Below are 288,358 nucleotides of genomic sequence, written 5' to 3' on the forward strand. Positions count from 1 at the left end.
CGCTCATCAACCACCAGCGGATTTATCGAGAGAGCAGCTTGTTTCTCTTCACGGAGACGTGGCTAACCTGCTGCATACCAGATACTAACGTGGACTTGCCGGGTTTCAGCTCAGTGAGAGCCGACAGAGACACGAAAGCCTGCGGAAAAAGCAAAGGTGGGGGTCTCATTTTATACATTAACTCTCAGGGGTCTAAGGGTAAAATGAGGCAAACTGGTGATTCTGCGATGCTCTGGCATTTGTGTAAATTTCATCAACTTCATATACAGTGATTCCAAAGTTTTTCATATCTTTGTTTTCAGCACAAACTCAGCTACAAGAATATGGCAGTAGTAAGTAGGTCATAATCATGTGTGGATTGTAAACAGCTCTAAAATCACACAAATTGTAAACAGTAGTTTTGAACATGCACAGGAATGTTGTAATAAAACACACTAAACAATTGTGACGAAGACTTTTGGTCACTGAAATGTGTTCATCAAGGTCTTGGGTATCAAAAGATGACAAAATATTTTTGCAAATCCAATGAGAAATATAAAATAAATTGCTAAAAGTAAGTGTTGTGACTATTATTTTTGAAAATGGGAGGGCTAATGGCCTTTCTGTAATGAATATTTATTGAGAAGGAGGACCTGCCTGCTAAGTAGGCTATTCACACCTGGCCGCATGCCTCCCCACCTCTAAGACAAAGACTTTTCACAAAGCAATACACAGTGAGCCATTTAGAAGACAGAAACGCAGACATCATTTGATTTTGGTACATTCATTGAAGTAAATTATATGAATGGGAGATGCAATTCACACACACTTCCAGGTTATTTCAGAATCAGAATCAACTTTATTAGGCAAAGTGCATAATATAAAAGAGCATTTACACAATATAAACCCAATATTTCTGCTTCACACACACAATTTGACTCCAGAATGGTTGCCACAAGTGCCTTACAAAACAACAAACACAAAAGCCAATGAATATAAAAAGTGCTTAATGTAAAAAGAGCACCTACACAATATACACCACTATTTTATATATTTTGTGTATAATCTTTCAAAGTTGCAAGTGCCATTTTGCAAAACAGTTCCTGTCTGGCTGTAAACACAGGGGGACATCACATTCCTTGCACTTCCATGGAGTGTTCTGTTTTTTCCCGAAGTCCATCCTGCAGAGTTTACATGTCTTGCGACCAATCGAAGCCACCTTGCTGGCATCCAGAGTCTGTGAGGCTGTAGGCACAGGCACATGATCATAACATTCCCGTCTTGTTACATTGGGTGCCTTCTGTGAGACGCCACACAGCTGCGCAGTGAGCTCCTCCATGAAGGCCTTGTGAGGCATTGCTTCCTGTTGTCCCAGTGATGACAGTTCTTTATGTAGGATATACGCATTTGTGGCAGCAATGTCCAAGAAATGTAAAAACAATTTCCGGTACCATCTCATTGTTTTGTGCTGTGTTGTGTAATACTGTATCAGTTGGTCAGACAGATCAACACCCCCCATGTGTGCATTGTACTGGATGATAGGTGATGGGCATGGAAAGTTCTTTGAAATCCAGACACCATCTTGCTTCACCCTCCGCTGTATTGTGTCCCCAGTGAATGCTGCATGGATGGTGGAACAGACAGACACCTCTCGTGTGTCCATCCACTTCACAAAAACCAGAGGACCATCCCTTATCCACCGTAAAGCTCCTCTTCCTGACTTCTTAGTCAGAGCATTACAAGCAGTGCGTGGACATTCCTTCCTGTTCTCCCTATATGTCCCACAAGCACCAAAGTTTTGTCCATACAAGTCCCTGAAGAGCTTTGGGCTCGTATAGAAATTGTCCATGTACACAACCAGATGCAGAGAGGTAGCCTATAATTTTGAGATGCAACGGTTAGTGTGGAAATTTACAAACGCGCATATTACTCGATATTCCTACAAACACACACATAAATTGCAATACAGTACACATATTTACAAATAATAAAAGCTATCAACGAAACAACATTAGCTAAACTCACGCAACTCATAAATAATGCCTCAATCTGAAGTAGGTCTTTTTAGCTAAGTGGTTAGTTTATTTCCCGAACTTACATGCAATATGCTAACATCGATTGTGCGAGGACACCCGGTTTTAGAATCCTAGCCACGCCAATACACGCCACGCATAGGTTATTTACGTACAGTGATCAAGTAAAATAGTTACAGTGCAATTTTTTGAGATGCAGTATTTGAATCGTTCGTAGTGTGGCAATTTACAAACGCGCATATTACTGGATATTCTTACAAACACACAGATAAGTTGCAATACAGTACACACTACCAATATTATCGTAAGAAATACACTTACTCATGAAGTTGATCCTCAGCTGGATCAGTTCGCAGTTCGAAATGACACCGTTCTTCATCAGTGTCAGCTTCAGTGTCCGGACCTGATGAGTTCGCGTCTTCATGGTCGCTCTCCCACAAAGCATGAAGAACATCCAGTCCAGTCATTCGTGCCATTTTCCGAAATGAAATGTAAGGATTGCCCGAGAAGACGTGGGCTATGCTTCTGTGTGACATTTTATCCTTGTTTACAGTAGGCGCTCTCGCACATCAAACGCATCGCCCCTCCCCTGCCATCGATAGCAATTAGCATGTCATTATCTTGTGAATGTGGTCTGGGCGTACTTACTGCCGAGCGAACATCACATATTAATGAGAAAGACTTAGCACATGGCAATGGTCTGTTTGATCTCATTTTAAATAGCTTAAAACAATTCATATATTTTGTCAATGGGTACATTGGAATGCCACGATTCTAAGGTTTATGTCAATGTCTTTGTTGTGTCCGTATGATAAAAGCTCGCGAAGTTATTCATCCAAATAGCAACGAAATCTTGTCGAGCTCCGCCGGCGGAGCTCTCGACCCCAGAGAGTTAACAACCGATGGTGTAACCCAGGACATGTTAATACGAAGGTGATCTTATGTTGCCGGGATCTAGAGCTGCTAGCCGTTAGCCTGCGGCCATACTATCTACCGAGGGAGTTCAGTCACGTGATTGCCGTCTGTGTTTACATTCCTCCGAGAGCTGACGCAGCCACTGCCTGTGAGAAGATACATTCAATCACAGCTAGGCTGCAGACACAACATCCAGAGGCGTTTATCGCCATTTCAGGTGACTTTAATCATGTCACCCTGGAATCCACACTGACTGCATTCCACCAGTTTGTGGATTGTCCCACAAGGAACAACAGGACAATAGACCTACTTTATGCTAATGTGAGAGAGGCATACAGGGCCACCCCCCTCCCCCCACTGGGGAAATCTGACCACAACCTGGTTTACCTGCAGCCACAGTACACCCCCCTGGTGAAAAGACAACCAGCCACAAAACACACTTTTAGGAGATGGTCTCCACGGACTGGAGTGTGCTACAGAGTTCGCATGGAGAGGACATAGAGGGACTGACACACTGCCTGGCGGATTACCTTAATTTTTGTATGGATGTGGTTGCCCCTGCTAAAGCTGTGCGCTGTTTCCCTAATAATAAACCTTGGGTAATACGTGAGGTGAAAGCGGTCCTCAACAAGAAGAAGGTGGCCTTCAAAAATGGGGACAAGGAGGCAATAAAGTCAGCACAACGCGAACTGAAGCTGTGCCTGAGGGAGGCGAAAGAGAGCTACAGAGGGAAGGTGGAGCAGAGACTGCAGGCAAACAACATGAGGGTTATCCTGAGGAATTGCTCTTCTTCCAATCCCACAGTGACCCCTCTGCACCAGTCTGACCACCACTTCATTTCCTTCTCCCTCCCTCTTACTCCCCTCCCTCCCTCCCCTCCATCCACTCCTACTGTCATGGTCCGCCGTAATCTCCGCTCCCTCTCTCCCTCCTCTCTCGCTTCCAGTGTCACTGCTTCACTCCCCACTCTTGAATCCTTCTCCAACCTTCCCACTGACTCTGCATCCTCCACTCTGTCTTCCTCGCTCTCCTCAGCACTTGACTCTCTCTGTCCTCTAGTCTCCAGGCAGGCACGCTCGTCCCCTCCCAGTCCGTGGATGTCTGACCCCCTCCGAACCAACCGGGCCAGCCTACGTGCAGCGGAGAGGAAGTGGAGGAAATCCATGGCTCAATCCGACCTGTCTGCCTACCAATCTATGCTAGCTACATTTTCTACCGCTATAACCTCTGCCAAAATTAATTATTATCAAACAAAAATTCATAAATCTGCCTCTAACCCTCATCAGCTGTTCTCCATTTTCTCCTCTCTCCTCAGCACTCCTTCCCCACCTCAGTCCTCCCTCGCTGCAGATGACTTTGCAGTTTTCTTCGATGAGAAAATTGCAGACATCCGCAGCTCCTTCACGTCCACCACCACCCTTCCCCACTCCCCCAGCTCTGTTCCCTCCCCTTGTTTCTCCACTTTCTCTCCCCTCACTGACTCTGATGTTTCCCAGCTCCTACTCTCCCACCGCCCTACCACCTGTGCTCTTGACCCCATCCCTTCCTCTCTCCTCCAGACCATCACACCTGACATCCTCCCATATGTCACCTCCCTCGTGAACTCCTCCTTGTCTTCTGGATGTTTCCCCTCTTCTTTCAAGCTGGCCCACGTCACCCCACTGCTGAAAAAGCCCACTCTGGATCCCTCTGTCATCCAGAACTACCGTCCTGTCTCCCTTCTCCCTTTCCTATCCAAAACAATTGAACGAGCTGCTTCTAATCAACTCTCCTCTTTTCTCTCCCTGAACAACCTCCTAGACCCCTACCAGTCTGGCTTCAGACCTGGCCACTCGACAGAGACCGCACTCCTCTCGGTCAATGAGTCGCTTCACGCCGCACAAGCAGCCTCCCATTCATCTGTCCTGATCCTCCTAGACCTTTCTGCTGCCTTTGACACCGTCAACCATCCCATCCTCCTGTCCTCCCTGGCAGCTATGGGGATCTGTGGCACAGCACTTGACTGGATTGAGTCCTACCTCTCCGGTCGCTCCTTCCAAGTCGCCTGGGCTGGTGCAGTATCAGCACCTCGCCCCCTTGCCACAGGAGTTCCCCAGGGCTCTGTCCTTGGTCCCCTCCTATTCTCCCTGTACACCCAATCTCTTGGTCCTGTAATCTCTGCCCATGGGTTGTCCTATCATTGTTATGCCGATGACACCCAACTCTTTCTCTCCTTCCCGCCCTCTGACACTCGGGTCTCTGCTCGCATCTCTGCTTGCCTGAGGGACATCCAGAGCTGGATGGATAACCACCATCTTAAGCTGAACCCAGGCAAGACGGAGATGATCTTCATCCCTGCTCCATCCTCTAACCTTCTCGACTTTTCTATTTCCCTGGGGGACACTGTGGTGTCATCATCACCCACCGCAAAAAACCTTGGAGTGGTGATGGACAACAGACTGTCCCTCTCCCAGAACATCACGGCGGTGAGTCGAACGTGCAGGTTCTTCCTGTACAACATCCGGAGAATCCGCCCCTTCCTCACCACCTACGCAACCCAGCTCCTGGTTCAAGCGATGGTCCTGTCCCGCTTGGACTACTGCAACTCGCTACTGGCTGGTCTGCCAGCATCCGCCATCAGACCCCTGCAGCTCATCCAGAATGCTGCAGCGCGTCTGGTCTACAACCTCCCCAGACATTCCCATGTCACCCCCCTGCTCACTGACCTCCACTGGCTGCCTGTTATGGCTCGCATCAAATTTAAGTCCTTGGTGCTTGCATACCAGGCAGCTAAGGGGTCAGCACCAGGGTACATTCAGAGGATCATCAGACCCTACACGCCAGCCAGACCTCTCCGTTCGGCCACCTCTGGACGCTTGGCACCTCCCCCTCTTCGCGTCTGCACTTCCCGCTCCCGTCTGCTGTCTGTCCTGGCCCCTCGCTGGTGGAATGACCTCCCCGTGACGGTCAGAACAGCAGAGATTCTCACCACTTTCAAACGCAGACTGAAGACTCATCTCTTCAGGCTGCACCTCTCCCCACCCCTCTCTAGCCTATAGTTCAGCTCACTGTATCTAGCTAGGATAATTTGATTATGTTAGTGTATCTGGCAGGATTGTTTTTGTATGATTAGGTGTGATTCAAGTCTTAGTTTGTACTTGGTAGGATTCTTGCTTGCTGAACAAGCTTACTCTACAGGGTTGGAGTCCTGATCAATGTGGTCACTTCTGGCACTACGATCCTTACTTCACTCTAGTGTTTCTTTTGCGCCTCTACATCATGAAACCTATGCACTTGTTGTACGTCGCTCTGGATAAGAGCGTCTGCTAAATGCCTATAATGTAATGTAATGTAATGTAATGAGGGAGGTCTGGGATGGTGTGAGAACCCTCACAGGCTACAAAGCGAAGAGCAGTGTAGAGGGGGGGACAGTGGAGAAGGCGAACGAGCTCAACAATTTTTTCAAACGGTTCGACCGGTCCCCTCCACCCATCCCCCACCCCCCTCTAACCAACTCCAGAGCTGACCCCTCTTCCCTGCCCCCCTCCCATCCCCCTCCCTGCATCACTGCGGACCAGGTCAGGAGTGAACTGAGGAAGGTTCGCCCCAGGAAAGCAGCTGGCCCGGACAAGGTGTGTCCCAGGCTGTTAAAGACCTGCGCCGCTGAACTGGGGTAGCCTCTACAGTACGTCTTCAACCTCAGTTTACAACTAGGGAGAGTGCCCACCCTGTGGAAGACATCCTGCATCGTTCCGGTTCCGAAAAAGAACCGGCTAAGTGAGATGAATGACTACAGACCGGTGGCACTCACATCACACATCATGAAGACACTGGAGAGGCTCTTCCTCAACCTCCTCAGGCCTCAGGTGCAGCATGCTCAGGACCCGCTACAGTTTGCATATCGGACAGAAGTTGGGGTGGAGGATGCTATCCTCTACCTCCTGCATCGGGCCCACTCGCATCTGGTGCCACACTAATCACCTGCAGCTCAACACCTCAAAAACAAAAGAACTGGTCATAGACTTTGGAAAGTCCAGACCACGCCCCTAACCAGTCCAAATTGAGGGGGTTGAAGTTGAGGCTGTGGGCAGCTACAGGTACCTAGGGCTGGTGCTGGATGACAAGTTGGACTGGTCCAACAACACTGACAATCTCTATAAGAAGGGCCAAAGCAGACTGTACTTCCTGAGGAGGCTGCGATCATTTAACATCTGCAGGAAACTCCTGTGGATGTTTTACCAGTCGGTAATAGCCAGCGTTTTTTAATAGCCAAATTTTCTGACATCCATACATTTATGTCAGAAATACACTTCACTAAGGTGTCAATGGGGTTAAAATCATCTGGGGATACAGAGATATATAATTGGGTGTCATCAGCATAACTATGAAAATCAATTTTGTGCTTTCTGATGACATAGCCGAGTGGTAACATGTACAGGCTGAAGAAAATAGGGTCCAAGATGGAGCCTTGGGGAACACCACATGCTATGTCTCCTTTTCCTGAGGAATGATCACCCAATGCCACAAAGAAATCTCAACCAAATAGGATCTGAACCATTGGAGAACTCTGCCTGACAGGCCAACACAGTTCTGTCCAGAAGGACATTATGATCAACTGTATCAAAGGCGGCGCTGAGGTCTAAGAGAACAAGGACAGAGAGCTTTTTGGCATCGGTGTTCATTCTAAGATCATTTACTACCTTGACTCTGTGCTGTGGTTTGCCCTAAAACCAGACTGTAACATCTCAAGCACATTGTTAGTGCAAAGGAATTCATTTAACTGTAAATAAAGTAGATACCCTAATTGACTTAACACAGGAAATGTACGGTAAAATGAAATTTGTGGAGCTGTGAAAAATTTTGTTTGAATGTCTTTAGCGTAGTTGTATGTAAACTTTTGGCCTGTAAAATTGGTATGTAAAAATGGTAAACGATGAATTATCAAACTCCGAGGGACCTGAAAACCTTTAAATTATTTGGAGAATTATTAATATTTATGTTGGAAATGTAACAATGTGAAAAATAATATATATATTTTTAAACTTCAGGCCAGGTTCCCATTCTTCAAAAAAAAAAAAAAAAAAAAAAAAAAACTGGTCTGTAATATGAATACTAAATTTCAACATAGATGCCTTTAATGCAAAGCACAATACCTTTTTTTATAGAATGATCATTCATATTTACTGTAATGTAAGACAAGTAATTTGACCTCTGATTTAAAAATAAAAACACATTGATGTTATATTCTCCCAATACAACACCACACAGCTGCATACACAGGTATTTAGCATCCACTCAACACTTTTGACAGTATTTTAATAACAGGGGTACTGCAAACACGACAGTGTGTGATTATGTTGAACCTCACCTCCACTATGTACAATTGCAAGAAAAAGTTTGTGAACCTTTTGGAATTATCTGGATTTCTGCAATAATTACTCATTAAACGTGGTCTGACCTTCATTTTATTCACAATAATAGACAAAAACATTCTGCTTAAACTAATAACACACAATCAGTTGCTCTTATCATATCTTTATTGTCTAAACATTCACAGTTCAGGCTGGAAAAAGTGTGTGAACCCTTATATCTAATAACTGGTAGGACCTCTTTAGCAGCAATAACCTCCACCAAATGTTTCCTATAACTGCTGATCAGACTTGCACAATGGCTAGGATGAGTTTTATGCCATTACACCATACAAAACTGCTTCAGTTCATTGCTATTCCTTGTATTCCTTGCACGAATAGCCCTCTTCTCATGCCACAACATCTCAATTGGGTTAAGGCTGGACTCTTACTTGGCCATTCCAAAACATGAATTTTCTTCCATTTAAACCATTCTGTTGTTGATTTACTCATGTGATTTGAGTCATTGTCTTGTGGCATCACCCAACTTCTATTAAACTTCAGGTGACAGACTGCTACCCTGACATTCTCCAGTAAAATGTATTGATACAATTTTGAATTTTTTGTTCCCTAAATGATTACATGTATTTCAGGTCCTGAGGCAGCAAAGCAGCCCCAAACCATGATGCTCCCTCCACCATGGTTCACACATGAGATTTTGGTGATGGTGAGCCGTACTTTTTCTCCCCAAACATACTTGCCATTTCTGTAAAGAAGTTCAACTTTTTTCTCATCCATCCATTGAACATTGTCCCAGAAGCATTGTGAAACATCCAGGTGGCCTTTTGCAAACTTGAAACATGCAGCAATGTTTTTTTGGAGAGCAGTGGTTTCTTCCATGGTGTCCTCCCATGAATACCATCCTTGTTTAGTGTTTTTCTTGTAGGGGACACGTGAACCGAGACTTTAGCAAGTTGAAGAGATTTCTGCAGGTCCTTCGCTGTTCTTTTTGACCATCTTCAGCATTGCAGGCTGCATTCTTGCCACAATCTTTGTAGGATGCCCACTACTAGGGAGAGTACCAACAGTGCATTTGTAGACAATTTGTCTTATTATGGATTGATTAACCCCCAGACCCTCAGAAATACTTCTGTAGACTTTTCCAGCTTAAAGTCCTCTGAAAATTGTTCTGATCAGCGCATGGTTCACATGAAGAGATGTTTTTGAGAAGAGACCTTGTCAGGAACCAAACTCATGTCATTGATTGGAACACCTGACTCTAATTAGCTTTTGGAGAACTCATTACTTTATAGGACATACATACTGTAAATGTCTAAATGGTGCATTGAGTGTTGACAAGAATAAGTACAATTATTTGTTTGTCATTAGTTTAAGCAGACTGTGTTTGTCTGAGGAGGGGATGGGAGGGAGTGGGGTTTGAGAGTGGAGTTAAGTCTTCCTTAACCCCACCCTTTCTTCATTTTACTGTATCCCTGATGTAAAATCAGTACAAACTGAAACTAAATAAAAAACCCTCAAGGTTGTGTTATTAGGTCAGTGAGTTATTGGAACAGAGAGAAAGAATGGGAGAAAAAGAAGTGCATTGTGCATTATGCATATCCATTCAGGTTTTCATTTGAATCTACCATGAAAGCAAAGCATATTAGCACTCATGAGAGATCTGAATTCAAAAGTGAGGATGTGATCAGAAAGGGTAAAGCAGGGTTCATTTGTGACAAAACTAAATGGGGCTGAGGTAAAAAGGGTTATTCAGTGGAAGGAATAGTTTATGTAATGGTCACTGACTGCCTGTAAAGGCCACAGTTAAACATTACAGTACAACTTCACTGACCTTCCACAGCATGGCTGACTGGAAATATAAAGTGAAGATTATCATAATGTCCAAACTTTGCATTGAATTCACTTTGGTAGTGAATGACAGTACTTTGCTTTTAAAATGTACTGTCAGTTCATTACTAGAGTTAATTACTTTTGTAAGGTGAATAGACAACTGTAGGGACCCTAAGAAAGAGATTCAAAAAGTATTTACCTGCAGGTTCCCAGAAGTCACGGGTTGTGTTTGAGCTGAATTTAATAACTGGTTGCCACTTTTTTCACAGGAAAAAATCTTTATTATAGAAAATACATTCTGGTCTTTCAGAAGATATTCATCAGATAATTTTTTAGAAAGCTAGCATTTTGTTGCAATATTGGCCCAGTTTAGGATGCAATAAACAACCAACACATACTTTACAAACTGGTTTCTATATCTATAAAAAATACACTTTATGTATAATTTAAAAATAAAAGCTTTGGTTTATTTAATTTCAGCCTCTTTCTTTCTATTTTCAATCATCCCCCGCCACACCCCCATTACATTTAGATAATACAGTACCATTTAACACTTCCCCCAATTCTTAATTACTGTATCTGTATATGTACTTAATTACGACCACATGTAAGCTTATTGGCAAGAACAGACTACTCAACCCATCAAAGCTAGCAAATTTCCCTCTTGTCTAGATAGAATTCAGCACTGGTCATCCATCGAGCCTGGTCTTGAACTCTCCAAAGCTGCCGGCATTCTGAGTTCTAATAAGTCATGCTCTGCTTTACTAACTTTAAAAACCTCCAGATTTTTACATTTCCATCACTGCCCTCTTGGTCTTCTGACAGAGCAATGTTAGTGCATTCATTACAAAACTAAACACCATATTTATATTTCCGAAGTCTCATTCTGATTAAATTCAAGACTGATTGATTTGTAGCTTATAAGTTTGTTATCCTTCGCTGCTTGTTAATGCTCTTGTTAATACAATATTAAAGGGGATCTGCATTAGAGCTGGCTGAAATACCAGCATGTCATGGCTACAGCACCTCTTCCAAAACAAAAATGAAAGAGAGCTGCTTTGGGAGAAATTTGATCTAGATGGATTTCACTTGTCAGTTTGGCCAGGCTCATGGTCGTGTCCTGTACTAGCCCAGGTACATGTGGTGGTGGCATTTGGTCCAGGCAGGTACAGAGAGGCAGACATTGTAAACATGTGTTTCTGGTTGGGTACAAATAGTTTGTGGGATCTTGAGCTGGCCACTTTTAATCATTTTTTTGGGGGCAAGGGTGAGGGGGGAGGTCCAGTCTTCTAATGTAAGTCACTAATCTTGGATAATGACTATTGGAGTGCTGTTTGTCAACATTGATCTCAAGTGTTTTTAGAATTCAAATCTGACAATAACATCACACCGATTAATCAGCAAAATTTAAAAAAGGAGAAAAGCCATTTTCATCCAACTTTGAAATGAAAATGAAAAACATTTAAAAAAATGGTACTGAGGTGACAAATGCAACCAATACTACAGTATATAGAACAAATTCTAATGAGGAGAACATGGAGGGTGGGCTCTGCTTTTTTTAACCAACCAAAGTACTGTTTTTAAGTGACTGACTGGCTAGCTGCCTCCGATCACACATGCCTCATTGAGGAGACAGCAAGAACTTGGCTTTCATAATTGTAGGTTAACTAGATCTTAAAAATGCACCACAGATCTGTTGACTCTACTGTCACCACACTTGGTTTTCACAAACTAGGAGGCTGTCCCAATATGCACACTTGATCACACTTGCACGCTTGGGTACTTGGCGTTCACGTTCATTTGCTTCGCATACTGTAAGTGTGCAAGTGTGTACCATTTTTCGAATAATCAAAAGGGCAGTGCGCTTGACGTGCAGGTAGACTTATGCTATGGTTGCTCCAGATAAATATTTGGCCAAGTACGCAATCCCACAATTCACTAAGTTGGTGACATTTTTTTTTGATGCAAGTCACAAGGTTGCAGGTTGGGATGGCAGGTATGCCATCCCGCCAAGTTACGCCTTGGCGGGGGCATGCCCCATACCTATACAGCACAGAGAGTTTGGCACTTTTCGGGGTTCCCCACAGAAATAACCACAACAGCCACAGACACTCAGCCCTTAAAAACATTAAATTCTGTACATTCTGACCCCATTTCAACAAACAGATTTCATAAACAACTTCACATGTCCACACAATAAAGCCGCAAACTAAGGGGATTTTGCGTTTTCTCCTTCTCCTTCTTCTTCTTCTTCTTCTTCTCATTCTTATTTTTCCTGCCGCCTATCCCACTAATAACATGTATCCCCATTGGACATTTTACCGACACCCGCCAAAATGGTGATTTTCACACTTTCTCGGTTTTATGTGCTATTTGCACAAGAGCCATTGAAGAAACACAATGAGTAAAGTATTAAATATGTCCATTCTGCATTTTCGGAGAAATATACGTTTTAAATTTATCGTCCTATTTTAAACCGGTTGAGAAAGTTGTCAACTTGGTGCTTCACGAACACAGTAACCACTCCCCTTTCCACGCCCCGTAAACCCATGGATAACTCCAGACCCATAGTTTACGCCGCTAGCTTACAGGCAAGACAATGAAAATATTTGACTAACGTTAGGTTCACTTAAATTAGAGTGCCTTTTAAGGACTATTAGATTATTTCTGGTTATATTCATTTAGCTAGCTAACGTTCGTTTGCTTTCATAAGGCAATGTTATCGATAATGTTAGCTAGCTAGTTTGCTTTTATGAGGATGTTATAGTTGTGCTTTTATCTTAACTTGGCTAGCTAGATAGCAAAAATTATGATTGGATATAAGTCAACGTCTTTACCTTAGCTATCTATTGGTACTTCATATACTACTAAGCTAGCTAGCTTGTGAAAAGTCTCCCAAAAACAGCACGTATCATGGGGGTAGCTATGGTAACGGGGCACGGTCTGTCAATCATAGCTAACTGACAGTTCTCATTACCACGCCCAGACGGTTCGGGTGAACTTTTATAGTGGGAAATTTCGGCTTAGAAAAATATGTTTTAAAGTACATTGAAATGACTGAATAATACAAAAATTATGCACATTTGTTTTGTTGTTGTCTAAAGACAACTGGGAAGTGTCACGTTCAACCACCATGTTACTCCTTTAACCTGCTTTTACCCTCACTAATAATTGTCTACTACTTCTCAATTATTGCTTTTGCACCATATCTACCAGCCGTTCCCCGAACGTATACACTGTATTATGATGTACCGTCTGCACGTTCAATTGTTAACCGGCTACAATATTGCAAAGCCATATGGATTCAACGGGAGCTCTTCTGAGCTTACTCGCTTGTGTTCTTCTTTAAAACCCCGGACAGGTTTGCTAATGATATTTCACGCATTGCATAGCTATGTCATGGTGCTGCCCCTAACAAAGTGACAGACTGGTAAACCTCCGGTTGAACGATTGAATCCCGCCTCGTCCTCAGGCAGATAATTTCCTCTTTTACACTGACGTTCTCTTACGCTCATATTTGCTTTACCAAAACTCACTCATGGCCACCCATATGCATTTCATGACGGCAAATGTATTCCTTTTATTAAAAAGTTACACCAGTTCACCGCTGTGCCATTTCTACTAACTACATTTCTTCACTTGGCTACCGTACAAAACCTTCTTATCAGCAAACGCCACGTTTCTACATTCATGTTACCTCGCCCTGTTCTCTATCTAGCCACATACAAACAATTACTACGTATGTACGTTCTGCAACTCCCCATTAAAACATTACATTTAAAATCATGATTCACTCATAATTATAACTACTAGTACTGAACATGAAAAAAACACAGCAGTGCAATAGATTTCACACGTTACTTAACCCTCCACTTTAACAGTTAACACTATATAGCGACTGTTATATATACCGTTCGATAAGGAATATAAGCTCGCTCATGGTCACTCCATTTACTTCGCACTATACTCCGTGATCATGTTAACCTTCACCTACATGCCCATTCTGCTAAAAACATATTGTTTCAACTACGGAATTTCGTAATTTCATCCTAATTTCTCTCACACTGTTGTTATTTTCTCATATGCAAAGCCTGCTGGGACATATGCGTCTGCTCCTATTCTCCACTATCATGTTTTCCGGTTCTAGTTTAGCAAAACAGCGAAGAGGATTCCTACCTGCAGATAAGCCTATCAAAATGCCTTATAAACCTTACAAACACTAAAAATGCATCTCCACGAAATAACAGACAACGGAGCAGAACAGAAGGATAAACCTTACAAACACTAAAAGTGCATCTCCACGAAATAACAGACAACGGAGCAGGACAGAAGGCTACACAAGTTGCAACCTAGGGAGTTATAATTCTACGGGCTTGCTGATTCTTTTGTCAGTCAAGGCTCATTGGATGGACGTCAAATCCGTGAGTACATACACTGGCCATATTTCATCTGCGTTTCTGATCCGTTTACGCTTACGCCACTGCATCCTTTCTCACAGCCACTGTTTTACATATATAGCAAACCGAAACTGCTGAACGGTACACGCTCATCAGACTGTACAAATTCACACAACGATAGCCATAATCCACAACTGTTTCTTACAGGGTCGCATTTCTCTCACTCATAATAAAACGCTTTGCAAAAAGAAATGATATCTCATAAAAAACACGTTTTCAACTTACAAAAATGCCAAGTTACTCAAAAGTATTGATATCAAAATGACGCCAAGTTACGGTACTACAAACAATATAGGCTATCTTGCCTCACCGAAATGACATAAGATGTATTTCAAAGCAATGCTACCCAATATTTCCTCAGTTCTTTCAAGTCACTTGGCCCTGTGTTTTGTAATCTTACCATTTTACAATGTCATGCAAACTTTGTGTCACATCAGAGTCAAATATTTCGAATTGCCTCATGGAACACATTGAAATTAATGTACAAAACTGCTGCCGAGTAACTACAGGAAGCATATTTCTCCAGAAAACATGTTTATACTTGCTTCTGAACTGAATTTGAGTACATGTGCAAGTTATTGTATATTTGCTACGTACAATAAATACTGCATGTAAAATACATATTGTACATACATACATTGAGAACTTCTTTATCCCCATGGGGACATTTCCCTCGCAGCATGTTACATTCACATTTACGAACACACACTTATACCAAGAAACATACTATCATTCACGCAACAGAAAGGCTGAGCAGTGAAATACATACATACCAATACAAATTGGACATATACACGCCTATTCAATCGATCTTGACTGTGAGAGAGCCATCCACACATATGTTTGGCCTGTCCATGTAGTTAGCATGCTTATACACAGGGCCAAGTGACTTGAAAGAACTGAGGAAATATTGGGTAGCATTGCTTTGAAATACATCTTATGTCATTTCGGTGAGGCAAGATAGCCTATATTGTTTGTAGTACCGTAACTTGGCGTCATTTTGATATCAATACTTTTGAGTAACTTGACATTTTTGTACGTTGAAATCGTGTTTTTTATGAGATTTCTGTTTACTGGAGGAAAATGCCACCGAAGCAACAGCAAAGATGCAAATGTTGTAACTTGTTCATATGGTAGCATCATGATGATATTGTTAACATGAATATAATATTAGCAAGCTTGGTTAATTGGTCTGTAGTTAGCAAGCTCACATTACTTGCTATTAATGCGTGAGATTACAATAAATAATTTAAAATAGGAACCATGGATTTAAAAGTGTATCCAAATTGTTTTAATCCCCTTGGGGAAGCACTTGGGCACTTAATACATACTTGCACACTATATGTAAATTTACCCAAGTACCTAAGCGTAAGTACCCAAATGAACTTAGCCAAGTATGGAGAAATGGGACAGCCCATTCGTTTGCATAAACCCTTTAATGGCTGGACAGAATTACCATTTCTTTTACCCTTTGCCACAGATACACCAAGAAATGCATGAAGATGAAAAAAGATGAAAAAAAATTTTTTTTGATACAAAATGTATGGTGTGCAAAGTATACATATTTATGCTCAACACACATCAAAAAGAATTTAGAATCCAAAACATAAAATTTCTTTAATGTGTTATTGCTTGAGCCTCAGACCAATTTAACAGTATGGAAAAACAACAACAGAAAACCCCAGTATTATCACCCTGCACAACAAAATCTTCAGCAATGTGAACACAGTTTATTAGTCTACTGTGAACAACATGTGCCATGTTAGACAAAAGTACTTTGGCAGAGTTTGGCAGTGCACTTTTTGCACTGAACGTTTTGCTGTGTGGAAACCCCAAAGATAAAAAAATGCACAATCCAGATACAGATAGCTATGACACAACATATGGTGAAGTCATCACAAACAATCAAGCACGGTCAAGCTTTGCTATTGCAAGCATTAAGCTGGTCTATCAGGCTCCATGAAAGCAGATATTTACTATAAAAAAGAAGGGTATTAGAGGTCTGCTACATTAAGAACAGAGATATACTTGTTGAGCGCTGGCATTGACCACCTTCCCAAACATACACACATAAAATGCAAGACAGAAATGGAAAGCAAGAACAGTTGTCCTGATCATTGGCATATTTCTTGTGAGATTACAATTTGCACAATTTCAACAATTCTCCACCCCTCCAAAGTACCAAGGATTTATATACTGTATGTAGCTACATTGCAACCTACACTACATGGCCAAAAGTATGTGGACACCTGATATCCAACATCTTATCCAAAATGATGGGCATTAATATGGAGTTGGTCCATCCTTTGCTGCTATAAAAACCTCCACTCTTCAGAGAGGAAGTGCCAGTGCTAATACCAAAGGAGCATTAGTGTGGTCAGGCACTGATTGGGCGATTAGGCCTGGATCGCAGTTAGCTTTCCAACTGATCCCAAAGGTGTTGGATGGGGTTGAGGTCAGGGATCTTCCTTCACTGGAACTAAGGGGCTTAGCCCAAACAGTTAAATACAGCCCCAGACCAACGGGTGTCCAGATACTTTAGGTCCCATAGTCTATAAAACCCAACTGTCTGAATTCAGTTAGATAATTATCATTTCATTTATTTTTGTTTTATTTTTTGATTTAATTAAATGGCTGACCCTGTTTGGATAGTGATAATTTTTGGTTCCTGATGTAACTCATCAAATGTTTGACACAAAGGAAAAACTGCTTCATGAAAAATAATCCAAGAAAAAAAAGTAATCAACATTCATAGCTGATTATCTAGAGGAAAAAAGAAAAAATATTAGCAGTATGAACACAAAAAGACATGTGAGAAAAGGGTCCTTTCTATACAATATGATAAAATGAACGGCAGTGTATTATAATGGCTAAGGAGTTGGTCTTGTAACCTAAAGGTCACAGGTTCGATTCCCCGGTAGGACACCACTGTTGAGCAAGGTATTTAACCTGCATTGCTCCAATATATATACAGCTGTATATCTGGATACAATGTAAGTCGCTCTGGATAAGAACATCTGCTAAATGCCTGTAATGTAATACGAATGCAGCATGAGTTAGATTCAGATCAATAATGGATAATTGCAGGGCAATTGAGAACGTTTGACCCTAGGCCAGTGCATGAAAGAAACATCTTTAAGTGGAAACATCCTTACGTTCCTACTGGCATGCTGTTTATGCATGTCTTTAAGGGATTTCCCTCTGTCTTATAGGCTATGCTTTCAGAGAACTGTCACTTATTTTTTTTATACGTTTTTTTACTCTTAGATGGCACTGGTTGCCCTGGAGTCATTTTTCATAAGAACTTACTATGGTAAAATATATATATTTAAATATTAATACTATTATCATATATTAGCAATCAAGAATAGACCCTTGATATAAGGTGAGGTGGTGACTAAAAAAATATAAAATTCTCTCTGCTTTATACTGCTTGAAGAATCACTCCACACTGACAAATAATATATTCCGACCAGTGGATTTTCTTAAAATAGGTCTTACATTGACACATATATTTTCTCTGTGGTGCCAGTGTGGAAGAAAAATAGTATAATATAAATATTATATTTGTGTGAATAGTCAATCAATTAAGAGTTATAAAAATCTATTAAACATTTTATTGTCAGTACTCCATCATGGACTTTGTGTTTTTGTTCTCCCCCTACCTGTCAGTGTTTGTTGTCACATGTGGGTTGGCTTTTGTTTTCATCACTATGTGCTCTGGACTCTGCCCCTCACCTGTTACCCCTTATCCCACTCACCTGTTCCTTGTTCCCTCATTGTCCTCTGCCTATTTAAGACTGCCTGTCTTACCTTAGTTTGTCAGTTCGTCCCAGATTGCTCCTGTGTGTAGTTCCAGCCTGTTTTCTATGATAGTTTTTGTGTGTATGACCTCTGCCTGATTATTCTGACCTTGTTTTTGCCTTGCTGATTTTTGATTGTTTGCCGGCCTGCTTTGTCTGTACCCGTGCTTGATCTCTGCCTGTCCCTGGATCTTGTCTCTGCCTGCTGTCTGGATTATCTGCCTGCCTCTGACTGTTTTTGGTTATGACCTCTGCCTGTACCCGGATTATTCACTTTGCCTGCTGTCTTGGACTGATCTTTAATAAACTGATTTGAACTGAGAATTCTGCCGTGGTCTGCGGTTGAGTCCCTACCCGTGTCGTGACATTTATGACAAAATTAATATTCATTTTAAGCACCCTTAAATTAGAAGAATAAAATGGCCTTTCTAAATAACCCTCAATAAAACTACGTTCCAACAAAACATGTAACTACTTTTCTAGTTACAGAAAATACGAAGAAAGTTGCAATGACAGAAACAGGTTCTCAAGTATTACACTTAAAATGATTTAAAAAAAATACACACACACAAAATGACTGATGCTTACAGTATAAAACAGTAGACAGAACTGATTTCACTGAATCTTGTGCAACATATGCTGATATATTGTGAGCATTGGGTGTTTGGCCATTAAAACTAGACACCGACACCTCATAGCCCACCTCCCTTAACCTAAAACACTCATGCTCCTATAGTGAAACCAGTAGTCCATGCAGATTTAAAGACCCCACACAATAAACATCATTGTCCTGCCAGCTCTACTATGGGGCCAGCTCAGAAGTCCAATTAAGTTGCTGTGCAATCAAAATGATCTTATTTAATAGTTATTTGATACACAAAGAACCAAAGATAATAAATACTATGATATTAAGCTGATTTCCCTTAGTTGAACTTAGTTCAGTTTTTGTTTTTTTGTCCAGAAAGCAACAAAGTACTTACAATGACCACAGCAACAGCAACATGGCATTTTACATTTAAACCAGTCAGCGGTACATCTGTGTAGTGGGCTGCCGATCAGAAGTGATTTGTGTCAGACATCCAGCCACTATCCTCCTCCTTCTAAATGAGGAAACATTTGGGTAAATAAAATCTGTGAAAAACTAAGAATAAATCTTTATCTTCTGGCTTTATGAACACTTTAAATGTAAGAAAAATGTTATTGCATGGAGTATTTAAACAGCAAAATGAAAACAGAAAATAGCATGGGTGAAGGATGAATAAAAACAAAATCCTGACCTGAAAGAAAAAACACTAAAGGCCAGTTGTTTTGGATCCATATCTGGCGTGAGCTGCAACAGGGCGTGATGGGCAGGGAGCAAATGACAGAAACAGCCCCACAATAGGCTGAAAGCACAGCTAAAAATAACCCACCCCTACAGCATACAGGTCATCTTGTGTTTGGAGAAAAGAGCAGCAAGTCTTTTGGGTAGGGGGGCAGCAGGGGAATTCTTGTCTGAATAGAAATTTTCTGATGGACAATCTTTTATTTAAAGTAAAAAAGGTTTCTTTACTTTACTTTTCTTTACTTTAGAAATAATAAAAATTTTTAAGAAAAACAAAAGAAATATTCTTCAAGAGAATAAAATGAATGTCGAGCCAGAGGGGACTGCTTCTGCTGCGCTGAATCACTATAGAACAGACTCCATGTTCTCGCACCACTCATGATCCTCCAGGTTGTATATAAACTTTGTCCTGTGAGCAGGGTTCTGGTCCAGGTCCTTCCCCACGTTGTCTAAAGTGAGGTTGGAGGAAAAGAGTTCGGTGGGGGTCATATATCCCTCGTTGTTTTTTATATATTTCTTGTAGTTCTTGCGCAAGCACTGCCAAGTGGTGGCATAGAGCAGGAAGGCCACGGCCTTCAGGACAATAGCGATGCTGACATACAGGTGGCGGTAGGCCACATTGTCATACAGCATACAGGCCCCCCTGTCTCCACAAACTGTGCTCCAGAATAAGCATGTTGAGTCGATCCCTGCACCAAAGATCAGTGGGGGCGGTATGAAACCTGCCAATACAGAAGTAGGGAACCAATCAGATTACAGCACAAAGGGTTATGTAATGTAATGGCAAAGCTGAGCACCGATTATAAATTTAACAAAGGGATCCATTCTTCCTTCTTTTGGGTAGCAGACACATTTGGTGAGGAAGCCAACTTCGAACTTCAAAAGTTGAGCTTACTTCATCTATTTACTGTACCTTGTTCCTATGTTGAGTACTTTCTTCTGGAGTTCCAAAATGAACAAAGCTGACTGTAAATGATTTTGCACTCAACAAAATGTACTAGATTAAAACTAAATTGAAATGTTAATAATGACAAAAATATACTATATTAAAGAAATCTACTATGTAGAACAAGTCGACATAAATTTGGCTTGCTTCACAGATAGACATGCACAGTACACAGAGTTTGTTGACAGTCCCTTACCTAACAGTCGCAACAGCAGGAATAGGACTCCCAGGGCATAAGACTTCAGCTCCGGGCTGACCGTCCTGCAGAGGGGCACAGAGAAACTGAGCTAGAACAAAAAGTTTTTTGCTACATTTTAAAAACATTGCTGTGTGGTTGTGGTGAATAATGTTTTCTGTTTTTAATAAATAGGTCAAAATATGGATGGCTGTGAGGGATGCTCTTTGAATGCCTACTGCAAGAAAGCACAAGACCCCTGGACACATTTGAAGTCCTGACTATTGCTAATCAGGTGTAAATGGGACAACTGTCAGTCCTCAGGTCATAGACATCATTTACACAGTGTGGCAAGAGCACTGTGGATATGGTAAGGAGGTTTATTCCCTCACAAAGAAGCCGACCCTTTAAGTATCACGTGACACATGCTAATGTATTTGAAACCTGTCAGTGGCATGTTCGTCAGCACAGTGCTCATATTTTACATGTTTCTCACAGTCAGAAATCCTTTAAGGGCATTTCTAAACATGGTGTCCAGGCCTAGACATCTCACTGCTATGTGAGAAAGCTTAGAATGTATTCACAGTCTGCAGAATTATGATGTCAGCTGTGTTAAAGCCTTGACTGGCTCTGAGAGAAGGAAAGCTGGTGCCTATATCACGAAGCAGGAGTACTGACTTACTGATTAACTGGTTATATTGTTATATTGTGAGTCATCTGGATAATTGTACTGAGTAAGACCCAGAACTCCCAAATCTGGAACATGGACTAAAGTAAAAAGAGCTGCTCTGGGTTTTACTCAGGGCAGTTATCCAGATAACTCATATTATAACAATATAACCATGTGTGCATTGTTTGTTTACAAATCAAAAACAAGATGTCTTTGTCCCAAACATTATGGAGCTCACTATATATCCAGCTTCGTGATACAGGCCTCTGATTGTTAAAGCCCTGACTCGCTGAGAGCTGATGATGTTGCTGTATTAAAGCCCTGATTGGCTCTAGCAGAGGGGAGCTGATTTGCAGACCCTGGTTTGAGAGAGCGAGAAGAGATCTCCACAGAGAGGCCCTGGGTAATGGATGACTAGGGTAGAGCCCTGCAATGGGATTCATGGCACAAGACATGTTTACTCTGATGCATGGGGTCAGAATCAAGTTTGCGAGATGATAAATGGCATTTAAAATATTACATAAACAATATAAATTACTACATTGCTCAATGATGCACGTAAAGATGTAATCATCTAGTTTGCGAATAGAATTTATAATTCACCGAATCTGATCAAAAACCTAGTTAGTTTCATTTCCGCCCGTTAACTATGATGTATATATTTAATTTGAGGACTGTTAAATCATATAGGCCTGTTTGATTTCAAACTCTTGGGTTCAGAATTCTCATGTTCATTGCATTAACTAATTAATTAATTAATTAATTAATTAATTAATTAATTAATTAATTAATTAATTCATTTGTGGGATGGGAATGAGTGAAATATCAGTACAAAGCAGTGATACAGATGGGCGTGGCAACAGTCTGTAATGTTGCGGGTGGGAATTGGATTTGCAGTAGGGATGTAGACTAGGGTGTATAAGTGCACATTTCTGTGTGTGACTTGGTTAGTCTGTGTGTGTATACAAGTGTGTGTGCAACTGTGCATGTATATGTGTGTGTACCTGATAAGTAAGATGACAACGATTATGTGTGACTATGTACGTGCTTATGAGCATATACGTCTACCTGATGAGTATAATGACAGAGGGTGTCTGTGCCATGGCTCCTATCATGCTGCAGACACAGATGATGCAGAGGAAGATGAGGAAGGCCTCCTGGCAGCCCGGGCTGGGGCACTTCCCTGGCACAGCCGCAGCGTTACTGATGTCACTGGAGATGCATGTGCACCCTGTCAGATTCTGGGACAGGAGAGAAAGAGATGGTATGCCAAATCTTACTGAACCATCTGTACTGGCCCCTCTGCCTCACCTCCTCACCCCTCAGACCTCTCCCATTGCTCCTCTGCCCCACGCCTCACACTTCCCCTCTATCACGCCCCATCGCCCGTTGGACGACAGTGTGCACAGACAGGATTGGCTTTGGTGTTGTCAGTTTCTGCATACAGTGCCTTCGGAAAGTATTCAGACCCCTTCACTTTTTCCACATTTTGTTGTGTTACAGCCTTATTATAAAATTGATTACATTTTTAAAAATTCTCATCAATCTACACACAATACCCCATAATGTCAAAGTGAAAACAGGTTTTTAGAAATTTTTGCAAATTTATTAAAATGAAATGAAAGCTCTGGATGGGGAGCGTTACTGCACAGCTATTTTCAAGTCTCTCCAGAAATGTTAGATTGGGTTCAAATCCAACTCTGTCTGGGCCACTCAAGCAAATACACAGACTTGTCCCGAAGCCACTCCTGCGTTGTCTTAGTGTGTGCTTAGGGTCGTTGTCCTGATGGAAGGTGAACCTTCGCCCCATTCTGAGGTCGTGAGCTCTCTGGAGCAAGTTTTTAACAAGGATCTCTCTGTACTTTGCTTTGTTCATCTTTCCCTTGATCCTGACTAGTCTCCCAGTTCCTGCTGCTGAAAAACATCCCCACAGCATGATGCTGCCACCACCATGCTTCACTGTAGGGATGGTATTGGCCAGGTGATGAGCGGTGCCTGGTTTCTTCCAGACGTGACGCTTGTCATTGCGGCCAAAGAATTTAATCTTGGTTTCATCAGACCAGAGAATCTTGTTTCTCATGGTCTGAGAGTCCTTTAGGTGCCATTTGGCAAACTCCAAACAGGCTGTCATGTGTCTTTTACTGAAGAGTGGCTACCATCTGGCCAGTCTACCATAATGGCCTGATTAGTGGAGTGCTGCAGAGATGGTTGTCCTTCTGGAAGGTTCTCCCATCTCCACAGAGGAACTCTGGCGCTCTGTCAGAGTGGCTATTGGGTTCTTTGTCACCTCCCTGACCAAGACCCTTCTCCCCCGATTGCTCAGTTTGGCCGGGCAGCCAGCTCTTGGACGAGTCCTAGTGGTTCCAAACTTCTTCCATTTAAGAATGATGGAGGCTACTGTGTTCTTCAGGACCTTCAATGCTGCAGAAATTTTTTTGTACCCTTCCCCAGATCTGTACCTCGACACAATCATGTCTCGGGGGTCTACGATAAATTCCTTCGACTTTATGGCTTGGTTTTTACTCTGACATGCACTGTCAACTGTGCAACCTTATATAGACAGGTGTGTGCCTTTCCAAATCATGTCCAATTAATTGAATTTATCACAGGTGGACTCCAATCAAGTTGTAGAAGCATCTCAAGTATGATCAATGGAAACAGGATGCACCTGAGGATGCACTTTGAGTGTCATAGCAAAGTGTATGAATACTTATGTAAATGTGATATTTCAGTTTTATACTTTTAATAAATGTGCTAAAAAGTCATTATGGGGTATTGTGTGTAGATTGATGAGAATAAAAATGAATGTAGTAAATTTCAGGCTGTAATGTAACAAAATGTGGAAAAAGTGAAGGGGTCTGAATACTTTCCGAAAGCACTGTATGTATGTGTACATAAACATAATATACGTGTGTATATATATATATATATATATATATGAGGTATGGTACTCACAGCTCTAGTGCAACCAGCGAAGCAGGCAGACAGGTAGGTCACATCGTTGGAGCCGCAAACGGGCCTTACTGAGGCTGTGTAGCAGTTGCAGTTCCTCATGCAAACCACCTCTGGCTTCTGCCCTACCCGCAGGGTCCTGGGAACAGAGACATGAGTTCAAACGGCAAATCTCAGTCTATACCCACACCTTCCTGCATAACATTGGCCCAGCCCAGTCTATGCAACAATCTTCTGAGCTAGGTAAATGCTTAGAGAAAAACTGTGATAAAATTCAAAGTGCATTTCTGATTCAGGCTCAAATGTATTTGAAGTCGAATCTGTGTCTGGGATCAACAAATCAGCACACTACAGAAAGTACTGGAATAATGTAGGGCCTCTTAATGAATGCAATTACTTTCAAATGACACTTGAAATTATACAAAAATACATGCTAACATATAAACTCTGAAGCACACACATACATACACAAATGCACGCACGCACCAATGCACGCACACACACACACATACACAAACACACATACAGTAAACACACACAAATACATACATATATACAAACAAACATAAGAAAACAGCATCAGAAAGCAGGTCCTTACTCATCACCGTAGGTAACAGTCACCCCTGCAACAGGTCCGGTGTCACAGCCCAGGAAGAGGAAGGTGACGTAGCAGGCGGTGGACACCAGGTTAACCAGCATGGCCATGCGCACAGCCCCCAGGGCTGATAAGTTGAGCTTTTTCACCAGAAGACCCCCCAGGAAAATGCCCAGACACGCGCACGGGATTGCCGTCATTCCTAGAGAGCCACAGCGAGTCCAGCCACTGTGTTTATCTCCACTATGCTTTTGGTTTCATCCCATTACATTCATTTATCACTCATGTAAATGGGAGCAGGTATCTGTGTTCATTTGCACATACAGATAAAACTGACATACATTTAATATATATTTAGCCATTTAGCAGACCCTCCTATCAAGAACAACTTACCCAACTAACATTTTTTAGATAACCCATGAATACAGCTGGATATCTTAATGGAAATTGAGGTTAAATACTTTGCTAATGGATACAACACACAGTAAAATGTTTAGTGTCAGTTACAGAGTTTATGAGTCCACTATGGCTAGACATTTTACTGTGCAGCAGTGCTCCACCTGGAAAACCACCCAGCAATCTCTGAATTACAGACTCAGTTCCCTAACCACACATGCAGTGATGTCATATTTCACAGCAACTACACAGTACTATGCTGACCAATACATACTATGCTTTATTTCCCAGAAGTCATAATCCACACACAGATCATGCATATAATTATTCATAAAGTCAAGAGAATTAGACATATAAATCTGCAGTATGTCATAATTACATATAGTCCCAATGCAAAAATACTCAAGTTAAATCCTTTAAAATGTGAAACACATGAGCATGACTTGGCCCTTATTTGCCCATATAACTAATTATGCATATTGGTTATTTTCCTTTGTAAGCCTGCTTTACTACATGCAGCTTTTTTGTTGCTCTGAAGCTTATTGGTTGAAAAGATAAGCCCATCTCATCATTTATCATTGTGAAAGCATGACAAATATTTATAAGATTTTGGGAGATGTTGGACTGAAGGTGGCTTCTCAAGTGACTAGTGAGTGACTCACCCAGGAGCTGATTGGCTGAGGAAGTGGTGAGATTGAACTGCTGCTCCAGGTACTTCCCTAGGAACGCGGCGAAGCCGGCCACAACGGCAATCTCCATACAGGCTGCCAGGATTATGCAGGTGAAGACGGGATTCGAGAGCAAGTGCTTGGTCACCTCGGGAATCACTGGAAGACAAGGTGGGCAGGGCAGTTTATGACTCCACATCAGACCACTTAAAACCATATCAGACCACCTGACACACTGTGTGAGGGTTGGGGAGAGCACATACATATAAATATGCTCTAATTTACATTTAAGCATTTGGCATACACTTACTGAGTTAAACAGCTTACGTTTTTTTGATTTTATGTGTTCATTTTAACATGCAACCCATATTTACCAAAGATATTAAGGTTGCATACTTCAACGGTACAAAAGCAGTGCCACTCCTGGGAATCAAAGCTGCAAACGCAGTTATAACAGTCACTGACTTTACATTTATTCACTATTATACTTCACTCCAGCTCCACTCCTGTTAATTTCAGGAAAATAGCAGCATTAAAGAAACAAAGTGCATGATTTACAGCCTGAAGGCCTAATTATCCATAGCAGGAGCCAGTTCGGACCAACTGCACTGATTTTACCTAACTGCTGTATGAAAATGAGGTAACTCGTGGCACTGTAGAGTCGGGAATAACAACGTGAATAGAGGTGTTCATACTCTGACCAGCATTATCCAAACTCAGCTAGTCAAATCTAGTTTGTTTTTGTCACAATGAATTTGGCTCAATCTTTGATCAAGGTATCTGATTAGTTATGATTATTGCAGAGCCTGCTGAACCTTTCTGAATGTTCAGTTATGGGTGAAGGTGGGGATAGCTGGCTAATTCGAGAACTGTTGTTCTGCTGCCATTCAGGACCATGACTGACCAACTTCAGAAAGTTTGAGGGGCTTGTGAAATCCAAACCTCAATATAATACTTAGGTTTTCCATGTGCTAATCCTGTGCCACCACAGTCCATTGCAAGGCTAGAAATTACAGTGGTGGGCCGTCAGGGCCAGCAAGGCCTTCTCTGCTGGCCTAGAGATTGTCAGAATCAGAAAATTATATTTTTGGAATTTAATATATATTTTCATTAATGCAATGTCTTTCATTGCTACTCTCTCCCTCAGTTGTGCTGCTTCCAGTGCAGCTCATATAAATTAGAGCTTTTATCCAATCAGATTTTCTGCCTGTGCTGTCTCCGGGTGAAAAATCTACCCTGAACCTTCAGAATTTTGAGTGAATCCCCTCTGCTGTTGAAGCAAATGGGGACAATGTTGTTGATTTTCATATTCTTTAACCAATCATATTTTGAGTTTGCCATGTTGGGTGTATTCTTTGACATGCCAGAGCCTTCTAGCTGGCCTTCCAATAAGGTTGCCTAGCCGCCTACGTCAGCATTTTCGTGTGGTGTGATCGGAGGGCCAGTTAGAGGGTATGCGCTGACATCACTTTCCCACTAGAATACGAACCCCTCAATTGGACTGAGTTGCAAAACATGCTGCGGCAACATGGCTAGGGAAAACTGTGAAACCGGAAGTAAAACAAACGATTATTGAAACAAAATTAAAGGCAGTTGGACTCGACAGTTGATCCTTACAATTTAGCGGCGACTGGTGAGCTGAAAATTGGTGGGGTGCAAAACGTTCCTTTAAACTAATCATTGATCTCAACCTGTTTTCATTAATTTTCCCTTATTATCAAGTGTGCCAACGATCAAACTAATCAAATGGCAAGTAACCTAACACTCAGTGTCTTCATACCGTGCTAGAGGGATTGAATCATAAATTCAATTCATCCGTTAAAAATTCGTTTTAATCACCAAGTAGTCTACACTTAGCAAACAAGATACACCAGTCTGTTATCTACCGTGTGGATTCATTGTATTGATACTCAAGGAAAATCAGGGGAAGTTTCCACCACTGCTTAGTGATTAAAACATATTTTTCTAAATTGCATTAATCATTTAATCTCCCTAACACAAAGCGAAGAAGCTGTGAGTCAATTGATTAGTCAGATTGTTTGCATGCTTGTTAATAACTCAAAATTAATTAAAACAGTTTGAGATCAATGATTAGTTTAAAGGAAAGTTTTGCACACCACCTGTTTCTTTGGTATGCGATGTTTATTTGTGATGCAGCATCCTGTCATACTGCATAATAGTCACGTTGTATTCATGTCTCTGCAATTAGTGTATTGTAAGTCTCATAAGTTTTGAGCCTCGTGTTAAATCACTTTATTCCACTCGATAAAGGTTACTGTCAATGTGACTATGGGGTGGTTCCGTCGAATGACAATAGTCTATAGCCCTAATGTCATGGTGAGGTTATTCGAAGGCGGTTTAATTGCGGGAGGATAGCACTGAAGGCCTAGGTGTAAAATACACAGCCCGCCACTGTGAAAGAAAATGAAAATAACAATTTCCTTCCACAGTTCAGTATGTCTCCATTGTTAATCCACTCCTCGGGTTGAGGTACTTTTTCAAAATACTCTTTTTTGCTAGCTCCTTTTTGTTGCAGTTGTCTGTTAGCCTGCTTTAAGATGAATATGTACACATAACGTTTTAACCAATGTCCTGTTTCTTGTTTCTCCTGTGCACAGGCTGGGTGTTGGTTTTTTAAAAGAGCACTTTGTGGGAAAAAGTTATCATGTTGCTTTTCCTTTCGTAGGAAGGAAAAGCAACATGATATTGGCTATTGTAGCCAACATGTGCATGTGTAGCTGTATGTGTACTTAGAAGACCAAGACAAAAGTTACAAATAACTTTAATTCCTCAAACTACTACAACAAAGCAGCTATGAAGACTAGCAAAACACTTTTAATGTCATGGTGGCTTTATTACATAAAGTGTTGAGTAATAAGATACAGTACAACCGATATGCATTATGTTCTGGTGAAAATGTCTGCCCTCCATCCCTCAGGAGGGTGCCTCACATTGGTGGTGGCTGTGGTTAGTTTTCACCTCCTTCACTGTGAAAAACTTTGAGGTCAGAAAATGAAAGGTGCTATACAAGCAAGATCCACCATGGTTATAATTATTATTGTTATTACCTCTGAGCTGCTGGCAGCAGGACAGACTTGGCCCAGGATCGGTGTGGCACAGAACCCCATTGCTGGGTTTGGAACCCTCATAGTCCTGTGGCAGGCCGCTGTTGGTGGGGAGCATGGGCTGCTGGTTCTTGGCCCCACCCTTGGCCCCGCCCTCAGACAGCGACTGCGGGAAGCCGAACATGAAGAGTGCGGAGAAGAACAGCAAGACGCCACACAGCAGGAACCCGCCCCACCAAGCGCCAATCCAGCGTGGATCCTCTGGAGTGATGTCCAACTTACCTAAGACAGACACCAGAGATATAAATGCAAACATAGATGCAGACACACACAAAAACACACAAAACACACACACGCACATGCATGCACTCACACACACAAACACCCACAGATACATGCACACATGCAGGCACAGATACACACAACACACACATACCCACACCACACATGTATGCAGAAAAACACACACATACACTCAGGCAAAAAATCAGAGTAAATATATTTGCCTCATAATATAAAACTAGCACATATGTAATGTATACATGCATTTGTGTATATATGTAAATATGAATAATTTATAAGAATGATTTTATATGAATAATTAAAAGAGATACAGTGGTGAGAAGACACAGTAGTGAGCTGGTGCATTTATAATTCTGAATGTATAGTCACTCACTGGTGTCAATGAAGATAGCATCCACATAGATTTTGGTACACAGCGACCCTAGGATGAACCCACAGGCTGGCCCAAACACCAGAGTAGAGAATAAGATACCTGAAAATACACAATACAAGGAACAATGTGAGGATATGACACCACAATACACAAACAAACAAATAAAATAAAAACAGGGTATGACATCATAATGTACATAAATAACATTTCACCCAAAATTATGGGCATTAATATGGAGTTGGTCCACCCTTTGCTGCTATGACAACCTCCAGTCTTCTGGGAAGGCTTTTTACTAGATGTCGGAGCATTGCTGCAGGGATTTGCATCCATTCAGCCAGAAGAACATTAGTGAGGCCTGGCATTGATTAGGCCTGGCTCACAGTTGACTTTCCAATTGATCCAAAAGGTGTTGGATGGGGTTGAGGTCAGGGCTCTGTGCAGGCCAGTCAAGCTCTTCCACACTGATCTTGAAAGACCATTTCTATATGAACCTTGCTGTGTGTCCCAGGGTATTGTCAAGCTGAAACAGGAAAGGGCCTTCCCCAAACTTGGGGAAGCACAAAATTGTCTAGAATGTTATTGCATGCTGTAGCATTAAGATTGGCCTTAACTGGATCTAAGGGGCCGGGTCCAAACCATGAAAAACAGCCCCAGACCAAGGGGTGTCCAGATACTTTTGGTCATGTAGTGTACCATTGACAAAATTCCATACTTTTAGCCATATTTTTAGCTAAATAACCTAGCATCTACAAAATTAAATCAGACCAGGTGATCAGGAATTACTGTATACCTTTTTAAACCCTGCATGCAGGGCTTGACATGAACACCCGCCAAATATGGGTAGAATTTGGCAGTGGCGTGTAACTCCCACTCTTACCAGCCACTGGTCGGGTGACTTTTTGGGAGCATTTTCTATGGAAGACAATTTGAGCTGATACTACAGGACACTACAACTCCCTTGAGCATTGGGTGCTCATCCCATTGGCCCATTCACTTTGCTCTGTCGTGTCTTTCCTCCTTTGTCGAGCTGGGAGTATAATTGATAAGAAGGAGAACTGGACCGATATCTAACCACTGCCAAACAACCATATACCCGTTGCGGCTTTAAACTTTCCGTTAAGTGACATTTCACACTAGTGGAGAGCGCAGATTCAGATTTTGTGATTGTGATCTGAAAACACAGAATTGATAACGATTAACATCAAACACAGAAAACAACAACTTTGATTTCAGAGTCGCTTTTGTTAATTTAGCCCTACAAAAAAGAAAGTAGGCTTGTGGCAGTGTTCGGTTTAACCCTGTGGCACACAATGCATAAGCTTACATGGTTGTAGTTATTTTCTCACCAGTATTAGGGAGGTCAAACCTGTTTTGGCGATTTTTCAGAAAACATATTTTACAGTTTATTGTTCATGCATAATGCCATAAATGCATAATCAATTAACAACATATAAATTGCTAACTTGCCAGAATATAATGGTTGTTTGCTATAATATGATTTAAAAAAATGAACCACTTGCCTCCGCATGTTATCAGTCATTGGAGGGAGACGCATCATCACCTGTGTGACTTTTTGGGTTGGGTTATCAGTTTTCTTTCAATAACATGAACCAATATTTTGTGGTATTTTTACAGTAAAACTAATATACTGTACGTATTTACTGGTATGTATTGTTATGGGATCCGACGTTTAATGAAAAATGTACTCTCAAAACACAATACGTGCCAAAATGTCTCTGTTTCAAACAGCGCCCGTGGCTTCAAAATTCCATTGCAGTTGGGGCCTGGAATCGACCAGGCTCATGTCTCCGTTTTATGTCCCTAAAAAAAAAAAAAACACCCATTCATAAAACTAAAATCCTTTACACCATACTGACATGATCTTGGCAAAAATATATATGTAAAACTTTGTTGTTCAAACGAGTTTTCCCAGTGACCTAGCCACCAGAAAACATGTACACTGGCAGCAGGTCATAGCTAGCTGTGGCAATTTGAGCTGCTGGGGATTCATGTCTCCTTTTCATCCTAATTACAAAAAACACCAATTTGTAAAACTAAAATACTTCATACCATACTGTAGACAATATCTTAGCGAAGAAGTACCTGTAAGGATCTTGTTGTTCAAACGAGTTTTGCTGGTGACTTAGCCACCAGAAAACATGTACAGTGGCAGCAGGTCACAGCTAGCTGTGGGATTCAGATTCCAGAAGGTCGGGCATGTCTCCTTTTTACCGTAATTACAAAAAACACCCATTCATAAAACTAAAACCTTTTATACCACACTGTAGATAAGACCTTGGCGAAGAAATAAATGTAAGGGACTTGTTCAAACGAGTCTTCCTAGCGACTTAGCCACCAGAAATAATACATTAGCAGCAGGTTATAGCTGGCTATGGGATACTATTATATCTGCAGGGGATTCGGATTCCATAGGGTGGTATGTCCTTTTAACCGTAATTATAAAAAAACATGCAGTTGTAAAACTAAAATGCTTTATACCACACTGTAGATACAATTATGGTGAAGAAATACAAGTAAGGATCTTGTTGTTCAAACAAGTTTTCCTGGTGACTTAGCCACCAGAACACATGTATCGTCACCTTACCCATAGTCACTTGGCCAAACCTAGACACACTCCCTTGTGTCCCGTCCTTTTCATTGAAAATGTTGAAAGGACATGGGCAAAAAAGTAGTTGACCTGTATTTAGTGTAATTAAACTACCTTTGTGTCAAATTTCATGTCCATCCAAACATATATGGGAATATTACCAAATGTTTAATAAACATCACCCTGTCCGAGTGCAAAAAATGGGCCAATTCGGCACTGGGCGATGATATTGGTATACTTGACAGCCTACTTTCGCAGGCTTTGAATGTGGGTGTCTGTCTATGACCCTGCTTACACTTGGTTTTAAAATGCGTCTTGGGCAATCGGATCACAAGTGGACAACGCTAAATACAAATGTAAACGACCACCAAGATGCATTGTGATCCGATCACTCGAACCACTTGCTGACGTGGTCTGGGACGCATTTGACCACATATCTTTTATAGTGTAAACGCTAATGCGTCCTGATGCGTCCCCGACAAGGACGTAACAGGAAAATACGTCATCAATGCAGGATGTGGTGGTTGTTTTGCAAGTCGCAAATGACTTTGTCTTGCCAATCTCAACAGCTGGAATAGCCCGTACATGTATATTAGTTCTTGAAACATTTTTGTTTTCTTAGCTAGCCCGTGCGAAACAAATCTGGTGCTTGTCTGGCGACCTTCTAGCGGAAGTGACGAAGGCAGTAGCGAAATCTGAACACAAGTGGTCAGCTGAACACCTTGGAAACGCATGATAGACACAGATGTGAACGGCGATGTGTCTCGGCTGTCCACATGTGTTCGGTTCACGAAACGCATTTTAAAACAAAGTGTAAACAGGGTCTATGTGTAGGCTAGCTGTGCGGCTAGGCTAACCATCAAAGGTCTTATAGTTTTCCCACTAGGAGGAAAATAAGGTTAGCTGACCTTACAATTCATATATGTATGTTTCGTGACAAGCGGTGCTTTGTTTCAAGCTGTTTATTTATCAGGTAAATGGACATGGAACAATGCAGGCCAGGCATACATTATTATACAAAAATAGCAAAAAAAAAACACATTTGTCTATGGGTAACCTGACAATACACTGGCAGCAGGTCATAACTAGCTGCGGCTATTCGAGCTGCTGGGGATTCGGATTCCAGAAGGTGGCGTATGTCTCCTTTTCACCGTAATTACAAAAAATACCCATTTGTAAAACTGAAATGCTGTATACCACATTGTAGATAAGATCGTAGCAAAGATATGCATATAATATTTAATTATTCAATTGAGGTTTAGCTGTCTAGATATGTCAGAAAACATTTTATAGGGCCTTTTCCCTGACGTAACTTGGACTAATCAGAATTGACCAATCAATTGAACAAATGCACGCAAACAGAGTCAAGTTCGATTAAAAACTTCTAAAGTACAAAAAGTAACATTGCTGAATTGTCAGTGCACTTTTGAAATGATTTAATAGCTCTATCTATTCAATTTTTATTTAATTCAATTCAATTCAATACTTTATTGCCATGTCAACACAGTTGATAGGAATTTGCCTCTTAAAAACAGACAAAAACACAGACATTAGTAGATAAAGTACATAAAACAAGAACAGTTATCACATGTATACATTCAAACATACATAATATCATAATTCCCTGCATAGTATCATATTGTGGGAAAAAAGTGCTTCGTGGTGCTACATTCATTTTAAAGTGCTTGTTGCTTTGTGCTGCTACCTACTTTTTAAAGTGCTTGTTGGCTAATGCTTACTCTACTACTACAAGTGCTTGCGCATCAGAGTTCAAGTATCGAACAGCCTCAGGATATGTGCTGTTTCTGAGGCCAGATGTCCTACACTTAAGACTCTGGAATCTCCTTCCCACTTTTGCAAATTTCCTTGCATGCTTCCTGTTTCCTGTCTGTGGTTGAAAGAGCGAGGAGTTCGAAAAACTTTGTTACAGGCTAATATTGTGCTTTCAAGTGTGTATCGACACTATTTTGGGATTTTGTATTTAAAGAAAACCTAAGTAAGCATCATAAACACCTTACTACTTTCTCCGGATTACTCGCCAAAGTAAATTGTAAACCAAACGACGCGAACAACTGAAGAAAATACGGTAAGAGCGCATCATGACTTCCATTCCCTGCATTGTTTGCTGCATGGTTAGTCTTAGCTCTGCTGCCAATTTTACTAGTAATGGTACCTGTTCTAAGTGTCTGCTTAATTTAGAATTGGCACAGAAAATAGCTGAGTTAGAGACGCGCATCCGGACTTTGTATCAGATCCAGGAGAGTGAGACTTTCTTAGACTCCCTTTTACCCGAGCCGGATGCTAGTTTAGATGCGAGTGTCCGATTCAAAGCCCTGACCCTTGCCTACACTGCCGCCAACAGGACAGCCCCCATCTACTTGCAGGACATGACTCAATTCTATGTGCCTGCTCGACCACTCCGCTCTGCGGCAGCAGGGCGTCTTGCAACCCCTCCCACCCGCCCAAAGGGATCACAGAGCTTCTCCACCCTAGCTCCCCAGTGGTGGAACGAACTCCCCGTCCCTCTCCGAACCTCCCCCTCACTATCCATCTTCCGCCGTGGCCTGAAGACTCATCTCTTCAGACTATACCTAGAATAACCACCACCACGCTGTGTATATATATATTAAAAAAAAAAAAATAAAAAAAAAAAAACCCTTTTTCCTGTCACTTGTTACATGTTGCCCCATCCCTGCACTTCTTGGTAAATTGTATTTGTCCTAATACTCTAGCTTATTCTTCTGCCTAGTTTGGCTTTGCAGATGTTAGACCAGGATAGTGTTCTTTGTTCTCGGCTAGAAATAGCTTTACAAAATAAGTAATTGTACCTTACTGAACCCGTGTTCAGCAGTTGTCTACGATCATGAAAATGCACTTTTTGTACGTCGCTTTGGATAAAAGCGTCTGCTAAATGAATGTAATGTAATGTGTTTCTCCGCCGCCAGTGTCCTCGCTGCAGGACGATTTTATCACGGTACCAAAGAAACATAGTTGCCGGCCCAGGGCCGCCGAGCACCACCCAACTCGCGTTTCCAACAGATATTCCCCACTCAGTAACACACCTACTGAGAAAGCCCTGATCATAGGGGATAGTATTTTGAGAAACGTGAGATTAGAGACACCAGGGACCATAGTACAGTGTATTCCTGGGGCCAGAGCCACCGACATTGAGGCAAATTTAAAAGTGCTGGCTAAAAGTAAACGTAAATACTCTAGGATTGTTATCCACGTCGGCACAAACGACATCCGATTGAGGCAATCGGAGGTAACCAAAAACAATATTATATCGGTGTGTGCAGTGGCAAAAAAGATGTGTCGGGAAGTAATTTGCTCTGGCCCGCTTCCAGCTCGTAGGAGCGATGAGGTCTACAGTAGGCTATCTTCGCTAAATCTCTGGCTGTCGGAGTGGTGCTCATCTAGTGACATAGGCTTTATTAACAATTGGCCTGATTTCTGGGGAAGGCCTGGCCTATTAAAGAGAGACGGACTCCACCCGAGCTGGAGAGGTTCTCGTGTCCTATCCAACAACATAGCTGCTAGTCTTAATAAGGCCAGATCCTGACACTCCATCAGGGCACCGGCCAGGCCGCAGGCTTCTAACCTTATGTTTTTGCCTGCTCGTTTCTTTATACCTGTGTCCCAGACTTATGGCCCTACGCCTCTGTCTGCAAGGTGCGTTTCAGAGTTAGTTCATAGAAATAGTATTTCAAAAGCCCCTTTAATTAATACTCTTAAACTAGAATCTGATATCTGTTATATTGAGACTGTGTCTGTTCCACGCATCTATGCCAAACATAAAGCTAACCGTGGAATTGATGTGGATAACTTAATTGTCATTAAAACACGGCACGCTGCTATTATTCATAGTGAACCATCCTTAAAAATTGGACTATTAAATATTAGATCACTCACTCCAAAAGCAGATCTTGTCAACGAATTGATAATAGACCATAATCTGAGTGTATTATGTCTGACTGAAACTTGGCTAAGACCTGATGAATATGTTGCGATTAATGAAGCGTCTCCTGTGGGTTTCATAGGTACTCAGGTGTCACGTCCATCAGGCAGAGGGGGAGGTGTTGCAGTTATTTACCAGTCCTTATTGAGTCTAGCGCCTAAGCATGGCTATATGTTCTCCTCTTTTGAAGCTCTTATTACTAACTGTGTACAGCCCGATCTAGCTAATGAAAGTGCTAGCCGGCAGTCCTTTTTTCTTGTGTCTGTTTACAGGCCACCTGAGCCTTATTCTGATTTCTTAAGGGAATTCGCTGAGTTTTTATCACACCTTGCAATTTCAGCAGATAAGGTCATAATTGTTGGTGACTTCAACATACATGTGGATAAAAATGGTGACCCCCTAGGAACAGCTTTTGCCTCTATTATTGATTCCATTGGTTTTGTACAGAATGTTTGTGAGCCTACTCACTACCATGGCCATACCTTAGACTTAGTTCTGTCACATGGTATTAGTGTGGTAAATCTTACCATCGCACCTCATAACCCTATACTGTCAGATCATTTCCTTATTACGTTCAATATTAAGGCATAAAATCCTCCTGTATCACAGCCTAGATATTACTACAGCCGCTCAATAAACCCTGAGGTTATTCCAAAGTTTTTAAATATGCTTCCGGAGTCATTCCTCTCCATAGAAGAAAAGACTGATGAAAATGCTGATGAAGCCGATCTGGACCAATTGACCAACCAGCTAACCTTTACCCTCAGGAACACTCTTGATGCCGTTGCCCCCCTTAAAAGAAGAAACCCTAGTCAGAAAAAGCACACTCCGTGGCCCTGAAGCAGTCTACTAGAAAATTAGAGCGAAAATGGCGATCAACAAAGCTAGAAGTATTTCATCTTGCATGGAAAAACAGCTTTCTTCAGTATAAGCAAGCTCTTGCTTCTGCTAGATCTGCCTTTTTCTCAAAACTTATTGAACAAAATAGACATAACCCAAAATTCCTATTTAGCACTGTGGATAAATTAACTAAAAAACAATCATCAGAGTTTTCATCCTATCCTTCCAACCTTAGCAGCAATGCCTTCATGAACTTCTTCGATCAGAAAATTGAGGCTATTAGAGATTTCCAAACTGTCTCCATCATGCACTATTCCTGTTCTTGCTAATAAACAGCCCCGCACCTGGTTACAACAGGAAGATTTACAGACAGCAGTACTGAGCTGTTTTACGCCCATTAGCATGATTGAGTTATCTGAATTAGTTATGTCTTCAAAACCGACGACTTGTGTACTCGATCCTATTCCTTCAAACTGGATTAAAGAACTATTTCCAGTACTAGGCCAGCATATCCTAAAAATCGTTAATACATCCCTAGTCACAGGATACGTACCTGAGTCACTAAAAGTGGCAGTCATTAAGCCATTATTGAAGAAACCAAACTTAGAACCCGATAAATTGGAAAATTATAGACCTATTTCAAACCTTCCATTTCTTTCAAAATTATTGGAGAAAATTGTTGCTAAGCAACTAAGTGCATACCTTAGCTCTAACGGTATCCATGAGGTATTCCAATCTGGGTTTAGACCCCACCACAGCACAGAAACCGCACTTATCAAGGTTACAAATGATTTACTACTGTCAGCCGACCGTAACTCTGTGTCGGTTCTTGTGCTCCTCGACCTGAGTGCAGCTTTTGATACAATTGACCATGGAATACTCCTGGACAGACTCCAGGCCTGTGTTGGACTTCATGGACAGGCACTTGCATGGTTTGGATCATACTTCTGTGACAGGAAACAGTTTGTCAAATTAAAAGAAGATGAGTCCAGCTCCTCAATAATGAAATACGGTATTCCACAAGGATCAGTACTAGGACCAGTACTCTTCTCGCTATATATGCTACCACTTGGCAATATTATCCGGGGACATGGCGTAGAGTTCCACTGTTATGCGGACGATACCCAGATTTATATTTCAATGAAACCTGGCGAAGCACTGCCGCTTTCACGGTTAGAGGCCTGTATTGTAGATATCAAGGTTTGGATGCTTTCAAATTTTCTGCTCCTAAATTCAGACAAGACTGAAATGTTGGTTTTAGGTCCAAAATATTAAGGGAGAAATTGTCTACTCTCACCTTAAACTGTGATGGTTGTTTGGCTGAACCTAATATGGTCGTTAAAGACCTTGGTGTCACCATTGATCCTGATCTATCTTTTGACACCCATATAAAAAACACATCCAGAATTGCCTTCTTTCAGCTGCGCAACATAGCTAAAATTAGACATTTCCTGTCAGTCGAGGATGCTGAAAAATTGATCCATGCATTTGTTACGTCTAGGTTAGACTACTGTAACGCCCTGCTTTCTGGCTGCCCTAATAACTCGTTAAAGAGTCTCCAGCTTGTGCAGAATGCAGCTGCTCGTATCCTGAGCAGAACTAAGAAGTATGAGCACATTACACCAGTACTAGCGTCGCTTCACTGGCTACCCATTAAGTATAGGATAGACTTCAAGGTTTTGCTCCTGACTTTAAAGCTCTGCATGGACGTGCACCTGTGTACATATCGAACCTGCTCCTACCTTATAAGCCCACAAGGTCACTCCGATCTCAAGACGCAGGCTACTTGGTAGTCCCAAGAATTTCCAAGAACCTAAAAGGTGGTAGGGCTTTCTCCTACAGGGCCCCACTACTGTGGAACCAGCTTCCATTATTTATAAAGGAGTCAGACACAGTCTCAATATTTAAATCTAGATTAAAAACGCACCTCTATGCTCAAGCTTACAATCAGTTATAGTCTGGAGACAGGGTGCGAGAAGCCTGTAGTCATAGAGCTTTCTAGGTGGCAATCCTTTCCTTACTGTCACCTGTCAATCAGCTGTGACCCGACTTTACATGGGCTGGCTCTTGATAGGCGGGTATGGTTGTCTACCCCTCATGACTGCATGGGCTCTCCATCCCTGTCCTAGTAGATATGCAGCCATATTCTACTCCTGGCGGCGTCCCACAATACATAGCACTGGCACTTACTCACTGTCTGGTATATTGCAAATCCCTTAACTGCTGTTTCCACCCTCTTCCCCACGCTGCCGGCGGGGCTCTTGCCCCAACCCTCGAGAGTGCTTCGAGAGTCGTCTGGTCTCCCCCACCTCTACGGTCCAGCCCCTCCTTCGTCATTGCCTCCACCCTGCCCACATCTGCCGCCACCTGCTGTTCCCCATCACCGCCACCTGGCCCCACCCATCATCTGAGCCACATCACTTATCATATCTTCTGCATAAACTGGCTGACATGCTGGTCACCAGTCGGCACCCTGAGCCGACCAGAGGAGGATGGGTTTCCCCCTTGAGCCTGGTTCCTTCCAAGGTTTCTCCCCATCTGCCACAGGGAGTTTTTCCTTGCCACTGTTGCCTTAGGCTTGCTCCTGTGGGGGTTTAGGCTAGGGTTGTCTGTAAAGCGTATTGTGACAACTGTTGTAAAATACGCTATATAAATAAAATTTGATTGATTGATTGAATAACCTGTTAAAGCGAGCCCAGATGCCAGTTTTGTTTTATGTTTGTGTGTGGAAACAAAAAGTGTTTCGTCCAAACAAGTGCATGCAGTTACATTCTAATATATTTATCCATTATCCATTAACCTATCCCAGTGTGTACTGGGTGAGAGGCAGGAATACATCATGGATAGGTCGCCAATCTATCACAGGGCACACATAGCTTTCACTCCCCATTCACTCACACACTCATACCTATGGCAAATTAGTCTCCAATTACTTGTACTTACTATTTGGCCTGGTGTTTGCTCTGTTTGTTTCCTGTCTTGCTACTCTGTAAAGCATCTTTGTGACTGTTCTCTGTAAAAAGCACTATACAGATAAAACTGAATTGAATTTTCCTACCTGCATGTCTTTGGACTGAGGGAGGAAACCAGAGTACCCGGAGGAAACCCACATGGGCACGGGGAGAACATGCAAACTCCACACAGAAAGGCCCAGGTTCAGGACCTTCTTGCTGTCACATGACAGCACCACTGTGCCGCCCTTAAGAAATCTAATAAAAAACATGTTTTCAACACACAAAAATGCCAAGTTATTCACACATACAAAGCACATATGAATGCACATATGAATGAATGAATGAGTCTATAACTCATTCATTCAAACTGGCTAAATCTAGGGCTGCCATTAAAAGTATTGATATCAAAATGACGCCAAGTCACTGTACTACAAACAATATAGGCTATCTTGCCTCACCAAAATTAAAGAAGCTGTATTCCAAAGCAATGCTACCCAATGTTTTTTAAATTCAACTCACTTGGCCCTGTGTTTTTTAATCTTAACGTCTAATCTTGTGCTTCCTAGTCCATGACATTGGCTGTGCACCACCGTCAAGTAGCTGTCCAAAGGTATGAATTTACTGACTAATAAGCACAGCTGAGCTCCGTTTGTATCCATATGGCCTGGCGATATTGTAGGCGGTTAACTGAACGTGTAGATGGTACAGTATGTCATAATGTAGTCTATACGTTTGGTAAATGCCGAGTGGATGTGGTGCAAAAGCAATAGTTGAGAAGTAATGGACAATTATTTGTGAGCAACTGAGCATGTATAAGAAATTTGCTTCAGGTGGGATTTGACCCTGTGACTCAACAATCCATAGCCCACAACATTAGTAAGTAAACTTTATTCATAAAGCATTTTTCAAGGACAAGGACCACAAAGCGCTTCACAAAGTGCAAATAAAAACAGCAAATGTATACACACACACACACACACACATCCATTAAACAACAACATAAAACAAACAATTTGAACGTCAATTGAAAGCCTGTCTGAACAAATGAGTCTTTAGACACCGCTTAAAAGTGTCCACAGTATTCGCATATCTAAATACCAATTATGGTATTTAGATATGCGAGGCTGTTCCATAACCTAGGCGCCACGGTGGCAAAAGCACAATCACCCTTCATCTTCCATGTAGACCGAGGGATAGCCAGCAGTCCTTTGTCCGAAGACCTAAGAGACCTACTGGTGGAATATGGAGACAGCAGTTCACCAATGTATACAGGAGCCTGACCATGCAATGCCTTGTAAGTAGTCAACATGATTTTAAAACCGATCCTGAATTTAATTGGTAGCCAATGAAGCATGGCCAACATGGGGGTAATATGAGCCCTTCGGCAGGATCTAGTCAGCAGCCTAGCAGCGGCATTCTGGACCAACTGGAGTCTATCCAATGCTGACATGCTAAGGCAAGTAAAAAGGGCATTGCAATGGTCTAGGCGGAACGAAATAAAAGAATTGTATCCAGCTGAGAAGTAGACACCACAGATCTTAATTTTGCAATATTTCTCAGCTGGAAAAAACATGACCTGGTCAGCATATTGACATGTTGTTCAAAGTTCATGTGCTGGTTAAAAATAACACCCAGATTTTTTGAATTGGTCTTAATATTTGATATTTGACCATGGACCGATACACTGCTGCACCTCGGACACTACGCTGTCGGGGCCAATAACAAAAACCTCAGTTTTATCTGAGTTCAGTTGAAGGAAGTTGTTTGACGTCCAGTCCTTGATAGCAGCTAAACAGTCCTGTATGACAGCCAGCTTATCCATTTGATCAGGTTTAAAGGAAAGGCACAGCTGTATATCATCTGCATAACAGTGGTAGGAGATTGATTTAAAACAACTAATGATTTGCCCCAGGGGAAGCATTATATAAAGAGAATAAAATAGGAGCCAGGATTGAGCCTTGGGGCACTCCACAAGACAGTGACGCAGAAGAAGACACAAAATCACCAACAGAGACAGAGAAAATTTTCCTTCAGAAAGATCCAGGGCTGTCCCAGCTATACCCACCCACTACCTAAGCCTCTCAATAAGGATATTGTGATTGATAGTATCGAACGCTGCACTAAGGTCCAACAGTATCAAAATAGAGCATTCACCAACATCTGCATGCATCAGGAGGCCATTAGAGACTCTGAAGAGAACCGATTCAGTGCAATGCTTCTGCCGAAAACCCGACTGGAATTTGTCAAAAATATTGTGGATTTCCACAACATTCGTGAATTGTTTAGCAACTACGTTCTCCAGTATTTTGGAGATAAAATTCTTGGGCAGTGATGAATCAAGATTTGACTTTTTAAGGAGAGGCTGAATAATTGTCTGTTTAAAATAATCGGGGACACAACCTGATGTGAGAGAGCTATTTATAATAGAGACTATACTCGGACCAATGGACCCCAATACATCTTTGAACATCGAAGTAGGGATGATATCTAATGGACTAGGCGATGGCCTGATTTGACAGACCACATCAGTAAGGTCCTGGAGATAGATGGGTGAGAAGTGATCGAAAATTATTGGCCTGGCTGGGCAGTCAGTTAGCGGGGCAGGGGAAGGAAGAATCATAGTCCTTATATCTTTAATCTTATCCACAAAAAAGGAAAGGAAGTTTTCACAATCGGTGTTTGAAAAGACAAGTACCACAGGAGGAACAAGGTTCACAATTTTATTGGTGTCAAACCAAACTCTGGGATTACGTTTGCTCAAAGAGATTAGCTGATAGAAGTAAGCAGCCCTTGCATCCTTAACTTTGAGATTAAAAGTGGACAGGAGTTCCTTCAAATATAGATAGTGAACTTGTAATTTTTAAGATTTCCACAAACGCTCCACTTTCCTACATTCACGCTTAAAACAGTTGAATATCGTCATTCATCCAAGGGGATGACTTGACAGTGGTAACCAATCTGGTTTTCAGAGGGGCAACAGCATCCAACGCAGACTGGCAGAGCTCATTAAAAGACTTCACTAAGCCATTTGTAAGAGCATGGAGTGCCACATCATTATTCATAATTAAATTATCAAAAGCCACTGAAAACCTATCCGAGGAGCGACTATTAAGGACACATGAGCGAATGACGCGTTTGCAGGACTGAAAGTCTACGTTTAACGTCAAATCAAACGTAATACATTTGTGGTCAGATACATAATTATCCTCAATACAGAGGGCATTAATATTCCACCCTAGAGTAAAGACCAAATCAAGAGTATGGCCTCTATTATGCATGGAACCAGACACATGTTGAATCAAATTAAAAGACTCAGTAACACTTAAGAACTCTGCAGCGAAACGGTTTGTGGCATCGTCCATATGGATATTAAAATCACCAACAATAATAACTTTATCAAGCTTAAAGATAGAAGATAAAAATTCAGGAAGTTCAGACATAAAGAAACCATTTGGGCCAGGAGGGTGATAAATTATAATACAACAGAACGGATTTGATAATCTGATTTTAATCATTTGCGCCTCAAAGGATGAGAAGGGAGTGGTGCTCACTGATCGACAGATGAAGCCACTTAGCATTTCCACTGGCCAAAGCTGCCAGATTCACTCAGCTTGCAAAAACAACCCTGCTGTGAGTGTGAGTGAAGAGCTAGTCTGGGAACATAGATGATCAGATCATGAGTGATCTCAAAACACTTTCACTTTACCCTCTGGTAACAGCGTTCAATGTAGCAGTGATAGGCAGGCCAGGGACATACCAGACACTGGCCAGATTCTCTGGGGGGTACTTTGCAGAAGTGCTTTCCTGTTTGAATAGCTGTTATCACCTTGGATTCACCATCTTAGTTGACATTATCAATTAGGTAATGAAAAGTGGGCAGGTTTAATAGTTCAAAAGTGTACTAATTTCACTAGGCGTATAGCACAGAAGGCTGCAGAGGACCTAACATTTAAGGCTGGGGGATGGGTGAAGGGACGCTTCTCTTTCATCACAAACACAAGCCCCCTTATCTACAATCAGAAGCACAAGATATTCCTGGGTTATTATGAAGAGCCGTTAATACGATAGTGGTGGGATGAGATGGGGGACCAGAGCACTGGACCCTGTTAATTTCCAACAAGCTAGTACAGTGGATTACAAAAGTATTCACCTCCTTGTACATATTGTAGCGTTATAATCTGGAATTAAAATGGATTACATTGGGATTCTGTCCCTCTGATTAACAACATATACACAATACCTTGAATGTGCAAAATATAGATTTTTTTTACTATGAAACAAAAATTTAACATAAAAAAGTCATGCTGCGGATGCTGGCTGTTAGCCTGGCAGCGCTTGGAAAACAGGTTATTCAGTCTGTTTTAAAAGCCAATCTTTATCTAGACTGTCTCAGCTGTCTGGTACTGGGCCACTGTTGTGCCGATTTTCAAAACATTAGTGGACACTGTACGCTTACCTTTTGAATGGTATCACAGGAATGACTTTTCTTTCAGGTGCTTAGCAATCTCTATAGACTATATGTAATGGACTGATGTTTATTCAATTCAATTTTATTTGTACTATTTTTAAAATAGTGTTTATATGGTGTTACATATACGTATTACAGAGGAGATCAGAAATGCTGAAAAAATGGCTTAATGACTGCTTTATTATGTGTACTGTACAACTGACTGAGTTGTGCCTTGCAAATTGTTTGAACTGCTCAGCACCCTGGGACAGCTTGGTATGAACAGTGCTATATACAATAGACTTGAAATTATGTGTGTATTGGTAAAGGTGGACTGGAAACTTTTCTAAATATCAGTAATAATGCCTTCATTTCTATTTCCCTTGTTTGTTGCATTGCAGTGTTTTCTCAGTCGTTTTCTACACTGCCTTCCCCGGGGTCTCTCGTGTCAGTTCTGTATCTGTTTGTTTCTGTTTTTATCAAGTCTGGATTCCATAAAGAAAATACATGCAATGGTCAGTGCTCTGCTCAAACCAATTTTGATGTGATTTGACTGATTGGGGAATGATACATTCTGCAGTAATTAATTAGTAACAAGATCACAACCTGCATGCTGTCTCATCAATTCTTTTGCTACCATCTGCTGGTCATAAACTGTGCTTGCATTACATGGCAATCCAGTGGTTGGGCAGCCAATTGAATGCTGCATCTTTGGAACGCGGGGATTTAAAAAAGAGAAATCAGCATTTTACACTAATTAGCTTGCATTCTGATAAAAGATAAACTACTTTTGCCACAACATGTCACCTCACAATACTGGCGAAATTATTGTATGTTGTTCATAATTTTATTATGACACTTGTAACAGAAGTGTGATGAAACAAGGTTTTGGCGTTCTGATCAAAACAAATTTTTGCCTCACAAGCAAACCCAAGAAGCATTCATGTTTTATTTACTTATGTTGCGCAAGCTACAGTGGTGTAGGCAGAAATACATTTTTGATTTTTGGGCCGGCCTACGAAAAAGGGATTGGCCGACTATTCATCGATAGGTTTTTTCGGAATACATTTTACACACTCGCCATGCCCCGCTCCAGCGCTCATGGCAGCTAATACTATGACACTACTGTATTCATAACGGCAATACGGACATCGTCCTAACTATTCCAACTCAACCGTCTTATGGTTGTACAAAAACCACAATTACATGTTTTTCTTTTTTAAACCAACATTACAGCAAGGAGAACACAGGCTTCACTAAAACCCAAACCAACAATTCCATGCCTTCTATATAAAGCGTACGTCTGCTCATAACTGGCACAACTTATTAGCCCTAATTAAGGGGAAATAACTGAATTAAAATTGGCTGACATACAGGCTACACAATGAAGTCGAGGGCAAAACAGCATCAACAAACTTTAAAATGACCATTAAGCATCCTACAATATTGGCATGCACTCACACAGGCAGAAAATAATCATCGATACAACTTTAAAAGTCCAATAATTCTTGCAGAATAAGCTTGATTTTTACTTAGGACATCTTTAGTGAAAAAAAAGACAGCACCCTTAGTGATCACATCAGAGTAACATTGCTACATTGGGCAAGAAATGTGTATAACTCTATCGTACCCCCGACGCTTGTTGCGGAGGAGGTAACATACCACAAACTAATTCGGAACATAAAGAAGTACATTCCGAATTAGTTTGTGTTATGAGTCACTAAGGGTGCCTTATCTCATGAAAAACACATTTTCAACATACAAAAACGCCAAGTTCCACACACATACAGGCAAGGCAAGAAGTTTACATACACCTAGGCTTAAGATATTAAAACCTAGTTTTTCACAACTCCGCACATTTCATGTTACCATACATTTCTTTTGGCAAGTCAAATAGGGCATCTACTTTGTTCACATCAAAGGTAATTTTAAAACAATCGATTACAGACAGATTTATTTCAGCTTTAATTAACTATATCAGAATTTCAGTAGGTCAAAAGTTTACATACACTAAGTTGACTGTCTCTTTAAACAGTCTGGATGATTCCAGAAATTGATTACATGATTTTTTAGGAGCTTCTGATAGGCCAATTGTCATAATTAGGAGTTAATTGGGAGTTAATTGGCACCTGTGGCTGTATTTAAGGACCTACCTTTAGAGCAGTGGCGTAGCCAGAAATGAAATTGCAGCTGGGCCTAAATAAAAGTGGGTGGGCCGCAAAATTAATTCCATAAATAGCTCAATAGCATTTACAGTACATTACAAGCACAAACGTGTTCTGCTATGCGTTGGCCTGCTGTGTTACACTGCTGTTGTTTATCTATTTAGTTTTGCCTACTTATGTGGATGTTTTTTCGCCAGGTTTATTTGCAGTAATACTGATTTGTCATTACTATTAAACTTAAAGATTGTATTAAACAACTAACATTACAGGTGACGTAAACAAATTGATGTCCTCAAAACATATCGGCTTGAGAAAGTCTCATAAATCAGCTGCTGAAAATGAATGAAAATTTGAGTCAAAATATAAAAGTACATGTTGCTATTTGATAGGCTATATAGGCAACTGAAATTGTCTTTCGGCTTCATTCCCTAGTACTGTATTCATGGAATCCATGCACTGAATTTGGATGAGCTCGATTGAATAGATGTTGAATAGATGAAAATGCTTTCACTAGGCTAAGTAGGGGGAGGGGTATTGCATCAGCAGGGAAATTACGCTCTCAAAGTAACGACGGTGACAAGTCCGCATGTCTTTTTTTTTTTTTTGCTGTTATCACTAAAAGACGAAATGCGAGTTGCACCCTAGGATGGGCCTTGGCAAGAAGTGGATGGCCACGCCCCTGCTTTAGAGCCGCTGGCTTTTTGCCCTTGATATCATGGGAAAGTCCAAGCAACTCAGCCAAGACCTCAGAAAAAAACCGTGGACCTCCACAATTTCCAACTGAAGGTACCACAAGCATCTGTACAAACAATTGTATGCAAATATAAAAATCTCGGGACCACACAGACACTGCATCGTTCAGGAAGGAGACACAAATTAACTCCCAGGGCTGAACGAACTTTGGTCCAAAAGGTTCAACTGAAACCCAAGACAACAACAAAGGAACTAGTGAACCAGCTGGAGGCATCAGGTACCTACATCCACCATTAAGAGAATCCTACATCGCCATGGCCTGAAATGCTGATGCACAAGGAAGAAGCCCCTACTCCAAGACCGGCATAAAAAAGCCAGAATGAAGTTTGCAGGTTATCACCAGGATGAAGACCTAACATTTTGGAGGAGTGTTCTATGGTCAGATGAAGCAAAAATTCCACTGTTTGGCTATAATGATCAGCGCTATGTATGGAGGAAAAAGGGCGAGGCTTTCAATCCAAAGAACACCATCCCAGCTGTGAAGCATGGGGGTGGCAGCATCATGTTGTGGGCGTGTTTTGCTGGAAAAGGGACTGGTGCACTTCAGAAAATTTTCAACGAAGATTTTGCTTCCTGAACACTTTTGGGTGTATTTTGTGGATTTTGGGCTGCTTTAAAATCCTACCTTAAAATCCTCCTATCGCGTACCGTTGGTCAGTCCAAGCATGCCTGGGCATGCACTCAGTGCAGGTGCTATGCAAATGCAAATGCCTGGGCATGCTTAGTCAGGATAGATGCAGACAGGCTATGAAAGCAGCTCACATATACAGATGCTGTGCATTACATTAATATAGATTGAACATCTATGTGCATGTTGATGCACATGTTCTTTAGGCAATAGCATAGTGAGTGTACTTAACAATAGCATTTATTGTCTTCAGGAAGATTCAATACAGCAGAAATGTCTCGTCAGTGTTGCAACAGCTGCGATACATTCTGTTACATTCGTGGCGAGTATACGCTTAAGGCTCAAAGACGCAACATGACTGCACTTATTAAGAAAGCCGATGATCTCTACTTCGGTTGTAAAATTGGTGACCAAGACAAACCCTGGGCTCTTCACATTTGTTGTGCAACATGTGCAGTCAACCTGAGAGCTTGGCTCAGAGGTACTCGGTAGTCAATGCCATTTGCAGTCCTAATGATATGGCGAGAACAGAAGTATCACGTGACGGACTGTTACTTCTGTCTGGCCGATGTATCTGGCTTCTCTGCTAAAAATAAGAAATCTATTGAATACCCCAATATGCCTTCAGCCGTGAGACCAGTGCCACATGACGACAGTTTGCCAGTTCCGAAGCCATCTGAGCCATGGAGCCTAGATGAGGCAGATGAAGATGCCACAATGCACAAACCGGATGCGGAAAACGACACTGATCCAGATGTTGAACTGTATATGCCTGGTTATCGTCATCTGAAAACACAGCCAGAATTAAATGACCTGGTCAGGGACTTAGGTTTGTCAAAAGCAAAAGCAGAACTACTTGGTTCAAGACTGCAAGGTTGGGGTTTGCTGTCACCAGGTACGAAAAGTTCTGTCTTTCGGAGCAGTCAAGAACATTTGACAAACTTCTTTACGCAGGTTGACAACCTCTGTTTCTGCACTGGCATTGATGGGTTGTTCCCGGCTTTGGTTTGTGTGCATGACCCACAACAATGGCGTATTTTTATAGATTCATCAAAGTTAAGCCTAAAAGCTGTCCTGTTGCACAATGGCAATGTCCACCCTTCAGTACCCATTGGCTATGCAGTACACATGAAAGAAACCTACGATAACATGGAACTGTTGTTGAAACACATATAGTACAACAGGTACAACTGGCACTGCTACTAGGAATGCAGCTCGGATATACCAAGTACTGTTGTTTCATTTGTGAATGGGATAGCCATGCTAAAGAGTCACATTACATTAAAAATAACTGGCCGCTCCGTAAGCATTTGGTTCCAGGTCATAAAAGTGTGGCACATAAACCACTTGTCGACCCAACAAAGATATTTCTGCCTCCTCTTCATATAAAACTCGAATTGATTAAAAATTTTGTGAAAGCAATGAACAACGAAGGTGATGGATTTCGCTATTTGAGACAGATGTTTCCAAGAATAACTGATGCCAAGATTAAGGAAGTCATTTTTTGGTCCACGAATCAGACACGTTATCAATGACAGGCGGTTCAAAAATCTGCTTGTGAGGCCAGAAAAAATAGCATGGAAGGAATTTAAAGATGTTGAGAATTTTCTTAGCAACTACAGAGCACCAAACTACATACAGCTGATTGACAACATGCTTCAAGCATACAAAACCATGAAGTGCAACATGTCATTAAAAATTCATTTTCACTTGGACTTCTTCCCTGCTGATCTTGGTGCAGTCGTGACGAACATGGTGAAAGGTTTAACCAGGACATTGCGACCATGAAAAAGCAGTATCAGGGCAACTGGAATCCATCAATGCTGGCTGACTATTGTTGGACACTGATACGAGAGGCATCAGATGCTGAGTACAAATGAAAATCAGCGGCAAAACATTTTTAGGTCAGTTGAACTAATGCAATGTGTCAGCATCATTATACGATTAAACATGCTAAATTCAATAAAAGTTAATTTAATGTTTCTCCAACTTCCTACGTGATACAGCAAATCTGAAATTATCTTTGTGTTCAGCTTGAAGTTGTCTATCACAATTCCCCTTTTTTTCAGGAAGCAGACCTTTTGAAAAAATTTGTCCAGGAAGGAGGATTATCTAGAAATACTGAAGCAACACCTCAAGACATCAGCTAGAAAGTTAAAACTTGGTCGGAACTGGGTCTTCCAGCAGGACAATGATCCTAAGCATACCTCAAAAGTTGTAACAAAATGGCTTAAAGACAACAAAGTGAAAGTACTGGAGGCCCTGACCTGAATCCCATAGAAAATTTGTGGACTGAACTGAAAAAGCGTGTCCGAGCAAGGCCGACAAACCTGACTGAGTTACACCAGTTCTGTCAGGAGGAATGGATAAAAATTATGAAAAAGTATTTTGAGACGCTTGTGGAAGGTGTTTGACTCAAGTTAAGCAATTAAAAGGCAATGCCACCAAATACTAACAAAGTGTATGTAAACTTTTTACCCACTGAAAATCTGATATAGTACATACAAGCTGAAATAAATCTGTCTCTTAGCTATTGTTTTGAAATTACCTCTTATGGAAATAAAGTAGATACTGTAATTGACTTAACACAGGAAATGTATGGTAACATGAAATATGTGGAGTTGTGAAAAATTGAGTTTGAATGTCTTTAGCCTAGGTGTATGTAAACTTTTGGCCTCAACTGTACAAAGAACTGTCTAACTTAGTTGTTGTAGAGATACATTTTGACATCAATATAGAGTTTATTATTTCATTTTAATAGTCTTTTGTGTGTCTGTGGTGGTTTAGTTAGTCTTTTGCCTTTTTGATATTAGCGTTAATAACAGGCACCCCTCTTGGTTTTCAATCAGGAATGCAGGAGTTTTACCTGGTTGGGTAATTGAACAATATTAAACTCCATGTGTGCTGAAGGCTGAGTAATTGTATTAGTTCAAATGTATGACTAATTTATTGAACTCAGATTAGATTTCATTCACATGAGTCAACATGAGCAAGAGGAGAGGAGATACTTTTTTGGTGTAAGTTGAAGAGTAAGTTAAAACTTGTAAGAATGATAGTGATAGTGTCTTTGGTTCTGGTACAGCATTTTGTGGGTCTGTTTGAGTGGAAATGATTCTCTGCAGTTGTTGTGTGTGTGTGGGTCACTCTGACTTGCTGGCAGTTTTGCTCTGGAATACTTTGTTGGTGACCCCTGACTACAAAATGTGTTGTGTGTTATGTGCCCCATGAGCTGGTGTAATGGATTTAATTTATCATCATCTACAGACTGCAGACATTACGTTAAACAAGCAAGATACTGTAAGAATTGTAAGACTTCAGTTCACTGAAGCACGCGCCTGCGCTGTACTGGGTTCCCTTTACGCCCTGGAGAAAAAGTTGACCCCCCCGATTGTCATTGTATAATTTGCACTCTGTGTCCAAGTCATTCATTAAAACTGTCTATATTGTTTGTAGTACAGTAACTTGGCGTCATTTTGATATCAATACTTTTAACGGGAAGCCTAGATTTTGCCAGTTTGAATGAATGACTTATAGACAATGCTTTGTATGTGTGAGTAACTTGGCTTTTTTGTACATTGAAAATGTGTTTTTTATGAGATCATTTCTTTTTGCACTGTTTGTAATGAATAAGTGATAATAAAAATTAATATATAAATGTATGCTATGACAGACATGCATATGTTAAAGTTGCAGAATGATGACAAGTTTTTTGGTGCCACATATTTTCATGAAAACAAGCAGTTCTTTTTCACTGCAAACCAAACATAAAAGCTTTTAGCTGACCGCATACGCAGAAAGTAAAAGCTTGGTACCAAGCACGTTACAACACTGTTCTTTACTGCACTGTTTTTCTCTAACAGAAATGATTAATGTCATTAAAAAGCTGCTGTGGTCCGTCCAAATCTATAAACTGCATAAATGTCAGACACCGAAGACGATTGTGTCAAAGAATCAGGACTAATTTTGTTGTTGTGGTTCAAGTAATTTTGTTATTGTGACCATTGCCCATTGTAATCTTTAAAAAAAACAGAGAATATTTTAAAATAATAAATATTCATAAACAGACATTTTGAGCAGCATAAGGAACCACAGGGTAAAACTTGTCTCTCTGTATTTGCAGTTTCAAGTTGTAACCACATGAGGGCACCACGTTCTCATTTACACAATATGCAGGATACATTACATTACATTACATTCATTTGGCAGACGCTTTTATCCAAAGCGACATACAAAAAAAGTGCATTTCATGGTTGTAGACAACTGCTGAACACGGGTTCAGTAAGGTACAATACTTATTTTGTACAGCTATTTCTAGCCGAGAACAATGAACACTATTCTGGCCTAACATCTGCAAAGCCAACTAGGCAGAAGAATAAGCTACAGTATTAGGACAAATACAAATTACCAAGAAGTGCAGGGATGGGGCAACATGTAACAAGTGACAGGAAAAAGGGTTTTTTTATTTTTTTATTTAAAAAAAAAAATTATTATAAAAGAGTGAAATATACAGCGTGGTGGTGGTTAGTCTAGGTATAGTCTGAAGAGATGAGTCTTCAGGCCACGGCGGAAGATGGGTAGTGAGGGGGAGGTTTGGAGAGGGACGGGGAGTTCGTTCCACCACTGGGGAGCTAGGGTGGAGAAGCTCTGTGATCCCTTTGGGCGGGTGGGAGGGGTTACAAGGCGCCCTGCTGCAGCAGAGCGGAGTGGTCGAGCAGGCACATAGAATTGAGTCATGCCCTGCAAGTAGATGGGGGCTGTCCTGTTGGCAGCAGTGTAGGCAAGGGTCAGGGCTTTGAACCGGATCCTGGCAGCGACCGGTAGCCAGTGAAGTGATCGCAGCAGAGGAGTGACGTGGGAGAATTTGGGGAGGTTGTAGATGAGTCGGGCAGCAGCATTCTGAATCATCTGTAGTGGCTGTATGGCACAAGCTGGCAGGCTTGCAAGGAGAGAGTTGCAGTAATCAAGGCGCGAGGTCACCGTAGCCTGGACGAGCAGCTGGGTGGAGTGCGTCGTCAGGTATGGTCGAATCCTCCTGATGTTGTACAGGAGGAATCTGCAGGACCGTGATGTTGCCTTGATGTGCTCCTTGATACAGGATACATGTAAACTGTTTAATGCCTTGTGTACACTACATGACTATCATAATCATAACGATGGAGAGCATCTCACATTTAATGATGCCTCATAAAAATCGTTGGTATTTCCATCTTAGCTCCACACCCCATGCTCACACTACACACATAGTTCATTGATTCTAAAACACCAGAGAATCCAAAACAAATACATATTTGACCCAGGTCTAACTAAAAACCTGTAGTGTACACGAGGCATCAGGCTCACCAGGAATGTACAGGCAACAGCAAATTAAAGAAAAAGTATTACTACATTAAAAAAAGGTTTAACCTTTATGTGCATGTAACACAGTGAGAAATGAATACATTAACAGTCATTATGAATTGAGAAAAGGTAATTACTATAATATTTGAACATTTAAGCCAGACAAACAACTGACTCAGGGTCAAAGCCACCCCCTGAAATCTGTGGGGCCCAATGTGAAATCTTGAAGATGGGCCCCAAAATAATAAATATTAAGACGATAAATAAATAAATTTTAAAAACACATGGGGGCCCCTTTACCACTCCAGGGCCCAAGAAGGAGAGAGAGAGAGAAATAACTCAAAACAAACCGGAATGCTACTGGGCCATAAACATAAAATATAAATTGGCAGAATATCTAGTCACCATTAAAAATGCAAAATAGCAGGAGATCCTGATAAAATATTACGTTAGTGACCACAGCCTGGCCATTGAAAAGGGCGAACACAAAAGAACATACACATTTTTTTCCCTCAACATAAACACATTTTTTTCCCTCAACATAAACATATAAACATTTTTTTTCCTCAACATCCAAAATATGTATATGACAACAAATAATTATCAGCAATATTAGGAGAGGGCCAACAGCCTACAGCTGTAGGGCCTACAGCCCCACAAGCAGCCAAATATGTAGCCACATGCCACAGGATGAGGGACATAAAGAGAACTCTCTCTACAACAAACATATACGACACTGTAACAAGTTCTGCAGTCCTTCTCCCCACAAACCACACAATCCGTCGTTCTTAGACGCACACAGGCTTTATTGTGCGCTCGATACAAAAACACAAACAAACCAAAACACACACGATAAGGAAGGGGAGTAAGCGGCACATCACTACATCAATCGTGCGTCTCTCATTCCAGCACCTCGGTCTGCCTGCAGGCAGAACATATAAACAATTAGCAATTAATCGTGATCACAAACAGCTGTGGTTGTAGGCCAGCTAAACCGCTCCCTCTCCGCCTGCAGATGGCGCCCTAACCACACCACCCTTCCACAGATACATTTATTTACAATAGTTATTTTGTTGATCTGTTTTTAATAAAAGGTAATTTGCCATAATTAGTCTTTTTTTAAAAACCTATACAATACATATAATAATAATAGTAATATAATATAACTTCTGTTGTTCTTCACACCTTAATTAATGTTATTTATTTCTTTTTGTTTTTTAACACGTGATTATCCATCCATCCATCCATCCATCCATTATCTATACCCGCTTATCCTGGACAGGGTCGTGGAGGGTGCTGGAGCGTATCCCAGTCTGCATTGGGCGAGAGGCAGGAATACACCCTGGACAGGCCGCCAATTTATCACAGGGTACACACACCATTCACTCACACTCACACCTATGGGCAATTTGGAATCGCCAATTGATGTACCTGCATGTCTTTGAACTGTGGGAGGAAACCAGAGTACCCGGAGGAAACGCATGCAGACATGGGGAGAACATGCAAACTCCACACCGAAAGGCCCAGGCTGGATTTGAACCCAGAACCTTCTTGCTGTGAGGCGATAGTGTTACATGTTGTATACAGTATGTGGTTTCCATGTTTCTGTGTATTAAGTATATAATATGTACAGTATGTACATGTTGCCTTGGCAATATGACTGTAATTGTCATGCCAATGAAGCAAACTGAAATTGAAACAGAGAGAGAGAGAGAGAGAGAACACCCCACTGGAAAAAAGATAGCCTGTATTAAGCTAGGTTAGTCCTGTCAGTGCGAGTGAGCACGAGGAAAAGAAATTGCCCCACTGCTTTAGGTTGCGAACCTTATTAATAACAGTCATTACTGAGAAGACCCTTGCCAACACCGCAAGTGCTGTCAATGGCATAGAAACTTGCTTCACCACAGGACGACTCATTTCACTTTTGGTTCAAAATAAGGAAATCGCAACCGTATGGTTTCATCATTCTCAGCAATGATTTGTTTCAGGGACTGCAAGGAGAATGAACACCCACCCCCTACAACACACTCCATACTTAAGGAGTGAGTCAATAAATTCCAGTTTACTTAAAATGCCAACACAGGCCATGTTGTTGTCATAAACTCTGTCATCTAACATTTACATAAATCGGATGATATCATAGGCATATCACAATAAAACCAATTCCATGCTTTGGCTTACAAGGTTAGGGTCATGTCACCAATCCTTAAATAGTCCTTTAAATCCTTAAAGTTTGACGTCACTGCATGCAGAGATGTTCGCCGAAACCTTAAGGCCAAAGAATTATAGACTGCTGGCACATTTATCTGTCCACTGTTGTGCCCAGAGACTGTAAAAAATATGGACAAAGCTATTGTGACGTCACCCATTGGCTCTCCGTGGGTCTCTAAAACACGTTTTGAAGCTCAATGGCGGGCGCGGCCATGTTCTCGATTTGGAGCCAAAACCATAGAGTTAAGCGGTCTTGTGATTTTTACAATGTGATTGACAGTCCGGTGCGGAAAAGCCCATCAACCTGAACGAACGATTGCAGAACGAACTTGAGGCTAGCTGACAGTCTGCCGTTATGTTTTAAAATATATGATCAAATGTTTACGGAGTTTAATTTCCATCCGTGACTGTACTGTGTCATGTAATCACGTTATGACATTAATAATACAATTATGTTCAGTTATCTTCAATTTATGTTTCTCGGCAAAACGAATATGCTTAGCTAGCCTATCAGCTTGCCAGTGAGCTAGGTAAGCTATCCGTGGTTAGCTCACGCATTAGCAATATGAACTACAGGGGAAGAACATCGACTGCACTGATGGTCAATCAATCAGAGATGTGTAGACTACTGGTGATTTGACTAGGCTAATTTTCATATAACTGTCTGGTAGACCTGCTGTTAGCAGTCAGTTAATGAGCCATTACCTGCTATTACTCCATCGCCGTTTGTGGTGTTTACTTGCTGGGTGACACTAGCTGACCGATCGTTCGCAAGTCACTTTTTGCCGAATAAAAATCAACACTGTCAGCGGTGATTAACAAATCTACCAAGTATTTTAATAACTGATCTACAGGCGTGTAAATATGACAACGCACTTTGAAGAGCAAGTTTTCCACCTGTTGCATAAAGACAAAAATAATGTACATTGAATTTCTAATTATTATTATTTTCTTGCTAGCTTCTAGCTTTGTCACATTCGTGCAGCATAGCCCAGGTAGACATTTACGGAATGTACATGACTGACAAGCCGTCAAACACGTTTGACAGATGGAATATTTGCCGGATAGGGTTAGCTAGCTAGTCAAATGGCTTGGTAGCCGAAGTTGCGAACTGTTTTAGCATAGGCTACTGGACTACCACATATAGCAAATAAGCGTTAGCTGATTACGCTTTCTGCCAACTAATTATTTGGTTAAGTGGTTTAAAGGAAATAGTGAAAATGACTCGGCTACCGCAAAACTTCAGAGGAAGATTATTTTATGGTCGTCTAGTGCAGCTGTAAATAGCACACGCTATAATGAAACCACTACAAAATGTGATGCCTGCATTTTCTGACTTCGCACAGGTGGACCGTGGTCGGAGCCGCAATATCAAGGGCAAGAGACGCCATCTCCCACCCCAGTGACCACAGATTGTAGCCCCTACTGTAGCTCAGTCCTCCGCAGTAATCCGGAAGTGACGCAAGCTGTACCTCATTGGTCCAGAACAAATATTGGCACTGTGCCCAAATGAAATCGAATAAATCATGAAATCGACCCATGGACAGTCATAAGACGAATAAAATACACCTATTATGACTATTTGTTCTTGTGAGAAAAAATTATTGACTTTGTATTTTGATCGCATTTGTACCGTAGACTTACATGGAAACCGGATATGAAAACACCTATACTGGAGCCATCCGTAGTGGCGCTAGTGAGCAACCAGGAACTACAACACCAGGAAATGAGCTTCAAAAACAAAGTCTGGTTTTGGCCGCTTGGTTGTGCCTCAGAGGTGCCACTGTAGATAATTCTCATGAAAAAATGTCCTTGATTTTAATGTCACACTCCCATTTAAAAAACCAATAACTTCTCTATTTTGATAATGAATACAGTACATGATAGCATGTCCTTGATCATGACAGCACCCATTTTACCATTTTACCATTTTTACATTGGCTTGGTCAGGACAAAGGGGATTAGAGGGACCAAAAGAGCCAGGAACCAAGTGGAAGAGAAATGGGAGGTACAACAGTTGGTGCTGCAGATGTTACCAAATGCAGCAGCTAATTAACTAAGGAGCCTGGAAAAAAATTACTCACTTTACCATCTGCCAAATTACTGACTGATCAAATGCTACACTGGGTTAAAAAAGGCTACAGATCATCGCTCTCAGATGAGCATCCCCAAATCATGCACATTTCTCCCCAAGAATCGCTGGTTTACAGTCGTCACCTTAATGCCTTCATGATTTTGTAAAACCCAGAATGGGTGGAACTGCCATATACTTACTGATATGACCCAATCATTGTACTTTACTGTGAGTTCACGTATGCCTTTTATTGGTTCAAACAAATTTGGTGATTGGCAGTTTATTGGAAACTCCACTGATTATGAGGTTTATGAGAAGCATCATGAAAGTGCTTTTCATTTCTCCACACTGCAAAAGACAGCATGGAAACAATTAAGCTGGTAAGCATACCACTGAGTGATTAAAATAGGGGCCAACAATCCAAACTGGGAAACCGGTATGTAGCCTATGTAGGAACAAAAAAATAAATAAAATTAATGTAAATTTTCTGATATGATACAATTATCTTGACAAAAACATGATGCAGTGAAAAATCTTTCAAAATATTATTTATTTTATTTTTATTGAATGTCACTTGTTGTGTAGGTTTCAGCACAGTATAATATATTTCTAGATAAGACTAGAGAATCATTGCTGGGTCTTAGTAGATAGGACTAGAGATTCATTGCTGGGTCTTAGTAGGTTCTCATCCCACTATGGTGATTAAGACAAATGTTTAAAGTTTTACTGAAGGAAATAAAAAATGACAGAATGAATTTCAAAAGCAAACAGGTTCTCTCTGAGGTCTGGTCTCTTTACTTTTGCAGAGGCCAGTAACCTAATTAATCACACAAAGCCAGCGATGATCAGTGTTGGCCCTGATGTTGCCATAACCTGCAAAGGATACTCAGTCTGCACCAAGAGACTGCACCAGCTGGAATGTGGCACCGTAATTTTGTTGACAACAGCGACAATATAGCGAAAATACAGCCTCAAGAAGCATTAAAAAACATTAGTGAAACAATCTTTTGATAACTATTTTCCTACCTATCTTCCCCAAGTCTATTCATTTTTGTCTCATGTTGCTTACGCACATAATTAGCAAATGCCCTAATGGAAATTAACTTAAAATTACATGTAAAGATTAATTTTTTAGTGGGTAGGTTCATTTCACATTCTTCTTATATGATTGCAGTAACTGTCTAATCTTGAGGACTAAAAAGGAATGATAATGTTTAGCAACTGATCACTTATAAGTCTGTATGATCTAAAAATATACATTGCATAGTTATCGCATTATAGTGAATGTATTTATAGCTATTAGCCAGACTTTGGTCACACTACATATAAAGGAATACGATTTGCTCATTTTTATGAAATATGTTTTACTAATGTACTTAACATCATGCTAGCAATCTAGTTAGCAAAAACATAAATGTCATTACATTTGTCATGCAATTTATATCTCATGTAGTGGGTCTTCATACAAAAGAATGTAAGCTAATGGATAGCTAGCTAACAATAATCGGTCAGATACAAACTTAGATACAACACAGCATTGACAGATAAAAATAAGTCTAATATATTAGCTGGACACCAAACATTATTGGTACTTCCTATTTCTGCTTTCCTTATTTGATATTTCAGGAAGATACTATAATGTTGCTGTGCATGTATCAGTCACTCTCTCTCTACCAGCACCAGCAGGGATGTTACAAAATAATATTGGCATTTTCAACTATGGCAAACAAGCCTGCCACAGGCCACCGAAGTGGCTTTCCAAGGGGCCCTCCAGCACAGAGACACAGGGAGACGATATTAAAACCAATCCACATTTATTCACAAGGGTGGCAAGATGTTACAGCCAAGGAGCAGATGTTAAGCACTGTCATGACAAGGAGGCTCTCCTTTGTGTGGGTGGGGATGGCAGATTTAACCTGTGCGCACTGATTGCCTCACTACGCACAGGTGCAGCCACCCCTGTTCCCGTGTCCAATTAGCCTGGCCAATTATCTAATTCTTAACCAATTATCTAATTAGCCAGGTCTAATTAGCTTGACCCAGGGCAGGTGTGGCTGCTTAAACCATCCATCCCCACACCACATCAACGTTTTAGCTAATATGCCAGTTGTATTTTAATCATTTGAAAATTGAAATATTAATACAATTTGCATCTGTTGCCACCAGGGTAAAAACATACTGTACATTTAAAGAAGGTTTAGAAAAATTATGATTAGCCTATAGCACAAGCGGTTAGCGAGCCACCGCCAATACATTTGTTTGTGTAGCCTGACTGGAGTTTAGTTGGCCAAAAGACACAGCTGCACAGCTCCATATTGGGCATTTATTATCCTGACCAGTCCGTGCCAAATTTGTACAGAACTGTCATTGTGGCATGGCTATTTCCTTACTGATGGCACTGTTGAGCATAGCACTAGTGCTACAATAGTCGCACCCACAGGAAAAAGCTCAGAAAGGAAAAGTATCTCATCTGATCAACTGTCACAGGGGAAAGGGGATGGGCCAGAAAGCCACAGACAGCCAAGAAAGGGAAACTTTCCATTGACTGGGTTGGAGGTTTCATATGGTTGAGGCCAAAAGTTTACATACACCTAGGCTGAACACATTCAAACTCCACACATTTCATGTTACCATGTTTTCCTGTGTTAAATCAATTAGGGTATCTACTTTATTTCCATGAGGTCATTTAAAAATAACAGCTATATTTCAGCTTTTATGTACTATATCAGATTTTCAGTGGATTAAAAGTTTACATACACTTTGTTAGTATGTGGTGGCATTGTCTTTTAATTGCTTAACTTTAAACAAACGCTTGGGTTAGCCTTCCACAAGCTTCTCACAATACTTTACCGAAATTTTTGCCCATTCCTCCTTACAGAACTGATGTAAGTCAGTAGGGTTTATGGGCTTCCTTGCTCGGACATGCTTTTTCAGTTCAGTCCACAAATATTTTATGGGAATCAGGTCAGGGCTTTTTTATGGCCACTCCAATACCTTCACTTTTTTGTTTTTAAGCCATTTTGTTACAACTTTGGAGGTCTGCTTAGGATCATTGTCCTGCTGGAAGACCCAGTTGAGACCACGTTTTAAGCTGACATCTTGAGGTGTTGCTTCAGTGTTTCTAGATAATCCTCCTTCCTCATGATGCCATCTATTTTCTTAAGTGCACCAGTCCCTTTCCTAGAAAAACACCACCACAACATGATGCTGGCATCCCCATGCTTCACGTTGAAATGGTGTTCTTCGGATTAAAAGCCTCACCCTTTTTCCTCCATACATAACGCTGATCATAATGGCCAAACAGTCAAATTTTTTTCATCTGACCAGAGAACACTCCTCCAAAAGGCTAGGTCTTTGTCATGGTGATCACCTGGCTTTTTTTTATACCGTTCTTGGAGTAGGGGCTTCTTGCTTGCCCGACTGTAGGATTCTCTTAATGGTGGATGTATACACTTTGGTACCTGATGACTCCAACTCCTTCACCAGTTCCTTTGTTGTTGTCTAGGGGTTCAGTTGAACCTTTTGGAATAAAGTTCGTTCAGCCCTGCGAGTTAATTTGTTCCTGCTTCCTCAACAATGCAGTGTTTGCGTGGTACCAATATTTTTATATTTGCATACAGTTGTTTGTACAGATGCTTGTAGTATCTTCAGTTGTTTAGAAATTGCTCTTAAGGAGGAACCGGACTTGTGGAGGTCCACAATTCTTTTTCTGAGGTCTTGGCTGAGTTGCTTGGATTTTCCCACGGTATCAACGATAAAAAAGGCAGTGGTTCTAAAGGTAGGCCCTTAAATACAGCCGCAAGTATCAATTAACTCCCAATTAACTCCTAATTATGACAATTGGCCAATCAGAAGCTTCTAAAAATCATTACATAAATGAATGAATAATAATGAATAAAGTTTAAAGAGACAGGCAACTTGGTGTATGTAAACTTTTGACCCACTGGAATTCTAATATAGTGAATTAAAGCTTAAATTAAAAATGACCTCTGATGTGAACAAAGTAGATGCCCTAAGTGACTTGCCAAAATAAATGTATGGTAACATGAAATGTGTGGAGTTGTGAAATATCTTTAGCTTAGGTGTATGTAAACTTTTGGCCTCAACTGTCGCTCCTGTGTGCCCCAGAGAATAGGATATAATAGGAAACTTTACTGTCCATTAAAAATAATGGACATTTGCTGGAAGCACATGGCATACAATATAAAAATAACACTCATTCATATATCAAGAAAGAATACATAAATATGACAATCGGTGTACAATGCAGTGCATGTTCCAGCTGGTGTCATGCTCATTTTTCATCTACATAAATTTTAAATAGCAGAGGGGATAAATTATTTCTTTTAGCAGTTTTTTCCTGGCTTGTGGCAACCCCTGGTGTGAAGAGTACAGTGGGTGTGTACAAGCTTCACAGGCAGCCACTGTTCTGAAAACCAGAGTTCTTGCAACAAACGTGTCATTACATTCAAAAACATGAAAAAGCGGGACAGTTCATATTAATATTTTTCTGTGTACATTAGTAAATCTTCAGGTTTTCTGGTTTTACTTTATTTTCTCAAGGGAAATTTGATAAAATTGTTTTGAGTCATTGCTAACTTAAAAAGAACCAAGATGACCAATTAAGTGCATTCAAAACTGTGCTCAATTGTGCATGCGTAATGCCAGTGGCAATTTTAGCATGTCATTTCTGGTAGGGCAGTTTTGTATGACGTCACCATCACAAAAAATAAAGGCAGCCAATTAGTCTACGGTAGACCTATTCTATTATATGGGCTGCGCTGTATGTGCCAGGGAGCAGAAAGATTTACAAACTAAATAATAAAATAAAGACTCGTACAAACTTGAACTTAAGAAACTTCAAAAATTAAAATAAAATCACACTTGACTTGAAATTGAAAACTTTAGCTAACTTGAGTGAGAGCACCTATTATCAACCACCCGGGGGAGGGGGAGGGGGAGGGGGGGGGGGGTGTACCGACCACCCTAACCGCTGGTGTATTTAATTCATATTTATTAGAGAGAACTGGACATTGTTGCCTATTAAAATATAAGTCCTGTAAAAGTACACACAATAAACAGCCTTATTTACAATGTCAACTTTAAGATAAGCAACATGCTCGGAATTATCTCATCGCGACCCATTAAATGCAATGGCGCAGAGGTTGCTTCAAAGAACTTCTTTCCTAACGGTCATTTTGCGTCCTGCGACTTGGGTTACAACAGTGAATATGCACGGATTCCTAGACGTGCTGATACTAGCCACCACCCTTTCTCATATTAACCTCAAATACACAAGATAGGACACCTATACAGTATGCTAGCAAATTTATGTCAAGTTCCATTCATTTATATGGGGTAGTCGATACACGTCCCCATAGCTAGCGATGGGCCACCTCTGGGCCATATAAATCTTCATATGGTTGTGATGATTGCTTGTAGGTTAAACTACAGTAAACATTTCATATAGGACACATGAAATGAGCTTATCAAGAAACTTAGCTAAAATGTGAATGATTGGTGCCAATTAAATAATTAAGAGCAGAAGCTGGTATGAAATCCAGAAACAGGTAGTGGCCCTCCTTGCCCACCCCTGTTCCACATCCATCACCTGTAGTGTCACAGCTAGAGCTTCTCTCCATATACGATGCCCTTGGTTCTCTGTGACCCCAGTCTATTGCCTCCAGCCCATCATGACCTGACTGGTGATCCAAGATAGAGGCCAGGACTCTGGTGCTCAGGTTGAAGGTGTGGGCAGCAGGCATGGTGTCATGCTTGACCCCAGATGTCCTTGCATCACCCACTTTCTCATTAGTCAACCCAAAATTTTGAAATTATAAGCAGAAAACAAAAAAAAAAACAAATCACAGCAACACACTACATATTGCCATGGTTATGAAATAAATAAGGTCATAAAATAAAACCATTAACGAATAATGTTTCTCAGATTTTGTTGCATCGCTCCCATAAACCAACGACACTAAGCTGTGGACTTGATAGGTGGCTGTGACTGTAGGATATCTTGCATGATTAACACTAGTTCACTAGTGTCAGCTATCTATCTGCACCTGCTGTGATCACCAGAAACTACTAGACAAGCTAGTTCGACATCTAACAGTCTAACTGGTCTAAAAAGTCCTTACTAATTCAAGGTCATGGTAAGAATTTAAATGGAGGAACCACCATCCCTGCCTAAGTCAGATGAGGGTGGTTCAGACTAGGGACAGTCTGCTGAGCCTGCACCCAGGCCACACCCTCCAGACATAACATACCCCAGCAGTACATCAACCAGTCACAGTCATGCCAGCATCAACCACAACCACATTAGTAGCCCCTCCCCACATACCTCCTTCAGCAGCCTCAGGGGATTTACCCACTCAGGACTTGCCACCCACCCAACCAGTCATTTAGCACTTCCTTACCACCAGGAATGCAGGAGGGAAATCCCACAGCTTTAGCTCTCACTGGTACAGGAAATTTAAACGTACTGAATATTGTATCTCTAACCATGCTCTCTGGAGATGGTGAAGAAAAGCTCTATAGCAGGTTTAACAATTAGAAATATTTAGAAAAATCAAGTTTACAAAACAAAACATTGGTACTTCTTGCTATGAGCATGAAAATAGCATATTCTGCTTACTAGCACACCATACAATCACAGTTAGCTATGATAAATGAACAATTGCAGATATTTAGACTATGCTTGTTTTGAATTAAGAGTATTTGATTATGATTGTTGTTGTCCAAATAGTAGCATCTTTGCTCTCAATACTCCCTTACTGCTAACTGTTTTTAAGACTCAATTGTACAAATAAGCATATCAATCTTCCAGATTTTTTTGTTCCATTTGACTGCTGGTATTTATTACCCTCAAATACAGGCCTTTATAGTAATATATGCCATCTGTGATATGCTTAATTGTTTGTCTGCTGCAAAGAATTTCAGAAACTTTTGGTCCACCCCATAATTGGTACATGCATTTATGACATCCTGGTGCTGCTACTAGTGGACAGGCTTTTTACATAGAAGCCTTAGTCAAATTGTTATTTGAAGTACTTTCAACCTTTAAATACCAGGCAAACTTGCTTGTTACTTGCAATGCCATTCATGTTGAGGCATTGAGGCAAGGTTTGTGCAGTGGGGGAGTGTGACTGGCCATGCTGAACATGCTTGTGTTCATAGAAGATCTTAAAAATAAAACAACATAAAAAACTCTTGGTTAGTAACTTTTTTGATGAAAATCTCAGGGGCCAGCAGGAGTTCTTTAAAATCTTATGAAACAAAATTCATGCATGTACAAATATATAAAGCAGGTGCAGGACAAAGGTAAGACATGAAAATGGGAATAAGGTCTGCACACTGCAATGCATGCTTCCAGAAACGATTAACAAAATTTTTTGCTGGGAGCAATAATGGTAGTGTGCAGAATTTATTCCAATTTTCCAAAGTTGTAAAATGTTACCAGGACAATATATAAAAAGTATACAAAATATTCCGGTGTCTCTGGTCTGGTATGAATGGCAAGTTTCCCTGAGGAGACAGTCCTACCTACACTTCTCAGAGAATGAGCCACTTGCCTCTGCTTGAGACTCGTATCCAAACTGCTGTGCAACCTCACTCGCTTCAGAAAAAATGCGAGGCCTCAAAAACTATTACAAAGCGGTACATGAATACCCACCCCGTGTACCACTTTGTAAACTGCCCAGGTATTTGAAAGATTCCACGATTGCAAGTGGTTTGTCGGAGATGGTGAAGGTTGGTAAATGAGATGGGGGAGTAGATGCCCACTGGCATATTACTTCGGTCTTTGTCACATTTACAGAGAGACCCAGCCTACCATACGCCCTTGCAGCAGCTGCAAGGGTAGCTTGCAGTGCTTCTGGTGTGTGGGTCACAACTGCACAGTCATCTGCGTACTGTAGCTCGATGACATGCTCAGATGTTATTTTTGTGACCGCTTGAAGCCTTCGGATGTTAAACAGATTTCCATCAAGTCTGAAGTCGACAGTAACCCCACTGTCCTTCTTGATCTTCTCGTGGAGCAGCAATGTCCCACACAGGAGGAAGATGTTAAAAAGAACTGGAGCAAGGATGCACCCCTGAAGGGCTCGGATTCCTGGCCTCCAATAGTCACCCGTGCCCTCATCCCCACATGGAATTGCTGAAGGATGTTGACAAACCTTTGTGGGCAGCCAAACTTCAGGAGGATACTCCATAGAAGCTCCCTGTTGACTGTGTCGAAAGTCTTCGACAGGTCGATGAAAGCTCTGATGAGGTCCTGGTGTTGCTCCCTACACTTCTCCTGGAACTGTCGTGCTGTGAACACCATGTCCACAATGCTCCTGTTCCTCTTGAACCCACATTGTGACTCAGGCAACAGCTCCTCTGTGATTTTTTGCACCAGCCTGCATAGCATGACTTTTGGCCAGGACTTTGCCAGCAACAGCCAGTAGTGAAATGCCACGACTGTTGCCACAGAGGGACTTGTCTCCCTTGCCTTTATATATGGAGATGATGTTAGCATCCCTCCACTGCTGAGGGACAGTTTCATTCTTCCAGACATGTGTGATAAACAGGAAAATTGCACGGGTGCAGAGTTAGCCTCCCTGTTTAAAGATCACTGCAGGGATGCTGTCAGGGCCAGGGGTCAGGTAGTTCATCCAAGACTGAGGGGTCTCTTGGGTAGGGCTGGTTCAGAAGGGTTTCAAAATGTTATGCCCATCTTTTTGTGATGAGTTTCTGGTCCTTTATGAGGGTTGTACCGTCATCAGACTTCAGGGGGGAGACAGAGCAGTTTCTTGGGCCGTAAATGGTTTTCACTGCATCATAAAAGTTGTGCATATCATTTTTATCGGCATGGGATTGTATTTCATTTGCCTTCGATATCCACCACTCATTCTGCAGGGCACACAATTTTGACTGCACCTCTCTCCTGGATGCTTTCCATTGTTGCCGGAGTACAGCTGATGTAGGGTTGTTGAGTACTGCACTGTGTGCTGTGTGCATGCCTTTGAGTGTGGCAGTTATTGTGCCTGTGTTGTCATTAAACCAGTCCTGGTGCTTTCTGCTCTTGTGGCCGATGGATTGGGATGCTGCCTCATAAAGCCTGGAGCTGACAGAAGACCATTTTCCATCAATGGAATCATCTGTGCTCAGGAGAGGGTCAAAGTCTTCCAGGTTTTCAGCCAGAGAGCGGCGGAGATTGTTCCGGACCATAGGCTTTTCTAGCTGGGTACAGTCAAGCCTCGTCTTTCCTGACCTCTGGAGACAGATGGCAGGGCGTACTTTCACCTGGAGCCTGGTCATGATAAGCAGGTGGTCTGTCCAGCACTCAGCACCTCTCATTGCACGAGTGAGTAAGACGTCTTTTATATCAGAGCGCCTCACAATTATGTAGTCTAACAAGTGCACGAGTGAGTAAGACGTCTTTTATATCACAGCGCCTCACAATTATGTAGTCTAACAAGTGCCAATGTTTGGAGCGTGGGTGCGTCCAGGATGTTTTGTGTTTGTTTTTTAATTGGAAGAGGGTGTTTGTAATGGTCAAGCCATGTTCCGCACAGAGGCTTAGCAGCTGCAGACCATTGGCGTTGACTTTCCCAATGCCATGCCCACCAATAACACCACTCCACACCTTGTTGTCTTTCCCCACTCTGGCATTGAAATCGCCCAGCAAAAAGATCTTATCCTCCTTGGGTATGCGACAGAGGGCCTCATCTAGTGCCTGGTAAAAGCAGTCCTTTACGTCATCCTTTGATGGTAGAGTCGATGCATAGGCACTTATAGAGTGGCATAGCGTTTCTTGGCCAGAGGGATCCTGAGTGACATGAGCCTTTCATGTATGCCAATCGGTGTTTCAGTGAGTTTTGGTAGGAGACTGTTTTTTATTGCCACATAAATTGTTTATTTATCCCACACCATGCTGATGTTGTCCTCCTGGAGGGTATCCCTTCCAGAAGAAGGTGTAACCCTGTCCTTCCTCCTTCAGGGAGCCTTCATCCAAGAACCTGGGATTGCTAAGTGCAGCGATGTCAACATTGTAGCGGTTAAGTTCCGCTGCAATGAGTGCAGTTCTTCGCTGAGGCCTTTCAGTGTCGGTGTTAGTGTCCAGCAGAGTTCTTATGTTCCATGATGCCAGTTTAAGAGGGATAATTTTCTTTTGTTTATTTCGACCGCTGAGTGGAATGTCCCGATAGGTGCGGTTCCCTATCCAGGATGTTTTGAGTGGGCAATGTTTAGGCCACCTTTTCTTGGCCCCTCCCCGGTTGGGATGAGCAGTGTGGCTCCTAAATAGCGCTGCTCAGTCACACAAGGGTCTGCCGAGAGCAGCTGCCACTCAAACCCAGCTGCTGGCAATCATGAATAGCCCTGTGCTGCTGGTGTGCAGGGGTCTGATTAGGAGAAAAATTTCCGAAACGTATTGTAAGAAGCTTGTGGAAGGCTACCCCAAGTGTTTGATTCAAGTTAAGCTATTAAAAGGCAATGCCACCAAATACTAACAAGGTCTATGTAAACTTTTGACCCACTGAAAATCTGATCTCATAAAAAACGTTTTCAAAAATGCCAAGTTACTCACACATACAAGACATACACTGTCTATAACTCAGTCATTCAAACTGGCAAAATCTAGGCCTGCCATTAAAAGTATTAATATCAAAATGATGCCAAGTTACTGTACTACAAACCATACAGGCTATCTTGCCTCACCGAAATTAAATAAACTGTATTCCAAAGAAATGCAACCCAATGTTTCCTCAATTGTTTCAACTCACTTGGCCCTGTGTTTTTTTAATCTTACCATTTTACAATGTCATTCAAACTTTGTGTCACATCAAAGTGTCAAATATTTCTAATTGCCTCGTGCAACACATTTAAATTCATGTACAAAACTGCTGGTGAATAACTACAGGAAGCATATTCCTCCAGAAAATATATGTTTATACTTGCATGGCAACTTCATTTTTACTAAATGTACAAGTTCTTGTATATTTGCTACTTACAATAAATACTGCATATAAAATACATATTGTACGTACATACATACATAGAAAACTTCTTTATCCCCATGGGGACATTTCCCTTGCAGCATGTTACATTCACATTTACGAACAAACATTTATACCAAGAAACATACAATCATTCACACAACAGAAAGGCTGGGTAGCTAAATACATATATACCAATACAAGTTGGACATATAGATGCCTATTTAATCATTCTTGACTCTCACAAACCCATCCACACATGTTTGGCTTGTCCATGTACTGTATGCTTATACACACAGGGCCAAGTGACTTGAAACAATTGAGGAAACATTGGGTAGCAGTGCTTTGCAATACAGCTTATTTAATTTTGGTGAGGCCTATTTTGTTTGTAGTATAGTAACTTGGTGTTATTTTGAAATCAATACTTTTAATGACAGGTCTAGATTTTGCCAGTTTGAATGAATGAGTTATAGACAGTAATTGTCTTGTATTTATGAGAGAGTGAGAAATGCGAAGTTACCCTTTAAGAAACGGTTGTAGATTATGGCTATCCTTGTGTGAATTTGTACAGTCTGATGAGCGTGTACCATTTAGCACTTTTGCTTTGCTATATATGTAAAACAGTGGCTGTGAAAAAGGGTGCAGTGGCATAACGCATGAGAAATGCAGCTGAAATATACCCAGTGTATGTACATGGGGTGTGCATTAACTGTATCTGTATCTGTTCAACCAACAAAATGATCTGCATCTGTATTCGGATAGAAGACCGGACGTGGGCGTGGTTTATACCAGAAGTCATGTTAAATCAGGCAAATGTTGTATTTTTTAACCTAATATTCATTGGCAATGAAATTGTTATGCCTTCAAAGCATCAAATTGATTTAATATTGGCATATAATTAATTATAAAATATATTTCCACATCCTCATACTGTATTTTTCATCTCTCTCTCTTTTTTCATTTTTACCTAAACTAAGTTTTATGAACTGTCTGAATCCCACCACCACAACCACCCCCCCCCCCCCACCCTTTAACTGGGGTACATTGAACAATCAGAAACAAAAAAAAAAGTGTTTTATAAACTGAAAGATTCTGTTTTGCATTGGAAATAGAAACTATTTACAGTAAAGATATATAGAGACATATCCTTCAGTTGAAGGGAATAATCTTAAATTCCAATGATGCTGCATTCGCGTTTCTGGATGTGGTAACGTTACTGCAGTTCGCTAGGGAAACGTGAATTACTACTTTACAGCAGTAATTACATAACAGTAATAGCCTACGTTAACTTTTTTACGCCTGTTTTTATTTTTATTTATTTATTTATTTCCCCTACTGAATTAAGTTTGGATAGATTGCAAACCATCAGATGTCCTCATATTTTCCCTTGGTGGCAACTGTTACCATGAATGGATTTCGTGTTCATTATAGCCAAGACCTATGACTGATACATATATCATGTTACAGCTTAAACTGATTAATATTGACTGAAATAGGGTAAAAAGGTAAAACGTCGGTTTTTTCAATATTTTGACTTTTTTTTAAATGGAGGAAATTAACACATACAGCTAAAAACTACAGGTTCTAAGCTTCATTTTCATGCATAGGATGCGGGGGTTTGAAAGAAATCCAGCTGCCACACCAGGCTTGTGTCTTGCTAGCTCCCGCACCTCCTCCTCGATGCGAGAGTTTCCCTCAGTGATAGCCGGGAACGGTCAGCTCTCAGCCCGCTGCCTGCTGTGCGCTGACTCGGTGGGGGCGACTACAGAATATACCGATCACTTTTCAATAATGTGTAGTAAATGAAATGACTAGTTAGTTCTGTTGCAAACAGAATGGGCATTTTTATCTAGTGGCCATCCACAATGATATGAATCTACTTGAAGAAACATAATGGCTGAGGCACAGAACTTATTTATTAAACGTTTTGCAGTGCAATGGCTCAAAGTTTGTTGGTGTGTGTAAGTGGTGCTGCCGAAGGAGAAAATGCAAAATCACCTTGTTTGGGGCTTTATTGTGTGGACATGGGAACTTGTTTTCTGTCTGTTGAAATGGGGTCAGAATGTACTGAAATTAATGTTTTTAAGGGCTGAATGTCTGTGGCTGTTGTGCTTATTTCTGTGGGGAACCCTGAAAAGTGCCAAACACTCGGTGCTGTATACGTATGGGGCATGCCACCTCGCCAAGGCGTAACTTGGCGGAATGGCATACCTGCCATCCCAATATAGTACCGTGGTGAAGATGGGGATAACCAGAAACACAGGAGCAAAATAGAAAGATAACTCAAATCAAAACCCCACAGTACCCATCTGATGCTTCAAGATTGATGGAACTTTCCCCTGAGAGTAAAACAGTCCCCTGCCAGTCCTTACGCAGAATGCCTTATTGCTACTTTCAAAATGCCAAGAGGCAGATTTTAATCTCTTCACAATCATCCACACCCTATGTCATCTGAGGCTTCAATAATTCTGTTTCTTATGTGGCTGGAAGAGGACATTTTTTGATAATTATTTTCTTTGGGAAAGTGTGTGTTGCTTGAAAATCACTTGTGTGAAGGTAATCTTGAACAAGGCCACCGCAGAGCTTGGCATATGCCCCCGACCGTATGTTGTGAACCACATAATGTACCACATTGGACTTGACCACACGAAGGCTGGTTTCACCACCTCATTCAAGATGGTGGCCGTAGCAGCCATATGGAATGAGCGGTGGTGTCACCGATAAAAACCAGCCTTTGTGTGGTCAAGTCCAATTCAACACCAAAAAATCAGCCCGATCAACTAAGGCGTTTTCTGTTAAATGAGCGGAAACCAAATTCAAGATGGCGGCCGCGGTGGCCATATTAAATGAGCAGTGGCGTCACTGATGGAAACCAGCCTTCATGTGGTCAAGTCCAATTCACCATCAAAAAATCAGCCCAATCGACAAAGGAGTTTTCTGTTAAATGAGCGAAAACCAAATAAAAGATGGCGGCCCTGGTGGCCATATTGAATGAGCAGTGGCGTCACCGATCAAAACCAGCCTTCGTGTGGTCAAGTCCAATTCATCACCAAAAAATCAGTCCGACCGACTAAGGCGTTTTCTGCTAAATGAGCGGAAACCAAATTGTTGACGGACGACGGACGGGACCTCGACATAATGCCCCTCCTGCCTCCTATGGAGGCCGGGGGCATAAAAACAAAAATGGCAACCACCATCATCAATGGCAAAATACCTAAGAACATATTGCCTAATAGCTTTGAGATACAGCCTCAGGCAACACTTCAATGCTTTTCATACAAAAGAAACACCTGTGTTGAAAATATTCCTGAGTTTACCAAATTAAAGAGAAACTTATATATAATGCACAATTGCAATCTATAATAATAATGTTTTTCAAACCCAGTAGTATAGCCAAATTAAAATGAAAACAGACTTTAAACTCTCAGAAATATACTGGAAACATATTAAATACTTCCATCTAGTCGCAATTCAGTAATAATAAAAAATAATAACTATGCTGAACAAATGCAGCTGCTAATGCTTTTTATTTTATGACTTTTACCTTTAATCTTCATTAATACAGAAGTTTAGCAAAGTGGACTTGCTATTCACAGGCCACATTTTCCTTAATTTCCCCAGAAACCACCTCCTCTTTCTCTTTTCCTCCATCTTCTTCCTGCTGTCCACAATTCTTCCATTCCCTTCCTGAAGTCCACAGTAAGAGTACAAAACAGACTCACTTATTTCTGGCATGTTCTGCTAGAGCATTTAAGCTTCCCATAAATAATATTGTCTGCAGAGATCCTCAGACATAACTTGATAACACAGCCGCATCCCAGTTGTCTTTGTCTGCCTGTAATTTGCTTAGAGACGGACACAATGAGATCCCTCTTGGCAGTTATCAATAACTCACTTCCTTATTAATTAAACCTCAGGTCCCACACTGCCCCATTCATGATGTGGACAAGAAAACAGCCCTGCCCTTTAGTGCCATGTTCCTTTTTTTAGTTATGCTCAGTCCATTCTGGGTATGCTAAAAGAAATAGAGGTATATTTTACATTTACAAATACTGACATAATCAAGGGGCTTTAGTGCCCTGCTGTTGTGTGTCTAATTAGCCAATCACTTGTAATGCTAGTGTTTTCATTTATTTTAGCTAGCTACAGCACAGACATATGAAAATCCTTTAGAGCTACGGTATGACTGTCAGCATCTATGCCAAATTACTGGTACCACAAATCTACCATATCAAAACGATGTATATGTTCTTTGGCAGTACTTCAAAGGCACTAGCCTGCCTTCAACAGGTGCTTCCAAGTCTCTGGTTCTGCTGTCTATCCTATCTGGATTCAAACTCTGAACTCTGTGCTGAATGGGGAATATTGAGGGACAGAAGGCCCTACATTTCTAGTACAATGTGTTGTGGGTTTGTTGAAACCTTGAAATAGCAGCTTGTCCCCAACAACACTGTATGTGGCCATCAGGACTCTATACTTAGCAGACAGACATGAAAAAAAACACTGAGAGGTTTTGTATCAGTGATGGTCAAGTTTCTTGACTGTTGAGTAGGTACTTTTGGAGTTGTCATGTTGTTGAACTGAAAATTAATGTCCATGGAAATGGAATAAAGCTGTGATATCGTATAATACTGTACCAAACCTCTCTAGAGAGTTTTGTTTTGGGGAACCAAACAGAATGTTTCTGACAGTGGTGAGAAAATGGAAGAGGGATATATCAGTATCATTCTAGGGACCAGAGTGCTCATTAGGGGGGAGAAAGAGCACCCTGGTCTCCAGGATTGCAAACTTATATTCAATCTATTACATTCAACTTCATTTCATGCAGCTCTCTGTAAGACTGTTCTCCTACAGTGAAAACACAAGATTAGAGGTCTTTAAATGATGGTAAGCCTGGGATTTGAATGACATTGTGCACTTCCATGCATGTTAAAACAGAACCATGCCACAAGCTGTGCTACCCTTCAACAGCTAAAAGGCAACTCAATACAAAACATTTTGTGTTGCAGTGGTTATGCCTTGTACCCCACTGAGAAAAACAGCCAACAGGTTTTCTCTATTGGTATCCATAAGACCTTTGAAACAACTCTGTAGTTTTTATTGTCCTGGACGTATCCCTCAACATGGCTTCAAAATAAGTAGACACCACTTGGAATTGTAAATTCAACTGCAACACAGGATGAAAGTCTGAATGCAGGCATTGTAACTTCCCAGTCAACAATCATGATGCTTACGGCTGGACAGCAATGTTTTTTACTCTTCTTTGGCATGTTGTTTGACATAAGCTCTACATAAAAACTGGAAATATATTTAGGAAAATAAAAGCTGAATGAACATTGATATAATTCAACAAAATATTGACTGTCAAATGTCCAGCGTGGGTATGTCCCAATGTCACTCCATAATAGTGTTCAGCATTATATTAAAAGAACAAGTTTTTTTTTTTCCAAATACAGACTCCGGAGATATGTGGTCAAAACAACCTAGATATGCTAAAGCACATGGAGATCAGAAATTGTGTTACCCAAACGGGAATGACATGGGGACAGTTTGGGTGTGAACAGAGGAGCAAGAGGGTAGTAAAGATAGTATCTTCTGCTGTATGCAACCTGTTCAGCAGTGCATTACTCCAAATTGTATTAGAAGAAGCTATGGACAAAGCCACAGTGAGTTGATTTAGGTTAAAAGAGCTGAGCTTTGGGGCTGCTGGGTGGCTAATTCGGTTAAGGAGCCATGCTGCTAGACCGTGTCAGTTCCGGTGCAAGTACACTTGATCTTCCTGGACTTCCTGTTAACATCACTGCCCATCAGCTGGACCCTCCTGAGTGTGTACTGAACACTGCATCTGGAAACTCAAGCTTCTTTGCAATTTCTCACAAGGAATAACATTACCACAATGTTTACTTGGCCCTGCACATCTAAGCCTAATGCCTTCTTCTCTGCCCCATTTCTTGCAGCTTTAGTGCCAGTGGTACTAGGCTACCTGTGGTTTAAAAAACTTAAGGTAGATATGATCTTAGTCAATTTATCTACTTCTCTACCTCCCTCCCACCCTCCATTTGGAAAATGATTGCTGTAGGTAGACTCAGTCAGTCTGTGTCAACCGAATGGAAATGACTTTCTTTAAAAAAGTGCGTGCAGCATTCTCAATCTTTGTCACACACCAACCTATGTGAAGATTCCCCCTCCCCCCCCACCATACTGTGGAACTCCTATGGGCCTAACTCGAGTTCTCACAACTCTGTAGAACACTAATTCAAAGGCCTGCAGAATGCCTAAGATCGCTGTTGTCCCCGACTTATCTAAAAGCACAGATAAAGTCACTGTAGCAGTAACCAGGCTCTGGTGACTTAGCTCGCCTGCTGCGACTAAGACTATCCCATCCCGCGTGGAAACCAGTGCATGCCTGGTGCTGCGACGACTAACCACGATGAGCTCCAGGAAGAAGACCATTTCCGATGACCGACCGGGGGGAAGAACATCACCACCTTTGCTACAGAACAAGGACTCGGCATACGCGCCTCACATCTGGAAGCCTCCCCAATTTCACAACGCCAAGACTGTTCTATCCAGGACTCCACAGCGACCACCGGAGGCTGCTACCTGCGTGAATGGACGAACCGTAAGACTGAGCAAACTTTCCAGGCAATAGCAGTTTAGCTTAGTCTGTACTGGGTTTAATGTGATATTATGTGTTTCCATTTTGTCTTTTAAAATAATTTGCGCTGGCGATAGAATTGATAGAACACAACCACACACGTGGTCGCTCTCTATCTTTCTCCCTGATTAACTTTCCACCTTAACAACACCACACTTATAGTATAGTCTGTAGTGGAAGAATAGCTAGCTTGGTTGCATGTATCGCTCAAGAGCTGAAGTTACACTTTACTCTACGGCACTACTGGGAGCAATACTCCTTCGTGAGCTAAGTTATTCAGCAATGCCGGTTACACTGCAACCCACACATATGCGACCAACCCGCCGTTTGCCCTTCCCCCTTTCATCCACAGACAAAGGGACAGGTCCGCACAAGCAACCGCACACATGGACACCTACCTTCCTGTATTTAGCAGTTTCCCCATTCAGATTAGTTGTGTATGTTTGTTTAATACATAATTGTATTAAACCTGTGTCTGTTTTGATGTTGCTAGAACGTGGGAATCTGAATGAAAATAGCCTATCCAGAACTATATCTTTGATTAAATTATTTGATCCTTAATATTAGTAATTTTGATTACTAATTGAAGGTCAAAATTTATGGTTGAATAATCTATATAACTATAATTTTATGATACTGTAAACACCTCACAGCTAGACCAATGAGGGTTTGTAGCTGGAGGGGAAGGCACCGCGTGTTCTCCCTTGGCTGGTGTGATTCAAAACCGGAGATGTTAGTTATTTTTCCTCTGTTCGGAAGAACAGGGCACAATTATAATTAAGAATGCACTGGTTCCGTTGCCATGGGTTAGATATGAAGGCGCTGCTTCATATCCCGCTTAAAACTGGCCTGTAACGGATCAGTAGCATTCAGGTTACTCTCCGTTCGCAAACGGGGCTATGCTGTCATCAGAGATATATCCGATCTGTCGCCGGACTGTCAATATCCCAATGGGAGCATCAGAATATTCACAAATGCGCGGAACAACACATCAAATATATCCATGACCACAGCACGAAAGCATAACAGTTAATAGGTTTTACCCTCGTGATAATCTGACTCCATATTAATTAATAAGTTATGTTCCAAATTAGAATTTAGGCTTGATTTAGAATGGAACTCAGTTCGTCTGAAGTTCTACACCGAGGGTCAACGCAGTTTCACCCGGTACGCACCGCGGATACGCCCGTAACGACAATTTAACTAGCTGTTTGCAGACGACACAGCGGTTGTGAGATTTCCCTCATGGGGAGTATAACCTAATTAGGGTTCAGGGACTCCGAAAGGGCCAATATTGGTCATCCCAGGATCAACTTGGTTCTGCTGACGGTCCCGCCTTAACTGAAAACTTGGTGATCAAACAAGTCCAACGGGCAGTTCCCTAGTCATAATTGGGGGAAACCGACTTAGAGGGCTGTTACAAGAACGAAACATTGACCAAGACCACACAAATCAAGTCATTAACAGTTTTAATGTCAGGTAGGTTGTACACTTAAAATAGTCAATTTGTAGTTACAGAATTTAGAAAATAGTCTAACAATCAAAGATAAAGATGAGCATACCTGACAGCAGTCTACACACAGAAAGAGTCTTGTGTGGGAAGTCTGATTGCAGACTCCCAGAGGGCCCTGTTCCTCTCCTATAAGAACCCAGCGCAGGCAGGTGGATGTCGCCACAAAAGGCTCATAAAACCATAAATTTACTTGGAGGGGGGAAGATTGGAATTTGGTTCAGACAGGATCAGACAGATGGATTTACCAGGAGGAGTGTCCAAAAAATACAGTTGACTTCCAAATTTATTAAAATAGATTTTCTCTAGGTTTGCTGGTTTTAAAACCTAAACCAGAGCATCACTCGCACAGAGACCATAAAAACCATACCAAATATGAATATTTGTTCTCGTGATTGTCATGAAAACTCTGAAAAACATGAAATAACTGTACAATCTTTTACATGAACCAACTGTCAACTCTCAATGTCTTTCCACAGTGTATCAAGATTGCATAGTGTAGTGTATCAATGTATTCGACCCAAATCGGGATTTATTTCCTAACAAAAAGTGTGCGTGAGTAAATTTCTCTCCTTATGAAGGTTGGGAGACAAGTTACCCAGTGACACCAGGTGAGGGCACTGTGACTGTCCCTCAACTGTCCTGAGCAATTTGCCCCATTTCCATCATGTGATTTTATTACTTGCCATGAAACCTCCAGGACGTTGGGATAATTTTAGAATTGCTTTCCCATAGAAAAGAGGTGTCACCTGTTAACTGTCGCAAAACCAGATGCCAAGGTCTTACGGGTCACTCTGTCCCGACAATATCAGACTCTGCACCTGGCGAATTGCTTTACGACAGTCAGAGAGGAAATTCCACTCTATGTCTGTTCCCGTGGGCCTTACAGATTCCCCTCTCTGGCCCCGTGGGACAAACAGAACGCTGTCCCAGGGGTCACTGAAAATGCCCAACTTTGACAGCAGTCCAGGTCCGGTGTTTATGGTCTCAAGCCCGGCCTCGCTGGCAACTGGAGGGGGCTGAGAACCAATGCAGCATGAGTGGAGGTGCGCAGAGAGTGTATCAGGTGTCGAAAATAACAGCATTGAACCAGGGTGATGGTAAAGATGACTGCGCTAGCGATGACGCACCCTCGGAACACCCAATCCCACCAGGTGTACGCGTCCTGGGCGGACCGGGTAGAGGAGCTGGCCAGGATCTCCGCTGTTCTTTTGGCCAGATTCACCTCCACCTGAGCCTGGTTGATGTGGTAATTGGTGTCACGGATGATCTGTTCTACCAAACTCATTAGGTCAGTCAGGGCCCGCGTTCCTTGTTCGTAGAATGTGTCCTCCCACTACGGGGAGACGTCTACCTCCAGTGGAACTCGGCCTAGAATGTTGATCTGACTCATGGCCAAATCTTCCGTCACTTCCAAGCAGAAAGTGTGGTTTGCTGGACAGGTCAGCCCTCCATACGAGAAAGAGTTCATCTCGCTGATGACGCACCATTGTGTGTGGGAAACCTGGATAGCGTCAGCGTGGCCATGCAAAGACTGCACACTAATGAATTTGGTATCATTGGGAGAAAAAGGTTGTAAGGTGTTACAGGTACAGATGATATAGCTGGAGCTTTCATGACAACACATGCGAGTGGTGAATATGGTCTCTGTGCCCCTCATAGTGATATACCCGGTAAGGTGATCTAATTTTAGAACCTGATTCTTCACTACTACGCCGATAGAGCGTATGGTAGTGGAATTTGGGTACACCTGTTCTGGGTGAATTAAAGGAAAAGAAACAAAGAACTCAATACATTTTGTGTGGATGGTTATTGAAAATGATAGTATAAAAATAAAGAACAAAAAATAAAGAAAAACACCAAAATCATAAATTAAGACATATAAGGCAAGTAGTGTTCAGAAACATACAATGCCTACATACATACATTTATTAAAAAGTTGAAAATTACTGGAATGGTAATTACTGTAAAATAGTTTAATTGAAGCAGACTGAAGAAATGTTGTCTAATACTATGTGTTAATGGTATAAGAGAAATTCATTATTGCACCAAGAAATTCATAGAATCACACAGGATAGTGTTTCTATTGTGTCCTATATGTGCGCTATTTGGAATTGGATGTGTGCTGGTTTGTGTGCTCTTGTTAGATTAGATGACTGTGAAGTTCTTAATGGGATGGGTGGATCCCCTAATGTAACAAATTGGGTGTTGTAAAATTTGCTCTGGTGCTACACCAGGGGGCCTGTTTAAAGTTAGGAGTTGGCTAAATGAGCTGCTGACATGTTTATGACCCCTTCAGAGATTTCCACCCAACTGGTCTGTCACCGATGCTTGAGGTGCTAACTTCTTGCCTGTATTTGTGCAAAGAAGAGAAAATCTATGTAGGGTTACTGTCTGCATAATTTGGGGGTTAAACCACAACTGACAAAAAATAAAAAGATGAAAAAACAAAAAGAAAATCAGTCTTGGGAGTGTAAGTTTACTGCTCCTTAAATATTCAACAACTGACAGAGAAGGGGGGGAAACAGAACAAGACAGACAGATGGGGAGAAGGGAGAAAGGAGGAGGAGGAACAGTAAATGAAAAGGAAGGAGGGAATTTAAGGAGAGGAAACTGTGAAAAACTAGAATAAAAGAGAGACCAGTAAGCCAGTCCTTGCCAAAAGATGACCCCTCTTTCAACATTTTAATGCTAAAAGACAAACTTTATGTAAACTTAGGAGTAATTGCTTCTTCTCCTTATTTATTTATTTATTTATTTGAGATATGTAGTTTGGAAGACTTCTTCCTTAAATAATTTTCATTGCAGGCACAGATGATACTGACCCTTATTAGTTGAGTTAAAGTTTGATGACATTATATTCATTTATGGCATTGACTGGCTTATCAATGGTTTGACAAAGATTCTAATATGTATATGTTGTGCTATGGTGAAATTCACACAAAAATACCATTAGATCTCTAGTATCTAACATGCCTTAGCTAATTTAATTGGCACCCAAATAAGTACCGACTTATTTGGGTGCCAATTAAATTAGCTAAGGCATGTTAGATACTAGAGATCTAATGGTATTTTTGTGTGAATTTCACCATAGCACAACATATACATATTAGAATCTTTGTCAAACCATTGATAAGCCAGTCAATGCCATAAATGAATATAATGTCATCAAACTTTAACTCAACTAATAAGGGTCAGTATCATCTGTGCCTGCAATGAAAATTATTTAAGGAAGAAGTCTTCCAAACTACATATCTCAAATAAATAAATAAATAAATAAGGAGAAGAAGCAATTACTCCTAAGTTTACATAAAGTTTGTCTTTTAGCATTAAAATGTTGAAAGAGGGGTCATCTTTTGGCAAGGACTGGCTTACTGGTCTCTCTTTTATTCTAGTTTTTCACAGTTTCCTCTCCTTAAATTCCCTCCTTCCTTTTCATTTACTGTTCCTCCTCCTCCTTTCTCCCTTCTCCCCATCTGTCTGTCTTGTTCTGTTTCCCCCCCTTCTCTGTCAGTTGTTGAATATTTAAGGAGCAGTAAACTTACACTCCCAAGACTGATTTTCTTTTTGTTTTTTCATCTTTTTATTTTTTGTCAGTTGTGGTTTAACCCCCAAATTATGCAGACAGTAACCCTACATAGATTTTCTCTTCTTTGCACAAATACAGGCAAGAAGTTAGCACCTCAAGCATCGGTGACAGACCAGTTGGGTGGAAATCTCTGAAGGGGTCATAAACATGTCAGCAGCTCATTTAGCCAACTCCTAACTTTAAACAGGCCCCCTGGTGTAGCACCAGAGCAAATTTTACAACACCCAATTTGTTACATTAGGGGATCCACCCATCCCATTAAGAACTTCACAGTCATCTAATCTAACAAGAGCACACAAACCAGCACACATCCAATTCCAAATAGCGCACATATAGGACACAATAGAAATTGTGAATTCTAACAGTTTCTAAATGGCGTGCACAGGCATGCGTTAATAATTAATATATTATTAGTTAATATTATTAATTAAAATCCTCTGGTTTCATCCTTGTGCTGCTAAGACACAGAACAAAAACTCAGATGAAAACAATAGGGTACACCAGAATTCACTACACTTTTTTGAAAATGAGCTTTCTAACGAAAGGTGAATGGTGGTACACCTATGCCTATATAGCTTAATTTAGCTCTAGGCTAATGGTTATTTTATTTATAATAGGCCAAAGTCTATTTTTTGGTTGGTTATAAGCCATGTTGGAATTTTACCTTCTACACTGGCTTATCTCAACTGTTTTATAAACCCTAACCTATTTATTTAATTAATAGTATACCACTGGTTACTGAGACAGATAACACAGGCCAAGGACCTTGGTTCCAGCTCCTCAGAAATTCAGTTCTGTGTCCTGATACCTTTTCACCAGTCTCAGAAGTCTTTAGACATGAGTCCCACATGTGGCAAATTCCAGACGGTCGCCACCCTTGTTGTAGCCTGCGGCTACACTTTCAGAGGGATGGAGACTTGCATTTGCCGTGGCACTCAGCGGTCCTGTGACATTACATCGGGCGTGGTACCCAGAGGTTCAGTGACTACACTGGTACCGGCCTCGATCTCTGAGACTTAAAGTATGGTTTTCTCCGGACAGATACGAACAGTTTCAAAACTTGGTGCAGCTGCAGTCTGCACTGTCAGAGGTCTTGAGATGCGTGTACTGCCGCAGGGCCATACCTGGGTTTAAGGATCAGCACAGACTCTGCTTTCAGGGCTGGAACTTCGTAGCCGAGGTTATGCACCTGATTCACCATTCAGCAGTATTTTAATATTATTTAATTTAATTATAATAAGAAGCTTGCCACTTTTCCTGGGTTAGCCCCCTAGCAAAGTTCAAACTTCTTCGCGTGTGTATTCTGCGATAGCACACGCTTACTGGCAGCTATAAACTTTCTCACTGTTCACAATCTAAATTCACTGGCTTTTCACCAGTGCCTCATTTTCTCCTAAGTTTGAGCAAGGTTTTCTGCGCCTCTGCACAGAAACAGTAGTAAGCCTTGCACCAAAACTCCCTTCCTTTCTACAAACGTTTACATTTCCTTACACATACGTAACCATCTACTGCTATAGGCTAGTTTGTTCTAGAACGCATTCCGCCGTATTATCACAACACATTTCATAAAAACATGCCAGCCTAAGCTTCTCTCTTTCCCTGTTCATGAATTCCCCAAAGGGTAGCAGTATGGAAAATGCCTGGTTTCTACGGTCCCAGGCCTGTCTGGGATATGTCGATCCCCTGCACAGTGGCTAGAAACTCTCCCTAGGACAGGCTAATATACAAGAGGATTTTGTCACTCACCACACCAAGGATCGGGAAACCAGAGAAGAAAATGCGAGATACCCACAGTGAAGGGTATCACGCCGGGATGAAAAACACCAGCAGAAACTTCAGGGAACACTCCAGATACTTCCTATCACGTCAGGGTCACCACTTGTAAACACCTCACAGCTAGACCAATGAGGGTTTGTAGCTGGAGGGGAAGGCACCACGTGTTCTCCTTTGGCTGGTGTGATTCAAAACCGGAGATGTTAGTTATTTTTCCTCTGTTCGGAAGAACAGGGCACAATTATAATTAAGAATGCACTGGTTCCGTTGCCATGGGTTAGATATGAAGGCGCTGCTTCATATCCCGCTTAAAACTGGCCTGTAACGGATCAGTAGCATTCAGGTTACTCTCCGTTCGCAAACGGGGCTATGCTGTCATCAGAGATATATCCGATCTGTCGCCGGACTGTCAATATCCCAATGGGAGCATCAGAATATTCACAAATGCGCGGAACAACACATCAAATATATCCATGACCACAGCAAGAAAGCATAACAGTTAATAGGTTTTACCCTCGTGATAATCTGACTCCATATTAATTAATAAGTTAAGTTCCAAATTAGAATTTAGGCTTGATTTAGAATGGAACTCAGTTCGTCTGAAGTTCTACACCGAGGGTCAACGCAGTTTCACCCGGTACGCACCGCGGATACGCCCGTAACGACAATTTAACTAGCTGTTTGCAGACGACACAGCGGTTGTGAGATTTCCCTCATGGGGAGTATAACCTAATTAGGGTTCAGGGACTCCGAAAGGGCCAATATTGGTCATCCCAGGATCAACTTGGTTCTGCTGACGGTCCCGCCTTAACTGAAAACTTGGTGATCAAACAAGTCCAACGGGCAGTTCCCTAGTCATAATTGGGGGAAACCGACTTAGAGGGCTGTTACAAGAACGAAACATTGACCAAGACCACACAAATCAAGTCATTAACAGTTTAATGTCAGGTAGGTTATACACTTAAAATAGTCAATTTGTAGTTACAGAATTTAGAAAATAGTCTAACAATCAAAGATAAAGATGAGCATACCTGACAGCAGTCTACACACAGAAAGAGTCTTGTGTGGGAAGTCTGATTGCAGACTCCCAGAGGGCCCTGTTCCTCTCCTATAAGAACCCAGCGCAGGCAGGTGGATGTCGCCACAAAAGGCTCATAAAACCATAAATTTACTTGGAGGGGGGAAGATTGGAATTTGGTTCAGACAGGATCAGACAGATGGATTTACCAGGAGGAGTGTCCAAAAAATACAGTTGACTTCCAAATTTATTAAAATAGATTTTCTCTAGGTTTGCTGGTTTTAAAACCTAAACCAGAGCATCACTCGCACAGAGACCATAAAAACCATACCAAATATGAATATTTGTTCTCGTGATTGTCATGAAAACTCTGAAAAACATGAAATAACTGTACAATCTTTTACATGAACCAACTGTCAACTCTCAATGTCTTTCCACAGTGTATCAAGATTGCATAGTGTAGTGTATCAATGTATTCGACCCAAATCGGGATTTATTTCCTAACAAAAAGTGTGTGTGAGTAAATTTCTCTCCTTATGAAGGTTGGGAGACAAGTTACCCAGTGACACCAGGTGAGGGCACTGTGACTGTCCCTCAACTGTCCTGAGCAATTTGCCCCATTTCCATCATGTGATTTTATTACTTGCCATCTGAAACCTCCAGGACGTTGGGATAATTTTAGAATTGCTTTCCCATAGAAAAGAGGTGTCACCTGTTAACTGTCGCAAAACCAGATGCCAAGGTCTTACGGGTCACTCTGTCCCGACAATATCAGACTCTGCACCTGGCGAATTGCTTTACGACAGTCAGAGAGGAAATTCCACTCTATGTCTGTTCCCGTGGGCCTTACAATACTGATTTTTAATTGTGCGGTTATACCGCTTTGACTACATAAGTGGTGCCCAATGTGAGAACATAGAAATATAATCCCGACATAAATGGTGCCCCGTGTAAGGCTATTGTCATTTCTCCGACATTAGATAGACTGTTTAATTATAATTAAGGCCAAAGGAGGCTATTTTGAGGAATGTCATGTCAAGATAATTTTAAAGTAAAACTCATTTTTTGTGTAGGTGGAAATAAATTTAAAAAGTTTATACTTTGGTTTGTTATTCAATACATGTGCATATATTATAAGTATATGTAAGTGAATTCTTCTCTACCTAAGGTTTTTTTTTTTTTAAACACAGATGGCCTAATGCTTTGGGCATGTACTGTACATCCATGCAAACACACATACATTCCAGCTCAAAGAAACACATAGGCATGGATTCAGTCATTTTTCCTTTGGATGACAAAAAAATGAAAGTGTTTTTCATTTTCTTAAATGGAAGCATATTGTATGGGGTATTGTATATACGACAGACCTGCTTTTTCATTTTTTTTATGTTAGGTCAAGGATCTATATGCCTAGCTAACATTAATTTAGAAATGTGGGGCTTTGCAAGGTAGTTACAGTAACCCAGTTAAAAAGTAGTTAACAGTAGAAATACCACATTGGTAAATTTTACTGTGGACACGGTGAAGCCTGCAACAGTAGTTTGAGGTTTTAGGGCCTACCTTGTAGTCATGTAGCTGTCTAAGTCATGAATAGGGTTCAGACCTGGTTCAAATACAAATACGTATTTGTATTTGAAAATGTAGTTAAATACATATTTGATGTATTTCCAAATACATTTACAAATGAAATACTATGTATTTGATTTATTTAAATCATTTAATGGAAAACCGAATACTTTCCTGTAAGGTAAAATTTTGGCTGTCCTAGCTTTCCATCAGTATAGTGGCCTAAATTAGGGGTCCAGAAACATATATACAATCTCTCCAAAAATGAATAAAATGCTTATAATCCATCCATTATACAACATATAAATGTACCCCTTATGGAGGTTTAAGATGAAACATTGATATCAGAAAAAAAGCAATGCAAAAACATTGTCCAAAAAAAAAAAACACACCAACAAGCGCTTACGTTAGTGTGAAATATCCTCATTATAAAATATCACTACCCTATTTAAAAACACTCAATTTCAAAAATAACGAATATAACCGAAATATTTTGAGCAGTAATACTTACATAGCGATGATGAAATGTCATTGTGGAGGGGTGGTGTGGTTAGGGCGCCATCAGCAGCCGGAGATGGAGCGGTTTAGCTGGTTTGCAATCACAGCTGTTGATAATGGTCATGATTTCTAACTCTTTATCTGCTTCTGTCAGCAGCGAGACCAGGGGCTGGAATGAAACACAACGAGGGAGCTATATCGCCTATTCCTTCTCCTATCATGTGTAGTTTGTTGTTTGTTTGTATGTACGTAAATATTGAATGCACAATAAAGCCTGTGTGCGTCTAAACCAAGAACTGGAGGTTTGTGGGGACAGGAACAACCGGACCATGCTACAGTGGTGGAACATACGGGGAGAGAGGAGACAGTACAAGCTATGGAAGGACAAGCAGGAGCGAGGGTGATGGAATCGCCGCTTGGGGCAAGCCCTGAAACATCTAGCGCCATTGCAGGAGAGGCAGACCACCGGTCTTTTGGAGCTGGCTCAGGGGCAGGCGGAGCCCGACAGGACAGCCGCCGCCAACAACCCCAACTGGCAGGTACGACGGACTGCAGATTCCACGAATGGCCAACACAGAAGATGTGGAGGCGTACCTGGCCATGTTTGAGGGTACAGCGGCTGCCTGTGGGTGGCCCACAGAGGAGTGAGCTGTGTGTTTGCTCCCCCTTCTTGCCAGGGAGGCTCAACAAGCAGCGCAAAGCCTGCCGGCCTCCTCGAGAACAATCTACGAAGTCCTGAAGTGGGCGATTTTAGACTAAGTATGTCAAACGACCGAGGACCATTATCACCGTTTCTGGTCTCTTCAATATGAGGACACCGGCTGCCCCTTTGCTCTGGCTCAGCAGCTCCAAGATGCTGCCAACCGGTGGCTCCAGCCCGCAGTGCACTCGGCGGCGTGGGTTTCTGAGAAGGTGACGCTTGATCGGTTTGTGCTAAGCCTGCCGACAGCCACTGCCATTGACTAACCTCATTGAGCTCTCGCGAGAGCTCCTCCAACTTTCCGGCATACAGCTCCAGAAGAACTTTCCGCTAGAGCAGTCTCGGGATGATACTTAACGCTTTGCCTTCGACTAAGTGATTGACACCATACTAGTTCATCCTTATTTTGCAATTATTAAAGACAAACTGACACTCAAACTAGAGAGGAAATCACCCAATTGTTGGTACCGAAGAGCCGTCTGGAAATGCTTTTCCAGGTGGTTCACCATAATCCAATGGCTGGTCATGTGAGTGTTGATAAAACACTGAGTAGAATAATTGCCTAATTCTATTAGCCGGGCATTCGGGGTGAAGTGCAGAGGTAGTGTGCATCTTGTCCTATGTGTCAGTTAGTCAATCCCGCGCCACTCCAAAAGCACCGTTGCGCCCATTACCATTAATGGAGGTCCCGTTTGAACGGGTGGGAATAGACCTCATCGAGTCATTAGACCGAAGTGCACGCAGGCATTTCTTTGTGTTAGTTTTAGTAGACTATGCAACGCGATACCCAGAAGCAGTACCACTGTGTAGCATGTTAGCTAAGAATGTTGCACAAGCATTGTTTCAAATAGTCTCCCGGGTTGGGATCCCGAAAGAGATCCTAACCGATCAAAGCACTTTGTTCATGTCACACACATTAGGCGAACTATAGGAATTCTTGGGTATTAAATCAATCAGAACACTGGTCTACCATCCCCAAACTGACAGTTTGGTAGAAAGATTTAATAAAACATTAAAAACTATTATTTGCAAGTTCGTTCACAAAGATTCTTGTAATTAGGATAAGTGGCTGAACCTTTCATTGTTTGCAGTGCATGATGTTCTCTAGGCCTCCACAGGATTTTTCCTTTTGTATTACTTTTTGGCAGGCGGTCACGCGGTGTGTTGGATCTAATTAAGGAAAACTGGGAGGAAGGCCCAAGCACAAGTAAAAATGAAATTCAGTACGTTTTGGATCTGAGAGCAAAGCTCCACACTCTAGGGCAATTGTCACAGGACCATTTGTTACAGGCACAAGAACAACAACAGCGCTAATAAAGCCTGTGTGCTTCTAAACTGAGAACTGTATGGTTTGTGGGGAGAGGAACAACCGGACCTTGCTACAGTCATCAGTGCTGTCAATCTCTTTCTTCTGACTTACTCAGGGCCAGCTCTAGCCTATTTGCTGCCCTGGGCAAAGTTGTGTGAGGCGCCCACCCCCTACCCCCAAAAAGTTGTTTAAATTTGTTGTCATCAGCTCTTCAGTGGACAGAAACATAGCCAGGGGACTCAGGTTTGAAGAGGACATGCATTCACTCAGGATTACGAGACCCTCACCCTCTGCAATTGGAATTTTGAGGCTTCTCCACTGATAGCACACTTAATAATTCTGTAATCTTAAGTTTTATGCTTTGCTTTCAATTGATAAATCACCATGAACCCAATTTCTCTGTCCTTAAATGCATCAGTGATAACGAAAATGATGTGCGAGATGGAGCAGTAAATCGTCTAACCAGGAAGTGTATTTGAAATTAGGCTCTATGAAACTAAGTGTGAAATGTTCCAATTTAAATTAAGGTGGCACAGTAATTACGGCAACTTGTTTTTAATAATGTGTGGTGCTATATTTTCAGAAACACAAGCTTGGTGGTTCAAAACAGTTTCAACTGCAAGAAAAAAGTAATGCAGCAAGCTCGTGCTCGGCACTGCATGGTGCATTCTCTGCATGCCCAGAAGGCCAGACTGACAGCAAACAACATTCAGGCAGACAGTTTGTGAGAGAAATATAAATGAACAGCAGAGTGGTTGGAAAGCATGTACGAGTGGGTCAGAGACGTGTTATCATTTCAGTAAAGAGAGAGAGAGCGAGAGAGGCTTTTTCCCCCCCAAATGTCACAAACAATGAGCTTTGAGCTCCTCCATTCTCTTCCCACCACAGGTTCCACCAGCTCAGTGGAGGTCACTCCATACAAAAATAGCTTTCTTGGTATGCAGCAGTCCTGCAAGGTAAACTTTTTTTGTGTGGGCTACTGAAGCGAAGAGGAGCGGGCATCATCAAAACAATTATTTCTCTTTAAAAAAAACATTATTGCATCTACTGTGGCAAATCAAGATGACAAAATGAAAACGCTGGGAAGGACAGGTCACATGCAAGAGCGCAACGGTGCAGCGGAGATCACTCAAATTCAAGCAGTGTGATGTCATGTATTATCAGACAGCAATGAGCCTCTTACTACTGACTACTACTACTAGTGTCATTCATCCTAACAGTAAAAAATAAGAATTTTCAGTGAAAAATGGAAATCTCAGTTTTCTGATACACATCAGGACGTCAGGAATTTATATATATATATATATATATATATATATATATATATATATATATATACTGTGTACCATAACAAACCGGTGCCTGCCCGCGGCAGATGGGTTCCCCCTTCTGAGTCCGGTTCTGCTCAAGGTTTCTTCCTGCTATCAGTCAGGGAGTTTTTCCTTGATTTCCTTGATTGATTGATATGTTGGTACCATGGACTACAAAAGAACACTCCAAAAACTACAGTGCAACACAAGGGTGACACAGTTAACTCCCCCCCCAAACCGCAAATTTCAGATATACAGTAAGCCAATACTGTTAAGCTGGAAGGACGTAATCCCCGATATAAAAGCAAGGATTCGCCATTGTCTCTCCCTCTCTGACGGCAGCTAAAGAGAAGTCTGCAGCTTTTATTTTATTTTATTTCTTTGTGTTTATGGAACATTAACCCTTTTTGCAACTGCAACAAGGCTACTGATCACAGTTGTAGCATTAGGTGTTAGTTATCCATACTTTTGCGCTAACTCACAAATTCCCGACATTACGTTGGTGACACTTGGAGTGGCGTGCTGAGAACGACCGGTTCTTCTCAGTGCAAAAAGGTACCGACAAGATTTCCCATGGGCAAGTCCAGAGACGCGGATCCCGGACCCGGCTACCCTGCCTGGACCACGCGTTGTTGCTTCCTGCACCATCAACTGGACTGCGGACAATCCCTTAAAAGAGACGGCATGCAGTGAAAACTACGGTGTTGAGTATCTCATGATATTCAACTACAAGTAAGACTGTAACATCTGGGCACAGATTAGTCTTTCTCTGTTAGTCTTAAATCTGAGTAATGTAACTTCGTTTGTGACTGTTTTATATTTTCTGTGTTTGTAGGTTAGTGACTATAGTGAGTTCAGAGCTCTTAATAGAGGCTACGCGCAAGTGCTGTACACTATTTTCATTGCATGTGTGTTTTGATACTAACAAAGTAGTGTCTCCGTGGCGTCTGAGAAATCGCTTGGCTTCTTCTTCCCCTGTAAAGAAGCCAGGCGCCATTTCCCCAACCCCTATACGTAACCTCCTTTGTTCTCTCTCTCTCTCCCCACGTGTGTGTACACCCGCGCCTACTCCGGCGCACCCCCATGGTTTTTCCCTCATTCAACCTCATGGAGACAATAATCATTAGTAGTAGATAATTGTGTTTGATCGTAGATGGTACTATAGTGATGTTTCGTGATTCTGCTCACTGCGTTTATTAAACATTGTTTAATTTTACACAGTTGTCTGTTTCATGTTTCTTGGATATCGATTGAAGCCACAACATTCTATTAATAGAACCATTGCCTTCAGAACCTAGATTGTCAGATTGAAATATTCCATTAATAATTGAATTGCTAATATTTGACCAATCTAATAGTAACCATTGGTATTTGAAATTTTAACCGCTAATTAAAATTCCAAATTATATGGTAATAATAATTTTATGAGACTGAGTAATACTGTAAATTCTACCCGCGGCACCTACAACTGGTGCCCCGTGTGAGGAGAGAGCAGTTGGCTTCAATTGACATTTAAGGAACATTGATCCTGTAAAGCTAAATTAAATAATTAGAATTAAAGCTTTCCATGAGTTGCCACCAGATAGCGCCATACTTGCTGAGGCCTGCCTCAAGACAAATGCCATTTGTACTTGCAATAGGTTGTGCTGTAACAGTGGTAGCGGCTAACTATAATTTACGTACATCATTGTCTGACTATTAACGATTCAAACAAATTTAACCATACAAAATAGTTGTGCCCTGACCCCTGTATTTAAGTTAGTATATTCGTGCCACTTCATTTTGAATCCACATGGTGGCGATGTTATTTTTATATGGTCTATGTTTGTGATTGGTTGTGGTAGCGATTGCCCTCTGACCTTTGGGGAGGCCATTTTGGCTCTTTGTCTACACTAGCTAAGAAGCACATGGTTGAGCCGCAGATAATCTACTGGACTCCATGCTTGTAGTCACTTATGCTTGAATTTGTGCTGATATTCTGGGTAAAATAGAAGTGTTATAGCCTATCCGCATATTAATCCCTGATAGCTGCCTAGCTAACGGCCCATGTATGTAGTCATTGTTAGCCATTGCTAACCAACTCCATTCAGTACCCTAACCCTGCGGTATTCTATAAGCTGTCTATATATGTATTGCCACAGTATTCCTGTTATAACAGAGTAGTTACACTATACATGCTGAGGTTAATGGTAATTATTGGTACTTTCCTGAAATAATTACATTTTATTCCCCCCTTTTTTTTCCTTAGAAAAAAAAAGGTTAAAATGGTTAAAATAAAATTTTAAAGAGATTTTTTTTTAGTGACTCATTTCCTTTTGTGTTGTACTTAACGAAGTGAATAATAAATCCACCCATCCTTCATGTGCTACAGTGTTTCGGAATAGTTCATATGTTTCCCTAGCTCAAGAGGGAGACTCTTCAGCGAGGACAGAATAAGCTGGTTCATCAATAACAAACCTACTTTAATATTGAGCAGTTACTAGGTTATTAAGCATTATTACATCCGTGTATTAACTTAATTAGTAATTACCAATTTCCAGCACATAGCTTTAATTAGTTAGTTCACGCCTGGCATTGCAGAGTCATCAAGATAGTGTTGCTATTTAGTGCTGTTGTATAACTGTGTTGTATAAGTGACTAGTGTGCGTATGACCCCTGCTGTGACGCTGGTTTCTTGCGTAGCTCTGGCTGGTACATTGTAGACGGCCCCGTAGCTGTTGTATCTTTTCACGCTTTGGGTTAGATAGACCCTACCTGCTACAGGTTGTAGCTAGCTTGGCCATTGCTGGCCCGCTTTCTTCTCTGCCTCTTCCTGTTTGTCAATAGGTCTAAAAATGAGTCACAGCTGCTCCCAAGCTTCTCAGGTGGAGGCAGGACTCCCTGAATTGGAGTAGATTCCCATTCAGGACTTTGTTGCTCAGCTTCTCCAATTTCCCCAGGAGCAGAAGGAACAATTTGAGCGACACTCTTCGGAAGAGTGTGAAAGTGAAATCAATCATTTGGTGCAGTCCATCCAAGACTCCTCTCACGCCTGCTGTATGAGCGGCTAAGAGGTAGTGGGCAGGCTGTTCTTACTCCACCATCGACAGACAAGCAAAGAGCTGGGAACCCTGAGCAGGGAGAACCGGCAATTGAGTCAGAGTAGAGAACGGCTACAAGCGGAGTTGAGAGATATACGCCGCAATCAACTCTCTGCTTTCTTCTCTCAGAATAACCTGCTTGACCCCCACCAGTCCGGCTTCAGGCCTGGCCACTCAACAGAGACTGCACTCCTCTCGGTCAGTGAGTCACTCCATGCCGCACGAGCAGCCTCCCTCTCCTCTGTCCTGATTCTGCTAGACCTCTCTGCTGCTTTCGACACTGTGGAGCACTCCATCCTCCTGTCCTCCCTGGCAGCAACAGGGATCTGCGGCACAGTCCTCCTGGGGAACTCCGTCCCCTCGCCGCTGGAGTTCCCCAGGGCTCAGTCCTCGGTCCCCTTCTCTTCTCCTTATACACCAGATCTCTTGGCCCTGTAATCTCTGCCTATGGCTTGTCCTATCACTGTTACGCCGACGACACACAACTCTTTCACACAGGTCCCTGCCCACATCTCCGCTTGCCTGAGGGACATCCAGAGCTGGATGGCCAATCACCACCTGAAGCTTAACCCGGGAAAGACGGAGCTAATCATTATTCCTACTCTAACCTCTCCCCTCCTTGATTATTCCATTTCCCTAGGGGACGCCTTAGTGTGCCAAGAATCTCGGAGTGGTGATGGACAACAGGTTGTCCCTCTCCAAGAACATCGCAGAGGTAAGCCCGGCGTGCAGATTTTTCCTGTATAACATCCAGAGAATCCGCCCCTTTCTCACCACCTACTCAACCCAGCTCCTGGTCCAAGCAATGGTACTATCCCACCTGGACTACTGCAACTCTCTTCTGGCTGGACTACCGGCATCTGCCATCAGACCCCTGCAACTCATTCAGAATGCTGCAGCTCGTCTGGTCTTCAACCTCCCCAGACATTCCCATGTCACCCCCCTGCTCACTACCCTCCACTGGTTGCTTGTTATGGCTCACATCAAATTTAAAACATTGGTCCTAGCATACCAGGCAGTCAAGGGATCAGTCCCAGCATACCTCCACAAGATCTTCAAACCCTACATGCCAGCTAGACCCCTCCATTCTGCTACCTCAGGACGCCTCGCACCTCCCCCTCTTCGCACCTGCGCTTCCCGATCCCGATCACGTCTCCTGTCTGTTCTGGCCCCACGATGGTGGAATGACCTCCCCGTGGAGGTCAGAACAGCTGAGACCCTGACCCACTTCAAGCGACAACTGAAGACTCACCTCTTCAGGCTGCACCACTCCCCATCCCTCCCTGCCTCCCTGTAATCTCTAAATTTTACTGTAAGCTTAGGGTTGTAAATAGGTAGCTGTTTCGTAGTTGACTTAATGCAATTAAGGATGTTAATGCAATTAATGGAGTTAATGCACTCGTCTCAACTACTGCTTGTATTTTTGCATAGACTGCTTTGTTGCTGTTCTTGTTTGTATTAGTGTTAATCAGTTTAACCTACAGGGTCCACGTTGAACTATGCGGTTGTTCCCTGCACTTGGAACGGTACTTCTCTCTAGGGTTTTCGACACACTTGTTCCTGGTTATGGTTATACACTTCGTTGTACGTCGCTCTGGATAAGAGCGTCTGCCAAATGCCTGTAATGTAATGTAATGTAATCTCACTACGACTACTGAGGTGCTGGAAGAGTGTGTCGCTAGACTCACAGACAGTGAGTGTCACCACAGTACCATGCAGACCTCACTCACCTCACTCAGAGAGACAGTGATTCGACATGAGGTCCCTGTTCACCCCATCACCTCTCTCTCTCCCCACCAGAAGGAGAAACAGAGGCACAAATCTCCCTCACTCTCACCTCCCCGAAGGGAGAAACAGATACACAGATCTCCTTCACTCTCACCTCCCCGAAGGGAGAAACAGAGACACAGATCTCCTTCACTCTCACCGCCTCGGAAGGAGAGACAGAGGCACAGATCTCCCTCACTCTCACCGCCTCAGAAAGAGAGACAGAGGCACAGATCTCCCTCACTCTCACCGCCTCGGAAAGAGACAGAGGCACAGATCTCCGTCACTTTCACTGCCTCGGAAGGAGAGACAGAGGCACAGATCTCCCTCACTCTCGCCTGCCCACCAAGCATGGGGAGTCCGTTTCGCGCACACACCCTCAGACAGGGAATCAGACTGCTCCCCACGGCGACCTCGTGCAGAACATCGCTCTTCTCGCCCTCAGTGGGGCGATGAATCTGACAGCTATTCTTCTCCATCTTGGGGAAAATCCGTAGTCTCATACAGCCAGCCTCGCACGGATGACTCACTTTCGCCCCCTAGACGGCACCGGTATAGATCACGATCCTGAGCCTCTCGAAGAAGAAACTACTCCGGCTACAGTCCCTCTGACTCGGACCATTCCCCCTCATATCGCTCCTCGAGAGGGTCTTACAAGTCTCCAGACAGTCCACATTGGAAACACCTTGATGTGCTAGCTAAGGACATTGAATGTTTTGATCCCGAGAAGGTCGACCACAATGTGGGAGACTACCTGCGGGAGATTGAACATAGTCTGTCCGAGCTGCCAAGAGCGATCGACAAAGAGAAGGTCAAACTCATTTGGAAGACGACCTCTCGCCCTGTTCGAGCATTCATACAAGCACAGCCGTTTTCTGTCTATGACAGCTATCGCCGGCTGTGTAAAGTGCTCTCAGAAGAATAAGCGCCCTTTGCTGATGAGACATCAGCCACACTTTCTGCAATTCAGATCAAACATAGCCAATCTAAGCACCTTTGTGATTTTTATAACCGCTTGAGATATGCTTTCTTCCAAGGAAGAAATGGGCCTGGTCTTCAGGAGGACCGAGCCTTCAAGTCCTTGTTCCGCCACAACCTGCACCCATTCATTCGTGCTCACGTCACCGTCATGGCCCGTGGCGACGATCACTCAAGGCCCTCAATGCAGGGCATCAGAAAGATAGCGCAAATGGTCTGGGAGGCCATCTTCCGTCCGAGTGACAAGAATGAGAGGAAGGAAGAACCTAGAGTTCTGGAACTGAAAGGCTCCAGAAACCCGCTCGGGCTTGAGGGTTCAGAAGTCCCAACCCCCAAGACTGTGATCCAGAAGGACCGTCAGGACCCCCACTCTCGTCACAACACAGCCACCGACAGGTGGAAGGAACGACAGAGGTCCAAGAGTCATGATGGTCAGCAGGGAGACTCTGGAAACCGACGTCATAGCCATGGATAAAGGCATATGGACAGGAGGGGAGAGTCACAGCAGGACAGCGGGCACAGGAAGCAGGATAAGAAACCAGATGCAGAGCTTAGGGCTGAACTGAACTCCATTAAGGACTCCTTAGCCGGCCTCACTCAAGGCCTAGCCTCTCTTGCGAAGCTTTCAAAGGGGGTAATAGTGACACCCCCACTGCATGACTAGGCCACGTTTCCCCCCCCCCTCCCCCCTCTATCTTGTGGGGTGGGAAAGAGATGACATGAACATGAATCATTCCTATGTGCCTTGGACGAGCCCAAGTCACAACTATACAGTCCGTTAATCACTGGTGGGGCGCGGGTGGATGGGGTCGATGTGCAGGATGCCCTTGTTGCAATCTGGTTTGAGAAGTCTGCTATCCGCTAAGACTTATATGACCGTCTTTACCATAAGGAAGCTTGCCCGCTCTTTGTGCATAAGAGCCAACAGGCTACTCTCGGCTGAATGCCCGCAGACCACAATGAAGAGCATTGGGATCTGAGCATTGCCTCTCCAGATTGAAAAGAAGCAACTGACTCACTACTTTAGTGTGGTGCCCCAGCTATCCCACTCCATCTACGTCGGAGCTGATGCACTAGTTCGGTTGGGTGCTCAGCTTGACACCATTAAGGGTCTCAAGTGCGTAATAGGACAAACTCCTGTCCACAGACCCAGAACATATGTGCTCTGGTCAAACGATTCCCCAGGCCTGTCAAGTGGCGAATGAGTTTGACATAGCTATTCCCGCCAAGACCGCCAGTGTTCCTGCTAGACTCATGATTCTGAAGGGACAAGCATTTTATGGCTCGGGAGCTTTCTTCCAACCCGTTCCATATTTCTAAACCTGACCATTTGTGGCACCCCTCTTCTAGAAGTCCACAACCACTCTACTTATCCCTTGGTACAGAATCTTACCAATACGACCGCAAGAAAACCCCTAGGCTACCTCATTAATAGCTCTTTCCACAATTTTGAGCTCACCATCCCTGTGATTGGTGAACTCCCTCACTCCTTGATACGGGAAAGCTGCAGTGAGGTATACTTCACCCATCCTTTGAAAATGATATCAGTCACCCCCAACAAAGTGTTCCCCAGCGACACCATTCGCCGTATTGACTTAAGTCAAGAAAATGAGTTGGTGGTCTATGCTGTTACCCAGGGTGCTGAGCAACCTCCTTACGGTTACGAAGGAAGCAGGTCCTCCCAGGAGGAACCTTACCCAGGTTTTGAAGCCGAGGTCCAACAACAACTTGCTAAACCTGATGCGTTGGAAACCGAAGCTCAACGACAGCAGCTTAAACAATTATATTACAACTTTGAGCATGTTTTCTCCAGGGATGCCCGTCACATGGTACGCATCCCCACAGACCCGAACGCCCTGCCGACGTTCGTGCATCAATATAAGATCCCCCTTGCTGCTTTTGAGTCCATTGAAGAGATTCTGGACTCACTACTGGATAAGCAGATCATTCGTGAATGCAACTCCACTTAAAATTCCCCGCTGTGGCCTGTGTTGAAACCGTCGGGAAAATGGCGTCTGACTATTGACTACCGACAGCTGAACAAACAGGTTCCACTGTCCTGTTAGCCCATGATCCATTTGGACCAAGAACTGGCAAAGGTTTCTAATGCTCGGTACTTTTCAACAGTGGATGTGTCCAATGGCTTTTGGACTCTGAAGGTGGACCCAGTCGATCAGTACAATCCAGGGGCGTATCTACGGGTGGGCCTGGCTGGGCCTAAGCCCACCCACTGCTTGCCTAGGCCCATCCTAGGATGCAACTCGCATCTCGTCTTTTAATACATAAAATAATAATAAACAAAATATCCACAATATTCAAAAGTCTGACGCTGCCTTGCACGGAATATGTGCAGAAATTCCGGTTTGGCGTAAACAAACGTTATGTTAACAAAGACAACATTAAAACTCTGTACTCATATGTTTTCTTGTATGGGGATGGGTCGACATGAAAACAATTTTCAACGTCCACCACGTTTTCGCAATGTTCCAGCTCTCACTCATCACTGTTGCATGCTTCACAAAAATTATTACACTACTAAATAACGCTTACATTACAGTGTGAAATACCCACATTATAAAATACTACTAACCTATTGAAAGACAAGCAACTTCAAAAAGTAACGTATATAATCAAAGTATTTTGAGCAGTAATAGATTTCATCATTGCTATGTAAGTAGGCTATGTTCAGTATACAGAGACAATAAATCAACAATACATGGACTGTATTCAGTTCAATACAGTTCAATCCGCTTGTTTTGCTCCAGAAAACGATGTCAGCTAGGTCCACCAGCAAACATATGGCTTAGCTATGCCCATAAGTCCTCAATAATAATAGTATTTTCCAAGAAATTACAAAAAATCGTTGACCACGTTTTGTTAGCATCTTACTGCTACCCCAGAGTGAATGCGTAAGTGAATGCGATGAGAAACATTTCGGTTACGCTGACCTAAAAAACGCTATTCAAAAAGCAAAATTAGACATGTTATACATCGTTAGAAAGCTTATACTCTCACTTTATTTTATAGTCATAGTCATTGTTTAATATTGTTTTTATTTCCTGGGGTGTTCATTTTTATTTAGGGTTGTTGTTTTTTTTAAGCGTAGCACGTGTTGATTTGGTTTATATTTTATTTTAATGGAAATGTTCGTTTTTAAAAGTAAAAGAATCCGTGAGGGAAAGTGTTAAATATCTTTGTGCTTTTTAAACGTGTTTGAAAAGGGTAGTTTTGTGTAAAAACGCTTTAGCAACTTAAAACATTTTATTGTTTTGAAACACCAATCGCCACCAAAACACGAACCAGCAGATAAATGCATTAATAGGGTTACATGCGTTGAAAATGTTTAAAACAAGTAGAAATGTTAGAAAAGTTTGGTAGTTGTTTCGTAAAGTAGATTAGTTTATTAGACGAGGAGACAGCGTTAGTTTTGTGTCAAATAGAATTTAAGAAAAGCGAAAGCGTGTTAAAATTGTAAAACAATGAAAATAGTTACATCTTAGAATTGTTTAAAAAGCAAAGGCAAAACGTCACAGTGTCACGGGGGGGCGCGGGAATGGACCCAAACGCAGAGTAAAAACACACTCGAAATCCAGAGTAACGCAACTATGAGTGTAGCTTTTAATTAGTACAAAAACAAAAGGTAACAAAACGAAGCCGCGCAGGGCAAGTCCAAAAACAAAGTAAAATTTTCAAAACTAAGGAACAGAGAAAAACCAACACTCCAAAAACACAAGAAAGGGAACGCGGGCAACAAACAGGAAAGCAGGCAGGTGAGCAACAAGCAATAGGCAACAGGCAACAAGCAACGGGCAGGCAGGCAACAGGCAACGGGCAGGCAATAGGCAAGAAGCTGTTAAGAACCGGTCTCGGACTGGACCCAAACGCAGGACTCAGAGGCAGCAGTAGATAGAATACAAAAGGGGTTTATTTGGGTACAGACAGAGGCAGTAGGAACCAGGGGAGACTTGGGACAGGAACCGTGAGGGTAGGTGCAGAGGTCCGGGATCCGGCTTGGCGTGGCGCTGAGCAGGCTGTGGCAGGAACCCAGGCAGGCTTGGAGCAGGGCTGTGGGGTTTTATGGGGAGGTCCGGAATCCGGCGGGGCGCTGAACGGAATACCTCCGGTGTCGGTGGCGGAGCTGGGCTGGAGACTGGGAGGCCGGCGAAGGACGGGCTGGATCGGGAGGATGGAGCTGGGGAGGTAACTGGGGAGAACAGGGGAACACGGAACAAGACGCCACGCAGACAACACGTAGGCACGACAGACAGGGGAACACTGAACAAGGTACATGAACAAACAATCTGTGGCCAAGGAAACAGTGCGAGGTGAGGAAACCGAGGAAGGTGCAGAGAAAACGGGGTATAGAAAATAGTGCTAGGCTAGGTTTTAACGAGGTAGCAAGGTGTGACGCTGGGCAACAAATCAATGATCTTGCAAAGACAGAAACAAAAAGTGTGGCTTTATAGTCTAGTGCAGATTGGAATTAATCAGGGAGGGTGTGAGGAATGCGACCTGAACGAGTGTGCAAATTACTGAGGGCTGGAAGTGATTAGGGAGTGCATGGGGAAAGATCACGCCCACCCTGTGGGGAAAAGCAAAGACGTGGTGAGGAACAAGGCACGCGGAACAGAAATAACCGGAACACAAGGGAAACCATAAGACAACCGAAACACGGGGGCATGACAGAAGCAAGCATAAGGCAAGGATCCAGCACCTGAGTCAGGGAGAAGGGAGACTTAAATAGACACGACGCAGACGAGACACAGGAGGGCACAATGAACAATCAGGCCACAGAGAGGGAAGGGAACACGAGACAATAAGCAACCAATAATAGGGTGATTGAAAACAATAAAATAATTAAACAAGACACAAAGCAGAGGTGCCGCCATCTGGCGGCCCAACCAGGAATAACGGGGGGAGGACACAGAACCCTGACAGACAGTTGTAAGTTATCAGGCTATGTGTGAAAAGAGTTTCTTTTTAAAAAAACTATGACAGAAGAGACATTTAGAGAAAGAAGACATTTAGAGACAGAAACGAGCAAATTTAGGGTTAGGGTTAGGGTTAGGACATCCTTCTTTGGATTGATGTCCGTAATTGTGGAGAGAGAGCGCAAAAAGCACCGCTATGTCCGATGTCTAGGTCCGACTGGAATCACTGTCACACGGACAGGCTTGGCGAAAGTTTTGTGGGTGTGGCGTAGGCTGTGACGGGTTTTTGTCATGTGGCAGCATAGACTGTGGTATGTATTGTGACGCGTTTATGTCATGTGACAGCATAGACTGTGGTATGTATTGTGACGTGTTTATGTCATGTGATGAGCACAGGCCGTGGTTTGTCTTGTGACGGGTTTTTGTCATGTGACAGCATAGTCTACCGCTTTTTAAGATGAGTCTTGAATAAAATAAAGTTGAGTTGAGTTGATAGAGCGCCGATTTTAAATGTATAAAAAGCAAGCAAGTAAGCTTGCTATGATACAACGTGAACAGTTATAAAAACAATGAGGTTTAAAACCAAGGATTTGCAAGAGTTGAAAACAAGGAAAAGCTATATTAAGTTTTGTTAAGTTTTAAAGAGTTATAAGAGGTTTTAAGAAACCTAAAGTAGAATAAGTACACGCGTTAGTCACTTTTCCAGCAACAAGGTTATGACTGCCTATACAGACATCAGACTATTTATTAAACAAAGCTACTCTATGTTTATGTATAAATCCCTATCTAAATAAATAATTCTTATAAGTCATCGAAAAAAAAACAAAAAAAAAAAACAATAGCACAACCATATTAAAGCGGTAAAGGATTAAGTGAACAGTAATTCACGGGTAAATGATGCCCACTGTTTAACCAAATGTGCTATAACAAAACAATAAGCCAAAGTTCTAAACATGTACATAAATATTACAGTCAGTCCATGACCTTGCTGCACATGTCGCTACCAAAAAGGGGGAAAGGGGTAATAAACCAAACCAGAGATATGGCTATGCCAGCCACCCCATATCTATAAAACACCACAAGGTAATTCACTACACACTGTGAGTTTATCACACAATCCAATAGCCTACTTAGAGTGAGAGTTATAATGAACCCAGGCCACAGCAATAACACACAAAGGTAAGTCTACGTCTAGAATAGAGAAATGGCTGGAGGCAATTATCCACAGCATTCAGGTGTATAAGTCAACAACAGGTACACACTGTGAGTCCATACAACACTCCAATACTTAGGGTTATAATAAATGCTGGCAATAGCAACACACAGGTAAGTTAGCCATAGGGGGAGAACCCAGCATTAAGTATAGACTGACTGCTGTTTAATATGACTAGGATGATGCTATGAAGCCTCAGCGCTACAAACAACCAAGACAAATCAAACCACTGAAATCACATGCATTCACACCAATGAAAACAGATAAACTGTAAGTCATGAAATCAAAGAAAACTCAAACTAATGAAAGCAAAAAAACCTAGGAATAGGAAAAACAGTGTTTGTCATAACCGCAATGGTATTACAGCTGTGGTGGCTGCAACCTAGCATAGAATCAGAAGCTTAGTTTCCCTTTTATAGGTCCATCATTAAAACATACATCCATTATTATTATTACATCTGTTCAACATGATTTAATACATATTTACATAGCTGGGGCACATATCAATGATCCCCATACATAAGCATTATATTCACGCCACATGTTCCTACTAACAAGGTTAACATGCAATATGCTAATAGACACACTACATTAAAACCAATACATTACCATTAAGCTTACCAACAAATCATTTGCGGTTTTACCTTTCACGTTTGACCACCAACCTACACAGTTCTGGCCTTCCGCTGCGTCAATGGACATCTATAATGAAATCATATTTTTAATATAAGGATATTCCTTAATGTAAAGCAACTTAATGTATAACAACCGGTGTGTGTACTGGAGGAAGGTAAAAAGACATTCACAAGCCCCGGGCCCAGATAAGGATGGCAATGATGAAGCTGATTGGCTGGCCAAAGCGGGCGCATTGGGCAGAACGCCCTGGCAGTTCCTAATGGAATGGCTCCCACAAGCAGAAACCTGCTCAGTGAATGCAGTCACGCGCAGACAGGCTTGTGAGGGTGCAGACTAAGCCCGCATGGACGGGCACACGCTGTGTTTGGGCAGAAGACCAGGTGACACAGGTCTGGTCGCCATGCAGAAACGGGATCCAGTGATAAAAACCATGTATGAGTTTGTAACTGACCCTGTGAAACACTCCATCTCTCCTAAGTCGCTAAAATGGTCCGCTGACCTCCACAACTTGTATTATCTCAGACATCGTCTCAGGATGGAGAAGGGACTGCTGGTGTATGCACCCAACAATGCAGAAACACCTCGATGGGTCGTCCCATCAGATCATAGGGGGATGATGATCCAGCACGCCCACAATCTGCCCTGTGGAGGCCACAGAGGCGCCAGGGCCACCTGTAAGACACTTCGGCAAGTTGTCTATTAGCCTTGGCTAGGGACATCACTGAGCATGTACGCGGATGCTTAGTCTGTTGCCAGTTCCAACCATCACAACCACTGCACAGAGCCCCTCTTCAAAGGAGGGGAATTTCCTTTCCTTGGTCGAACATCCAGGTATATTGGATTGGACCCGTCACCAAATCCTCACGAGGTAACAGATACCTCCTTACAGTCACCTGTGCCTTCACTAAGTGGCTGGAGTGCCTCCCGGCACCAAATGACACTGCCGAAACGACTGCCCCCTTGCTAGTCAACCACATCTTCACCGTTGGGGCCTTCCTCTGTCCATAGACTCAGACTGAGGTACGCACTTCACAGCCAGCATAATGACCACATTGTGGAATATGCTGGGCGTGGAAGCTAAGTTCCACATCTCCTACCACCCCCAGTCATCGGGACAGGTGGAGCGAGCAAACCAGACCATAGTGAGCATGCTTAGCAAGTATGTCAAGACTAACAGTAAGGACTGGGATGTAAAGCTTCCCTTGGTGCTTATGGCAATTCGCTCTACCCCCCATCATTCTACGGGCACAACACCCTTTGAACTGGTAACTGGGCAGGAGATGACTGCCGCTACACCTTCTGTACCAACCCGAAGATGTCAGTGTTGCTAGTGCATATACCACCCACCAGTATGTCGCAGACTTATGCCTGCATCTTCAGTAAACTTTTGCTTGGGCCCAGGAAAACCTGGAAACCTGTGCTAGAGGTCAAAAGGCCTACTATGACAATGATCGCCTTGTGGTTTCTGGGAACTCTCATGGCCTTCCGGGCAGCCGATTCCAATGAGGTGGTGGAACCAGGGCCCCGTCAGGCATTGTCCTACAAGACGCCCCAGGATTACTCCTCACTAACTGTAAAATTCACACACAGAGGGTCTATGTTCGTCTTGACCCGTGGGATGTTTGTGGGATAGGAAACACATGCCCGCTCCTTCAGGACATTCTGCCGATGGGAGATCAACAGAGACGCAAATCAAGGACCCGCTTGAACATGCTCGTCTCATCATGGTCCACATGCTAGGACAACTGCAAAAATTTCTCATCACTGAAGATGAGCTGAGTGGGGCGAAACACCAGAAACGCTTCCTCGGAGGTTTGCTTACCGCAGCCTCTGCCATCGGATCACTGTTTTCTATTGACCTCTCAGCCACTAACACAGTCAGCTTGAGCACCCTTAAGACGCAAGTGAGCGATCTTAGGGATAAATTGCCTGAGATAAGCCAGCGTATGCTTATTCAACAGCAGCAATTACAGAGTCTTGGTAGAACAATGCTAGGCACAATCTTAACGGTAAACAGGCATTCAGCGCTAATTAACAACACTGTCTACGCTCTGAGCGGTAGAGTCTGAAATCTCACAAGTACAGGTAGTTAGTGATTTAATGCAAGACTTACTTAGAGAAGTAGGCTCCTCAGTTACAAGTCTAGGCGCAGGAAAAATCCCACCATATTTAGCACCCCTTAGCATGGTAACTGACATCGTAGAATCCGCAACCACGTCTATGGTTCAGGAGTTGCAAGTACATTTAGTGCAGACCTGCCAACCTTGGGAAAATATTTTGAGTACCACAAAGTGTAACACTTAGTTCTGGCACAGCCATACTGTTTGGCTATCTTACTATCGGGAAACATCTTCCTTGTGGTCCGGCATGGTCTGCAGCAGCTAACGGCAAGTTGTGTTCTAAAATGAATGTATTGAAAAGGGTTTCTTCCCGAATTAGTCTCAAATTGCCTGCTTGTAGGAAGAATGAGTTAATTCTAGGGACTGAATCTGTAACAGCCATAATTTTAAAATGTTTTTTCCCCTCCATGTGGCGTCGAAGTCTGCAAGAGACACACACACACACACAAGCCTTTCTTCTAGTTTTGACTGTTGAAGTGATCAGGCAAAATTGTATAATTTGACCTGATTCTAAAATTTCATTTGCACTGCACTGGGCTATATTATGATATACTTGCAAGTTGAAAGTTTGAGTAGCCTACATCTTTTTTTCATCATCATTTTTTTCATGATTAATATTTCATTATATGATATGTGCGCTTATACAAACTGATAACCATAAGTGAATTGCATTCAATTATTTAATAAAAACGGAAATCATTTATTTTGTATATTGTAACATGTTTTCATTTTCAAGTATTTACAGAAACTTATGTTGTAATGTAAAAAAAAATTAAAAAACTTGTCGCGATGTAAAACACTGTCAATTATGAATAAAACCAAGTTTCTGTTCATGATTTTAATTAAATAATCGAATCAGCTTATATAGGCACACATCATATAGGCCTAATGAAAAAAAATGTATTCAATTTAAAAATTATCTAGGAATGTAGGCCTCTGTAATTAGAGGTTTAGGTAAATTATTACCTGAAGCTCCTTGGTGGTTAATGTAAAAATCATAATTGCACAATGTGCAAAATGCATGGTGCGGAAGTTTTGAGGGGTGGAGGCATGGCCATTGCTCCTGATATTTTGCAAGGAACTTCTGGGGGGTATGGACTCGCTTCTTTTCAGTAGGTCTGCTGCTCTCTCTCCTTGTCATTATCCTAGTCATCTGACGTCATTATTACTTTCTAACTGCAAGGCTGGTCAGGTGACTAGCTGCAATAATAGGAATTATTTGCTACGTTAGCAGTATGTAGTCAAACACCTTTGCAATGGTCACTTTGCTCTAACAGAGCGTGCGCAATTCAAAGTTATTCACACCGTAGCCATCTAGTAACGAGGTTGCTCGCATCGTATGCGAGCTACTACGGCTAGCTATATATACAAATTTATCTCATTAGGATATATAATGCATCATCTTGTAAAGTTACCGAACATGTTTTAACGTTTTATATGTTAACATTACGGTCACATTTTTGTGCTTGATTATTACTCCCCACTTCCCATTTTATCTCAGCAATGCAGCGTTGCGTCTTGGTGGATAATAAAGTACCGCTGCGTATCAGTGGATGTTGAGTGAGTAAGAGTCGGGGAGGGGTTACAGAACCACAAGCGCAAGGTCGTAGCATCTGGTTCAATCCGAGGAATGTAGTTTAAATACCGAATAAATGTATGGCATTGTTTTGTATTGAGTGATTGTTTTCCGTAATTACATTACAATATATATATTTTTTTGCCTAGTTTCAACTGGCATTTTGTACCTGCGTATTTTGACCGAGAATTGCGTGGTTGGTACACAAAATATGTACAGATTGGCAGGTCTGTTAGTGTATAGCCTTGGCAGTGGTATTCCAATTTACGTTCACCCTGAAAACCTGGAGATAGGATTTATCCTAAACTTTCCCATAATTGAGAAATCCAACATTTACAGACTCAAGTCGGTCCTCAACGTAGGATTTTGGAGAGATGATGTGCACATTCACCTCGTAACACCTTCCTTGCTAGCATCCCACGATGACAATCCAGCCTTCTACCTCATTCCTAACTTGAACATGTGTACCTCTACCAAAGCCATTCACTGGGTGTGCCCTAGCAACCCATTCATCAGAGACACGACAGAGCGTCTGTGTGGTCTAAGGTCAGGAGCCCCAGACGAAGTGTAAAGCCAGCATGTCTGTTAGAGATGATGTTACGGAAACTAAGGTAGAAAGAGCTGGATATAGATGGTTTGTCAGCACTCCGAAGCGAGAGGTCCTAATGTCTTACGACTGGCATGATACAGCCACCCGCATGAAGTTACCCAATCAAACTGTTTTCATTGAAGTTCCACAGGGGGCCACTAATCATATTGAGGACATTGTTTTGCATCTCAACCCTGAGAGGTACAAGACGACCCTTGAAATGATAGATGCCTGCCGTGGCCACAGTTTTATGATAGAGGACACCTTCCAAAGGCAACTCCTGTTGGAAGGGACTAAAACAGTCCAGTTCAGTCTTAGCCTAGAAGGAGTCCAAACAACCGTCCTCAGCCCAGTAGTTCGGAAGGCAGTTGATCCATGGGATCCTACTAACACGGTTGCCCTGGTACTTCTCATTGGTGGCTGGATCATAACTGCAGGTGTTGCCCTAATTCTCCTCAATCACATCCTAATACTAACCGCTAGGATTAATACACTAACCACTATCCCTGACAGCCTTAAACAAAGGCCTTATGGTGTTCTTCCCCTTTCCTCCTCCAGGACTGCTGTCCAGTTCCTAGAACACCAGGCATAAACCCTTTTTCCTATCCTACTAACCTGCTGATTAAAGCCTCATGTAGCAATGTGTTAGTCTGTGTTATAAAGTGGTTTGATTTAGTCAATGCCAGTATGCCCAGGTGTTTACAGTCTTGTATAACCCATTCAAATGTTTACAGACCCAATGGGATTACACTGGGTGTTCACCCTTGAGGGAGCTTAAGGACTTGTCACCTGTTTTGGACTGCATAATGGGCCATACAATGCTCTCAGGATTTCCCTTATCAGAGCTCCATCCTAAGACCAAGGGGGGAATGTTGGTACCATGGACTACAAAAGAACACTCCAAAAACTACAGTACCCTTACGCCACCACAAGGGTGACACAGTTAACTCCACCCCCAACTGTAAATTTCAAATATACAGTAAGCCAAAACTGTAAAGCTGGAAGGATGCAATCCCCGATATAAAAGCGTGGATTCGCCATTGTCTCTCTCTCTCTGGTCGTGGCATCACAGCTGACGGCAGCTAAAGAGAAGAAGTCTGCAGCTTTTATTTTATTTTATTTCTTTGTGTTTATGGAACATTAACCCTTTTTGCAATCGCAACTACTGATCACAGTTGTAGCATTAGGCGTTGGTTATCCATACGTTCGAGTTAACTCACAAATTCCCGACATTACGTTGCAGAACGTTACTTTCATGTGAGTGGCATGCTGAGAACGACCAGTTCTTCTCAGTGCAAAAAGGTATCGACAAGATTTCCCCTGAGCAAGTCCAGAGACATGGATCCCGGACCCGGCTACACTGCACTGCACTGTCAATTGGACCGCGGACAATCCCATAAAAGAGACGGCGTGTAGTGAAAACTCCGGTGTTGAGTATCTCATGATACTCAACTACAAGTAAGACTGTAACATCTGGGCACAGATTAGTCTTTTTTTGTTAGGCATAAATCTGAGTAATGTAACTTTGTTTGTGACTGTTTTATATTTTCTGTGTTTGTAGGTTAGTGATTTTAGTGAGCTCAGAGCTCTTAATAGAGGCTACGTGCAAGCGCTGTACACTATATGCGTGTTTTGATACTAACAAAGTAGTGTCTCCGTGGCATCTGAGAAATTGCTTGGCTTCTTCTTCCCCTGTAGAGAAGCCTGGTGCCATTTCCCCAGCCCCTACACGTAACCTCCTTTGTTCTCTCTCTCTCCCCACGTGTGTGTACACTAGAGCCCGACCGATATATCGGTGTGGCCGATATATCGGCCATTATTTGACTTTTTTGACGACAGCGGGATCAGCAGTTATGCCGCCGATGTGCCCCGATTTTTTAATAAGTATAATAAACAAAAAAACAATGATTACTTATGTGTACTTGTCCGTTCGAACGTTGTAATTGCTATTTACTAGAATTATCCAGTAGAGGGAGCTCTAATACAAGTGTGAACTGCAGCAGCTGACGCGCTACTTCTCTAATAAGACGTTTGTCACTCGTGCCTAATCCAATATTCTCCACTGCAAGACTTGTATGCACAGATTCGATTGCCGCAATAAAGGTATGTATATTTAGTGAAAGTTTTAAATTAAATGCGTTTATACGACCACTATGTTTATCAATCCTCATCATTAAGCGAGCGAGCTAGCTAACATATTTGGTTCACTTTAGCAAGCTAGCTGGCTAGCAAGCCTTTATGAAGTGGCAGTGAGCACATAAGCAGCGTAGGATCTACATTTCCAGAGGACATCGCTGTATTCTCAAATAAATAACCAGCCAAAATAAAATGGTGATTGAATGTATCACACATTTGTTTTCTTATCTGAGATAATGATATTAGCTACTATATGATGCTGTGTAAATAGCCAACGCGTGATTGCAAGCGAGTGTGTCATCTAGTCACTCGTCATCGTAGCAAGCTAACCAGCCAGTAAAAACGCAGATAAAACACTTCTATCATGGATCATTTTAAGCCATGTTATCTAGCTTTGTCGTGATAACATGAGAGAAGGATTGCTGTTGGAGAAGTGAATCAACCAACAGTTAGCGCGGGTAACCTGCACGAAAGCGCATTGTAGTTTTTTTCACGTATTTCATCCAGTCAATTTAATTTCATCTAACGTTACACTTGATTCACTCTTTAGCTCTGCTAGATAATCTCTTACTCTTTGAGATTATGTAGTAGAAATAAAATAAGAAAATATAATTCATTTAATTTACTGAGAATATATAATAAGAAATAATGAGGCTGTGTCAATAGCTAATGCGTTATTGCGAGCGAGTGTGTCATCTAGTCACGTGTCAGAGCGCTTTGTAGTTTTTTCACCGCCTAATTCTTATGGACAGGGAAGCTCACTAGATAGCCTTACTCTTTGAGATCGTGTAGTAGGAATAAAATAAGAAAATATAATTAATGTACTGAGAATAGATACTAAGAAATAATAATAACAAATTAATAACAACAACAACAACAATAATAATATTCATAAAAATACATGTTTGAAACTGGAAAACTGATTTTTTTAAATTAATTTTTTATAGATGGCTGGAAAAGAAAGGAGTAAAAGCAAGGTGTGGAGTTATTTTGATTTCACACACTTAAAGATGGTGTTAATATATATATATTTAATTTAATATCATCTTTTACTTTTTTTATCTAAAAAGTTCTTTGTGTGTTTATTTTTTATTTTTTGTTTGCTTATAAGTTAAATGTTCTTAAATATAGAAACTTTAATAAAATATAAGTTTTTCAAATTGATTTGAAAATGTTGCACTTTTTGACAAAATATCGGTCAAAACATTGGTAATCGGTGGGCTAGGACTCTCCAAAATCGGGATCGGCATCGGACCCAAAAATCTGGCATCGGTCGTGCTCTAGTGTACACCCGCACATACTCCGGCACACCCCCATGGTTTTTCCCTCATTCAACCTCATGAAGATAATAATCATTAGTAGTAGATAATTGTGTTAGATCGTAGATGGTATTATAGTGATGTTTCGTGATTCTGCTCACTGCGTTTATTAAACATTGTTTCATTTTACACAGTTGTTTGTTTCATGTTTCTTGGATATCGATTGAAGCCACAACATTCTATTAAAAGAACCATTGCCTCCAGAACCTAGATTGTCAGATTAAAATATTCAATTAATAATTGAATTGGTAATATTTGATCAATCAATCAAAAAGAAGTAACCATTGGTATTTGAAATTTTAACCGCTAATTAAAATTCCAAATTATATGGTAATAATAATTTTATGAGACTGATCATTACGTAAATACTACCCGCGGCACCTATATATATATATATATATATATATATATACAATTGAGGCCAAAAGTTTACGTACACAACTCCACAAATTTCATGTTACCATACATTTCCTGTGTTAAGAAAATTAGGGTATCTACTTTATTTCCATAAGAGGTAATAATAGCTAAGATACAGATTTATTTCAGCTTTTATGTACTATATCAGATATTCAGTGGGTCAAAAGTTTACATAGACTTTGTTAATATTTGGTGGCATTGCCTTTAGATTGCTTAACTTGAATCAAACGATTGAGGTACCCTTCAACAAGCTTCTCACAATACTTTGCCAGAATGTAGAGTTCTGGAAAAAGGTCTTGTGCACAAATGAGACCATTTGACTTTTATCAGAGAGATGGCAAGAAAAAAGTGCGGAGATCGATAGGAACTGCTGAAGATCCAAAGCACCCCCCCCCCCCAATCGGTGAAAAATGGTGGTGGGGGTGTTCTGTTTTGGGAATTTAAGACTGCCACAGGTACTGGATCACATGTCTTTATTGGTGATATAACTGCTGATAGCAGCAGCAGAGTGAATTCTGAAGTGTACAGATCTTATCTGCTCAAGTTCAAGAAAATGCATCCAAACTCTTTTGATGGAGCTTCTTCTGACAGCAAGACAATGATCCCAAACACTGCTAAACCAACAAAGGCAAAGTTTTTCAAAGCCAAAAACTGGAATATTCTAGATTGGCCATGTTATTCACCTGATATGAATCCAACTGAACATGCGTTTCATATGGTGAAGAGAAAATTGAAGGCAACTAGCCCCCAGAGCTAAAGATGGCGGCAGTACAGGCCTGGCAGAGCATCACCAAAAGATACTCAGCACCTGGTGATGTCTATTGTCACAGACTTCAAGCAGTCATTGCACGCAAAGTATATGCCACAAAGTACTAAACAAGACTACATTGTAAGCAATTTCAGTAAATGGCACAGTATTTTGCATTATATTGGACAGTATCATACTGTGAACTGGCTTATGTCTCTGGGCTTTATCTGGCCAGCGCATGGCATATTGCAAGCTCTCGCAGTGGTATTTCATCATGGATTTTGCCACACCTGAGCCGTTTGGTGTTAGGCAAAATCAGGCAGCACGTTGCAATTTTAGTGCAGCTCACTGCAGTTTTCATATTGATCTTGTCTGTCACACTCACCACGGGCCTGCTCAGGCCAGTACTACAGTGCAAATCACAGCCCAGAGTGTGCCGGATTGCTAAATTCTGGGCTTTTCCATGCAATGTGCATATGATCATTGCTCATTTAAGTAAATCAATGGTTTTTGTGGATCATATGCTGTCCAATTTGACTTTGATATAAATACCAGAAGCAGGAAAAACATTGGGCTTATTGTTCATTGTCTTTTTATTTATTTATTTTTTATCATTTGAATTCCTGTATTTCTTTTTTATTGTTTATGGCTGTTATTATACTGCATTGTAGTCCCTGGGATACTGTATTATTTTTTCTTACACCCATCCATAATGAGATGAATGACAATAAACACAACTTGATCAATCTTTTCATTTTAATTGACTGTAGTTAAAATGATAGCTACAGTACTGGTGTGAATTATGGATGGGCTGCATTTATAAACAATTACAATAAAAAATAATTTACATTAATACAACATTTTGCAACAATCTCTCTTTTTGGCATAATAAATGTAATATGTAGTAAACATGATAGTAACATTAAACTAAAATGTAGAAATAATTAGCATTTGAGCAGAAAAAAGTCAGTACTATTACAAATTCCTACATGTATTTGTTCATACCAACATATTTCAGCAGTCCATTTTATCTTACTGGTGGGTCATTTTTCTACATTAAACAGTAATTTTCATGCAAAGGAAAAAAATATTTTGGCTTGTATACTTTATTTCTGATAGTCACAGAATGTGATTATCACTTGTGGTCAAGAAAATATTTTGAATAGGGAAAAACTTAACAAATTTTCACTTTTTACTCAATTACTTAGAAGTAATGTGATCTGTGAAATTTAACAACAAAGAGTGTACACGGTTGATGGCACCACAGTGACTGCCTCTCACTCTGCCAAGAGCTTGGGGGTGGTCCTGGATGACCAACTGGACCTCAAGGAGCACATCAAGGCAACATTAAGGTCCTGCAGATTCCTCCTATACAACATCAGGAGGATTCGACCATACCTGACGACGCACTCCACCCAGCTGCTCGTCCAGGCTACGGTGACCTCTCGCCTTGATTACTGCAACTCTCTCCTTGCAAACCTGCCAGCTTGTGCCATACAGCCACTACAGATGATTCAGAATGCCGCTGCCCGGCTCATCTACAACCTCCCCAAATTCTCCCACGTCACTCCTCTGCTGCGATCACTTCACTGGCTACCGGTTGCTGCCAGGATCCGATTCAAAGCCCTGACCCTTGCCTACACTGCCGCCAACAGGACAGCCCCCATCTACTTGCAGGACATGACTCAATTCTATGTGCCTGCTCGACCACTCCGCTCTGCAGCAGCAGGGCGTCTTGTAACCCCTCCCACCCGCCCAAAGGGATCACAGGGCTTCTCCACCCTAGCTCCCCAGTGGTGGAACGATCTCCCCGTCCCTCTCCAAACCTCCCCCTCACTATCCATCTTCCGCCGTGGCCTGAAGACTCATCTCTTCAGACTATACCTAGAATAACCACCACCATGCTGTGTATATATATATATATAAAAAAATAAAAATAAAAAAAAACCCTTTTTCCTGTCACTTGTTACATGTTGCCCCATCCCTGCACTTCTTGGTAAATTGTATTTGTCCTAATACTCTAGCTTAATCTTCTGCCTAGTTTGGCTTTGCAGATGTTAGACCAGGATAGTGTTCATTGTTCTCGGCTAGAAATAGCTGTACAAAATAAGTAATTGTACCTTACTGAACCCGTGTTCAGCAGTTGTCTACGATCATGAAAATGCACTTCTTGTACGTCGCTTTGGATAAAAGCGTCTGCCAAATGAATGTAATGTAATGTAATGTACACTGTTTGCTTCAATAAATCACATTAAGCCTGAGGTGTTCACAAAGGGTTTGTGTACAATTTAAACAAATGTTAATGTAGTCTGTTACAACTGCAAAGTATGTGCGAAACCATTGTAACAGAGTACAATACAATATACAATATAATTGTACAATAGTAACAACAACAAAAAACTGCATAAATCCTTAATATCTGCAATATTTTCAGGACAAATACTATTGGTTCAAAAGAGCACACTTGGTAGTGTGGAAGGTGTTCCTCTCCCGACCTTATTTGGGCATATTAAGGGAACTGTGTAGTGTGGAAGGCTTGCTTAGGGTTGCATTTAAGGGATGTCCAAAGACACATTCAAGGAGAATGTCTCCTGGTACTACTGTCGAAGGTGAATCTGCTTGTCAGCTCTCCTGGTACCACAGTCTTCTCATATGAGTATTTTATCATTTGTGCATGCATCATTCATCTCTTTGTGTTCCTTTTATTTGTCTTTGTATGTCTTTTCTTATAGAATAGCTGTCTTTATTTGTCTTGTTTTGTTTATGCAATATTTACCATTTGCATCATTGAAACTGCTTATCCTTGGTTGATGTCAACGGTCATATTCATTATAAACTGTTTTCCCTTTTCAGTGCATCTAACATGCGTGGTTTGCATATACGCTGATCAGGGTGTCCATCTCTGTGAGGACCATTCAACGTATTTTCCCTTTTTTGAGTTTGTCTTTCCTTACTCTGCGTTTGGGTCCTCCCTACCCGTTACGTAGGGAGTGTGCCAACCTGGGACTTAAAGCCCATGATAGTGCATATGCTCCATTTAACAGGGACAATACCAGACCTGGGTCAAATACATATTTAAAGTATTTTCATTAATTTCAAATAATTTTTGAGAAATTATTTGAAATACAGCATTTAAAAATACAGAGTATTTAAATTACAGTGGAACAATGGAAGTGTTTGAAAACAATGATGCAACATGTGCAATTTCACCAAGCTGTTGAAAGACTTGAAAAGCACTGGATATGCGGGAACAGATGAGCTCTGAGAGTTGAGCATTTTGTCTAATTAGAGGACAGTACTTTGATGAGAACGCGTCAGGTGACTGCTGACGGACCCGGATCAATTGATTACCATTATTAATTGGTAGTGAATATGCACAGATGAATTTTATTTTATTAGTGTCTAACCTTACAAAATGTAAAAAATGGAACTATACATATGGCTGTTAAATGCTGAAAAAAAGGGGAAATACAGTATCAGGCCACTAACTTTAAAAAGATTGCATGAGTACAGATAAACTAGCAAGTAGCTTATCAAGAAGTCTTGCCATCCCCACCGTGCAAAGGCATACGGGCATTTAGGCTACTGTCTGTTAGAGGCAGTGCATGGGTTGTTTAAAATTGCCAACATAGGCTACCCTAGCCCATAATTCAAATTTAACCTCTAGCCCCTAGTAGTTCCCCTGGAGTGCCCTCAGTATTATAGCTCGCTGACTTCACATCAAAGACCAATGAACAAAAAACTCTGGGATACTCCCTTCAGAATGAAGCCTACATTGCTTCTGGCTTGGTCATTTCTGTTATCTATCACTGAAATATTTCAAAATATTTAAAAAATTATATTTGTATTTTAATGCATTTTTAAAAGGCTCTAAATATTATTTGAAAAAGTATTTTGTTTCTCAGGAAAGTATTTATTTAAAGGAATGTATTTTTAAAAAAAAATACTATTTGGGAAAGTACTTGGTTTTCCTTTAAAAGAATTTAAATAAATCAAATACAAAACATTGCATGTTTAAATGTATTTGAAAATACTTCAAATATGTATTTAACTACATTAAATGTATTTGTTTTGGATTTATTTAAATTCTTTTAAAGGAAAACCAAGTACTTTCCCAAATAGTATTTTTTTTACTTTAGTGTGCTCTATTTACCTTGCCTGCTGTAATTGAGCATTCTAATATGACCAGAAGGCAGGGTTTGCACTTTTTGAGAATATTTCATTGCTTCCAATACACCAGACAAGATCAGTAAAGCATAGAAAAGTATGTGAATCCAAGGTCTGACCAATTTGACCAAGGTCTGACAAATATGTATTTGTATTTGACTCAGGTCTGGAAAATACATGGTAAAAGCAGGGTCTAAGACAATGGCAGTAATAGGTAATTCAAGTAACGAATACAAGCCAATAATCTAATCAAGACTGCTGGCTATCTGCTCTTTAACATCCTTTATAAGCCAATTTGGGTGTTGCTCTACATTGTAACCTCCAGGGATAAATGGAAGCTACCAGGATGGGGGGGGGGGGGTATTTCAAGATGGTTTTTCTACCATTTTATCTCATCCAGTTAGGCTGCTGGGCAACCTAACTGGGCTCTCATGTTCAACACCATCCCCAGATTAGGTCATCATCAGAAAGACCATGACCGAACATTGGAGGTTTGTTTCAGGTCTCAGTAATGGGGTTTAGTGAGTCTCAAATGCACAGAAACCCCTGACTATTTTTAGTTGTGAAATGACATACAGCCCTGGACTAATGGATTGAACTATATACACAGATATAGTGCATAGTGGCATTTCCACAGCAAAAGATAGGGGAGGGGTGTCACTTGGCTGTAACACAAGCAAAATGTTATTAAAGGGTATTTTATACACTTTGGTTTCACACCATGTAGAAGTTACAGCACTTTTTAAACATTGAGACATTTTTATTGAAACATTTCAGGGCACCATAATGTTTGGGACAAATGGCTTCACATGTGTTTCTGATTAGTCAGGTGTGTTCAATTGCTTCCTTAGTGCAGGTCTAAGACAGCTTTCAGTATCTAGTCTCGATTCTAGGCTTTTGACTGCCTTTGGAGTCTGTTATTGGCTTGTGTCAACATGGGGACCAGTGTTGTGCCAGTCAATGTCAAGGAAATGATTACAAGGTTAAGAACTAAATAAAAAAACAGTCAGAGGGCTATATTTTCTGGATTCAGTGTTACATAGTGCGTGGGCACAGTCAATGGGGTGGCACATGGGCGCACTGGGCGTGGCTATTGAATGTTGGTATTTTTGTGACCAGAGGTGAGAAGCATACAGCTCAAAGTGAGCAGCGCACATGGAAAATGTGCTGGATTATACGGAATATATTATCCATGGATTCATTAATAGCCAAACAAACGACCTCTTAAAAAATGTTTTTTTAAAGCTACTTTTACACACATTGGTTTCACCATGTAGAAATTACAGCATTTTATACATTGCCCCCCAATTCAGGGCACCATAATGTAAATGAATGTAGTCATGTTTAATACTTTGCCATATATTCTTTGCATGCAATGACTGCTTGAAGTCTGTGTCCCATAGACATCACCACGTGCTGAGTATCTTCTCTGGTGATGTTCTGTCAGGCCTGTACTGCAGTCGTCTTCAGCTCCTGCATGCTTCGGAAAGTAGTCGCCTTAAGCTTTCTCTTCAGCATATGAAACAAATGTTCAACTGGATTCAGATTGGGTGACTAACTTGGCGAGTGAAGAACTGTCCAGTTTTTGGCTTTGAAAAACTCATCCATCAGACCATCTGTCTTTAGGGCACATGGTTAACCACAAAAAGAGATATGGAAAACAAACAATCAAAGGAGGGGCTGGGGGGAGTGGGAGGGGGTGTAAGCAGTTTACACAATTTATAGGTTCTGGCTTTTCGCTCAGTGAAGGCGTTTCTGTCAGATTCGTAGGTCGGCAGACTGACTCCTCCTGCTTGGACTGGCCCCTCTGCCAGGCCCGTGTTTAAGAAGATAATGTACACTGCTGTAATTGGATGGGATAAATAAAGGGAAGAGCTACATTTCTATTGTTATGATCAGAAAACTCGACCACTGCCCAGATGATGTTGGTATAAGCAACTGTGATCCAGGCACAGCTAAGACATGAGACACCACATGTGGCACATTGTCAAAGCACTAAGGTTGGTTGACTAAGACAACCAAGAAGCACAACAGCATCTGCATGGGATTAAGCCTAGCTTACTAGGGATGCGAACGACACATTTCTGGCCCTTGACTAGTTTCTGTATGAAACTGACTAATCGTTTTTTGTCTTTTTTTTGTTTGATGTAGGATAATGCTAATAAAAATGCCCAGTACTTGAATCAGACTGTGGATCATGAGATTAAAATGTTTAAAAAGTAAAAATAACTGTATGTTGCTTCGCTCACTGCACAGGTTGATGCATGACCCAGTCTTCTACTAAGGGGCAAGTTATAGTCACTTAAGACTCAGTATAGTCAGTGCTGTTCACACATAATGATGTGTCCTGTAATGGTTTTTCACATGGGAATATATTTGGGCTCAACAAATTCCAGGAGATCCCAAAACCCTTCGCCCTTTACCATGATTATGGGGAACGCAGCTTTCATTACCATTTCAGTAGTTAAATCTGTTATGGTGTCAGCTGGAGAGGATGAGGTCTCATGATGAAGTTGGGTGTTTTCTGTTATGCCTTGATCTTGGATATTAAATGTCGACATGTGGTATGCGAATCGGGCCGCACGTACTGTATTTTGCTTTGAACAGTGTTTTCATTGAGTTTATCAAAATCATTCCACAAGCGGCACTTTGCAAGTTGGCCATCTTCTCAGCTAATGGTAAGTAACTTTAAAGTGTATATAACAACAAGCCCCACTTGCCCCCTCTATTACCCATTTCAATGAAACAACCTTTATTTAATTCTCAGAAGACACATTTAGGAAACAAACCCTGGTTTACAATAGTGCAGATATGACAAAACACAATTAAAACAACAATAAAAAAATTTAAAATAATTTTTGAATAAATTAAAAAACTAATATAAAGTACAGTAATAATAAATACATATAAAATAAATACCATAAATAATAAAAGTACACAAGGACAATTATTAAAAACTAAATTCTAAAAACAATTAGACTCCTTAGTAACTGAGGTTGAGATCAGAGACTTAAAATAACCAAGAGTTTAAACAGTGTCAAGTTTCCTTATTTACAGGAGTATCCTAAGTAGCATTGGTGATCTTATTATGAATTATATGAGTATTTAAAAAAGAGAAAAAAAACTTTTTTGATTATTTCATTTATTTTGATTTAACATTGAACATGTTTGCTCATGACTGACAATCGATGAATCGACATATTGTTCATATCACCAGTGGTTACATGTTACAGGTAATGTAACGCCATAGCTCCCGACATGAGGCCAAAGCCCACCGTCTCAGACAGACTCCATTTAAAGATAAGTGTGTGATGGAGAGGCCTTTATACCCTATAGATCAGGGGTGGCAAACCCTGGTCCTGGGGAGCCGCAGGGTCTGCTGGTTTTTGTTTTCACCTTAAATACAGCAACCACTTAGACTGAAGGAACCAGGTGAGGTGAGTTAACTGTGTAATCAACTGCTATAATTGATCAATTAAGTGCAGAGTAAAAACTAAAACCAGCAGACCCTGTGGCACCCCTGCTATAGATATACCTTGTCTACAGTGCTATGTAGACTTTGTCCAGCCAACAACATGCCAGTCCGATTAATTTTTTAATATTCTTTTATCCTTTATTTTCTTTATACATATATCTTTACACTGTTTTAAAAATTTCTTTTTACACAAAAAAAACTTATATATATTTTTTTACAGTATTTAAATATTTTCTTCAATTACACACACGTATATAAAATAACAATAATTATCTCTAATTTAACAAATTCACCTGCTATATCATGGGTTGTGTCAATAATGACAAATTACATCAATTACATCATATATATATATATATATATATATATATACACGTTAGGCATGTAGCCATGCAGGCTCTCCAACCCCCGATATGGTGTGTTGTGTCTTCTGGTTTGTCAGAGACAAACTCTGCAGGAGGTGAGACCCATAAATTGTCTGCCTAGATTAGGGTCAAAAGATTTTAAGTTGCCCCAATCACATTTGCTTTGGTGGGGAGAGCAGGCCACATTCTTAGAAACAGTATAATATTGTATCAAATTCACAGTTTCCCTCTCTAAACCCATAATCTAATTGCTTCATATCTGACAGTGTGCACAAGTTTTTTTTTCCAGCCTATATTCTTTGCCCAGTCGTATTTTATGAAAACTGCTCAGTAATGATCTTTTCATTTTATTTTTGAAACCTGAAAACTTGCAAACCTAAACCACCTTTTCTGACTTGTGAGCTACACACCACTGTAAACAAAACCTGTATGCGCAGAATAGATAAGTACAGTAGACCATTTCTGCAAGTTGACACAGAGTAGTTCTATTATGCAGCTGACCATCTCCCTTGCAGGGAGGGACCATTTTCCCTCCCTTCTCCTTGGAGTGTGCTTTTACATAGCATACGCACCGTCACTCTCCTCTTATCAATTCCACAAGGAACACACAGCTTTAGTGGTTTTCTGGGACTGCACGTGCACAAATCGTTTATATTTCATGCAGTTTTCATGTAGCTGCTTCAATCAGTTTTATTCAGTCTCAGTTTCAGCTACAAAACCTGATATGTTGGTAGTGTCTATACTACAGCGTTCAAAATTATCCATCCCCATCCGAAAGGCTCAATTTCATCAGGATTGTTTGATTATAGGTGCAAAAATTTTTTGGATAGCACATGATTGAGAAATTGTCAAAGCGCCAGTCATTCAGTTGCAGAATAGAGTGCTGGAGTAGGAAGCAATACATTGCACCTGGGTTAAAAGCACCTGTTGTCTATTGTCTGGCAGGGGGGTTTTTGAGAAGAGAATGGCACACACTGCCTGTATTTCTATATGAGTTTGTTTTTTAAATTTAAAAAACACAGTTATTTTAAGCCCAAATACTTAGGAAAGTCGTGGAAGTGAGAGTATACAACATGTATGGCGCTGTCACAAGTAATTTTAATTTTAAAGTCCTCAAAGCCCCATGGCATAGCTCTGGCTTATCAGTGTTAAGAGAAATTCTCAATCTCTGTCTCACTGCAGGTGTGCGTGTCTTGGTGCTGACATCTGAGCAAATCGCACCAAAGACGCTGGAAAAAAGATCCAAATCCAAATAATATTGGCCAAATTCAAGAGGAGAAAACATTTGGAGAGAACGCATTATTTGAATATGGGATTTGTATTTGACACCATCCCTAATACGCATAAATAGGAAGAATAGGCCTATCCTCTAATCGATTCTGACTGAGCAATGGGCCACTTTTCCCCAAAGTCACCGGTCCATAACAATGTGAAATGAACAGTGAGTCCCAACAGTCTTTCATAAGTATGCTTAGTTTCATTAACTAATGCTAATTCCTAAGGATTCATAGTGCTTTTTTGTTTATTTAAAATTAACATTACCTTTCAATTAACACAAGCTTTGTTCTGCATTCAGTTCAACAGTAGTCTATAGTAGCTAGCTAGTTCACAACTCAAATGAGCTAAAAGTTAACTAGTTACATTTTAACATAGTTTATTTTAACACGTTGGTTGTTTGAGGATTTCAAACACAATACTGCACAACAACACTGCTGCTTCTACGGAAAGCCAGCCAGTTACTGTCTGCCTTAGTCAAACCAACCAAAATTTCTGTTCGCTAGCAAGCCAATTAGTCCAACGTTAATGAATGTACTCTAACTAAAGCTCCTCACTCTCGATTTTTCTGGTTCACTTGCACAGCTTGTTGATTATTTAGCTAGCTAACATTAGCTAGCAACAGTGCCATGGTATTTTCCTGTGGCTGGTAGCGAGATATCAGCTTTGGATACAATTTTCAGAATTTGTTTGCATTCAGCTGCAGCTTGGATGCTGTTTGCATTGATAACACTTAGGTGTAGCGATGATAACTAGCTAGCTAACATTTACCAAATTATTTGAACGGTCAGGCTTGTGCAAATTGGCATGCAGATGCACCTAGAATCCCAGTGTTTGCAGAGCCAGAACAAGAGTTTGTCAATTCTCTTCCAAGAATTTAAAAGCGCATAGTTAGCAACCACTGCTTGTCTTAACTACTGCTTGTATTTTTTCCATGGATTGCATTGTTGCCGTTCTCGTTGTGTTAGTGTTAATCAGTTTAACCTTCAGGGTCCCAAGTTGAACTATGCAGTTGTTCCCTGCACTTGGACCGGTACTTCTCTCTAGGGGTTTCGTCATACTTGTTCCTGGTTATGGTTATACACTTTGTTGTACGTCGCTCTGGATAAGAGCGTCTGCCAAATGCCTGTAATGTAATGTAATGGCCGCATACGCTGCACAGATGATGATCGGCTGATATGAGGTCACTTTGGCAGGCCCTGGCTAACAGGTTATAACAGCTGATTCACAAAACCGATAGCCAATGTAAAATATGTGGTTACGTGTCTACTTTGGCTAGTCTCTCTGAAGAGCCTGTTAATATATTTTTGTTACATGCACTGTTCCACACTGAGAGCACCTCTCTTTTATAAGCTTTGACTGTTGTGCGTCATAGTCTCTCTATTTGCATTGTGTGCTGTACTCACAAACGGGTTGATCATTTACTTGTGCAGCATGCGCAGGCCACGTAATTGTATCTTGTTACAGACCTTTATAGTTCTAGAGAAAGTTATTACCCTGTGTTAGCATTTATAGACAGAGCCACAGGATATTTAATAGCCAAAGAACCAAACACTTTCTTTCCCTATTTTAAATAAAATGTTTTCGTTTTGATTTTATTCTAAACAATTTCGTTTGAAAGAATGTGTTTGATATGGCCATTTTATTTCACTAAATTTCCCAAAATGTGTTGTTTTAGCCCTACATGCTGATTTTTTTTTTACAGTGACTTGTTCTAACGCCTGCTTCAAAGAGAAACTGCTGATATACGTTGGCTAAAGCCGCGTTTCCACCGCAGGAACTTTACCCCGGAACTAGGAACCTTTTGAGGAACTCAGTGCGTTTCGACCGCAGGAACTAGGGTCTAAATTTAGTTCCGGGGGCTTTATTTTACCCCCATAGTACTACCTTTATTTTGGGGGTAGTACTTTCCAAAAGTACCGGAACCTTTGGGGTGGGGCGCAATCGCTGAAAATTTCTGATTGGTCGACTACTTTCAGTGTTTTATTTCAACCGCCATGTTTAAAAATCAGCCGCAAACCAATTTATTTTCATAATAACTTCAAATCAAACTTGTATGTTATGCGGCGCAGTAGGCTAGTTTTGGTTATAGCCTGCCAACGTCTTGGAATTATAACGTGTGCTCTTCTGTTCTTTTCTTGCTTTAGTATTCGTTTTATAAAATGCTAAGCATTCGTGCTGGGACAGCATATTACGTACCAAAACATTCAAACGGATTAATTTGGTTGCTGAATATTTTCTTCCGGATTTTCTTTGTTAGCCCGTTGTAATTGACTCAAAACGTTTGATACAGTTATGTGAGGTATGCGGTAGTTCTGCGTAATTCACATTGGTGATACAGTAAAAGCAAATTGGAAGTCACCTTCAGCACTTTTTGTCAGGGTAAAATAACAGGTTAATTCTAGTAATCGTCCCTTTAGCTTTTTCAAACTGCCGTAATTTTACTCTGCCATTCTTAAATTCCACAAAAAGACCAGGAAGACTATGGACTAATTTATGGTGTATGGTTCGCATCTGGAGGGCACACTTAGCTGCTTGGCTAACAGTAACTTCGAAGGAAAGTAAATGGTGGCTGTACCACTGCTAATTAAAATTTTCATGCAAGTCTGAGTGTTCGTTCTATTCTTGTCATTTTGCGATTAGCCTATATGGAATTGACGATGATAAAGTAATCAAACAGCAAATTGTTTACAACGTGTGCATGTTTTCTGCTGTTGTTGCCAGTTAGGCTATATTGGAAATGTGAATGCATTCTGTCGCCTCGGATGTCAAGACATGAAAGTGAATGTTCGCATAAAAACATAATGAATGTGTTTGAGAGGATATATAAAACAGTTACAATCTGACTATTGGCCTGTTATTTCCTATTTGTTGCATAACAACGGTCCAAGTTAAACTACCAACGACAGTTTTGCTTGACAACGGTAAAATATGCCCAAAAGGCTGCAGAAGAATATTTAAATTCCAGGTGATTAAATCGATAAAAATCAATAAATACAAAAGTAACCATATATAGTCATTGTTGGTAACCCGTTGTATATAAGTGGAATAAACCCCTCCGGGCTGTCCCGGTTATTAGAAAATAATGTAGGCTACTTCGGTGGTAGTATGGGGTTACAGAAGAAATCATAGGACAGATGGACCGACGACAACGTCGCTTTTTCATACGTCAGTGGGCTAATTTGCCTAATCTTTGCTGGACTTTAGACTGCGGTGGAAACGCAGACAACCAAGGGCTGAAGGAAACTTTTAGTTCCTGGTAAAGTAGTTCCTGGGACTAAAAGTTCCGGGTAATTTTGGTGGAAACGTGGCTTAAGTAGATAGATCGTTTTCTCATAAAATGTAGTCGATAAAATAGTAGCCTTGACTAGCCTACTTTGAGACATGTTAAAAAAAGTATGTTATTTCATTTAAAATAAACAGCACACTTGACAGTGATGTTCAATTATTATCCATGTATTATCCATTATTCTATACCGTACCCACTCTCCTCCCCAGAGGCTCCTCGCTCCTTGCATTCGCTACAGCAAGAAGAACGAACTAGTGTTGTGTCGTTCGCGAACGATTTGGGCTAGTGATGCGTCGTTCCCGAATTATTTGGGCTAGTGTTGTGTCGTTCGTGAACGATTCGGGCAAGTGTTGTGTCATTCGCGAACGATTCTGGCGTACGTCAGTACAGTGTACCGTCACATCCCTAGTATCGTTCAGTGAACGAATCACTGAACTGATAGTCTGCAAACGATAGTCAGTCAATGAACGACCAGTTCATGTTTGCGAATGAATCGTTTCCAGTGAACGACCAGTTCCCGTTCGCGAACGAATCGCTTCAGGAAGTGATTCGGTTCAGTTCGTTCACCCAAAAGATTTGTTCTTTTGAACGAATTGTTCGCGAACGACACAACACTAGTTTGTGTCTACCGATCTAGTAAGCCAGAATAATTCAAGACAGAGCTAACCAGAGACTGCATCTAAAAGCTTACATTTAGCTAGCAACATCCCAGTTAACTAGTAGGAGAGATAGCCAACGTAAGATAACAGACATGACACTAAGCCAACAAACCCTGGTTTTCTAATTAGGCTATTTGCACAGATGTGGTCCCCACCAGACAATAATGTTCGGTCTGAGTTTAACTGACTGAAAAAAAATTTGTATTGAACTCACGATACTCTCCAGTCTGTGATATTATTTAGCTAGCTGGTTACAACCAACCAACTGGTAATTCTGCAACAATGCAGAAATTGTGTGGGCAGGCTTGTTAGCTATCATCAGGACTGTTTGCTATAGAACAACTAATATAAGACATTTAAGGCTGTTTTACATTTCTGCATAGTCTGCGTAGTTTCCGTAATTTATTTAAATACATGTGCTTTATTTTCTATAATTGTATTAGTGCTCCAGTACAATTAATTAACTGGGATGTTGCCAGCTAAACATAAGCTTTCAGACGCAGCCTTTACCTGATAACTGTTTGTTTTAGCTACTGCCTGATATGTATCAACTTAGCAAACAATGTTAAGTAGCAGAAACTTTGTCACAGTACAATAGCTCTCATGAGTCACAAGACATCTGTTAAATTTCAAATCCCATTGCTACATCATTTTCCCACATATTAAATCACTGGGTATGCCAACCTACAAGTTGTCTTTTAAAGTTAGTATAGCTAATCATTTGGATCGTTTTAACACCTGCTCAGCCTCAAAGTGTACTCTTACATTATTGGTCGCATAGCTAGCTATTCTGCTTTGTATGTAGGTAATACAGAATTATGTTAGCTTACACAAGTAGGCCTACAAGCTATTTAGTCTTAAGATTTCTTTTAATCAAAACTGTTGTTAGCTGCATTTTATAACTTGTTCAGGACATTTTAATATCAGTCCTGAGTGTACTTTACTTTATTTGCAACATTTTGTCACTGATTAGCTTAATACAAGTTCTTAAACAATTTGTTAGGTTTTAAGCTTTGTATGTAAATATACTAATTAATTATAAGTGATTAATATATTTAATTGAGTAGAAAGGAAATCATACAGGACCAGCCACTGGTATAAACTATTAAACAAAAATGGTCAAGGCTCTTGGTTGAGGAACAGGCAGGGGTGGACAGTAACAAAGTACATTTACTTGAGTACTGTACTTAAGTACATTTTTCGAGTATCTGTACATTACTTGAGTATTTATTTTTTTGGAAACTTATGACTTTTCTTCCTCTACATTTGAAAGATAAATATTGTACTTTTGACTCCGCTACATTTCTATGAAGGTTGTCGTTACTCGTTACTTTGAAGCATAGCTTTGAAGTCAGCAGTTGAATCTTTTTTTTTTCTTTTCTAAAATGCGATTGGCCACACGCTGTGTTCCTCACAGGAGAAAAACCAATCACAGTAGCCTACTCCTACTACGCTGTCGGTCAAGTTCAAAGTGCTTGCTTGTTGCACCAGTGATTGAACAGTTCAATTTGAACTTGGCGGCGGTAATGATGGCGACGGCAGAAGATAAGGACGATTCTTTGCCACCTTGGCCATATCTCAAGTCCATGTTTGAGATTGATCTCAACCTGTTTTCATTAGTAATTTTTCCTTTATTATCAACCGTGCCAACGATCGGACTAATCAAATGGAAAGTAGACTAGCACACACTCATAACATGTTAGGGGGATTAAATCATAAATTAAATTTATCCGTTAAAAATACATTTTAATCACCAAGTGGTCTACACTTAACAAAACAAGATACACCAGTCTGTTATCTACCGTGTTAGCTTTCAGAATAACCAGCAAAAACAAAACCTGCACTTCAATTTTGTTTACAATTTACGCATTGCAGATATTTGCCATGAATTCGAGTGCGGAGAAGAAGTGCATGTATCCACAAATAATGTGGATTAAAAATGTGCACAATTTCGTACTGCAAATGAAAATAAATGTAGGCTATAAGACCTAGGCTACTCGCTAAAAATGCCTATTTTGGGAGAGCTGGCTATATATGATAGTATTGCTATTAAATACCCTATTTTTGTGGATTATTTGCATTGATACTCAAGGAAAATCAGGGGAAGATTCCGCCACTGCTTAGTGATTAAAACTGATTTTTCTAAATCGCATTTATCATTTAATCTCCCTAACACAATGCGAATAAGCTGTGTGTCCCTTTCCAATTGCATAGTCAGATCGTTTGCATGCTTGTTAATCACTGAAAATTAATTAAAACAGTTTGAGATCAATGATTAGTTTAAAGGAAAGTTTTGCGCATCACCAATTTTCAGCTCACCAGTCGCCGCTGGTTTTATTTTGTTTCAATTCGACAGTTTAAGAAAGATGGATAAAGGAGGAAGAAAGGGAGGACAAAAGAGGAGGATGACCGATTATTTTTGTGGGTAAAAAAATTCTCAGCATTAATGACACTCAGTAAACTTGAAATATTTTATGTAAAAGCTTGCATCAGTAGTATACACTCTTTTTAAAACATTGTTTTCCTTAATTACAATTATGTGCACATAAAAGATACATTAAAGATACAACTATTTTGAGCTGAGACATTCATTGGTTTGTACCTTTTTTCACCCACCTCCCACTGGATCTCAGGGTCCACCTACCTCCCAAATCCCAATTTAACCCCTGCTGACATCCAATATTTAATTTCAGCAAGGCACTTGTGGAGGGTTGCAATATTAGACCTGTCACCGGGTCATATTGGAATATAGAGCTGTGTGTCATCGGCGTAACAGTGAAACTGGACGTTATATTTGCGGATGATGACACCAAGATGGAGCATATAAATGGATAATAAAATAGGACCCAGGATTGAACCCTGTGGAACACCATAAAATATGTTCGTGGGGGGATAAACTGAGCCAGTCACAGAGAAGCATCTATTAGATAGGTAGGACCTGAACAAGCTTAAGGCCACATCATTGATACCTGCCCACTTTTCCAGTCTGTGAATGAGCAAGTTATGATCGACTGTGTTGAAGGCTGCGCTGAGGTCCAACAGAACTAAGATGGCATATTCACCAGTGTCTTCAGCCAACAGCACGTCATTACAGATTTTGAGCAGCGCAGTCTCAGTACTGTGGAGGGATCGAAAGCCAGATTGGAATATTTTGAATAGGTTGTTGTCACTCAAATGCGCTACTAATTATTTGAACACAGCTTTTTCCAGGATCTTAGATAAAAATGGAAGTTTTGAGACAGGTCTGTAATTATTCAGTATTGAGGGATCTAAATTGGATTTTTTGAGGAGAGGTTCGACTAAAGCAGTTTTAAAATAGGCGGGGACAAAGCCAGAGGTCAGAGAGCTACTTACAATAGATAAAATGAAAGGACCAACAGTAGGCATAATCTCCTTCAGTAGTCTGGTAGGGACCACATCCAAGGGGCAAGTAGATGACTTCATGTGCTTAACCATATCATTGAGTGCAGATAGAGACACTGATGTAAAAGAACTGAGGGATAACATCAGATGATCTGTGAATTAGAGGCTCTGGGGTAGGTAGATTGTGAGGCCGGCTGCTATCAGTCTGGGATCTGATTTTTTCAATTTTTTCAGTAAAAAATATTTTTAACTGCTCGCAGAGGTCAGGTGATGCAAGCAGGTTAATGTTAGGGGGAACACCAATAATCCGGTCAAGTGTTTTAAATGGTACTTTTGGATTTTGGGCATTCTGTGAGATTAGGGTAGAAAAGTGATTTGCTCGTGCATCCTTAAATGCGGCATTGTATTTCTTCATTAAATCCTTCATATACTCATAATAAACATGGAGTTTGCAGGCCTTCCATTTACGTTCTGTTTTGCGTACCTCTCTCTTTAGGGAGTGGATGTGGTTGTTGAACCATGGGGGGACGTTTGAAATTGTTTTGGTTCTAATTCTGATTGGGGCAACTGAATCCAATGTTGTCAGGCAGAGGTTGTTAAAGGAGTTCACCAGTAGGTCAGTGTCAGAGAAGAGAGGCAGCTCGGAGAAGAGGGATGGAAATGCATCCAAAAATTTACTAGCTGTTGTTGAGTTTATGATGCGAGAGTGAATGGGGGTCAATGTAACTTTAGGGGGTGGAGAGGAATATAATTTAAACATAATGCTAAAATGATCAGATACACAGATATTAATAAGTTCAATACTATCAATCTTCAGACCATGAGAAAGAACAAGATCGAGAATATGACCCTTTTCATGTGTTGGCCCTGTCGGGTTTAAAATAAAATGAAAAGACTCTAAAAGGTTGAGAATTTCTCCCGCAAGTGCATCACTAGGACAGCATACATGAATATTAAAATCACCAATAATACAGATCCGGTCATAGTTAGTTAGAAGCAGAGAGCAGGTCTGAGAATTCAGAGATAAAAATGCTATTAGGTTTAGGAGGGCGGTAAATTAAAAGGAATAAAATAGATTTATGCTTGTTAACGCAAAATGTTAAGTTTTCAAAGGAGGAAAATTCCCCACAGGATACGGGCTTATAGACATAATTGTCTCTGTAGATGGCAGCGACCCCCCCACCTCGGCCAGATAGCTGAGGTTTCTGAGCATAAGAAAAAGCTGGAGGAGTCGCTTCATTCAATGCGCTGTATTCCTCTGCTTTTAACCCAGTTTCAGTGATACAAAAAATATCAATATTATTAGATGTAATAAAATAATTGCATAAAAAGGATTTGTTGTTTAATGACCTTACATTTAAAAGGCTAATTTTTATAGGTATGCTTGGGAGGGCAGAAGGGAGAGAATTTAGGGGGACATAGATTAAATTACGGGGATGGGGTCGGACACGGAAATGTGTCTCACGGATCTCTTCAAAGAACAGAACAAGTGCATAAAGTCTTTTTTTAGAAGTTCAGACTGCTGCTTCCGGATGTCATTCGACCCTACATGTACAATGACCTTAGTAATGTCCGGTTCGTTTGCTAGAATCTCGGTGACTTTGTCCTCTATATCGCGGACAGTGGCACCCGGGACACAGCAAGTTATTGCTGAGTTTGTTTTAACGTTCCTGATGATGGAGTCTCCTATGATCAGGGTTGTGATCTGATGTGGATGTATTGTGAGTTTGGAGCTGGTCATCCTGGAGGCTGGGTGCCGGTGTCGTCCATGGGGATTAGGGGCTGCCGGTCCAGGGGCGTCATTCCTAAAACTGGGACCGGTACCGGGACCACTCGACCTTCTGGGCAGCGGCGCTGGACTGGCTATGGGCTCCAGGCTGACAGAGGACAGATGTTGCTCCAGATTCCCCAGCACATGGAACCTGTTACCCAGCTGGATAGACCCCGGAGGTGGAGTATGTGAGGAGTTCCTACCTCGATTCTTGTCACCCCGGATGATGATCCAGGGTTCCAAAGGAGCGGGTGTGGAACAGATCTGTACCTTAGGTTTAGCTCCAAGCCTGGGCCAGGGCTCCTCCTCTGGGATAGAACTGACTATCGGTGGCTCTTACTCTGTAGCTGAAGAGGGACCAAGCCAGGGAAGTGTGGTGTTGTTATCAGGAATGCGGGAGGCTTCTGCGCCAGCGAGTCCAGGAGTCACTCATCTTCTTGGATCTGGTAAAGCTTGGGAATCCGACCTTCGAGTTTGACAACTTTTTGACTCAGCCGAAGGCATCCAGAGCAGTCCGGGGGAGAGGTGAGTGGTGGCATTGATATAAAAATAAAATCCTCAGTGAGGGCGACTGGCTAGCTTAGCCACCAGGCTAAAGACAAACCTAGCTTGAATAATGGTAACTCTGCCAAACAACTGGAATAAAACATTTTAATATGCAATTTTAGAGGGCACACATTTCGGAAAAAAATAAAATAAAAAAAATGAAATGAAATGAAAGCCTTATGGAACGAGGTTAACTTTGCAATACTTTTCACACAGACCAAACCAACCATTAGATGCTCCAAAATTCTGAATATGAATATGAGATATTATGTTTGGGGCAGCACTGTTGCCTCACAGCAAGAAGGCCGTGAGTTCGAATCTTGGCTTGGGGCCTTTCTGTGTGGAGTTTGCATGTTCTGCCCGTGTCCACTTGTGTTTCTCCAGGTACTCCGGTTTCCTCCCATAGTCCAAAGGTAGGCTAATTGGAGAGTTTAAATTGCCCATAGGTATGAGTGTGTGGTGTGTGTGCCCTGTGACAGATCGCAGTCCAGGGTGCATTCCTGCCTCTCGCCCAATGCACGTTGGGATAGGCTCCAGCACCCCCCTGTTCAGGATAAGTGGGTATAGATATTGGAGGGATGGATATTATGTTGGAAATATTTCTGTGCATAGTTAAGCATCAAGATGAGGTTTCCAGTGCATGGAATATTATGAGTTAGTGATGCATTTTGGAATGTTAGAGCATCCGAAACCTCAAGCGGATTAATGGGGAGGGATCCAGGAGTGTATTTAAATTGAGTTTTAGTCATCTCATCTAATCCTGCTGAACTAAACATTTGAGACCAACTATTTATAACCACATTCATGCACGAACTGCACTGCTGATTCGGGAGTGCAGACATCCACGGTTCTCCTCCAGAACACGTGGTGTCAGCAGCCTGCTTCTTTTCACACTACAGACTACAGTTAAACTCATACAGAGTGGAGTCAGAGAAAGACCTTTCATTTCTGGTTTTTGGCTGGCAGTCCACGGGCACCCTTACCAGTGGGGTTTGCTAGAGAGCACTAAAATGTGGACCTGCAACTGACTGAATCCTCCCGTACCCTTGGTGCCAATTGTGTGTCACCCTATGGAGTTACTGGCCACAGTTCGCACTGGCATGGTCTGGATTCAATCAGAGATTGTGGGACTCATCCATGCACCACAGCATGGTGGTGTAACAAAATGAGCCACTCAGAAGCTCAAGTGGAATTCTTTACAAAATCATAACCTCTCACCACCCATGATATGGACAGTAATAGAAACATTCCATTTTAAGACAGCGGTAGATAGAGCAGCACATTTGATCATCTGTGATAGTAATGGCAGCCTTCCCTTAATGCTATTCACACACAAAAAAACTTGGTCTGTGAATGTATTTGTACAATTTTTTTGTGAATGATACTGCATTTCAAGTTTTTTAAGTTTTCACTGCTCTCAAGTTTATGTGCAACCTTAGACACGCTAAATAAAGGGTGTAATTTACGGGGGGAAAGGGAGGTTACAACCACCCCAAAAATACAATACATGCCAAATAACCCCCCAATAATATAGCAGGATAATCGTCAAATAACGTCATATAATAAAGCTGAGCTTTTGTGATGTTATTAGGATAACAGGTCTCACAGATTCTGTGACTTTTCCCATTTTTTTCTAATTTCTGTGATTTCCTCCATTTTTAGTACTGTTCAGATTTTTCCAGTTTTGGATGGTACTGTCAGCATACGGTGATGCTACACAATTAAACAATAGCCTATTGCCAAATCCTGGGAGAAACAAAGTGCTACAATGTATAGGCTACAGATTTTGGAATGCAATGGGATCAAGATCCTCATCCTTGTCAGTTGTACACGTGTTCTGGAGTCCAGCTCCTCAATAATGAAATACGGTATTCCACAAGGATCAGTACTAGGACCAGTACTCTTCTCGCTATATATGCTACCACTTGGCAATATTATCCGGGCACATGGCGTAGAGTTCCACTGTTATGCGGACGATACCCAGATTTATATTTCAATGAAACCTGGCGAAGCACTGCCGCTTTCGCGGTTAGAGGCCTGTATTGTAGATATCAAGGTTTGGATGCTTTCAAATTTTCTGCTCCTAAATTCAGACAAGACTGAAATGTTGGTTTTAGGTCCCAAAATATTAAGGGAGAAATTGTCTACTCTCACCTTAAACTGTGATGGTTGTTTGGCTGAACCTAATATGGTCGTTAAAGACCTTGGTGTCACCATTGATCCTGATCTATCTTTTGACACCCATATAAAAAACACATCCAGAATTGCCTTCTTTCAGCTGCGCAACATAGCTAAAATTAGACATTTCCTGTCAGTCGAGGATGCTGAAAAATTGATCCATGCATTTGTTACGTCTAGGTTAGACTACTGTAACGCCCTGCTTTCTGGCTGCCCTAATAACTCGTTAAAGAGTCTCCAGCTTGTGCAGAATGCAGCTGCTCGTATCCTGAGCAGAACTAAGAAGTATGAGCACATTACACCAGTACTAGCGTCGCTTCACTGGCTACCCATTAAGTATAGGATAGACTTCAAGGTTTTGCTCCTGACTTTTAAAGCTCTGCATGGACGTGCACCTGTGTACATATCGAACCTGCTCCTACCTTATAAGCCCACAAGGTCACTCCGATCTCAAGACGCAGGCTACTTGGTAGTCCCAAGAATTTCCAAGAACCTAAAAGGTGGTAGGGCTTTCTCCTACAGGGCCCCACTACTGTGGAACCAGCTTCCATTATTTATAAAGGAGTCAGACACAGTCTCAATATTTAAATCTAGATTAAAAACGCACCTCTATGCTCAAGCTTACAATCAGTTATAGTCTGGAGACAGGGTGCGAGAAGCCTGTAGTCACAGAGCTTTCTAGGTGGCAATCCTTTCCTTACTGTCACCTGTCAATCAGCTGTGACCCGACTTTACATGGGCTGGCTCTTGATAGGCGGGTATGGTTGTCTACCCCTCATGACTGCATGGGCTCTCCATCCCTGTCCTAGTAGATATGCAGCCATATTCTACTCCTGGCGGCGTCCCACAATACATACCACTGGCACTTACTCATTGTCTGCTATATTGCAAATCCCTTAACTGCTGTTTCCACCCTCTTCCCCACTCTGCCGGCGGGGCTCTTGCCCCAACCCTCGAGAGTGCTTCGAGAGTCGTCTGGTCTCCCCCACCTCTGCGGTCCAGCCCCTCCTTCGTCATTGCCTCCACCCTGCCCACATCTGCCGCCACCTGCTGTTCCCCATCACCGCCACCTGGCCCCACCCATCATCTGAGCCACATCACTTATCATATCTTCTGCATAAACTGGCTGACATGCTGGTCACCAGTCGGCACCCTGAGCCGACCAGAGGAGGATGGGTTTCCCCCTTGAGCCTGGTTCCTTCCAAGGTTTCTCCCCATCTGCCACAGGGAGTTTTTCCTTGCCACTGTTGCCTTAGGCTTGTTTCTGTGGGGGTTTAGGCTAGGGCTGTCTGTAAAGCGTATTGTGACAACTGTTGTAAAATACGCTATATAAATAAAATTTGATTGATTGATTGATTGATTGTTGCTATCAAATATTTGATGGCCCCTGACCGTGTTGATGCCCAGCTTCCCTCATTTTTGTAACATCAGTGACAAAAGGCACTCATCAAAAACTCAAACTTCGCAATGTACAGCATACTGTACTGTCAGTACCATGGACTACAAAAGACACTTTTACACACAATTACAAAAAATGACAAAGCCTATATGTCCACCTCAATGGGTGATGCATTTAACCACACCTCCTACCACAACTTTCCGGTTATAGTACTGACTTACTGTAAATTTGAAACATGCAACCCTCAATAAAACAGAGGTCACCTTTGTTTCAGCTCTGTTCCATTTTTCTCTGTTCCATTTACTCTCTCTCTTGGGACTTGCCACCCTTCTCACTCGCTCACCCCACTCTCTCCCTCCCGCGTGCAACACACATGCTGGGGAGAGTTTGTGAGACCTCCGCCACAGAGCAACGCGAACTCGGATACAGACCTGTTGTAGGCTATCGGCTGCTGAAGAACACGGAACGTGACACTCTGGAGACTACATGATTAGCGGTAGTCTAAGAAGTACCATGACAGGCGCACACAATGGACGTAACCTGCAGAGCTAGTCCCACGAGGCAAGCGGCCTGCAAATAAGATCAAGTTTGGAACTGAAGAAAAGGGCAAACGGCTTCCCCTTTTTCATACCAAACTCCTAAAGATATCAAATGGGAAACCAGAAAGCATTCTGACAAAGGAAGCAATCCAAAGGACTCAAAGTAAGGCTGTAACTCTGGGCATTTAGCATAATTTAGTAGCAGACTAATTGTAGCTACTTAATGACTGAATGTACAAAACTGCAATGATTAATGCATTTAATGGTTATTTTAAATGTTCCCTGTTTTCTTCTGGTTGGCCCTTAACCATCCACCATGCTGAAAAGACAGAGAAGATAGAAAAGATCTTGGAAGTGATCTATCTTAAATACATAACACAGCATTCTGATCTTAATGCACGCCGATAACCATATGACAAACATCACCTTCATTTTCCTTTGTTCTCCCTGAACGTGTGTCTGCGGTGTGCACTCACCACGCTGCACAAGCCCACACTCAGGAGAACATACAAAACTCCTTACATACTTGTGCGCATGCGCACCCAGTACTAACACAGACATATGTGCAAACACACACTCATACATAGTTTGTTATACATTATAGTAGTGAATTGTGTGTTGCCCTTTTTCAGTACTTTGTGTTCAATAAACTTTATTACATTTCCAAGGTTGTCTGTATTGATATTACTCTTTTTGAGACAGCCACTGCTAATCAAAAGAACTCCTGGAATTGCTTAATCTCTTAAATGAATCAGCCATATTAATTTGGTATTGGCAGAATATATAATATTACGATTCAATTAAGATTACCTATTAATGTGTAATTTTAATAATAATTAATTTACTTATTAATTGAAATTGGCTATTTATAGTTAGTATATTTCCTGAATGAGACCTTATTTATCCTTGAATTGTGCCTCCTTTGTACAAAGAGGGTATAGCCATAGTTCCTACATTAAGTGGTATCCTTGTGAATAGTAGAGATATATCCCCTACTGTTATTTGTTTGGGATTTGTGTTTTGTTGCTGCCACATTGTTGTCTCCCCTACAGACAGAGATAATGACGTCACAGTCCTGCTGCAGAAATGCGGATCCAAAGGTGCGCCTGAGACGACACACGCCATCGCTTGCCAACCAGTCTAAGCGATGCCTGTTGTGAAGAAGCCGGGACCATCGCAGGGCAGTGATAGAAAGATGCTGGACTATATATTTATGATGTGCATCTTTTTAAGTCTTAGTCTTGGTTAGTCTTGGCCTACAGCTCGGAGCTGCCGACTGCCTACAGTCCACATTGTCTGTTGTCTACAACTTGTTAATGCCCTCTTCTATAAGGTGTTAAGTTACTAATAGTAGCCTTCATGTTACTTTTTAGTTATAGAAAGTGCATATTGCAGTGATAGACAGCAATTAACCCAGTTTCCGACTCATAACATCTGGAAGGAACTGGAGGACAGACTTTTAGACCAGAGGACCATCTTGCGTGGGTTACTATCTGCCCGGTGAGATCCTGCAACCTGTGCTATACCTGTATAAATAGCCGCTTTTCCACCGTAGGGCCGAACCGTTACCAGGGCCACTCCGTGCTGCTCAGTACCCATGGGAACAGTTACCGTTTCTGTTTCCAAAGTCGGGCTGCTAAAACCAGGACTAGGAAGTATCTAGTGAGGACAGCAAGTGACGCGGTGGATCAGCGACGGCGTCCGTAATATGCGCCAGTTGTTGTCGTCGCTCCCCATACTGTTTTGTTTTTGTTATGTTTCGTTGGCTGACGAAACGGACGAGGATTCTGTGTATTTTGGTCTGTTTTTGGTTTTTCTTTATAGCGTATCCTCCACTGACCATTACTGTTGCATGCATTCAAAAAACTACTAACTAACACTTACATTACAGTGTGAAATATCCACATTATATAATACCACTAACCTATTTAAAGACACTCAATCCAAAAATAACATGTATAACCGAAATATTTTGTGCAGTAATACTTACATAGCAATGATGAAATTTTATCTGTGTTCAGACAGAGACGGTAAATCAACGAGTTCAATCCGCTTATGTTTTGCTCCAGAAAACGATGTCAGATAGGAAAATATACGACTTAGCTATGCCCAGAAGTCCTCAATAATAATAGTATTTTCTAAGAAATTACGAAAAATCGTTAACAACGTTTCGTTAGGTGCAGCATCTTAATGCATAAGTGAATGTGATGATAAGAATATTTTTGACATATAAAACGCTATTCCAGAAGCAAAATTAGACATGTTATACATTTTTATAAAGCTTATACTCTCACCTACTGAATAAATGAATTGTCAATTCTGCCAGACTGTACTCAAAACGGCGACAACACCGTAAACAGACCGTGTGGTATTATGCACAGCTATTTTGAACGTACCCAGGCATCACAAATGCGCAAAATATATTTAATAAACTGATTGTCCAAGACAATATATGACCACTCGGTCATCTCTACACATAAAACCAATGGTAAGGTTATGTATTTATTCAATATTTAGTCCCAGATATTGACTGTAGAATGACATGGTATCATTTTTTAAAACTTTGTCCCGTTTATTTCGTTTTTCAGTGAGCAGCGTTTTCACTGCTGTATATCTTATGGCTATTGTGGGGTTTATCTTCTTGCGATGACGGAGTTGGCATTTTTATTTCTATTAGCTTCTCCACTGACCTAGGTTATGGAAGAGGACATGAAGAGGCCGTATGCGGAGTCACAAAACTGTCAGTGAATACGTCATTAAGCCTGCCCACCCGAACGGTTCTGCTGCACTGAGCACGGTTGTCTAACCGTGCCGAAAATATCGTGCTGGGCATGGTTTGTAATTGTTTCGCGCCAAACCGTTTCCAGGTGGAAACACCATTGGAACGATTTCTCTCCGTGCTCAGAACCGTTCGGCCCTGCAGTGGAAAAGGGGCTAAAGCTTACAACTCCTTTAGGACAAACAGATCTGACTCCCTGCTTTGCTGTACAATAAACGCCTTCTTGCATTTTCACTTTGTGCTTAACTGGGTCTTCTTTGTGCTTAAGCGATTTAAATGCACCAGCCTATCAATGCATTTCACTCCTAGCAGGTAGCAACTCCCTGTTGATTTTTTTAAAAACTTCAAGCTCTTGTTACTGTTGCTACAGTTGCACATGCTAATTCAATTGTTTGCCACTGATGTGCACAAGATCTATTAATTAATTTCATAAATTGACGTTTAAAAAAACTCATAAAATAATGAAACAGAGTGCTGATGACCACCTACTTCAGGAAATTTTTTGCAGTTTTGTATCATTAAAGGGCAATTGTTGGTTTATTAATGCCACATCTTCTGACTTTAAACATATATTTATAGGTCATTATTAGGGGTGTGCAGAGACATCATTATCTGTATCTGTATCTGTATCTGTTCAACCAACAAAGTTATCTGTATCTGTATTCGGATAGAAGACAGGAAGTGGGCGTGGTTTATACCGGAAGTCACGTTAAATCGGGCAAACGTTGTATTTTCTAACCTAATATTCATTGGCAATGCAATTGTTGTGCCTTCAAAACATCAAATGGATTCAATATTGGCATATAAATAATAATGAAATATATTTCCACATCCTCATACTATACTTTTCATCTCTCCTTTTTAATTATTTTTATTTTTAACTAAACTAAGTTTTATGAACTGTCTGAAACCCCCCCCCCCCACCTCTTTAACTGGGGGGACATTGAACAATCAGAAACTGAAAAATATATATATATAAATCGAAAGATTCTAGAAACTATTTACAGTAAAGATATATAGAAAAATGTCCTTCAGTTGAAGGGAATAATCTTAAATTCCAATGATGCTGCGTTCACGTTTCTTGATGTGTTAACATTATTGCAGTTCGCTAGGGAAACGTGAATTAGTACTTTACGATAGTAATTACATAACAGTAATACATTAACTTTTTTGCCTGTTTTATTTTTTCCCCCTACTGAACTAAGTTTGGATAGACTGAAAACCATCTGATGTCCTCTTTTCCCTTGGTGGCAACTGTTAGCCTACCATGAAAATCTGGACTGGATTTCGTGTTCATTTGATAGCCAAGACATATGGCTGATACATACAGCATATTACATCTTAAACGGATGAATATTGACTGAAATACAAGGTAGAACGTTTCGTAAAATATATTTTGAATGGAGGAAATTAACACATACAGCTAAAACTACATGTTCTAAGCTTCATTTTGATGTATAGGTTGCGGGGGTTTGAAAGAAATCCAGCTGCCACACCAGGCTTTTGTCTTGCTAGCTCCTGCACCTGACGTCTCCTCCTCCTCGATGTGAGAGTTTCTCTGAGTGATAGCCGGGAATGGTCAGCTCTCAGCCCGCTGCCTGCTGTGTGCTGCCTCGGTGGGGGCGACTACAGAACATAGCGATCACTTTTCAATTCTGTGTAGTAAATGAAACAACTAGTTAGTGAAATCAAAGTCCTACGTTGCAAACAGAATGGGCATTTTTTATCTTGTGGCCATCCACAATGATATGAATCGATTTGAAAAAACATAATGGCTGATGCACAGAACTTATTTATTAAACGTTTTGCAGCGCAGTGGCTCAAAGTTTGTTGGTGTGTGTGCTGCCTCCCCCCCCCCCTCTCTCTCTCTCTCTGCCCCTGAGAACTCGACATGGAGCTGACTTTTTTTTTTTTTTTTTAATTCGAATAATAACGAGCAACTTCGGGTAGAAGAAATATCTGTTTCCATCGCATTATTCGTGCTTTCCCGAATACAGTATTCGGATTCGGATACATCCCTAGTCATTATGCAACGTAATTGGACATAATTGCATTAAAATATCCAAGATATGCACTAATAGTTTATGCAAATATGTGATCTCTTTACAATGGAATGAATGGGAAATGATTTAGGATTTTGCCAATTCTATGCAAATACCCAAATTATGTGATAATCCATTATGCAATTAAATGTTTTTGCCTATCTGTGCAGACATAACTGAGATGTAATGTTGTGCAGCGTACAACAAAAAGGATGGTGCAAGGATTCTTTGAGTGAATGTATAAAAACATTTTAAATACAGAAAGCTGGCATTTGTGTTGATTCATTCAGTTAAAAGGTTAATAATTATTGTTTTGAGTGACAAAAATGAATAGCATTTCAAGACATATGACAATTATAAATATCACTTCCTGCAGAATCGCCCCCTTACAGTGTGTACATCCTTCGTCATAGGCTGTATTTTCCCCCAATTCTGGCAATTACAATATATAACCCTTCAATAAATATTTAAATTGTTCCAGGTTTTTTGTATTTCATTTTTTATAGCCAACATCTCAATACATTTTGGTGGTCTCTTGAAGAGCAGAACTTTACATTCTAAATATAGCTAAATATAAGGAAATGATGCGTCGAGTTGATGGTGGCATTAAATCCGGATCAACGGCAGTCACTGTCAGACAAAGTCCCCACCTAAGCCTGAATTTGTGTAACCCTGTGTGGAATCCTAAACAGGCCAATTGGTAGGGTTGGACATTCACCTTCCTGTTCCTGTTCAGTTCTGGAGGCTTCAATCTGGGCCAGAATCAGTACAACATAGACCCCACCAAGACTTATAGCCAGGTTGGCTAAACCACACAGTGAGAACAGTCAGGTTGACTAAACCACGCAGTAAGAAGAGCAATGAAAACCCCATACTAAGAACAGTAGTCTAAACATGATACCAGGCATTCTAACCCACATATAAGAACAGTAGTCAAAACTCCATAGCACAAACAGCCAGACAGTTCAAACCACATGGTGAGTGCAGCTGCACAGCCTGGTGTTGCAACAGGGTTGATTGTACAGTGTTTCCCCCCCTCATGTAGTACAGCAGAAATCCCCGTTTTTAATCAGCACTGACACGGCCTGACCCAGATTGCCTTTAAAGGACGTGTGTTGACGGCTTTATGATGGACAGCCGGAGTATGGGGGGATTGGAGAGAGAGATAGACAGAGAGGTGGCATGAGATAATGAAAGCAACCCTTGTTTCTCCTGGCCCCCCCTGTACACACTGACTCACCCAATTCAACATCCACTTCCATGGACTGAGATGGAGTTGGACTCCACAGTGCACACATTAAGGACATTGAAAGTGGAACCTGTAGAACAAGTACTATAGTACAACAGTATGCAGCACTGGTCCCAGGACATAATCAATAGTTAATCAATCAAAGCTGTTTACAGAGTGTGGTGGGGTGGGCGTGGTTTGAGCGTCGGCTGCAGAGAGAGAGAGAGTGTGAGAGGAGCGGCTCTCGGATCCTTCGTCACAACTGTCAGCTGGAGGTAATCAGCGCCGAGAATTGTTAATTGTTTAATTGCGCTGATTGCCTCTGATTGCTTTCAACAGTGAGCCTGGGGTTTTTAAAAGGAAGACTGGAAGCTGGAGCGAGGGTTGGGCTGATGACAAGGCTACTACGGAACCGGCGTGACTTTTGTGAAAAGTGTCTGTAAAAAAACCGAAACCGAAAATAAAGGAGCACGGCAGTGCTAATTGTGGAAACGATTGTCTCCCGTGAGTGTGTGTTAAACAGGAGGGGTGGCACTCACTTGCCACAGTGGTGGCCCGTACGGGGAGAGTAAACACACAGGAGACAACATGGAGCACAGCCAGGAGCAGGGGGAAACGCCACAACCGGTGGTAGCACTGGCAAGGATGCTGGAGGGGATGGCGGCGATGCAGGAGAGGCAGGCGGCGATGCACGCCGAACAGCTGGAGGCTCTGCGGGCGCAAACTTCCCTCCAGACCCAGGCTCTACTGCAGCTGGCGGCTGCGGGAGAAACCAGCTCCCGAGAGAGACAGACCGGACCCCCCGTAGCTCTCCATTCGCCAAAAATGACCGAGGACGACGTGGAGGCGTTCCTTGAGGGGTTTGAGGTGGCCGCGAGGGCAAGTAAATGGCCGGAGGAGGAATGGGTCGTCCGCCTCCTGCCCCTCTTAACTGGGGAAGCACAACGAGCGGCACACAGCTTACCCCCCACAGCGCGGACGGTCTACGACAATCTAAAGAAGGCGGTCCTGGACCGTCTGGGATACAGCCCAGAAGGACACCGGCAACGGTTCAGGGAGACGGCCCTGGCCGGAGAGGACCGACCGTTCGCATACGCCCAGAGACTGCTGGACATGGCGCGTCGGTGGCTGCGACCGGAACTCCGGTCAGCCGACGGAGTGGTAGAGCTGGTGGCCCTTCCTCGTTCCCTCCCTTCCCCCCTTTCTTCCTCTCTTCCCCGTGCCCAAACCCCTGTATTTTCCCGCAACAACCATTTTTTTTCTTTTTCCCCAGCCCCAGGCTCAGTGGCGGCGGGATACGACCCACAGAGAGCTCCTCAAACGCCCGGACCGGGGTGTTGGCGGTGCGGACAACCGGGTCACCTGCGCCGCGAGTGCCCGCTCATGGAGGTGTGGCAGGTGGTTCGTGTTGTCGGCCCGCCCACCTCCGCTCCCGACCCAGACGGAGCGTACTGTATTCCGGTAAGGATTCAAGGGAGTGAACACCAGGCGCTGTTGGACTCAGGGGCTATGCAGACCATGATCAGACAAAGCCTGGTTCGACCCGAGGCATTGTTAGAAGCATCAAGGGTATCTATAAGGTGTGTGCATGGGGATTTACACGAGTACCCTATAGTCTCAGTGGAAATTCGGTGTCAAGGGAAAAAGCATAAAATAAAGGCTGCGGTTAGCTCCCGCCTCTCGCACCCTCTGATTTTAGGCACTGATTGGCCGGGGTTCCGCCAGGCAGCTGGTAAGGTGGGGGGGTGCGTTCACGACAGGTAGGGCTGTGTGATGTGTGTGCTGCTGTCAGCGGTGACGCGGGGTCGTCCGACGCAGCAGAGGGGGAGCCGGCACCAGTGGAGCCTCCGGGGGAGACTCCGCAGGTGCCGGTGTTTCACCCCATGGAGGATTTCCCACTCGAGCAGTCTCGTGATGACACCCTACGCTTTGCCTTTGACCGCGTGATGTCCATTGATGGTCAACAGGTGCGCCCTGATGCAACACTCACTCACCCGTATTTTGTAATAATTCGGGATAGGTTATACAGAGTGTGTCGTGACACTCAGACTAAGGAGGAAATCACCCAATTGCTGGTGCCTAAAAGCTCTCGGGAAATGGTTTTTCAGACGGCTCATTTTAACCCCATGGCTGGTCATTTAGGGTATGATAAAACACTGAACCGGATAATGGCCCATTTCTATTGGCCGGGCATTTGGGCCGACGTGCGTCGGTGGTGTGCGTCGTGCCCTGAATGCCAACTAGTAAATTCCCCGGCTATACCAAAAGCGCCGTTGCGCCCCCTTCCGCTAATGGAGGTCCCTTTTGAGAGAGTGGGGATGGACCTCATCGGGCCGTTTGATCGGATCACGCAGGGATACCGTTTCGTGTTAGTTCGGGTGGATTATGCGACAAGGTATCCCGAAGCAGTTCCTTTGCGCAGCATTTCGGCAAAAAGTGTTGCGCAGGCATTGTTTCAAATAATCTCCCGAGTCGGAATCCCGAAAGAGATTCTGACTGATCAGGGCACACAGTTTATGTCACGCACACTACGCGAGCTGTACGGGTTATTTGGCATTCATTCTATTAGAACCAGCGTGTACCATCCCCAAACGGATGGGCTGGTTGAGCGTTTTAATAGAACGTTGAAGTCTATGATCCGGAAGTTCGTTCATGAGGATAGCCGTAATTGGGATAAGTGGTTATCTCCTCTGGTGTTTGCAGTGCGGGAGGTCCCCCAGGCCTCCACGGGATTTTCTCCCTTTGAACTACTGTTCGGTAGGAAACCCCGGGGGATATTGGACCTAGTTAAAGAAAACTGGGAGGAGGGTCCGAGTCCTAGTAAAAATGAATTACAATACGTGCTGGACCTGCGAGCAAAACTCCATACACTGGGTAAGTTGTCACGGGAGAATTTGCTCGAGGCGCAGGCACGTCAGCAACAGCACTACGACAGAGGAGCTAAACTACGGCAATTTTCACCGGGAGATAAAGTTCTTGTGTTACTCCCTACCTCTAGTTCTAAATTACTTGCCAAGTGGCAAGGGCCCTTTGCGGTCACACGGCGAGTGGGGGAGGTTGACTATGAGGTAGAGCGTACTGATAGAGAGGGGGCACAACAGATTTATCACCTCAATCTCCTGAAAGCGTGGAAAGAGGTGGTGGCTGTCTCTCTGGTTACGGTGGATAAGGAGAGAGATGAGCTGGGGCCGGAGGTACCAAATTCACCCAATCAGATCTCAACCCTTTCAGATGACCATCTCTCACCGAATCAGAGAGCAGACCTTGCCTTGTTGCAAAAGCGTTTTGCTGATGTGTTTTCCCCCATACCAGGACGCACGCACCTCATACACCACCACATTGAGACTTCCCCGGGGGTGACGGTGCGGACCCGCCCCTATAGATTGCCGGAACACAAAAAGAAATTGGTTCAGGCAGAGATAAAGGCAATGCTAGAGCTGGGGGTAATAGAGGAATCCCACAGTCCCTGGAGTAGCCCCATTGTGCTGGTAGGTAAGCCTGATGGGTCTATTCGCTTCTGTGTGGATTATAGAAAGGTAAATGAAGTGTCACGGTTTGATGCTTATCCAATGCCTCGGGTCGACGAGCTCTTGGATCGGCTTGGCACGGCTCAATTTTTTTTCGACGCTGGATTTAACCAAGGGTTACTGGCAGATTCCCTTATCTGCCAAATCTAAGGAAAAAACGGTTTTCTCCGCTCCGGATGGTTTGTACCAATTCAGGACACTTCCGTTTGGGTTATTCGGAGCCCCTGCCACTTTCCAGCGCCTAATGGATCGGGTATTGCGTCCGCATGCTGGTTATGCTGCTGCCTATCTGGATGATGTAATCATCCATAGCAGCAGTTGGGAGCAGCATTTGCAGCATGTGGGGGCAGTGCTCGAATCCTTAAGGCAGGCAGGGCTCACGGCTAACCCAAAGAAGTGTGCTATTGGCCGAGCGGAGGTACGGTATTTGGGGTACCACTTGGGAAGTGGACAGGTGCGGCCTCTAGTGGACAAAACCGCGGCGATTGCAGCCTGTCCCCGACCCAAGTCAAAAAAAGAGGTAAGGAGGTTCTTGGGGCTGGCCGGCTATTACAGAAGGTTCATCCCGGCATTTTCGGAGCTAACCAGCCCCCTAACTGACTTAACCTGAAAAGGTGCCTCAGATCCGGTCCAGTGGACGGAACCGTGCCAGCGGGTGTTTGAGAGGGTAAAAGAAGCTCTCTGTGGGGAGCCGCTCTTGTTCACGCCTAACTTCTCTCTCCCTTTTGTTTTGCAGACCGACGCGTCGGACAGAGGGCTGGGGGCTGTTTTGACCCAGCAGGTGGAGGGAGTCGACCGCCCCGTGCTGTACATCAGCCGAAAACTGTCACAACGGGAGGCGAAGTACAGCACGGTGGAGAAAGAGTGCCTCGCCATTCGGTGGGCGGTCGGAGCCCTCCGGTATTACCTTCTGGGTCGCCCATTCACTCTCTGTTCGGACCATGCCCCCCTCCAATGGCTCCACCGCATGAAGGATACCAACGTCCGGATCACTCGGTGGTATCTGGCTTTGCAGCCTTTTAACTTCAAGGTGATCCATAGACCGGGTGTACGGATGGTCGTGGCGGACTTCCTCTCTCGCCCCCAGGAGGGGGGGGGAGGGGGGGGGTTGGTCATCGGCCGGATGGCTCCCCGGCCTAAGTCGGGCGGTGGGGGTATGTGGTGGGGTGGGCGTGGTTTGAGCGTCGGCTGCAGAGAGAGAGAGAGTGTGAGAGGAGCGGCTCTCGGATCCTTCGTCACAACTGTCAGCTGGAGGTAATCAGCGCTGAGAATTGTTAATTGTTTAATTGCGCTGATTGCCTCTGATTGCTTTCAACAGTGAGCCTGGGGTTTTTAAAAGGAAGACTGGAAGCTGGAGCGAGGGTTGGGCTGATGACAAGGCTGCTACGGAACCGGCGTGACTTTTGTGAAAAGTGTCTGTAAAAAAACCGAAACCGAAAATAAAGGAGCACGGCAGTGCTAATTGTGGAAACGATTGTCTCCCGTGAGTGTGTGTTAAACAGGAGGGGTGGCACTCACTTGCCACACACAGCTAAGTCACCTCTCGGATTTGCAGCTCAGAATTGGTTTCTTAGTTTATGGGGAAAATAAAAACCAGCTAACTCTTACCCCTTTTCCACCAGCGCAAACCTAGTTCTGGTTCTGGGCTGGTGCTAGTGCCCATTCGCAGTTAGTTCAACTTGCAAACCTTCTAAGAACTGGTTTGCTTTTCCACGGGCTAGAGAACCACGTCATTACGTCTCTGCATACGTCTCCGCTTTCCCAGCAACATCGTTACCTATTAAAATGCATGTCCTGTAAAAATACAGATAATAAACTGTCTAAATGTAAAAAACCAACTTCATATATATACATTTAGTTATATTATTACAGCCTTATTTACTATATCAATTTTAAGACAAGCAACATGCTTATCTCATCGCGACCCATTAAATCCAATGGCGCAGACGTTGCTTCATAATTTCAAACTGATTTCCTAACGGCTATTTTGCATCCTGCGACTTGGGTTACAACAGTGAATATGTACGGATTCCTAGATGTGCTGATAGCGACCACCCTTTCTCATATTAACCTCAAATACGCAAGACAGGACACTTAAACAGTATGCTAGCAAATTTATGTCAAGTTCCGTTCATTTATATGGGGTGGTCGATACACGTCCCCTTAGCAACCAAAAGCTAGCGCTGGACCACCTCTGACTTACTTGCCGGCACAGAAAAAAATTGTGAAAGTACTGAAAAAATAACCACTGGAGGATAACAACGACATTTTTTCCTACATAACTAGGTACAAGTTGTTACCGATATTTGACCTATTTCATATATAGTTGCAAATTAGTTTACGTTTTCCTGTCTGTCGAATGAAGGTGGTCGATGATAAATGCTCTCACTACTGGCGGTCACAAAGTTTTAGTTGGTCTTGGTTGGTCATGATAATCCCGCCCCCAGCCCCTGACATAAGCGGTTGTTGGTTCTAGACCAACCAAGTGTTGGTGCCGCTTTGGAACAAATTTTCCTGGCTGAGAGCCGGTTCTTTTGATGTCGAAAAGCGAAGAACTGGTTCACGATTAGGCACCAGCTCCGAACCGGCCCTCGAAATGCCTTGGTGGAAAAGGGGCATCTGTGGCTCACCAGGACCAGGACTATGGACCCCAGGTGTAGTAAAGCACTGATAGAGAGCACTGGGTGACACGGTCTTGGTAAGATGGGCATTGGCAGAACTCTGGCTGTCTCAGACTGCTGTGGCCACTCACAGGGCTGTTTCAGTTCTCCAACACTGATCCATGTCCACAGAACCAGCCATTAAATTGGACTGGCCAATCCTATCCAAAGACTCTTACTCGGCCACAAGAAAGTAGCTCACCCTGCGATTAAACACCAAATCAAACAGCATCTGAGCAACCAGGGAAGAACTGTCACACTCCTCTGTGCAGGGCCAGTCTCAGTGGGATCATTGTGGAGGAACAGGTACACTGTTACAGACTGTTCACAGTGGGCCTGCTCATGTCAGTCAGTAACAGGGATTGAGTGTAGTACAGTGGGTAAGGAACTGCGCTTGTAACCGAAAGGTCGCAGGTTCAATTCCCGGGTAAGGACACTGCCGTTGTACCCTTGAGCAAGGTACTTAACCGGAATTGCTTCAGTATATATCCAGCTGTATAAATGGATACAATGTAAAAATGCTATGTAAAAGTTGTGTAAGTCGCTCTGGATAAGAGCGTCTGCTAAATGCCTGTAATGTAATGTAACAGTGGGCTTGCTTGTGCTGTTCTGTAACAGTGGTCCTACTCATGCTGTTTCTGTAACAGTGGCCATACTCATGCTGTTCTTTAACAGTGGGCCTGCATGTGCTGTTATGTAACAGCGGGCCTGATTGTCCTGTTCAGTAACAGCGGGCCTGCTTGTCCTGTTCAGTAACAACGGGCCTGCTTGTCCTGTTCAGTAACAGTGGGCCTGCTTGTGCTGTTCTGTAACAGTGGTCCTACTCACACTGTTCTGTAACAGTGACTCTACTGACGCTGTTCTGTAACAATGGGCCTTCTCATGATGTTCTGTAGCAGTGGACCTGTTCATGCAGTTCGGTAACTGTGCACCTGCTCATGCTCTTCTGTAACACTGGGCCAGCTAACATTTCCACATTTTTGCACCTCAGCCAAACTGATCGTTATCACTGTGAGAATATCATCCCCAGGCCTCAACAGGCATCAACCTTGATGCTTGGTTTATTTCAGGATTTCAGCATGCCTTCTGACCATAAACACATCTGCAGGTAACAGCCAGGTTCTCCTCAATGGTCAGATTTGAAACCTGCTGTACAGGTGTGCTGTGACACATGGACGCCAATCACATTTGTGCCAGAACAGACAACCTGGCTTCAGGGATCACAAAAAATCGGAGTTACAATCCTCCATGACGATAATAGGATTAAAACCTGAAGATAGAATCTGAGGAGATCTCTTTCCCTCCATCCCTCTTTCTCCCTTTCTCACCCCCACTCAGATAAGGGAAGCTGCAGTGATTAAACACTGTACACAAAGAGACTCCTTGTTTGAGACAAATTAATCAAACATACAATAATCCAGCTGTTCTTGACATACTCCAGGTAAACTTATGCCCAAGTGGACATTGCCAGTCAACGCCGAGTCCCTTCCGATGACCAGAGGAGCAGCTTCTTATTTCCTGGAATCCATACACTTCCTACTTCTCGTACATATAGGGAAGGCAGGCAGATGGACAGTTCTGGAATAAGATGGTAGGCTGTTGTGACAGTTTTTTTGGGGGGGAGAGGGGCAGTTTTGGTGCTAAAAGGTGGGTGACTGAGCTGTTTTTGGTGGGGGGCAGGGTGTATGGTTTGGCATAAGATGGCAAGAGACCATTATTTTTATTTTTTTGCGGGTCAGGGGTTATGGATTGAGAGTGTGGGCACAGGGCGATTGTGGCTTTTCAGCAAGGGACTGGAATAGGGGGCTTATCCGTGGTGGATCAGGATGTGATTATCCTTCATGCAGCCCCACTCTATCCCCACCCCTCACCCCAGGCATCAGACCATCAGCTTTAGGGCTATCTAGTTCCCCTCCACATTGGGGTGTCACACTTCTGCCTGAGAGCATGCTGGCCCAGCCTTCCAATCTACCAGGAAACACTGTGCTCCTGCTCTATGACCAACTGGACTACATCACAAAGAGAGACACGGCCACTCTTTTACTGAACAAAGCATGCCTGTCTGCCTGCCCCTACCAGGATGGGATGGGATGGAAATGGCTAAAACTGGAAATGGAGGGAGGAAGTGTGCAAATTCTCATTGCCTGAGGACCAAAAGCAGAAAATACCCATGATCTGGTTTCTGATTTTTGGCTGGACCGCAACAGCGGGGCCAGCCCTACAAACGCGAATGTCTGTGACTGAGTCACTGAGTGAAGTTACACCATTGGTCGTCCGAGTTATGAAGTTACACCATTGGTCGCCGGTCCAGCCATATACTAGGTTTTGACCTGGTCTTGTTACTCTCAAAGTACCTGGCTTTTCGCTAGCAAAATCTTTACCTCAGAGTGCCCTGATGAAAACATTGGTTTCACTACTGTTGTTCTTAGCGATGATGCAAATTCCTTGGAAGCCATTTGCCTTTTTTTCCTTGTGTTGCCCAAAGGGAGGTTAAAATTATATTTTTTAAACTGTTAAGAACTATAAATTCAACTGAATGTTGAAGACATAGTGACAGTTAAGAGCATGAGGAACATGGGGTGGGGCCAGGGGCTGGTAATGTTTCTCATCCAAACCCATAGTGTCCTCAGAGGTTGGACAGGGCTGAGCACAGACAATATTTACCCTCCCATTTGTCACTTATTCATGGCTGTCATGCTGTCAGCGTTGTGATGAAGAGGCATTTGACAACACCAATGTGGGTCTGTTACCTTTTTTAACTGCACCCCTAAACATTACCAAAACAATTCACCCCGCCCCAGGCAAGGTGCAGACACCACTCCACCACAGGCACCTCCACACGAGTAGATGAAAAGACTATGAAATATGATCCACAGCTTCATCACAGTCTGGGTCTGAGTCACACAGTGCTTGACCCTTATCAGGGGAATCTTGTGCTGTTTTCATAAGGAAACCACATCCAACCAAGCAGCTAAGACCTTTGTTTTTGAAGCTCACATCCTGGTCTTGTTGAGAGATGTTGTTCACTAGTGCCACTGTGGTTGGCTCCAGCATAGGTCTTTCAAACACTTGTTCCAAAGTCAATTGTACCAATGTGGTCAAAATACGAAGTCAATCATTTTTTTCCCACAAGTATGCAGTTATGAAAGGTGTTTCCCCCCCCCCCCCCCTAATCATCGCCTAGTCACCGTGCAACACGTTTGGGGGGGGGGGGGGGGTACTGTATGTCACAAGATTGGTAATGGCTCCAGACTCTCTATCACACTGTGCCCGGACCCAGCCTGGACTTCATACCCATTTAAGGGCCACCCTTTTCCCTACTGCGCAGTCTCTGGCTCCAATTTGTATAACATAATGGCACAAAAAATGTATTCTGCAATTTAAAAATACTTTTCATGGAAAGTCAATCTGTGACATCAGTCAGTTTGTCTATATTTTTTCTACAGTCCATGTTATCCAACTCAGGAGGACAGGGCAAGAGGGAGAAATGACTCAGTACCATGAAACAGTTCAATTTATATACACTACATGGACAAAAGTATGTGGACACCGGACAGCCAATATCTCATCCGAAATTATAGGCATTAATATGGAGTTGGTCCACCCTTTGCTACTATAACAACCTTCACACTTCTGGGAAGGCTGTATACTAGATGCTGGAGCTTTGCTGCAGGGATTTGCTTCCATTCAGCCAGAAGAGCATTATTGTGGTCAGACATTGATTTGGTAATTAGGCCTCGCTCGCATTTGGCTTTCCAACTTATCCCAAATGTTGGATGGGGTTGAGGTCAGGGCTCTGAGAAGGCCTGTCAAGGGCTCTGTGCAGATCAAGTTCTTCCATGCTGTTCTTGACAAAACCATTTCTATATGGACCTCGCTGTGTGCCCGGGAGCACTGTCATGCTGAAACATGAAAGAGCCTTCCCAAAATTGTTGAGGAAGCACAGAATCGTCTGGAATGTTATTGTATGCCGTAGCATGAAGATTTGCCTTCACTGGAACTAAGGGGTGTAGCCCAAACCATGAAAAACAGCCCCAGACCAAGGGGTGTCCAGATACGTTTGGTCATATAGTGTATGAATGTGTAATGCTGTGAAAGGTCACCCCACTCTGGGAAATGGTGCCCACCGGAGATGGCATCACTGTGGCCTCCTGTCTGTTTCTATGCCTAAACCATCTTGGCACATGCTGAAACAGGGGTAATCTAATAAAAGGTTTATCCACGGTGTTAACTGAGGCATTATAGTGTGACCGAAGCTATTTAACTCCCTCAAAACTACCTGCGCTAAGCACTGGGGGACTTGCTGGCTGCAATGATGCTATGCTCCAAAAAGAACAGGGGTGGGGCATAAGACCAGACCAGACAAAACACATAGAAGCTTTTCAGTCTAGCCTGCAATTCCCACTTGAAAGCATGCTAAAGTGAGTGGCATCAGTCAAAATGGTTGATTTATAGTAAAAATATATAATTATTTTGTCATTTGCAGCAATGTACAATTTAGCCTTTTTGAACTGATTTGGAGGCACTAACGGCACTTCTCCACCACTGTGCCGTGCTGTGCCGGAATCCATGCTCCCGCTTTGTTTTTCTCTCTCTACTACCAACTGACCCGTGCCAGGCCGCAAGTAGCTGTGCCGATTTTAGCTACTGCTCTGGGGTAGGTACCAAAGGTACTATCCATGCTGCAATTTGATACTGCAGACTGTTGATTAGTCAATGGAAATCTTCACAAATACGTCATCCCATGTTCAGTTTGTTCACCGGCAGAAACTGCCATTTTTAAATACCACAACAGCAAGAGAGAGTAACGTTAACTAGCAAATTCTACAGTCAATATCTGGGACTAAATATTGAATAAATATACAACGTTACCATTGGTTTTAAGCATAGAGATGTTCCTTTTGAGATGAGTGGTCTTATATTGTCTTGGACAATCCGTTTGTGAAATATACGTGCATTTGTGATGCCTGGGTACCTTCGTAAATAACGAACTGTGCGTAATACCACACGTGTTGTTTACAGCGTTGTCACCCTTTTTAGTACAGTCTGGCTTGATTAACAATATATTTATTCAGTAGGTGAGAATATAAGCTTCCTAACAATGTATAACATATCTAATTTTGCTTTTGAAATAGCGTTTTATAGGTCAGTGTAACCGAAAATTTTCTTATCATGGCATTCACTTAATCATTCTATCTGTGATAGCAGTAAAAGACGTAAGACGTAATGTAAGTATTACTGCTCAAATATTTCGGTTATATACGTTATTTTTTAAATTGAGTGTATAGGTTTAAATAGGTTAGTGGTATTATATAATGTGGATATTTCACACTGTAATGTTAGCGTTAGTTAGTAGTGTAATAGTTTTTGTGATGCATGCAACAGTGATAAAGAGAGTGTTGGAACATTGCCAAAACGTGGTGGACGGTGAAATTGTTTTCATATTGTCCCATCCCCATACAAGAAAACACGAGAGTACAGAGTATAAAAATACATACAAGAGTTAATTATTACACACTTAGGATGCTTTACTCCGCTTTACTCCCCCCATGACTCCTACCTTCAAGGGTCTGTTGTGTAATGGTGAAGAGCAACAGTCAGCACGGCACGGGTAGGATACAAATGCTTGCCGTCCTGTACCGTGTCGTGCTGGTCAATGGAGAAGCGCCATTAGGGACACCAGGTACACTGCTTATGTTTTGTTCCATAGATCTTTAGCAGTTCTGTATATCACCTTAAGGTTTTTGCACACTTGTGGTCAATGTGTTTATGATCCTGGAATAGTATGTATAGTTTTACCTGTTTTATAGATCTGATCTCTCAGTATTTCAAGCTAAAGCAGTACAGCTTAATTTTTGCATTTTCACCCACATTTCTTTGTTGTATTTGTGGAACTTCATTTGTACCTAAATTATGACAATAACGTAAACTCAGTATTGTAAATGGTATTGTAAGTGTCTTAGCTCATTTAAGCCTTTTCCAAGTCTCAGTGATGCTCACGTCTGGAGTTATAAAGCCTTAAATAGAACACCCCCAAAATGGGTGAGAATTGGTCAGATTTACACAAAGGAATTAAAGTATTTTACATTCATACTTGACTAAGGTTTAGTGCCCTGTCAAGTCAGAAAGAACTCAACGTTTTCAAAAATTTCACAAAAAGGCATACACGAGAGGATTAATCTTCTCCTCTTAAAAAAAATGGAAGAGGTTGAACATGTTACTCACTGGGTGGGCATTCCCAGAAGCTGCCTTCTGTGTCCTGGCATGGTCTAAACTGCCAAAAACAGATTTATAATTATGGAGATTAACTGTGAAAGTTCTGGAAATCTGTCATGCTGATGTGTGGCTGATGTCACAAGTGATATGTTTAACCCCAGCTGCCAGAGACTTTAGACTCCAGAAATTAATGTGGAATTTTGATATTGACTTATTTTTTCCAGGTTTTTATGTAGTTTCTAAAATCTTAAGATGGTTGAGGCCTTGCAAAAAACAAAAAACAAACAACAACACCATACCAGTTTAGAACAGACTCAGGGTCAAGGCTTTGCCCTCCTTTCAGGTTTATCCAGGTGTGGTTTTTTTCACTTGATCTAGTGATGTGCAGCCCGACTTAGCTGTGCAGATGGGTGAGCCTGAGGTCAGCAACCAAGTGCAAAACATTGTTCCATGCCATTAAAAGAGTGTGCTGCTTTTGACACAAAGGCACAAGACAATAATCAAGTAATCTGCAAAAGCATTTTCCTGCCACGCATATCAGCTTAAATTCACAATGAGGCAGCATAAATTTACCATTGGGATGGCAGGTATGCCATCCTGCCAAGTTACGCCTAGGCAGGGTGGCATGCCCCATTCCTATACAGCACCGAGAGTTTGCCACTTTTCAGGGTTTCCTACAGAAATACCCATGACCACAGACTCTCAGCCCTTAAAAACATTAATTTCTGTACCTTCTGACCCCGCTTAAACAGGCAGAATTCACTAATAACTTCACACGTCGCACAATAAACCCCCAAACTTCAGGGATTTTGCGTTTTCTCCTTTTTCCTGCCAGATTACATCATCTTAATGATTCAAGGCCACAAAATATATGTTTCCCCATTGGACGTTTACCGACTCCAACCAATAAAAATGTCACATACACACGCAAAATGGACTGATATCTCTTTGTCCAAGAAAATTTGCTGACAAGACAGTCAATAAGTCTGTGGCTCAGTGGTAATATTACGGTCTATGGACAGTTGAGTCAGAGGATCGGGTCCTGCCTGAAACTCACTTTTTCATTTCTTATGAATGCTAATTTGCTTACTAATAATTCTTTATTACTTTTCAACTTTTGCTTTTGCACCAAATCTACCCTGTCTTTCACCAAACGTATAGACTGTATTATGACATACCATCTACACGATCAGTTAACCGGCTCCATTTCCTTTCAATGTGAAAGTTCTCCAGCTGGCTACAATGTAGCCAAGCCATATGGAATATAACATATATAATATATAAGTTGTGCTTACTGGCCTGTCTTCTTTACAACCACAAGCACATTTCACTTAGAAAATTCACACCTGGTACAACTGCATGGTTGGTGGTGCGCAGTTCATGCCATTGCCTGGAAGGTGCAAGGTTGTGTGATCAAATCCTGCCTTGCCTACAGGGAAATTTTTCATTTCTTGCGCACATTTTCTTACACTTAGATTTGCTAACTAATAATTGTCTATTTCTTTTAAACTATTGCTTTTGCACTTATCAGAATATCAGAATCTTCAATGTATATGTTTACCAAAAGTCTCACACGGGCAGCCATATGCATTTCATGACAGCACATTTATTGAGTTACACTGTGCCATTTCTACTAACTATACTTCTTTACTAAGCTACTTTACTAAACATTCTCATCAGCAAACGGCACGTTTGTACATTCATGTTACCTCGCCCTGTTCTCTGTCTACTGACATACAATTAGTACGTCTGAGGATGTAGTGCCTGCAACACCCCATTAAAAATATGACTCATCCACAATTATAACTACTAGTAGTCTACGAGAAAGATGTACATTCCTACAATTTTTCCTACGCAATTTCACGCGTTCCTTCAACAACTACACTGAACAAAAGTATAAATGCAACACATCAATTTCGAAGATTTTATTGAGTTCAAAGGTAATAAATGTAAATCAGTCAACTGAAATAGATTCATTAAGCACTTATCTATTTCATGTGATTGGGGATACAGATATGCATTTGTTAGTCACAGATTCCCAAAAAAAGAAGATACCATGAAATGAACAGAATACCGATCAGTATCTTGTGTGACCACCATTTGCCTCATGCAATGGAACACATCTCCTTCACATTGAATTGATCAAATTGTTGATTGTAGCCTGTGGAATACTGTCCCACTCCTCTTTAATAGCTATACAAAATTGTTGGATATTGGTGGGAACTGGAACCTGCTGTCCTATGCGCCGGTCCAGAGCATCCCAAACATGCTCAATGGGTGACATGTCTGGTGAGTATGCAGGCCATGGAAGAACAGGGACATTTTCAGCTATGAGGAATTGTGTAAAGATCCTTGCAACATGGGGCCATGCATTGTTATACTGAAACATGAGGTGATGGTGGTGGATGAATGGCACAGCAATGGGCCTCAGGATCTCATCACGATATCTCTGTGCATTCAAATTTTCATAGATAAAATGCACTTGAGCCCTCTGCCCATAGGATATGCCTGCCCATACCAACACCCCCACCACCACCATGGGCCACTCTATTCACAACGTTGACATCAGCAAACCGCTCACCCACTCGACGCCATACACACTGCCTGCCATCTTCCCAGTTCAGCTGAAACCGTGATTCATCAGTGAAGAGGACTGTTCTCCAGCATGCCAGTGGCCATCGAAGGTGAGCTCTTGCCCACTCACATCGATTGTGACGTCGAACTGCAGACAAATAAAGACACCGGTGAGGACGTCGAGCACGCAGATGAGCTTCCCTGAGGCGATTTCTGACAGTTTTTGCAGAAATTCTATGGTTGTGTAAACCAACTGCTTCATCAGCTGCTCGTGTGGCTTGCCTCAGACGATCTCAGGTGAAGTAGTCGGATGTGGCGGTCCTGGGCTGGCGTGGTTACACGTGGTCTGCGGTTGTGAGGCCTGTTGGACGAATTTCCAAAATCTCTGCAGTCATTCCTGCAGTCAGCATGCCAGTTGCATGATCTCTTAACTTTTGAGGCATCTGTGACATGGTTGAACAACAAAAAACTCAACATTTTAGGGTGGCCTTTTATTGACCCCATCATAAGGAACACCTGTGTAGTGATTATGGCTAATCAGCATTTGATATGCTACACCTGTGCAGGAGATGGATTATCTTAACAAAGGATAAATGCTAGCTAACAGTGATATTAACAAATTTGTGGGCAAAATTTTAGAGAAATAAGATCTTTGTGCACATAGAGCAAATCCTTGAGGTATTATTTAAACGCATTAAAAATGGCTGCAAAAATAAAAGTGTTGCATTTATATTTTTGTTCAGTATATATACACAGCTATTATTATTATTACACATCTGTTTCATATACCATTCAATAATAAAACTCATCTTGCTCATGGTTAGTATATGTACTTTGCACTACAATCTCTGATCATCTCAAACTTCACCTACATGCCCATTCTGCTGAAAATATATTGTTTCAACTACTCAATTTCATAATTTCTCGTCATTTCTCTCGTACCACTGTTATTTCCTGAAATGCAAAGATTGCTGGTAACTGTCTCTGCATGCTATTGGGCACTGTCAAGTGTTTCTCACCTAGTTTTGTTACCTAGCACTCCTCGAATTGCATCGTAAAGTCAGTGATCTAGCTAAGGAAAACAGCAAAGAGGAGTCCTACCTACAGCTAAGTGTATCAAAATGCCTTATAAAACTTATAAACACAAAAAGTGCTTCTCGACGAAATAACAGAAAACAGAGCAGGACAGGAGTGCTAGGTAACAAAACTAGGTGAGAAACACTTGACAGTGGCCAATAGCATGCACGCTCATTGGATGGCCGTCAAATCAGTGAGTACATCCACTGCGGGGATTTCTGTTGCATTTCATTCTCTTTATACGTACGCCACCGCACCCTTTGCCACAGTCATTGTTTTACATATATAGCACAGCGAAAGTGCTAAGCGCTACACGTTGATCAGACTGTAAAAATTCACACAGGGATAACTGTAATCCACAACAGTTTCTTAACGGCTTACTTCGTATTTTTACACCCAGGTCCGCAGCGCTACTCATCACAAATTATGTGCTAAATTTAGCCCCCCAAAATCTCGCTCTGCCAATCATACCAGTCTACATCGGGGACTGGCTACGCTGTATGCGTGTTCGCATGTATATATAAGCATGCATACTTCTCATAGTCTACATTTATATGCATTACTGTTCTCACTTTCTCATAACAAACACTTTGCAAAAAGACATGATATCTAAAGAAAAACACGTTTTCAACATACAAAAATGATCTAAAGCTATGCTGCCACCCAATGCTTCCTAAATTCTTTAATGTTGGCTCTGTGTTCTCTCTTCTTACCATCTGAACACATTGAGCTCATTCAAACTTTTCTGTGACACATCAAAGTATCACATAAAAAATGACCCCATGGAGGAACACATCATGTAAATGAATGTTCTCAACAGCTGATGAACACTTACACACCACAAAGGATATCCTTATGCTTGCTTGTCAAATTTTACAAAATGTACAACCTGTTCACCATTTCCAACATTTGCGCATATACAATATTGTACATGCTGCACACATATACTGTACATACATATCTACATCCATACATACACTACATAGAATACTTCATTATCCCTACGACGACATTTCCAACCGAGTACAATAGTATAATTTCTTCTGCAATGTTAAACAATAACATATCTTCTGTCTGAACAGAATTTCCTAAACAGAACTATTTAATTCATGCTTTTCATTCAAGATATACTTCCCATAAACCCAAAGCACAGCATGCATGCAGTTCTTTAAATATATTGTGTAGTCATTTAAAAAAAACCTTCCATTGCTGTAAAACAGCTGAAATTATTCAGTAGGATTATTCCCACTATAAATGATTGCCATTTCACACTTCCATTTGACACATATGCTGTGAATGATCACATTCTCTGTGATAATTTATCAAATTCTGCGTTCCATTTTTATGCAGATGATACAGTTATCTATTGCTCATCCCCTTCAGTAGTACAAACCCTTGAATTCCTGAAGTCTGCCTTTGACGTTGTTCAGTCCCATTTAACTCAACTTAAATTGGTGTTAAATGCAGACAAATCCAAATTCATGCTATTTTCAAATGGCAAAGAGTTAAGATCTTATCTCCCTAAGATCTCAACTGCACAAGGGGTTGAAATTGAAATGGTCATAACATATAAATATTTAGGTATTATTATTGATCAGAACTTGCCTTTCAAGTCACACAGTGAAAACCTTGTTTCCAAGCTGAAACTTAAATTAAGTTTCTTCTTTAGGAATAAATCCTGTTTCTCTCTCCAGGCAAGGAAAACCTTGATTTCGGCAACCTTTTTTTTTTTTTTTTTTACCTTTATTGGATTACGGCAATTTGCTCTTTATGAATGCACCTGACCAGTGCTTAAAGAAGTTGGATACTGTATACCACTGTGCTTTATGCTTTATTACTGGCTGTGGCAATCTTGTACACCACTGTACTCTGTATGCTGCTGCTAAGTGGCCATCTCTGTATGTCCGCAGACTTTCGAATTGGTTGGCTTTTATATACAGTCCCCTCCAAAAGTATTGGAACAGCAAGGCCAATTCCTTTGTTTTTGCAATACACTGAATACATTTGGGGTTGAGATAAAAAGATGAACATGAGACAAGAGTTCAGAATTTCAGCTTTTATTTCCTGGTATTTACACCTAGATGTGTTAAACTACTTAGAACATAGCACCTTTGGTATCAGACCACCCAATTTTTAGGTGAGCAAAAGTATTGGAACAGAGAGTATTTAAGAAAATGAAAGCAAATAACACTTAATATTTGGTAGCATATCTCTTGCTTGCAATAACTGCATCAAGCCTGCGACCCATTGACATCACCAAACTGTTGCATTCTTCTTTTGTGATGCTTTTCCTGGCTTTTACTGCAGCCTCTTTCAGTTGTTGATTGTTTCGGGGGGGGGGTTTTCCCTTCAATCTCCTCTTCAGGAGGTGAAATGCATGCTCAATTGGGTTAAGGTCTGGTGATTGACTTGGCCAGTCTAAAACATTCCACTTTTTCTCCCTAATGAAGTCCTTTGTTTTGTTGGCAGTGTGTTTTGGGTCATTGTCTTGCTGGATGATGAAGTTCCTCCCAATTAGTTTGGACGCATTTCTCCGTCAGTTGGCAGACAGAATGTTTTTGTAGACTTCTGAATTCATCCTGCTGCTACCATCATGAGTTACATCATCAATAAAGATTAGTGAGCCCACTCCAGAAGCAGCCATGCAAGCCCAAGCCATGACACTTCCTCCACCGTGCTTCACAGATGAGCTTATATGTTTTGGATCATGAGCAGATCCCTTCTTTCTCCACACTTTGGCCTTTCCATTACTTTGGTAGAGGTTAATCTTGGTCTCATCAGTCCATAAAACTTTGTTCCAGAACTTTTGTGGCTCATCTCTGTACTTCTTTGCAAATTGTAATCTCGTCTTCCCATTCTTACTACTGATGAGTGGTTGGCATCTTGTGGTATAGCCTCTATATTGCTGCTCTCTAAGTCTTCTTCGAACAGTTGATTGAGATACCTTCACCCCTGTCCTGTGGAGATTGTTTGTGATGTCACTGACTGATGTTTTGAGGTTTTTCTTCACAGCTTTCACAATGTTTCTGTCATCAACTGCTGTTGTTTTCCTTGGTCGACCTGTTCGATATCTGTTGCTCAGTACGCCAGCGGTTTCTTTCTTTTCAGGACATTCCAAGTTGTCGTACAAGCTATCCCCAATGCTTGTGCAATGGCTCTGATCGATTTCCCCTCTTTTCTAAGCTTGCTTTTCTCCCAAAGACAGCTCTCTGGTCTTCATGTTAGTTTATCTTTTATAACACAAATGCAGTTTTCACAGGCAAAACCCAAGGCTAAAACCAAGAGCAGACAGTCAGAACTATTTATTGTTTAACCAATCAATCTAACAGGACACATCTGGGCAACAAGAAACACCTGTCAGTCACATGTTCCAATACTTTTGCTCACCTAAAAATTGGGTTGTCTGATATAAAAGGTGATATGTTCTAAGTTGTTTAACAAATCTAGATAAAAATACCAGGAAATAAAAGCTGAAATTCGGATCTGTCATCTCATGTACATCTTTTGACCTTGTAGGCTCTCGAAACTACACCAAGGAGGGAAATAGTTCGGAGTGAAGGTTTATGCAGAATGTCTTCCTCTGTTGCTGTTGGAAAAGGTTATTCTTTAAGCAGCCTGTGAATACTGTATCTATGTTCTACTGTCCCCGCTGATCTTACTCGTTATATCTGACTCCATATTAATTAATACGTTATGTTCCAAATTAGAATTTAGGCTTGATTTAGAATGGAACTCAGTTCATCTGAAGTTCTACACCGAGGGTCAACGCAGTTTCACCCGGTACGCACCGCGGATACGCCCGTAACGACAATTTAACTAGCTGTTTGCAGACGACACAGCGGTTGTGAGATTTCCCTCATGGGGAGTATAACCTAATTAAGGTTCAGGGACTCCGAAAGGGCCAATATTGGTCATCCCAGGATCAACTTGGTTCTGCTGACGGTCCCGCCTTAACTGAAAACTTGGTGATCAAACAAGTCCAACGGGCAGTTCCCTAGTCATAATTGGGGGAAACCGACTTAGAGGGCTTTTACAAGAACGAAACATTGACCAAGACCACACAAATCAAGTCATTAACAGTTTTAATGTCAGGTAGGTTATACACTTAAAATAATCAATTTGTCGTTTCAGAATTTAGAAAATAGTAAAACAATAAAAGTACATCATATCAAAGATAAAGATGAGCATACCTGACAGCAGTCTACACACAGAAAGAGTCTTGTGTGGGAAGTCTGATTGCAGATTCCCAGAGGGCCCTGTTCCTCTCCTATAAGAACCCAGCGCAGGCAGGTGGATGTCGCCACAAAAGGCTCATAAAACCATAAATTTACTTGGAGGGGGGAAGATTGGAATTTGGTTCAGACAGGATCAGACAGATGGATTTACCAGGAGGAGTGTCCAAAAAATACAGTTGACTTCCAAATTTATTAAAATAGATTTTCTCTAGGTTTGCTGGTTTTAAAACCTAAACCAGAGCATCACTCGCACAGAGACCATAAAAACCATACCAAATATGAATATTTGTTCTCGTGATTGTCATGAAAACTCTGAAAAACATGAAATAACTGTACAATCTTAACCAACTGTCAACTCTCAATGTCTTTCCACAGTGTATCAAGATTGCATAGTGTAGTGTATCAATGTATTCGACCCAAATCTGGATTTATTTCCTAACCAAAAGTGTGCGTGAGTAAATTTCTCTCCTTATGAAGGTTGGGAGACAAGTTACCCAATGACACCAGGTGAGGGCACTGTGGCTGTCCCTCAACTGTCCTGAGCAATTTGCCCCATTTTCGCCATGTGATTTTATTACTTGCCATCTGAAACCTCCAGGATGTTGGGATAATTTTAGAATTGCTTGACCATAGAAAAGAGGTGTCACCTGTTAACTGTCGCAAAACCAGATGCCAAGGTCTTACGGGTCACTCTGTCCCGACAATATCAGACTCTGCACCTGGCGAATTGCTTTACGACAGTCAGAGAGGAAATTCCACTCTATGCCTGTTCCCGTGGGCCTTACAACCTCAAACTCAATTGTCTTCAGTGTATAGCAAAACAAAGGAATTGTTCCTCCTTATCTGTGTACATACATGTGTAAAAATCAAAATCAATATGGCCTGCGCTCTCATGATATTCTACAGATGTTGGTCCCCAGAGTTAGAACAGAATTAGGCAAAAAAAATTTTAAATACGCTGCTCCCTCTTCCTGGAATAATGTACAGAAGGACCTGAAATTGTCAGAACTGATTTCTATGGGGGAATTTAAGTCAATTTTAAAGGATCGTGAAAATAGTACTCTTGGACAATGTGATTGCTCCTAAATTTTCACTGAAATCGTTTTTAAAAATTGCACCTGTTTATGCATCATAACTGGATTTTTGTCCTTGACCTTTTATTGCATATTAACTGGATATTGTTTTCACACATTTGAAGTGTGTGACAGTCGTATTTGCCTGTTTGTATTGTTTGTGTTTATTGTTGTAACAATGTTTATGCTGCTTTCTTGGCCAGGTCACTCTTGAAAAAGAGATTTTAATCTCAATGAGACTTTTACCTGGTTAAATAAAGGGTGTATATATATACATATCCTGTATTTTGGCATATACCGACTCTTCACCCCACATATTTAAAAGGCATATAACCTTGGTATTCACCACTGGACTGAACCTTCGTCCTCTGTTTAACTTCCTTCTTATCCGATTCCATGTGCTTTTTCCTGCCTACACGTTCATAGTACATATCCTATCTGTGCCACATGTTGAGCAAAAAATTTAAACTGGGTCACTTTTCCCAGATGGTCTAAACGTAGCCAAGAATTAATGAAAACAGACCTGTACATATATACTGAATAATAGAAATATGTTTTTCTATGATAGAGAAGTAAAGAACAGAGTAATGGATTGTGTGAATACATCTTGGGAGATATTCAAAACAGCTCACCCATGCAGGCAGCTGAATAACCTATGTTTATACCATATTATATGTTTAATAACATAAACTTGCATGCACTACTCCATCTTCTATTTGTGTGTTTTGTATTGTGATTGGCCTATGTGCAAGGTAAAATATCATGCGTTTCTTTGCTGTCCTTCTTGCCAGACTTTTCTCAACCTCAATACATTTTGTGGTTAATTAAAGGTTAAATGGCAAAGCAATTAAAAAATGCATATGTGACCAACAGAAAATTTCCTGGGGAATTGAAAACCATCACATGAACATAGCTGAGCAATAAATGCAATGTTATTCTCCCCAATTCTCAGCAGTCCTTTAGAGCACCTTGGAGTTTCTCTGAGAAGTGTGGCAGTGCTCAAATCTGCACTGCAGCGTGCCCTTAATTTCCACCTGCCAAACTTTAATCAATGGCACTCAATTTCCCACACTACAGTTTAACGAGCAGTGGGGGCATTGCTGGTGTCGAATGTGCTCTGTAGCTAATAGTAACCAGAAGGACATTTCTTTGATTGGGCAAGGAATGACTGAGTCCTAGAAAAAAATAAAAGAGGGAAAACAGGAGATGGGACGAGAGGGCACTTGATCGCTCACACGGCGGTCTGGCCTTCCTCACAGTGCAGCCAGTGTAATGTACAGACACAGTTCTCAGGTAGTTACCTTTCTCATCTTCCTCACTGCTCTGTCATGCAGGCAAGACGACTGAGGGCCAGTGCTTTGCCACACCTGGCTCTCTTTCACCTAAGGCTGTGAATCACAGACTGCAGACAATGCCATTATTGAAGTGTATGTTGAGCTATGAGCAGGAAGCCTGTGTGCTTTTAAAGCAGGCATGTCAAACATACGGCCCGCGAGCCGGAACAGGCCCGTTGGATGATTTAATCCGGCCCGGCATACATTTCTGAGTATGTCAAAAAAAGAAGCGAGTCTCTAGCTCATTTCTATCAAAAGTTATGATTTTTAAAAATAAATACAAATCAAATGCTCCCTCCGGCCGCGGGAGGGCAGTAAATGTGTAAAAGAGCTCACGTCCAGCATGCGGCATTGACACGAGTTAGTACTAAAAATAAACCGGCAATCTTGCTTCACAATTCACCACTACTAAACAAGTTATCGGTCAACACACCCTTCCCAAAATGGCACTGTCAAAAAAAAGAAAAGTGGACACGGAGTGCAGAGTTTTCAAGGAAAAATGGACTGAGAATTATTTATTCACAGAAGTGAATGCAAAACCAGTGTGCTTGGTATGTAATCAGCAAGTTGCAGTGTTCAAAGAGTTTAATATTCGGCGCCACTATGAGACTCATCATAAAGACAAGTATGACCACTTGAAAGGACAAATAAGGAAAGACGAGATAAACAAATTGGTGGCTGGTCTGAAGAAACAGCAGTCTACTTTTACGCGCAGCCGCGATATCGCTGATGGGGCTGTAAGAGCCAGCTACATTATTGCCAACGAGCTGGTGCAGGCATCCAAGCCATTTTCTGATGGGGAGTTTGTAAAAACATGCATGCTGAAGGCTGCAGAAGTCGTGTGCCCTGAAAAGCGACCTGCCTTTGCCAATATTAGTCTAACGAGGAACACTGTCGCAGATCGGGTGACAGAACTCTCAAGTGACTTGACAGGCCAAATGAAAGAGAAAATCAAGTCATTTATCGCATTTTCAATTGCAATAGATGAGAGCACCGATGTCACAGATATTGCTCAACTGGCCATATTCGTTAGAGGTGTTGATGAAACTTTGACCATCACCGAGGAGCTGCTTGAATTGGTGCCCATGAATGACACCACAACAGCAGATGACATTTTCAGCGCTCTCGTTGGAGCGCTGGACAAGGTGGGAGCGGACTGGTCCCGTGCCGTGAGCCTGGCTACCGACGGTGCGCCATCAATGGTCGGGAGAAAGGCAGGCGTTGCCACAAAATTCTGTGACAAAGTACAGACCGCAAATGGAGGACAAGAGTTTTGGGCATTTCACTGTATTTTGCATCAGGAGGCGTTATGTTGCAAAACACTGCAAATGGACCATGTTATGAGTGTGGTTGTGAAAACTGTCAATTTCATCAGAGCGCGCGGTCTAAATCACCGTCAGTTTGACACATTTCTCAGTGATAATGTCATTCATGCTGGCCTACCATACCACACTGACGTGCGGTGGTTAAGCAGAGGTGCAGTACTCAAGCGCTTCTTTGAGCTACGAGGGGAAATTAGACAGTTCATGGAGAAGAAGGGACGCCCAGTAAAGGAACTTAAATGCAAGGAATGGGTGCAGGATCTTGCGTTTATGGTTGATATTACACAACACTTGAATACACTTAACACTACATTGCAGGGCCGTAACAGAGTTGTCACTCAATATTACGACAGCATAAGTGCGTTCAAGATGAAACTGTCACTGTGGGAGACGCAGCTATCCAACGGTGACACCGCGCATTTCTCTTGTCTCACAGCTGTGCGTCCGGAGGCACCGGACCGTCCCGATAATGATTTGGAAAAATATAAAGACAACATAACATATTTGCTGCGAGAGTTTGAGCAGAGGTTTCGGGTATTCAGTGAACTTGAGAACAAATTTGGCTTTTTTCGCTCGCCATTTACAGTGAAGCCTTCTGATATGCCAGCTGACATTCAACTCGAGCTTATTGACTTGCAGTGCGATTCCGCTATGAAGGATAAATTTGGGTCCGTGGGATTGGATACGTTTTATCAATATCTCGTGCCAGGTTACCCCAAATTAACAGCCATGGCTGCAAAGGTTCTATCCATGTTTGGGACTACTTATCTTTGTGAACAGGTGTTCTCCGTAATGAACAATAATAAAACAAAGCAGCGCTCAAGGTTAACAAATAAACACTTGAATGACATTGTTAAATGTGCTGCTACTCAGGATTTGACACCTAATATCGATACACTTGTGAAGGCAAAAAGATCCCAAGTTTCAGGAGCCAGCAGCAGCAAGTAGACTGCAGGAGTGCAGTGAGAGAGAAAAAAAGTGTGATGACACGAAATTTGTTTGCACTCATGAATACAGATCATTAAAAATAAGATTAATCTGGTTTCATATTAAAGACAATTAATATTGTGCAGTATATTCTCAGCTTCAGTAGGCCCAGCCTAGTAGTTTGATCTGATGTAGTCTAATCTTATTGCCCATGCACTGCTATAACTTTTATTTTGTATTTCTTTTTTTATTTATTTCAAAGCAGTATGACAATTAAGGCGAAAATATTTTTTTCATAGCTCCCACTTGAGTTTGTTTAGTGTGGTGAGTTGGTTCAGGTGTAAAACTGCATTCACTTAACTGTTAAAATAAACCAGTTGTTAACACATTCACCGCCTAACATGAAATCATTTTTTTTTTCCATTGTTTGTGAATAAATGTGTTGTGCTTAGAAAAGATCCCTTGTCATCCGTGATTATAATATGTAGGGTAGGCTACAAATGTAGGCTGAATGATAAAGCATAGTACTGAAAAACAAAGCTAAATATTTGGAGTTGACATTCTTTTACTGATCCGGCCCACCCGAGAACAGAAAGTCTGGATCCGGCCCCAGAGCCAAACTGAGTTTGACATGCCTGTTTTAAAGAGATGGATCAGCAGCTGTGTCTTCAAAGATACTAGCCCTTTCATTAGCCTGAACACCAGTCTGTCTTATCATGAGCACACAGTTCTTTCACACTCCAAACAGGGGAAACCTGAGAATTATCTAATCAGACAAGACCAGGTTAAAGCCTAGTTTATGGCTGGACCAAACACACTTGATCCGGCCGACTAATGGTGTGACTTCATCACTCACTCAGATGTTGCTACTACTGCTACTACATACCATCATATTAGTAAGTAATAAATGGAGGACTAATCGTCTGCATAACAGCTTAGGCAGAAGTCTGTCACAGTTTGCACTTGCACATAAAGAAAATATAAAGGAAATGGTCTAGTCAGCTAACAACAGATCTGTGGTTGCAGTTGAGTTTTGCTTGTTTATTTATATGGCAAGGAAAATAAAAGTTGATAAACATGTGAACGTTTATTTTAAGCATTGCCCAAGCAGAAAGTCGCAGTACAGAGCGCCTCGAAGAAATGCAATATTGGAGCAAGGTTCAGACCAATAACATTTCCACCTGAGCCACGTAAAAAAGATGATGCAGGTGGTATTTTGCTGTTGTACTATTTCAGTTTCTATTCCAAATTTGTGGACACACAGATAGACATCTCACCAAATAATGTTGTGCTGGCAAAGCTCAGGGAGTTTCTGTGCCACAAGGGTTTAGGGGCACAGCTCACTTTATTCATGGTACACATAAATGAATAAATACATCTGCAGAATGTGTTAAAAAAGCAGTGAAAAGAACAGAAAGTGTCAGTGACCACAGCAGGCACAGAAATGTCCCTCCTAGCTTAGTTACATAAACCTAAAATATTAACTGCCACACGGTCAAGAATTGCTTCACAGCATGTTAAATATTTCAGTAATTTAATGTAGTACAGTAACTTGGCGTCATTTTGATATCAATACTTTTAATGGCAAGCCTAGATTTTGCCAGTTTGAATGAATGAGTTATAGACAGCGCTTTGTATGAGTGAGTAACTTGGCATGTAACTTAGAATTGTACATTGAAAAGGTTTTTTATGAGATATCATTTATTTTTGCAAAGTGTTTGTTATGAGAAAAGGAGAACAGTAATGCATGTAAATGTTGACTATAAGAAGTAGGCGTACACATACATACATGCAAACATGCATACAGCGTAGGCAGCCAGATGTAGACTGGTTTGATTGGGAGGCAGAGTGAGACTTTGGGGGGGCCAAGTTGAGGACGTGATTCATGATGAGCAGCGGAGCGGACCTGGGTGTAAAAAAGGGAAGTAACCCTTTAAAAAAAGGTTGTGGATTATGACTATCCTTGTGTGAATTTGTACAGTCTGATCAATGTGTACCATTTAGCACTTTCGCTTTGCTATATATGTAAAACAATGGCTGTGACAAAGGGGGAGATCCCCAATGTATGTACTCACTGATTTGATGGCCATCTAGCGAGCCTTCATTGACAAAATTATCAGCAAGCTCGTAGAATTTGAGCTCCTTGGGTTGCAACTTGTGCACCCTACTGTCCTGCTCCGTTTTCTGTTATTTCGTTGAGATGCACTTTTTGTGTTTCTAAGGTTTATAAAGCATTTTGATACGCTTATCTGTAGGTAGGACTCCTCTTTGCTGTTTTGCTTAGCTAGATCACTGACCTTACGTGAGAATTCGAGACATAGAATAGAACAGTGGAGAATAGTAGCACAGACATATGTCCCAGCAATCTTTGCATATCAGGAAATAACAACAGTACGAGAGAAATGAGGACAAATGATGAAATAGTGTAGTTCAAAAAATATGTTTTTAGCAGAATGGGCATGTAGGTGAAGTATCACATGATCACAGACTATAGTGCAAAGAAAATAAAGTGACCATGAGCGAGATGAGTTTCCTACGGAAGCCCTAAGAGGCCATGGAATATTATTTTGGGTTCCGTTATACTTGAGATCACAACTTATTTATCTTGTGATCACGAGATAACAACAGTTGTTGTGATCACAACTTATTTATCTCTTGATCACATTGCCTCTACGGACTTCCGTATCACTGTAATGCCGGTAAAGGCGAAAATGCGACAGCCTCCTTTTCAAGTGTCGTACACTAATTTGGAAGTTGTCAATTATTGATAAACATAATGCAATTTCTGCATGAGTCAATCCCTGGTCAAAGTAAAATTTAATGCAGTCATCCATCACAAGTAGCCTAGTAGCTATCAGTCAGTCCACAATGTACGGAAGTTCATAGAGGCAATGTGATCACGAGAAAACAACTGTTGTTACCTTGTGATCTCGAGATAACAGAACTCAAAATAATAATATTGCATGGCCTCTTAGGGCTTCCGTAGTTTCCTTATTGAACGGCATATAAAGCAGACTGTATTAGTAACTGCTCGTTAAAATAGTTGTTGAAGTATTGCGTGAAATTGTGCAGAAGAACTGTTATACAAGTTAACTTTTCTCACGTTCACTACTAGTAGTCATAATTATGAATGAGTCGTGTTTTTAAATGTAATGTTTTAAAGGGGTGTGGCAGACAACACATACGTAGTAATTGTTTGTATGTGGGTAGATAGAGAACAGGGCGAGGTAACATGAATGTAGAAACGTGGGGTTTGCCGATAAGAACATTTTCTATAGTAGCCAAGTGAAGAAATATAGTTAGTAGAAACGCCACAGTGGTCATCTGGTGTAACTTTTTAAGAAAATCTGTACATTTTCCGTCATGAAGTGCATATGGCTGGCCATGAGTGACTTCTGGTAAACATATGCATTGAAGATTCTGATATTTTGATAAGTGCAAAAGCAATAATTCAAAAGCAATAGACAATTATTAGTTAGCAAATATTAGTGTTAGAAAAAGTTAGTGTAAGATATGAAAAGATCAGCCTGTGGGCAAGGCTGTATACGATTGTCCGGCCTTGCGCTTCCCAGTCAATGACATTAGCAGTGCACCACCATCAAGTAAGGGTCCAAGGGCATGAATTTTCTTGGTGAAGTGTGTCCGTGGTTTTAAAAAAGAAGACAGGCCAGTAAGCACAGCTGAGCTCCGGTTGAATCCATATGGCCTGGTGATATTGTAGCTGGTTAACTGAAAGTGTAAATGGTATGTCATAATGCAGTCAATACGTTCGGTGAACGCCGGGTAGATGTGGTGCAAAAGCAATAGTTGAGAAGTGATAGACAATAGTAAATAGACAATCAGGCAGGATTTGACCCTTTGACTCAACAATCCATAGACCGCGACATTACCACTGAGCCACAAACAGACTAACTGTTGACACTGGAAATTTTCTTGGGGAAAAAGATAAAAGTCCATTTTGCGTGTGTATGTGAGATTCTGATTGGCTGGTGTAGGTGAAGGATTGGCTGATGTAGGTAAAATGTCCAATGGGGAGACATATTCTTTGTGGGCTAGGAGCATTTCTGGCAGGAAAAAGAAGAAGGAAGAGAAAACGCAAAATCCCCTTAGTTTGGGGCTTTATTGTGTGGACATATGAAGTTGTTTATGAATTCTGGCTGTTGAAATCGGGGCAGAATGTACAGAAATTTATGTTTTTAAGGGCTGAGTGTCTGTGGCTGTTGCGGTTATTTCTGTGGGGAACCCTGAAAAGTGCCAAACTTTCGGTGCTGTATAGGTATGGGGCATGCCCCGCCAAGGCATAACTTGGCTGGATGGCATACCTGCCATTCCAATATAGAATTGAGAGCATTCATCTTGTGGAATATTCGTGAACAATCATCTATCCATCATTATAATAATAATAATAATAATAATAATAATAATAATAATAATAATAATAATAATGTTATTATTATTATTATTATTATCATTATTATTACGGTATGCCAGACACCCTGCCCCTTCTCTATGAGCTATGAAAGAAAAGGTAATAAAACCACCCCTGCATTAAACATCTGCTGGCTGTAGTGCAGGTGTGATAATTCCCAGAGACATGGTAATAATGTGCAGAGAGCAGGCTTGGCATTCATGCCATATTTATCCAGTTGCTGTGAAAACAGCTCCCATGCTCCAGCCTGTGACAGACAAACACTGGCGGCTGCTGTCGTTGGGCTTCTGACATGCCTTCCGGGGAAACGATCAATTCAGAGATAACAGCCTGATATGACAATGTATTTATGCATTAAAAAGCAGGGCAGGGGCCCCCTTTTTAATAAAGAAGTCTTTATTCTGCATGGGTTGTATTGTGCTTGGTTCAGTTACAAAAGTCACAAAGGCAAACAGTTGGAAGAACAGAAAAAAGGAGACAAAGAGTACAAAAAAAACTTTTAAAAAACTTTTGTTAGTCCTGTTCATCTTGTGTGACTTGTTTAATGAACAAGTAATGAGTCAGACATGATCACCACTGAGGCAATGAAAACAGAAATCCATTAATGTAAATAATGAAAAAAAATGTAATTTAAAAAAAAGATAATTTTATTTTCAATCTGCACTATAGCTTTACTTCAATACTACCTGATCCTTGTAGTGTATTGAGGTTCAGGCCATTAATCTCATGTTTGCTGGCTGTCCACAACCTTAAGCTATCGCACCAACAGCTAACATGCCTGCCAACAGCGTTCACAGAAAAGGGTCACAGATCAGTACCTAACCAGATTCTAACAGTGTTGCCATGTTGCGGATCCCACTGCTGCGTGAGATCACTGTCCGCTGAATATTCTGTCACATTACACATATCAACGAGTGTTTTAGTGTGTGATAACATATAAAACCAGAAACTTGTGACCAAAGGCAGAGAGCAGAGGTCTGGGCTTATGCTTTGGCAAATACAGACCACTCACCTATATAGAGGGAGGAATCTTTCCTTCGCACATGATCATCAATGTAGGACACACCCAGGGGCTGAACTGGTGTGGCGCCGATTCCCAGCAGCACCTGGGCCCCAATCAGTAGCAAGTACATCATGTTGGTGTTTGCACGGTTTCCACACAGGAATGCTGGGTCCCGCCCATCAGCACGGGAACTGTTTGCGCAGATGTCCCACCCTTCCTCTGCCCGCCATGCCTTCCCCACTTCATACTTGTATTGGTGAGCCAGGAACTCCGGCAGCGCTGACAGCAGGGCACCGAGCGCCATGACGATCCCGCCGCAGCCAATCAGGCGTGGCCGGTGGGCCTTGGCCCCGAAGTAGCTGACAAACAGGATGAGGGCCAGGTTCCCAATCTCAAAGCTGCTGGCGATCACTCCCAGATCAGTGCTCTGCAGGTTGAACCGACGCTCCAGCGTGGTCAGAACGCTTACCTACAGTAGAATGCAAGGAATAATGGAAGGTTAACCACAAACAACCACTAGGCCTCTCTCTCACCCATCACACATACTAATAACTCACAATAACCTACAGCAGGTCTCCCCAACTCTAGTTGTGCTAGGTTTCCTTGTTATTGTTATCAAGTCAACATGTCACTGAAAATATCAGATTTTCCCCCAGCCCTTGCTAATGAAAGAAATATGAAAGAGGGCAGGACTCCTAAAGATAATGGCATAGACAGCTTCATTCAGCATATTTATTATCAAAAATATTTTTAAACCGTCTAACCAGGTAATGTGTTTCGGCTCAGCTATTCTTCCTCAGAATCTGAGAATCTGACTGCAGCCAGAACTCTCACATGTGCCTTACCGTGACCACACCCCTCACTCCAATGGGCCTCATTCACAAAACTTCTCTTAAATTTTTCTTACATTGTTCTTAAATATTTTCCTATAAAAACCCAATATAGGATTCATGACACATGTGCAGACCTTTGTTTTTGTGCATATTCCAGGTGTATGAGATGATGCATGCTGGCTGTTTGTAAATTTCATGCGCAATCTTGTTCATGTGATTAGCATAAGGAATGGCCATGAACAAACATAAATAATAAAAAAATGATGCCAGAAGCATTTTTACACACAGTTTACGATCAAATATGATCACACGCATGTTTTGTGAATGGCCCAATGTCTCTGTAAGTAAAAATGACCAAACATATGGTTTAAAGCAGTAATTTCCACTCTTACCAGGACATGTTTTGTTCTTCAGCCATAGGGAAATTGAATGCACTGCAATATATGGTTTTAGGAACTGCATACATAAACAATTCACAATGCAAAAATCTGCCATTTTCAGCTAAATGTTTTAACAAAGTGTAAATTTTCCATCATTATTTTTAAATCAGAAATATGTTGCTTCTGTAAACTTACTATTCACTGCCTGGCATAGCCTGAGGAACTTTTATAATACACAAAATTTAAGGATAAAAAAACAATGGCTTGGATGATAAAGAGAGAGAGGAAATAAAGATTCCAACATTTGAATTTACTAAGCCAAGACATCGACTCATATAACTCTATCTAGCCCTCAAGCATGTTGGAGAACAGAGGGGAATTTGGCGGGGTTGAATGAGAAAACCTGCATATGTGGTACTACACAGAGATGAAGGCGCAATCTAGAAAGAATGCAGTAAGTTCTGCGTGCCTGCATTTTACCATCAGAGCAGAGCACAAGAATGAAGATTAATTACAGTCTATTTCCAATCTGGCTGAAGGTGCTGGAACACAAAGAACAGAAAGCTGAACTGGTGATCAAGCAGGTGTGAACATAAATCTGTCACTTGGTCCACAGAACTATCCATTGACTTATCCAAACTATTATGGCATATAAATGATAGGGCTGAGTTTTGGTTTTGGTTACGGTCATGTTATAGTCATGTTCGTGGTTATGGTCATGTTTATGGTTATGATTATGCTTATGGTTTGGGTTAAAAGCAAAGTTATACTGTGGTTAAGGTCAGCTTTATGGTTATGTTATGGTTAATTTCATGTTATGGAACGTGGTTACATTCATATTCCTGGTTATGGGTAGCGACAGAATAGGGGTTTGCACTCAGGACAGGGTTAGAGAATGAGGTAAGTTTTCAAAGGGAAATAATAAAACTATAGCAACTCACATAAAACTATGGCAAAATGACAGAAATCACAAGGTTATTACAACAATCAAACCAGACACACAAAACCATTTCTATAAAATTTGCACAGGCACAGTCATCATTGCACTTCACAGGCAAGTCTGAAAAAATCTGTTGCCTGTCTCTGGACAACAACAAAAAGAACCATGCATTGAAATGACTTCTAACATGAGCAAAAAACACTGTTCTGTATGAACTGAACAGAGGAGCAATTGATTAAAAAGACAAATGCATCCATTGAACACATTAAAAGAATGAATACATGCTCTGAAATCAAGACAACTATGGCAACTTCATATGTCATGTCCATAAAAGTACATTAGCCTTGCTGAAATTTTGGAAAAGAGAAATCAATTTTGTGGAAAAATTAGAATCTCTCATTTATGGCCTAAGCAAGTCATCTGCTGTAAAAAAAATAAAATAAAATAAAATGAAAAAAAGCTTAAACTTTAAAGTTGGACTGAAGTTGCTTCGCTTATATTTTGTACTACCCTTGGTGGTAAAATAGGCAGTGTCAGCTGTATTATCATTTACTATTTATAATTTTTTGTTTTGAATGATAAAAATTGGTGTTTTAAAAATCACTGCGCCACCTACTGTGCTTTTTTCCACATTTTTAAAATTTCCGCTTCCTGACGTCAGGAAGCGGTCTCATTTGCATGCAGCCTATCACAGCGTGTATTTGCTTATGATTGACATTGAGGGCTAGGCTGCATTTGCCACTGTCAAGTCTGGCAAACATGGCACCTTGCAAGCGGAACTGTTGTGTTGAAGGATGCACAAATAGTGACTCACTACACGCAATCCCGAAGGACACAAATGTAAAAAAACAAGTGGGTAGAATTTTTATCAGGTTCATTAGTGTCAAACAACACAAGAGTCTGCAGCCTGCATTTTAAACCAGATGACTTTTTGAATTGGGCGCAAAAACTGAGTGGATTTTGCAAAGAACTGCGACTGAACCCTGGAGCAGTCCCCACAATTCGATCAAGCACAGTACGGAGCAGTACGGAGGATAACCACAAAGTAAGAATGTATGAATTATGAATGAATTACCTTCGCCTGGCTTATAAGGAGGATAGCTAACAGCTACATTAGCTAATGTTAGCTGGCATAGCTGAAAAGCAATCTTAGCATAATTAACATAATTTTCACACAAAATATAAAGCAACAATTCAGGAAAGCCGAATATTATTTATCTAACTAGCCATGGAGATTTGTTGACTTTGTGCAATATGACAACTCATTTAACTTTACAGGGTTTTCTGCAGCGCCAAGCCGAATGAACGTAAAAACACATATCAGATTCAGAATGAATGTAAAAACAACCGTGAGAGTTCTATGCGCTGACAATAAATAAATAAATAAATAAATAAATAAATAAATAAATGAATAAATGAATAAATAAATAAATAAATGGAGAGGTGGCTTTATGGTTTTAAACACTCCACGCTATGATGACATTATAAATAGAAGTGGGTGATTGATGAGTGTTTTTATGCATGGTATGTTTGATCTACAGAATATAGCATACCAAACATGGTATTTGCAGGTCAGGCACTCTTCGCGGTAAGAAGAAATTTTAGGATAACGCTTCCGATTTTGCTTGTGTCGAAAGTGCTGCGACAGAAACAGCAATAGATTTACCTACTAGCCACATCTGTCCAAAATGTAAACAAGTAAGGCAGTTTTCACGGTCGCAGCACTTTCGACACAAGCAAAATCTGAAGCGCTGCAACAGAAACAGCAATAGATTTACCCACTAGCCACATCTGTCCAAAATGTAAACAAATAAGGGAGTTTTCACGGTCGTGACAACGTTAGCCAGCGAAGCTAGTTAGTTGACGTTACATAAAGATACCTTGACTGAACTAACGTTAGTATCTAACATGGCTTGGTCAACAAAGTTAGGCTATGTTCACACCTAACGTCTTTTTCTGATGAAAATCGCTGGTCGAAGTGTTTTTTCATATATATATATATATATATATATAAACACTGTTCTAAAATATATTTCAGAGAACCTAAGCCCTCTGAAAACCTAGGGAAAACCCTGCTTTACCTATCTACTGAAATGTAGCCTGTCACCCTATTATTTTGTCTTGATGGCTGTCACAGTCAACATTTTCCCACCATCCGCACTTTTATTTTTTTTCCCGCCATCGTAATTTGAATTTGCCCGAGTTCATTGCACTAGCCAGGGTGGACAAAGTACAAAACCCCATTACTTGAGTCAAAGTATAGATACCCCTGGTCAAATATTACTCCTCTACAAGTGAAAGTTGTTCAGTCAAATTTTTACTTGAGTTAAAGTATGGAGTACTTGCTTTTAAAAATACTTAAGTATTCAAAAGTACATTTTCTTTTTAATGCCAACGCACTGTTGTATTGTTTCTACTATGCATTTACAGAAGCTCATTTACAGATGCATTTTACTGTTATTAGATAGCAACACATGATAGATAGCATTGCCTGAAATGTGAAACAGTTGGATGACCCTTCGCTCAAATTCCACAAAATTTCATCTGACCAAAGCTCAGACAACTTCATAATTAGCAAATGGGCTACCGTTAGCTAACGTTTACATACCTCGACATCAGGGGTTAAATTGGGATTTTGGAGGTGGGTGCACCCTGAGATCCGGTGGGAGGTGGATGAAAAAAGGTACAAACCAATGAATGTCTCAGCTGAAAATAGTTGTATCTTTAATGTATTGTGCACATAATTGTAATTAAGGAAAACGACGTTTGAAAAAGAATGTATACTATTGATGCAAGCTTTTACATAAAATATTTCAAGTTTATTGAGTGTCATTAATGCTGAGAATTTTTTTACCCACGAAAATAATCGGTCATCCCCCTCTTTTGTCCTCCCTTTCTTCCTCCTTTATCCATCTTTCTTAAACTGTCGAATTGAAACAAAATAAAACCAGCAGCGACTGGTGAGCTGAAAATTGGTGATGCGCAAAACTTTCCTTTAAACTAATCATTGATCTCAAACTGTTTTCATTAATTTTCAGTGATTAACAAGCATGCAAACGACCTGACTACGCAACTGGAAAGGGACACACAGCTTCTTCGCATTGTGTTAGGGAGATTAAATGATAAATGCAATTTAGAAAAATCCGTTTTAATCACTAAGCAGTGGTGGAATCTTCCCCTGATTTTCCTTGAGTATCAATGCAAATAATCCACAAAATAGGCTACTTAATATCTGCAATGCGTAAATTGTAAACAAAATTGAAGTGCAGGTTTTGTTTTTGCTGGTTACTCTGAAAGCTAACACTGTAGATAACAGACTGGTGTATCTTGTTTGTTAAGTGTAGACTACTTGGTGATTAAAATGGATTTTTAACTGATAAACTGAGTTTATGATTTAATCCCCCTAACACAGTATGAGTGTGTGTTAGGCTACTTCCATTTGATTAGTCCGATCATTGGCACGCTGGATAATAAAGGAAAAATTACTAATGAAAACAGGTTGAGATCAATGATTAGTTTAACGGAAAGTTTCACGCCCCACCAATTTTCAGCTCACCAGTCGCCGCTGAATAAAACGGTATGTGGGAAATATTCAATCCTATCTTAGCTGCTGACCAGCAACCTGCTGATTTTGCTCAAGCAATCAAAGTTTCCATTAATAATAGCCAGCGTTCGTGGGGGCTATTTATTGATCTCTCTTAATATAAATGACTGTTCCTCCTGAGTTCTTTGTCTTCTGATTTTTTATTGGTTGAGTGACTGGCTAGAGGGAACACATGGACTGGAGCATACGAAAAATGGACTGGATTATCATAGTTATTTGTAAAACTGCTGGACAAAATTATTTATTTATTTACCAAAGGTGGGTGGACGCCGTCCACCCGCGTCCACCCCCAATTTAACCCCTGCTCAACATGCTTTTTCAGGTTGGACGGCGAGTTTTTGAATGTAGCGATGTAGTTCGTGCGCGGTAAGCAGAGCAAACATTTAAAACAATATGAATCTTTTTGAGTTTCACAAATCTCAAACATGGACTTGAGATATGGCCAAGGTGGCGAAGAATCGTCCTTATCTTCTGCCATCGCCATCATTACCGCCGCTAAGTTCAAACTGAACTGTTCAATCACTGGTGCAACAAGCAAGCACTTTGAACTTGACCGACAGCGTAGTAGGAGTAGGGTACTGTGATTGGTTTTTCTCCTGTGAGGAACACAGCGTGTGGCCAATTGCATTTGTGACAGGAGCCACTGAACCCAGGCTTCAGTCGCACGAGGTGATTCTCCAGAAATCGCGTTTTAGTTGAAAACACTTTTTTCACCAAAATTCCGCTTTTTGCAGAAATGACTTCTTAAACATATACTTTCTAATACCTTAATATCAAACTCGTATTTGATCGGTAAACATGAGAAAAAGTTAAATAATTAAACTCTCTTTCTCTCTATCTCTCTCTCTGTCTGCTTGTTGCGAGGGGGCAGGACAATGGGCGGGACATCCATATTAATGACCATTCCGCATGACATTCCTCCATAAGTAGTCAGGAAATACCTTGTGTTGTTTACAGTCTAGTCTACTTTTTTACGAGTGTCGTGGGAAATTCTGTCACGTGTGACAACGCTGGTAAGATGGCTAATGCCAAATTACCGAGCTGAATTTAGATAGTGCCAGTTACAAGAGCGAATGGATTGACATGGTAAAAGTAAATGAAGTAAAGGGATACCTCGGCCTTTTAACAGTTCTAAAATCAATGCGCTACAAAATCCAGCATTCTAACGCGGTTAAAACAGCAACATTATTCTTTCGGTTTTGAATTGTTGTTACGTCCCCTCCCTTTTTCAGTGTCCAATTTCACAATTGATGGCAATGTTGAATCACGGTTCTAGTTACTGGCTTCATTTAGGGTTGCCAACCATCGCGCAAAATACTGAATCGTCTCTTATTTGGACGATAGAATAGGCGTTCCGTATTTAACTCATGGCTACGGGACGCATTTTCTTCTCTATCTTTGTTAACGACTGCGTTTATAGTAACCGCTGTTTTTAATATAATTCAGTAGTTAGTTAGCTAGCTAACCGTGATAAAAAGCATGCTGTGAGACCATTTTTAACTAAAACCCAGCTGAATTTTAATATTGGCTAGGTAACAAGTAACGACATAAAACTAGCTGGCATTCGAACCCGGTTTCAGTGCACCGTACAGTGCGTGACCGCACCATTTTAAAAAGCAAAACAGAGCTAGGGAGATGAAATTGATTGAGTTATGGTATGGGTCCACTACTCTTATTTCCAAATGTGTGCTAGGCGTTTTGATGCCTTGCTGAAACGAGTAACATGCGGGAACTCACAGAAATCCCATAATTACAGAAGATAACATCTTAACATGTTAGCGTTTCGCCTACTTTAGTTAACCTAGTTAGCGCGTATGGATGCTATCCTGCACGCATGAGTAGAAGCTATGGACACACAGCTACAACCCGCGTTGAGGCTTGAGGTAGAATAGGTAGAATATACCACCACAATGCATTATGTGTAATTTGGTATCGATTTAAGCTCTAGTAGCTACATTTCCCAGTAGTTTGTGGTAGCTTAATTACTTTCAGAATGATGTAAATTGTGTACTATTCTTTTCACTGGTGAGTAGTAGGACAGCAGCTTTAGTCAAAGGCATTATTGTTATTCAAGGAGGGGTGTGACTAAGGCTGAATAAATTCAAAGTCTGAGTGCGTGCGAACAAGAGCCAGTGAGGATCCCAACTTCTGCTTTCAACCTACATTAAAGTTGATTTCTAAGCAGTTTAAATATTTGTATTCCATGCATTCAACATCAAATAGGTATAATATACCACCACAATGCATTATGTGTAATTTGGTGTAACTGGTATCTATTTAAACACATGGTTGCTAAGGAAATATATCACAAAAGTGTGGGAATCCCTTGTCAATCTTTGGAAGCGAAAATCTCTGGTTTTCTGGCAGCCCATTCAGCAAAATGTCTAAATTCAAAACAGCACAACTTCCTCAGTAATTGTCCAATCTCCATGTATGATACACCTATTTGAAGCTCTGTTTCTCAGATTGCATATGCTATAAAAACTCAAAATCAACTTTCCTGCACTGTCACATTTTAGAAAAGAAAAAAAAAGATTCAGATGCTGACTTCAAAGCTATGCTTCAAAGTAACGAGTAACGACAACCTTCATAGAAATTTAGTGGAGTCAAAAGTACAATATTTATCTTTCAAATGTAGTGGAGTAAAAGTCATAAGTTTCCAAAAAAATAAATACTCAAGTAAAGTACAGATACTCGAAAAATGTACTTTGTTACTGCCCACCCCTGGTACTAGCCTACTGGGAGGGAATGCTGACTTCAGCTGTCTACTTTTCTGTCATTTTAAAATGTATTTAAGTATTTTTCTGTGCGCAGTGGGAAAAACCGGCAGTCACTCTAACTGTAGTCTCAGCCTCAGAAGGTCCGCCCACTAGCTGTCACTCAAAACGCAAGGAGTACGCCCTCGACCCACGCAGTATCCGACCTCCATCGTAACATGATAGTAACATTTTTGTGATATGTCCAAAAGTATAAATTTTTATCATTTAAAAAAAAAAAAAAAACTTTTCAAAACCATTTAAAAACAATTTTGCAATGGTATAGAATATAAATAATGATACAGTATTTCAAATTTCAGTCAATACTGTGACTTGTTATCATGCCTGTTTCTATTTACATTACTTCTTATTGGAATTAAGCCAATTTAAAATGGCGAGTCATTCCACATAGTGCGCATATTTTTGGTTTGTACAGTGGAATGATTCTTAGTCTTAAAGATGCTTTTTAGCTGTGACCGGCAGCTCTATAGCTCTGTCTGTCGGTCGGTCGGTCGGTCCACAAAAAGTGTCCCACCCCATAGCGGCCACAGTTTTCGCCCCAGGAGGCTGAAATTTGGCACGGACATTGGTCAAGACCGGAGGGTACAGCTGAGTAACAGCTGAGCTTTCATGCCGAATGACCAAGAGGGGGCGTGGTGATGGGCGTGGACTATCACGAAAGGCACATAACTCCCCAATGGATTCACAGATTTGCACATTTTGTGGAAAGGTTGGTCATGAGCCAAAGAAGAGGTCACGTGTTTGTGTGAGGGTGTGTGAGGGGGCGTGGCGATGGGTGTGGCCTATCACAAAAAGGCGCATCACTCCCGAATGGATTCACAGATTTGCACAAGATTTTGTGGAAAAGTTGGTCATGAGCCAAAGAAGAGGTCACGTGTTTGTGTGAGGGGGTGTGGCGATGGGCGTGGCCTATCACAAAAAGGCGCATAACTCCCGAATGGATTCACAGATTTGCACAAGATTTTGTGGAAAGGTTGGTCATGAACCAAAGAAGAGGTCACGTGTTTGTGTGAGGGTGTGTGCGTGGATGCATGCACACAAGGATGCATGTGTGTGTGCGGTCGCAGCTATTGCGGATTCACGCTTATTTACGCTTTAACCCCTTAGCGCACATGCCAAATCTGACCAATCCTTGCCCATTTAGGGGGTACCCTATTTAAAGCTTAATAACTCCAGATGTGAGCATCACAGAGACTTTAAAAATGGCTTAAATGAAGCAAGACATTTGTACCATTTACAATACTAATGCAGATTAGTTTATATTCATAATTTTGGAAGAAATAAAGTGCCACAAATGCAATTGTCTTGGCAAAAAAACAAAAATCAATTTGCTCTTTTTTAGTTTGCAATGAAATACTGAGAGATAGCAAATATACAGCAGGTACATGTCCTGGATCAAAAACTCCTTGACCACAAGTGCGTCAAATCGAAGGGTGGATACGCAGATCTACTAAAGATCTATGAATCAAAAAGTAAGCAGTGTACCCAACATCTCCAAATCTATCCAAAATGTCTAAATTATGCATTGCTGTAAATCACAACATAATCATGTATTTCACTACAAATCAACTGTTCGACAGAAGAAACTCACTGTTGCATCATTTTCAAGTGGGAATTACAAGCTTTACATCAGTACAGTGGTCTAAAATAGATAGGTGTCCAGAAACATATCCAAAATCTCTCCAAAAATGAATAAAATGCTTTATGTCCATTATAAAGCATATAAATGAGCCCCTTACATAGCAATGATGAAATATTATGTGTTCAGTAGATAGTTCAGTAGACAGATACAGTAAATCAATGATACAGTTCTGACATCTGCTTCTATCTTACTCCAGAAAAGGATGTCAGCTAGGTCTATCAGCAAACATATGTCTTAGCTATGCCCAGACGTCCTCAATAATAATACTATTTTCCAAGAAATTACGAAAAATAGTTGATAATGTTTCATCGGGTGCAACGTCTTTTACTGAAACCACAGAGTGAATGCCTAAGTGAATGCGATGATGAGAAAAATTTTGGTTACGCTGACATATAAAATGCTATTCCAAAAGCACAATTGGACATGTCATACATCGTTAGAAAGCTTATGCTCTCACCTACTGAATAAATGAATTGTCAGTCAAGCCAGACTGTACTAAAAAGGGCGATAACGCCGTAAACAACAGGTGTGGTATTACGCACAGCTATTTTGGAAGGTACCCAGGCGTCACAAATGCGCGTATATTTCACAAACGGATTGTCCAAGACAATATATGACCACAGTCTCAAAAGTGACATCTTTACGTGTAAAACCAACGGTAAGGTTGTATATTTATTCAATATTCAGTCCCAGATATTGACTGTAAAATGACATGGTATCATTTTTGAAAAATTTGTCTTGTTTATTTCGTTATTCAGTGAGCAGCGTTTTCACTGCTGTATTGGCATATTTTAGGGCTATTGTCGGGTTTAGCTTGTTGCTATGATGGAATGCAATTTTTGAGTGGTGAAAGAATATTTTTATGAATGTCCAGATAGACAATACAGTGGGGTGCAAAAATGTGGGCACCCCTGGTTAAATGTCTGTTACAATTAAACTCTAAGTGATCAAAAGCAAACCTGAACTCTAAATGGTACAACATTAAACATGAGTCCTTTCTGCAAAATTTAAAGCAAGATTTTTACTTTCATTTTTTTATATTTATCTGTATTTTTCTGTATTTAAATGATAAAAAAGGGAAAAGGACGCTGTACAAAAGTTTGGGAACTCTTTTGGATTATTCTTTGTTACTTTTTAAAAAGATAATTACTTAGGCCAAGAACCAGGTGATTTAATCATTAGGGTTTCAATGAGTCAGGTGAATATAATCCCAGGGCTGAACTATTTATTCTGAAGTAACTCCATGCCTTCTAATGTATCCGACTGCGCGGTGGCTGTTCTGTCTGCTGTTATAAACCATGGGTTTCTCTAAACAGTTGTCCAAGGATGTCAGAATCAAGATACTTCACTTTAACCAACAAGGAGAAGGCTATAAAAAAACTCTTAACATTTCAAACTACCTATTTATACTGTTAGAAACATTACCAGAAAATGGAAGATAAATGGAGCAGTTGAAGTCAAGACAAGGTCTGGAAGACCATGAAAATTTCAGATAGAATGGCCTGAAACCTGGTGTGAAATGCTCAGCGCAACCCACACATCACTGCAAAAGAGCTGCAAACAAAAGTAGCACACACAGGTCTAGTTGTTCATAGAACAACAATACAACGTACTTTAAACAACAAAGACCTGCATGGCAGAGTTTCCAGAAAGAAGACTTTCCTACGACCTCAACACAAAATTAAGCGTCTGAAGTATGCAAAAGAAAACCTTGAGAAGCCTGAAGCCTTTTGGAAGAATGTGCTTTGGACTGATGAAACTAAAATGGAACTTTTTAGCCACAACCAAAGAAGGTATGTTTGGAGAAAAAAGGGTGAAGCATTTGTGGAGAAGAACACTTTTCCAACTGTTAAGCATGGAGGTGGATCCATTATGCTTTGGGGTTGTGTGGCAGCTGCGGGCACAGGAATTATTGTGCGGGTGGAAGGAAGAATGGATTCTACCAAATATCAAGAAATTCTAGAGGCTAATGCTCGAAGGTCAGTCCAGACATTGAAGTTGAAGAGAGGTTGGGTATTCCAGCAAGACAAATATCCAAAGCATACCTCACAATCAACCATGAAGTACCTCCAGGAAAGACGGATGAAGATTTCGGAATAGCCACCACAGTCCCCAGACGTGTTCTACCAGGAGGAATGGAGAAAAATTCCAAAAGCAATAATCAAAGGACTCTTAGCTGGCTACAGGAAGCGTTTGCAAGCTGTTATAGTTGCCCGAGGAGGAGTTACAAAAACTAACTAACAGGGTTCCCAAACTTTTGCACATGGCCTTTTTCCTTTTTTATTATTTTGAAACTATAACAAATTAAAATAAAAAGTAATCTTGCTTTAAAAGAAAGAAGAAATGTGTCACATTTAACTTTGTCCCATTTAGAGATCAGGTTAGCTTCTCTTCACATAGATATTAATTGTAAAAGGCATTTTGACCAGGGGTGCCCAAATTTTTGCACCCCACTGTATTGTCCATTATGTCATGGGTGGGCGGTGTATTTGCAGATGAGACTGCAGGGAGGGGGTGTTTGTTAAATGAATGACCAGAGCGACAATGGTGGCGCTGCGAAACTCCGTCATCGGCATACTTGTCGTGTATCGTCTACTAATGAAACTAAAACAAAGTGTTTCTGTTTTTAACTCAGACTTTGGTTGCAGTAGCACTGAATGTCCGAGTTCAGCAATCTTGGCACGCCGGCAGTACAGTGGTCTAAAGTATCTAGTGGTCCAGAAACATATCCCAAATCTCTCCAAAATGAATAGAATACGTTTTGTCCATTATAAAGCATATAAATGAGCCCCTTACGAAGGTTTAAGATGAAACATTGATATCCGATTAAAAAATAATGCAAAAACATCATTACACATTTAGGTACTGTACCGCATTGTGTGACATGCGGTACAGTACCTAAATGTGTAATAATTAACTCTTGTATGTATTTCTGTACTCTGTACTCTCGTATGTTTTCTTGTATGGGGATGGGACAACATGAAAACAATTTTCAACCGTCCACCACGTTTTGGCAATGTTCTAACTCTCACGTCATCACTGTTGCATGCATCATAAAAACTACTAAGCTACCAACAAGCGCTTACATTACTCAACTGTACTACCTCAACCTTCTAAAAGCATGGAGAGAGGCGGCTCTTGTTTCTCTGGTTACCACAGTAAGTGAGAGAGATGAGCTGGGTCCGGAGGTGACAAACCTGGCCACTTCTACCCCAGCCCTTTGTGATGACTCTCTGTGCCAGAGAGCAGATGTGGCCCAGTTGCAGAAGCATTTTGCAGATGTGTTCTCCCTCCTGCCAGGGCACACAAATCTCATTCACCACAACATTGAAACATCTCCAGGGGTGACGGTGCACTCTCAGCTCTATGGATTGCCTGAACACAAAAAGAAGACTGTGCAGGTGGAATTGCAGGCTATATTAGTGATGGGAGTAATAGAATAATCAAAAAGTGTGTGGAGCTGCCCCACTGTGCTTGTGCCTAAGGATGAAGGATGTCTCACATTTTGATGCTTATCCCATGCCTAGGGCCGACGACCTCCTGGACCGGCTGGGCACTGCTCGTTTTTTCAAAATGCTGGATTTAACTAAGGGCTACTGGAAGATTTCCTTGTCACCAGAGTCAAAAGACAAAACGGCCTTCTCCACTCTGTATGGGTTGTACCAATTTGTTACCCTTCCTTTCAGGCTGTTTGGGGCCCCGACTACATTCCAATGCCGGGGGCTGCGGCCCCACTCTCCATAAACTGCGGCCTACTTGGATGATGTAATCATTTATAGTGACACCTGGGAGCGGCATGTGGAGCATGAGGGGGCGGTGCTTGGGTCTCTGAGGTGTGCAGGACTTACGGCCAACCCGAAGAAGTGTGCATTTAGACAGAGGGAGGTACAGTATCTGGTGTACCACTTGGGCGGGCAGGTTGATAAGACAGCAGCTCTTGCGACCTGCCTGTGGTTAGATAGTTCTTTGGACTGGCAGGCTACTATAGGAGATCTATTCCAGGATTCTCTGAGCTGACCAGTCCCCTGACCGATCTGACCCGAAAGGGTCCCTCAGATCCGGTCCAGTGAACGGAGCGGTGTCAGCAGATGTTTGAGAGGGTAAAACCGGTTCTCTGTGGTGAATCGCTCCTTTATACACCTAACTTTGCACTCCCATTTTGTCTGCAGACGAACGCATCGAACAGCAGGCTGGGAGCCATTTTGTCCCAGGAGGTTGAGGAGGTGGACCGCCCTGTGCTGTACATTAGACGGAAGCGGTCACAGCGGGAGGTGAAGTATAGCACTGTGATGAAGGAGCGTCTGGCTGGCAAGTGGGTGGTCAGTGCTTTCTGCTATTATCTCCTGAGATGCCCTTTCACTCTCTGTTTGGACCAAGCGCCCCTTCAGTAGCTCCACCGCATGAAAGATGCCAACGCACGGATCACTCGTTGGTATCTGGCATTACAGCCATATAAGTTCAAGGTGATCCATAGGCTGGGGGCTCAGATGGTGGTGGCTGACTTCCTCTCCTGCTTGGGCAGCTGGATGGCTCCCCGGCCTAAGTCGGGTGGTGGGGGTATGTGGATCATAATCGTAATTGCCAGCTGTTTGGCAATTACGATTGATTGGTAATTGTTTATATGCTCTGCTTGCAGTGAGACCGGGGCACTGGAATGAGAGATGCACACGGGAGTGGCGTGCTGTGTAATCCCTTTCCTTACCATGTATGTTTTGTTTTGTTTGTGTACCAACATTTATTTAATGAGCGCACAATAAAAACTGCATCCCAGAACTGAGGATTGTGTGGTTTGTGGGGAGAAGGACTGCAAAACCTGTTACAATCACATATATACCCAATAAATGATATAAGCAGCTGCCCTCAAAGGCTAACTTTGGCACTAGGAGGGAAGGTTCAGATGGTTAGGGCTCTGTGTTTCATGGCTCTCTAGTGAACACTGTTGAACTCTACAGTTTTACCTTTCTTTTTACAAACTCTAACCTTCTGTTCTTGAGGCTTGTCAGTGGTTTGAATATTGCAGTGAACCCTCTGAGGTTATGCTGATGTAGTCTTAATTTTATTTTAGTCTTTGACACATCTATGCCTACATCCTGGACAGTGTTCTTGCTCTTTTCTTTCTTCACAATTGAAAGTATTCTTTGCTCATACACTACAGTGGTCTTCCGCAGTCTACCAGTTTTGCTATTACTGAGTCACCTGCTTGTTAACAATGTATCAAACAGCTGATTTTATCACACCCAGTGTTTTGGCCATAGCCGCGGGAAGTAGGGATGCTTGCGTCTGTACTTCCCGCTCCCGTCTGCTGTCTGTCCTGGCCCCTCGCTGGTGGAATGGCCTCCCCGTGGCGGTCAGAACAGCAGAGAATCTTACTACCTTCAAACGCAGACTAAAGACTCATCTCTTCAGGCTGCACCTCTCCCCACCCCTCCCTAGCCTATAGTTTAGCTCAATGTACCTAGTTAGGGTAATACGATTACGTTAGTTTGGCAGGATTGTTTTTGTCTGATTAGGCAAATGTGATTCCAGTGCTAGTTTGTACTTAGTAGGATTGTTGTTTGCTGAACAGGTTACTCTACAGGGTTGGAGTCCTGATCTGTGGTCACTTCTGGCACTACGATCTTTACTTAACTCTAGTGTGTTTCTTTTGCACCTCTGCACTTTGAACTAATGCACTTGTTGTACGTCGCTCTGGATAAGAGCGTCTGCTAAATGCCTGTAATGTAATGTAATGTAATGAGGGTGATGCAGCACCCCCGCCCCCAGGTTCAGCACCCCCCAACCCCCAGGTGCCAGGGTGGGATGTGGGAGTAAAAAAACACATTGCATATTGCATATTTAAGAGAAATAAATATATTTATTTTATTCATTCATTCAACCTTTATTTAATTCTCGGGAATACATTGGGCCCTCATTTTCAATGATCCCGAGATTACATTATGTAGCAATAAAACATAATAAAAACAATAAAATACAAACAAAACACAGATAAAAAAATCAGTTAAAACAGTTACATACATAAGCAGGGAGGTTTGTGATCATGTTTTTAAATTAAACTGTACAACTGACAAATCTTTTTTATTTTATTTTTATTATTATTGCGATCAAGTGGCGAGCGTGACTATTTCCGGTCATTGGCTATGGCTAGCATCAAGGTGAAGGAACTCTCGCGAGCTTGCTGCTGTTACAGTGGACCTGTGCTAATCGTGCATTCAGGCAGCTGGGAATTGGGGAAGTTCTCATTTGGGAACATCCCACTTCCTAGTTGAGAGCGTTCACATGACGACAACAAACAGGCAACATAGCCCCCCCCCCCCAGGAAATCTGCTCTATTTCTGCTGTCAGAATACAGAAAAGTGACAATCAACTAACAAAGAACTCCCTTACATTAGTTAAATGCTACCCACTACCCTTTCTAATCTCTACCGAAGAACTAATCTGCTAGCGTCAACTGATTTCTGTTAGTTACCATAAGATAATATTAGTTAATGCTAGCTACACACATATCTTTGTAATCTCTACTGAAGAGCTAACTGTCAGTACCGTATTGACAGTTAGGTAAGTAGCTAGCCAGAAGGCTAACATTACATTAGCTACACGAAAACTAGCTACACGAAAACTAGCTACATGACGAAGACAAATTTAGGAAAGTAAACTGCGAAGTATCGTTTAACATCACAATCACCTGCGCTAATGAGTACGACCTAAATTAACAATGAAGTGACTTATTTGTGCACGGAGCAACGTTTCACCACAAACGCTGCGATGTCGAATGATGTCAAACCTACTTCTTGGAGCTCTTGAAAACCTCCCACTTTCCTAGTGGGATGTTCCTAGTTCAACAGGCGTTCAGGTGTATTCTCCCACTCAGAGGTTGGAACTTTCCCACTTCCCAGTTTCTCATGAACGCACCAAAAGCTTCTGTAATTCATCCATTACATGGATGAATTACAGAAGATTCATTACATTACATTACATTCATTTGGCAGACGCTTTTATCCAAAGCGACGTACAAGAAGTGCATTTTCATGATCGTAGACAACTGCTGAACACGGGTTCAGTAAGGTACAATTACTTATTTTGTACAGCTATTTCTAGCCGAGAACAGATTTCTAGCCGAGAACATGGTGCTACCTTCAATAATACATCCATGGGTGCTACGCACGCAGTTTAGCTAACGTTAGTTACTCTTATACATGATGGCAAAACACCCAAAATCCACAGAACATTTATTTATAATAAACAAAACAAAAAGGTGAAACTGGGAACCCCTGCCGGTGATGCAGTAGCAGCTGTTGTGAGTAACATTACATCTACTTCGGTCCAAAGAATTAGCAACAATACAACGCCATCGTCGATGCTACTTCAAGCACAGAGGATAGCAGCACAGCCAATGTTAGCTGCAATGATTCTGCAGACTACAATGACAGACACGCGTCTCAAACCTGGCCTCAGATTGAAAAGGCCCATATATGATCAACATCAAAAGTAATTAAAAAGTATGCAGCAACCAAGAAGGAAGCTCCAGTTTACCATCTAATGGTAGGGCTAAGGTTGATTTATTATTTTGCTTGCTTGGATGTTTTGTTATTCCTTGTGTTACGTCCTGCTGTGTACTGGGTACTTTTGTGTACTTATTTCTACAGCTGTGATGTGCCAGTCCCGTAGGATTGGCTGAAGGTACTCATTGGATCCGGCCTATCCTAACCTCTGCAGCATCTGACTGGCTCCTTTTCCTCGCTGCGGTGGACCAACCAGGAAGCTGCTGCCCGTATAAAAGCCTGGTGGTCGCCTATGTTCGGGGCTTGTCTTCTTAGCTGGCCCGTTGCGCTAGACTTCAGTGTCAGATAATGGGGGTGTCGGTTGAGTTGACAGCGCAGCACCCCCTACTCAAAACATGTTCCCGCGGCTATGGTTTTGGCTATGTCTCTGATCAATTTTTCCACCCCATGATGGCCTGATTTTAAGTCAAAATGGTCTCGCAGCATGTTTCTTATCAGGACAGCCAGGTAGCTATTTACTTAATTATATTCAAACCAGAGGCTAGACTATAATGTAGTCAAGCTATAACGAGACTAGCTACTCTATATAGTCATCTTTACAGTATGATGTTGTAACTTGGCTTGCTTGCTCTTACAAATTTTAACATTATTTATCGAGTCTTGGCTTGCATTGGATGGGCATTAATTTATAATAGTGATTGAACTTTTGCAGGCGCTACTTCACAGCCATGCGTATATTTTAAAAATAATGCAATAATGCAAATAATGTAAGTCCTATCCAGTCAGAACTGAGTATTCAGCCAAGCTGTTTTATACTATATGACCAAATGTATCTGGACACCCCTTGGTCTGGGGCTGTTTTTCTTGTTTTTGGCAGGCCCCTCAGTTCCAGTGAAGGGAAATCTTAATGGTACAGCATATAATCACATCTAAAAGCAATAGTTTGGGGAAGGCCCTTTCCTGTTTCAGCATGACAATGCCCCCAGGCACACAGCAAGGTCCATTAGAAATGGTTTTGTCGAGAACAGTGTGGAATAACTTGACTGGCCTGCATAGAGCATTCAACCCCATCCAACACCTTTGAGATCAATTATTGGAAAGCTAACTATGAGCCAGGCTTAATCGCCCAATCAGTGCCTGACTTCACTAATGTTCTTCTGGCTGAATGGAAGCAAATCCCTGCTGCAGTGCTCCAATATCTAGTATAAAGTCTTCCCAGAAGAGTGGAGGTCGTTACAGCAGCAAAAGATGGACCAACTCCATATTAATGCTCATAATTTTCGATGAGATGTTTGATGTCAGGTGTCCACATACTTTTGAGTTGAGAATAAAATTATCTGTATATCTAACACTGATTGTGTTTATTTACACAAGCATTATGACTTTATTATGATGTGCATTGTTATGGTACATACATATTCTATACAACGATTGGTGCCAAGATGCGTTCTAAAAATATATTCTTAAACTCATGTCCCCTACTGGAAAATAAAATGAATTTCTGGGTTTTTGCTAACACCTGAACCTCATTCTACTAGCAACAGTGTATTTTCTTATGACATAGCCATCTGGCTTAACCTGTGTATAAGCATTTATATTGAGAGTCTTTTGCATAACAACATCTGTTAAGAATGATCTGCGACCTCCTGCTCCTGTCTTCTTCTAGAATTGTTAGGAGGGAGGAACTTGGTTTAAGCATCTTGTGGGGTTTTAGCCAGAAGCTCCAGTGGAGAGCAGCTAATGATTTAAAGTTAAAGGACTTTGACAAGCGAGCCAGAATGGGTCCTGGAGTGGACCTTACTGAGCCGATTTAAAAGCGGTCAGTGGTCTCTTCTCCACATCTGCACATCCTTGACACAGAACTCTCACCCAAGACTAAAAATAGGAATGGCAAGACAGCCCTGGAACATTAGACTTCTTCAGTAACACACTGGGATGTGTGCCGCCAGCATTTAAACCATGACTCAACATGTACAGATTAGTTTCACAAAACAGCTATATCTTAGGAGGGATAAAGGATGTGTTTGGGGAAAGCCCTGAAGGGAAGGATATGCAACAGAAATGTTGATTGTTGCAAAAAGAGGGCATGTGCACTAAGAAGCAGTCAGAACAGCCAACAGGAATGTATGGACACTGAACCTGTAACAGGAAGCAGGGAAGACCTGCTGGGTCCTCCCTCTTGCTGTCATCTGTTTGCGCTCATGGTTTGGAGGTGAAAAAGCACTGGATCTCTCTGGCATGTTATAAATGCAACCATTTGCTTCAGAAGATTAAATTGCATAAACAGAGAGACTGTGGTGCAAGCCCTGTGAACATTCTGGTATCGTCTTACATCCTTAAAATTTGTAATGAGATGCAGCCTGAATCAGATTACTTACCCTCTGAATCAGATGGCTTACCCTCTCTTACCCCTAATTCATGCCTCCTTTAATGCACTTGTTTTAACAGATTAATGCATTTGAATTGCACAATATTACAGGTGGGGTTTTGTTCTTTTCAAGGATTCCAGTAGGTTAACAAACTAAACATATGAAAGAATATTAGAGTTAAAAGCTGTTAATGACAATGGACCTCATTCACCAACCGTTCTTAAGAAGAATTTTCTTAAAATCCACATCCGCAGTTTTCACGATTCTGACATTCACCAGTTTTCTTATTTGGGATTTGTTCTTAGATAAGAACAGAATCTACGCACACTCAAGAGCACACTTACACACATTTGAGCGCTGACATGTTTGTGCAAAATAATTGGTTATTGCGTTTTCTTCAATTCTACAGTTGTATATTATAGGATTTAAATTACAATAATATTTGTATCATTTATAATATTTTTTAATAATTATTTTCATTATTTTACAAAGCATTATGGTCTTTTAAAATAAATAAACACTACACTAACACTTCATGGTGGACAACTGGCAAACACAGAAACAATGTACCAGGTTAATGGTAAATATATCTGTATAATTTTCATTTCTCGATCATAATGTGTGTAAATGATTGTTAACAGTTAGCCTACATGTACCAAGTACCTTAATGGCATGTCGCTAATAACAACAAACAACAGAGTTTATGCCTTGCTTCCATTCTCGTGTGTTCGGCAGGTCCTCGTCAAACTCTTAATTTCGGAAATGTATTGTGACCAACAGTGGGTGATCTCATTGGTCCACCTCCTTTACATCCCCAGTGGACATACGTATTTTTCATGTGATAAATTTACCAGTTGCCATGACCGCCTGAATGCAAACACCTTGTAAATACGACTTTGTCACGTGATAAATTTCCGACATTAGCAGTTGAAGAGGAAGAGGAAGAGAATGCACTATCTGTGTGTGCACAAGGCCCTGCAGTCTCATTCCCTTTTATGGGAATTGGTGGGGCGTTTACCTATGTTAATTAGGAACTGGCACACGCTTTCAATTTACGAGGACAATGGGATTCATCATTATAAGAACACAGGTACGAACAATTCTACGGTTTAACAACACGTCATGAATCTGATGTAGACTATTCTTAGGACCTTTCTGAAGAACAAATTTAAGAAAAAACTTAGGAAGATATTGGTGAATGAGGCCCAATGCCTCCACTTGAAAATGTTTGGTGAACAGCACCAACTGAACAACAAAGGATTAAAAGAGTGGGCATGAAATGGCCAGTAGCTGAATATGTGTCGACTTCACTAGCTTTTCATTCAAATTAAAAATAAACTGCCATGCTTAACAGGGTCATTCCTATGATAAGGTGTAAATGAAATCCTGTGTGTAGTTCACCACCCTTTTTGTCAAGTTTGGTCTGTGAAGGTACAAGCAAGGTAAGAACAGACACAATCAGTGCGTGGTATAGGTTGATATGTGGGTATGATACAGTTTGGGCAGGAGAAAAACTATCATGGCAGGTCTAGTTATCAGCTCAAAGAGGCTGATCCATATTTAAACTGACCTGTATGAAGAATATCATGTAAAGCTGTCAGATTCAGGCTGAGAACAATCATAATAATCAATAAATAATCTTAATCTGTCATTGTTATCATCATCATCATCAACATAGCCTATCTAACTGTATGCACATTGCTGGATCCCCTACAACTCACTTTTTACCTCCATACTCCTCTCAGCCAAAAACATTCCAAAGCAAGTGTGTCTCTCACTGTGACTTTTCAATTTCCCAATACATTCTAAAACAGAAAAATGTATTAAGTTGGCAGAAATATTTTTACATTTACATTTACTATTTCTTTAATATTAACACATTTGAATGTAATTTTACACCCTTTTTCTTTGATTTACATGTAACATTGAGAGTCTGGTAAATCCACCTCTGAGACAGCACCAACAAATAGCCTAAGTAGTGACACAAATCTAAACAAAATAACAATAAGTAATTATCCACTTGCAGAATAGCAATAAATATGTAGCACGGCAGATGAGCGGTAAGGAAGGGAAACGCACATTTGATTACAGCTGGGTGAGGTAGGCCTGCTTATTGCTAGGCCTACAATACACCGCATTGTGATCATTGTGAGATTTTGAGTGTCGGACAATCTGCAAAAGAACAGAAGTGCCGAGCCTTCAAGCTACCGGTGACAGGTCCCATGACTGTATGGCAAGAACAAACAAAACATTGAGTGCATCGCTTTACCAGCCTATGACTACATCGCTCATCTCCAGAGGAATTCAGCCGGCCCAACTGCTTTCCCTGGAGCCACGAGGCCTATACTTAGAAAAAGGACACATTACTGAAGAATGAAAGCAATGTTTGGGCTGAAGCGGCCTGCTGTTGCTTTGAGTCTGTGCCAGACCTGGTAAGAGGGTGGAGACTTCCACTGTAGTTTTACTGTAAAATCATCTCTGGCTCTAGGCAGAAGCCTGTTAACTTTTTTAGTCAAGGCTTAGCAGAAAAACAAAACTTTGCAATACATGTGTCAGACAAACAACACTGCATGTTCCTTTTACTTTACTTTCCTTTAAGTATATATTACTGATAGAAAGTATATAGAGTGAGTTCCCTAATGTTTGGGACAAAGACATACTTTGTCTTGATTTGGGTCTGTACTCCACAATTTTCAGATTTGTAATCAAACAATTCTCATGGTTAAAGTGCACATTCTCAACTTTTAAGGATAAGTTTATACATTTTGGTTTGACCATGTAGAAATTACAGCACTTTTGCAAACAGTACCCACATTTCAGGGCATCATAACGTTTGGGACAAATGGCATCAAGTGTTTCTGGTTAGTCTGGTGCATTCAGTTGCTTCACTAGTACAGGTAAAGAGAACTTTCAGCATCAAGTCTTGATTCTAGGCTTTTGATTGTCTTTGGAGCCTGTTATTGGCATTTGTCAACATGAGAACCACAGCTGTGCCAGTGAAGTCAAGGAAGACATTACGAGGCTGAAAAATAAGAAAAATAAAAACAGTCAAGAGACATAGGGAAAGCCTTAGGCTTACCAAAATCATCTTTTTGGAACATCATTAAGAAGAAAAAGAGCACTGCTGAGCTCAGTAATCAGAAAGGGCCAAGGAAGACATCTACGAATTCTCCATAATAATGATAAACCCCCAAACACTTGTCTGACAGATCAGAAACACTCTTCAGGAGGCTACTGACTACTGTTCGCAAACAACCTCACAAGCAGAACTACAGATGTTACACTACAAGATGCAAACCACTAGTTAGCCTTAAAAAGAGAATGTCCAGGTTACTGTTTCCTAAGAAGCACCTAAAAGAGCCTGCAGAGATCTAGAAAAAGGTCTTGTGGCTAAATGACACCAAGATTAACTTGTATCAGAGTAATGCCAAGAGCAAAGGACCTCCCCTTAATCGAAAGCTCCCCCCATCCCTTCATCTGTGAAACACGGTAGTGGGGGTGTTATAGTTTGGGCATCTACGGCTGCTATAAGTAATGGCTCATTTGTCTTCATTTGTGATGCAACTGCTGATAGAAGCATCATAAGGTATTCTGAAGTGTGCAGAAGCATCTTATCTGCTCAAGTTCAACCGAATGTCTCCAAACCCATTGGACAGCAAGGTAATGATCCCAAACATACAGCTAAATAACCAGGAGTTTTTCAAAGTCAAGAACTGGAAAATTCTTGACAGGGCAAGTGACCCAATCTGAGTCTAATTTAACATGTATTTAATATGCTGAAGAGAGAATCTAAGGCATCTAGCCTCCGAAACAAGGAGCAGCTGAAGATGGCTACAGTACAGGCCTGGCAGAGCATCACCAGAAAAGATAGTCAGCACCTGGCGATGCTTATGAGTCACAGACTTAAAGCACTCATTGCATGGAAAGGGTATGCAACAAAATATTATATATGACCACTTTCATGTGCATTTAAACAATATTAATATGTCCTAAACATTACGGTGCCCTGAATTAAGGGGGGGGGGGGGGGGGGGGGCACTATGAATAACAAGTGCTGTAATATGTTTAATTATGAGTCTAAAAATGTGGAGTACAGAGACAAATCAAATATACAAATCAAATAGGGAAATATTAGGCAGACTGCACATTTATTAATCAACTAAATAAGTTATTCAACCAATCCATCAACTGGATTAGAATATGTAACTACTCATCGGACAGTGGTCTTCTACTATTCACTCAAGTGAATGCTGGGATTAATTTTCCAGTTCTTGACTTTGAAAAACTCCTGGTTATTTAGCTGTATGTTTGGGATCATTACCTTACTGTCCAATGAATTTGGAGACATTCGGTTGAACTTGAGCAGATAAGATGCTTCTGCACACTTCAGAATACCTTATGAGGCTTCTATCAGCAGTTGCATCACAAAGAAAATAAACAAGGTTTTTCTGTGCCTCAAACTTAGAATCCACAATACAATGTCTTCCCTTGATTACAGACACTGTCAGAAGGATGATCTGCAGAATCTGAGAGACTGTCCAAGGCCTAAAATGAATTCATACCATTGTTCATTGGGTCCGACAAGATGAGGCCTACATTCCGTTTTGTCTTCAAAACACTGAAGATAGCTAAAGATTTTGGTAAAATTAATTTGGCATTGTGGTATGTTTGCAGAGCAGGAATTATCACAGCAGCTGTGTTGGCAGAAATAAAAAGCCAATCTGAGATTCAAACTGGCCAATGCAGCATCAGCCCAAGCACAGCTTTGGTTTAAGGAGACAATGGATTATATCACCGATTTCCTTAGGGAGAAAGTGCATACTGGCATACCCCTTGTGCACAGATACAAATCGAGTGGATATTCATTAACACAGTATTTGTTAGTTTACGCTGTCATAAAAGCAACACTCAGTGTCCATAACTTGATCCCAGTGACACTACAAAATGTACTTCATTAATATAATATTTATTGTGTAATCATCAAAGCAAGTGACTATTCTGACTTAGCAACAGCTTTGGAAATAATGTTATTAGTTCTCAACTTAACAGTACCAACTCCCAATGGGTTTAAATATGTTAGTTATTTATCATTTGTGTTTAATAAGACAATGAATGCCTTGTCTGGGACGAATAACTGATGCTGCTGAGATTTCACATATCTTCTGTTGATAGTCATTTCCAAATGTGCCCAGATGGTACAACTAAGTGAGCATACAACTAAGGCCACAGCCAACGCTCAGAGCTGCCTGCATAAATGGAACTCTGATGAGGTGTTCTCCTGGCAAAATACAAAAAGTTATCCAAGGTTATAATTTTCTAGCAATAGCAGGAGTCAGGCGTTCGGCGTGCTGAAAATTCTGAAAATAAAATAAACATTCTTTTTTTTTTAGCATTTGCATGTGTTTAATATCATAAAACACATCGGACTAATGTGGTTATACAAATACTAAATAATTTTCTTCATTCTCATTTTAATGATAGTTGCTGCACAGATAGAAAAGTCACCTGTTCCGTCTACGCAGCCGCACTCGCGTAAATGTAATGTTGTCCGCCAAATATCTGGATGCTCAGTTACTAAACAAAAGCTTATACTATGCGCCAAGCAGTCTGCACAAAGGCACACACTTCCTGGCAGCCAGAGGACAGCATTTGCGAATCCACAGGCAGCAGTAGACAAGGTTAAACTGTAATATACCGGCGTGTGATGTGCCATCCTCTTAGAAAACTGGCCTCACGCTGTCCAATCCATAATACGAATAGTATTTTAACCGGTCATGTTAGGCCGAGAGACTGTAGTGAGCACTGGGGGCAGAGAGAGGCAGAATCCCCTGTGGCAACACGCCCACGTTCCCAGACTCACCTGACAGGTGACGCGTCAGCCGGGAGGGAGAGATAAGCTGGGGGTTTAGCGAGGGAGAGCAGAGCTTCCTGACGTGGCAGTCTGAGTGCATGTTTGCCAGAGCGATCTGCTCAAATAAAGTGATTTTTGCATACTTGAAACCCAAGTCAGTCGTTTTTCTCTGCAAAACTCCACATTGGTGACCCTGACGCTTCTTCGGACGATTCCGAAGTTGTGCTTTTCTCTGTGAAAGATGCACGCCGTCGCTCTCAAGCTCCCGGAGTTCTGGCAGGAACATGCCGCCGTGTGGTTCGCTCAAGCGGAGGCTCAGTTCGCGTTGAGAGGCATAACGCAGGAGGACACGAAATACTATTACGTGGTTGCGGCTTTGAATAGTTCAACAGCATCGCGGGTATTAAGCCTACTCCAGGATCCTCCGGAAGAGGATAAGTACTTGTCTCTTAAACAGCTCCTTTTGGAGACTTTCGAGCTGTCAGAACCTGAGCGGGCTCGCAAGCTCCTTACACTGCCTGGTTTGGGTGATTCTAAACCTTCGGAATTAATGGACCATATGCTTACACTTTTGGGTAACCACCAACCTTGCTTCATATTCCGGGAATTATTTATGCAGCAGATGCCCAGTCAAGTGCGTGCAGCTCTTGCAGGTTCCCCGTTGAAAGACCACAGGGCGCTGGCCAGGGAAGCTGACAAAGTTTTAAACTCCAGCCGGCTGCCCGGTCCTGCAGTAAGGGTGGTTGGCGCTGCGGATGGGCAGGCTATCCGGGAGGATGTCATCGCCGCTGCCCAACAGCAACGACTTACAGCGGGCCTCTGCTACTACCATGCCAGGTTTGGCCCACGCGCTAAGAAGTGCCGTCCACCTTGCTCTTTCGGGTCGGGAAACGGCAGAGCCGACGCTCATTAGCTGCGTTGAGTGTCGGCCAGGCTAGCAGTTTGCTTTTTGTTACGGACTCTGTTTCTGATCGGCGATTTCTATGCGACACAGGCGCGCAGGTTAGCGTCCTCCCTGCGTCTGCTTTGGACGTACAGACTGGGGGTCGTGGACCACCTCTGGAGGCAGCCAACGGCAGCACTATCCCCACTTTTGGCAGACGAGCAGTGGACCTGTGTTTTGACGGACAACATTTCCAGTGGGTGTTTGTGCTAGCGTCTGTGTCTACTCCGCTGTTGGGCGCAGATTTTCTGTGTGCTAACAGCCTGCTGGTCGATGTCAGGAACAGACGGCTGGTGAATGCGGAGACGTTCGCAACGCTTCCGGGTTCTTCCAGCAGCACCGGGACGTCCAAGCTGTCTAGCGCCCTGTCATCTGCGGATGTGTTCCAGCGCCTCCTGAGGGAATTCCCGGACCTCACCACGCCCACGTTCTCTTCGGCAGCCGTCAAGCATGGAGTGGAGCATTATATCGCCACTACGGGTCCGCCTGTCCACGCCCGGGCAAGGCGGTTGGACCCGCAGAAGCTGGCTGTGGCTAAAACGGAGTTTGACTCCATGGAACGCTTGGGGATTGTGCGGAGGTCCAGCAGTCCTTGGGCCTCACCCCTCCACTTGGTTCCGAAGACAGGGGGGGGGTGGCGACCGTGCGGGGACTATCGACGACTGAATGACGCCACGACCCCTGACCGCTACCCTATACCGTACATACAGGATTTCTCGGCTCGATTAGCTGGGAAGGTTTTGTTTTCGAAAATTGATTTAGTCAGGGGTTATCACCAGGTTCCGGTTCAGCCGCAGGATATCGCTAAAACCGCGGTAATAACCCCGTTTGGGCTATTTGAGTTTTTACGCATGCCTTTTGGTTTAAAAAACGCGGCCCAAACTTTTCAGCGCTTAATGGATAGGGTTTTGCGGGATATACCTTTTCTTTTCGTTTATTTAGACGACATCCTGGTAGCCAGTGCCTCCAGCGATGAGCACCAGGCCCATCTCCGGGCCCTTTTTGCGCGCCTCAGCGAACACGGGTTAATTATTAACCTGGCCAAATGTCAATTTGGGGTTCCCGTGGTGGATTTCCTCGGCCACCGCGTCACCAGGGAAGGTGCGGTGCCCCTCCCTTCCAAGGTCGAGGCTATTCAAAATTTTCCGCGACCGGTTACAGTTCGTGCTTTGCAGGAGTTTTTGGGCATGGTAAATTTTTACCATCGCTTCCTTCCCAGAGCCGCTCAGCTAATGCTGCCCTTGTACGCTGCCCTTAGAGGGGCCACAGCGAAGCAACTGGTAAGTTGGTCGGTCGAAATGTCGCATGCTTTTTTTAAAACTAAAGAGGCATTAGCGAATGCTACTCTCCTTACGCACCCTTGGCCGGACGCGCCGGTTTCTGTAACTACGGATGCGTCAGATGTTGCGGTTGGCGGGGTGCATGAACAGCTAATAAATGGGGTTTGGCAGCCGCTTGCTTTTTTTAGCCGCCAGCTCCGTCCTGCTGAGTGCAATTACAGCGCGTTCGATCGCGAGCTCCTTGCTCTTTATTTAGCTGTGCGTCATTTCCGGTTCCTGCTCGAGGGCCGCACGTTCACGGCCTTCGTAGACCACAAACCTTTAGCTCTAGCTATGGCTAAGGTTTCGGAGCCGTGGTCCGCCCGTCAGCAAAGGCAGTTGGCATTCGTCTCCGAGTTCACCACGGACATCCAGCATGTTGCAGGTAAGGACAACGTGGTGGCTGACTGTCTTTCGCGGTCCATAGTGGACGCGGTCAATTTAGGGGTGGATTACGCGCAGATGGCTGCTGACCAGGCGTCTGATCCAGAAGTGCAGGCGTTACGCACAGCGACTACAGGTCTGCAGCTGCAGGAGGTAAGCTTTGGTCCTTCAGCCACTCCCCTCCTTTGTGATGTGTCCACCGGGGTCGCCAGACCAGTGGTGCCCGTGGTTTGGCAGCGGCGTATTTTCCAGGTTTTACACAACCTATCCCATCCGGGCCGCAAGGCGTCGCAGAAGCTATTGTCTGAAAGGTTTGTGTGGCATGGCCTGAAAAAGGATGTCCGTGACTGGGTGAATGCTTGCTTGGCGTGTCAACGGGCTAAAGTTCACAAACACACCAAGGCTCCTTTAGCGCCGTTCGCCGTCCCTGAAAGGCGGTTTGACCACGTTAACGTGGATCTAGTGGGGCCGTTGCCTCCGTCGCGGGGTTACACACACCTTTTTACAGTTGTAGATAGGACCACGCGTTGGCCGGAGGTGATACCGCTGACGTCCACCACCACTGCTGAGGTGGCTCGGGCGTTTATTAATGTGTGGGTCTCGCGTTTCGGGGTTCCGGCCGATTTATCCTCTGACCGTGGGGCTCAGTTCACGTCCGAGTTGTGGGCGGCGATAGCTCGGCAGTTGGGGGTGACGCTGCATTGGACTACGGCGTATCACCCTCAGGCTAACGGGATGTGCGAGCGCTTCCACCGTTCGTTAAAGGTGTCCCTCCGCGCTGCGCTGCAGGGGGACGCTTGGGTTGATACGCTCCCGTGGGTCTTACTGGGTCTTAGGACGGCCCCTAAGGCTGATTTAGGAGCATCATCTGCGGAGCTAGTTTACGGGCAACCGTTGCACGTACCAGGGGAGTTTTTACCTAGCTGTTCGGTGCCTTGGTCAGCTACGCGCCAACTCCCGGTTCTGAGGGACGGTCTGAAATCGTTTGCCCCGGTGCCTACGACGCATCACGGTTTGCCACGCTCCCACGTTCATCCAGGTTTGGGTGAGGCGCGCTTTGTGTTTGTGCGACAAGATAAGTATCGTGGCCCGTTGCAGCCTCCTTACGAGGGACCGTTTCGAGTATTAGAGTCCGGGGAAAAATTTTTTGTTTTGGATATCGGTGGTAGGTCTGACCGCATTACCGTAGACCGCTTAAAGCCGGCGCACGTAGATTTAGATTCGCCGGTAGAAGTCGCTTGTCCTCCGCGCAGAGGTCGACCTCCCGCTCTCGGGTCGAGAAATCCTACCCCTGGCTTACATCCTGACCCTGGTAACAGCCCTAAACCTGACTCTGGTATGGGTCCTAATCCGTCCGAGGCGGCGGGCAAGAAACTGGGGAGGTTTAGCCGTGTCATCCAGACCCCTAGGCGGTTTTGCTGCCACAGTAAATTCTGGGGGGGCTTGTGTAGTGAGCACTGGGGGCAGAGAGAGGCAGAATCCCCTGTGGCAACACGCCCACGTTCCCAGACTCACCTGACAGGTGACGCGTCAGCCGGGAGGGAGAGATAAGCCGGGGGTTTAGCGAGGGAGAGCAGAGCTTCCTGACGTGGCAGTCTGAGTGCATGTTTGCCAGAGCGATCTGCTCAAATAAAGTGATTTTTGCATACTTGAAACCCAAGTCAGTCGTTTTTCTCTGCAAAACTCCACAAGACTAAAATTCTGCATTATGAATAATGATTAATGATAGTTTCTAAGCTAAGTGGTTCGATTCATGATATAGTAGGCTCGTGTATCGCAACTGTGGCAGCTTAACGCGCACGCCGTATAGGTGACATCACTGTATGCTTAATGTGCACAGCAGCAATGCAACTTTGCGTTTTGTAAAGCCTGAGAGCGTATAAACGTGTTGCTGAAAAAGACAAAACATATCGTAGGCGTCCTCAAATTTTCATTATGCACACACAACATAGGAGGAAATGTGAAGCGCAACTCACCAGGTACGCTCCGACCGTTCCTTGTGCCAACATGAGCGCACATTCCGACACCAGGAATATTTTAATATTTGAGAAACACGAAGACTTTTCATGTCTGTTATTGTGTTGTTCGTCTCCAGCATTCCGACTCGTACTCCTCTGCTTTTTTACCTGCATATTTTTTTGTAGCTTGCAGAGCTTTAGCTACTTTGTATCGCAGCGTAAAATGAAACAACGAGAGACCCAACACTGACAAAACATTAAAAACACACCCGTCTCTGTATTTCCTAAACGCAATGTGTCTCGCGACCCGTCTCTTATTTTTCGCCCACGGCAATTTCCAACGCACATAAAGCTTATCAAACCGACTGTAATTTTACAGTCAGCCTGCAAAGCACAGTTCTTGAACGAGTTCTACACATTGCCACCTCGACGATGAATCGGAAGACACGCAGGAATATACGAACTCCCTGACGACCTTCTTGTAGATACTGCAGAGTACCGGGCGTTAGTGTTTCCGAATAAATGCATATTTCCCGGCCGAGATTAATTCACTGAAAGCCCCCCAGTGCAGATATAGTTAAAATTCAAACCAAGACGATCGGCTGCGTCCTGCCACACAGTCCGCCCGTGATCAGCTTTTGCATGTAATCTTAACTCGCCTCTGTCTCATGTTCACTCCCCCTGTGCTGTGCGTTTGGGGTATTTCTTTCAGCGCGGACCATACAGTGGCGCTGTGTAGCCTGCACTAAATGTTCATCAACGAAGCTGAACGAAATGTCTCTCTCGCGCCCTCATTCAGAACAAACAGGCAGTAAAGACGCAGCTGATTAGTGGCTTGCTTCTGGCAAGCCCACTCTTGTTATCTTTCATTTTTTATTTTATTTTTTATTATCTACACTTTCTGCTCAATTTACCTAGCTCTCACTAGTCCTACAGTTTTTGCACTACATTCAAACTTTTTACACTAAAATGACTGGCTAGTTCCAGACATTATTGGTTGTATTCAGATTTTTGAAATATTCAAAATTTTTTGAAATGGGACGTTTAGTGAAACGCTTTAGTAGGACGCATGTGCAGGTGGTCACTCACGGCACGAGATTTTTAAGCACAGCTTTATCGCCTAACGTTACTTTAGCTAACCGTAACCCTAACATGTTAGCGTTTCGCCTACTTTAGTTATCCTAGTTAGCGTGTACGGATGCTATCCTGCACGCATGAGTAGGAGCTACAGACACACAGCTACAATCCGCGTACGGATGCTAACCTGCACGCATGAATAGGAGGTAATGACACTCAGCTACAACCACTGATACAGATGTATGGACACACGGACACTACAACCACCGATACAGATGTATGGACACACGGAGGAAAACATATAACGTTACAGAGGTGAGGACATGCCATAGCTAGCTAGCTATATAGTTAGCCAAGTTTTACTCATGACACTTTTAGGATATGACTAATCCCTGGAACATAATCGCTACTTGCTGATCCCTGGCTGTATATGTAACGCTACGGTGTGCCGTGTGTCTGGACGGTTTCATGCTTCTGAGCTATGCGCCCTCATTGAAATGCATTGAGGCTTGAGGGCAGTGCCAGTTGGAATTTGAAGCAAACCCACACAATTCCTTCAGGAATTGTAAACTTTCTAGTTATTATTATTAGGGGTCCAAACAGTGAAGCTGTGGGAACCCTATTGTTTTTGTTCCGATTATTCTTATTTACTTTTCTCCCCTAAAAGTGTTTGTGCAGCAAAAACCGTAAGACCTATGAACATGAAACTTCACAACATGGTCCCAAATTTCCCCCACTACTCAGACCCCAAAACCTGAGGTACTGTGCCCATAGGTGGCGCTGTAATAATCAAGTTTGCCTTTTGGCTCATATCTCAAGAACAGTCCTTCTTCATGTCAATCTCTCAAGTCATGTGCATCTTTGCTCCACTGGTCTTCTGCTCTAAAAATGTCAAATTTTGCGACTTTTTCTCAATTTTCTCAAAACCCTATTTTCAACATCTCGTCGGAAATCGTTGGATTTGAGTAGGCTTGAAGGAGTAGGATTGTTCAAAATCAAAACACGACTTGCAAGAAAACATTGGTAGGTAGCTAACAAGCAAAGCTAGCCTTAGAATCTAGGTTATTTGATATTTACAATCCTACTCAAGTTAGCTAGCAAGCAGTGAAAAAACAAGCATGTTCTAATGAAAAAATGTTTCAGAATCAGCATCTAAATGGTATAATGCATTTATTACTTTCTAGCCAGCTTGCCAGGTTAAAATTAACTGTGGCAATTCCTTATGACAATTAATTATTTTCCACCACGTAAGTAATTCAGTTCAAGTAAACCTAACGTTGATACACACTCCTCTCTTGAGCGTCTAGCAGTGATTATAGCCTAACTATCGAGATTCTAAGTAACTGGAGATAAAACTTTTTTTGTACTCCACGTAGATCATAAACCCTTGAATATAAAAACGACTCATTGTAATCGGCTGAGAAATGTAAACGTTATAGTGCTTTTTATCCAGAAAAACCGCAGCTCCCCCGTTTACTTGTATTTGTTTTCAGGCCAGTCTTGCCTGGTCCAATATGGCAGTGATGTTGACGTATCGCAGCAACGGGCCGAAGCAGTGAATGAGGGGTCTATGTATATGTGTCTATGCCATCATCTTGCATGTATGCTTTGATCATTTTGAACACGTTTATGTTGCTAACTAACCGGCAGCACCATTAGATATTTAAATTTTAAAAATTTTTTACAGTTATTTGGCTGCTGTATGACTTATGCTAGCCATACAACATATTAAGTTAGTAGCTAGCTACAATCCAGTCATATAAAGTTGTGCAAAGTCATACAAAGATTGACAATGATTAAGTGAAAACTGACCGAAAATGAAGTGCTAGCGATATTTCAAGAGAGTCCCAGATAGCAAAAATAGCAAGTCTCTTGCTATCTGGGCATGAGGCTGAATTAGATGTCAGACTGAAGCTTCATGACACTGAATGATGCTCTGTCATGATTGTATGGAAGTTATACTGAGAAGTGTGAGCCAAATACAGAGGCCAATCAAAAAGTTGCCTCTTAGCTATCGATACAGTGGTTTTGTGTACAGCTGTTCCAGCTGGAATAATGCTATTAACAATGAGCCTCACATCAAGAACGCATCTAAAATAAATACGTATTAGGTTACTTTAATTGGCATATAAACATGATGTCACTATAAATCTCACCCACAGACTGAGACCACATGCTTGGGAAATTTGGTTCTATAAAGCCAATATTCTCAATTTCAGAAATTGAAATTTGGTGTGATGGGTGCTCAAGGATCAGAAACATGAATTTTAAAAGGAAAAACTGAGACTTGACTAACAAACTGTTCACAGAAAGCATTTAAGTCCGTGCTTGCAGTAGAATGACAGTGCAAACTGAGGTAATTAAGCCAAACATTGTAGACAGTGCAACTACAAGTGAAGTGACTAAATGCCGGACATTGAAAGCATTTCATTTTTAACTAGTAAAACTAGTAACACCGAAAATTGATTTCTCAGACCCACATACATCTGTCTTTATTCCTTTAAAATGACAAGTCAAGCAGGTTGTGTGCATTTCACTGTTCGTGTCCTTCAGAAAAGCGAAGAAAAACTAATTGACAGATTGTATTTACTATGAATGTTTATAATCTGTCAGGAATATAATTGATATATGCTTGAACACAAAGTTAAATGTAAATTTTTAGTGACAGCATTCTTTTTAAAGTTCGCAGTATATTACTGTAGATGTTGATAATAGTGTTATCATGATATGATAACATCATTTTATGAAAATTTGATATTGTGACAGCCCTAGTTGGAACATTATATTTGTGAGATATTTATATCTAGCACACACGGTTAAGCAGTCAAGTCTGTTTACGACTGCGACTGTATGCTGAGAGCATCGTCTTAAAAACGGCCTCAGGTCAGATCCATTTGGCTATCTGGGTAGCTACATAGGCCAGCTTAGCTAAGGTGTAACTTTCCATATCTCATCCAATTGAACTTTTTATACATCATACTTATACTTTGGTTTAAATACACAACATAAATTATGCATGCCATGTTAGAAGAGCAAATAGCTAGCTAATGTTGGATTGCTAGCTATGTGAGAGCTGTTGGATAGCTAGTCACGTGCTATTGATGAAATTAAAGGTTATGCTAAGTTAACATCACTAGCTACTAGCTAGCTAGAAGAACAGCTAAGTTAATCAGTAACTTTCATTAATTCAACATAGCTAGCTTTAGAAAATAATAGTCAAAATCTGATTTTAGGCTAAAATACAACTAGCAAGCTACTGTAGCTATTGTGATTTTTAACAAGTGAATAAAGTTAGGGAAATTAGACCACTAAATTAACGTTAGCGTTATCTAACGTTCGAGCCATCTGAACTAGCTAACATTAATTAACATGTTAAAACAGTGTGACAATATTGCATGTTGGTACCAGTTTTCTGAAACAGTTTAATAGTTTTAATAATAAATTCTTAACATATTTGTCATATTTCTGCTAAACATATGCTTTCAGAACCACATTTCTTGGTACAATGCCGAATGTCTTCTGCTACTCATGCCTGCCCCACACATCCGCGTGCGTTTTTTTTCCCAATAATGTTTCAAGGTTCAAAGTCAAAAGCCAACTGAAACTCCAGGGTAAAGATGCCACTAGCGGCTGATCTAGGATCAGATTTTCTTTTCGGCTAGTAGGCAGATTGTAACAGAATTGTTGAATTCAAATGATTAAAAAGAAAAAATACAATGAACAAACATTCAATGTATACATTTTTTCCGCTTCTGGGATTTATATCAAACTGGACAGCATATGATCCATGAAAACCGTTGATTAGCTTTTGAATAGTCTGTGATCATGCACGCATTGATTAGATTAGATTAGATTAGATTCAACTTTATTGTCATTGCACAGAGTACACGTACTGAGACAACGAAATGCAGTTAGCATCTAACCAGAAGTCCGCAGGGAGTACAGCCTTGATGGCCGCCTCCTGGTTGTCCCTGTCAAAGTGAGCGTAGAAGTTATTAAGCTCGTCAGGGAGGGAGGTGTCACTGGTTGGGGGGGAGGTGTAGGTGGGTTTGTAGTCCGTGATGGCCTTGATGCCCTGCCACATGCGTCGCGGGTCGGAGTTGTAGGTGAAGTGCTCCTCAATCCTTAGCTTGTGGCTGTGCTTGGCCCTCTTGATGCCCCTTTCCAGGTTAGCCCTGGCTGAACTGTAGGCCTGCGCGTCACCTGATCTGAAAGCGGCGTCGCGTGCCTTCAGCAGTAGGCGGACCTCTCTGTTCATCCACGGCTTCTGATTGGGGAATGTTGTAATCTGTTTGTGGGTGGTAACACTGTTGATGATAGTGTTGATATAGTCCAAAACAGAGGAGGCATAGGCATCAATGTCTGTGTGGGAATCCAGGGTGGCCTGAGTGGCAAACATACTCCAGTCTGTGTGTTGAAACCGGTGCTGTAGGACAGAGTCTGCTCCCTCTGGCCATACTTTAACTGTTCTAACTGACGGTTTCACACGTTTGATGAGTGGTGTCTATTTAGGGAGTAGGAACAATGAGAGGTGATCAGACTGTCCTAGGTGGGGGAGGGGAATGGCTTTGTATGCCTCAGCCATGTTAGTGTAAACATGGTCTAAGGTCTTGTCCCCTCTTGTAGGGCATGAGACATGCTGATAGAATTTGGGGAGTACAGTCTTTAGGTTGGAGTGGTTGAAATCTCCCGCAATAATAAAGGCTGCCTCCGGGTGTGTAGTCTGTTGTTAGCTAATGGCGGCCTGCAGTTCTTTCATAGCAAGCTTAGAAAATGCTGGGTAGAGATAGCCGATGAGGAGATAGCCTTAGCTTGGCTCTTAGCCCTCCTCTTGTCCCCCGCTTTTGTTTGCGGTCTCGACGCCGCCTGCGAGTACTTTCGGCCGGCGGAGCCGGGTTGGTAGCCTCCGGTGTCCTGGCGGTCTCAGAGTAGAGCCGGAGATCGCTGATAAAGTTGTCCGAGTTGAATAATCCTATATCCATAAGTTCTTGTCGGGTGTACGATACGTATGCAAAACTGTTCTGAGTGAACAGACTTAAAACGACTAAGTAGATAACCGATAATTTGCGAAAACTGGAGAGACTCTGAGCCTCGCGTTGTGCACGCGCCGCCATCTTGGTTTTGACTGCACATTGTATGGGAAAGCACCGAAATTAGCAATCTGCCATGAACTGGTCTGCGATTTACAACGAAAACTGGGTTTGAGCAGGCGGGTGGCGAAGGTGCAAATCACACACCAGACAGACAGATACATTCCAACAGATACATTGTATGTGGTGAAACGGCAATTTGATACATTGGCTATTAAATGTAAATATTCAACACTTGAACTATATTATATAGTGAACTATATTTATCAAGTTATTATATTTAATATTATTTATTATATAACACTTTATGCAAGTCAACTTTTCAGCCATGACATAATCCTACACCCCAATTCTGAAAATGTTCATGATCCTACAAGATGATGTGTCTCTATTGGCCAGTCTTGGAGTGACAGTTTGGCTACACACAATCAGATTTGATTTCAAAAGGGTAAATTGTCCCCTTTGCCAAATATTTTTTCCCATTCAGTAGTTCCATCATGGAGGACACAGCGATGGCGTATAGTCTATATGTGACAGGTTCTGGTGTTTTGGTCCTCAAGTAGGGCAAGGCCATTTTTCAGTTTTTTACAGATTATGATAGTGCAGATTATAAGATTTCAAATGATGTGTCATACATTGAAATGAAAACTGAAAATAGTTGAAGAAGATATACTTATTTGAATGTTGGTACTCTTTGGAACTTTTCACACTTCTCACAGGGAGATAATGGGTGGGAACAATAGCTAGTTAACTCCACCCCAACCACTCCCCCACTAGAGTACCTGTCAATCCTTGCCCATTTAGGGGGTACCCTATTTAAAGCTTTATAACTCCAGATGTGAACACCATAGAGAATAGAAAAATGGCTTAAATGAAGCAATACATTTGTGCCATTTACAATACTAGCTTAGATTAATCTATATTCATAATTTTGTAAGAAATAAAGTGCCACAAATGCAATGGTCTAGGCAAAAAATCTAAAATGAATTTGCTCTTTTTTAGTTCGCAATGAAATACTGGGATATTGCAGGTTAAAGTATACATGTCCTGGATCAAAAACTTCTTGACCACAAGTTCATAAAATCTAAGGGTGGAACTACTAAAGATCTATGAAGCAAAAACTATGCAGTGTACCCAGCGTCTCCAAATCTACCCAAAATGTCTAAATTATTAACAGTAGTCTAAAATAGCTAAGGGTCCAGAAACAAATCCAACATGTCTCCAAAAAGGAATATAATGCTTTTTGTCCATTGTAAAGCATATGAGCCCCTTATGAAGGTTTAAGATGAAACATAGATATCAGTCCACCACGTTTTGGCAATGTTCCAACACTCTCCTCATCACTGTTGTATGCGTCACAAAAACTATTACAGTACTAACTAACGCTTACATTACAGTATGAAATATCCACATTATATAATACCACTAACCTATTTAAAGACACTCAATTTCTAAAATAACGTATATAACTGAAATATGTTGAGCAGTAATACTTACATAGCAATTATGAAATCTGTTCAGTAGATAGAGACAGAGGCAGTAAATCAATGGCAGTTCTATCCGCTTCTGTTTTGCTCCAGGAAACGATGTCAGATAGGTCTATCAGCAAGCATATTGCTTAGCTATGCCCAGAAGTCCTCAATAATAATGGTATTTTCCAAGAAATTACGAAAAATCGTTGACAATAGTTTCGTTAGGTGCAACGTCTTTTAATGCTATATCACAGTGTGACTGAGATGATAAGAAAATGTTTGGTTACGCTGACCTATAAAACGCTATTCCAAAAGCAAAATTAGACATGTTATACATCGTTAGAAAGCTTATACTCTCACCTACTGAATGAATGAATTGTCAGTCAAGCCAGTCTGTACTAAAAAGGGCGACAACGCCGTAAACGACACGTGTGGTATTACGCACAGCTATTTTTGAAGGTACCCAGGCATCACAAACGCACGTATATTTCACAAACGGATTGTCCAAGACAATATATGACCACTCAGTCTCAAAACAGACATCTCTACGCGTAAAACCAATGGTAAGGTTGTGTATTTATTCCCAGATATTGACTGTAGAATGACATGGTATCATTTTTTAAAACTTTGTCTCGTTTATTTCGTTATTCAGTGAGCAGCGTTTTCACTGCTGTATTGGCATATCTTAGGGCTATTGTCGGGTTTATCATGTTGCTATGACGGAATACGATTTTTGAGTGGTGAAAGAATATTTTTATGATTACCCAGATAGATAATATTGTCCGTTAGGACGTTCAGACCCTCCCCTCACTGATAAAAACTAGACCCAACGGTGTTGGATTACTTAGTTGCGTCGCTATGGATGTCTTCTAGCCGCTTGCCGTAAAGGAGTTTACTAGATGCCGTAACACTTTAGATTTGGAGCTACCGCACCGCAACTAATAAAAAAGTCCAAATGGCGGGCAAACAATATGGCAGGCAAGTTGTAGAGTACATTCAGATGCATTGGTCGATGAAGTTTTGTGTTGATCTGACTTATGGTGTGGGAGTTATGGCCTTTTAAAGTATGACCCTTTGTTATAGCGCCACCATCTGGCCGACATAGGTGATTTGTAGTGCCTGAGTCGTAGGGGGCGATAGGAGCCCACCTACCAAATTTGGTTGCTCTAGGACTTATGGTTGCTGAGCCTCAGACATTTTAGCAGAGAAAGCTCCCACGCCGCAACTAAAAAGTCAAAATGGCGGGGGAACAATATGGCAGACATAGGTGTTCCCAATAGCATAGTTGTAGAGCATGTTCAGATGGATAGGTCGATGAAGTTTTGTGTTGATCTGATTTATGGTGTGGGAGTTATGGCCTTTTACGCACGACCCTTTGTTATAGCGCCACCATCTGGCCGACATATGTTATTTGTAGTGCCTGAGTAGTGGGGGGCCATAGGAGCCCACCTACCAAATTTGGTTGCTCTAGGACTTATGGTTGCTGAGCCTCAGACACTTTTAGCAGAGAAAAATAAGAATAATAATAATATAATCCTAACAGATACAATAGGGTTCTACCAGCTTCGCTGCTTGGACCCCTAATAAATACAAGAGCACAAAATGATTGGATAGACTTCCAAGAATTAATTTAATAGCAATTAAATCCAAAGGAAGCTATTTCGAGGAAAATCAAATCTAGGATTATTTTTAAGCTAAATTTTGTGTTATTGTAGGTAGAAATAGAAAAAAAAGTTCATGCTTTGGTTTTCCAATTCAATAAGTGTGCATATGTTAACAATATATAAAAATGACACCCCCCACCCTCCAGCATAACAGAGCCACCAGAACCCCTCCTGTACGGGTCAAGCATTCAGGCCTGGGCCGATCTCTTGGTGTATTCCACACATGCACTCACCCACTTGTCGAGAATATGGTGAAAGATGACTCATCTGCCCATATCACTTTTTTCAACATCTTTGTAGATGTGCACTGGAACCCTGCTATACTATCACTATGTATGTTGTTGTCGACAGACTGTTCTTCATGACACAGTCTCATTACGTACTGCATTGACATTCTCAGTCACCAGAGAAAGAGTTGCTCTTCTGTTCTTCATTAAAGGGAACTTTTGTTAAGACTTGTAGGGCTTAATATGTTGTAAATGCCCTCAACTATGGAAATATGTTGTAAAAATCATACAAAAGATTTGAAGCCTTTAATAGAACTTCAACCTCCCCAGACACTCCCACGTCACCCCCCTCCTCACTACCCTCCACTGGCTGCCCGTTATGGCTCGCATCAAATTCAAAACATTGGTTCTAGCATACCAGGCAGTCAAGGGATCAGCCCCAGCATACCTCCACAAGATCTTCAAACCCTACATGCCAGCCAGACCCCTCCGTTCCGCTACCTCAGGAGGCCTGGCACCTCCCCCTCTTCACACTTCCGCTTCCCGGTCCTGTCTGTTTTCTGACCTTCCTGTGGAGGTCAGAACAGCTGAGACCCTGACCACCTTCAAACGACGACTGAAGACTCACCTCTTCAGGCTGCACCTCTCCCCATCCCTCCCTACCTCCCTGTAGTCTCTAATTGACTATGTAATCTTAGGGTTGTAGCTAGGTAAGCTGTTTATCTTAGTTGACTTAGTTATTTTACTTGTGCCTACTCAATTATTGCTTGTTTTATTTGCATAGACTGCTTTGTTGCCTTTTTTGTTGTGTTAATCAGATTAACCTACAGGACCCAAGTTAAACTACGCAGTCGTTCCCTGCACTTGGAACTGTACTTCTCTCTAGGGTTTTCAACACACTTGTTCCTGGTTTTGGTTATACACTTTGTTGTTTGTCGCTCTGGATAAGAGTGTCTGCCAAATACCTGTAATGTAATGTAATGTATTGTAGAAATTTTGACCAATGGAGATTGCCAAAATTTTAGACGTGCAATGCACTTTGGGTAGGTGACATGAAACGGTTGCACTGGAAGTTAACTGAAAATATCAATACAATGCAACATAATTTGTGTGTGATGTGATACATTGGATATCTGTGAATAGGATGTATTCAATAGTTAAACATCTTAGTGTATCAGCCACATATTATCATTAGAGATTATGCATTTGAAGGAGGTATTATCACGGGCTTAAGCTCATATGACGCGGTTAATAATAACATTACGTCATGTAAATTAAAGGGGATAATGTACACGTTTCAGTTTCACCAAAAACGATAGTTTGATCCATATGGTCAAGGGACTTTGAACGGCTGCTGCTGGAAAGTGGAGCTCATTTCCGTCTCTGTTGGCATAGGCAAGCAGTTGTTCCACAGACACCCTCTCTTATGCCCTACTCTCGTCTCCTCTTGCCCCCGATCTTCATCGTTTTGATTTATTTTATGAGGGTTGTCCTTGGTGCTTTCCTGCTGAGTAATGTCCCACTCTGGCTCAAATCAAAAAGACTGAACAGAAGACATTTTCAATGTCGCTCAATGGACAAGAGCAATGGACTGGGAGTGTGAAACGTGCAACCATTTGACGTCACTATCCAGAGTGCATTACGACATGAATAACAAAGACAACCTATGAGTTGAAGGATTTTTTACATTTTTTTTACATGTGGTTTTAATGATATATTTATGAAATTGAAGGCATTTACACAATATTAAGGCCTACATTATTAAGGGTGGTGATCCCTTTAAATATCACACTAATGCATAAGCATCATGGTCACTTTTGACTACAATTTCTGACCCAATTTTTTGTCTTTCCCATATATCTAAATGCAGTGGTGGACAAAGTACACAACCCCATTACTTGAGTCAAAGTATAGATACCCCTGGTCAAATATTACTGCACTACAAGTGAAAGTTGTTCAGTCAAATTTTTACTCGAGTTCAAGTACTGTAGTACTTGCTTTTAAAAATACTTAAGTATTGAAAAGTACTTTTTTTTTAAAATGCCAACGCACTGTTGTATTGTTTCTATGATGCATTTACTGAAGCTCATTTACAGATGCATTTTTACTGTTATTAGATAGCATTGCCTGAAATGTGAAACAGTTGGATGACCCTTCGCTCAAATTCCATAAAATTTCATCTGACCAATGCTCAGACAACTTCATAATTAGCAAATGGGCTACCGTTAGCTAACGTTTACATACCTCGACATCAGGGGTTAAATTGGGACTTGGGAGGTTAGTGGACCCTGAGATCCGCTGGGAGGTGGGCGAAAAACGGTACAAACCAATGAATGCCTCAGCTCAAAATAGCTCAAAATAGTTGTATCTTTAATGTATTGTGCACATAATTGTAATTAAGGAAAACAATGTTTGAAAAAGAATGTATACTATTGATGCAAGCTTAAAATATTTCAAGTTTATGGAGTGTCATTAATGCTGAGAATTTTTTTACCTACGAAAATAATCGGTCATCCTCCTCTTTTGTCCTCCCTTTCATTCCTCCTTTATCCATCTTTCTTAAACTGTCGAATTGAAACAAAATAAAACCAGCAGCGACTGGTGAGCTGAAAATTGGTGATGCGCAAAACTTTCCTTTAAACTAATCATTGATCTCAAATTTTAAATTAATTTTCAGTGATTAACAAGCATGCAAACGATCTGACTAAGCAATTGGAAAGGGACACACAGCTTCTTCGCATTGTGTTAGGGAGATTAAATGATAAATGCCATTTAGAAAAATCCGTTTTAATCATTAAGCAGTGGCAGAATCTTCCCCTGATTTTCCTTGAGTATCAATGCAATTAATCCACAAAATAGGCTACTCAATAGCAATACTATCATATAGCCAACTCTCCCCAAATAGGCAGTTTTAGTGAGTAGCCTACGCCTTATAGCCTACATTTCTTTTCATTTGCAGTACGAAATTGTGCACATTTTTTATTAACATTATTTGTGGATACATGTACTTCTTTCTCCGCATTCAAATTCATGGCAAATATCTGCAATGCGTAGATTGTAAACAAAACTGAAGTGCAGGTTTTGTTTTTGCTGGTTATTCTGAAAGCTAACACGGTAGATGACTGGTGTATCTTGTTTGTTAAGTGTATTACTACTTGATGATTAAAATGGATTTTTAACGGATAAATTGAATTTATGATTTAATCCCCCTAACACAGTATGAAGACGCTGTGTGTTAGGCTACTTGCCATTTGATTAGTCCGATCGTTGGCACACTTGATAATAAAGGAAAAATTACTAATGAAAACAGGTTGAGATCAATGATTAGTTTAAAGGAAAGTTTTTTCTTTGGATTTTTGATTGGTTGAGCGAGTAACTGGCTAGAGGGAACACATGGACTGGAGCATACAAAAAATGGACTGCATTGTCATAGTTATTTGTAAAACTGCCGGTCAAAATTATTTATTTATTTACCAAAGGTGGGTGGATGCTGTCCACCCCCAATTTAACCCCTGTTCAACATGCTTTTTCAGGTTGGATGGCGAGTTTTTGAATGCAGCAATGTAGTTTGTGCGTGGTAAGCAGAGAAAACATTTAAAACAATATGAATCTTTTTAAATTTCACAAATCTCAAACATGGACTTGAGATATGGCCAAGGTGGCGAAGAATCGTCCTTATCTTCTGCCATCGCCATCGTTACCGCCACCAAGTTCAAATTGAACTGTTCAATCACTGGTGCAACAAGCAAGCATTTCAGCGTAGTAGGAGTAGGCTACTGTGATTGGTTTTTCTTCTGTGAGGAACACAGCATGTGGCCAATCGCATTTTAGAAAAGAAAAAAAAAAGATTCAACTGCTGACTTCAAAGCTATGCTTCAAAGTAACGAGTAACAACAACATTCATAGAAATGTAGTGGAGTCAAAAGTACAATATTTGTCTTTCAAATGTAGTGGAGTAAAAGTCCTAAGTTTCCAAAAAATTAAATACTCAAGTAAAGTACAGATACTCAAAAAATGTACTTTGTTACTGTCCACCCCTGTCTAAATGCAGATGTCACTTCAGTCACTGTTCCTATTGAAACACTAGCCAGTTGAGCTGTCTTTGTGACTGAAGCTCCTTCCATCCGTGCCCCAATAATGAACCCTCTTTCAAAGTCACTTAGATATTTTCCTCTTGCCATCTTTATCCAAAATTGAGGTCAACTGGGCATGCTCAGCATTTTTATACACGTCACAGAGAATGATAGGATGTTAATTGCCGAATTGTATCATGCAGTACACTTGCATGGAAGCATCTACATTTGTTATAGTATATGTACTTGTTGTACATCTGTAATCTGAAGAAAAACATGTTTTCAACGTACAAAAATGCTAAATTACTCACTCATACGAAGCACTATAAGCCATTAACACTTGCAAAATCTAGACCTGCCATTAAAAGTACTCATATCAAAATTAGGCCAAGTTATTATTGGCTACCTTAGCTAACACAAATGAAACATTCGGTATTCCAAAGCAATACGGCTATCCAGTGTTTCCTAAAGTTTTTTCATCTTACCATGTGAAGAGAATGTGGTCAGTCAAAACATATGTGTCATATCGAAGTGTGAAATGGCAATAATTTATTGTAGAAATAATCTTACTGAATAATTTCAGCTATTTTAAAGCAATGTATGTTTTTTAATGACTACACAATATGTTTAAAGAACTGTGTGCATGCAGTACGAATGTAGCACATGTAGAATGAAATGCATGAATGAAATAGTTTTGTTTAGAAAATTGTGTTGAGAGAGAAGATATGTTGTTGTTTAACATTGCAGAAGAAATTGTACTATTGTACTTAGTTGGTGAAACTTCATTGGAATATCACGCCTATAGTACATGATTGGGGCAAACGAGTGTGTAGGTTTGTAAGATGAAATATGTATTTCAGAAGCCGAAATATGTAAAATTTGTATATGCATTTATTGAACTCTCCCCCCCCCCCCCCCCCCCCCCCCCCCCCCCCGGCCTTTTCTATATGGTGCCAGGGAAATGTCAGGATAATTAAGTATTGTATGTACTGTATGTCTGTATGTATGTATGTGCAGCATTTAGAATATTTAATACGCACAAATGTTGGAAATGTTGAAGCGGTTGTATATGTACTGAAATGAACTTGACAAGGGAGCATAAGCATATTGTTTCTGGTGTGTATGTGTTTATCAGCTGTTGAAAACATTTATTAAAATTATGTGTTCTTCCATCGGGCCAATTTTTTATGTGACACTTTGATGTAACAGTGAAAAGTTTGAATGACCACAATGTGTTCAGATGGTAAGGAGAGAACACAGGGCCAAGTTACTTTAAATAATTTAGGAAGCATTGAGCAGCAACATTGCTTTGGAATACAGCATGTTTCATTTGTGTTAGCTAAGGTAGCCAATATTTTTTATTGTAACTTGGCCTGATTTTGATATCGGTACGTTTAGTGGAAGGTCTAGATTTTGCAAGTGTTAATGGCTTATAGTGCTTTGCATGTGCGAGTAACTTTTTTTTGTACATTGAATTGTTAGCTGACATTAGATTATGTTAATTACATTAGCTAGCTAGCTAATGTAACGTTACCTAATATGAGAGATGGCTACTGTGTGCAACGTTGTCTAAAATAATGTTGCATTTCTTGACATGGTCTGGTAGCTAGATCGCTAACAGAGAAAATAAATTAGCCCCGAAACGGTCCCGTTCGTTGTTTTCAAACCTAATGAAGAACAAACAGGCAATCTGCAATTTATAAACATTAGTGGTACCTACCAGTCCAAGAGAAAGAGAGCCACATCTGTATCTCCCCTCAGTCCCTTTTCTTCTTTCAGTGCTCTCCACCTTGGCAAGGCAACGCCGATGGTAACTCTGGTTTTTCCTTGCTGATGGTCGCTTTGCTTTTTTTGACTTCAAGCCCGTCTCGCTCGAATTCCCCGAAGAGCTACGCTCGCGAGCCTGCCCGGCCACTTGCAGTGCTCTCATCGCTGCCAAAGATTCTCTCTGTGTCATGTGCTTGGGTTTTCAACATGCCTAGGAGGCCCTTGACACTCCGGAGAGTTGCAGCCACTGCCTGGCTTTGCCCAGGAGGCTACGGTGGCAGAGACTGAGAGTCGCTGCTACCCACGGCAATGACCTCGGTTAGGAGGACTCTGATAAAGAGGACGATAGCACTACAGCCCCTCGACCCCCGCAAGGCCCTCCGACCCTGAGCTGGGCTGACCAGTCCGACCCAGACATGTTGGGCCTTCCCCTCTCCCTCTCCGGTACCCCTATACTGGAAGAAGAGCCACCTGAGTCGGAGCACGATGACACGGCAGTTGCGTGTAATGACTCAGGCGAGGAGGACGCCATTCCATCCGCCCAGTTAGCACCGGCTATGGGGACAGCTAACACCCAACCCCACGCTGTGCTTCTGGAGGTGTGCGAGCGGGATGTTTACGACAGGAAATTCCTAGGCCCTGTGCTAAACACGAGGCATCACTGGAAGGACCCCCTTGACTTCAAACATGGCTTTTCCGGCCTACAAGTCAAAGATGGCCACCCACACCATAGGGGAACCCCCGGTTGTCAAACCCTCCATAGCTAGACACCTGAACCCCAAGCAGGGAGGGCTTTTGGCGCCACCAAAGCCCACCCTACCAAATAATATGGACTGTTTCACAGCCTCCATTCACCAGGCTTCCTACAGGTCCTCAGCCCTCGCTATTCAAGCCCTCAATGTCTCCTCTCTACTCGCGGTTTACCAAGCCGAGCTGATTGAGGAGATGGAGAAACAGCTTGAGAAGGGGAGCCCTTCCCCTATATTGTGGCAAGAGATTGTCATTATTAACGACCTGGTTCTGCGCTATGCTCGCCAGTGTGTCCAGGCCTGTGGTCGCTCCATGGCCCTGGCTGTAGCTGGTGAGCGAGCCCTGTGGCTTAATCTCTCTGGTCTGTGAGAAGAGGTGCATCGCAGGTGCCCCAGTTGAGCCAGGCCAGCCTCTTTTTGGCCCTGCGCTGACTCTCATGCAGCAGCGGTGCGATGATAAAAAGAATGAGGATGAGGCCTTCAAACTCTGCCTTCCCCGCAGAGCTACGCCTCAGCCGCCACCTCCCATATGGCCCCCACAGCCTCCGACTGCGAACCGCCATGTGCAACCGGGCCAGGGCAGAGCCAAGCCCTAGGGAAAAACCCTAGGCCAGCAGGGTAACCCCCCTCCCAGACCTTGGGGTAACATGAACTTTGGTGCAGCCGCAGCGAAGAAACCATCACCTACCCCCGTTGACCCCAAGTGGAAGCGGCCTGCCTGACCGGCTTCCCTGCTGGGGGGGCTAAGTCCACATTCTGGGGTGACCAGCCCGGAGGACTCATGTTTGCCTCCCCTCTCCAAGAAGAGGAGACTTCAAGTTCAGGGGGATGGCCCCTCTCCCCCCAGGGGTTCCCACCCCCATGTTTACTGTGGTCAGGGCACCAGTTCCCATTTCTCCCACCCTCAGTCCCCCCTCTCAATACCCCAAGAGGGAGACTCTGTTCTAGCCACACAGTTAGTGTTACCCACATTCAGTGTGCAGAATAACACCAGGCTATTTCTGTTAAAGGCTTCCGCCCTGAAAGGCCAAAAAATAAAAAAACTGTGTGAAAAGATTCTCTTTAAAACACACAAGGCCTCCCCTGGTTTCGCCACTAGGTGGAGCGCCGACACCATTATTTGATTTGGCCTCACCCGGCCGAATTTCCCGGTCCTCTACACCGGCAGGGGCACTCACAAGCCACATCGTAGCTTGGCAGGCTGTGTCAGCCCCAGAATGGGTCCTGAGCACTCCAGTGCAGAGTGAAACCACCACGTTTCAACGGAGTCATTTACTCTTGAAGCAAAGAGAGTACGGCCCATGTTTTAGAGGAGGAAATCTCTTCTCTCTTACACAAAGGGGCGATCCGTGTGGTTCCACGAGATCAAGCCCAACATGGCTTTTAATCTTACTACTTCATGTTTCCAAAGAAGGATGGCTCCCCACGTACGATCTTGGATCTCAGGGTGCTGAACAAACATTTGAGGCAATACAACTTCAAAATGTTAACGTACAGCACTCTTCTACGCTCAATACGTCAGAACGATTGGTTCACATCAATCGATCTGAAAGATGCCTTTTTCCACGTAGGCATCTATCCCCCTCACACAAAATTTCTCCGCTTCGCCCACCGCGGTGTTTGCTACGAATACACAGTTCTATCCTTCGGCCTCTCCCTAAGCCCACGGGTGTTCTGTCTTTGTGTAGAGGCGGGTCTAGCTCCATTGAGACTAACGGGAGTCAGAATTTTGACCTATATCGACGATTAGCTCATCATCGCCAATTCGAAAGTCAGAGTGCAGGACACACAGCTAGTTCTGACACATCTGTCTCTTGGTTTCAGATTGAACCTCCCCAAGAGCAATCTCTCTCCATCCCAGAATTTAATGTTCTTGGGACTGGACCTAAACTCTGTGTTGATGCGAGCTCGGCTATCAGCAGACCGCATCTTATCACTCAGAGTCTGTCTCTCTCAGTTCAAACTGGGCTCTAGAGCACAGTATCGCACATGCCTCCGGCTGCAAGGGCTGATGGCTTCAGCCTCTCAGGTCCTTCCACTGGGGCTATTAAGAATGAGGGGCTTTATGAGGTGGATTTCATCCCTCCACCTCAGCCCCGTAGGCGATGCCTTTCGGTGACACGCGAGTGCTACCAAACTCTGCGTCACTGGGAAAGCACAGACTTTTATACTCAGGGAACCCCTCTCAGGATCGTTCTCATGAGGAAAGTCGTGACAACAGATGCATCCCTCTCTGGGTGGGGCTCTCCAGCTACGCTCAGCTCACATCAATTATCTGGAGCTAGTAAGCATTTGGATAGCTCTCAGATATTTTCTCCCCCGTCTAAGGGGACATCATGTGCTAATCTGCTGCGACAACATGACTGCGGTTGCATATGTCAATGGGCAAGGTGGCATGCGCTCCCTCCAGCTCCACTGTCTAGCTCACAGGCTGCTGGTCTGGAGCAGCCGTAACTTTCTGACGATACCCGCGACCCATGTTCCAGGCATTCTGAACACGGGCGCAGATCTGTTGTCAAGGGGAAACCCACTTTACGGGGAATGGCAGTTGCATCCCCAGATTGTGGAAATGCTGTGGCAGACATTCGGCCGTGCGGCCGTGTGGCCGTGGGTCTCTCGCCTCGCATGGAAACGCCCACTGTCCTATGTATTTCTCGCTACGGGACGAGAACGCGCTTCTCAGCGTGGACGCACTGGCCCACCCATAGCCCGATGTGCTCCTTTATGCGTTTCCTCCCTCGCTCTCATCTCTCCTACTCTAGCCAGAGTGAGAGAACAGAGTTTGACACTGATCCTGATAGCACCCAGGTGGGTAGCACCCGAAATCACCGAGGCTGGCAGAGATTATCCCTCTCCTTTATGCACAGCCATGCGCACTCCCGTTACGCACGGACCTGCTATCTCAGGCGAACGGGGAAATACACCACCCCCGCCCGGAGCAAATAGCTCTTTGGGCTTGGCCCAAGAGAGGTATACCCTTATTGTGTTAGGGGTCCCCTCTCGTGTGGCTGCTACCATCCAATGCGCGAGAGTGCCCTCTACCAGGTCACTTTATGAAAATAAGTGGCAGGTATTTGAAGGATGGTGTGCCTCTTGTCAGTCAGTGCCTTACCAGTGCTCTGTTACTGACGTGTTGTGCTTTTTACAGGACTTTGTGGATAAAGGGAAATCCTTTTCAACTATTAAGGTCTACTTGGCAGCTATCACTGCTTATCATGTTGGTTTCAAAGACTATGCAGTGGGGCAACACCCCCTCATTCGCAGGTTTATGAAGGGGGCTCGCCGTTCTCTACCTGTTGCTAAGAAGCACATCCCTTCTTGGGATTTATCACTGGTGCTGGAGGCTCTGTCTCTATGGCCATTCAAGCCTATAAATGAGATAGAGTTCAAATTGCTGTCTCTCAAGACAGTATTGCTGCTCGCTCTAGCTTCGGCTAAGCGAGTCAGTGACCTCCATGTGCTCTCAGTGCATTCCTTGTGCGCAATGTTCTCCCCTATTATGGATAGGATTTCTCTTAAGCCCAACCCAGCCTTCATGCTAAAAAGCTTCCCAGCTTTCACGTGTGCGGTGTTGGAGCTTGCTGTTTTTTACCCACTGCCTTACTCCTCTCAAGAGGATCAAAGGCTGCATATGCTATGTCCTGTGCGTGTTCTCCACACGTATATAACAAGGACTAAGGCTTTCAGAAAGAGCAACCAGCTCTTTGTCGCCTGGGGCCCGCCCTGCAAAGGGAAAGCCATCTCTAAGCAGCGGCTGTCTCATTGGCTTGTGGAAGCTATTGCTATGGCATATGACTCAAAGGGGATAACACCCCCCTCGGGCCTGAGGGCTCATTCTTGCAGGAGATTTGTTCAGCTGCAGACTGGGCTTCTCCACATACCTTTGCTAGGTTCTACCGCCTGGACGTAACCAGGACTCCGGTAGCCCACGCAGTTCTGGGGGTGAGCTCTGTGTGAAGCTCACGCATCTCCCCTCACCTGCTTTGTGTTTACTTCCTTACATGGGATGTGCCAGACACGCCCTCCCCTCAAGGGGGAGGCTGCCCTTGCTGGCCTGACAGTTTCTCAGGTGTGAGCATGGGGCAAGTTGTCCATATCTCCCCATAGGTGGATCTCAAAACAAGGTGATGAAAGAGAACTTTAGGTTGCTATCGTAACCCCGGTTCTCTGAAACATCAAGTGGAGAGATCCACCAACACTGCCCTGCTTTCCGCGCACGAGAAGCGAATATGTTCACTGATGAGCAGTAGCACTGCAGTGTCCTATATGCTTTTACACGAGGGCGATGCCTCCTGTAGCACTGGACGCACTACTGTCTGTCAGAGCCAGACTTGGTGCAGTTGGATGCTTCTGAGGAGTCATGACCGGATGTCATTCCCCATAGGTGGATCTCTCCACTCGATGTTTCAGAGAACCGGGGGTTACGATAGTAACCTAAAGTTTTAAATTCCACAATATAACACTCACAAATAGTTTTTCTTACAAATTATATCTGCTCTTTTCAAATGTCAGACATTATTTCACTCTACATTATCTGTGGATTCTGCTCTGCACAAGAGTGCCTGCCAAAGAAATGTAACGTAAATGTTGTTTATTCTCTATATGGACTACAATTAGTCAGTTGTCTTGGATCAAAATAATATGAACAACTTTTGCATGCTTCCATGGCTACATTTAATTGGCTGTATTTTAACATATTCTATATCTTTATACCAAGTGTTTGATGTTCATGCTATTAAAATATAACATAAATCTGTAGATCAAGCAATTAAAAACATCAGCAATTTGCATTTGAGTTCAAACATCCATATCACATAATTCCTTGAGGGGATGTGCTTAGTCGTGCTGTTCAAATGTAGACACAGCTGTTTATGTTGAGTGTACACTATTAAGCCATGCGCAGATCAATACACAATAGAAGAAATGAGCATAGTGAGATTTCATTAAGCAGAACATCTTATATGTTAAACTAAGACTGCAGTATTACATTACATTATCGGCATTTAGCAGACGCTCTTATCCAGAGCGACTTACACAACTTTTTTTACATAGCATTTTACATTGTATCCATTTATACAGCTGGATATATACTGAAGCAATTTCGGTTAAGTACCTTGCTCAAGGGTACAACGGCAGTGTCCTACCCGGGAATCGAACCTGTGACCTTTCGGTCACAAGTCTAGTTCCTTACCCACTGTGCTACACTCCGTCCGTAAAAACTAACAATAGTCATAAATTAAATTACTTTTTCCATAACAACAAAATGCGAGTTGGTTGAGTGGATTTGGATTCATCTTTTAACTCTGGATGTAACATGTTGAATCTGAGATCACAGATCTCAAATGTTCTAAAGCTTGGTAGTCCACAATTAAATTCATTTATCCTGAAAGCATCCTAAAACACTTGTTTACGGTTTGATCTGAATTGATCTCGAAAATCCATGCTGTCTATTGGAATCCATCTTACCTATGGGCCATTTAGAGTCTCCAATTAGGCAACCTGAATGTCTTTGGACTGTGCCGAGATAGCTGAACTCAGACGTTCAGTGCTACTGCAACCGAAGTATAAGTTAAAAACAGAAACGCTTTGTTTTAGTTTTATTAGTAAACGACAACAACTATACCGAATATGGAGTTTCGCAGTGCCACCATTGTCCCTCTGGTCGTTCGTTTAACAAGCACCCCCTGCCAGTCTCATCTGCAACTACACCCCCCACCCATGACATAATGGACAATATTGTCTATCTGGGCATTCATAAAGATATTCTTTCACCACTCAAAAATCGTATTCCGTCATAGCAGCAAGATAAACCCAACAACAGTCCTGAGATATGCCAATATAGCAGTAAAAACTCTGCTCATTGAATAACAAAATAAACAAGACAAAGTTTTAAAAAATGAGACCATGTCATTCTACAGTCAATATCTGGGACTAAATATTGAATAGATATAAAACCTTACTGTTGGTTTTACGTGTAGAGATGTCCTTTTTAAGACTGAGTGGTCATATATTGTCTTGGACAATCCGTTTGTGAAATATACGTGAATTTGTGACGCCTGGGTACCTTCCAAAATAGCTGTGCATAATATCATGTGTTGTTTACGGTGTTGTCGCCCTTTTTAGTACATTTTGGCTTGATTGACAATTCATTTACTCAATAGGTGAGAGTATAAGCTTTCTAATGCTGTATAACATGTCTAATTTCGCTTTTGGAATAGTGTTTTATATCTCAGTGTAACCAGAAGTTTTCTCATCTTCGCATTCACCTACGCATCCACTCTGTGGTGGCAGTAAAAGACACTGCACCTGACAAACGTGAGCGATTTTTCGTAATTTCTTGGAAAATACTATTATTATTGAGGATTTCTGAGCATAGCTAAGCCATATGTTTGCTGATAGACCTAGCTGACATGGTTTTCTGGAGTAAGACAGAAGTGGATAGAACTGTATAATTAATTTACTGTCTCTGTCTCTACTGAACACAGTTAAGATTTCATCATTGCTATTACTGCTCAAAATATTTTGGTTATATACGTTATTTTTGAAATTGAGTGTCTTTAAATAGGTTAGTGGTATTTTATAATGAGGATATTTCTCATTGTAATGTAAGCGTTGGTAGTTCAGTAGTTTTTGTGATGCATACAACAGTGATGACATGAGAGTTGGAACATTGCCAAAACGTGGTGGACGGTTGAAAATTGTTTTCATGTCGTCCCATCTCCATACAAGAAAACGTATGAGAGTACAGAGTATAGAAATACACACAAGTTAATTATTACACATTTAGGTACTGCACTGTATTGTGTGACAATATTTTTGCATTATTCTTTAATCTGATATCAATGTTTCATCTTAAACCTTCATAAAAGGCTCATTTATATGCTTTATAATGGATAAAAACCATTTTATTCATTTTTGGAGAGATTTTGGATATGTTTCTGGACCCCTAGATGTTTTAGACCATTGTACTGATGGAAAGCTTGTAATTCCCACTTGAAAATGATGCAACAGTGAGTTTCTTGAGTCAAAACAGTTGATTTGTAGTGAAATACGTGAATATGTTGTGATTTACAGCAATGCATAATTTAGACATTTTGGATTGATTTGGAGATGCTGGGTACACTGCTTTTGCTTCCACCCTTAGATAGTATGAACTTGTGGTCAAGAAGTTTTTGATCCAGGACATGTATAGTTTAACCTGCTGTATGCAGTCTCTCGGTATTTCATTGCAAACTAAAAAAGAGCAAATTCATTTTTTGCCTAGACAATTGCATTTGTGGCACTTTATTTCTTCCAAAATTATGAATATACACTAATCTAATTGTAAATGGTACACATTTCTTGCTTCATTTAAGCCATTTTTCAGGTCTCTGTGGTGTTCACATCTGGAGTTACAAAGCTTTAAATAGGGTACCCCCTAAATGGGCTAGGATTGGCCAGATTTGGCATGTGCACTAAGGGGTTAAGAAAAATGTTTAATTACATTACATTAATTGATGGTCAATTTAGGCAAGACGAATGCAAGAAATGTTGAAATGCCACCTTGTATAGAGGAAGATTGGCCACATTCACAAGAAGAGTTAATGGTAAAGCATTATGCAATTATTCGAGCTCTATATCACCTTAGAGTTATTTGTCTCAAATTCGTAAGATACACCACTTTTAAGCTACCTGAGTAACTTCTTTTGGTCTCAGTTATTTTTATAAACCAAGCATAAGTACAATGTGGGAAATGATCTTGAGATTCTAAATTAGATGAACTCCAAGAAGATAAATGAGGCCCCAGGTCTTTTTCCAAGCCTTTTCCCAAGGTCTTTTTTAAAAAAATTTTAATTTTATTTTCAGTTTTCGAATTTTATAAAGTGCACATACATATCATTCAACACAAATAAATAGAGAGACAAAAAAACTATAAAACAAGAAAAAACAAACAAACAACAAATATCAGACGCACATATAGCTGCCAGACAATATATGAATTAAGCCTTTACAGGAATTGCATTACAATTAGGTTAGTTCTCTTTAAGATTTTATGAATGGACCCCATATTTTCATGACTCTATTAGTTGTCTTGGACTTGAGGAAGTGTATTCTCTCCATTTGTACAACTGTAACCATTTTGTTGAGCCACCTCTGAAAGCAGGGAGGGGAGGGTGATTTCCAGTCCATTAAAATAATTTGTCTTGGCCGTAACCATTCCAAGCATTAAAACCAGTTGTTCCTCATACACTATAAAGACCGATACTTAGATCTAACTCAAAAAAAATTGAGGCAACATTTTCCAACCACTTTTTGTAAGTTTAGTGAACTTCTTGGTATTTTGAGTTGGGAAAACTCATTAATATGCCTTTTACTGTATGCTAAAAAATTAAGTAGAGTCTATGAGAAACAGCCAAGAAATTGAGTTTAACCTTTGTCAAAAAGGTCAGCATATTAACCTCATCAGACTTAATTAAAATAAGTAACATTTAAAAGAAAAGTTACGAATTTGATTTGAATGAATCTTATTAATTTTGACCAATTCTTATGCTCAAGTGTAATCTGCTTCAAATAATTATTTAGCATTGCAATAAATTTAACAAATAAAGAAAAGAGAGGTATTTGTTTCCACTATTTATTGAAAAGTAAATATGCTGCCATATACAAAAGGTGGCAATGAATTGAACATTCTGTATTCAGTATTACATTGTTATAAAAATAAAAAGTAAATCATGCATTTTTATATACAACTTCTGGCTTATAAAATGCAGCTTAGAACACCTTCACAATACAGTGTCTTTTAATGTGTATATAATCTTAAAGGGAAAATTTGCTGATTTTCAACCTTACCTCTATCTATCAGACTTGGGGATATAGTGTGAAAAACGCCTGCAGTTGTTGCTGATCTTCTCGTGCCTACTGGCGGTTTTTCACACTATATCCCTAACTCTCATAGAGGTAAGGTTGAAAATCGGCAAATTTTCCCTTTGAAACATTTTATCATACCAGAACCTCTCACCTCAGCTTATAAAGTGCAGCTTAGTAGAAAACCTTCACAGTAGTGTCTTTTAGCATGTATATATTAAAACATTTTAACATTAAAACTATTTACATACCAGAAATTCTGACCTGTGGCTTAGTATAAAACCTTCACAACATTCTGAACACTCAAACTCATCAGGCTCAGAAAAATGTATAACATTCTTGAACACAACCAACAAAACAGCTGTTTTGTGCAAGGCCGACAGTCATGTTTGACTGTCTAGGATAGAAGCTTGTTTTTGAAACTAACAAACTTGGGGGTTGGTTTTGGGCGCAGTGTATCGAGTCCCACAAAAAGTCTTTGAAAGACCTCAAAAGCTTTGTAAAGTTTGGACGGATACTGCAGATTCAGAGCGTATGTCACCCCGAGGAGTAGGCAGCATGCTCTGGCCGGATTGCCAAGATCAGTAAGCACTGAGATTTCCTCGATGATGATGCCCACTGCATCTGGCTCACGGCAAGCATAGATCCTCGTACTGTGCATTTTCCGGTCCTCATGCACATTGCTCTCTGCTGTTCCCTGTATGACATACAAGCAGAACACAATAATTAAGACAAACTGTCTCATTTGTTGATGAAAGATAAAAAAATAAAATAGAAGTTACGTGATCCAATTCAGATGATTCAAAATGACATCTTCTGTAGAGACCACTTTGAAAACTAGAAAATTCTAGAACAATCCTAATTTGAGATCTTGTACACTAAACTTAATAAAAAGACATATAGGCTTTCCAATAGAATCTTGCACACTGGAACAAATCCAAGTATTAATCATGTATTGCCATCATGTAAAATAACCCTTTGAATGCTCATTTCTAGTTACTTTTAAGTGTGTACCATATTTTCTCAAATACACTACATTCTGTTTCAAATAAAGGCCTGGTACCCTCTGCAGTTGAGGTAAATAAAGGCCCTGGGCATCAGTGCTGCATAATTTACTGGGCCATCCCATCTGTCATCGAAAATGTAGAAAAGGTATGGTTATTTCTAGCCTCTTGGATACAAGCCTAATGAAAGCCCTTAAGATTAGAATTTCCCCCCCTAAAACTAGCTATTTTTTGGATACCTTAATTCCTCAAGTAAATGACAGATAACAGTTTGACACAAAAGCATGTATTGCAAAAACCTCTAAAACATTTACGTTAGTCTGATCTACTTAACCCCTTAGCGCACATGCCAAATCTAGCCAATCCTTGCCCATTTAGGGGGTACCCTATTTAAAGCTTTATAACTCCAGATGTGAACACCACAGAGACCTGAAAAATGGCTTAAATGAAGCAAGGCATTTGTACCATTTTATCTGTGTTCAGTAGATGGAGACAGAGACAGTAAATCAATGATAGTTCTATCCGCTTCTGTTTTGCTCCAGAAAACAATGTCAGATAGGTCTATCAGCAAACATATGCTTTAGTTATGCTCAGAAGTCCTCAATAATAATAGTATTTTCCAAGAAATTACGAAAAATCGTTGACAAAATTTCATTAGGTGCATCGTCTTTTACTGCTACCACAGAGTGAATGTGTAAGTGAATGCGATGATAAGACATTTTTCAATTACGCTGACCTATAAAACGCTATTCCAAAAGCAAAATTAGACATGTTATACATCGTTAGAAAGCTTATACTCTCGCCTACTGAATAAACAAATTGTCAATCAAGCCAGACTGTACTAAAAAGGCAACAACGCCATAAGCAACACGTGGGGTATTATGCACAGCTATTTTGGAAGGTACCCAGGCATCACAAATGCGCATATATTTCACAAACGGATTGTCCAAGAAAATATATGACAAATATATAGGTGCAATACAACCATTCTTATTCGGGTAAAATGTAACTTTAAGCAATGCAAATGGTTACTTACATGTGTTTCGTGAAGAAGACACCGGTAACTGCACGACGCGTTGGTCAAGAACAACAGGTCAGGCAGAGAGCAGAAACATGCCCCGTTCTTCATGTTGCTGCATGTGGGCGGGTCATGACATATTACGTTTGATATGAGCCCTTAAACTGGGTTTTGTTAAATCAATTTATTGTAAAGTTCAATAAAATCAATTTTCATAGATTTTATAGTGTGTATTCATAGAAAATAATAAGTTACTAAAACATTCACGCTTTTTATTTGTGTGTAACTTAAAAAAAACAAAAAGAAAAGGAAATTAATTTATTGGAAAAAATATACTTTTTAAAATAAAGTCATATGGACAGTACCATTGAAGGACTTTTTACAGTGTACGTGGTTCCCAGAGCAGTCTCTGAGCATCCAAAGAGAGCCAGGGTCAGGTGAAATGTCCTTTTCGTAGACTTTAGAGAACCATTGAAATATACTTGACCAAAAGTTGTGTAGAAGAGGACATAACCAGAAAAGATGAGCTAATGAGCCATCTGCCATTCTGCACCTATCACATAGTGGAGAGACCGTAGGATAAATTCTATTCAGTTTAGTTTTCGAGTAGTTAAGCCTGTGCATGATTTTATATTGAATCAGTCTATATCTAGCATTAATTGAGCAGGTATGGATTCTGGATAATCCTTCCCTCCAGATGTCATCTGACAAGTCAAAATTCAATTCTTTGGCCCAGGCTTCCTTCAGGTGATCAGTAGGTGCAGAAGTGGTAAAGACAGAAACAAACTGGGAAATTAGATGTTCGCTGTCCGGAGGGAGCTGTAGGAGGTTATTAAATGAGTGAGGTACTGGCATATTTTTGAAATTTGGGATGTTATCTTTGACATAGTCTCTGATTTGGAGGTATCGAAAAAAGTGTGAGTGTGGGAGGTCAAATTTTACTCTTAGATGATTAAATGACGCAAACTTTTTGTCTACATATAGATCATGAACCTTTGAGAGCCCCCTCTCCTCCCACACAGCAAACACCCTGTCTGTCTGAGAAGGTAAAAAGCAATGGTTTTGACACAGGGATATATATTGAAACATCAGGCAATTTATTAACACTTTTAATCTGTCTCAGAATTAATTTTAGTTTTGCCACCATGTGTGTATAGTTAAATTTAAATATAAGTTTGGGGTTTCTAGGTATCTTGAGACCTAGATATGTAAAGTGATCATGTGCCAGTTTGAATGGTAACGAGCTGAGAAAGTCTGAGTCTATATTGTCGGATAAGGGCATAAAATCACTTTTTCCCCACTTGGTGGTATATCCAGAGAGCTTACCAAATGATTCAATGAAATCCATCAGATGGGGAATAGAGTTTTCTGGGTCCGAAAGGCACATCAACATACCATCTGCATACAGACTTAGACAGCTTTCCACACTACCAATCTTGATACCTTGAATGTTAGGGTGACTCCTTATACCTATTGCTAGGGGCTCCAGGGAGATGTTAAAGAGTAATGGAGACAAAGGGTCTCCCTGCCTCACCCCGCGGTGTAGTTCAAAAGGACCCAATTTATCATTGTTGGTGAGGACCGAGGATATTGGACAGAGGTATAGCATTTTGACCCATGCCACGAATGAGTCCCCAAATCCAAATCTACAGAGTGCCTCAAACATATATGTGACGGGTGCTGGAGGAAAGGTCTGCAAGTCGCAAATCTTGAAATCACGCTAGGAGGCAAAAAATGTTATTTTTTTTGTTTTTTTTTACTGTTTTCCTTTTTTTTTCACATTACGAAAGTTAAAGTGTTGAAGAAGTCACTCAATATAATAAACAACATTTTTAGGATCACTAAATACTCATAATTTGTCAGCAAATTCGGCTTGTTTTAGTGATTCTTACAGCCGGGGTTTTGGGGCGTAACGGGGGTGCAGTTTGATTAGCATGTTTAGTTTCGTTGGCTATTGTCACTTAGTTTCGGTCAAGCCACCTCCCATAAATAAAGCCGTGTGGTAGTATGTTTGTTTACTGTGAGTTTGCTACAATGGTGGACGCTCAACCTGTTGCCACTGCAGTTAACAAGCTTTTCGCTGCTGGTAGGACAATCGACAGTGGAGATCTAATGGACTCGTTTATCATGGAGTACATGCATGATGGTAATTACTCTGATTCTGAATCTGACCATGGCGAAGACGACGACGACAACATTTCTGATCTGGATAGTTTGTGTTCTGGCGATGAAGAGGACAATAACCATGGCGCTGTGACTGTTGACATTTAAAAGGTTTTAAGATCAGTTGATGTGGTAACAGTGGACACCGATTTTACAAAGGACATGGACAAAATACAAAACTTTGATTGCAAGTGCCAGCAGAGGCGAAAAGAGAACATACAACAACCGGCCATCTCGTGTAGCCAAAAACTGTCTCCAGAATTGGTCTACAAATCCAGACTGAACACAGCCTCATTGTCAGCAGACAACAACATGCTTGTTTTGGGAACTATACTGACTTCCATTAGTGATTCAGAAATGACTCAATCGACGAAGAAAGTGCCTACCAAACGAAAGCATCAGAACGACGTATGCGATTCACAACACCGTCGTCTGCCGTGAAACATTCTGTTTTGTACTTGGGTAAATTTGATAATCTATCTGTCTGTCCTGTTTAGGCACTGTGTGATCATCTAGCTATATATGTAGGCAAGCATGTTCATGTTGTTATGTGCTAAACATGCAGAGAATCGACATGGCTGTTTTTGATACAGCCATGCCTTTGTTAGCCAGCTAGGTTGTTGGCTAGCTAGTGTTATCTAGCTAGGGCAGTTAGTTGAACTACAGTCTGAGACCATTCTTTTTTTTGTTTTTTGTTTTGCTGAACATTCAGAGAATCAACATGGCTGTTTTTGTTACAGCCATGCCTTTGTTAGCCAACTAGGTTGTTGGCTAGCTAGCGCATTTAGTTGGACCACAGTCTGAGACCATTGTTTTTTTTGTTTTGCTAAACATGCATAAAATCGACATGGCTGTTCTTGTTACACAGCCATGCCTTTGTTAGCCAGCTAGGTGGTTGGCTAGCTTGTGTTAGCTAGCTTAGCGAGTGTTACCTAGCTAGGCACAGTTAGTTGGACTACAGTCTGAGACCATTCATTTTTGTTTTTTGTTTTGCTGAACATTCAGAGAATCGACATGGCTGTTTTTGTTACAGCCATGCCTTTGTTAGCCAACTAGGTTGTTGGCTAGCTAGCGCATTTAGTTGGACCACAGTCTGAGACCATTGTTTTTTTGTTTTGCTAAACATGCAGAGAATCGACATGGCTGTTCTTGTTACACAGCCATGCCTTTGTTAGCCAGCTAGGTGGTTGGCTAGCTTGTGTTAGCTAGCTTAGCGAGTGTTAGCTAGGTAGGCACAGTTAGTTGGACTACAGTCTGAGACCATTCATTTTTGTTTTTTGTTTTGCTGAACATTCAGAGAATCGACATGGCTGTTTTTGTTACAGCCATGCCTTTGTTAGCCAACTAGGTTGTTGGCTAGCTAGCGCATTTAGTTGGACCACAGTCTGAGACCATTGTTTTTTTGTTTTGCTAAACATGCAGAGAATCGACATGGCTGTCCTTGTTACACAGCCATGCCTTTGTTAGCCAGCTAGGTGGTTGGCTAGCTAGCGTTAACTAGCGTTAGCTAGCTAGAACTGTCAGCAAGCGTTAGCTAGCTGGACCACAGTCTGAGACCTTTTTTGTTTTGCTTAACATGCAGGGAATTGACATGGCTGTTTTTGTTACATCCATGCCTTTGTATACCTTTGTTAGTCAGCTAGGTTGTTGGCTAGCTAGCACAGTTAGTTGGACGACAATCTGAGACCATTGTTTTTTTGTTTTGCTAAACATGCAGAGAATCGACATGGCTGTTTTTGTTACAGCCATGCCTTGCATGCCTTTGTTAGCCAGCCTTCTTTGTTAGCCAGCTAGGTTGTTGCTAGCTAGCGCAGTTAGTTGGACCACAGTCTGAGACCATTGTTTTTTTGTTTCAGGATTAGCAAAAATCTTCTCCAGTCCATACCCCAATCCTACACGGAGCATGGTGCAGTATCTCAGAACAAGACTGTCCGATTTTAGATTCACTTCAACTGCATCGCCCCAGCTGTTTTATTCTCTTGTAAATAAATGTTTTATTCTCTTTCGTAAGCACATCTGTTAATGGTGTTATTTTTTAAATAAATTACAAAGAATTTATATCCTTTGTCTGTCATTAATCACATCACAATTGTGCAAGATTTTTGCTGGCTATGTCTATTGGCTTAAAAACTTAATACACATTTTGGCTTAATACATTAGGCTTAAAAGCCTAAGATATAAGATATACATTTTCACATTTTATGGTGCTTACGTTTGCGATTAAAGTTTATTTTAATGTACATTTAGCAATTTAAACATGTCAGCCCTGCAAGTTTGTTTCCTGAGGGTACCCCACTGACAGATAATGACAGGTGGTTGGGGGTGGAGTTAACCAGCTATTGTTCCCACCCATTATCTCCCTGTGAGAAGTGCGAAAAGTTCAAGATCTTTCAAGGGGATTTTCTGTGCTACTTGATTTTAGGAGTATCAACATTCAAATAAGCATATCTTCAACTGTTTTCAGATTTCAATGTATGACACATCATTTGAAAGCTTACAATCTGCACTTTCATAATCTGTAAAAAACTGAAAAATGATCTTACTCTACTTGAGGACCAAAACACCAGCACCTGTTACATATGGCCACTCTATTTGATCAAACGCCTTTTGGGCATCGAGAGACAAGACAGCCGCCCTGGAGTCCCTTCCATGGTCAATGTACATGATGTTAAGGAGCTGTGGTATGTAACTGAAAGAATCTACCTGGGATAAACCCTGTTTGGTCCATGTGTATAATGGACGATATGTGTTTCCCAAGTTTGTTAGCTAGTATCTTTGTAACCGTTTTTTGGTCATAGTGTAGGAGGGCTATGGGCCTATAATTGCTAGGGTCTGTGTCTTCCTTACCCTTCTTCAACAGAATACATGTATTTGCCTCGTACAGGGAATTTGGAGACCTGTTGTTTTCCATCGAGTTGTTAATCATTCTGAGCAAAATTGGGGCAAGAACCTTATGGAATATTTTGTAAAATTTGCAACCAAAACCATCTTGGTCTGCTGCTTTGCCAGAGGGAGATGCTTTGATTGCCTCAACCAACTCATTCTCCGAAAATGCGGAGTCTAAATCTATTTTAGATGTCTCATCTAGTTTTGACAAGTTGAGAGAATCAAAGAACTCTGCAAAGTTTGCACCAGTAGCCTTAGATTTAGTAGTATATAAATCAGAATAGAACTCTATAAAGCAATTATTTATCTCTTTAGGATTTGTCAGTAATGTACCTCCCTTGGATTTGATTCTATGAATTTCATGACTAGCTTGTGCACCCTTCAACTGTCTGGCCAATAACCTTTCAGGCTCAAAATGTTTCTGTTTGTGCTTGAGTAAGAGATTGCTAACCCTTCCACCAAGAATAGTATTATATTCATATTTAAAGTTCAAGATCTTATTATAATCAGCCTGGGATAGAGAATTTCTATGACATTCTTCAATAGCTGGTAGTGTATTCTCAATCTCCACAAACCATTTGCATTGTTCCCTTTTCTTTGAAGCTTCTAAGGAAATGGTGACCTCGCATAACAACTTTGAGGATTTCTCAGAGTATGGAGTCAGACACTTCCCCAGTATCATTAGTCTCAGAATTCATTGAGCCGCACAGTCATATAATTATTAAAATCTTGGTCGATGAGCAACCAAGGATTGAAGCGCCAGGAGTAGCTGCGTTTGGGTATGGATAGCTTTAGCTGTAGTGACACAGGGCTATGGTCTGATATCAATATGTTATGATATTTTGTATTTTGAATGCTGGGTATTAATTTTGAGTCCACTAAGAAATAGCCAATTCTTGTATATGATCTATGGACATGGAAGAAAAATGAGTAATCCCTGTCTGTTGGGTGTTGCAGTCTCCATATATCCACCATATTTCTAGATTTTATCAGATTATTTAGAGTTTGGCAGATAACGCAGGCTATGTTTTACTTTCATCTCTCACATGGTCTGCATCAACCCCTGAAAGTCACTCCACTGATCCATCAGCTGTGTAGTCCGGGTAAATGAGGACACGTTGACCGTTGTATTCCAGTGTGCGTTGCAATCAAAGTTGGAGTATCATTTCTTTATCCTGGTAAAAGTGCACTCGAACTATGAGTGTACGTGGCTTTGGTGGCCCTTCAGGTGGATTCCGTGGCTGGACGCGTTGCACGCGGTCATTCATCACTGGCTTCTGGAAGTTTGGGGATGAGGTTGGTAACAAACTCTGTCGGCTTCCCCTTCTCTTCTCCTTCTGGAATGCCTACTGTTTTAATGTTATTGCACCGGGATCGGCCTTCCAAATCGTTGACTTTGGCTTGGAGGCGTTTGTTATTGTCTTGTAGCTTGGTAATCGTAGCCTCCAGTGCCATGATGCGGGACTCATGATCGGTGGCCACCTCATCGAATGTGTCCATTATATCAGATAGGATGTGTTGGAAAGTTTGAAGGGATTGGAAGTTCTCTTCAAATTTGGAAAACCGTGCATTGATGGTCTTCAGAATCGAGTCTGACATCTCCTTCCACATGGCTGCAGAGTTAGCACCAGAAGTGTCGGTGTCTTCCTCGCTCTGGCTATCAGTAGCGTCAAAACAAATGTTTTGTTTATAGGCAGTCTTCCCCCTTCGAGTGCCGGGCCCGGGCATCATTAGGTTGCAGATTTTCTGTGCAAATTTATGTCTTGCATCGATGTATGACTAAATAGTAGTATGTTTTGAGACCAAACTTGACTATAGACGGTAAATAAATGAGAAAGTAAGAACACACGGAGCTCAGAGAAACACGTCTACTCCATGCCCCTCCCTTTTCCCAAGGTCTTAATCATTCAACCATTGATCCATCTTGACCTATGAGATGGGACATTGCATGTATCCTTTAAATATCCAAAGTTCCTCCCTTCAGAAAAACATATAAACATTACTGCTATGGTATTTCATTTTAATATTGGTCAAATTAATTCTTAATTCTTCATAGCCTACATTGTCCTGATATGCTGTCCAGTTTAGACATGATTATTTATTCTTTGTAACCTTAATTTAAATGAATGTAAATGATTGAATGTAAACATTTGTGATTCAACTGTTTGAGAGAGGAATCACTGTATTATGGAATTAATCCAAGTTCATATATTCTTAGATCATATTCAGTGGCGTCACTAGGGTTGGTGACACCCGATGCGGTCGACTGTTCACCCGATGTTGTCATTTCGATGTCACCCACCTCTGATGGTGTCACCTGGTGCGGTCCACACTCCCCGCACCCCCCTAGTGACGCCTCTGATCATATTTTTATTACTATGAGTGAAAAATACACAATTTAAATAATGAGCAAAAAACATACTGAGTGCTTAGAACAACGCTCACAGAAATTGTATCAGGCTAAATGAACCATCCAAATTCTTTCTAATTAAAGTGATTTATCTGTAGAGTATTTACATGATCTGCATATGTGCTTGCCAAAGCAAAAGGCATGCAAAATGCCAGTCAGATACTACACACTGTATGGTCTTGTCAGTCTTTTTAAAACCTATCAGCATATTAAAGTGTGGAAACCGGAATAATTAACTAGGCAAATAACTAGCTACACAAACTCTTATGCAATATGCCTCATTGTCAGGGAAAAATGTAGGATAGTCCTATAACATAGGCTACTCCTGGTGTCCTAGCCACATTGAAGGTACAGTATGTAAGTTTGTTGTAGGAAATTTTGTTCATAGTTGTTTACATTTCCTTCACATCCCGACAGATATCAATAAATAAACGGTCTAAGAAAAAAGTCCGGGCTATGAAATCAGCCACTCCAAATTTCACCACACCTGAATCTTAACAACCATAGACCACTTTCTGCCTTGCCTGTTGCGCGTTTGCAGTGGGGCCAGAAGACTGGGCAGGCAGGGCGGGTGGGGCTAGTCTACACAGATAAGAGCAGAGCAAGCAGCTTGGTACCTAGCTAAGGTTACAGCAGAGATGGTTCTAAAGCAAGACCTTGAAACGACCCAAAACCATGGTACTATCTTGTCATCTTATGTGTGAAACCTTTAAAACTGTTTTTTTTACACTGAATTTTACATTACAACATATAGATTATGAAAGCACAGACATTTTCAAGTAAAATCAGATGAAACCCAGTACCAGTTTGTAGCCGCTGATGTGATGTGACTGGTGAGAAGCTGGCTAGCCTTGATGATGCAAAACTCCAGTGATACTTCATCATCTTACATATAAAAACCTAAAAATTATATTTCACTCAGAATTTCACATTTCAGACATACATCATGAAAACCAAGACATAAAATAGTTTCTACACATGACTAGTGACAAATGGCAGTAGCTACGGTCTCAGTAATCTAACAAAACTCTGGTGCAACTTGTCATCTTACATCTAAAAGCTTTCAGGGAAATTTCAGTTCACAAACATGTACGATCAAATTTATTCATTGCATTTGTTCGTTGGTAAGATAAAAATCTACCTGCTACAAGACCAACCGCTCACTATATGCAGCTTGCTGGAAAGGCAATATTGGTTAGACTTTCTGATACTGTACACTTACTCCTCTGAAAATAGTTGTGTTCCAGGGCTTGCCAGGAGGACTGAGGAGTTGTCCACATACTGTGCACACATCTTCGTCACAGTTTTAATTCCTTTTCACCAGTGTTGAGGCCTCTGGGCATAAGAAAATAAAGGAGTTGGGGTTCTAGTTTGGCTTTCCAGCCAGCAGAATCAGGTGCAGATAAAACGTCCAAAAGCTTTGAGAACCAAGCTGCTCACCACATGCCTCTGAAAGAGCCTTCACCTTTGACGTCTCTGACCTTAACGCAAAGGTCAAACAATCCTATTTAGCCTATACCATAGTGTAGTAATACTCCTTTCTGAAACTTTTCTCCCTCTCTCTTTCACTGTCAGAAGGTTTTAAGTATGTTATAAACATACCATAAGCTAAAAATGAAGAGCACTGGATCCACTGTGTCACAGGCAAAAACTTACGCATTACATCTGATCATTACAACTTCAAAAGCTTTAACATAAATATTCTCCAGCAAATATAAACCATCAGTATAAACCATGGAACATTATAATTGTAAGTAGGATTATAAGTAGTACTAATGAAAATGTAATTTATGAACAAAATATATAGAAATGTACTACAACTATAGATGTTTATGCACAAATTTATTTAAATGTATGTGTTCTGACCTCCTTATACTGTGCTGAGCATAATTTGACAGGCAGCTAAACTCCTCCTACAAACCAGAGACGTTCTCCTCCAACATCATTGGTTTATTGACATAGGCAGGGTGAAACTTAAAAGAAGATACACAAAAGTGCCAATTATATGAATAAACATAGTTAAAATAATATTTAAGCACAATGTATAGTAAAGAGTAGCCCAGCAGACAGAGAGCTATCAAACAATAGGAAGTTAAACTACACTCGGCTACATATCAGTGCATGGCTACACATATAGGCTACTGGCTATGGACAAACAGAAAGAATGAATACATTCATAAAAAGCATGGCTTGTAATGTTTCTACATGAAGACTAGGCTTTAAAGCCAACATATTGAGAATAGTTTTCTCCCATGAATATAGATGCATCTCCAAGCTCAAACCCAGGGAAAAAGTAGGTTCCACTAGAGAGCACATTTTTCCAACATAAACATCAGATATAATAAACAATCTGAACGTTTATATGTTTCAATACTCATCCAAAGTTAAGCATGAACATACTATAAATGCTATTACTTACCAACGATGCTATCAAAGAGCATAAACAAACAGACTGATACAGATAGCATAAGAGCATGCAGATCCCCATGAGGTCTACTATTGTAACTTCCTAGAACTGAACCACATGACAGCGTGTCATAATGACATCACTACACTACAGGGACTGAGAAGGGATAAAAAAAACAGAGAATCAGGGAAGAACATACATATAACAGAACAGTATGAAAATGCCATGTTGAGACTGTTTTGGTAATTACACAGAATGCTGGCTATATAATATATATTTAACAATACCTATAAGGCTGGCCATTTGCCTCCAGACATTTTGGGGGAATCTCTCTCTCTCTCTCTCTGAACTCGCAAAACTCAGAGTTAAGTACAAAATATTTTTGTGGGAGAAAATATGGATTTGAGTAAAGGGGTGGGATGAGCCCTAATTTCCCCTACATCGTAGCAACATCACATTCAGACCTTTCCTTTCATAAGTCACAGATCTGCATTGTGACCATTAGCAGTAGCATTGCATGGAATCCAGTCTAAAGACATTTTTGAGTTCTGTAGAAAAGACATTCAGTAAGGAGAGTCTCCTGATCTCCATAATGGCTGCTTATGGCTATGGCTATCCTTTCTCATAATGGAAATCGCATGAACCAGGCAAGTAGCAAACAATTAGTGAGCCTGAGGGAACAACAAAGACTTTCTGCTGTGAGAACATGTACAAATGAATGTTCAGAAAATGGAAAAAGCACATTTCAGTCAGGACAACTCAGATATTTAGGTAAAATATTTTAATTAATATGCATGCACATTTTTTGGTTAGGTGCTGAATGGATTTGCTTGAGGTACTACAGTGCATTCAGCATCATGCACTACCCTATCTAACAGCATGATGAGGAATACCAGAAACCCCCCCACCCTGTTCCTAGAAGCAGATCCCAACAACAGTTGGTAGCTGAGGTGGTGGAGGGTGAGTGCAGTTCTTGCAAAGCATGCAAAGCAGTGCAGGCAATAAGCAGCAGTGGAGAGCTATGACTGTTGGTTAAAAAAGGCAATGTGTTCATGTGATTGGATGGGCATGAAAAAGATATTGTATGTATATGGTTGGTTGATTATGGAAACTATTGAGTTTGTGATAGCTGAGGCCGACCAGCAGATAGATTTTCCTGACTGAACTTGCTCTGCGCATTCCATGCTCAATGCTCATAAAAACTACCACCGTTTGGTGGTTGTCTATTATCTTCTGAGAGTCGAACAGCAGAGTGGAGCACCTTGACCTTGAACCGATCCTTTATTGGCACAGCCTTTGCAGTTAAAAATCATATTATTCAAGACATATTAATAGATAGATGAAACCCCCCATACATATATACAAGCCCCACCCTCCCAAACACACACATTCTTTTCTATTCACTAGAATATTTATACATGTGCTGTTAACTGTGTCATTATTCAAATCACACTTGCTTTGTCCTCCATTAAAAAGACAAAACTAAGGACTTGTACTGTACTGCACAGTACATCTCCCATTCACCAACTATCAACAAAATTATGAAAGTTTGAGACCATTTAATAATAACAGAACTTTATTCGAAGGTGAGCTGCTGCAAATCCTCTGAGCATAAGTTCAGGATCAATGGACCCTGTACCTGAACTAATCACTGATTATTGTGTTAACGAATTATGTCTCACTGAAATATGGCAGAAAGTGGATGAATCCACCCCCCCTCCCCCCCTCCCACCTGTTTTAATATATAGTCAAATCCCCTGTATTTGTTGAAGAGGTGGTGGTGTTGCTACTATTCACAATGACCTTATTCGTGCAATTCCAAAACCAGATTATAAATTTGATTCGTTTGAAGTGCTATTAATTAACCTTTCTCAGCCCAATGACGGTAGGCACTGCCGTTTTTCTCAGCCCATTGTCTTAGTGACTATCTATAGGCCTCCTGGCCCATACTCTAGCTTTGTGCAGAATTCCTCTCTCACTTAGCTATAAGCTATGACAAAGTGGTGATGTTAGGTGACTAACCTGCACTATGAAAATGCAGATGACCCTCGTACATCTGCATTTGTGAATAGCTAAGAATCCATCGGCTTCATTCTAAATGTTGTCGGTCCCACACATTATTGCGGTCATACTTTAGATATAGTCTTAAATTTTGCTGTTGCTGATGTCAGTGATGTTGTAATCTACCCACCTAACCCTATTTTGTCTGACCATTTTCTTACAACACTACACCTACAGTTGGCTCACCCCGTAACATCTGAACCTAAAATGTACTTCGTTTGCACTATTACTACTGCCACTGCTGCAAACTTTATTGATAAAATTCTGGAATACTTTGATTTCGATTCTGCTTCCTCCTTGTCAATTGATGATCTAGCAGAGGAATTGACTATAGCACTACATAAAACCCTTGATGTAGTTGCTCCATTGAAAAGGAAAAAAAGTTATTGAGAAGAGACTTACACCTTGGTATACTGACCTTACACAGGTTCTTAAACAGAAGTCTCGCCAACTGGAACGCAAGTGGCGTTCCACTGAACTGCAGGTATATCACCTAGCATGGAAAGAGAGTTTTGGTGCCTATAAGCATTCTCTCTCCAATGCAAGGTGTAAGTATGTTTCAAAGCTTATACAAGAAAATTTGAATAATCCCCAGTTCCTATTAAAAACAGTTGCTGATCTAACTAATAATCATGCAGCAACTAAACCTCAAATTTTAGCTCAAGAGATCACATTTTGACCAGACAGACCTGGCTAACTATAGACCTATTTCAAATTTCCTATTTTTATCAAAGAGAAATGTTTATATTGAGAAATGTGTAGCTCTCTTCTTAGTACTGAGACAGCCCTCACCCGAGTATTGAATGATCTGTTTCTCTCACTTGATTGTGGATGTATCTTTGTTCTTGTCCTGCTTGACCTGAGTGCTGCCTTTGATACCATAGACCACCATATCCTCCACCATAGGTTAGAAAAATCATTTGGTGTCAATGGGCAATCCGTTATGTGGTTTCAATCCTATCTCACTGACAGATTTCAGGCTGTTAGGCTAAATAATAAGTCCTCTGAGTATTCCAGGGTAAACTTTGGAGTACCTCAATGATTGATGTTGGGTCCTTTGCTCCCTCTTGGGGACATCATAAGCTCTCATGGTGTTAACTATCACTACTATGCAGATTACACACAACTTTATATGGATGAACCTAAGAAAACTCAGATGAACCAAAATATCCTCATGTTAAATTCTGATAAAACTGAGGTGCTCGTAGTAGCTCCCAGATGTCTTAGAGATAAGTTATGCCATTTTTCCTTAAATATAAATGGCTTCTCTGTCTCCTCCAAAGTAGTTGTTAAAAACCTTGGCATAACTTTTGATTCAGAACTCTCCTTTCAGGCCCACATAAATAATATCATATGAGTGGTCTTCTTCCAGCCAAGGAACATATCTAAATTAACCCCTTAGTGCACATGCCAAATCTGGCCAATCCTTACCCATTTAGGGGGTACCCTATTCAAAGCTTTATAACTCCAGATGTGAACACCACAGAGACTTGAAAATGGCTTAAATGAAGCAAGACATTTGTACCATTTACAATACTAACTTATATTACTTTATATTCATAATTTTGGTAGAAATAAAGTGCCACAAATGCAATTGTCTAGGCAAAAAATGAATTTGCTTTTTTTATTTTGCAAAGAAATATTGAAAGATTGCATATATCATATCACAGACTATATTGCAAAGTAAATGAAGTGACCATGAGCGAGATGAGTTTCCTTATTGAACGGTATACATAACAGACGGTATAAGGAATCACTTGTTACAATAGTGGGTGAAGTAACGTGTGATATTGCGTAGGAAATCTGCTGCACTTTTCTCATGTTCACTACTTAGTAGTTACAATTATGATTGAGTCATGATTTTAAATGTAATGTTTTAATGTGGAGTTGCAGACACATTGTTTGTGTGTGGCTCGATAGAGAACAGGGCGAGGTAACATGAATGTAGAAACGTGGTGTTTCCTGATAAGAACGTTTTCTACAGTAGCCAAGCGAAGAAATATATTTAGTAGAAATGGCACAGTGGTCAGCTGGTGTAACTTTTTAAGAAAAGCATGAAATGCATTGCCGTCATGAAATGCATATGGCTGGCCGTGAGTGACTTTTCCATCCATCCATTATCTATACCCGCTTATCCTGAGCAGGGTCGCGGGGGGTGCTGGAGCCTATCCCAGCGTGCAGTGAGCGAGAGGCAGGAATACACCCTGGACAGGCCTCCAATCTATCGCAGGGCACACACCATTCACTCACACACTCATGCATATGGGCAATTTAGGGTCTCCAATCGGCCTACCTGCATGTCTTTGGACTGTGGGAGGAAACCGAAGTACCCAGAGGAAACCCACGCAGACACGGGGAGAACATGCAAACTCCACACAGAAAGGCCCCAAACCGAGATTTGACTCAACCTTCTTGCTGTGCGGCGACAATGCTACCCACTGCACCACCGTGTGTGAGTGACTTTTCGTAAAGCTAGTATAAGTGTAAGAAAACATTAGTGTAAAATAGCCGTCTGAGGGTGAGGCGGGATTCGGTCCATCTACCTCACGCTTTCCAGTCCGCAGTCCTTTCCAGTGGCAACGCAGTGCAGTGTATACATTCAGTGAACGCCGGGTAGATGTGGTGCAAAAGCAACAATTGAGAAGTAATAGACAATTATTAGTGAGGAAAAAAGCAGGTTAAAGAAACTTGTTCCAGGCAGGGCTTGAACCTGGGACCTCTATCATCCATAGACCATGACATTGACCACTCAGCCACAAACAGACTAGCTGAGACTGGAAATGTTTTAAAAAAAAGAAGATATATCTATTTTACGTGTGTATGTGAGATTTTGATTGGCTCGTGTAGGTAAAGGATTGGCTGGTGTCGGTAAAATGTCCAATGGGGAGACTTGGAGCATTTCTGGCAGGAAAAAGAAGAATAAGGAGAAGAAGAAGGAGAAAACACAAAATCCCCTTAGTTTGGGGCTTTATTGTGTGGACATGTGAAGTTAATTAATTCTGTCTGTTGAAATGGAGTCAGAATGTACCGAAATAAATGTTTTTAAGGGCTGAGTGTCCGTGGCTGTTGCGGTTATTTCTGTGGGGAACCCTGAAAAGTGCAAAATTCTCGGTGCTGTATAGTTATGAGGCATGCCACCCCGCCAAGGCGTACCTTGGCGGGATGGCATACCTGCCATCCCAATTGTCAGGTTGCACCAACTCGGCCTTGAAACGTCTACAACTTGTACAGAATGCAGCTGCTAGGGTCCTTACGAAAACTAAGAAATGGGAACACATTAGTCCAGTGCTTAAATCTCTTCACTGGCTGCCTGTCAAATCAAGAACTGACTACAATATCTTATTGTTAACCTGTAAAGCTTTAAATGGTTTAGCCCCTGACTATCTTAATGAGTTACTTATTCCTTACTCTCCTCAATATTACTTTGTTCACAAGATGCTGGTTATGTGAAAATTCCATGTGTATCTAAAATTACAATGGGTGGTAGCGCCTTCTCTCATAGAGCTCCTGTTTTATGGAACAATCTCCATATGTATGCAGGCTTCAGACACACTCTCTGTCTTTAAGTGTAGGCTTAAAACTTACCTCTTTAGTTGGTCCTATTCCTATAGTCCTATAATCCTGTTAAATGGTCAAGTATAATCACGGAGTCTATGAAATTAAACACGGATGTCTGGCCTGGGTAGGGAGCTTAGCCTTAAGTGTCAACCTTGCTTTTACGTAGCAGACACGCTAGTTAGATTAGCTGAAGTGTCAAGCTTGCTTCTACGGAGCGGATACGTTAGTTAGCTTAGCCTCATTTGTCAAGCTGGCCTTACGAAGTTGACGTGTTAAGTTAGTCTTAATCTTTTCTTCTCTGTTTCTCTTTCCATGGGGCTCCTGCCCCTTACCTCGCCCTGAGTCCACGGTAGTGCTCCAACCCGATCCCTCGCTCCATGGTCATTGACTGCTTAAGGCTGCATTCACACCAGATCAGCTTGTCGCCGGGTTGTGCGGCAAAACGGCAGTCTTCCCATTCATTTAAATGGGGGTAGTGCGTTTAGGCTGCGGCAGTGGTTGACCGCATGGGGTGCCGAAAAAAAAAACGGCGGCCTGCGGCAAGAAAGTTGAACCAGAATCAACTTTTGCCGGAACGCAACCCGTCACGCTGCAGTAGCCAATCACGTAAGTTGTTTAAATTACCATGTAGCAGTCCACTGTTTACCGAGCAACTGTCAGATGAATTACTGACACGATTAATTTCCTAAGATTTGATTTTATTATCATCATCGTGATTTGACAGTACCAGGTAATGGGACGAGTACCGAAACAATAATTAGGCTACTAGCTAAATATCAATTCCGAACGTCGGAATTAAGCTGTATAAAAGATTCGCTATTTAGCAGTTCTTGCATGTTAGTTTATTGTACCTAGCACTATGGAGTTCATGGACCAAACGATGATACTCTCCCAGTTGTGTCCTTGCTTGGTTTATTTCGTGTACCCAGCTTCGACGTCTGCGTCTGGCTGGCAGTCTACGCTGCAAAATAACGATAGCAAGAAGCTTCCTTTTTTGAGTTAGCGGACAGGAAATGGGGGGGGGTAGTTAAAGTTCACAACAAGACGTCACACAAATGGGCCATGTAGTTACACGCCCACACCGCCGCACAACCCTGCGGTGCCGCATTGCCTGATTTGGTGTGAATGCAGCCTAAGCCCTGTTCCTGCCCTGCCCATCCCTTGATGCAGAAAACATATATTGACAGTTTACTTTTCATGCACAATGTCATTAATGCTATAGTATAGTCAAATAACAACATATAAACTGCTAACTTTCAAGAATATAACGGTTGTTTTCTTTAAAGCGATGTTAAAAATTAGCTGCTTCCTTCCGCATATAATCTATCATTGGAGAGAAAGGCATCATGACCTGTGAGACTTTTAGGGTGGGGTTATCCTGTTTTGCTCAAAAACATGAATCAATATTAGTGGTATCCGTACAGTCTCTGGCCCCGTGGCTTAAAATTCTTTTTCAGTTCAGGAATTGTATTGACCAGGCTCACATCCTCTTTTTCTCCATAATAAAAAGAATGGCCATTCATAAAACTAAAATGCTTTATACCTCACTGTAGACAAGATATTTTGGCAAAGAAATACATTTTAAAAATGTTGTTGTTCAAACTAGTTTTCTATTAGTGTACTATTCTAGCTGCTGGGGAATTCAGAATGCAGCTCATGTGTCCTTTTTACCATTATTACAAAAACCAGCCATTCTCACCGCACTGTAGGCAAGATCCTGGAAAAGATATACATGTAAAAATAGCCATGTCAGTAAATATTTATCGGCTCTCTTTCTCGGCATAACTTAGACAAATCGGTATTGAGCAATCAAGATGATGTCAAGACGGGTTAGCTACAATTTGAATAACATTCATTTAACCAATACAAAATCAATTCTGGGGGCATTCTGAATAAGATTGCTGTTTTTTTTTATTTTTTTTTTCCAAAGAGTAACATTTGTAAAATGTCATCCCATCCCCATGCAACAAAAGATTGCTGGGTAAACAAAAGACCTGGATAAAATACAAATACATATTTGTATTTGACAATGTAGTTAAATACATATTTGAAGTATTTTCTAAGTATTTCATGTGTATTTTCATTTACACATGAAATACTTTGTAAATACTTCATTTAAATTATTTTAATGGAAAACCAAATACTTTCCCAAATAGTATTTTAAAAATACATTCCTTTAAATAAATACTTTCCTGGGAAGCCAAATACTTTTCAAATAGTACATTACATATAGTACATAATATATTCAAATACAAATATAATTTTAAAATATTTTGAAATAGTTCAGTGATAGACAATAGAAATGACCAAGCCAGAAACAATGCAGGCTTCATACTGAAGGCTGCATCTTTGTACAATCTTTGTGAGTGGCCCTCGATTTGACATCAGCATGTTATAATACTGAGGGCAACTACTAGGGGCTAGGGGTTGAATTTGGGCAAGGGTAGCCTATGTTGGCAATTTTAAACAATCCACGCGCTGCATATAACAGACTATAGCCTAAATGCCCACACTGTATATGCCTTTGCATGGAGGGGATGGCAAACTCAGACTTCTTAATAAGCAACTTGCCAGTTAATTCATACCCATGCAATCTTTTTAAAGCTAGTGGCCTTTTACTGTATTTACTTTTTTCTGAGCATTCAACAGCCATATGTACAGTTCCTTCCTATACATTTTTCTAAGGTTAGACACTGATAAAATAGAATTCAGCTGTGCATATTCACCGTCAATTAACAATGGAAATTGCTACAATTGGACTGGGGCCATCAGCAGTCACTTGATGTGTTCTCATCAAAATACTATCCTTTAATTAGACAAAATGCTCAACTTTCAGAGCTGATTCCCACATATCCAGTCCTTTTCAAGTCTTTCAACAGCTTGGTGCAATTGCACGTGTTGCACCACTGGCCATATGTTGTGAAAGTATTTTCAAATAATTCAATTAATTCAAACACTTTATATTTGAAAATTCAGTATTTTAAATGTTTTTTAAGACATATTTGAAAGTAATTGCAAATACATGCAAATGCTCCTTAAATGTATTTTAAAATGCCTTTTGTAATTTAAATACTCAGTATTTGTAAATTCTGTGTTTCAAATCATTTCTAAAAACCGTATTTTAAAGTAATTAAAATACTTTAAATATGTATTTGACCCAGGTCTGGTGTTGGGTTTCTGAGAGTGCCAGTCTGTTATAGTTTGAATTGGGCCACTGTACTGTTTATCTCAGCAATTGTTTTTTTGTTTTTATTTTTTATTTTATATACCACAGCACCAGTGTTAAATGGTAAACTTTGATGACACTGTAAAATTTCAGATAAGGTAACGTAATCCACATCGTTTCTTAATTAAAGGGTTACTTTGCATTTTTAGACCCTGGTCTGCTGAGCTACTCATTATGAATTATGTCATAAATTGGGGCCTCACGCTCTCCCAGCTCATGTAAGCACAGCTCACTCTGTTTGCTTTTAGTTTAGTTAGCCAGATAACATTGATATTGAACAATGGCTGTGTAAATATGATCAATAAATAACACAGATGGCAGACCAATATCTGCTTTTATTGAACACAGTGTATTTCCCCCTCCATTTTGGCTCTTCTTATGTGTAAAACATGCAGAATCCTACGTTACCACAATCTCTGAGTCTGATATTAACTTCTTGATCACAAGCACATAATGTGCATACAATTAAATGGAAAAAACTCAATGTGATCTTGAGTTAATGAGTCAATGGCTTTGCGTTAAAGAAATACAGGCCTGTTAACTGTATGGCACACACTGTGCCTTGGAAAAAACTTGTCCCCCCAAATACTCTGTCTGCCCCCCCGCAATCACTGCAGTCTAGATCTGGGTCTCGTTACAATGTATGTGTTTGCATGTACCGTATGTATGTGTATGCATGCCTCTCATAACTTAGTTATATGCATTACTGTTATCACTTCCTCATAACAAACACAGTACAAAAAGAAATTATATCTGAAGAAAAACATATTTTCAACATCAAAAATGCAAAGTTACTCACACATACAAAGCACTGTCTATAAGTCATTAAAACTTGTTAATCTAGGCCTGCCACTAAAAGTACTAATATCAAAAATAAGGCCAAGTTACAAGAAACAATATTGGCTATCTTAGTTGCTATGTACTGGCTTTGTATGTGTTGTATACATGTAGTATTAAAAAGCAATGCTGCAACCCAATGTTTCCTAAAATATGTCAAGTAACTTGGCCCTGTGATTTTTCATCTTACCATCTGGACACAATGTGATCATTCAAAGTGTATCTGTCACATCAGTGTCAAATGGCAATCATTTATAGTGAAAATAATCAGCAATTCAGCTGTTACCTCTTTTTTTAATGACTACACCATATGTTTGAACAACTATCTGCATCCAGTGCTTTGGGTGTGTGTGAAGCACATGATGAATAAACTGCATGAATAAAATGGTTTTGCCAAATAAACGTCTGTTTTGGCTATACACAAGTTAATTTTTATTTTTTTTACCAGAAGTATTTTTCGGGTGCTGGATCTTGTATTGAGTGTGTTTTTCACGGAATCCAAATGTACGTAAGCTAATCGTAAAGAGTCTTTCAGTGACTAACAGATTGCATAGTTTTAGTATAGCATTCTAGCTTGCTGGGATTGCTAGCCAGTCAAAAGTGCAGGCACACCCCAGGCGGGTTAAACTATAATGCAGTTTGTCACCAGTCATAGTTAGCGACTACTTTAATGTGTCTTGACTTTCATGATCTGTATGCCTCAATGTCAGTGTAAAATATAGTTTTTAAGCTTTAAAATATAAGATTACAAGGTAGCATTGGAGTTTTGTTTCATTTGAAGGCTCACCAGCTTGTCACCTGTCACCAGTCACAAAATCACATGAGCTGCTTCCGTGGCTACAAGCTTAGTTTCTGTTTGGTTTCATCTGATTTCATTCAAAATGTCTTTGCTTTCATGATTGGTATGTCTTCAGCCCAGTGTAATATAGCAATGTTAGATATTTCCCTGATCTCCCCAACACTGATGCCTACAGCCTACTGTCAACAGATAGCTTGAGATTTGAAACATAGCTGAAAATGCTGGTCCTGATTATATACTCTTTTGCATGGATTCTTTGATCCAGTTAGCTGCATCACAGAGGTTAACCGTAGTGGTTTCGCTCCCAAATTCAGATTATGCCAGATCTGAACTGTACACTATCTCTCTCTGCATCTGCATCCACTGACCTCCTACTCTCCTACTCTGGGCTTGCCCGAATGTAAAAGCCATGCCCCCTCATCATCATATGGATGAAGCAATACAGAAATGAATGAATCAAGAAATAAATATATACAGAAATAAATGAGTTAAGAAATAAATAAATATGGAAATAAATAAATCAAGAACAAATATATGCAGAAATAAATATATATATATAGAAATGAATGAATCAAGAAATATAGCATATAGAAATAAATGCAGAAATACCCATTTTATGTCAGATTTTATCTATTTATTATATTATATTTATTTATTTATTCCTGTGTATATTCATTTATTTTAGCATTTTTCTTGCATTTATATTTATTTATTCATTCATTCATTCATTTATTAAATAATATATTTATTTACTTATTTTTAATTTGGGCATTTGTGGTCCTCCTCCTTACAGCCATTTCGTCAGCATACTATCATCTAGTGGCCAGCTTTGATAATACATCATCACAGCAGAAATTCCGAGATTCATGTCTCTTTCTCCAAACTCTAAAACGCACATGAAATAATGCTGAACTTAAAATATTATACTTTTTTCATACAGTTGCGATTACACTTAATACAATTGTCTTACACTGACAAAAAAGGGCTGTAAAATGTTTCTGAGTAAAGAGTGTACTTTGATAAAAATGGGGGGGGAAAAAAACTTGTATAAACGAACAAAGGCTGGTTTCATGCAACATACAAAAACTACCAATTGCTCAACGTTAAGTTTGCCATCGTCAGATGGTGGCAAATGTATCGTCAAAACCATAGCGCATAACTGCTTCTTCGCCTATGATATTCTGCACTTGGAGCGTCTGTTTTCAGAAAATGGAAAGATAATATTTTTATTTTTTTGTTCGTTTGTTTTTTTTTTTTTGTTTCGTTTTTTTGCGTCGTTTAAAACGACCAATTACTAAGATAAACTTCTGTTCATTGTAGCCTATAGCAGGACTATTATTTACCTCACAGGAAATTAATTATGCATTAAAATGTTTCATTTGTTTTTTTCAATCGCCTGACTACTCAGGGAAAAAATCCCCTACATTGCCGATAATGGACTTTCCTTCAAAGTAATGTTCACACACCTCTGACAGCCGGAGTAGTGTTCCCAGTGTCTGCGATTCCATGCACAGCTGTTAGCTGTAGTCCACGATTCACAGCAGCTTCGCAAATGGTACCGAGCAGACCAATTTGGTGCCCTAGGCAAGATTTTAGCTGATGCCCCTTGCATCGCAGCCAATTCCATATATACATATAGACTAATCAATAATGAACATGTAAAGGCTTAAACCTATTAATTACAAAAGGGGATGGAAAAGGAAAAGCATTTTAATTGACTATTACAAGCAGGGCTAACGTCGGCTAACTAGACTTATACAATGGCTTGGCTGAATACTCGATTCTGATTGGTCCAAGGGTGGGCACTATTTCTCAGTAAAGGGACATCTCGGCCTTTTAACAGTTCTAAAATCAATGTGCTACAAAATCCAGCATTCTAAAGTAGTTAAAACAGCAACATTATTCTTTTGATTTTGAATTGTTGTTACGTCCCCTCTCCTTTTAATTTTCCAATATCGCAGTAGATGGCAACGTTGAATCATGGTTCTAGTTACTGGCTTCATTTAGGAATACCAACCATCCCGCAAAATATGGAATCGTCCCTTATTTGGACAGTAGGTGTCCCGTATTTAACTCATGGCTACGGGATGCATTTTCATCTGTATCTTTGTGAACGATTCCGTTTGTAGTAACCGCTGTTTTGAATACAATTCAATAGTTAGCTAGCTAGCTAGCCGGGAGAACAAGCATGCTGTGAGACCATTCTGACCTAAAACCCAGAATTTTAATATTGGCTAGGTGACAAGTGACGGCGAAGCTATCATAAAGCTAACTGGCATTCAAACCCGGTTTCAGAGTGTCTTGGAAAAAAGCAATGTCTACACTGTGAGACGGCAACATTTTAAAAAGCAAGACAGAGCTAGGGAGATTAATTTGATGGTTTCATGTAGTTTTCTTAAATAATGTAATGACAAAAATGACAAATTGGTGCTAATTGGTATTAAACAAGAAGGAACTATTTTTTCTTGATAGAATCGTTGGTTTCATAGAATTTACGAGAGGTTTTGCTTAACAACGGTGGCCAGCAGCCATACCTCCATGCACTCTGCTCCTGCCAAATGGCTGAAGCTTAGCAGGTGTGGGCTTGGTTGGTACTTGGATGGGAGACCACCAGGGAATACTGAGTTGCTGCTGGAAGTGGTGTTGGTGGGCCAGCAGGGGGCAATCTTCCCTCTGGTACAAATAAACCCCAATGCCCCAGTGCAGTGACGGGGACACTGTGCTGTAGGAGATGCCGTCTTTCGGATGAGACGTTAAACCGAGGTCCTGACTCTCTGTGGTCATTAAAGATTCCATGACACTTATCGCTAAGAGTAGGGGGTTCCCCGGTGTCCTGGCCAAATCCCAGATCTGGCTCTCGCAAAAAACTTGCCACTAAAAATCATCCCCAGATTTAATTAGCTAAATAAATGTTCTCTCCCTCTCCACCTTCGCTAATGTGTGGTGAGCGTTCTGGTGCAAATTGGCTGCCGTGCATCACCCAGGTGGGTGCTACACATTGGTGGTGGGTGAGGTGAGTTCCCCTTAACTGTAAAGCACTTTGAGCATTTGGAAAAGTGCTATATAAATGTAATTAATAATAATAATAATAATAACAACGGTGCAAATAGAAATAGAAAGTTTTTCATAACATTATCCAAATAGAACTACCAACCACAGTTTTGGTTCGTGCAGCACACTTAAAAGAAAAAGTGTATTTGTCAAAATTATGTTGTAGGTTATTCCCCAAACACATGAATAGTCTTTCCAACTTTCCCTAATGAATTTAAGGTGGGAGTAACTGACGTTAACTCTAGCTATTTAGCGAACGTTACTATCGTCCAAAGTAAGCTAGTAACACTGCACCAATGGTAACTCATTCATCACATTACCTCCGTCTTTTTCCTCCTCTTCTCTTCTTCTTTTTCTTCCCTGAGCACCAGAGGGCTTTGGTCTTCTTGACATATATATATATATATATATATATATATACATATATTTTAATTAGGCTACTGATGTTAATCGTATCACGTTTCACATTCAGTGTCATTCAGTAGTTCGGATAACTCTGCCTGGTTAGGACGTTTAATCCTTCATTTAGGTCAAGTGTTGAATAATGCTAACATTTTATAACTCTATAAAGTGTTGTTGATGATTAGAGCGATGACGTATGAATCTTTCACAGCACTCACTGTCCGTTTCCTAACTCGGAGATTCATTGGATAATACGGACAGATTGGTAGGTTCCACAGTTCACGTCGCTTTTAGTAGGTGTCTTAAACTTTTTTTTATTTTTATCAAAAAGCCTGTTTTGTGCGAAGGAGACCGTTTTGTGTGCTGTTTCTGCCATTAATTCAACCAGGACTTTAGAAATATGTTTTTATTATGGTTTCTTCACTTTATGTTCATGTTTCGTATTTTTCAGAATCAATATACACCCACAACGTCATTGTCGATAGACGAGAGATAGTCTTCAATATCTGGGACACTGCTTATTCACAGGTTAATATTGTTAATCTTTTTAACAAATAGTAGCAAATGGAACAAGAAAGATCTTTACTCTGAGCATCAAAAAATGTGTCTATGTCCATTCGGGCATTTAAAATAAAGTATCATATTTTGGATATTTCAGGTGGTAGTCTAGTGGTACAAGTTTTTGGTCACAATTAGCTCTCCCTTGAGGGTTTGAGGCGTACAACTTGATTTTTGCTCTTACATAATTGTAATCTCCAGCTGTAGTGTTTGCTTAACATGATAAATATGTTTTTGTAAGTCGTAAGGCTAAACATGTCTGCGTGGTTTTCTGAATGTCTGTGGCATGCTTTGTAAAGTTCTCAATTACAGGCTGAGTTGTTTCTGGCACCATAAGTCTCTGTTTTACAGAAGGACACCGGAGAGTGCTGGGCCCCTGTGTGTTCTGGTTGTCCTGCCAGTGATAGGTGACCATTTGGCCATTCCATGCAGTTGAAAAACAGAGATCTGATCAAACCCCTGCTATGGATGGGATTGATATGGATTGAGAGTTGGTGGCCCTACAGACTGTACCCCAATAAATGCTTTTATCATGTGCTTTGATCAAATTACTGTAGTATAACACAGGAGGAACAAAACGGTATTGGGCTTCATAGGTATTGCAGTGGTGTGCTTAGCAATGTGTCTTTAATTGAATCCAGACAGAGGCCAGTAGACCTATGGTGTCACATTGTGATTGAAGATTATTTAGACCCGCCAGATAGTCAGCTCCTGCATTGCTTCTGTTCTCCCTGCATCTTAACTAGTTGGTAAAAGGAGTTTATGGTGCTATAGATCAAGGTAGAATATTGTAAGCAAAGCTGGGAGGCCACTACAGGGTAGAAAATACTCTTCCTTCATATAGCTATCTATTCAGTTGTTTTGCTTGTTAACAGCAGTTTCAGGAGTACAGAAGCCTCCTCCTGTTTGCAGACTCTGGTCACAAACTTGCTTCTGATCTAAAGTGCATCAGTGCTTTACTTGCAGTTATAACCACCTGTATAACCTGGTGACAACACTGCCAAAAGAGTATGAACAAATTATAGAATAGAGAACAATAATATACAATAGCCCTTTAGGCCCCATAAAATAGTTTGGGCTGTTAGTTCTGCCAATGTCTTACTCGCCCTTTCTGATGAAGTCATATTTATAATTACTGTAATTATAGGTATAAACACCATTTCACATACCCTGGAGGCAGAAATGAAACCTGCTTGCAGAGTCTGTCATTCACACTCTGGGTGAACATTGTTGTCACTGTGGTCTCAGTAGTTGTAATGTTCTCTTGTCCTCCCATTCCAGGACCAAATGTGTGAGAGCTTTGTGCATGAGAAGCGGACACAGCGGGCAGATGGTTTCATTGTGGTCTACAGCATCTGTGACCAGGCAAGCTTCAGCGCTGTTGCCAGGCTGGTGCCAGGGCTCCGGGCTGGCAGGGACTGTGCTACCATTGTCATTGTGGGGAATAAACGGGATCTGCATCACCAGCGGGTCGTTTCCAGTGAGGAGGGCTGGCTGCTGGCACTCACCTCGGGTTGCCAGTTCTACGAGGTCTCCGCTGCGGAGAATTACCACAGTGTGCTGGTGGTGTTCCACGGCCTGATGGATCGGATACGCCAGGCCGGCCAGGCAGGCAGGAAATCCACTGTCACTGCAACGACGGGTATCAAGGGCATTGTCAAGAGCATGTCGACCGTATTTGCTGCAAAAGGACAGACTCTCTGTGAAGCCAGACTATATCCAGGGGAGGGCAGGTCAGGATGTGGCATGGGTGGGGTTGTTCCGAGGCAGTATGGCTCCCTAGCAGAAGGTCCCATGAGACTGGGACTTGACCTTCCAGGTGTACATATGAACCCCAGCTAGGCCTCTCATTAACCTCTTAGCGCACAACCCCTAGTGGTGGGCACGCCTAAATTACTAAACTCAAACATTCGGTACTACTGCAACCAAAGTGTGAGATGAAAACAGAAACGTGTTGTTTCAGTTTCATTAGTAGACGATACATGACAACTATGCCGAAAACGGAGTTTCGCAGCCCCACCATTGTCGCGCCCGTCGTTCATTTAACACACACCCCCTCCCTGCAGTCTCATCTAAAAAAACACCCCCCACCCTTGACATAATGGACAATATTGTCTATCTTGGCATTCATAAAAAAATTCTTTCACCACTAAAAAATCGTATTCCGTCATAGCAACAAGATAAACCTGACAATAGCCCTAAGATATGCCTATACAGCAGTGAAAACGCTGCTCACTGAATAACGAAATAAACGAGAAAAAGTTTTTAAAAATGATACCATGTCATTCTACAGTCAATATCTGGGACTAAATATTGAATAAATATAAAACCTTACTGTTGGTTTTACGTGTAGAGATGTCCCTTTTGAGACTGCGTGGTCATATATTGTCTTGGACAATCCGTTTGGGAAATATAGGCGCATCTGTGACGCCTGGGTATCTTCCAAAATAGCTGTGCGTAACACCACACCTGTTGTTTACGGCGTCGCCGCCCTTTTTAGTACAGTCTGACTTTATTTACAATTCATTTATTCGGTAGGCGAGAGTATAAGCTTTCTAACGATGTATAACATGTCTAATTCTGCTTTTGGAATAGCGTTTTATAGGTCAGCATAACAGAAAATATTCTTAGCATAGCATTCACTTACGCAATCACTCTGTTAGCAGACAAATACGATGCACCTAACGAAACGTGTTCAAGGATATTTCGTAATTTCTTGGAAAATACTATTATTATTGAGGACTTCTGAACATAGCTAAGCCATATGTTTGCTGATAGACCTAGCTGACATCGTTTTCTGGAGCAAAACAGAAGCGAATAGAACAATATCATTGATACTGTCTCTGTCTCTATCTACTGAACATAGAGGAGATTTCATCATTGCTATGTAAGTATTACCGTTCAAAATATTTCGGTTATATACGTTATTTTTGAAATTGAGTATCTTTAAATATTTCACACTGTAATGTAAGCGTTAGACGGAAGTGTAATAGTTTTTGTGAAGCATGCAACAGTGATGACATCAGAGCTGGAACATTGCCAAAACGTGGTGGACGGGTGAAAATTGTTTTCATGTTATCTCATTCCCATACAAGAAAACATACGAGAGTACAGAGTATAGAAATACACACGAGTTAATTATTACACATTTAGGTACTGTACCGCATTGTGTGACAATGTTTTTGCATTATTTTTTTAATCTGATAGCAATGTTTCATCTTAAACCCTCATAAGGGGCTCATTTATATGCTTTATAATGGACAAAAAGCATTTTATTCAATTTTGGAGAGATTTTGGATATGTTTCTGGACCTAGCTATTTTAGACCACCGTACTGACTGAAAGCTTGTAATTCCCATTTGAAAATTATGCAACAGTGATTTTCTTGGGTCAAAACAGTTGATTTGTAGTGAAATACATGGATATGTTATGATTTACAGCAATGCATAATTTAGACATTTTGGATAGATTTGGAGATGCTGGGTACACTGCTTAGTTTTTGCTTCATACATCTATAGTAGTTCTACATATCCACCCTTAGATTTTATGAACTTGTGGTCAAGAAGTTTTTGACCTAGCACATGTATAGTTTAACCTCCTGCATATATTCAATCTCGCAGTATTTCATTGCAAACTTAAAAGTGCAAATTTATTTTGGATTTTTTGTCAAAACAATTGCATTTGTGGCACTTTATTTCTTCCAAAATTATGAATATAAACTAATCTGTGTTAGTATTGTAAATTGTACAAATGTCTTGCTTCATTTAAGCCATTTTTCAAGTCTCTGTGGTGTTCACGTCTGGAGTTATAAAGCTTTAAATAGGGGACCCCCTAAATTGGCAAGGATTGGCAAAATTTGGCTTGTGCCTTAAGAGGTTAAAGATAGGGTGGATGATGCTGAAAACAGAAGCCGATCTTTGAATCTGCGTTTCATTCATGTTCCGGAAAAGGCTGAGGGCCGTGATGTTGTCGGCTTCGTGAAACAACTTATCCCGCTTCTTCTTGGTAAGGAGAATTTTCCAACTTTCCCAGTCATTGAATGGGCTCACCATTCTCCCACCTTGCCTCAGCAGGACGCTAGAGCTGGTCTGCGGCCAATCCTGGTAAAACTTCTTCACTTCCAGAACGAGGTGAGGATACTTCGGCTTGCAAGGAGTAAGCAGCGGCTCTTGTATAATGAAGCTCAAGTTCACATCTATCCAGACTTTAGCGCCAAGCTACTCAAGAAACGCAGGGAATTCGACCCTGTCAAGAGAAAGCTCTGGGACCTCAATATGAAATACTCACTGCTGTATCCATCTACGCTGAGAGTGATAATCGATGGTTGTTCCGTTGTTCCGTTGTCCAGAAGAAGCAGATTCTTTTCTCTGTGACTTCTCACCAAATTATTCATGATGGAATATGTCCATGGTGTATGCATTATCTTCGTCATTCTCAAGCCTGCTCCTCTTTTTTTTTCTTTCATTGTTTCTTTTTTGGGGGCTGTAACCAGTAGCGTTATTTGACTCTTTCTACTGGAATAGGCTATTGTTGAGATCTGTCAACGACGTGAGTAGACTGTCGGGAACTGTCGTAAATAATATGAACAGTCTGTGAGCAAGTCTGCTCTGTGCTATTGTTAGTTTATTCCCTTGCATTTTCCCCCATTCATTCTTGTTTGAGACCTTGGTATTATATAGTGTGGGGTTTCTGCGACTTGTTAACGTATCTTTGCTCTATTTGATTTTATACAACTGTTTCAGAGTTGTCGCTCCCTCACCTTTTTAAATGTGGAGTTTGCAAACTGTAAACAGTAAAGTAAATTGAGTTATTCTGCTGGATTGGATCACTTACTGTTGGGAACTGACGTAGTCTAAATAATGTGAACAAACTGTGCTCAAGACTGCTCATCTTGTGTACTATTTTTAGTTTCTTTCTGTGCATTCTACTTTCTCCCTCCTGTTTGAGCACCTTATTATTATTATCATGGAGTGAGGGTTTTCTGTGACAAATAAATGCTTATTTGTTGCAACTTATCCCCTATAGTTAAGTTGTCACCCCCTCACCTCTTCAATTTATGCAGACTGAGCATGTAAACTGAGATTCTGCCTCATGGCATTATACTTTTTTTTACGTGTAAATCTTTTTTGTTTGTTTGTTTTTTGTGTTGTCTTTGTTTTGTTTATGTCTGTGTGTGCTCACATTTGTGTTTCGTGCTCTGGTGTGGCCCTCTCCTTTTCTCATCCCTCTCTCATCTGACCAGCTATGTATGTATGCAATTGTCATACTAATTAAAAAAAATTTTTTTTACAGCATTAATACTGTAAAAGGATAAAAAGTTATCCATCTGAACATTAGGAGCCTTCTCCCAAAAATTGACCTTCTGAGAGCCTGGGTTTCTCACTATAAACCTAATGTTTTCACTGGTTATTACTGGACCTACCAGAGTTACTGAAACATAATCTCTGCTAGATTTTATATTTGTTTCTCAGCCAGATAGGAGGGGTGCTTTCTGATTGTTTCAGTGACCATTCTGTTATTTTCTGTGTTTGGAAGATAAAAATGCCCCGTCTTCCTCCAAGATACATAAGTATAAGGCAGTGTAAAAACATAAATATTGATCACTTTATTCAAGATGTTATTGCAATAGACTGGGATAGGTTTCAGCTGATATGTCCTTAAGTCGAAGATGCATGGAATTTTCTTTTAAGTGAATTTATTAAGGTTGTTGATAAACGTGCCCCTTGGAAAACAATGAAAGTTAAAGGTAGACATTTACCATGGATTAGTTCAGATCTAATAAGTCTTTTTAAACTTAGCAATAAGGCCTGGGCAAAATATCGAACAACTAGGGATCCAGCTGATTGGGAAGCATACAAACATTTAAGAAATTTCTGCAAGACAAAAACTAGGAATGCTAAGTCTAACTATTATAGAAATAGTCTTTCTCAAGATTTTCGTAATCCTAAACAGTTTTGGAACAGGATGAAAAGTAAAAAAAAAAAAGTCCCAGTAAAAGCTCTGTTGTGCAGATCCGTGTTAATGATGAAATCGTTATCTTGAAAGTTTTCAATCATCATTTTTCCTCTGTTTGTAGTTCTTACTCTTTTGTTTCACCTTACTTAAATCATCATATCAGAAATCCAACTACCAGTGGCTCATTTACTTTTAGACATATTTTACCTACTGAAATTATGCAAGTATATTGCTCTAAATGTTGGCTGTGCTCCCGGACCTGATGGCTTAAAGGCTAAATTTATAAAAATTAGCTTCTCAAGTACTTATTTTCCCACTTGCCGACCTATTTAGTCTGTCCCTATCTACTTGTAAACTTCCATCTATATGGAAATGTGCTAAAGTTACTCCACTTCATAAAGGAGGAGATCCACTAGATCTTAATAATTATACAGTCCCCTCCAAAAGTATTGGAGCAAGGCCAATTCCTTTGTTTTTGCAATACACTGAATACATTTGGGGTTGAGATAAAAAGATGAACATGAGACAAGAGTTCAGAATTTCAGCTTTTATTTCCTGGTATTTACACCTAGATGTGTTAAACTGCTTAGAACGTAGCACCTTTGGTATCAGACCACCCAATTTTTAGGTGAGCAAAAGTATTGGAACAGAGAGTATTTAAGTAAATGAAAGCAAATAACACTTAATATTTGGTAGCATATCTCTTGCTTGCAATAACTGCATCAAGCCTGCGACCCATTGACATCACCAAACTGTTGCATTCTTCTTTTGTGATGCTTTTCCAGGCTTTTACTGCAGCCTCTTTCAGTTGTTGTTTGTTTCGGGGGGGGGGGGGGGGGGTTTCCCTTCAATCTCCTCTTCAGGAAGTGAAATGCATGCTCAATTGGGTTAAGGTCTGGTGATTGACTTGGCCAGTCTAAAACCTTCCACTTTTTCTCCCTAATGAAGTCCTTTTGTTGGCAGTGTGTTTTGGGTCATTGTCTTGCTGGATGATGAAGTTCCTCCCAATTAGTTTGGACGCATTTCTCCGTAAGTTGGCAGACAGAATGTTTTTGTAGACTTCTGAATTCATCCTGCTGCTACCATCATGAGTTACATCATCAATAAAGATTAGTGAGCCCACTCCAGAAGCAGCCATGCAAGCCCAAGCCATGACACTTCCTCCGCCGTGCTTCACAGATGAGCTTATATGTTTTGGATCATGAGCAGATCCCTTCTTTCTCCACACTTTGGCCTTTCCATCACTTTGGTAGAGGTTAATCTTGGTCTCATCAGTCCATAAAACTTTGTTCCAGAACTTTTGTGGCTCATCTCTGTACTTCTTTGCAAATTGTAATCTCGTCTTCCCATTCTTACTACTGATGAGTGGTTTGCATCTTGTGGTATAGCCTCTATATTGCTGTTCTCTAAGTCTTCTTCGAACAGTTGATTGAGATACCTTCACCCCTGTCCTGTGGAGATTGTTTGTGATGTCACTGACTGATGTTTTGAGGTTTTTCTTCACAGCTTTCACAATGTTTCTGTCATCAACTGCTGTTGTTTTCCTTGGTCGACCTGTTCGATATCTGTTGCTCAGTATGCCAGCGGTTTCTTTCTTTTTCAGGACATTCCAAGTTGTCGTACAAGCTATCCCCAATGCTTGTGCAATGGCTCTGATCGATTTCCCCTCTTTTCTAAGCTTGCTTTTCTCCCAAAGACAGCTCTCTGGTCTTCATGTTAGTTTATCTTTTATAACACAAATGCAGTTTTCACAGGCAAAACCCAAGGCTAAAACCAAGAGCAGACAGTCAGAACTATTTATTGTTTAACCAATCAATCTAACAGGACACATCTGGGCAACAAGAAACACCTGTCAGTCACATGTTCCAATACTTTTGCTCACCTAAAAATTGGGTTGTCTGATACAAAAGGTGATATGTTCTAAGTTGTTTAACAAATCTAGATAAAAATACCAGGAAATAAAAGCTGAAATTCGGATCTGTCATCTCATGTACATCTTTTGACCTCAAACTCAATTGTCTTCAGTGTATAGAAAAAACAAAGGAATTTACCTTGCTGTTCCAATACTTTTGGAGGGGACTGTAGCCTGATTTCTATTATTTGCACTACAGCTAAAATATTTGAGAAGTTAATTTTTAATCAGTTATCACGGTATATTAATTATCTCAATATTTTATCCCCATTTCAGTCTGGTTTTCGTTCTAATTTTTCTACTTTTCTATCTTCTTCTTGATAAACTTTATGCTATTGGTGTTTCTCAACAGGCATTATTTTGATTTGATTCTTACCTTCATAACCGTCGTCAGTGTGTTTCATTTCATCACAATCAATCGGATTCGGATTATTTAACTGTTGAAAAGGGTGTACCACAAGGATCTATTTTAGGACCTTTACTTTTCTCTATTTTTATTAATGATCTTCCAAAAATGTGTTCTAATAGTTTTGTTCAGTTATATGCAGATGACACGGTTATATACACATCTGATTCTGATATAACTAAAATTCAAAGCTCTCTGTGTGACGCAGTGAGGAATCTCGGAGACCAAACGCGACCGAGCAGGGATTCTTTAAGCTATCCACCTGAGCGGAATAACCACTAAGTCTCGTAGAGACAAAAGGATAGGGGAAAAAAATAAACTAAAATAACAATAATCCTAGGGGAGACTATCCCAAAGAAAAAGCTTTAGGGACCCGAGAACAGGGTGAAAAAAAAAACTAAGGCTTAAAGTAATAATCTCGAAGATTTTCATTAAAATAAATGTCTGTTAAGTCACTATCTATCGCTGAATTAGGTAACACAATGGTGATTGAGCCTATTATTATATTAATTTATATTATTATTATTATTATTATTTATTATTAAAGAACTGGGTGTCTGTGGCAACATTCCCGGGAAAAAATCACAAGCGGCGCATAGTTAGTGACGCATTTTCCATCACCCATCAGTGGTTGGTCCGCCAGAGAGGGTAGGCGGAGCTAACACAACAGGCTCGCTCTTGAACTCACTTGTGTGTGAGCGGCGTACTGTTTTCTTTCCTGTGTCTGCTAGTGTTACAGAGAAGGGGGGGGTTATGGAACCCTAATAAGTTTTTGTGTAACATGAGAGGTCATATTATTTGTTGATGTAGTTTTCGTATTACATTTGATGACAATGTAACGTTACTAAATTACATAGCTATTTGCACAGCTAAGGCTAGCTACCGGACCATGTCAAGAAAGACAACATTAGTTTAGACAATGTTGCGCACAGTATCCATCTCTCATATCAGGTAACGTTGCATTAGCTAGCTAGCTAATCTTTTGAGACCCCAGGCAACGACTTCAGATGCTCTGCAAATAACCAGTTCACACCGCTGCAATTTTCTCTGCAACATTCTAAAACCGTTTCGTCTCGTTGCGAATCATTGATCTGAACTGGCCATAACGTTATCGTTATTTACATTGCCATCAAGTTCATCAATATATTGATCGGAATAAAGCCGGGGTATAGGTGGAGCAGAGCGGGTCTGATTTCTGTGTAAAGATGTCGAGCCGGAGAGAACTAAATAAAAGAATATGGCAGTATGGATTAGCGTTGTTATTTTATTACGCTTCCTCATATGATCCTTCAGCCTTGATGCCCTTTTTTGATGAAATCTCCTTTGTTTTTGTTTTATTCTTCTTGTTCTGATTGATAATTTAATACCCAGCTCAGCTTTATTCTCAAACAGTTTAGCTAGCAAAACCAGAAACAACAAGGCAGTTGTTTCAAAAATATCACACAACAATCATTCACGAAAGACTGTTTATTGTGCACGGGATACATAATTGCACGAACCACAGCGAATCCCACAAATTCTTCTCTGCAGTGTAAAGATGTTCATACCGAGCAAAAGGTGGATAAAGAACGTTCGTGGAAATTGATCACTAATTCTACCCCAGGTCTGCTACAGCATTTTAACCCGGCTCAGCAGTGTAAAGACAGCTTAAGTTAGCCTAATGTTAGACAATGAATGAGTATGTACATAACGTTACTTTTATAACAACCATTTTTTATTCAGTAAATAATAAATGTAATAGTTGGCGTGGCCCAGGTGCCAACTGACTGACGTCACACAGGCGACACTGGTTGGATCCGGTTGGATCTATGGGAAGTGAGGTCCAAAAACACACCTGCAATTACCGCTTCTCGCCATTGGTACCGCCAAAGAGAACGAAACAGAAATCTTCGAGATTGTTACTTTAAGACTTTAAGATTGCAGATTCTCTGCAATCAGAATTTTCTTTTGTTCAAAATGGTTTTAAATAACAATCTCATATTAAACAAGCAGAAGTCCTGTAGTATGTTGTTTGGTACTAGATATAAACTTAATCATTCATCTGCTGAGTTGGCTATTAATTTTACTGATGGGTCTCCACTTAAAGTTGATACATTTAAATACTTGGGACTTTGGATTGATACTGAATTTTCTTTTAAGCCTCATATTGTTTTTATTAGAAATAAAACAGATGCTAGTCTTGTCATGGTTCTGTGTTTCTGTCTCTGTTTTTCCTTGTTGGGCTGCCAGATGGCGGTACTTCAGTTTTGTGTTTCAGTTCGTTCTCCCTCCCTGTGTTAATTGTATTATTGGTTTTAATTATTATATCATTGTTCCCACCTGTGTCTTTTTATCCCCTCATTTTCTCATTTGATTATGTATTGAGTTCACCTGTGCCTTGTCTAGTTAAGTTAAGTTAAGTTGAGTCCTCTCGACTCAGGTGCTGGTTCCTTGTGTTCATTTCTGACTGTATGTATCTGCCCGCGGTGGTCCTGCTTGTGCGTCTCATGCGTGTTTCTGCTTGCCCGTGTTTCTGACCTTCTTGTGTTTCCGACTTTGTTTCCGCCTTTCTGATTGTGGTTCTGCCCTGTGTTTCCGCCTAAGAGTAGCTTCCTGTGTGTTTCTGCCCTTGTTCAGTTTTTCTATGTGTTTTTGGTTTTTTAACCACAACATTGCCTGCCTGCCTGCCTGAGAAGGTTCCTCACTCCTATGCTTGTAGCCGCTGTGCGTTTAGGTCTTCAGCCTATATATAGGTTGGAGATAATGCATTGTTTTTCTGTTATGGAGGCATATGCTGCAAGAGTACAAACTCGTGTGTTTTTCTGTCCATGAGTTAGTACCAGAACTCTGTCAGCACCCTCCAAGGACGCCTCGCGCACCAGCCAATTCACTGCAGCTATGCTTTGTCACAACCATTTTTAATCAACATATTAATATAAATCTAATACAAAATTAAATTATCTACAGGAACAGTTCACCATGCATTTTTATGCCTAATCTATTTGGCTGTGTAAAAATGTGATGTAATGTTTTAAAATTGAATTGTGCACCATATTGTTAAACTTGTTGCCCATCTGTCATTGAAATTAAAGTGTTTGCAGAGACTCAAGGGACTGTAAGTATGCCACATTCTAGAGCAGGAGTTCCCAAACCCAAATTCTGGAATGGTAACTTCACTTGAAACGAAAACCAGAATACACAGGTGTCCCAGTACCAAGTTTGGGAACCACTGCTCTAGAGCATTGGATGGTTATGTATCAAATATGGCTTGTGTACCATGTATGTACATAATGTTGAATTTAAATTATTAGAAATAAAAATGTCTTTATGTGAGTGTGTAAATATTGAAGTTGTTGCATAAAGCCTGGATGTGGAGGGTTAGCTTCAATATTGATTTGTCACACTGCAGGTTTATGTCTGTGGGAAAAAGTAGCCAGATTTGGAACAGCAAGGATGTTTCAGAGGTGGAAAGTCAAGGGGTTGGAAAGTGAAAGCCCTGCTATGTTTCTTCAGCCCATGAGCTCAGCAAACAGATCTCCCTAATTAGTTATGCCTCCTAGAGGAAGTGCTAATTGTGCTAATTGGCAAATCTTGTGATGTTCTGTGCAAGGACCCACACGCAGACCAGGGAAATCCAAAAAACGTTGTCTTTATTCAGTCCGAGGTTCGAAGCCAGGTAATCGGAGAGAGTACGGTGCCGAATCGAGTTTCCAAAAGAATAGTGAAAAAACAGGCAAAGTCAAAAACCAGGAGATCAGAGTGGCGAAGGTACAAAGGGACAGGCAAAAGAGAAGTCAAGGCAAAGCGAAGGTCAAACCAGAAGCAAACAAAACCAAAAGGGGCAGGCAAACTCGAAGTCGTACAAAGGGGTGTCGCAGGAATCTCGATAGACAAAGGCTTACTAACAATCGGCACAATGAATTCGATCAACGTTCTGACACTGAACAGGTGGAAAAGACTGACATTTATACACTGGGGAAGATAACAATCAAGGAGGGGTTAAGTGAGGGAGGAGTAACAAACAACATCCAGGTGAAGAACATTAGGAAAACTAATTCAATGACAGGGGACTGACAAAACGCGGACTGGAATCACATAGACAACAATGATAATAGACGGCCTGGGTGAAGCAGGTAAAACATGTGCAGAGAGAGAGAGGTGCAGTCAGAGCAAGAGACAGGTGCAGGCAATTGCAGAACTCAGCGTTAGAGCAGGCTAGAAAGAAAAGGGGCGGAGCTACAGCGCAGCATGGAAAAGGGGAGACTGGTTAATGTATTAGTATAGTGATCTAAACTATCAAAAACCCAAAACTAGTGTGTGTTAGTCCATTAGTAATATTCACATGTTAATATATTAGTGAGGTTAGTACTTTACAATCTATAAATTAGTAGGGATTAGTAGAAATTAGTAAAACTAGAAATAAGCAGGAAGTAAGTAAAGCGAGACTGGAAAGAAGGGGGGAAACCACGAAAACCCGGAACCACCCGAATAGTGAAATCACACAAGTACAGGGGAGTGAAGCAGCTCAGGGAACACAGACACAGAGACAGTACTGGGGAGACAAGTGACCGGGACTTACAGACTACAACAAATCTAGGTGATAGGAACAAAATACTGAGGAGGTCTTCTATTTTCTGAACATGGATTTTCCACCTTTGGGTTTGAACTTGGAGCAATTGTGTTTATGCAATCATAGTATAGATAAATTCATAGTGCCATGTTAGTACATATATTTACTCCATTGTTACCTCTTTATCCTGAGCAGGGAACTGAAGCAGGACTGAATCATTATTGCTTTTTGAAATGATTAATCAAAATATTTGCCCATGTATTCTGCTCATCGCTCCAAGCAATGTTGCAACATGTTACAAAAATCCTCATCTCGAGCTGAATGAAATCTTTAGGGTGCTGTTGTCCACTGTGTTAAAATCACATTGTTCATGGGTAATGGGATGGTGTCAAGACAACGCCATGGGTAGAGTGGAATCATCCTATGCTATTGGTCTCTGTATTGAATTAGGCACCAGTGATTCCTCAGTTGGCGCCTGCAGTCTGCCTGCAACTCTGGTATTGTACTCCTCTGACAAAATTAATGTTCAGTTTAGTTGGAGGGCCGTAGAATGGATGAACTCCTATTTTGAACATGGAGTTTATCATACTGTGTGTGCATTAACAGATAAAAAAGAAGAGAGAGCAGGACATACTTCAACAAAATGCTTCTCTTTTAGTTTTGTACATTAAATTGAGGTTCATTTATGGAATGCAAGATGCTCAGAGAAAACTACTTTTCTTTCAGCACTGTGTTCAGTGATTGATGTGTTTGTTCCTTCCCTGTTTTTCCATGCCAGGCTAGGATACCTGAGCTCAGCAGGGCTGATAGGGTATGAAATGGATTTGGTGGGTCATTTCTTTTGTATGACTCACCCTGATAACTTCCCTACCCAGGACTTCATAGTGCAAATGGGATTTTTCCCCTCTCTTTTAATTTCTGCCTACAGTAGGCAAGGTATTTATTTTGTCAGCAATGAGTTGAAATCTCTAGATAACATGTATGCTGGCAAGATGTCAAATGAAACACATTTGTTTTAAAGCATGACATACCAGTTGTCCACAATAAAAAGGTTTATGATGGCTCAGTATTATATAAAATAATGTTAGTGTTTATTTTATTGCATGGATAGAACCAAAACATTGGAATTATAGGTTTTCAAACTGTGCTATTTAAGTAGAAAGCACTATAGAAGACTTTATGATGTATATGAGATGGATTTGGTTCAAGAACTTAGATAAAGTAAAATGTGTTTCCTTTCAACTATCGTTGGACACATCAAAGAGTTTAGGAAAATCACAAGAGAACATTCCTTTATCTTTTATTATAGGAGTTATTTTTAATTAAAATAATGTAATATTTGAAAAGAAGGTCTGAAATATGCCACAAAGGGAACAGGCATATAATATGATATCAAAAGAATGGCGTTTCTACAGATCATATGTGTAGATATCATTAGTGACCACCGTAACCGGGCAGGTATACAAGAAAAAATTTGCTGCTCTCCTGCTCAATTGCTTGTGTCTGACACAGACTTCCTGTTTGTGGTGGAAAGAGTGAGGAGTGTTTGAAAAAGTTTCTTACAGGATTGTATTCTGCTTTCAAGTGTGTATTTGATATTATTTTGGGCTTTTTGTTTAAACATAACCCCCATATTACAAGTTAGGTAAGACGGTTTTGCTCCTAAGGTGAAAATCTTTGTTGCTGTTATGGGACAGGGGGGCTTTTCCACTGTTTTTCCTCCGTTAAGCACTCGGCTAGTAAACTCTCCGGAAAGATAATTCGGCCTCCTTCTTGCTGAATGCAGGTTTTTTCTGTGGTCTTTGAACCCCCCAGGAGAAAAATATTGTTGTAGTTAAATAGTTTGCCCTTAGTGTTACATGATAACATTAGCTGTAGTTTATTATAATATTATAATCTGATTCCGGTTAGATTTTGGTTGTATTCTGTTCTGAGATACACAAAATATTTCCTAGTACAGGGGTTCCTCAAGTCATTGCGGTTTAGTAAAACGCTAGACAAGTTAGTTGATTATAACCAGATGGTAGTTCTTTTCAGTGTTATTTATTCAACGCTCAACATTAGATGTAAAAGTGCCTTAGTTTTTATTTATTTATTCTCCGGTTTCTGCTGCTAGTTGTCTGGAGCCACCTGTGCACTTTTAAGTTGAGGGCTTAGTGTCTCCGCATATTTACGTACTAACATTAGCTGTAGTTTATTATAAATTTATTCCAGCTAAATTTTTGGGTATATTTTGTTCTGAGATATAATTAAAATATTTCCTAATACAAGTGTTCCATCAGTCATTAGTATAAAGCTAGCTAAGTTCGTTTATTATAAATGGAGTAAATGGATTCCACTCCGGGTAGTTCGTTTTCTTGTTACTTATTCAGCACTTAACGTTAGATAAAAGAGCCTTATTTATTTATTTTTCCTCTCTGGTTTCTGCTGCTAGTTGTGCAGAGCCACCTGCACATTTTTTAAAATGTGGCCTTGGTGCTTCCATTTCGGCAGTAGCTTACTCTAGACATAGAGAGAGATAGTTAGGGACTAAAAATGTGATGAAAGCTGTGTGAGGGTTGCAGGATGATCACGCTCCTGGAAAGCAATTTCCAGGGTGAGTTTGTCTGCCACCGTTTCCAACTGGTTGAGCACCTTGAGAGCAAGATTCTTGATCTTGAAGGCCAGCTGGCTGGACTCCACTTTTCGCAATTATCATAGTTCCAGGAACTGAGTAGTGCGTCCTATAAGGATTTGGTGTGCACGCCACAGCTTGGAAGAGGGGAGAAGCCAGAGCAGGCAGGGTGAGATAGATGGGTGTCAGTGGGGCGCAGCCGCAGAAAAGGGCGTGCACACCACACAGGGGCGACATCTCCAGAGCTGTCTAACCGATTTCAGCCCTTGCAGGAACTGGATCTTGCTCTTGACCCTGAGAGTAGGAGGACTGAAGACCCACTGGGCACCGAGGTGGCTACATCCTCTCAGAAAAGGGAGTTAGTGATAGTGGGGGATTCAATTATTAGGGGGGTAGACAGCATAGTCTGTTCACATTTAAAGGAGTCTCGTATGATATGTTGCCTGCCTGGTGCCTAGGTAGGAGATCTCCTGGAGCGTGCGGACAAGCTCCTGGCCAGAGCGGGGAGGGATCCAGAGGTCATGGTTCACGTAGTAACCAATGACATAGGTAAAGGTAGGTTTGAGGTTCTGCAGGACAAATTTGTGTTGTTAGCAGAAAAGATCAGGAGCAGAACCTCCTACCTCCATGGTAGTTTTTTCTGGAATACTACCAGTACCACGTGCAAGTAGAGGAAAGTAACATTTTGTTTGGAGGTTTAACACGTGGCTACAAACCTGGTGTAGGAAAGAGGGGTACAAGTTTATAGGGCACTGGGACTTCTGGGACAAGGGTGACCTGTACAAGCGCAACAGGCTGCACCTGAACCGGAGGGGTACTGCTGCACTGGGCCAGCGTACGCTTAAGGTAGCACAGGATTATTTAAACTAGGGACATGGGGGGCAGGGGGGTCAGAAAGTGAAAAGGGTAGGGGAGTGGAGACTGCAAGGATGGAAGCTGTCAAGGCTTCCTATAATAGTGTGAACACTAATGAAGTCTTGTTAAAGCAAAGTTGTAGTAAGGATGGCTTGGGATGGTGGGGGGTGAGGGAACGGGAGAGAATGTGTAGAAGTAATAATCTGAAATGTCTTTGCTTAAATGCTAGTAGGATAAAAAATAAAATTTTGGAACTTGAGGCTGCTAGAAATAGGGGGGTTATGACATAGCTGGGATTACAGAGACATGGCTTGGAGATGAGGATGGGGATGAATAGAATATAGAAGAGTACAAACTCATTAGGAAGGATAGATCCAGTAAGAGAGGTGGGGGTGCAGCTCTTTATGTAAAATAAAATTTTAATGTACAGACAATTCCAGAAATTGACCAGCTTGTGCCTAGTGAGGATATTTGGATAAAGCTCATAGGGGAACATGAAAAGGGCCTTACGGTAGGAGTGTGTTACAGGCCGCCAGCTTCAGACAGTAGTGTGAACTCAACGCTTTTTGGAAAAATAAAACAAGCTTGTCAGGATTGTGAGACTATTATTATGGGTGAATTCAATTACCCTGATATTAATTGGGAACTGATGATAGGACAAGGAAAAAGTGAGGAAGAATTTTTAGTTGTTATAAATGACCTTTTTTGGCACAGTATGTCAATCAACCCACAAGAGGGAAATCAATTCTGGATCTGGTGCTATGTAATTATCCGGACAGGATTTGTAGCATAGAGGTAACTGAGCCAGTTGGGACTAGCGATCAATCTGCAGTTCGATTTGATGTATTATGGCAAATTAACAAGGCCTTCTCTATGGCCATAATTTATCATTTTAGATGAGCCAATTACAACAAGATGCGAGAAAATTTAAGTAACATTGACTGGGTGAAACTTCTTAACTGCAAGACTGAATGAAAAGTGGCGTAGGTTCAAAAGGGCTATTCTTTAGGCGCAAAGTAAATTTATTCCAAAGGTAAGGAAAAAGTACGTTGAAGAAGCGCTCCCCCACTGGATGAACAAAGCCATACGGAAGAGACTGAGATAAAAAACAAAAACTGTATGAGATATATAAAAATGACAGCACTGAGAGTAATAGGGCTGAATAATGTAATATGCGTGCTAAGGTTTAAAAAGAACTACGAGAAGCCAAGAGGCTCTTTGAAAGGCAAATTGTCATAGATGCAAAAAGTAATCCTAAACGTTTCTTTCAATACTGTAGTAGGAAAAGGAAAGTCAAAGAGGATATCAGGTATTCTGACCCCACTAAATAAGTTAGAATGTGTTTAGTGACATCTAGTGGTGAATACTGATGAAGGCATTTAAACTTCTGGAAATCTAGCAGATCCTCCATTTTGACCGGAGACACAGCAGTGGAGAGATGAATAGCTACATCCACATCCATTCTCTTTGAATTTGCCCTTGATTTGGCACAATCTGTGAATATAGCTTCAATTAGAGAGTTCTGTGTTAATTTTATTGATTATCTTGACAAATATCTTGATTTTTATATGTCTTACTTACCTCATGGTTCATACTAGCAAAGCACATGTTAGTTAGTGCCCAGTCAAAACTAACTGCATTTTGTAGTCACTCCTAATCCCCTTTAAATACATTCTTACCTAGGTGAATTGTCTTATATGAACATTATATTACATAATGTAGTCAACTAGTGTAGATTTAGGTTAATGTGTAATTAATTTGTGTAACTTCATTGCCATACATTCATTCATTCATTTCTATCTCTTTATTTGTGTATCTGTTTACAGCTTCACAAAAAGGCTTCCACTAAAATAGCTTGGCTCTTGTCTTGGGTGTTTTTATTGGAAGAGTGTTTAGCTTGCTGTCTAGGCCGTGTACTGTTTTATAACACATGGTGAGGGCAGAAGAGTGAAAAGATTCACCATACGTTAAAAGCATCACTGTGGATTGGATACACTATATCTCCACCGAGAGCAAAGATGTAAAGTGCTCCAGATTCTAATGAAGTGCCAACCTGGAGGTCAGGTCAGAGAGTGGAGCTTCATCAGCAAAGTCAACATCCTCACATCGTTCTTGTAAGTCACATGCAAGCCAGGCTGCAGCTGAAGCACGGGCGAAGGCAGAAGCTGCAGGCATAAGAGCTGAATATGCTAAATGTCAAATAGACATGGAGGTTGAAAGAGCACGCATTGAGGCAGAATGAGCACGTGTTGATGCAACGATGAATTCTCTCAAAGAGGAGAGTGAAGCTGAAGCTGCACTAGCCGCAGCAAAGGTGCTAGAAGCTGCTGCAGAAAATGAAAATGGTAAAGGTGAGGTGACCATCGCCGGTACCCCTTTATCGCCAGCTGTGTCAAAACAACGCACTGATGAATATATTAACGCACACTTCAATCACCAGCAAGATGATAAAGGTGAAGATAAAGGGAAGACTGCATGTATTTCACAGCCCTAGCAGACACTTTATACTCCAGCCAGCGCATGCTGCAACCTGTCTCATCTCACACACCTTGGCATTTTCAAGACCCTCAAGCCACGCCTCAATACGACTTAATCTCCCCTCATGCCAATGTCAGAGCCTTCAGTCCCTACTCACCACACGGCAACAATACAGTGAGTTCTCCACATAACTCCACGTAAGTCAGTAACAGGCCTACACCCAGGTCCACAGATGTCTCTGACCTTGCTGCCTTTCTTGCTCGTCGTGACCTTCTCCCCGCAGGGTTCAAGGTGTTTGACAATCGGCCAGAGAATTATATGTCATGGAGATCCATCTTCCGCAATGCCATAGAAGGCTTGAATCCCAAACCTAGCGAGGAGCTAGATTTACTTACCAAGTGGCTTAGCGGGGAGTCACTTCAGCATGCCTTGAACTCCTCCCTATCTTCTGGATGTTTCCCCTCATCCTTCAAGAGGGCCCACATCACCCCGCTGCTGAAGAAGCCCACACTAGATCCCTCAGTCATCCAGAACTATCTCTCCTTCCTTTTCTATCCAAAACTCTTGAACGAGCTGCATCTAACCAACTCTCTGCTTTCTTCTCTCAGAATAACCTGCTTGACCCCCACCAGTCCAGCTTCAGGCCTGGCCACTCGACAGAGACTGCACTCCTCTTGGTCAGTGAGTCACTCCATGCCGCACGAGCAGCCTCCTTCTCCTCTGTCCTGATTCTCCTACACCTCTCCGCTGCATTCGACACTGTGGAGCACTCCATCCTCCTGTCCTCCCTGGCAGCAACAGGGATCTGCGGCACAGTCCTTGACTGGATTGAGTCTTACCTCTCCGATCGTTCCTTCCAGGTTGCATGGGCTGGTAAAGTATCGCCGCCCCGTCCCCTCGCCACCGGAGTTCCCCAGTGCTCAGTCCTCGGTCCCCTTCTCTTCTCCTTATACACCAGATCCCTTGGCCCTGTAATCTCTGCCTATGGCTTGTCCTGTCACTGTTATGCCAACGACACGCAACTCTTTCTCTCCTTCTCCCCATCGGACACACAGGTCCCTGCCCGCATCTCCGCTTGCCTGAGGGACATCCAGCATTCAGAATGCTGCAGCTCGTCTGGTCTTAAACCTCCCCAGACACTCCCACGTCACTCCCCTGCTCACTACCCTCCACTGGCTGACTGTTATGGCTCGCATCAAATTTAAAACATTGGTCCTAGCATACCAGGCAGTCAAGGGATCAGCCCCAGCATACCTCCACAAGATCTTCAAACCCTACATGCCAGCCAGACCCCTCCGTTCCGCTACCTCAGGACGCCTGGCACCTCCCCCTCTTCGCACCTGCGATTCGCCGAACACGTCTCCTGTCTGTCCTGGCCCCACAATGGTGGAATGACCTCCCCGTGGAGGTCAGAACAGCTGGACACTGACCCACTTCAAGCGACAACTGAAGACTCACCTCTTCAGGCTGCACCTCTCCCCATCCCTCCCTACCTCCCTGTAATCTCTAAATTAGCTGTAAGCTTAGGGTTGTAACTAGGTAGCTGTTTCGTAGGTGACTTAGTTAATGCACTCATCTATATCGTCTTATAATACTGCTTGTATTTTTGTGTAGACTGTGTTGTTGCTGTTCTCGTTTGTGTTAGTATTAATCAGTTTATCCCTCAGGGTCCAAGTTGAACTATGCGAACCTGCACTATGAACGGTACTTCTCTCTAGGGTTTTCGACACACTTGTTCCTGGTTATGGTTATACACTTTGTTGTACGTCGCTCTGGATAAGAGCGTCTGCCAAATGCCTGTAATGTAATGTAATCAGAGCAGTCCATGTCAACAATCCAGCAGCTGGTCTCCACAGGTTATAGCAATGGTTGGATAAGAACTACGGTTCTCCAGAAGTTATTGAAGCTTCACAATTCAAACATCTGGAGAACGTATCGAAGATCTCTTACAAAGACAACCAACATCTTCAAGAGCTTGCAAATCTTCTCCTTGAGGTAGAAGCAGCAAAGAATGAAGGCTACCTATCAGGTCTCAGCTTCCTCGATTCGGCAAGAGGAATAAACTCAATTGTGGAGAAGCTCCCACACAACCTCCAAGAGGCATGGGTTACTCAAGGGACTAGATACAAGAAAGAGCATCTTGTTCATTACCCACCCTTCTCATTCTTTGTTGACTTTGTGAACTATCATGCAGAAATGAAAACGGACCCCAGCTTTGCCCCCCAAAGCTGAGAGGCCTCTAGCTATGCAGTGGAAGGCCAGGATTCCCATCTCTGAAGACTTTGGATGAGAGGAAGAGCTTCCTCAAAGAGCATTCTATTTGCTACAAGTGCTGCATTTTCACAAACCATAGAGCTAAAGACTGTAAGGTTGTCATCCATTGTTCAGAGTGTAACAGCGATCATCACATCTCAGCTCTTCATGACGGTCCACCTCCCTGGATGACAAGAGAGTCCATCACTTCAGCAGAGGGACATGGTGGGGAGCACGCTGAGGAGAACTCCACTGTAACTACATCCAGCTGCACAGAAGTCTGTGGGGAGGGCCTGTACGGAAAGTTATGTTCTAAAATGTGTCTAGTCAACGTGTATCCCAAAGGTTGTCCTGAGCATAAGAAGATGATGTATGTAATGCTGGATGACCAGAGTAACTTGTCACGCGCCAGGTCCGCCTTCTTCAACATGTTCAACATTCAGGGAACCATATCTCCTTACACCTTGAAAACATGCTCTGGCATAACAGACACCAGCGGAAGAAGAGCCACGGACTTAATGTAGAGGCTGTAGATGGCGGGGTATCCCTGGCACTACCGACACTCATTGAGTGCAACCTGATTCCTAATAACAGAGAGGAAATTCCTACACCAGAGGTCGCTACTCATCATCCTCATCTTAAAGCCATTGCTGCCAAGATACCACCCCTTGACCCCTCAGCTAAGATCCTCCTGCTGCTTGGTAGGGACATTATCCGTGCTCACAAGGTTCGCAATCAGTGCAACGGGCCACACAACGCCTCAATTTAGGATGGGTAATCATAGGAGACGTGTGCCTCAGGGGAGCCCACAAACCTACTGTGAACACTCTCAAGACCAGTATCCTGGAGAATGGTCGAACCAGTTTCTTCAGACCTTGTGAAAGCAACATCTATGTCAAAGAGAGGTTCACAGGTGAACGCCCTAAACAACCTCCTGGGAAGCCAGCTCAAGACGGCCTTGGCAAGCAGATCTTCAATCACACCATTGAGGACAATAAACTGGCACTGTCGGTTGAAGATGAGATCTTCCTCCACAATGAAGGTTACTCCAACAGTTGGGTGGCACCCCTCCCGTTCCGCTCTTCAAGACAACACCTGCCTAACAACAGGGAGCAAGCCCTCAACTGTCTCCTGTCCCTTCGTCGTACTAGATTTTCAGTAACGAACATGCAGAACCAGTTCCTTCACTGGAATATGGTAAAGAGTGCTGGTACCTACCAAGCTTTGGCGTTTATCATTCACAGAAGCCAGGGCAAATCAGGATAGTCTTTGACTCAAGTGCCCAGTACAACAACATATCCCTCAATGATGTGCTACTTAGGGGCCCAGATCTAAATAACAGCCTGATCGGTGGGCTTGTCCACTTCAGGTCTGAACCCTTTGCGGTAATGGCCGACATTCAACAGATGTTCCACAGCTTCTTAGTCAAAGAAGAGCATTGTGACTACCTCCGCTTCCTGTGGTTTCGTGACCGCCAGCTTGATGGGGACATTGTGGAGTTTCGGATGAAGGTCCATGTGTTCTGGAATTGCCCTTCTCCAGCGGTGGCCATCTATGGAATGAAGAGGACAGCTATGGAGGGAGAAGAGGAGTACGGAACTGACACAAGACACTTCATTGAAAGCCATTTTTATGTCAGCTCCAGTGTGACTGAGGCCATTGATGTGCTGAAGAGAGCTCAATACATGCTAGCACAGTCCAATCTACGACTGCACAAAATCGCATCCAATAGCCCGGATGTCATGAGAGCCTTTCCAGGTGAAGACCTTGCTAAAGAATTGCAAGGCCTTGAGCTCGGGCAGGACTTCCCACCCATACAGCACAGTCTAGGACTTGAATGGGACCTGTCCACAGACACATTCATGTTTCAAGTGGCTGTTAGTGAGAAGCCCTTCATGAGACGTGCTGTACTGTCCACTATCAATAGTTTGTACGACCCCTCGGATTTGCTGCACCTGTCAGCATTAAGGGTCGTTCAATACTAAGAGACATTACCTCTAATGCCTGTGACTGGGATGCACCACTCCCAAAGGAGAATCACGAGAAGTGGCAAAGATGGAGAGACTCCCTGCAGGACCTACGAGAGCTGAAGATTCCAAGGATGTATACATCACTCCCCTTGTCTGCAGCTCAGAGAAGGGAAATGTGCATTTTTTGTGAAGTGTCCATCAAAGGGGTAGGTGCTATTGCCTACCTGAAAATAACAGATGCCGGTGGTCGCAGGGAAGTGGGGTTCATCTTCGGTTCAAGCTTGCTCCAAAACCAGAAATCACAGTTCCGCTACTCGAGATCTGCGCTGCTGTACTGGCTGTGGAGATAGCAGAGCTGCTCCAGGAAGAGTTGGACACGACACTGGATGATGTCAAGTTCTTTACTGATAGCAAGGTGGTGCTTGGCTACATCTTCAATAAGTCAAGGCGTTTATATGTTTATGTCCACAACTGCATACAGTGCATCAGGCATTCCACACAAGCAAGTCATTGGAATTATGTGCCAACTGACCAAAACTCAGCTGATCATGCAACCAGATCACTACCAGCTGACCAGCTGGCCTTCTCTTCGTGACTAACAGAACCTGCCTTCCTCACTGATGCAAGTGTTACGTCCCCGTTGTGGTCTAGGGGTACAGGGGAGTAACAAAATTACTGATCATTAAAGATTAAAGTTTATTTACACAATTAATTATCTATACAATTAACAAAACAGGAGGGGAAACACTGGGCGGTACCAAACAAAAGAAGATAACCAAAACAGAAATATATAAGCTATTAACAATTCTAGAAATGAAAGAAACTAACTAACTGAAACCCGAAAATCTTCCGAACCTAACTAACTACACTAACTATTCTAAACTGAACAAAAACATACAAGGGTGGTACACGCCTGTATCTATATATATACACAAGTGAAACTAACAGTGACAGTGAGGAAAACAAACACCTACTTAAATCCCACTCCCAATATATATATACCAAACCAGCAACCAAACCAGAGACGCAAATCCAAACTCAAAGTCTTTTCAGAAATACGATCGATTACACAAGTCAAAAATAGCACTAAGTCACAAGAGTATTACAGAAGTGAACTAACATTCAAATCCAAGTCACCGGGGTGTAACTGACAATGTTAGGTATTTATAGGTGTGGGTCTGTTCCTCATTGGCCGCGAGGCAGGTCCGCAGAAGAGGATTGGGGGGGAAATGGCGCACTCTTCCTTCTTCTTCACCAATGGCGGAGTGACCCGTAGCAGACCTCACGGAATAATGAGACCGACAGAAAAAAAACAAACCTGGCACGTAACACAAGACAGAGTCAACTATGTGTGGAGACTTTTGGCCTTGTTGACCCTGAGTCAGATGCAGAGTTACGGTCAGAGGTTACAACTTGTGTCACCAGTCTGACACACAGCAAACTTGGCGGTGCATGCTTTTGTAGGGCAGTTGTAAGCTGTTTCTCTGCAGTCCTCTCTCTGAGGGCTCAAATCCTTTATTTCTGCATAAGTTCCCAAATGAGTCTGTGTCTGTTACTTTCAACATTCCAACACTATCTTCCACTTCCCTTCAGGATTGCCAGACCCGTCATGCCAGATACTCATAATTCTAAGATCAAAGCTATAGAGGACACTGGGGGGATTAACAACCTCCTTGCACGTAGAGGAGGCATAGTAACAAATGTTCATTTGCTGTTAACCACGCTCGCGGTGAGGTCTGAAAAACTCAAAGTGAGTGCAGGCTATTATAATATTACAGTATCACGTTGCTGAGTTCCCTAGCCTGCATGACTAAGAAATAATTCTTCATCTTCTCGTAACCTGAACCTAAAGTAATCATGTTTGGTATATTTTAATACTCACAACGAAGGTCGGGGTACAAAGTATGTCCACCTTTCTTGCATTGCTAAATAATTATGCAACTAGATCAAAATTGAATAAATATTTACCAAAGTTATTGAAACCCGCCCCACAATGGGAAAGGCGGACGTGATATGAAGGTGTGCCCTCCAAACAGCCAATGACAGCTCAGACCACTCTCTCCCGGTCCGGTCAATGACCACCGAGGCCAGCTCTTCCTTTTTTTAAATTTCAATTTCCTCCGTACCTGAGCCGTGGCTCACGTTGATTTTAAGGAAGCTACCCTAGCCTCGGTGTCCCCGCCGAATAACCCTGAATCGTTGTACCGTTGGACTTAAGAGTGTTTGCACCGCTTCAGAGCCATGTCTTTACGCCTTGAAGTACTGACGGGCTCGTTGGGAGTCCGGTGTCGCTGATCAAGCTGGCCTGTCTAAAGTTGCATTTTTCGGCTTTGAACTTAGCATGTGCTGCCTCAGCTGGGTCTCGGGGATCACTTTCTCCTCCCTCTTTCCTCTCTCCCTCTCCTCTCCACACTCCGACTCGTAAGTAACGCAATAATTCAAAGTTAACCCCTTTGCGCAAGCCCCCTAGTGGTCGGCACGCCGGCATGCCCAGATGACTGAACTCAGACATTCAGTGCTACTGCAACCAAACTACGAGTTAAAAACAGAAACGCGTTTTTTTAGTTTCATAAGTAGACGATACACTACAACTATGCCGAATACGGAGTTTCGCAGCGCCACCATTGTCGCTCTGGTCATTCATTTAACACGCCCCCCTCCCTGCACCCTACTAACAAAATTTGGTTGTGGCAACGTACTATTAACGTCCTCTATTGGTCTCATAACGTCCACTTTACGTATTAATTTACATAGTATAAATGTAAAAACGTAAGACCAGCGCCCCGTCGCTGCGACGTCACAAAACAACGTTGTGAATACGTAACAATTACGTCCTTACAACTTTACATTTGACAATGTAATATAATAACCTTACCCCGACGTTGTGATTACGTCGGCAGGCAGTCATCCGTCGTAACATTATAGATTTACGTTGCTGACACATTGTTTAAACTTCTGTCTTACGTTATTTACCTTTCCACAACATTGCTGATTGGTCACTTACTTACTAAACCCTGACCATACATTTAGATTTTGTGTATTAAAAAAGGTAAATTATGGTGTTGTAATTTTGATCTCCATTCTATCCTTCCAATGAAATGCCATTGCTTCTGTAATTCATATCTTCAAAATTTATTTTCAAAGATACTCAGAGGACAAAAATGCAGGAATTATATGAAGCAAAATCATTTTGCCAGGATGTGCCGTTCTGCCCCAGCAGCTCTACCACCACACATGGGACCCCCGCCTGCTCACCACAACTACACAGAGATCAGAAATGTAACTGTTGGTCAGGTGGCTTTCAAAACGTGTACTGTGCAGTTAGCTGAGGTGACTCTTCCCCTATTAATGGACACTGGTGCGGCCGCATCTCTACTCAATTCCAGCCCGTACTACAAGTTTTTCTCTCACCTACCGTTGGAACAGCCTGCTACCGCTCTATGTGGTTATGACAGCTCCAGGATAGCTATCCTGGGTGTGCTCCGTGTTTTCGTTCACTATGGCTCCACTATGGCACTTACCATCATTCCCGTTTCACATTGCTAGGAGGGGGGCCAACCTCTTAGGCCTGGACCTGTTCACAGGCCTGCGGTTCACACTGAGGGATGACGCCGGCTCCGCCATTCACCGCATTACCTCCATCTGGCAGCAAAAGTGGCCAGCACTATTTGACGCCCTGGGCTGTCTCACGGCCTTCACCCACAGGCCTCTGGTGAATATTTACCAAAGTTCTGATGTTTCACCTGTCATCCAGCCCCTGCGCAGGATTCCGCTTGCCTTGAGGAATGAAGTCACCCGTGAGCTCGGGATTCTCCTGGACATGGGAATTATCGAGCCAGTCAACGCTGCCCCCTGGATTTCAAACTTGGTCATTGCAAAGAAAAAATTAGGGGGAATATGGATCTGCATAGACGTACGCTTAGCGAATAAGCCAGTGATCCCAGGCAGATACCATTTGTCTTCCTCTGAGGAGCTCACCACATACTTTCACAGCTCGACATTGTTCACAAAACTCGACCTGTACCAGGGCTATCTGCAGGTGCCACTCCACCCAGCCAGCAGGAACCTCACTGCCTTTGTGACGCACGCTGGGGTATTTTGATACACTCGGATGCATTCGGGTTAAGCTCCGCCCCTAGCTGCTTTCAGAAGGTGATGAGCACCATCTTGGCTGGCATCCCTGGTGTAGCGGTCTTCCTCGACGACATTGTCGTCCATGCTGTGGACATCAAGACACACAACAAGCACCTCCAGAGGGTGGCCCAGGCCCTTCTGGGGAACAACCTGACACCGAATGGTGAAAAATGCTGCTTTGCAGCCCCAGCCATAGACTTTGTGGGGTTCCGCCTCTCAGCCAGGGGGATTGCCCCTCTGCAGTCGAACGTCGAAGCCATCCACTGGATTGCCGGGGCCAACCTCAGCCTCCCAGGTGGCCTTGTTTTTAGGCATGACGGCATACTACCTCCATTTCCTGCCCCTCTACTCAGAGACCACTGCACCCCTCCACCAGCTGCTTAAGAAAGAGGAGCCATGGAACTGGACTACAGTGTGTTCAGAGGCTGTGCACACACTGAAAGCCCAGCTCACAACACACCCTGTTTTGGACCACATCAACCCAGACTAGGGATGTATCCGAATCCGAATACTGTATTCAGGAAAGCACGAATAATGCGATGGGAACAGATATTTCTTCTACCCGAAGTTGCTCGTTATTATTCGGATTTGGGAAAAAAATAAATAAATCAGCTCCATGTCGAGTTCTCATAGCCTCTATCTAACGTTACATGGGCAAAGAAAGAGAGAGAGAAGGAGAGAGATTATTGAAAAGTAATCGTTATATTCTGTAGTCGCCCCCACCGAGTCAAAGCACAGCAGGCAGTGGGCTGAGAGCTGACCGTTCCCGGCTATCACTCAAGGAAACTCTCGCATTGAGGAGGAGGTGCGGGAGCTAGCAAGACACAAGCCTGGTGTGGCAGCTGGATTTCTTTCAAACCCCCGCAACCTATACATCAAAATCAAGCTTAGCCTGCAGTTTTTAGCTGTATGTGTTAATTTCCTCCATTAAAAAACCCAGTTGAAACATTGAAAAAACCGACGTTTTACCTTGTATTTCAGTCAATATTCATCTGTTTAAGATGTTACATGCTGTATATATCAGTCATAGGTCTTGGCTATAATGAACACGAAATCCATTCATGGTAACAGTTGCTACCAAGGGAAAATATGAGCACATCAGATGGTTTGCAGTCTATCCAAACTTAGTTCAATAGGGGAAATAAATAAATAAATAAATAAAACAAGCAAGAAAAGTTCATGTAGGCTATTACTGTTATGTAATTACTGTTGTAAAGTAGTAATTCATGTTTCCCTAGCGAACTGCAGTAACGTTAACACATCAAGAAACGTGAACGCAGCATCATTGAAATTTAAGATTATTCCCTTCAACTGAAGGATATGTTTCTATATATCTTTACTGTAAATAGTTTCTATTTCCAATGCAAAACAGAATTTTTCAATTTATAAAACATTTTTTTCTGTTTCTGATTGTTCAATGAGCCCCAGTTAAAGGGGGGGGGGGTGCTGGGGTTCAGACAGTTCATAAAACTTAGTTTAGTTAAAAATAAGAAAAGAGAGAGAGAGATGAAAAGTACAGTATGAGGATTTGTAAATATATTTCATAATTAATTATATGCCATTGCATTGCCAATGAATATTAGGTTAGAAAATACAACATTTGCCTGATTTAAAGCGACTTCCGGTATAAACCACGCCCACGTCCGGTCTTCTATCCGAATACAGATACAGATCATTTTGTTGGTTGAACAGGTACAGATACAGATAATGACGTCTCTGCACACCCCTAACCCAGACTGCCCGACTGTCGTCACCTGTGATGTCTCAGCATGTGCGATTGGAGCAGTCCTGTCACATGTACAGGACGGGGTGGAGAGGCCTGTAGCATTTGCCTCCAGGGCCTTAAGGCCAACAGAACAGCGCTACTCTGTAGGTGAACGTGAGGCACTTGCCTGTGTTTGGGCCTCTGAGAGGTGGCACCTCTACCTCTATGGACTGTGTTTTGTCCTCCAAACGGACCATGAGGCCCTGACCGCATTGCTGACGGCATCGGGCTCTGGCCATAAACCCCTGCATCTGCACAGATGGGCTGAACACCTGAGGCAATATGATTATGAGCCCAAATTTACCCCTGGGAGGGACAATGTGGTCGCCGACCTACTCTTATGTTCTATCGACGCCCCCACACCGACCGCCTCTCCAGGCGACAACACAGAACCCAAACTCATCCAGAAGCTCCACACACCTCTACAGCCAGCCGTGTCATTAGAGGAGCTACAGCAGGAATCAGAGTGCAACCCCATACTGACCATGCTACGCACGTACATACGCTCTGGATGGCCAGCAAAGGTCCGTGACGAGCTCACTCCATTTGCTAGGGTGCATGACGAACTCTCATGCTGGGGCGATGTCTGTGTCTCCAAGGGCCTTTGCACTGTGGTGCCCGGGGGCCTGCGTGCACGCGTGCTATCAATGGCACATGAGGGGCACCTGGGCATCGTTAAGCTCAAACAGCGGTGCAGAGACCTCGTCTGGTGGCCAGGCATTGACTGCGACATCAAAGCACTTGTCAGAGACTGTGCACCATACCTTATCAGCGGGAAAACCGGACCTCCAGTGCCAACCCATCTGCAACCAGTCCCATGGCTCCGAGCCCGTAGGCCTCATTGGTGCAACAAGATGGCATCATAATGGACTCAGCCCCTCCAGGTTGGCTGCCAGCTGGGACCAGCCACGTTCATGCTTAATGACGGATCTTGCTGGCATGCCAATAGACTGAGGAAAGTGCAAAACCCATGTGAGAAAGCGGTGGCCCCACCACCACCAGTCTCTCCTCCACATATAGAGCCACAAGGGGCCCCCCATACTCCTCAGGCTCTACAGCCGCCGGCACCTCAGCACCCACTACCAGCACCTGACCTGCAGCCTCCTCAATCTCCTTCTGGCCTCCAGTCAGACCCGGTGTTATGCCACGCTCCGGGCCCACCTCTGGGCGGCCCCCTGGCTGCTTTGGAGAGGCCACAGCCAGGGGTTGAGGAGGGCCGACCAGTATGAGCAAGGGTCCGCCCTACTTACTTAAAGAGTACAAATATTTTGGTTGAAACACATTTCACCCCGGCATATCATATTGCACTGTAGGAAATTGCCTTTTATTATAACTGCGCAAATACACACACACACACACACACACACACACGTTCAAAAACAAAGTGATTACACTGCTCAGTTATCAAAGTCAGTTTTTAATTAATTTTGACACATTTACAGTGATTGATTTTCCATGATGCATATTTATTGTGCCAAAAAGGAAAGCAAAACACTAATGCCTTGTATCACATTGTGTGCTCTGCAAAACTATATACACTGAAATGCAACATGTGGTTATATTGTTTTTCATAGTAAGAAACCATTATCATTATTTCATTGAAATACAATACAATCTACATACATATTATTGATTGTTTGGCCTTTGCCATAAATGGGTGCCATAAATGTGAGCAAGGGAATGCGAAGCACGGTATTGTACTTTTTTCAATAGTCATTGTTTGAATTGTGGCATGATTAAATGTAATCAACTGTCAAATCATAGTACTGGAGCAGGTTAATGGGCATGGCTGAGTCACAAAAAATTCACACACAAAACCAACAGCGAAAAATAATTCTAGAGTTAATTATATGAACCCATTACCCTAAAGAAGACTTACTGTCACCCTTGTAGGCATGGCCTGTTACTCACAAATTAAGACAGGGGCTAAATGCCTTTCTTCAATAAGTGCAATCACTGAACTGCAAACACAAGAACTGCTGATTATGTGATTTTCAGAGCTGAGTCACTGTTAGTGAGGATAATAATAATAATAATAATAATAATAATAATAATAATAATAATAATAACTTTATTTGTATAGCACCTTTCATACAAGAAATGCAGCTCAAAGAAAGTACAAGCACCGAGTGCTTCACATGAAATTAGACATAGAATGAACATAAAAACAGGGATAAAATGGCATAATTATAAAAACAGGGATAGAATGCCATAATTAATATGACATAGAATGAACATAAAAACAGGGAAGATAGAATACATAAAATAAAAACCCACCCAGAATAATAATAATAATAATAATAATAATAATAATAATAATAAAATTAAAAATAAATAACAAATACATAGAATGCATAAAATCAAGTAAAATACAACATTTTTAAAAGAAGTGCAGCAGTGCGAAGCAAAGTGCAAAAAAAAAGTATCAAGAAAGTCATAGCTAGTCAAAGGCTAAAGTGAAGAGATAAGTTTTTAGCTTTCTTTTAAAAATATTTAGCGAGCTGGCTTTCCTGATCTCTATAGGTGTGTTCCATAGCTTTGGGGCGTAATTGACAAAGGCTGCATCCCCGATTTTCTTTCGGCTGTTGCTGGGAACCTCCAATAAACCAGCAGCAGATGATCGCAGTGTTCTTGAAGGCAAATAGTTAACAAGGGAGTTAGCAATGTAACTTGGTCCTAGCCCATTAAGGGCTTTGTATATAAGGAGGAGGACCTTAAAATCAATTCAAAATGTTACAGGAAGCCAGTGCAGAGCAGCTGAAACTGGACTAATGAGCTCTCTCCTCTTGGTTCTGGTTAATAGCCGGGCTGCAGAGTTTTGAATGAGCGGAAGTCTCTCAGTGTTTTTTTTCGGGAGGCCAGTAAAAAGTGCATTACAGTAATTGAGTCGGCTTGAAATAAAGGCATGAATCAGTTTTTCATGCATCTTTTTGATTTATGAATGGCTGTACTTTAGCTATGTTTCTAAGGTGGAAAAATGATGTTTTCATCACCTTGTTAATGTGGGACTTGAAGCTCAGATCTGAATCTAAGATGACACCAAGACTCAGATTTAATCCAGGGAGTTAATTTCCCCAGATTATTAAACAGCATTTCTCCTTTTGTTTTAGTAAGATTTCAGTTTTGTCCTCGTTTAACTTTAAGAAATTATTGCTCATCCAGTAATTCATTGCCTAAAGACAGGTAGTAATGGAGTTTATAGCTGCAGCATCATTTGGTTCAGCAGAGATGTACAGTTGTGTGTCATCTGCATAACTATGGAAACATACATTTTGCTCTCTAATGATGTCACCAAATGGCAGCATAGTATAGTATACACATATATACAGTATAGTGAGAATAATAATGGACCAAGGCAGCTCCCTTGTGCAACCCCAAAGCAGATGTCATGTTTCTCAGACACATGATCTCCAAGACTAATGTAAAACTTTGATGTATGTTTTGAACCAGTTTAACACACAGTCAGAAAAACATACCAACTTTTTCAAACGATTGATAAGGATCTCATGGTCAATCATATCAAACACTGTGCTTAGGTCTAAGAGGACAAGAATTGAGACCTTATTTTCATCAGAGTTTAGTCTGAGGTCACTGATTATTTTAGTAAGAGCAGTTTCAGTGCTGTGGTATGTTCTAAAGCCTGACTGAAATTCCTCCAGGATATTTTTTTCTTTAAGAGAGTTTGCACTGAAACTCTCTTTTCAAGTATCTTAATAATGAATGGAAGGTTAGATATTGGCCTATAGCTGGTCAGTTCATTACCATCTAGGTTGGGTTTCTTTAATAAGGGTTTTACAACAGCTGTGCTGAAGGCATCTGGGAAGATTGAAGAGATGTATTTATAATCTTCAGGACATGACTTCAAACACTATCGAACACCCGCTTAAAAAATGCTGTAGGTACAGGGTCAATACAGGAGGTGGAGGAGTTACACTCAGTGACAGTCTTGCAGAGCTCAGTTAATGTAATACAGGTGAATTTTCCCATAGTTACATAATTTTTACAGGATTTTCTGAGATCATCTGTGTTTATATCAGCAGCAATACTGGCTCTAATTGAAGTTATTTTGTTATTGAAGAACAATGCGAGTTCTTCACATTTTATGCAGAAAACTATGGGGGGTGGGGGCAACGTTGAGTAGCTGGTCAATAGTGGAGAATAATATTCTAGAGTTTCCAGCATTCTCTTTAATAATCTTGGAAAAGTAATCCTTTCTTGCCAGACGTATTGCAGTGAAATGTGAGCCTAGTTTTCCTCCATTTTCTTTCAGCTGCCCGACAGATTCTCTTAATCTCATTAACGCTGTTATTGTTTAACCATGGGGAGATTCTGTCAGTCAACCTCTTTAACCTATAGTGGAGCAGCAGTATTTAAAGCAGATGACAAGGTATTGTTGAAATTTTCAACCATGAAATTTAAAGAGCAGTCATAACTATATGGCTCAAATGATCTCATAATATTAGACAACTTTGCTTCAGCCTTGCCATCTAGGAATCTCTTTTGAACCAAAAATTCCCTTTTAGTCTTTGTTAAGCTTAGGTTGGCATCGAAAAACACACAGTGATGGTCAGAAATAGGTAATTCAACTACTGAAACATTATCAATGTTTAACCCTGTTGTTGTTCCTAAGTCTAGAATGTTACCGTGCTGATGAGTGGCTTCATTTACATGTTGGGTGAGTTCAAAGCTGTCTAGTAAATTCACAAGCTCCATAGCTTTGGAGTCATTCTTTTTATTAATATGAATATTCAGGTCTCCATTCAGGATTAATCTATCATATCTAGTGATACCAAGTGAGATCAGCTCTGAGAAATCCTGTAGAAATAGTGATGAATATCTTGGTGGCCAACATAATGTAATGATGAGCACTGATAATACTGCTTTGAGCTCAAGAGCGAGATATTCAAATGATGTAAATTCACCAAGGTCAATGTCATTACACACAAACTGTCTAGAGAAAATGACTGCAATCCCTCCTCCTTTCCTGTTTTGTCTGACTGACTGATAAAAATTATAATTTGGAGGACAAGCCTCTATCAGCGTTGCTACACCAGTAGTGCTGTTAAGCCAGGTCTCAACTAAAAACATACAACGCAAATTCTTTTCAATTATCAGATCATTAACCAAAAAGGATTTGTTAGCCAATGATCTGACATTAAAGACAGCTAATTTCAGCTGTAGGGATTCTGTGACAGGAAAGGAGACTGGTTGTAGCTGAACATTGACAAATCTAAGATTACTGAGACAGGTACCAGATGGTCTGTGATTGCTATGATGTGTTTGACCATGCCACCGCCTGTTTAAGATCACCGGTATGTTTAAGGAAGCAGCATGGGGCCTGTCTCATTTCTGGTAGACACCTGAGTGATGATGTCTGTGGTTATTGCTGTTTAACAGTTCATCAATTTGACTGAGCTTCAGCGTGACAGCTTTAACTAACTCCTTGATTGGTGAGTGTGGTGGCGGGGGGAGGGGGGTCATTGGGTCCCTGATTGAGACAGAGGCATCATCTGAATGCCTTGGGTGATGTGGAGCAGTGGGGCAGGTGAGGGGGGAGAGATACAGGCTGTCTGCCTGTGTGCACTGTCCTTCGCGCTTATCCTCACATTCTTGTCTGGGGGGGAGGGGGATCGTTGGGTCCCTGATTGGGACAGAGATATCCTCTGAATTCCTTGGGTGATGTGGAGCAGAGGGTCAGGTTTAGGGTTGCAAAATTCCAGGAATATTCAAGGATGGAAACTTTCCATGGGAATCAACGGGAATTTATGGGAATTAACAGGAAATATAGCCCTATTTGCTCAGGCTGCATTTACCATGTCATATGCAGATAGAAACAAACATTTTACCATATCATAAGCAGACACAATTGCAAACATTCCCTATGACCCCCCTCCAAAAAAAAAGACTTTTCTCTTAACACCTAAAAAAAAGTGTCTTCCAAGTGTTGTAATATTTACATAGATAGTTGAAGCGCGAGTTTTTAGAAAAAGTCAAGGAATGACAGATGTGATGCACCCAAAATGTACAATCACATTTATGTATTTATTTATGTTATATTGACCTTTTATTCCTTTTGGGGCGGCTAAACTGTACAACCTGAACATTTATTAATGAGGGATATGACAGTCCACCATGGTTGACTATTGAGAAGGACTCGATACCTACTCGTAACAGTACGTGGCAGTGTAATGTTGGCTCAGCCCTGCACGTCTTTACGGATGCTTGTCTGCATTTTCCCTCATAATCCGGGAGGAATCTGTGAGAGAAGCCATGCATTTTCTTGGTCTGATCATTTACCCTGTTTTTCAGTGGACATTATCTGTTTGCACAGCATCACTTTCCGGTGCGTGTAACACAGACTTGTGGAATAAACACTAGACAATTCCTGCAGAAATTGTGAAGTGTGGTTGCCGCCAACGCAAAGTCGACTTTGTGTTAAACAGAGTGAACCGTGCTAAGTATTAGGGATATTATTCTAGGCAGTTGCTAGGGTGTTCAAAGTGGTTGCTAGGGTGTTATTGGATTGTTGCTTTGGAGTACTAAGCGGTTTCTAGGGTGTTCTAGGTGGTTGATAGGTAGTTGCTATGGAGTTTTAGGTGGTTGCTAGGGTGTTGCTAGGTAGTTGCTATGGAGTTCTAGGCGGTTGCTAGGGCGTTGGTAGGTGGTTGCTATGGAATTCTAGGCAGTTGCTAGCATGTTCTAGATGGTTGAAATGGAGTTTGAGGCGGTTGCTAGGGTGTTGCTAGGTGGTTGCTATGGAGTTCTAGGTGGTTGTAAGGGTGTTACTAGTTGGTTGCTATGGAGGTGTGGTTGGTTGCCAGGGTGTTGCTAGGTGGTGGCTACGGGGTATAAGGCAATTGCTATGGTCTTCCAGGTGGTTGGCTATGGAGTTCTAGGTGGTTGCTAAGGTGACTCTAGGAGGTTTCTAGGGTATTCTAGGAAGTTGCTAGGGTGTTGCTAGGTGGTTGCTATGGTGTTCCAGGTGGTTGCTAGGGTGGTGCTAGGTGGCTGCTATGGAGTTCCAGGTGGTTGCTAGGGCATTGCTAGGTGGTTGTTAGGGTATTCTAGGTGGTTGCTAGGGTGTTGCTAGGTGGATGCTATGGAGTTATTGGCGGTTGCTAGGGTGTTGCTAGGCAGTTGTTATGGTGTTTCAGGTGGTTGCTAGGGTGTTTATAGGTGGTTGCTAGCGTATTCTAGGTGGTTGCTAGGGTGTTGCTAATTGGTTGCTATGGTGTTCCAGGTGGTTGCTAGGGTGTTGCTAGGTGGTTGCTATGGAGTTCTAGGTGGTTGCTATTGTGTTGCTAGGTGGTTGCTATGGAGTTATAGCCGGTTGCAAGGGTGTTGCTAGGCATTTGCTATGGTGTTCCAGGTGGTTGCTAGGTGGTTGCTATGGAGTTCTAGGCGGTTTTTAGGGTGTTGCTAGATGGTTGCTATGGAGTTCTAGGCTGCTGCTAGGGTGTTGCTAGATGGTTGCTATGGAGTTCTAGGCGGTTGCTAGGGTGTTGCTAGGTGGTTGCTATGGAGTTATAGGCGGTTGCTAGGGTGTTGCTAGGCAGTTGTTATGGTGTTCCAGGTAGTTGCTAGGGTGTTGCTAGGTGGTTGCTATGAAGTTCTAGGTGGTTGCTATGGTGTTGCTAGGCATGTGCTATGGTGTTACAGGTGGTTGCTAGGTTGTTGCTTGGTGGTTGCTATGGTGTTCCAGGTGGTTGCCAGGGTGTTGCTAGGTGGTTGCTATGGAGTTCTAGGTGGTTGCTAGTGTGTTGCTAGGTGTTAGCTATGGAGTTCTAGGCAGTTGCAAGGGTGTTCTAGGTGGTTGCTAGGGTGTTGCTAGGTTGTTGCTATGGAGTAACAGAAAGTTTCTAGGATGTTGCTAGGGGGTTGCTATGGAGTTCTAGGCAGTTGCTAGGTCTTTACTGAGTCCAATGACGCGACCCATAGTTC

General features: G+C 41.6%; 1 protein-coding gene and 1 pseudogene across 2 annotated transcripts; one reads left to right on the plus strand and one right to left on the minus strand.

Annotated features, from left to right (window-relative positions):
- Positions 1-15,629: 15,629 nt before the first annotated feature.
- LOC118227105 (solute carrier organic anion transporter family member 3A1-like) lies at positions 15,630-237,134 on the minus strand. 2 transcript variants are annotated; one of them, XM_035417250.1, is made up of 11 exons: positions 237,048-237,134; positions 235,851-235,963; positions 169,695-170,154; positions 29,833-29,931; positions 29,160-29,438; positions 26,086-26,250; positions 25,031-25,229; positions 24,436-24,571; positions 22,549-22,721; positions 20,832-20,896; positions 20,035-20,411 (listed from the first exon to the last, which is right to left on the minus strand). In XM_035417250.1, the coding sequence occupies exons 3-11, from the start codon at positions 169,987-169,989 to the stop codon at positions 20,035-20,037; spliced, it is 1,788 nt and encodes a 595-aa protein (XP_035273141.1). In that variant the 5' UTR covers positions 169,990-170,154; positions 235,851-235,963; positions 237,048-237,134. The 2 variants fall into 2 exon arrangements, with proteins under 2 accessions (XP_035273140.1, XP_035273141.1); XM_035417249.1 differs by lacking the exons at positions 235,851-235,963; positions 237,048-237,134 and adding an exon at positions 200,203-200,358 and having other exon boundaries at positions 15,630-20,411.
- Positions 237,135-251,158: 14,024 nt separating this feature from the next.
- On the plus strand, positions 251,159-253,369 carry LOC118227556 (annotated as a pseudogene).
- The last annotated feature ends 34,989 nt before the right edge of the window (positions 253,370-288,358 follow it).

This window comes from Anguilla anguilla, chromosome 5 (genome assembly GCF_013347855.1).
Source record: "Anguilla anguilla isolate fAngAng1 chromosome 5, fAngAng1.pri, whole genome shotgun sequence".
In the NCBI taxonomy this organism is placed as follows: Eukaryota; Metazoa; Chordata; class Actinopteri; order Anguilliformes; family Anguillidae; genus Anguilla; species Anguilla anguilla.

Excerpts from the sequence above, each read along its gene's own strand:
- LOC118227105 (XM_035417249.1), bottom strand. The coding sequence starts at position 200,358 with ATGCAGGTAAAAAAGCAGAGGAGTACGAGTCGGAATGCTGGAGACGAA. Across the intron at positions 25,230-26,085 it reads CTCAGCCAATCAGCTCCTGG|GAATGACGGCAATCCCGTGC; the intron begins GTGAGTCACTCA and ends GTGGCTCTCTAG. Across the intron at positions 24,572-25,030 it reads ACTGTTACCTACGGTGATGA|GACCCTGCGGGTAGGGCAGA; the intron begins GTAAGGACCTGC and ends CTCTGTTCCCAG.